The following is a 285950-nucleotide window of genomic DNA, read 5'->3' on the forward strand; positions in this document are numbered from 1 at the left end:
TTTCGAACCATTTTCTGGATATCGCACGTGTAAATGATTTTATCAATGGGTACAAAAAAACGTACGTGAATTCGTCACACCCAAATCAAAACATTAAATGAATTCACTCACACCGACATACGCTATTTGACATTTCATGCAACGACAAGAAAATTAAAATGAACTTCGTTTGCATCAAGACAGTCAAGTTCTTTTACCATTCAAAATTCGTTTTGGTGGTGTGGAAAAGCATTGAATTCGGTTAATAAGTTTAGCTACAGCGAAATTATTGCTTATTTACGGGACAAAAATTAAAATGACCTTATTTAAAGTTATAATTTATTGAAAAGTGGATTCATTTTGTAAACTAATTACTTTCAGAATATGGTTTGAATAAAACTTCTATTCAAAGAATGTGGTTAAACGTCAATGGTGAAAAATTTTTGGAAGCAAAGAGAAATGGATTTGAAACAGATATTTTGAAATGTTCTAAATTCAGTGCATATTTGCCCTTGCTTTTCAACAATTAATTTTTGAATAAAAGATTTTCTGTTGACATTCATCGCGCACACTTGCTCTCGTGAACGGATTAGGATAGGAAAAATAGTCTAAAAAATGATCGCTTTTAAGGTAAATTTTCCTTAAGTTCAGTACTATGCCAAAAAGGCCAATACAGTTGTTTTTGACATTTCTCACGCACACTTGTTGGGCGTGTACAAATGACCAAGGAAAATAACCAGGCGACAAACACGGTCGTTTCTGGAGTTATTTTTCCAAAAAATTATAAGTTTAAGTGAACCAGCATTATATCACGAACACTTCCAGCGCCAAATAGGATTAAAGTTAATTAATCAATATATTCTCTACGTTCATTATTCTGTTTTTTTTTTAAATTGTCTAAACAATTGTTCTAATCAATCCAACCAGAATGTCCTCGAACCTATCTATAGGTACGAGCTCAGAAACAGTTAAGATAAATTGGAACTCACGTTTTTCAAGGAGTTCTATGTAGTTTGTTTTTTGGACGCAGTAAACAATAAATCAACCATTGAGATTAAGACGAACAATTCCGAACTCAATGAATTGTTTATAATTTTCAGACATTATAATTTTCATACTGTCACTCAGCCAGATAGAATTCGAAATCAAAACTGAATCCCAAAATTACCGGTATAACGTAACGTTTGTATTATTTTTTCATCTAAATCGATCAACAGTCATTGTTTGTATAACATTCACCTCTTTTTATGATACAGTAAATTAGAGTAAACAATTTAACATTGAAGACATTGAAAATTTTTTAGATAGAGTTTCAAATACTGATAGGTGATTAAATCAAGATAGTTTTCATTTGGCTTGATAATTATCAAGTGTATTTTTTTTCTTGATGAAGCACAATGGTTTCACGATGCCCCGTCAGATGGCGTATGATTCTGGGCGTTTTTTAGTTATATAGGTTCAACCGCCACTGATCAGTCTGGGTATCTGGTGTCTGCGGTGTATTCAACATTTAGACGAATTTCATACTCCAGCTAGGTTCCCCGAATAGAATTGCACCGTGAAAAAATCATGAAGTTCATAATCACAATACCATGAACTTGATGGTTTACACCATGACTTTTACGATCCACGATACCATGAATACACATTGAAGTTCATAGTTTACGACCATACATTTCATCGTTTTGACGAAAATAACCATGAAAAAGGGGTATTGTTATGCAGCGTGACCATGAAAAAAATAGCGATTTCCCATACATTCGGAAGCTCAAAAATATGAAGTTCATGGTTAAAACAGCTTCCACTTTTTCATAATAAAACCATGAAAATCCGTTTATTTCGATTGTTTCAATGAAGATGGAAATCAAGGTATTTCTATGGTATAAAATCATTGTTTTAACCGTAAAATTTCATGGTTTACAATGAATAATTAATGATTTTATTTATTGGAATATTTTGCTAAAGTTATAACTTGTATGAAGAAATTTTATTCATAATTAGTTGTGCTTTATTAACCTGATAAACTTTTAATTGAAAGCACGACCAATCAGGAATAATATTCCTAAAAACAAGAAATAATTTTAGCAACCTATAGGTAATAAAAGAAAGGAATTGAAAATAACTTTATTGTATTTTATAATTCTTTGAATGCATTTTATAAAAAGGTTGTTACTGAAATTCAGATCATTAAATACCTTAACAGCGGTTTCGAACGCCGATTTTTTCAGCGTCATTTCCAACAATGAACCCGAACAATCCATTGCCGATTTTTTTCAGGCAGGTTATGCTGGAAGATAAAGGCCTTTGGTTCGAGAAACAAGCAATTTGTCGGTCAGCTCCGTTGATGTTTTTTTCTTTGGCAATCTACCCGAAAAAAGATTGTGGGTGAGCACCTAAAATTTGTATTAGTCCTTTGCTCTTGGCACACGATGGAGGCCCTCCAGTAATTCCAGTGTTTCTCCCGTTTCAGATGTGAGAGCTGCAAGCAAAGGAGACATTTTAAAAAATTCAGATTCAGAAATGAGATTTTGATTAATGATTTCAGCGCTAGTTTTAAGAATTCATATAACGATTTCGAATTTAAATTTAAATCACAAATTTCAGAATCAGATTTAAGTAAGAAACAAAACTCTTAAAAAAATGTTTTTCAAGATTTGTAAATCTCTTTTAAGTATTGCACTTGTTACTGAAATTCAGTCTTGGCAACGATTTAAACCGACTTACCAAACTTTTCCAGCGTCACTTTCTATAACGAAGATAGGTGGTGCCGGAAGAAACACTCCAAAAGGTTCGTAATGAAACCATTGCATTATTTCCTCCTTTTGCGGTCAACGCTAGTGGCTCAAGCTGGGGGATGTTCTACCGGATCATTTCTTCACTATCTGTAGAGTGGCATTGGCTTCAAGCACTTCATTCTGATTTCCTGCTGATGTGGTAGCCAGCATAGTATCAACCTGCTGTAGGTGATGCGTGATGCCGAAGTTCGTGGCCGTCTGTTTGCATGCTGGCTGGACCCGGGCGGCAAATCAACCAGCCTAATATTTTGTAAGTTCAAAAAAACATTAGTTAGGCATATAGTTTTTGAACTAAACCCATGAACCCAATGCTAATACTAGTTTACGGATTTTGATGGTTAATTAAAAATCCAAACAATTACCTGTTCCTTAACAGGCTTGCCCTTCATCAGCTCGTTGATGACCTTAAGCATGGGAATCCCGCTCGACGGATACCCCATTTCAGCCCTCATCGTAGATGGTTGACTGGGAACCACCGCCATCGCGGCATGTTCCTGAAGCTTCTGCTACTGCTGCGGTGTACTTTCGAGGGAAATCTGCGATGATGGGTGTCGCTGATTATCCGGATGGTCAGCATAATAAGATCCCTCACGGAAGAACCGTTGACGATTTAAAAATCCGGGGAATCGACGGATGTTGGGTGTCCACTTCTTCAAAGCGGATAAATTCCGAGTTTCGATTGGTACTAGCTCAAACACTCGGTTTCGGAAGATTTTCACAAATTCCGATTGTAATTTTTTCGGTAAAAATGGCGCCCGATCAAAATAAAAATAACAAACCGTACACGCTTATCTTGAAGTACCAGCTATCTAGGTAATACATACAGTGAAATATTATGTTTTAACCATATATTTCATGGTTATCGCCATATTTACGGTAATTTCACAATACAATACAAATTTTTATTTTTTGAAGGGATCAAGAATGTACATTGTTTTTCATTGTTAAGGCGAAAACCATTGTTATTACAATGTAGAACCATGGTCTTGGTCTATTCGGGTCTATACATAATTTCGAGCTATTTTTCCATGATAACACCGTCGTTTCGATAAAAAACATATTTATAATGGTCTTACGCACCGTTTCGACCATATAGACTTGGAAGATTCCTCGTGAATTTTAATTAGCGATTTAAAAAAGATTGCAAAATTTTCAAATGCGTTTTTCTCGAAACGTCATGAATGAACATAGACCCTTTTCACGTCGATTTGGGGTCATTTCTGAATTGATCAAACCCTGGGGTCTTAAAAGCTTCGTTTTGGTCCAGACCTCATCCATGATTTTTTGCAGAATTTTTAAGTAACGTTTATATGAGTAAATTTGTATTTTATGGTTTGTTTGGGAAAATTGAATATTGTGTACTGAAAAATCAACATCATTTTTGTTTCTTCTGTGGAACCGTGCCTGCTTATGGTTTTTGTGCTAATTTATAAATTCTTTAAAGGAAATTTTTCGCTGTACAACTTTGTCCAACACCATAACTTCGTATTTTTGTAGACAAAAAAGATAGTAGCTGTTTATCATGTGTATGTCTTTTGGCATTGATAAACAATAAATTGAATTGACACCACAACTGGGTGCCTATAGATTTTTAAATCAAATTTCAAGTAGTCTAATAAATTTTTGCAACCATTTTTTTACGATCATCGGAGTGTAGTAGGTACTGACTGGTTTTAAAAATATGAAACACGCCTAAATACCCTTCACAGAAAAAATAATCGAGAAATATAGAAAAAAGAGTGATCAATCTTACCCTTTTTACGGTATTATTCAGCTGGTCATTGGTTTAAATATTATCACTACAATAAAAGGATTTTCTTTCTCTTCTGGAATCAATCAATCGCATCAATCATTTCTTTATTAAATGTAAAACATACTTCTATTTATTTTTAATTTATCGTTCTCTTTGCTAGCATCTATTATTTACACAAACTTTCATTCTCTTAATAGCATACTGTTATTGTTTTTGCGTCATTTTCGTTGCTTCTACCGTTAGTTTAGTAAATTTTTCTAGCTTAAGATTATCGTCCTAAGATGACAAATAAGTCTTTCCACGATGGTTCTAACGTACTGCGTGATTCGAAGATAAATTAAAAGTTTTACATACGTCAAGTGATACACAGTGATTCACAGATCAAAGTAATTATCGATAGGGAAGCAGCTAATCGTTAAGCGTTTATTCTTATTATTTAAGATTACTCATAGGCAGCTTAGCTAGTGTTCTTTTCGAAGGAGCTTGCAGTTTATAGCTCAAAGTCTAGTTTTTATTTGTTTTTTTTATATTCGATAATAAATTCTTTCACAGAGAGAGTTTCATTGTCTTCTTCTTTCTTACATTTGAACATGGTTGTTTTTCGGCTTACTCTAAATTATGCAAAATAATAGTCTAAGAGCGTGATTGGAGTCCTAATCTAGATATATTCTTCATTTGAAACACATTATGAACTCAAATTTAATTTTTACTTTTAAGATTATAAACTGAAAATGAAAACATATGCCGGGCCAATAAAATGATTCATCTAAATTTATTTGATTAAAAATATAAACATATAATTTTTACAAAGAACATCCAGTTAATCACGCTCTTTCGGTCTAACATTATGTTCTATGAACTATATTCCAGCTGAATCTGTAACTTAAAGTGGAATAGATCCAGACTAAAACATGGTTTTGTCGGCAAATTTGAATGATCCCTTGATTCAAAAATTTCCCGAATGTAGAAATATGATTGATGAATTTGTCTCTGGATGCTGGTTGATGCTTGATTTATTTTCCTTCCCATAGTTCGATAGCCAGATTTCCTCCAAAGGTTGAAATAACGCCGGTTCAATTTACTGGATAGCGAGATCACATTTACTCAAAAATCCTGAAATAATTTAAAAAAGATTTAGTTATTTAAATTAAAAATTAAAAATAAAGATTTCTTATTCAGATTTCGAAAGTTTGTTCAAAATTGTCAAAATTGTCAAAATTGTCAAAATTGTCAAAATTGTCAAAATTGTCAAAATTGTCAAAATTGTCAAAATTGTCAAAATTGTCAAAATTGTCAAAATTGTGAAAATTGTCAAAATTATCAAAATTAACAAAATTGTCAAAATTGTCAAAATTGTCAAAATTGTCAAAATTGTCAAAATTGTCAAAATTGTCAAAATTGTCAAAATTGTCAAAATTGTCAAAATTGTCAAAATTGTCAAAATTGTCAAAATTGTCAAAATTGTCAACATTGTCAAAATCGTCGAAATTGTCAAAACTGTCAAAATTGTCAAAATTGTCAAAATAGTCATAATTGTCAAAATTGTCAAAATTGTTAAAATTGTTAAAATTGTTAAAATTGTCAAAATTGACAATATTGTCAAAATAGTCATAATTGTCAAAATTGTCAAAATTGTCAAAATTGTCAAAATTGTCAAAATTGTCAAAATTGTCAAAATTGTCAAAATTGTCAAAATTGTCAAAATTGTCAAAATTGTCAAAATTGTCAAAATTGTCAAAATTGTCAAAATTGTCAAAATTGTCAAAATTGTCAAAATTGTCAAAATTGTCAAAATTGTCAAAATTGTCAAAATTGTCAAAATTGTCAAAATTGTCAAAATTGTCAAAATTGTCAAAATTGTCAAAATTGTCAAAATTGTCAAAATTGTCAAAATTGTCAAAATTGTTAAAATAGTCATAATTGTCAAAATTGTCAAAATTGTCAAAATTGTCAAAATTGTCAAAATTGTCAAAATTGTCAAAATTGTCAAAATTGTCAAAATTGTCAAAATTGTCAAAATTGTCAAAATTGTCAAAATGTCAAAATTGTCAAAATAGTCATAATTGTCAAAATTGTCAAAATTGTTAAAATTGTTAAAATTGTCAAAATTGACAATATTGTCAAAATAGTCATAATTGTCAAAATTGTCAAAATTGTCAAAATTGTCAAAATTGTCAAAATTGTCAAAATTGTCAAAATTGTCAAAATTGTCAAAATTGTCAAAATTGTCAAAATTGTCAAAATTGTCAAAATTGTCAAAATTGTCAAAATTGTCAAAATTGTCAAAATTGTCAAAATTGTCAAAATTGTCAAAATTGTCAAAATTGTCAAAATTGTCAAAATTGTCAAAATTGTCAAAATTGTCAAAATTGTCAAAATTGTCAAAATTGTCAAAATTGTCAAAATTGTCAAAATTGTCAAAATTGTCAAAATTGTCAAAATTGTCAAAATTGTCAAAATTGTCAAAATTGTCAAAATTGTCAAAATTGTCAAAATTGTCAAAATTGTCAAAATTGTCAAAATTGTCAAAATTGTCAAAATTGTCAAAATTGTCAAAATTGTCAAAATTGTCAAAATTGTCAAAATTGTCAAAATTGTCAAAATTGTCAAAATTGTCAAAATTGTCAAAATTGTCAAAATTGTCAAAATTGTCAAAATTGTCAAAATTGTCAAAATTGTCAAAATTGTCAAAATTGTCAAAATTGTCAAAATTGTCAAAATTGTCAAAATTGTCAAAATTGTCAAAATTGTCAAAATTGTCAAAATTGTCAAAATTGTCAAAATTGTCAAAATTGTCAAAATTGTCAAAATTGTCAAAATTGTCAAAATTGTGAAAATTGTGAAAATTGTCAAAATTGTCAAAATTGTCAAAATTGTCAAAATTGTCAAAATTGTCAAAATTGTCAAAATAGTGAAAATTGTAAAATTTGTGAAAATTGTGAAAATTGTCAAAATTGTGAAAATTGTCAAAATTGTGAAAATTGTGAAAATTGTGAAAATTATGAAAATTGTGGAAATTGTGAAAATTGTGAAAATTGTAAAATTTGTCAAAATTGTGAAAATGGTCAAAATTGTCATAATTGTGAAAATTGTCAAAATTGTCAAAATTGTCAAAATTGTCAAAATTGTCAAAATTGTCAAAATTGTCAAAATTGTCAAAATTGTCAAAATTGACCAAATTGTCAAAACAGTCAAAATTGTCAAAATTGTCAAAATTGTCAAAATTGTCAAAATTGTCAAAATTGTCAAAATTGTCAAAATTGTCAAAATTGTCAAAATTGTCAAAATTGTCAAAATTGTCAAAATTGTCAAAATTGTCAAAATTGTCAAAATTGTCAAAATTGTCAAAATTGTCAAAATTGTCAAAATTGTCAAAATTGTCAAAATTGTCAAAATTGTCAAAATTGTCAAAATTGTCAAAATTGTCAAAATTGTCAAAATTGTCAAAATTGTCCAAATTGTCAAAATTGTCAAAATTGTCAAAATTGTTAAAATTGTCAAAATTGTGAAAATTGTGAAAATTGTTAAAATTGTTTAAATAGTTAACAGCGTTAAAATTGTCAAAATTGTCAAAATTGTCAAAATTGTCCAAATTGTCAAAATTGTCAAAATTGTCAAATTTGTCAAAATTATCAAAATTATCAAAATTGTTAAAATTGTCAAAATTGTCAAAATTGTCAAAATTGTCAAAATTGTCAAAATTGTCAAAATTGTCAAAATTGTCAAAATTACCAAAATTGTCAAAAATTGTCAAAATTGTCAAAATTGTCAAAATTGTCAACATTGTCAAAATCGTCGAAATTGTCAAAATGGTCAAAATTGTCAAAATTGTCAAAATTGTCAAAATTGTCAAAATTGTCAAAATTGTCAAAATTGTCAAAATTGTCAAAATTGTCAAAATTGTCAAAATTGTCAAAATTGTCAAAATTGTCAAAATTGTCAAAATTGTCAAAATTGTCAAAATTGTCAAAATTGTCAAAATTGTCAAAATTGTCAAAATTGTCAAAATTGTCAAAATTGTCAAAATTGTCAAAATTGTCAAAATTGTCAAAATTGTCAAAATTGTCAAAATTGTCAAAATTGTCAAAATTGTCAAAATTGTCAAAATTGTCAAAATTGTCAAAATTGTCAAAATTGTTAAAATTGTTAAAATTGTCAAAATTGTCAAAATTGTCAAAATTGTCAAAATTGTCAAAATTATCAAAATTGTCAAAATTGTCAAAATTGTCAAAATTGTCAAAATTGTCAAAATTGTCAAAATTGTCAAAATTGTCAAAATTGTCAAAATTGTCAAAATTGTCAAAATTTTCAAAATTGTCAAAATTGTCAAAATTGTTAAAATTGTTTAAATAGTTAACAGCGTTAAAATTGTCAAAATTGTCAAAATTGTCAAAATTGTCAAAATTGTCAAAATTGTGAAAATTGTCAAAATTGTCAAAATTGTCAAAATTGTCAAAATTGTCAAAATTGTCAAAATTGTCCAAATTGTCAAAATTGTGAAAATTGTCAAAATTGTCAAAATTGTCAAAATTGTCAAAATTGTCAAAATTGTCAAAATTGTCAAAATTGTCAAAGTAGTCATAATTGTCAAAATTGTCAAAATTGTTAAAATTGTTAAAATTGTTAAAATTGTCAAAATTGTAAAAATAGTCATAATTGTCAAAATTGTCAAAATTGTCAAAATTGTCAAAATTGTCAAAATTGTCAAAATTGTCAAAATTGTCAAAATTGTCAAAATTGTCAAAATTGTCAAAATTGTCAAAATTGTCAAAATTGTCAAAATTGTCAAAATTGTCAAAATTGTCAAAATTGTCAAAATTGTCAAAATAGTCAAAATTGTCAAAATTGTCAAAATTGTCAAAATTGTCAAAATTGTCAAAATTGTCAAAATAGTCATAATTGTCAAAATTGTCAAAATTGTCAAAATTGTCAAAATTGACAATATTGTCAAAATTGTCAAAATAGTCATAATTGTCAAAATTGTCAAAATTGTTAAAATTGTTAAAATTGTCAAAATTGACAATATTGTCAAAATTGTTAAAATAGTCATAATTGTCAAAATCGTCGAAACTGTCAAAATTGTCAAAATTGTCAAAATTGTCAAAATTGTCAAAATAGTCAAAATTGTCAAAATTGTCAAAATTGTCAAAATTGTCAAAATTGTCAAAATTGTCAAAATTGTCAAAATTGTCAAAATTGTCAAAATTGTCAAAATTGTCAAAATTGTCAAAATTGTCAAAATTGTCAAAATTGTCAAAATTGTCAAAATTGTCAAAATTGTCAAAATTGTCAAAATTGTCAAAATTGTCAAAATTGTCAAAATTGTCAAAATTGTCAAAATTGTCAAAATTGTCAAAATTGTCAAAATTGTCAAAATTGTCAAAATTGTCAAAATTGTCAAAATTGTCAAAATTGTCAAAATTGTCAAAATTGTCAAAATTGTCAAAATTGTCAAAATTGTCAAAATTGTCAAAATTGTCAAAATTGTCAAAATTGTCAAAATTGTCAAAATTGTCAAAATTGTCAAAATTGTCAAAATTGTCAAAATTGTCAAAATTGTCAAAATTGTCAAAATTGTCAAAATTGTCAAAATTGTCAAAATTGTCAAATATGTCAAAATTGTCAAAATTGTTAAAATTGTCAAAATTGTCAAAATTGTCAAAATTGTCAAAATTGTCAAAATTGTCAAAATTGTCAAAATTGTCAAAATTGTCAAAATTGTCAAAATTGTCAAAATTGTCAAAATTGTCAAAATTGTCAAAATTGTCAAAATTGTCAAATTTGTCAAAGTTATCAAAATTATCAATATTGTCAAAATTGTCAAAATTGTCAAAATTGTCAAAATTGTCAAATTTTTCAAAATTGTCAAAATTGTCAAAATTGTCAAAATTGCCAAAATTGTCAAAATTGTCAAAATTGTCAAAATTGTCAAAATTGTCAAAATTGTCAAAATTGTCAACATTGTCAAAATCGTCAAAATCGTCGAAATTGTCAAAATTGTCAAAATTGTCAAAATTGTCAAAATTGGCAAAATTGTCAAAATTGTCAAAATTGTCAAAATTGTCAAAATTGTCAAAATTGTCAAAATTGTCAAAATTGTCAAAATTGTCAAAATTGTCAAAATTGTCAAAATTGTCAAAATTGTCAAAATTGTCAAAATTGTCAAAATTGTCAAAATTGTCAAAATTGTCAAAATTGTCAAAATTGTCAAAATTGTCAAAATTGTCAAAATTGTCAAAATTGTCAAAATTGTCAAAATTGTCAAATTTGTGAAAATTGTCAAATTTGTGAAAATTGATAATATTGTCAAAATTGTCAAAATTGTCATAATTGTCAAAATTGTCAAAATTGTCAAAATTATCAAAATTGTCAAAATTGTCAAAATTGTCAAAATTGTCAAAATTGTCAAAATTGTCAAAATTGTCAAAATTGTCTAAATTGTCAAAATTGTCAAAATTGTCAAAATTGTCAAAATTGTCAAAATTGTCAAAATTGTCAAAATTGTCAAAATTGTCAAAATTGTCAAAATTGTCAAAATTGTCGAAATTGTCAAAATTGTCAAAATTGTCGAAATTGTCAAAATTGTCAAAATTGTCAAAATTGTCAAAATTGTCAAAATTGTCAAAATTGTTAAAATTGTTTAAATAGTTAACAGCGTTAAAATTGTCAAAATTGTCAAAATTGTCAAAATTGTCAAAATTGTCAAAATTGTCAAAATTGTCAAAATTGTCAAAATTGTCAAAATTGTCAAAATTGTCAAAATTGTCAAAATTGTCAAAATTGTCAAAATTGTCAAAATTGTCAAAATTGTCAAAATTGTCAAAATTGTCAAAATTGTCAAAATTGTCAAAATTGTCAAAATTGTCAAAATTGTCAAAATTGTCAAAATTGTCAAAATTGTCAAAATTGTCAAAATTGTCAAAATTGTCAAAATTGTCAAAATTGTCAAAATTGTCAAAATTGTCAAAATTGTCAAAATTGTCAAAATTGTCAAAATTGTCAAAATTGTCAAAATTGTCAAAATTGTCAAAATTGTCAAAATTGTCAAAATTGTCAAAATTGTCAAAATTGTCAAAATTGTCAAAATTGTCAAAATTGTCAAAATTGTCAAAATTGTCAAAATTGTCAAAATTGTCAAAATTGTCAAAATTGTCAAAATTGTCAAAATTGTCGAAATTGTCAAAATTGTCAAAATTGTCAAAATTGTCAAAATGGTCAAAATTGTCAAAATTGTCAAAATTGTCAAAATGGTCAAAATTGTCAAAATTGTCAAATTGTCAAAATTGTGAAAATTGTCAAAATTGTCAAAATTGTCAAAATTGTCAAAATTGTCAAAATTGTCAGAATTGTTAGAATTGCCAAAATTGTCAATATTTTTCAAATCGTCAAAACTCTGATTTATTATTCAGATTCAATTTTTAATGTAAGTATTTGAATTCAAATTTTTATTTGGAATTTGGCTTTCGAGTCTGATTCTCAGAAAGTGTTGGAAAATTCTAAAAAAAAAGGTTTATTTGTTAAATTTCTGGAAATTATGTGTTTTCAAAAATTCAGATTTCGTTTTTTTTATTAGAGCACTTACTAAACTCTAATGAAGTGATTGCAGCATTCCCCACTCAAACGGTTGAATCCTGCTACAAATCCCGTCTTTCGTACTTGTCATCTCTTCTCCTCTTAAGGGCTGTTGCAACTAGAAGCTGAACTGGTTCAGCCTTAATCATGCATTTGCTCGCGTCTACAAACTAAGGCTAGTACGAATCGTAGTGTTTTTCTAAAACTATATCGCTGCATTTCCGAATGCATCGACGCATCCGGTTTGCTTCGCTCTCTCGATGTCTCTCTTTCCGGGAAATTTTGGTCCTTACTCGCTAAAATCACTTGTTGTGCTTCGTTCCGGGAGGATTTAGAGGGGGTGTTCGCCGGCTTTCTCAAATGTTGGTGGTGTCGGTAATTGTTGGCCGTACCCCGGTATTTAGATTCACCAGTTGCTTCTCAAATTCCTCTGGAAATTTTCCGTAACGGCTAAGCTGGAATACTTATTCTAACGAGCATTCGTGTGTTTTTTTTTACTTCCTAGTACTCTACTTAGTAGCGTCCTGCTCCTCCTCGTATACTGTATACTGGGGGTGGGGTCGTGAAGATCTCAACCTAGGCTCCTAGGGTGCTACTAGACTTCCTAAAAATCGAGGTCGTTCTCGGGGAAATCACTGTGTAGATTTGCAGCAGCAGGTGCAGGTTTGAACGCTTGAAGTCCCTCTTCAATACATCATGCCCGGATGCACGCCGCCCCGCTGGAAGTACACGTTCGGGTTACTGCTCATCGTTTGCTCCAGGGTCGTGTAGAGGTTGGCCTCGTCCGGACGCATAAAGAGACCTGCGAATGGGAACAAAGATGAGAATATTATTAGAAATCGGTCAATCATTTGGTGGGTATTTCGAATTTGCAACACAAATATACGTGCAAATATACGTGTAAACATATCGTATATTATGCAGCAAAACCAGTATATACGTATATTCTTAGAGGTCATATAGATACATTAGCACACATATTCTTGATTTAAATTGTATCGTCGTATTAAAATCATGTAATGTATTCAAATACGATGAAGAATATGCATGTTCCGCACATTGTAGGTGCAGATATACGGATTGTCGTAAAAAAATCATGCAATGCATTTAAATACGATAAAGAATATACATGGGCCGCACATTGTAGGTGCAGATATACGAAAATGAGTTTCAAAAACATTCTATTCGATATAATCTGTAAAATAAAATACGACTTCTGGTTGTCTGGGACGATAATTTTACATGGCGACCGTCAAAAATGTTAAAATTTACTCCTGAATATCCTATAATAAATTAAATAAGACTCATTCCGGATGTTTTGGTTCCAAATTTGATTGCTTGAATCAAAACTCATTATCCGTGTTCTGACTTTGCATTATGTTTGCAGTTTATTACTCTTGTTTTTAGTTCAGTTGCGACAAATTCCTGATTCAAAATTTGGTTTTGCCTTTCTAACTGAAATAGGATTCATTATCCATTTCACTATTTACTTATATACATGTTTAATTTGATCATATGAATTTTCTGGATTTGGAAAAAAATTAGGAACCTTTTTTTCACATTCTGATTTGAAATTTTGAAACGTAATTCATTGGGACAATTGTAACATAAGGAAGCTTCCAGAAAGATCCAGAATAAAAAACTAGAACAGTAATTATTCGTAATTTTCATTTAGACTCACAGGTTGAACACTGTTTTGACCGGATTTGGCATCTTGCCATTACGGTAAAAAGGCCATGGAGTGGTACGCCGCCAACAACGTGCAGGTGGTTCCCAAGGACAAGAACCCTCCCAACACGCCAGAGCTCCGCCCAATTGAGAAATACTGGGCTATTATCAAGCGGAACCTAAAGAAAACAAAAAAAAAAAAAAAAAACAAGGACGAGCAGCAGTTCAAGGCAAACTGGCTTTCTGCGGCGAAGAAGGTGGACAAGGTGGCTGTACAAAATCTGATGGCAGGGGTCAAGCCTAACTGAATATTATTCCTGAATTTAATACTAATTAAACTTGAAAAGTTTAATTGGCGAGTCATCCCACTGTCACTCGACTCTTGTCACCTTATTCCGACAGTCGTGGTTTGAGTGAGGTGACAGCAAGTGACAGATGTTCATTCCCAACTGAGTGACTGGATGAACCCCGAACTGTCGAACTTATGTTTTTGTTTTTTTCTTCGGAAAATTTAAAAGTTCGCGACGTGTTGCGGCCAGCTTGGGGCGGAAATCAACGAGGACAAGTGTTGATGGAAGAAATCGACGCGGTCCTGGAGGCGGTGGTGTCGATTACATGTGTCATTTTAACAGAACTGTTCTTTCCGTTTGGTCCACACCTCACTTTTGCTACCGGTAAGATAGTTGATTGTGGCATACTGATTCTTTACTAATGGATTCTATTGTTATTTTTTAGATTTGGGAAAGTGGTCGCAACCTTAGAACTGAACAAGAACTTACAACATGACTTCGCCATCTTCGAGGCTGCGCCACAGGAAAGTCGTGGTATTCCGTCGAAAAACCCTTCGGCCGATTATATTTATGAAACTCGATAAAGTCTGTGTGGTATGCTTTTTTGCATCTTAGAAGGCATCGCTTCCCTCCACATCCCCAAACTACCGACCGACCAAACCAAACTTTCCGGTTAGAGAAGGCCATGACCCAATTTTGGAAATAAGCCGGAAAACGATGAATTTGCGGACCAGTTGAGGTGGAACAATATACGTAATTTTTGTTTCATATGTGGGGCAAGGTTTCGAGGAATTATGATCCTAATGATAATAGTGAAAATAAACGGACTAATTGCAATTATTTTATTTTCAAAGTGTTCGAGTTTTCACGTTTTCACATTATGCAAAAAAAATTCAATAAATTGAAAAATATCATATTTGTTTCAATCTTTTCAAAACTATAATTCTTTTGTTTAATTAACTACATATTTGGAACCTTTTATTCCCATGTACATAAATTTTTTTGTTAAATTTCTATTTCGTCACCACTTGAAAAGGTACCGACAATCCTCACCGATTGCCGAATTAGTTCAGCGATTCTAGATTTGTTCGTGAAAATTGTTTTTAAAATAGTCATACTTTAGTGCTGTTGAACATTTAGAGCCAAATTATTCCATGTTTCATAAATTCATAAAGTCTCGGGCTCCCAAGCAAAAATATGCATGAGCACTACATTCATAGGATTTAGATCCTATTGGATAATTCATCCCAAAAAAAAAATCGAACTCTCACAAAAATCTCTTCTTGGCTTGCCGAGTCCGATAACTTACCCAGTCATCATCTGAGTCTATTTGCAAACGGAAGTTTAGTGTCATAGTCTTTCTGCCGCCGCCGATTACGAAAAAATCATTGCTTTGGGTGTCTGCCGATTGGCCGGTGTAACACAGTGTTCCGAATATCACTCATTTTCAATGAATGTTTCTGATTGCACTTCGCAACTGAACGTACAACGGTCGGGTTTCGTTATTGATTGCTACTGGACCTACCCGATCATCGATTGTTCAATTCATCGCTAAAACACAGATCACCTCGTACGATGCTTGCTGTCAAAACAGTGCAGCACCATCATCAAATTGGAATCTCACCAATGCGCAATGCATATGGCGAATCTTGTTGGTCTTCGATCAGGAGTGAATGGATCAGGCAGTGAGTTATGAAGCCAATCATTAGCGTATTTTGTTTGATTTGATATATAGCAAATTAATAAATTTATTTGTTGTTATAACGTTTTTTAACATCAGTATGATCAAAATCAAATTGAAGTTGTGTTTGTGAGGGAAAGATGTTCACTTTCACCATGTTTTTCAAATTTTACAAGTTCTCTTATTAAACTGTCGTCCGTCACGTTAAAACTACTGAGAATTTATGGTGTCCCGCACAACTGTTTGATTTTTCTCGTCCTGCAAAAAATAATTTTGAATTTCATATAATTCAGGCAGGTACTGAGTGAGCTACATTCAGAATGGATCAGTTTGTATCTCACTCATCTCCGATATGCGATGTTTGCTAAACCGATGATTCTGAATGATGCGACTCGGTTTGCATAGCTGATAGGAGCGCTGATCGAGATTGCATACCAGCCAGGCGAAGCAGTTGCGAGAGGCGCTATCCCATTATACAATCAGAATGTTTCCAACAGGAAACGCATCCTGAGTGTTTGTTTTGATTGATTTTCGGAAGACTGCCGGTGTTGTTTTTATTCTGCAGCTTATTTTGGTTGGTGGTTTTTTGCAGTAGGTTGGAATAAAGAATGGTTTTTTCTAATGCCAGTTTACATACACACACAGCGCTCGGTAGATCATTCGACAACATCTTTGCTAGCTGATTGTTCCCATCCTGCTTTGTCTTGTAATAGGATATGGGTTATGATTTGTTTGGTTTCTTTCAGATATATGCAACGCGGTTGCGCTGGGAGGACAATGTCAGTAATTTGAAAGCTTGTTATAGCTTGTGCATAAAATCTCATACCGATAATTTCTCCAAAAAGGAAAGTTCATTATTGGAGGAGAGTCGGAAAGGATTATAAATATTAATCCGCAATTCAAATATGTGAACAACTATCATAATTTTAGTCAAAAAGAAATTATTTATTTTATTTCCATAGTATACCGTCTCACGACATAAATTGACGAACATAATTCCTATAGTTCACTCGGTCCATGGCAACCGTTCTCCAATTTCTTATGAACCCCACGTTCGTGGAGCGTGATCTGCCACTTGGTCTAACCACCAAGGTTGCCGAAATCACAGAAAAATCTTTAATTTCACAGAAATTTGAGCAAATTTTCATCACAGAATCTGTGTCACAGAACACAAAGTTTTGAAAAATTCACAGATTTCACAGAATTTTTGTTTTACTCAACCTAAATGTATAAAAGACCCAATTTACCATGAATTTTCAATTAAATTAAAGGCAATAGCATCACAGAAAACCATCACAGAATGTTTGGGTAAAATCACAGAAAGTCAGAATATTTTTTCTCGAAAACACAGAATTTTTTTCGGCAACCTTGCTAACCACCTCGCTCGTTGCGCCCCCGCTCGTCTTGTTCCTACCGGCCACCTAGCGAACACCTGTTTTGCAGGACAGTCGTCCGGCATTCTCGCAACATGTCCCGCCCAGCGTATCCGGCCAGCCTTCACCACCTTCTGGATACTGGGTTCGCCGTAGAGTCGCGCGAGCTCGTGGTTCATCCTTCGCCTCCACACTCCGTCCTCCTGTACGCCGCCAAAGATGGTTCTTGACACTCGTCGCTCGAATACTCCGAATGTACGCAGGTCCTCCTCGAGCAATATCCATGTCTCGTGCCCGTAGAGAACAACCGGTCTAATAAGCGTCGTATACAGGTTACACTTCGTGCGAGGGCTAAGTCTTCTCGACCGCAGTTGCTTGTGGAGTCCATAGTAGGCACGACTTCCGCTGATCATTCGCCGCCAGATCTCACGGCTAGTGTCATTGTCTGCGGTCACCAGTGAGCCAAGATAGACAAAGTCTTCGACTATCTCCAGCTCGTTGCCGTCGATCGTGAGCTTGTTATTACTGGACAAGCGGGTTCGGTCGGTCTCGGATCCGCAGGCCAGCATGTACTTCGTCTTGGACGTATTAATCATCAACCCAATCCTTCCTGCTTCGCGTTTCAGTTTGCGGTAGATCTCCTCCACCGCCGCAGATGATCTGCCGACTATATCAATGTCATCGGCAAAGCAGATAAGTTGACTGGATCTGTTGAAAATCGTGCCCCGCATTTCGCCCACCGCTCTCGTCGAATAACACCTTCTAGCGCCACGTTGAACATCATGCAGGATAGACCATCACCTTGTCGAAGCCCCCTGCGCGATTCGAATGAACTCGACAATTCACCCGAGATCCGCACACAGCACTGCATTCCATCCATCGTCGCCTTGATCAGTCTGATCAGCTTCCCGGAAAAGCCGTTCTCGTCCATGATTTTCCATAGCTCGTTACGGTCGATCGTGTCGTATGCGGCTTTGAAGTTAATGAATAGATGATGCGTAGGGACTTGGTGTTCACGGCATTTTTGGAGGATTTACCGTAATGTGAATATCTGGTCCGTCGTAGACCGTCCCTCCATGAAGCCGGCCTGATGAGTTCCCACGAATCTGTTTGCTTGTGGCGTGAGGCGGCGAAGTAGGATTCGGGACAGCACTTTGTAGGCGGCATTGAGGACAGTGATCGCTCGGTAGTTCTCACAGTCCAATTTGTCGCCCTTCTTGTAGATGGGGCATATTACCCCCTCCTTTCACTCCTCCGGTAGCTGTTCAATGTCCCAGATCCGGACTATCAATCGGTGTAGGCAATCGGCCAACTTGTCCGGGCCCATTTTGATGAGTTCAGCTGCGATGCCATCCTTCCCAGCCGACTTGTTTCTATTCAGCTGGCGCCATTTATTGTACCTTGGAACACATTCACACACTACCCATAGACCACTATTTCATCTTTTCGGATAGTTTCAGCTCGGTTAGGGCGATCCGATCGATGAAACTGATGAACACTCTTCCATTTCTTTCCTAAAATTTCAGAAGTATTGCGCCCTCTGATCGAAAATTCGTATAGGTCGTATAGATCATCTTAGCTTGAATCCCGTCTCATTGTCTTATACAGGCAATGAGAAGGCGCACTCATTGGCAAAGGTGGGCGCGTATCAAGGTGGAATCTTTGAGAGAATCATAACTTTTTTTTATAAAATCTTTTATTATTGACTGATTATCTTAAATTAAGTTTACAGAAATTGCCACTATTCGTTTTAAATTACACATGAAAAATATGAATCTAGTAGTTGAAGTGAAAAATTTGGTGGCTGTGTAGAAAGAATAAATTTGATGTATTGGATATAATATCTATACTTTGGCAACGACTTTTAGCATGAAAACACGGACTAGAATTGGAACTTGGAATGTTTTGACCCTTGCCCAGCCAGGAAAGCTGGCTCAACTTGCTAGAGAAGCTAGCCGCCTCAAGCTAGAGATATTGGGACTGAGCGAAGTCCGTTGGCCTAACACTGGAGAACACAAGACACAGTCCGGGCAAGTACTGCTTTACTCTGGCATACGAGGAGAACATGCTACTCGGGAACGAGGAGTTGGTTTCCTGTTAAGCCCGCAGGCCCATGCGGCCCTCATAAGATGGGAACCGATAAACGAAAGAATAATCGTAGCCAGATTCAGAACACGGGTTAGAAACCTTACAATGGTCCAGTGTTATGCGCCAACTGACGTTGCCGATTTGCAGGAGAAAGAGCAGTTTTACAGTCAATTGAACAGCGTGGTTGAGAGAATTCCGAAGGGTGACATTCAAATCCACTTAGGCGACTTCAACGCAAAGATTGGCTCCGATAATCAGGACTTTGAGCGCATCATGGGGCGCCATGGCCTAGGACAGATGAGCGAAAACGGAGAGCTGTTTGTAGAATTTTGTGGCAACAACAACATGGTTATCGGTGGATCGCTCTTCCCCCATCGACCAGCACATAAGGTCACTTGGGTATCCCGAGATGGCCGAACAGAAAATCAAATTGACCACATCTGCATCAGCCGAAAATGGAGAAGGAGCCTTCTTGATGTCCGCAACAAACGAAGCGCAGACATTGCATCTGACCATCACCTCGTCCTTGGCGAGATACGACTGAGAGTTGCGCGTGTCCAACGGCGCGAGGAGAAAGTCGGGTGTCGATACGACGTCCGCCGGTTGGAGAATCCAGAGGTGAAAAGGGCATACGTTGAACAGCTAGAATCCCGAGCCTCGGAATTGCCGACAGACGGAACAGTCGAAGAACAGTGGTGTGGAATCAAGAATGCCTTTATCACGACGAGCCATGGTACTCTCGGTAAAGTTTGTGGAAGACGAAGTGAATGGATGTCGGATGAAACCTGGAGGATGATCGATGATCGGAGGAAGGCGAAAGTCGGAATTGAGCAGGCATGTACCGGGTCAGCCAAAGCAGCCGCCCGCTTACGATATGCGGAGCTGGAAAAGGCAGTTAAACGAGCTTGTAGACGAGACAAGAGAGCCTGGACAAACTCCCTAGCCGAAGAGGGAGAAAGAGCCGCCGCCATTGGAGATATCCGATTATTATATGATATTTCTCGCCGCCTTAGTGGTGCAAGGACTAATGCAAGAATGCCGCTGAAAAACCGAGCAGGTCAGCTGCTGACAGATCGAACAGATCAGCTCAAGCGTTGGACTGAGCATTTTGATCAACTTTTTCGATTTACAAATAGCAATGGCCAACAGAACCCGCAGCTCGAGGCGCCCACAGTAAGTCGCATTAATGGCGTCAACTCGGAAGCGCCCTCGCTGGCTGAAATAGAAGCGGCAATCAAGGACATGAAATCCAACAAAGCGCCTGGAATCGATTGCATTCCTGCTGAAATGCTCAAAGCCGACCCTGCCTTGTCAGCACAAATGTTGCACCGTCTATTCGCTGACATTTGGGATACTGCAACATTCCCGGCCGACTGGATGCAGGGTATCCTCGTAAAGGTCCCAAAGAAAGGAGACCTAACAGAGTGCGGTAACTGGCGTGGCATAACTTTGATCTGTACAACCCTCAAAGTACTCTGCAAAGTGATCCTGAACAGGATCCAGGAGAAAATCGACGCTACACTCCGACGGCAACAAGCTGGATTCCGATCCGGACGATCATGTGTGGACCACATCACAACGCTACGAATAATACTGGAACAAATCAACGAATTCCAGGACTCTCTTCTGCTGGTGTTCGTTGATTTCGAAAAAGCATTTGACCGACTGAACCACGAAAACATCTGGGCTGCTCTTAGACGACGAGGGGTCCCAGAGAAACTAGTCCATCTCATCGAAGCACAGTACGAGGCATTTTCGTGCAAGGTCTTGCACGACGGTGTCTTGTCCGAACCAATCCCGGTAACTGCTGGAGTGAGACAAGGATGTATTTTGTCACCGCTGCTTTTTCTCATCGTAATGGATGAGATCTTGACTGGATCGATTGACTGTAGACCAAACCGAGGATTGCCGTGGAATCCTTCAACCATGGAGCAACTGAACGACCTTGACCTGGCAGACGATATTGTTTTGCTCGCCCAAACACAACAAGACATGCAGAGCAAACTCGACGACCTCACCGAAAGCTCCAAGGCAGCAGGTCTCAAAATCAATGTCGGAAAGACCAAGTCGATGGAAATCAATACAGAAAATCGTTCCAATTTCGTGGTAGCTGGACAACAGGTTGAGACAGTGGAGTGCTTCCAGTATCTTGGTAGCCAGATTACGCCTGATGGTGGGACCAAGAAGGACATCGAGACCCGGATCAGAAAAGCCCGATTTGCGTTTGCGAGTCTCCGAAACATCTGGCGGTCACGCCAGATCTCTCTACGAACTAAGATCCGAATCTTCAACTCAAACGTCAAATCCGTATTGCTGTACGGGTGTGAAACTTGGTGCACATATGCGGTGACGACGCGAAAACTGCAAGTTTTTGTGAATCGCTGCCTGCGGAACATCATCCGCGCTTGGTGGCCTGGCAACTGGATCTCAAACGTTGAACTTCATCGCCGGTGTCATCAAAAGGCGCTAGAAATCGAGATTCGGGAACGTAAGTGGAGATGGATTGGGCACACGCTGCGAAGAGATGAAAACGAGATTTGCAGAGAGGCGCTTGACTGGAATCCAGATGGGCATCGAAGAAGAGGCAGGCCCAAAAGCTCGTGGCGGCGAAGTCTAGCCGCTGAAATCCGCACAGTTGACGAGAACCTCGGCTGGCAGCAAGTGAAGACGCTGGCTCCGGATCGCCAGCAGTGGAGATCTTTTATCTCAGCCCTATGCGCCGGTCAATCGGCGCTGGACCCTTAGGTAGGTAGGTAGGATATAATATTTCATGGCAATCATTCGTTGATTTCTTCTTAGCGTTTGTAGTTCAGGAATCACCAGCCGATCGAAAGATAGGGCAGAAACACAGTGCACGCGAGCGAGCGAGCGAGCGATTCGCGCGAAGAATCGCACCTCATTTGAACATGTTGAAAACAGTGAGACCGTTCACAGTGCAAGCGACGCGATTCGTACTATCGCGCGAAATACCATTCGGAAAATTATCCGTCGCAGCAGTCGCGTGAATACTTTGTTTTGGTTCACCCAAACTTCATATGAACCTGCACTGAGATTATTTCTCGGCAGTTTTATTTGAAAATATATCGCGTTATTTTTAAATAATAAAAAATCGATTTTCCTCGACTAACTTTTTAAATAAATTTGAAGCAGAGGTCAATTTCAATTATGACAAAGTTTTCCCAGCATATACCTGTTGTTTGTCCAGTATATGGACGAAATGGTGACCAGCAAATTCTGAAGAGAAATTCGTATTATTTTGCGGCACGGTGAATTTTTGCTCTTTGTGCTGTAAAAAACACATTACTTCGGGGGAAAATTTAAACATTGTGAATTAATATTTTTCGCCAAGCTGCATAAGATGCATATTCCATATACCGGCGCGCGTTTTTTTTCTTTAATTATTTGAAACCTTTAGAGATTCCGGTGACAAATTGCGTGGTCATCAGGTCTCGCACGATCCAAATTTTTTTCATTTCCATTTCTAATTGCTTGAATAATTTAAGAACGTGAAGTTTTGATGCCAAAATAAATAAGATGGTTTATAAAAAATAATTTTCTTCGAAAAACAAATACTCCTTTTCTTTAAGAACAAATAAAATAATTTCTCCTAGAGAAATTGATATATGGATATTGTTTTAAAACAAGAGTAGATTAGCTGAAAAATATTTAAAGTACTAGCTGCAAAAATGGTTATTTATCATTTCTTTTCATCTTAAATTACTATAATCATGATTATGCAATTCAAAATATGTCGACTGGAAAAGAAACGCAGCTGCCAGATCAAAATCAGTTGCTTGGACTCACAATGAAAACTCCTATAGAAAAATTTATAGCATCCCAACGTCTGTAACCAAAGCAAACACCCAACTGCTGATCACAGAACATTTATATCCAGAAAAAGGTAAATTTTACTTGTTCAATCTGTAATATGAGCAAGAATTAAATAATAAATATGACTCTAGAACAAATTTATCTTACATTAAAGTGCTTTTGAAATAAAATCTTGGGTGCTTATTCTGCGAGTCACGTGACGTGGATTTGTCGGGTCAACATGATTTGACGTCAGTGAAAGTCGCCGGCGCTGATAGCGATGAAAACTCCGGTTTGTGGATTCGGCAATAAAAATAATTGAATTATTTTATGACGCTGTTAAAAATTTTAATTGAATGTCACATACAAATTATTTCATAATGATTTAAACAAAAATAACCTCTTAAAAATTATTCTTTCAATTCCCTATAAATTGATTTACATAAATATTATTTTCTTTCCTATCCATAAAGATTTTTCTCAGTGTAAATCGCATCCCGTTCGTCGCGTGCACTGTGAACGATCCTGAAAAATGTTCGCGCGAAATTCATTTCAGGTTCATTCAAAAATCGCTCGCTCGCTCGCTCGCGTGCACTGTGTTTCTGCCCCTTAGAGTTGAGACACCAGCTTTTGCTCGGAGAAAATCCAAAGCATGTTGCCAAACACTCCTTACACCTGGGCAGGTAGCAAATTTATGCACTAACGTTTCAATTGACCCACTGTTGCATTGATCGCAGATGATTGAATCAGCTCGTCCGATGGAGTGCATAGTTTCTCTGTGTGGAACTTTACGATGCACTAACAGAAAATACAAACTCCTCTCTTCACTGCTTAAGGATTTGTGCTTAATATTTTTAATAACTTGAAATAAGTATTTCTCAATATCTCGCAATTTGGCGATTGCATTTTGACAGTCTAGCTGGGAGAATGGCACACTGGGACGTTGGCTCCATACGATTATCCCTAAGGTTCCGACGAAGGCATGGTTTAAGCATTTTAACTTGAGTCGCGATTTCATTCGCGTGGTTTCGCCGCTCATGTCATATCACAACCGGCTTTACGCGCATCCTTTCCTTAGAGCCCGAAGTAAACTACCTGCACCCATAAAAGAGGTTGCAAAAATCTATTATTGACATTTTAGTTAAATGAGTTAGCAATCATTTATTGATGTTAATTGTTCTACATAAGATGGTCAATGGTAAAACGATTGGATAAAAATCATGACAATCAGTTAGGCCTCTCAAATCCTCAAATCTTCGTTGGTATAAAAAGCCATGTCGCCAACAAAAATGTGTGAAGGTGCCAGGTCCCAGATAAATTGGCATACAAATTTATGTTGACCAACCTCATTTTGGCCTGACAGCTGCCATATGAATCGGTTCCAGAAAGTTTTACAACGCCGTTTTTTTCTTTCTGGGCCCAACAAATAACGTCATATCGGCGGCTGTGCGGCTTAATAAGCGATTACGAAATTTGACAAAAAAAAAGTACACAGTAACACAATTCCTTTCATAAAAGCGCTGACTGAGCTGGCCGATCGTTTCGGCGAAAAATAGGTACTAAACTACAATAAACAGAGGCTGTCGTCTCGTGTTGAGCTGTTCAATTATGCTCAGTGTAGGCTAAACTGAATTTTTCTTCTCCTGGCTGCTTTCTGTTTCGTGTCGCTCAGTCATGTATTTTTTTCCATTCGACTAGAGCGCACACTTTAATATTGGAAGCAATTGGTGATTTACTCGCAGCTGAACAACTACCGGCTTCGTAAAACCATTTGCAAAATGAAAGAGTGACATAATTGAACCATTTGCAGCAGTTGGTTTAGGAAAGTAATCCAAACCTTTCTTGAGATCGTTGGCGGCTTAAGTGAGAAGTCAATTTAAACTGACCGCACGGCAATTTATGGCACCTCTTAATCTTAAACTTATCACAATAAGCTAATCTACCGAAGAAAAAGATTTAAATAAAGATACACGAGTAAATAAAATAAAGAATTTGATTAACGTTGAAATTGATAAATTATAAATGTTATGTTATGTCAAAATTGTCAAAATTGTCAAAATTGTCAAAATTGTCAAAATTGTCAAAATTGTCAAAATTGTCAAAATTGTCAAAATTGTCAAAATTGTCAAAATTGTCAAAATTGTCAAAATTGTCAAAATTGTCAAAATTGTCAAAATTGTCAAAATTGTCAAAATTGTCAAAATTGTCAAAATTGTCAAAATTGTCAAAATTGTCAAAATTGTCAAAATTGTCAAAATTGTCAAAATTGTCAAAATTGTCAAAATTGTCAAAATTGTCAAAATTGTCAAAATTGTCAAAATTGTCAAAATTGTCAAAATTGTCAAAATTGTCAAAATTGTCAAAATTGTCAAAATTGTCAAAATTGTCAAAATTGTCAAAATTGTTAAAATTGTCAAAATTGTCAAAATTGTCAAAATTGTCAAAATTGTCAAAATTGTCAAAATTGTCAAAATTGTCAAAATTGTCTAAATTGTCAAAATTGTCAAAATTGTCAAAATTGTCAAAATAGTCAAAAAGTCAAAACTGTCAAAATTATCAATATTGTCAAAATTGTTAAAATTGTCAAAATTGTCAAAATTGTCAAAATTGTCAAAATTGTCAAAATTGTCAAAATTGTCAAAATTGTCTAAAATGACAAAAATGACAAAAATGACAAAAATGACAAAAATGACAAAAATGACAAAAATGACATAAATGACAAAAATGACAATAATGACAAAAATGACAAAAATGACAAAAATGACAAAAATGACAAAAATGACAAAAATGACAAAAATGACAAAAATGACAAAAATGACAAAAATGACAAAAATGACAAAAATGACAAAAATGACAAAAATGACAAAAATGACAAAAATGACAAAAATGACAAAAATGACAAAAATGACAAAAATGACAAAAATGACAAAAATGACAAAAATGACAAAAATGACAAAAATGACAAAAATGACAAAAATGACAAAAATGACAAAAATGACAAAAATGACAAAAATGACAAAAATGACAAAAATGACAAAAATGACAAAAATGACAAAAATGACAAAAATGACAAAAATGACAAAAATGACAAAAATGACAAAAATGACAAAAATGACAAAAATGACAAAAATTACAAAAATGACAAAAATGACAAAAATGACAAAAATGACAAAAATTACAAAAATGACAAAAATGACAAAAATGACAAAAATGACAAAAATGACAAAAATGACAAAAATGACAAAAATGACAAAAATGACAAAAATGACAAAAATGACAAAAATGACAAAAATGACAAAAATGACAAAAATGACAAAAATGACAAAAATGACAAAAATGACAAAAATGACAAAAATGACAAAAACGACAAAAATGACAAAAATGACAAAAATGACAAAAATGACAAAAATGACAAAAATGACAAAAATGACAAAAATGACAAAAATAACAAAAATGACAAAAATGACAAAAATGACAAAAATGACAAAAATGATAAAAATGACAAAAATGACAAAAATGACAAAAATGACAAAAATGACAAAAATGACATAAATGACATAAATGACAAAAATGACAAAAATGACAAAAATGACAAAAATGACAAAAATGACAAAATGACAAAAATGACAAAAATGACAAAAATGACAAAAATGACAAAAATGACAAAAATGACAAAAATGACAAAAATGACAAAAATGACAAAAATGACAAAAATGACAAAAATGACAAAAATGACAAAAATGACAAAAATGACAAAAATGACAAAAATGACAAAAATGACAAAAATGACAAAAATGACAAAAATGACAAAAATGACAAAAATGACAAAAATGACAAAAATGACAAAAATGACAAAAATGACAAAAATGACAAAAATGACAAAAATGACAAAAATGACAAAAATGACAAAAATGACAAAAATGACAAAAATGACAAAAATGACAAAAATGACAAAAATGACAAAAATGACAAAAATGACAAAAATGACAAAAATGACAAAAATTACAAAAATGACAAAAATGACAAAAATGACAAAAATGACAAAAATGACAAAAATGACAAAAATGACAAAAATTACAAAAATGAAAAAAAATGAAAAAAATGACAAAAATGACAAAAATGACAAATAAGACAAAAATGACAAAAATGACAAAAATGACAAAAATTTCATTAATGAAAAAAATTTAAAAAAAATTACAAAAATGAAAAAAAAATACAAAAATGACAAAAGTGAAAATAAATTATCAAAAAAGACAAATGTCTTCATATTTTCAAATTTTTCAGATTGTTTAAGATTTCAGTTTGGTTTCCTAATTTTTTATATTTATTTTGTCGAATGCATTTGCAACCTTTATAATTCTTCACTGCCCGACTTCATTCGAAACACACAATAAATCACATAAACTGTCACCTTGTACCAGGTTGAGGAATGCACGAAACGAAAATAAATGGTGAGACAGAAATTTACTGCAGGTAATAAAAAAAAGTGTAAATTTTTTGTTAAGACCATTTTATTGGCTTCCTGGTTCGGTGTGAATCACATATTAATGTACCCGGGAAAAATAGAAGGAAAATTCTGAACATGTCTCAAGAGCACGTTTTAGGTGGGGTAAAAAAAATATAAGTAGATGAACAACGATTGTGAACTGTTAAGGATCGCGAATTACGATTCTGCATTGTCTATCTTAAAAAACGACTGAATCAAATTCTATAAATTTTGAATCGTTGAGTTATCAAAAGTGTTTAAGATCTACTTTATACACAATTGTGTAGAAAAAAGTTCAAAATCTTAAAAAGTCGAACGGAATTCATGAATTTTAATTTATTACTTAAAACTATGAACAAAGCATTTCGGGTTCAATGATTAAAGGTGGATGTGAGTAGTCAATCAAGCTAAGCTAAGCTAATTGTGTAGAAAAAAGTTCAAAATGTGTCATATTTAAGGTATTCTTCTCAGTTAAGCGCACTCGCGTCAAGCGAAAAAACGAGTTCATAATACATATGTCCTAATCTATATGAATTTTGTTTTCTGTTGTTTAATCGCTCTTTGAGGTTTGTAAATATCGGATCAAAATTAGAAGGTACATTTTATCAGTTAAACTCCATTCTGAGAATCACAGCGCAACTGAAAACTAACTATATACCTATTTATAAATATTTTTTTTTGCTTAGCCCGACTCCCTGGTTATCAATTTCTCCTCTCGATTTACGACAATGTTCGGCTAAATGGCGCCGGACTAAAAACATCATTTAGGATGGAGAAAAGTGAAATTTCGCTATCGACTAGCTTTCAAAACCAAGCCATCTTTAAACATGTGCATGCGCATCTTCCTTTGGCTTGTGCATCTCTCGCTAGTACTTAGATTCGGATCGATCGATCGATCGATCGGAATTAAAGGGCAGTGCCCAAATGATTTCACAATCGAAGCTGTGTAGAGGATTTGTATCAACACGCGATATCGACGAGGGCGCGTTTTAAAGTTTAATGAGCTGCTTTTTGTGCATCTACACTGCACGATGATTGCAGTTTTTGGATGCAAAGATCCGGACCAAACAGTAAAAAAAATGAATTGAACGAAATCTCTAACGAGGGGAAGTTTGCGTCAGATTTTTGTTTTTGCTCACTTACTGCAGCCATCTGGGCCTATTAATAAGATAACATGGTTTTTTTTATTATTCGAAGCAATAATATTGCAATTAAGCTGCAAAAAAGCTGTCTTCTGGCCGTAAAAAGCACAAGTGCAAAAATTAGTTTAAACACATGTAACAAAAAATCAGGGACAATACATTTGTTGTTTAATGCATAATTTACAAGTTTGTGCAAATCGTTGCTCGTTGCAATGCACTGAAACGAGTGGCTAGTGTCTGTTCCTAACAGTTTCAACTAGCGGAACACAAATGAGTACACTCTAAACGAAAAAGCTTCAACCCTTAACAAAATATTAAGCCAAAAAAATACGTACCTGGGTACCGCGCCTGCTGTGGAGGGTAGTAGCAGAACGGGTGCGTCAGATGTGCTGGAAAGTAGTGATACATGCGGGGCGAGTAGCTCGGGGGTGCGGCCGTAACTAGTGCAACGCGATCTAGAACGAAAAGTGATGACAAACAAGAAGGTGGGGTGGGTGATTTGGTGTGATCGTGTATCGTACTCAGCATGTTCGATTGTTTGTATGGAGTTGGAGCATTAGGGTCCAATTTTTTATACGAGTCTGGTTAGATTTCTACTGAGTGGGTACGATTTGTGAGTTTTTTTTTGTTGTTTTGCGGTGATGTGCGTTTTATGAGTGCTCGGAAAATATGTAAACGTGTGCCATTGTAGAATCCGTTAATTAAGTTAGCAGTTAGATAAGTGAAAATAGAAACGCGTGCTGAAAGTTATTTTCATTTTACAAAGATAGAAAGAAAAACTCTTAATTAAAACCAAAAATATATCATTCTTAAAGATCCAAACACTCCTCTTCTCCCAGAACTTGAATGAAAACAATCCAGCCCATAAAAAACAGAACCGACAATAAAGCAACAAATCCGTGGCATATCGCAGAAAAAAACTTCCTATGTTCTCTATGTGATCCACCGGCACAGCATTAGATCGCTGAAGCAAGCTGTAGCTATCAAATACGAACATGATTGATTAGCTTTTATTTGGCATTTTTACGACCTATTTAAGGCCTGGCAGACCGACGACGATGATGGCGTCTTGACTTCCGAATCTTCTTCTATTTGTTCCGAAAGCTCAATCTACGGGGGCCACCTGATCTTGAACGGAAAGCCCAATTTGTGGGAATTTGTAGAGTCGAATTACCCGTTCTTCGAAACAGCCTGGTACTAACTTTGAAAACAAATTTTATTTTCTTTAACTTCAATTATGTCCGAAATACTCCCCTCGCATACGACAAATCAGAAAAAAAATCTTCGACACGGATAAAACGAAGTAAATTTGACTAAATAGAATATATCTAAGAAATTCATTCCAAAAATGAATAAATATGCTTAGTAATCAGATAAAATAAATGTGCAACGATAAACGAAATAAATAAAAAGCAAAGAAAGAGCAGCATTTTGGAAGGCTAAAGAAAATCTAAAATAATCAGAGGAATTCCTAGAATATTCAATTGTAAACAATTTTGAAAAATGTGACAGAGTTGTAGAAAATCACATGAATTTCACAAACGAAGTTAACGCAGAAGAACACAAAACAATGAAATTCAAAATAAAAAACAAAAATTTAGAGAATTACAATCAAATTCAATTGGAGGAAATTGATTTCAGCTTAAAAATTATAAAAAAAAAATAAAAAACTTAAAAACATTTAAAAAAGATCGCTTAAAAAATTTAAAAGGATTTCGAAATTCGAAAAGCCAATATAAAAACAATTGTAAAAATTAAGTGAACACATATTTATGAATCTGTGCTTAAAAACACCTTTCTCTTTTTGAAAATTGTCTGGATCAAATTCTACATATTTAGTATCTTTGAGTTATCAAAAGAGTTGTACACAATTATGTAGATTAAGGTTTTTTTTTTATAAAATATATCACATTTGAGTTGTGCATCTCTGTGAAGTGCAATCGCGTTAAGCAAAAAAAAAAAAGAGATATCTCGTCTCGGATCCGCAATGTGTTAAGTAAAACCATAACATAAAATAACTTAGGTGTGAAAAAAAAATTAGAAAATTTGATAAAATTAGAAAAAAACAAGGGCCCGAGAAAAACCACCCTATGTTCCAGTGGGAGATGTGCTGGCTGTGATAGACTTGGACTACATGTTCGAAATAAATCTTTTCCTTAAAGCTATTGATCTTCGTCTATAATTCTTTTTATTTTCACATTTCCCTATCTATCTTCTATCTTTTCTTTGAAAAAAGTGAACTAGATATAAGCACACAATTGTAATCAAACAAAACGAGTTTGGCTCCTTAAAGTCTAAAGGTATGAGCCGTTTCAATTTAAAATTTACAAAAAAAAAGAGAAAGAAAGCTTAACCCTAATCCACTTTTGAAAAGTATCGCAGCGCTTATGTCATTACGTCACTAGAAGCAGTTTTAAATTGGCTTTCTGTTGAATATAAATTTATTGCAAAAATCTTGAGTTCATATACTCAAAATCCAATGCAAATTCTATTTTAGTACAAGTAAATTAGAGAAATTGCAAATTGACAAAAAGTTTGAAAACCTTCCACCTTTCAAAATTCGTCAAGAGTCCTGTGTTTCGAAATTTAGCAATCTTAAAATGCAAAAAGGTGTCAAATTACGTAAATTTTTTAATCTTTTTTCAAAATTTATCGGTTGTGACTTTAACAATTTTTACGGTTCTTTGATTGAAAAGTACGGGTTTTACATCACTTTTTTACATTTACATATATCCGTATGTGTTGAAACTCACTCGCGACGGCCCGACGATGTTTACTCCGCGGCGATTAACGTATACTGACGAACCGCGTGGCAATTGTAAACAATAGCAGAGATGCGCAAGTGAGAGAGAACATCAATTCGCTATTGTTTGTAAGAATCGACGAAGAGTGAATTTGTAGTGTTCACTGGAATAGATGCCAGATGAACAGTTAGGAAATCATAAAAGAAGTGTTGCCACTATAACGGATGGATAATCCGACATATCCATCACTACTGTAACCTTACTTGATTTTATGACTTGACGAGAATAAAGATAATTGTTATCAGTTTTCCGATACAAAATAGTATTTCTTCTTTGTAATATCACAACAGTATGTGCAACGTGTAGCTTTTAACTACAGCTTTTTTGTTAACTATTTGAATTTTTTTGAGCATTCAGTAGCTTATCTACAGTCTTTTTTCCATGTTTTGCATGTTTTTTGGATTGTTTTTCTTAGACTCCGAATAACGGAAAAATGAAATGTCGTTGGTGAAAAATGTCTGAAAAACATAATTAAGCTTTATCATGGGGTTTCCAAAACTAAATTTTTTGTAAAAATCGGTTGCGAAAAAGGAGAGATATACTGGTTTTAGTCAGGAGTGTCAAATTGACACACCCGAGACTGTATCGTAACGGGTAAAAATTTCTGGGACGGATGATGGTCAATCGAGATAACATGTATAAGAATAATTATAAAAAGAGATAATCAGAGGAAATCAGAAAAAAAATTGATTGTCTGAAAAAATCATGAAAGTCAGGTAAAATTGTTTAAAAATCGAGGAATATTGTAAAGAATCAATCTAAAAAAAACCTGGAAAATCATAAAACACAGACAAGCTACAGACAAAAAAGAACAGCAGTTGATATGAAAAATAAAATCGTAGATAATCGAAATATCCACAGAAAATCGGTAAGAAATTAATACAAAATAAAGGTGAAAAAAGAAAGAAAAAGCGTGAAAAACTTAGAAGATCTAAAAGCATTAAAGACATTATACAGACCCCGTTCGTTTTTGGCAACACGCCCGTAAATTTTATGTTGCCTAAATCGAATGTTGCCAAAATCGAACGGTTTATTATGTCACTTTTTTATTATTTTTAATTTTATCTCAAATTAATCAAAACTGATGTAAAACATGATATTAGCAATTTTTTTTTGATTTAGCTTAATTATATTAGTTTCAAGTAGTTAAACATGGAAAAAATCATGGTTTTAATGTTTAAAACTAATATAGTTAGGCCAAATAAAAAAAAGCTAATATTACGTTTTACATTATTTTGATTTGTTTGAAATGAAAATAAAAAAGTGACCAAAAAATCGGTTTTTTAATGTTGCCAAAATTGAATGTTGCCAAAACCTACCGGGGTCTGTACATAAATCAGATGTAATCAATATTTTAAGAAATAAGAATAAGTCGCACAAAATACAAAAAAAATATATAAAAAAATATAAAAAAATGAAAAAATATGTGTAGTCAATTTGAAAACGGCACAAAACCGTACAACTAAAAAAATACTATAAAAAAAAGTTGGAACATTGATAAAAATACCAAAAATGCTGAAAAAATTTGAAAAAAAAAGTCATGGGAAAAAATAGAGAAAATGAAAGAATATCTAAGAAAATTAGTGAAAATAAGAGAAAATAAGCTTAAATAAAATAAAAGGATAAAAAATAAAACAAGGGAAAAATAATTAAATCAAAGAATTCGATGTAAAAATAGAAGAAAATAAAAAAAAAATCTAAACGAATCAATCAATTGAAGTTTATTGGAATATTACAAGAATCATTCATAAACCAACCAAGTGAAAGATTAACTATGAGCACGTGTTAAAAATATGAAAATATCAGCATAAAACCTATTAAAAGAAAAACATATTGGTCAAAATCTGCGAATATTTAGACAAAATCATTAACAAATTAGTAGAAATTACAAGAAACAAAAATGATAATGCAATGAAAAAGGGAAATAGAGATGCTCGAAGAAACAGGAGGATTTGAAAACAATCACAGAAGTAAATAAAAAAATTAAGAAGGAATTAACAAATCGGATGCATACCCAAATATAATAAAAATAACAAATTTATACAGACATATGAAGAAAAATTAAAGAAATCAGCAAATTAATTGAAAAAAAAAGTAATTATTTAAAATCGATTTACCCCTTAAATGCACAGTTTAAACACAGAGAACCAGAGTTCGGGCTGGAGCTCCAATCGTGTGTAAGAACCAATAGTGATTTCAAATGATTCAACGTCATTTTTTTCTTCTCAGCTAAGAGCCACAAGGTGTCGTTACCGGTACTCATATTTTTTCCATTTTTTCTACACGCTCAAAAAAAGCACTCTCCACTGAGGACAAAAACATTCAAAACCAGTGAAAATTGTAAACTTATTCGGTTTAGCGCGTGAAAGAATGTATATGAATTGAAAAAGCGAAATTGTAAACGATCGTACTACACAGACAAAAATTTTGACTATTACGTGTCACTGAAAATTGCAACGTTTAAAATAAATCACCTGTAATTAACAAAACCTGTAATTTTAAATTGTTTTCCTTGAAAGTTAACGGAGATTCCTTTATTATTACAGCAAATGTCCTGTAAAAAAGTTGTACACTTAAAATTATATGTCACGTTATCATGCTCCTTTTTGTTACAGGACATTTGCGTAATTTTACAGGAAATAATTTTTGCTGTGTATGAGAAACTTCTAAATAATACTCCTCACTCAAACTTATGGAATATTATTAACTCAATTTTAGGAAGAACGAAAAATAACAGTGCGATAGCTCTTAAAATTAATGATGCCCTAATAGAAAACAAGCATCAAGTTTGCCAGTCCTTTAATGATTTTTCCACAGACATTCGTAAATCATTGGCTGAGAAGATAACTGTCGACCCAACCTACAATCTATTAACAAACATGAATCGAACTCCTAATTCGTTGTTCTTACGCCCGATATCGTCAAATGAAATTTCACTTACTATCCAGTCGTAAAAAAATAAAAAAAGTTGTGGGCCGGATAAGATTTCTACGAGTTTATTGAAAAAACATAGTGAGCTCTTCGGGCCAATTCTCGCTGAATGTTTCAACAACATTTTGGAAACAGGAACTTATCCTGATTGTTTGAAAACTGCAAAAGTAACTCCAATCTTTAAATCTGGTGATTCAACAAATGTTACCAACTACCGTCCCGTTTCTAATTTGAGCGTTTTAATTAAAGTGTTCGAGAAACTATTGATCGGAAGAATCAACCTTTTTTTGAACAACAATAATATTCTCTATAACCATCAGTATGGGTTCAGATCCGGTTCAAGTACGCTAATTGCTATATGTGAACTTCTGGATTCTATTATCGACAACATTGATAAGAAAAAAAAATGTCGGTGGCCTTTTTCTGGATCTTAAAAAAAGCATTCGATACTTTGGATCATGAATTACTTTAAAAAAAACTTGAGTGTTGTGGCATAAGCGGTATCACAAACAACTAGATTCGCAGTTACCTTTCAGGAAGACAACAATTTGTCCGTATAGATGATGAAACAACTTCCCTATAAAAACTTGAAGTTGGAGTTCCACAAGGCAGTAACATAGGGCCCATCCTTTTCCTTTTGTTCATCAATGATATAAGTAACCTACCGCTGCATGGATCTCCAAGACTTTCTGCTGATGACACTGCCCTTTTTTACCCAGGAAAATGTCCCAAAGCTGACTATAGCTTGAAAGAAGATCTAGATACATTGCACAAATATTTCGATTCAAATCTTCTTACTCTAAACTTAGCAAAGACCAAATACATGTTATTCCGTTCCTCCCGAAAAATGATCCCACTTCACAATAGCCCAAAAATTGGGAACAATGTTTTGGAAAAAGTCAACAGTTTTAAGTACTTGGGAATTACCTTGCGATTTTATTTTGCATTCATTCATTCCAACTTGAATTATTTAATAGCGGCGTGGGGCAGGGCTTCTATATCTCTTCTTCATCGAGTACAAACTTTGCAGAATCGTTGTTTGAAGACTATATTTTACCCTTCCTTATCGTTACCCGTCAATTCTGTTGTACTCTAACCGCTCTCATAATGTGCTTCCTTTGACTGAGCTTTGTAACTTCCAAACATGTATTTATGTTTTTGATAATTTGCATTCCTCATATACATTTCAAAACTTCAGATTTACCGCGGGAATTCGTATTCACAACACTAGACAATCTCATCATCTACTACGAAGTAGTTCTTCAACAAGCCTAGGGCAACAAAGAATTTCTTTTATCGGACCAACAAAGTACAATAATCTTCCAGAAGAATTGAAGACAATAAATAACAGAAATATTTTCAAGACCAGACTGATGCAATACTTTAAGAACCTATTAAACCATTGAACAACGAATCACCAAACTAGCTTTTTTTTAAATTTGTATATAATAATTGGTTTTAAGATAGTCGAAGACTTTGTCTATCTCGGCTCACTGGTGACCGCAGACAATGACACCAGCCGTGAGATCCGGAGGCGAATTATCAGCGGAAGTCGTGCCTACTATGGACTCCACAAGCAACTGCGGTCGAGAAGACTTAGCCCTCGCACGAAGTGTAACCTGTATATGACGCTCATTAGACCGGTTGTTCTCTACGGGCACGAGACATGGATATTGCTCGAGGAGGACCTGCGTACACTCGGAGTATCTGAGCGACGAGTGTTAAGAACCATCTTTGTCGGCGTACAGGAGAACGGAGTGCGGAGGCGAAGGATGAACCACGAGCTCGCGCGACTCTACGGCGAACCCAGTATCCAGAAGGTGGTGAAGGCTGGCCGGATACGCTGGGCGGAACATGTTGCGAGAATGCCGGACGACTGTCCTGCAAAACAGGTGTTCTCTACGAATCCGGTAGGAACAAAACGAGCGGGGGCGCAACGAGCGAGGTGGTTAGACCAAGTGGAGCGTGATCTGGCGAACGTGGGGTGCCCGAGAAATTGGAGAACGGTTGCTATGAACCGAGTGAACTTTAGGAATTATGTTCGTCAAGTTATGTCGTAAGATGGAATACTATGTAAATAAAATAAATGGTTTTAACTTGTGTGTTTTTAGTTTAGTATAAATCTCTGAAATTAAACTTAGTTTAGTACAGTTAATTTTTTTTATTTTTTTTACTTGTTTCATACTTTAAACAACTTTGATTGAGAAGTGGATCTCTTAAAAGGAACACTTGTTCCACTGAGATTCACTATTTTAGCTTACATTCATTTTGATATTATTACATTCTTCCGCTCAAAAAATAAGATATATTGTGTTCTCAGCGTTCTTAACTTTTTTGTAATTTGCTCGCGTTCTTTTTTATTACTTTGAACTTGTTTGCTGCCAGATATGCTGAGAACTGAAGTGTCCATTACCAGGAAGCTCATTTGAGTTTTTTAGTGTGGGGGAGTGTGGCGGGCCATTCAGAGATAAAAAAAATATCTGTTTTAGTCGACATAAAAATCACAACATCATGAAGAAATTGAAAAAATTATATTTTTATTTTTAATTATTCGGCCTTAGCGGTGAAAAGTAATGTCCTTTTTAGTAGGGACATCTAAAGATTATGAAATTTTTATATAGATGGGATAGAAGGTTAGATGAAATGAAAGATGGTGAAAATGAACAGGTAGAATTTATTTAGAAGCATTATCATCACATATCAAATTTTTGTTCCTCACGGGCCTACTACTATGAAGCGGTAGATACAGATAGAGTTGCATCTACCACCACACATTCCGCCCCACAAGGGAAAACTTGCAGTGCGGACGAACTGCAAACACATCACAGGATCTCAATGAAACTCGATGTTTCCTCGAAGAGATTCCTTTTTCTTAACTCTAAGCGTACATTTTTCGAAGATATGATGGTTAGCATCTTACAAATGCTAAAACCACCAACCCACAGAAAGTGTACCATGTATGCCGTGACCGGGATTCGATCTCAAGCACGCTGGCTTAGAAGACTTGAAGGCTATCATCTACGCCACGGGCTGGGGTCAATGTTGCATAAAAAACGAAGGTTCACGGCTGTATACATTTTGACGGTCGCCATTCAAGGAGAGTAGGTTGTATTGCTTCCTCTATTGTTTTTTTTTTATTTTATGATTTTTTATCAAAATCATATTAAACAGTTGGAAATAATGTGTAATTAAAAATAAACAAACTAAAAATAAACTTTTTTTGTTTTTTCGTAAATTCTCTGTTGCAAATTTGTTACTTCATGCAACGAGGGGAGAATGTTTTTCTCTTATTTCAAGTTTAAATCCTTTGAACTGTTGAACTGCATTTTATATTTCTTAAAAGTGGTTATTCTACGAACAACTAAAGTGAACCCAAAAAATTTTATTGCATTCCACAAAAATTCGCCTTTCCGTGCCTAGGGCAGCGAAGAACTTCACATCGATCGAACTGTTACGAGCCAAGGGGCTAGAATTTTATCACCCATCCATCGCATTACAACTCTTTTTTCGCGAAAAATCCCACATTAATTATCTCGAGGGGTTTGGGTTTTCGATTTTTTCTTGTTTTTGGTTTCCTAACATCAGTCACTAGATAGCATTTTTCCGTTTTCTGCCCTTCCGCGATATGGTTAAGCAACTCTCTTCTCGTCGGTCCTCGGTGGGAAATTAGACGCTCGCTCATTCATGGCCCCTTTGGCTAAATCGTAGATAGAACGTTCAACTTTTTGTTATGTTTTTCCGTTGAACGTCTTATCTCGGCAGCACCACCGGCAGCACGTCGTTGAAACAATTTAGTGGAAAAGTTCGATGACTCGGAAATCTGCCATAGAAGTAAGGAGGTTCGTTGATTGTGTAACGAGCCGGTGATGAATTGCCCCTTTATTCGGAGGTCTATTTGAAATTTACGATAAGCTGTTTTTTCTTTAATTTGGTTCGTAGGCCGATGGATTCTACGGCCTTTGCCGGAATGCTCCACCGGATTGGATGAGGAGTTTAGCGTTTGACCTTCCACGATTTCAACCGGCGAGCCAGAAATTCTCAATGGAGAATGTAAGAGTTTAAAATTTGTGAAATTGAGTCTAGAATTGAAATGTTAAAAGGAACAACTTAAAATTATAAATCGGGATAAAACTAATGGCTGTTAAAAAATCCTCATAAAACTCTTTGATATTAAAATTTGTCTTATTATAAGATTTTTCACTTCAAGAAAACCCACGTGAAATCTCGATCGAGAAACACTGCATTCCCCAACACGTTGAGTGCCAATCATAAGGTGAAAGAATGAATAATGTTCCGATGCCATCATTATCTCCGAGGGTATTTACCACCCCCTAATCCTACTTCTTCGGAAGTGGAAAGGATCTCCCAGACTCCCCGAGAGAGACAAAAAAAAACATCTTCCTAGGACAAGATCAATGCCTCGGCACTCACCGGGTCAATTTAAAAACATTTGCAATCATTAAGCGCTTACGAGGGACTTGACGTGGTCCAAGAAAATTTGCTGCTGTTGCTGCTTCAGATATTCGATGCCGGGGAAAAATCGGAATACCAATCCCTGCTGAAAGCTGATAACAACTATGCTAGGAATTATCCGTCTTCAACCTTCCCCCGGCCGAACGATTCTGGAATGGTGGAGGAAATTCTTGGAGCCTGATTGAATTGAAAGGTATTTCGCGCGAATTAAAGCCTCCCCTCGAACGTTTTGACTGGAGCTTAATTTAACTCTTGAACATTCTCATTTCTATGAGAGTCGTAGATATAGATAATTGTCCTCCAGAGGCCTGAAGTCAATTTTTAAATTGAAAACAACATTGAAAACATTAAAATTAAAAACTTAACCAGTATCCCGTAGAGGGTTAACTGTCGAGTTCGGGCAAACAAAACAGAAAAGAGAGTCGTCGATAATCGAAGGCGGCAGAAGACGCATAATCCTCTAGTGACCTTCCCAGCGGTATTGCATAAGGAAAAAAACAACAGCATCGCAAAAATGCATCTCTTGAATGTTGGAAGGAATTACTGGTCTTGAGATTGGCTGGCTGAACCCAGAAAAAGCTTTAACCAGATAGGAAGGTATGGGATGAATGGCGGTTGCTTTTCGCACCTTGGGACATGCTGTTGATCGTCGCATTTTCATTATTGATTAACCCACGGGATTTGTACGGGGATGTTCACGGATGAATACAGTTGAATTGACCGAAAAGTATACAAGATATTTTAGGAATCGGGAAATGGGTGGAATTTGAACCATGTGGGTGAGCTGTACCCGTTAATGGATAGAAATCTGAATTTTCTCATGAGAGGAGTAGAAATTCCACTGTACCCTGAAATGCCTACACTAAGCAGTAGAGAGTATCGAAAAACGATGAATCTTTGTGTCCTCTAAAAATGGATCAAGAAAAAAGGATTTACAAAACACAGTACAATACTCATAGGTAGGTGAAAGTTTTTCTGTATTGAAATATTAAAAATGACGTTATTCGATACCTTTTCTCAACTAAAAAGCTATTGAAGATACAATAAGTGGAATAACATTTAGATACATTAGAATATTGATGACCTCTTAAGAAAGGATACTCCTAACTTTTCGTTCACCAATAGCCAAAGCGTATATCAAAGCGTTGTTGATTTTTTTTGCATCCAACTTTAAATATAATAGACTTAACTACAAACCGATGATTTATCTTACGCAATCAACTATGAATATAGTAGATTCAATTATAATAGTACGATTGCAAATATGATAGACTCAACCATAATTGTATGATTGATTTTATGCATTCAACAATAAAAATAATAGATTTAACTATACATTCCTGGTTGACCGCTCACATTCATATTTTTATGATTGATTGTGTGATAAATACCATACATCCAAACACTTCATATTCATAAGTGTTTACAAGTTTTCGATCACCGCTAGTTGTTGTTATCTTTTTAAATTTATATTTTTCGGTGCAAATGATAACAAATAATCAAATAATAACAATTTTCTTTACGTTTCGGCCTACTGGACAATTTTTCTTCTTCTGAAGACAAAACAAACAACTATAAAATATAGTTGAACGCATAAAATCAATCATAGAAGTGTTTTTAATTAAATCATATTTATAGTTGAATCAACCATAGATAAATAAATGAATCTACAACATAATATATTTGAATGCTCAACATCAATCAGTATATATAGTTGAATTTATTATATTTATGGTTGAATCAATCATACCATTTTTGTTGAAGCTATGATATTAATAGTTGAATTCATAAATCCAACCATACAAATATATCTGAGTATTTTATAAATATAGTTGGACAAGAATAAACCATCAATATGATTAAATATAGGCGAAATATAGTTGATAAAACTACACTTTTTTCTCCGTGTAAACTCATAATTGCTTAGAAACCTGTTTCTATCTTTAACATTTTTTTTACGATTCTCATAGCTTAGCTATGAACAATGAATGCAATAAATTGGGATACAATATTTTTCAACTACGAAAACAGATAAGGTCTTTTAAGTCGATTACGTTGTTGTAAATTTTAAACATTTGTCCTTGTTTCCAGTAAATTTTCATTTTTTTAGCTATTTCGAAGCTGTTGGAATTTTTATCATAACCCGGTATTGATTTTCGTAAAAAACGCGGCAGCTCCACAAGCCAAAATTATATTTTAAGTAGAATTTGTTAGCCTAAATATTTTGTCTTCTATTGGGATTTTTTGTTTTGTAATGAAGCCTTGTTTTGAATTCATCAGATTAAAAAAAATGTAGGGGAGAATGGGGATTCTCGATCACGATGCCATTTTCTTATTTGTATCATATCTATAGACCCTATTATGTCATAATTAAGGTTGCCAGAATTTTTTCAGCACCCGGGCCGGACAAACCAAGCAATTTTCCATAAAAACCTGGCGAAATCCGGACATTTAATTTCTAAATTGACGATCATAAATCCGGACAATATCCAGGCTATTTTGTCAAAACTGGCGGGCAATTTCAAGGTAAAATATATATAAAAAAAAATTACTCAACCAAAAACAAGATGTAAAAATTGAAAAAAAAAATTTCATAAACAGATTTTCAATCGTATTTTAAGCTTCGAAAAAACCTTTCATGATTATTTTTGCATAATCTGCTCAAAAAAATTTGTTTTGATGCCTAAAAAAAATTAAAACAAAATTTTATTTTATTTTGTTTGATTTGCCAAATAAAGTGAAAAAATCCGGGCAAAATCCTGGCATTTCTCAATGAAATTCGGACAACTAGCAAATATCCGGGCAAACCCGAACAAAACCGGGCAGTCTGGCAACTTTAGTCACATTCTTATCATTTTTAAAAATAAGTGTAGCAATTTGCTGTCTTCTGCATTTTCTGACAGTATGTAATTTTGCGTTCAAGCTCCAAAAATTAGAACGGTACTTGTTCCCGTTGAAGAAAAAGGAGCACTTTCGTGGAACAAAGAACAAGAACAAAATCGGTTGAAAATGAACAGACACATGACTATGGTTCAACTTGATATTTAGGAAAAAATGGATACTATGCGAACTTAAAAATGATTAAAAAAAATGTGGCCGTGTGACAATTTTTCGTTGATTTAGCATTGGTATTCTGGTTCTACGCAATATGTCTTGCAAAGCATTTTTGACTCTAGTTTTCCGTTTGTTTAAGGAAATGTAATTGTTTTTTTTTTGGCAGAAAACATTGTTAAATGATTGTTACTTTGTTGTTGTTACATGTTACTTTGAAGAGATCTTGACCTGTTTATAATGAAAAATTTTTCGTTGAATTTTGGGAGCTGTAAGCTGAAATTTTGATCGCGTATTCTCGCTAGCACGTTTTTCACATGGTATAAAACGGCTTGGACCGGCAGATAATCTTTTGAAAATATGTAAAAATTATTTAAGAAAATTTTGTGCTTTTTTGATTAAACTTTTATGCACAAAAAATATATTTTTTTAAACATTCTCCAAGGCCCCAAGAATTTTTAACATCAAAGAAAAAAGTTCTTAATATTTTCGGTTTGTTTATCTTTCTCAATTCTGTGAGATAATATATTTTTAACGAATTTTCGAAGAAGTATTTACTAAATTGAATTTAAGATTTTTAAAAAGCTAAAATTAATTCGTTTCGCAGTTTTCAAGAAATTTGTTACATGAAATTATTTTCAAAAAACTTTTTTAAGTAGTGTCAGAAATGCTTTTCTTGGTAAATTTCAAAAAAACTCAAGAATTTTCCTTTCATAGATCATGCATTATCCTCCTCAAAATATTATTCCTTAATTGAATGTGGGATAGGCACATTTGTTTGTTAATCAGTTATCAATGATTGATTTAACTAAAAGTTGATTTAATTTTTATCTAATAAACTTCAAAGAATAAATAAAATTGAGTTTATTCGTTTTTATAAAATTCATTTCAATCATCATCTATGTGATTTTTTTAAATTCTCGAAAGTTCAAAATAGATATTTTATTTCTTTTAGAAAATTCAAATTGAAATCGTGATCAAATATTATGGCAATTTAAGATAAAACAGAGGACTTTTTCAACCAACCCTTCGTTTGAAAATGAAGAAATAACATGTAAATTAGTATGATTTCTAAAATGACCAATTATTATCAATAAGCAATATCATTCTGAATTATTTAATAACAACTTACCGGAAATAACACTGATTTGAAACTTTGATTCCGATTTATTTTATGTTTACTATTTTATCAAGTTTGTGTGATTATCTAGAGTAAAAACAAAAATGGTTTGAGAAATAAATTTCCAAATTTTTGTGTATGTTTGGAATTGTTATAATTTCCAGCTTAATTGAACTATCGAAAGTGAGACGTGTGTAGTTTTTTAGAGACTATCAATTTTAGGAACACAGGAAGGGCCACAATATGGAGCATTTCAATCAAAAGTTTGAAAGGATTTATCTCAAATAATCCACTGTTTTCAACCAAGCCAAATTTTTACTACATTCCAGGCAAGTAAGCAATCATATTTGTCGAAAGACATTCAGGGAAAACTAGTCAAATATGCCCCAGGGGTCTAAATCGGTTTCATTTACCCTAGATGAATAAAGAAAAAAAAAAAGAAAAAATCTATTTCACGATCAGGAATGTATTCGGAAAAAATGCAACACTTTGCTTTGAGTATAACTTCTGAATACATGAATGAAAATTGATGAAATTTTCAGTGAAGCTACCTAGTGAAATAATGTATACGTGAACAAAATTTGGTGACAATCTGTCAAGCGACTTTTGAGATAGCGTCCAATACTGAAGATCATTGACATTTTTTTGGGCAGAATCGAAAAAAATCCAGCAAAGTTCCAGAAGGAGGCCAAAAAATCAGCTGGAAATCAACTATTTGACTAAAATTTACATGGTAAATTGTTAAAGAAGTCTTAGAGAATCAAATATTGGGCTAAATTTCAAATAAAAGTGAAGGTAATTGATTCCATGAAGTGAGGGGAATGTGAGAGGTTTTTTCAAGCTTAATCCGATAATAAAAAAAAAATCAAATTTTCATTACTGGTTCGGCTATCTGAATTTTAATTAGGCCTGTCTTCATTTCTACAAGGTAGAAAAGTTGCCCACCGTAAAATAAACAAAATACGGGGGTCAAATCGTGCGCAAAATATTTTGACTTCTTGAGGGGAAATATGTTGGAAAATTTCGCAATGAACTGCAAAATGAACTTTTCAGGGGTCAGGATTTCAACCAGAAATTTTCGTTGACAAGTCTTGCCTGTATTTCCCAGGAATAAACAAAGAGAAAAAAAAATAATAATTTAAGATATAAGAGGAGGCTACAGATCTGTGGAAACTGCAAATTACTCAGTCTTTCATGACGATTAACAATTTTTTTTCTTTTTCTAGGATTTTAACTCTCTCGATTTATTCATCCTCATTCTTCCGTTTCTAGTGTTGTTTTTTTTTGTTTTTGTTTTTTGTTTTGTTTTCGACTAAATGCGGCTTGTTAGTTGGCTTTTTGACGATTGACACAATGAGTGGCTGAAATACAAAGGAGCCTCCAAACACTTCATGAGGTCCCACAAGGTTTAAATTTATTAAAGTTGGATCTGGAATTGTGCCATTACGCAAAAACGGTGGTGAAGTGATTAATAGTCAAATATGTTGTTTTTGTGCCGAAGGAGGAAAGTCGGCTAAATTTGTTATAACTTCGACCAAATTAAATTTTTTTAGTTATTTTGAAGATTACGCTACAGGAAATAAGAATGTAAACAAAAATAGCCTTGATTTGAAAAAAGGGTGGTTCAAAGTATGCATTATAGATGGCGCACGTGTTGCCCAAAAATTAAAGTCTGATAATTTGTTCATAGAACGCTATCGCAAAAACCACTTGAACCATTGTAAACATTACATCACCAGGTTACTTCGATGAAAATTGCATTAATTTACATACATGCATTCAAAAGTTATTCATGAAACAAAGAGTTGCATTTTTATCGAACACACTCCTTATTTAAAGTCTTACACAGTTGAATTTTTTTCCTCACTAAATATTTTCGCTGACTGAAAGTTTCAGTCAAGACTCTTCTCTGGGTTGCATTTAAAAATTGCATCCGAGTTTCATGAGATTCATCTCCTCCTACGAATCCTCCTTGCCATAATCTATCAACGGGGATTTGTATTAAAACATCAACTCATCTTAATAAGTGAAGGAATTTCCATCCGTTTAGTTAGTCGCCGCCCGACGACGACGACAACGACACGATTCCTACATACAAGATGCAGACGTCAAGAGTTGTTTACATTCCACGCAAAAATTACCACCATTTATTGTTTGGTGGATGGTTGCTTGCTGTTATTATAATTTCGTGTTGTTTTTTTCTCTCTCTCATTTTGTGCTGTTTGTGGGTGGAAGCTCCCGAAGGAAGAATTCCAAACTTGAGACAATCGCGTCGTCTGCGTCTTGGCTCTGGTCTTTGGTCTTTGGAGTGTGGTTAGTTGATGGTTGGGGGTCTTGCTGCAGCAGAACGGAGAAATGGCCTTCGGTCAAGTTGAGATGCATGTTTTTTTTACTCTCTTCCTTCTGTAAAGTCGGTATGGTGCAGTCGCTTTTTGCTTGTCGAATGAAAGAAGCATCTTTTTCGCACTTGCCATTGACGACGTGACTTCTCGCGCGCCAAGCATATTTGCATATTTTTCGATGGCTTGTTTAAGCTTGAACGTCGTCGTTGTCTTCCCTTGAAGGGGCCAGGAGCTGGACGCGGTGTCAGAATAACAATAACCTCCTACAGGAACCGCACCGCAAGGCACTGGTCAGGAACATGTTCGAGTCTTTCGGTAGATTCCCGTGAACTCGGGAAGCATTATGCGATTCATGTTCCATCAGCAGCAGGTCTCTTCTAACAAGCGCAGGTCCGCTATGTTCCGACTGAAGAGGACACTTGAGAGAGCCCCTTTCGCGAATCCAGATAAGCACACTGTTTACGCTGCGACGATGACATGGTCTGTGGACAATATAAACTTCAGGGAGGTTGGTCGGAAATTACGCCATAAATTTGCTTCCCAAATGGATTCGAAGGTTGCAGTATGTTACAGGTTCAAAAATTTCTTTATAAAACACGACTATTCCCCTTCTGTGGATGTCTCTCTGGAAGACCCCCAACCCGGTACAAGTGAAAGGAATCCTGGCGCAAGCTTAGGACAACTACCTTCCTAACACTGGTAGAATGAGTTAGTCTTGCGTAAGCAAAGAAATCTGTAAGCGACGTACAGATTTTTTCGGGTTGGAGACAGTTCGTTTTCTTCTTCCAACAACATAACACTCGGTTTGCATATAGTGCGATAGATCGGAGAGATCTGATGACCGATGGACAACAAGTAAGCAAGCAAGCAGCCGCAGCAAAGCACAACGATGAACGTCACGTTGGACAGTTGCACTTTTAAATTGGACGCCTGTGGTTAACGATGTTTGCATATGAGTTCGATGGCTAGAAAAAACTTTAAGAAATTTTCTATGGCTGCTGAAAACAAATGTGGCAGCCAATTCTTTGTAAGAATTACATCACATCAAAAATACTTCAGAAAAATCAAAGCTTAAGATCAGTCGTAATTTTTGCAATTTCTTGGTCCCCTGGAAAAATTATCCAACGAGTAGTGAGCAATTCACTGGCAGCAATAGCAACTATCTAAGATATGCTTTTTAGATTTTTTCTGAAGGTGTCCGTGCCGCATCCGGGCATTTTCAACCAAAGATCCTGACAAAATCCGGACATTGGATTTAAAAATTTTCATTTAAAAAACCCAATCCGTCTAAAATGGAAAAAAGATCAGTTGAGAGTTGAATCAGTGGCGTTTAAATATAATTTTGCAAATCCAAAAAGTGTTTTTCGATAAAACAAGCTTCAAAATGTTGTTGTATTTTGCAAAAATAATAGAAGATGTAAACTAGAGGAAGAATGACCAAGCTGGTTTCTCTATAAACAAAAGGAATAGAATAAAAGGTGTGTCACATCAAATTGCATCACGGAAAAACGCTGTAGAAATTTGATTTTTAGGAATTATATCTTCAGCATTCACTTATAATCAGATAAAAGTGTATAGATCACGTTGGCCATGCTTCACTGTCAATTTTTCGTAAATTTGGATGAATGTCATCGAACGAAAAAGAACGTCGTGAATTAATCATGTGCACTCATTTCGATAATCCGGAGTTGTCACATTGGGACATCGGTAAGATGCTGGGAATCGTCCAATCCACGGTCTGCAGAGTACTAAAACGATACTTCGGGAACCTAACCATCGACCGGAAGGTGAAGAACGGCAAAAATTGATGCTCCGTCAGTGAAAAAGATCACAAACTCATGGTTAAGCAGTATAGACGTGATCCGAGAAATTCGGTCCGGGATGTCGCCAAAACCTGAATTTGTCAAATTCAGTCGTCCAGCGGATTAAGCAGCGGGAGGAACTGCGTACATACAAGGTTCAGAAGGCTCCTAACCGCGACGAAAGGCAAAACATGGTGGGGAAGACGCGAGCCCAGGAGCTGTACACCGAAATGCTGACGCTGCCGCATTGCCTGGTATTGGACGACGAAACCTACGCCAAAGCGGACTTTCGTCAGCTGCCGAGTATGTTGTTCTTCACCACAGAGGACAAATTCAGCGTTCCGGAGAAGATTCGCTAGCAGAAACTATCCAAGTTTGCCAAAAGGTACATGGTGTGGCAAGCGATCTGCTCTTGCGAAAAGTGGAGCGCTCCCTTCGTGTGCCCTTAAGGAGTGCATACACAAGCGCTTACTACCACTATTGAAGCAGCACGAGGGCTCGACCATCATCTGGCCGGATCTCGCTTTGTGCCACTATTCAAAGGACGTGTTGGAGTGGTACAAAGCCAACGGGGTCACCTTCGTGCCAAAGGAAATGATCCCGCCCAACGCGCCGGAGCTTCGCCCAAATCGGAGGCGGACTTCAAGAGGAAATGGATTTCTGTTAAAAAAAACTACAACCTGACATTGTACAGAACCTTATGGAAGGGGTAAAGAATAAGGTGCGAGCATAAAGGGTTGGGCTCGAAGTATGAATAAAAAGAAAATGCCAAATGTTGTTTAATAGTTTTTATTTTACTGTCTAAAATTTTCAAAAGGATCGGTCCACTGGGCGAATTTCTACAGCGTTTTTCTAGTGATGCAATTTGCTGTGACACATCCTTTAGAATAGAATAGAAAAGATGTAAACTAAATTTGAGTTTTGATTTTAATTTTGCAAATACTGTGGATAAATCTGGGCTTAATTCGGGTGAATCCAGGTGAAATCAAGGCAACCGGGCCTTTATTTCTTAAAAAAAAAAACCCGGAATAAAGCCGGACAATCTGGAATGCTTAATCTAATATTTCACAACATTAACACATGCTCAAAAAACACTTGAAAACTTTGAAATGCTGAAAAACATCAGTTAGTGCGCAAACAAGCCAGTTTTTTTTATTTCTATAAGCGGATTTTGATGTATCATTTCAAAAGACAAAAAAGCACTTTCATCGAGACTCAAAAAAGAGGACGAAAAACTGCATGAACTTTTCAATTAATCAAAGTTAGTTATAAATATCTATTTTTTTACCCAATAATTTTAAAGCTGTACTAGCTCACCCAGTGTGCTTTGCTACACCTTCTTAAAAAATTAATAAAATTTGTTAAAATAATTGAAATTAAGTTTTATTTCTTAGGCAGCATTTCACATATAATTTCAAGATAATTTAGACGCAAACGCTTTAACCCTTTTATGCATAGTGTTGTTTTGAAACAACACTAATCAAAATCCAACTATCTCGAAAAAGCTTTGATATTTTTGAGTGATGTATTCACAAAAAATATTCTAGTGATTAAAAGAAATTAGCCCATGGTATTTGTACTACGATATTTGCGAAATTGCGAAAATCAAATTTATTATTTATTTTTGAAAAAGTAGTTTTTGGAAAATCGCTGTTATTTCTTCAGATTTGCAAATTCCAACAAATTTTTTAGTCTCAATCAATTACAAACACCTTCTTGAACCTAATTAACAAGGTTTTGAAGAAAAAAGCAGAACCGTATTACAATGAACTATTAATTTAAAAAAAAAAAAAATATGGGCCACAACTTTATTAATACTCAAAATAACGACTTAAAAGCTGTTGAGTTTTACATTCAAATTAAAATGTTATTATTCCACTGAATCAATAGCTGAAATTCTCATTTAAGAAAAGTTATGCATAAAAGGGTTAAAAAGAGAGTTGCAACTGGAGATTCGAATTTCATAACAAAGATTTATTAATATTTTCTTAAAATTGATCTATAAATTTGTTTTTAAAATCTGAAACTTTTACACTGTTTTTGCAAGCTTCGTAGAGTTTATAATGATGTCAAAATGTATGTTTTAATGATATGTATTTCCAGCCCTTTCCTTCTTCCAATGCTAGAAATGCTCACGAGTATTAAATCATTTTTAGTATGTAAATGACGTAACGTTTCACTCCACCCAGAAATAAGGTAGGGTCTCAAATTATTCGTACGCAAACAACCTCTCTTCCTTATGCTTGATAAGTTCTCGATTTATGCCAACAAACTTGTTTGGAAGCGTTGATTGCGTCGAGACCAATCATTGTCGAGACCGACCGCATCTTCCGCCATTTTTTTCGCATTCAAACTCTATTTTTTTCAACGTGAGACATCAACGCGATCCGTCTCTCACAAAGTTAGTCTGTAAACTCATCTTCCAAGCTTCCTACACTCATGTTGAATCTGTCAACTTCTCATCTATGAAAACTCTACACAGTCTCTCTCATTAAAAGGAACGCTCCCGAAAACCAAAATCTCCGAGTACACGAATCGGAGTACTCTCTCATGAACAAGTGTTGCCAATTTTATAGATATTCATAAAGCTTTCATTCAGAGATATTTATTCTTACTATATTCCCTACAGATTGTTTTCAAGCTATACAACGCTTATTATATGAAACTCCCTTTGTTGCTCCCTTCTTCACACTTCAATGCAGAAAGGTTTGTAACTGTTGGGGTGCGGGATACCTTCGTGGACTGTATTTTTCGGTGGGGGATTCCTTGGTTGGGTGGAGCTATTGGGTCAGCTCTTTCGGCGATTGTGACTTGGTTATCAAAACACTGACTTGGATTTTTACACTATTTATTCACAAGTCACAGGTAAGTTTTTGGCACAATTTATTCAACGCGGTTTTTACGGAAAATCAACGGTTTACTTAAACATTTATTTTTACTACGACAACATTTAACAAACTACTATTCTAAATCAACATCTGTTCTAATGGCGGTTTTTCTTAAGACTAAGACTGGATACAATACAAAATTTTGGCTTCTTTTTTGGTAAAGGACAAACATAGTCCACAATCATTTTACTCCTTCTAATCAGCTGTTCATTAGAGATGCTGACAGTTGCATCTCGACATCTTTGAACCGTCCTTCTTCATTAATGATCCAGGGTCGTACGAAGGGTTATTGGTTTAGCCTGACATCGCTCTCTAGTAATCCAACATCCTCGCCCATCCTGAATCGCTCGCGGTTCTGAAAATAAAAGAACGAAATCTCACGAACACAAGGGGGAGGTCTGATCTGTTTGGTTTTCACGGGCAAGTTGGGAATCTTCTTCAGGCTGAAATGCTTCTGGTAGTATGCACAGCTTTTCAACTGGGCGCGTAGAAGGTCCTGTAGCCGTCTTCAGAGTAACTACTCTAACAACACCGTCGGATCCAGGATGCAGCTTTTCAACACGTCCCATCTTCCAGCGGCATGGCGGTAGATTATCGTCCTTGATGATCACTAGTTTCCCAACAGTTATCTCGACAGGTGACTTCCATCTCTTGTATCGCCCTTGCAACTGAGTGAGATACTCTGTTCTCCATCTATCCCAAAAATGTTGTAGCTTTTTCTGGATAACTTGGCTCTGATTAAGCCGATTCATCGGTACTTCGCTGTAATCCCTTCCTGATAGCTGTTGAAATGGTTCTCCAATTAAAAAATGCCCAGGTGTCAACGGTTGAAGGTTTCCTGGGTCATCGGTTAACGCAGTGATCGGTCTCGAGTTTAAACAATTCTCCACTTGAACAAGCAACGTGATCATATCTTCGAAAGAAACTGCGTTTTCTCCAAGAACCTTGAGAAGATGCTTCTTGGCCGAACGAACTGCAGCTTCCCAAAGGCCTCCAAAATGGGGTGCAGCGGGGGGAATAAAATGCCATTGAATATGGTTGTTCGCACACTCCTTGGCTACCTTCTCCTGATGTTGGCTGTTACGGAAATGAATCAGCAGTTCTTGTAGAAAATTACGAGCTCCTACGAAATTCGTCCCATTGTCCGAATAAATATCCGAACAATATCCTCTTCTTCCAATAAAGCGGCGTAATGCTTGAAGAAATCGATCCGTCGATAGGTCCGAAACTAACTCGAGGTGCACAGCCTTCGTGCAGAGACAGATGAAAACTGCTACGTAGGCCTTAATTGCTGGTCGTCTTGGGGCTAAGCGAACATATACTGGTCCGAAGTAGTCCACACCGGTCTTGGAAAACGGTCTCGATCTCGTGACACGAGCTAAAGGCAATTCACCCATGAACTGCTGAATGGGGCTAGGTTTGGAGCGGAAACACTGTTTACAGTTGTGTATAATCTGCCGAGGAACATTCCTACCTCCAAGTGCCCAATATTTCAGACGAACAGAGCTGAGCAGCAACTGTGAACCTGCATGCATCAGCTTCAGATGGTAGTACTCGTACAACAGAATTGTGAAGGGGTGTTTTGCCGGTAAAACTATTGGATGCTTGGTATCTTCCGACTCCTCCGATTTTCCTAATCGGCCGCCAACTCGTATTAAGCTCTCCGAAGAAATTCGAGGAGCAAACCATCTTAGGGGTGAGCTTCGATGAATCTCCTTTCCTTCGACCAGGCACTTCCATTCTTCAGGAAATGTCTCCTGCTGTATTCGGCGGATTATAGCGTATTCGGCGTCTCTAAGCTCGGTGACGGTTAGAAAACTCTTGGGATTTGTCTCATTTTTCTTCAAAATACGCATCAGTCGCATCCAGTATGCGGTGCAGCGTATAAGCTTGGTAAACGACGAGAATTTTCCAACGTATTCTGCTCCAAAATCGGTTTGACTTGTTGTCAGGTTCACTACAACATGCCGGACTTCTGCATCTGCTCCCTCAGTGCAAAAGCTGCTGGGTTGTTCCGGATAATTATTTTGCAGTAGCCATTCGGGACCATTCCACCAAAGGTTGTTCTCCTGGATCTGATCGGGATATAAGCCACGGGAAATAAGATCTGCTGGATTCTGTACCCCTGGAACATGTCTCCAAACACAGTTCTCCGTAGCTAATTGGATTTTCGCTACACGGTTTGCAACGAACGTAGCCCACGTCGTTGGAATCGCCTTCAACCATTGCAGCACGCAAGTTGAATCCGTCCAGAAAAACCTATCCATTTCGACCTTCAACGCCTCTCGTACCTTGCAGGATAATTCCGCTGATAATAGTGCCCCGCACAACTCCAACCTGGGTATCGACTGGCATTTCAGTGGTGCGACCTTCGATTTTGACGCTAGTAAATGAACGAAAATCCTTCCTTGAACATCGATGCTCTTGATGTATGCGCAGGTACCATACGCCTTCTCCGATGCGTCCGAGAAGAAATGCAGCTCCATCTTAACGCAATTTGGGACCACTGCACATCGCTGAATTTTCAACTCGTTCATCAAGTGGAGCTGCCGGTGAAAATTCCGCCATTCACGTTCAACTTCACGTGGAACAGGATGATCCCAATCCAGCCTTTCTCCTTTCTCGTTCAATTTCCACAGCCTCTGCATGAAAATCTTTGCGGTTGTGGTGACAGCTCCTACCATACCAAGTGGATCGAACAACATTGCGATTGCCGACAGAATTTTTCGTTTCGTTAGTCTTTCGTTTTCCGGGGTATCCAATATGGTGAAGTTGAATCGTAAAATGTCTGTTCGAGGTTGCCACACAAGTCCTAGGGTTTTGACTGCCGGGTCTGGATCCAGTTGTATCTCCTTCATATGCGGCAACGCAAGGTCTTCGTCGTCTACTGATCGCAAGGCCGTCGGCGAATTGGATGCGAACTTTCTTAATCGAAACCCTCCACGTTTCGTTAGGCTGATGAGTTGTTCGCAGAGTATGGAAGCAGCTTCTTCGTTATCCGTTCCAGTCAAAACGTCATCCATGTAGACGTCTTCCATTATTGCCTTAGATCCCATTGGATATGATTCCTGCTCATCTGTGGCTAACTGCTTCAGTGTTCTGGTAGCGAGAAACGGCGCCGGCTTTGTACCGTATGTAACAGTGGTGAGTTCATACGTTTTCACGTCCTCCGATGAATCTTTCCTCCACAGAATGCTTTGTAGCGGCATGTCTGTTCTATCGATACCTATTTGTCGGAACATTTTCTCGACATCTGCGACAATCATTATCCGCTTCATTCGGCAACGCATGATGAGGGCTCGTAGTTCGTCTTGGATCACAGGTCCTGCCAGGAGTGCATCGTTCAGGGAAACACCACTGCTGCTCTTACACGATGCATCGAATACCACGCGAACCTTCGTTGTAGTGCTTGCCTGTTTGATGACTGGATGGTGTGGTAGATAACAACGCTTCTCTGGGCCTACATGCGCCCTACGCATGTGCCCAAGATCCACGTACTCCTCCATGAACTGGTTATATTGATTTCGCAATTCTGGATCCCTCGCCAATCTCCTTTCTAAGCCATCTAGTCGCTGAAGCGCTATGCCACGCGACTCGCCCATCCTCGAAAGTATCTCGTCGTTCTTCGGTAAGCCTACGGTGTATCGTCCATCAGAACTCCTCTGGATAGTGCGAACAAACTGCGCCTCGCAGCGTTGTTCTTCCGGGGAAAATATGTTCGGAGACCCTATCTCCTCACACGACCAAAACCTGGTGAGAAGTTCGTCTAGATGAACTGTAGAAGCTGTATTGCAAACGATGCGCCGAGTTGAACCCTGGTGTTCAACTGCTCCGGTGACCAACCAACCGAATACTGAATCTATCAGCATTGGCAGCCCCTCGCCAAGTGGAATTTTGTTGTCGGTTTGCAAAAAGGAGAAGAAATGTTGAATGCCGAGTACCAAATCCACCGATTTTGATTGGAAGAAACCTGGATCTGCTAGTTCCACACCCTGTGGGAACTTCCATGAAGAAACCGTCACGCTAGTAGTAGGCAGATCTGCAGTAACCGCTGGGAGAAGAAGAAATTCCATATTTCTCGCAAAACTAGATGTGCGTGACTTCACAACTGCTGCAATCTGGTATTTCACAGTTGTATTTGCCTTGCCGATTCCGAGTACCGAGATATTTGAACGCCTTCGGGAGATCTTCATCCGTTGACAGAGCCTCTCTGACATGAAGTTGCTCTCCGATCCAGAGTCTAGTAGAGCCCTCGCGTGAAAGGCCTTCCCTGTATCGTCTTCAACCAAAACGACTGCTGTGGCGAGGATTATTGTCGACGAGTTGTTCCTGGCAACATTTGAAGAGACAGTTCCTGCTGTTGTCTCTGCAGGATGAGATGACTGTTGACCTCTTCTGGCGGGTGATGCTGATTGAGGATTCCTATAACCTCCACCGTCTTCTCTGAAGCACACTAAAGTGTGATGCTTTCCCCTACACTTACGGCACACTTGCATAGATCTGCATTCTGAGGCTTGATGACCACGTCGAAAACAATTTCTGCATAAAGAATGCTGCCTCAGTAGTTTGTCGCGAGCGGATGCATTCAACCTTGAAAACGCTGGACAAGTGTAAAGCAGATGAGATTCTGAGCAAGCGATGCACGTTCCGGATGACATCTGAGCTGCGCTATAACTTGTTCTCGAGGCGAAATTCTTTTTAGGCAACTGTGAGGGCTCCTGCTTGGTATCCTGGGCTTTTGATGGTAGTGAGGCAAGGATTTTGACTCGCGTTTGAAGAAACTGTGTGAGATCCTTGACAGTGTCCTCAGTCTGATGCGCACTGTGCTCTTCCCAAGCACGACGAGTTACGGGATCCAGCCTCGAGCATACAGCAACAGCAACAAATCCTTATAATCCTCGGGCTTCACCAGCTGATCTAACGTTTGCACAACACGTTCGAAGCCTTCCAGCAGCACCTGAATTTCGGATGACGATTCCTTGGTAACCTTCGGGAGTTTGAATAGATTTCCAACTTGTCGACGTTTCAAAACCTTGCTGTCGTTGTATCTAGTCATCAGTGTTTCCCAAGCGATGTTGTAATTGGCCCTCGTTAAAGCCAAAGGGTCGATGAGTGCTCTGGCTTCTCCGGCTAGGCATCCTTTTAGATAGTGGAATTTTTCCACGTCCGGTAAGTCCACCTTGGAATGGATCAGCGATAGGAAAAGATCCCGGAAACTCAACCACTGATCGATGTTGCCGTCGAAAGTCTGCAACCTTATCTGGGGTAGCCTAACGTGTTCCGTGACTGGCTGAATGGATGAATCCATGATGCGGGTGGATTGCAGAACGCTGGTGTTCGCGGTGTTTCCTTCCAACTCCTTGATCCGGTCTAACATGCTGGCCTTGGCATCGTAGTAACGGGTAGTGAAGTCCAACCTTATACCTGGACAAGTGCCTTCCTTCGACGAATACTCTTCATGAATTTCTACATCCATGATAGCATCGTTGACCTTATCCCATAACTCATTCAGCTTTTCCAACCTGACTTGGATTTGCTGAACAGATGTAACCTCGCCCAAAGTGTTCGAAAACGCGGTTATTGCCTTGAACATCTCCAGCATTGCCTTCAATCTGGTTTGGAGATTCCTCAGCGGTGGGTTTCTGGTAGACGATTGGGCGCCGGAAGTAGCCATGGTTCTCGGTTAAACGGATTCACGCAGTGGTACACAGTGATAAAATGACAGGTGAGTATTTGTACTACGAACAAGCTTCGGCAATGAACATACACTGTAGAGCTTAACTTACTTTAAAGAAACTAAAGTTGCACTCCTCTACAGGTATCGATCGACTTCCGAAAGCCTTGACGTAATACGCGTGCGTTGCCTTCAAACGTGGATTTTCCTCAATATTATTCGCGGTTGGAATGGTTGCCCTCAGATCAGATTTGAATTCAGGATACAAACGGGGAAAATACGATGTAGTATTCAGATTTGAACAAGCTTCGGCAAAGGACATATACTGTAAGCTTAATTTACCTTAACAAAAATAAGGCTGAACACCTTTACAGGTATGCACGTCCTAGCCGCAAATTTCGATACGAGGAAATAATTTCACGCCTCGGTTTCCGTGTGAAAATATTCTTATAGCCAACTCGTTCGTACCCTCGTTACCAAACAGAATAGCAGGATGGATGATGGGAAAATAATGGCGATGTAGTATTTGCAGTCTATTAAGCTTCGGCAGGACGTATACTGTAGGTTCTACTAACCTGACCGAAAAACTCGTTGCATGGATTCAAATTTAAAAATATTTGAAACCAAAATTTTGCTGACCAGTGTATTTATGTTGAGTTGCACTCAATCTCTCTAGTGCATACGCAAGCCTCTTGCATGAATAAATACCAAAACCGAATTCTCAAACTCATTCATACATATAACGGTATAGGCACGGTTGTGTTCGTGAGATTTATAATTGTTGTTTAGTCTCGTGTTGAAGCCAGCACCGGCTGGTTCGTTCCTTCCGTCGGATAAAAAGTTGGTTGACTCACCTAACAACTGCGTAGTGTCCGGGATTTTAAAGTTGTGCGCGAAGTTTTCTGGCCAGATGATCACAATGAAGGTGCTGATCCCTTGGCTACGGGGACCTGCAGCAGAAAATTCCAGATCCAGCAGCTTCGAGGTAAGATGGTGCGCGATGTTGTGTTGACCTTGACCGTGAAAACAATGGAGCCTTCCAACCCTTGGAATGGCAAATTTTTAATTGAGCCGCACTTTCTGGGCCCAGGGGGAATGAAAGTCAATCAGCTGATACGAATCGGATTACCAATAAATCACCAGATGATTCCGATTCCTGGATTTCGTTGAAAATAAGGTGATCTATCGTCGTTGGTGCTGATGATGATGATCAGCGCTAATGATCATCAGCGATGGTGCTGTTGAGCGCGGGATGATGATGAGCCGTGGTGGTGATGGTGATGAGCAGTGAGATTATAGGATGATATCACTGCTGTTGGTTGTGTTGGTTTCAAAGTTCCTTGTTGGAGTGTTGGTGGAATCGCGGTACAGATGTGGTAGTGTTGTAGATGTTGCTCTCGTCGGTTGTTGGGGTTGGTGAGAATCTTCAATTCTCACGAATGTGGAAGCAGAATGGTAAACAAACGATGAAGTATGCAAAAAAAATCCTAGCAATAGGCTGAACATAAACTGTTCTCGGGTAATTTACCTGGAGAACCGTTTTCAGCGGCTCGATTGCTGGATACCTGCTACCTCGACCGACGAGTTGGGTGATGTGGATATTAGGCCGATATTCCAGGTGAGTTTGGTGCAACGTTGTGACTCCGGGTGTGTAGAAGTTGTGCTAAACGCAACGTTTTGTTTGTTGCAAACGGCGATAGCTAAACTTCTTTGACGACGGCAATCGAAGTGTAGACCCACCAACGGGTTTCGTGAGCTGGTGATCGTAGGTGATTGCTGCTAATTTGCGAGTTGAAACGCGCACCTGGTGTCGGGTTTCCGAGTCTCCATCTCGGGGAATATCCAAAGCAATGGCGATCGTAAATTGTGCCTCCGTGGTGTGTTTGGTTGGGCTTGTTGATCCGGTTCGAAGGACCAAAATGTTGGGGTGCGGGATACCTTCGTGGACTGTATTTTTCGGTGGGGGATTCCTTGGTTGGGTGGAGCTATTGGGTCAGCTCTTTCGGCGATTGTGACTTGGTTATCAAAACACTGACTTGGATTTTTACACTATTTATTCACAAGTCACAGGTAAGTTTTTGGCACAATTTATTCAACGCGGTTTTTACGGAAAATCAACGGTTTACTTAAACATTTATTTTTACTACGACAACATTTAACAAACTACTATTCTAAATCAACATCTGTTCTAATGGCGGTTTTTCTTAAGACTAAGACTGGATACAATACAAAATTTTGGCTTCTTTTTTGGTAAAGGACAAACATAGTCCACAATCATTTTACTCCTTCTAATCAGCTGTTCATTAGAGATGCTGACAGTTGCATCTCGACATCTTTGAACCGTCCTTCTTCATTAATGATCCAGGGTCGTACGAAGGGTTATTGGTTTAGCCTGACATCGCTCTCTAGTAATCCAACAGTAACAATCATAGAACATATCTCGTATCCAAATACCTTCCCAAAATCATGTGAATATTTATTTCGCTATATACTTAACTTGTAGACACATTAAAACATAGATCATCTTAAATCTGAACGCATTAAAACGGGTCTATCTTGGAGCTATGTAAACGAAATAAAAAATTTTTGAACTCAAAACGTAGGTTTTTTATTGCACTTTAAAGGAAAAATATTAAAAAAATTATTCCGATGTGGTGTATCGATATAATTAAGTATTTGTGCTTGTTTAATTTTGAGCGTGTAGTGGTTGGGTTAATTCGAGCCGAAATTTAGTGTTGAGAATTAAGAGTGTAGGATGTCAAACATGCACAAACAGGAAAGTAAACAAAAACAAAACAACATCGTGGCCAGAAAAGGCGCAAAATTGTATGGCAAAGTTCGTTTTGGGTCCAGTTTCGTGCCATCCGTTCATCCAAAAGCTGTTGCCCGTTAGGGAACGGACCACTCCGCTTCAGCTTATTGCAGGGGAGCGAATAAAAGTCGGTTAGCACGAATAGAACGTTAATTCTTCCGAACTCCAGGTGACGGTTGAGTTGAAGGAAATAATATCCTGCCACGACGGGTCATAGCCAAACCGAATAAATCGGAAGATAGAACCAGCTTGCCGATATCGACGGCCCCATTTGGGTGAGTGAAGAATTAGCGCTGCAGAAATTCATGAGAAACAACGATCCAACGTTGGTTTTTCTATAGGGCCGTTTTTTGGGATTTAGAATCGTTTTTTTCCAAGCCGTTCAGCCGTCGTACGGCCAAGCCTAAACAGATCCAGCCAGAAGCAGAAGTCGGAGGTGCTCCGGGTCATTGTCATGCACCCGTGAAGCAGTGCAGCCAGGAAGCCTGCCAGATTCCTGCTTCAGGAAACCGAGCTGTAATACGAATGTTTGCGTTTTTTCGATGTTGTCTTTGTAAATTGAAGTAGGAAATGGGCCCGCGAGTAGATAACGTAAGCTAGCTTAAATTTATAAAATGTCGTGTGTTAGTAAATAATTACAATTGCTACAAGATTTGGGTTTTGTCTGTTTGTGTTTTGGGTAAAAGTTAACCGTGCAGCACACACTTGTTTCAGTAATTTTGATGAAAATTCGAACTTTTCGTCGAATACAACTCATCAACTCATCAAGTTTGGATACCTTGTTCGCTGACCTCAGCAGCCATTTCGTTCCACCATCTTTTCATCTCTACTGCATCCCGAGTCGTCTTACCATTCTTCTTCATCTTCTGCTTGACAATTGCCCAATATTTTTTGATAGGGCGCATTTCACTGTAGTACCTATTTGCTGTAGTGGCAGCTTGCCAAATCTGGCCAACACTTTACTGGTCCTTTGTGAGATCTAATGTACGGAAGAATACGTTTTCTCAGGCACTCTTCCTTGTACATCATGGTCTTGTTTGTCACAAAAACCGGGATTTTTCGTCCGCAGCTGCAAATACCTTGCCAGATCAAACACTTTCTTGCAAACTTATCGACGAAAACGAATTTGAACTTGGCGGGCATCATCCCGACCAGTGGCTTTGTAAAATATTCGGCCAGGAAGCTGCACAAAATCCATCTTCACGTACGTTTCGTCATCCATGAGGATGCATTCGTCCTACTTAGTTAGAACTTTGTTGTATAACTTCCGGCACTTCCATTGGCTACTACATTCTGCTTCAAGTCCGGTTTGGTTTCTTACTGGCCCGATAAGATCGTATTCATTCGCGCAAACGAATCCTTCTGACGGAACGCTGCACACGGTCGATTTGACTATTTTTAACGATTTCGTGATTTTTGAACCTGACCACGTCGGGTTTTTGACGTGGGTGTCCAAAATTAATTTTCGTCTCGCGGCTTCCATCACGTGTAACTTTTTGGAAAAAAATGATGAAATTAATGAAATTTTCAGCACTGATAGAGGAAACATTCCAACAAAGTGCTGTCAAAACATTCCAGAACCGACCACTTGGAGCGCTGTGGTATATGTACAGTGCGTCCAGATTTAAGAAGAACTATGCTTTAATCGACTGTTGAAGAATAAACAACATTTAAAATTTAAACTAACCCTAACAAGCTTAACCTTGTGGATTAACAATCCAACCAGCACCAAATTCGATTCACTTTCCCCTCCTCACCACCTCCAGTAATGTGCAGTGATCCAAATATTGATCTGCAATCAAAACACACGTCAGACACCCAGCCAACCTTTACAGAGAAGTGGGAGCAAAGTTTTTTCATATTTCCATTGCCCGCGCCCCAAACTTTAACTTTATCGCGGCGTAAACATCACCCCCACACGCGCCATCACCGCGCCGCCAACAATCTGGTGCAAATCCCCACACCAGGGCTCATCGCATATTAATCTAGGCTTGTCCGACGCCCCAACTTAATGGTTGTGTCAATCTCGCGGAAATGGGTCACGCCCGTCATGCTCCGATCATTTTCATGAAGTTCCGCCGTAGTCGTTGTCAGAAACAAAGGTGCTCCGGCAGTCCCAGTTTGCCCCACACCTTGCTGCGCCTGTTGCCTGTCCAGGGGACTCTTTCGAAGGTGGTGTTGTTGTTTTTATTTCGGTATTCATCTTTAACTTTTCTACAGCTCGACATGAAATAACTTACACACAATAACAGGCTTTCGGCTGCTAACCCTATAGACTTGGAAAGATGGTAAGGGAGTTTGAAAGCCAGAAAAAAAAAACTACAAGAACAACAGAAAAAAACAACCGTAAGTAATCATATGCCTCCCAAATGTGCCTGGCACCGTGAATGCTGCAATTCGTCTTTTTTCCCTTGGCGCGGAGCGGAAAGATGATGTTGTTGTTTGAAGGTCTCCCACCTTCAATTTTATGTAACATTAATCTGAGTTTAGCAAGGGCTCGGGAAGGCAAAAAAAAAATGCAACAAAACGACTCCCCCCTCGACTTAGAATGATGTGATGATTATAGGGCAAAAGGTGAGCAAATTTTCCTACGGCACGGGCGGGTTAAATTCAGAACCATTTCTAGAAAATAGAGGTCTGAGGTTCGAATCTACAAAAAGTTATGATTTCAGCCAAATATATCAGGTGTATATGGGCTTGAGATATAGCTCAGTTGGCAAGTCTGTTGTCTCCTGAGCCGATGTAGCCCAAGAGTAAATATCGAACACAGTTGTACCGGATAAGTTTTTCAATAAAGATCCGCCAACTGCAACGTTCATAAAGTCGCGAATGCCATAAAGATGGTAAAACGACTATAATCGAAACAAAACAAAAATGGTGTATCTCTCACTGTGTATAGCTTTATACTTTGGTCATCGTTCATTCAAGCCTAAATTTTGTTCAGATTTTCCCTTTTTACAAATTTGTAAAAAAATCTTCCAGAATTGCGGCACGTTATCCAAACATACGGGAAAATTGTACCTAGTGGCGTGTGGTAGAAAGTTGAAAGGTTGAAGATCATCGTTCTTTTTAACAACAATTTTTTTAAGATATCTTGCTCAAACTCGACTTTCATCTTATTCGATATCAAATATGCCATTTCAAATTGCTTGGCACCTGTTTCGACATGTTTTGTCCCAGATTTCATAGAAGCCCAATCTCTTGGGTAATAAACGTTCTAGAACAGTGGTCGGCAATCTTTTGAGTCGGAAGAGCTAAAAACTTCAGATATTCAAATTTTCAGAGTTTGTAAGAGCCACAATCAAGATTGATTGTATTTGTTCATAATAAAACAAAAAATGAATGATCAATGAACAGTTTTTCGAAAATAACTTCAAACCCATTAAGGTTCTAATTTTTGGATATTTCTTTTTAATTTGTTTCTTATTACCAATGAGTAAATGTATTTTCTTCTGGATCGTCAACATCTCTTACATGGTTTGATTGTATATCAATTTTAATAAGTTGGCAAAGTCAAGAAAGTCAAGAGTCAAGAAAGCTCAAAATCCGTTTAAAGTTCGATTGAATACTTCGGATGATTAAGAAAGATGAAAAAATTAACATCACAGTTGGTTTTTTTGTGTTTGGTTTGCCAAATAAAGTGAAAAGATGCGGGCAAAATCCAGGCAACCGGGCCGGTTTGGACTGTTCCCAAATTTTGTATCACATATCCGGGCAAACCCGGATAAAACCGGGCAATCTAGCAACCTTAGGTTAGGATGAATGTTTACAAAAAGCACTACATAGTTCAGATGTTTACCATTTTGACGTCTTAGTCGTTGAACTTTGGCTTCTGTAAAATAAATCATTAGCACGAAACATTCTTTGAGGGCACAAGAAAAATATTCAAACACAAGAAACAAATCGTTTACCACTGAACCTTTATGTTCTACGTTCATTTAGCACATGTTCAAGCGGTTCTTTTTCAAAACAAAAAAAAATGAAAACACGCCAAAAAACCACCGAGCAGTGTTGTTGTGCACCGATTGTAATTACATTTTCCAGCCCAATTACGTCGATGACGCACGAACTGGAGAGCGTCAATTTTTTTTTGGGTTTGGCATTTTGGATAAGAAATTTTGTTCTAAAAATTCAAGCTGAAGAAGTTGAAAGTGATAGAAAAAATTGACCGAATAACAATTCCAAAACAAAAATTTTGGGCTGAGGACTGACTGCAAGCTGGAAGCTAAACCCTGGAAACTAAAAATAAAAATTAACAGTCTTACCAATCCTCTCCTGAATTATGTTTTCCATCTCAAACGTCTCGTATGTTTATTAATTGCTTTCTGCTCTAGTTACCAGCTGTTCTCACAGCTAGTAAAATTCTGTGACCTATATTATAACTGTTGAGCCAATTAGCAACAACACATGTGAGTTCTATCCATTCTTTACGATTCTCGTCTATGAAAGAAAAAAGAAAAAAAAGGCAGATAGGCACTGCAATCACAACTCTATTCTCAACATTTCCACGGCTCGATCGTTCCGATCCAAGAACTGAGACGGCAACATAAATGATAAAAAAAGTTACAATCCAAGCTCAAGACGCTTGGCTTGCGTGTTTTTTATTCCTACAACAAACGTAAAGCACGTGACGATGAGCGTTCATTCGATTCTTTTCCCATCTTTCTTAGGGGTCTTCAATGAAAAAAAAAAATCTAATAAAAAAAGAGCCACCACCCACACAATGCTCGAGGTGCCATGATATGTGCGTGATTTTATTTTACTTGTTTTTTTTCCGCCCCTCCCCTGCCTGCGGAATACGCTCTTTGATTTTCGAAACGATCCCTGCGACGACGATGGCGATGAGCTTCATTATTTTCTACAACCTTTCGTCGTAAAAGCAATGTTCCGCAAACTGGTAACGGAGCTTTTAGTAGACAATTTTTGCGGAGCTTCCAACTTTGTAGTGAGGAAACTTTGAATAGTCAGGAAATGGGGAGGGATCGAAGTCGTTCAAAAGGGTTGGAGTAGTTTTAATAAATTCATAGTTGTAAAATGAGCATCGGTACGAACAAATAGGACTATTCTGCTAACAATATATCTCCAAACATGAATCGATTAGCAACTGATTAATGAACAGAAAACAAGTGGCGGCGTTGAATAGTTTTGCACAGTCGAGTAGCGATCCATCATTAGTTAATCGAGCGGTGTTGTCCTGTTTATGGTTTTCTGGTTCATAAAATTTGAAATGTGAATTGAAATTGAACCCAAAACTGTCAGAAAGCGTTTATAGATTCAAATTCATACTTTAGTTTAGGTGAGAATATATCCTCGAAAATATTTTTGAGAGGTTCGTCTTCTCAAATTTCTTTCAGCGTTGAAGTCTTTCGTTTTAAACTGCTCAAATTAACCCTGCATTTCATGATTTTTTATTTTTTCTTGAAAAAATTCTCAATAGTGCGCAATGATGAGTACATGAAGGGAAAAATAATGAAAAAATATAATTTTCACACATTTCGAGTATTTAGCCAAAATATTAATTGTTGCAAATTTGCAACAACATGAAATGGTTATACCTTTTTGTTCCTCACACATGACAGCTAGATAAAAATGTTTACTCTTAGTTTATCTTGCACTAACCATAGTTTTAGCTCAAAAACTTCGTAAACCTGGTGTCTGGACACCATTTAGCTGGGGCTTGAACCTATGTATGCTGGTTTTCCACCATGGGTGCACGGATTCGCCGAAGTTCCTACCTAAGTATATGCTTACATGCATTATTGAGATTAATTAGATCGACAAATCTCCGATTCTTTTTCAGTAATTTCATTTTTTATGAAACATTTTATGTGGTTTTATGATCTTCGTGTTCATCGTTCTTAAGCGCAATATACAACAATCTTAAAAAAAAGTTCATTCTCGGCTGACAACAACGAATTATAAAACCATTATAACAGAAAAATTATTGTTTTACATGATATACTTATTTGCAAAGAACCAAGTAAATTGAAAATCAGGGAATACAAATTGTTGAAGAAACAATTTGCATTGGTTATTGAAACACCAATAATAAAAAAAAAACAAAAAAAAAACAATATTTTCAATATTCCCTAAAAAAGAAAACCGATGGATAAAATACCTTCAAAATGCACTCATATAACTTTTGTTGATTTTTTTTAATCATAGGTTTATTTATTAAGGCAATTTACATATAAGTTTCATTTTGTCGAGTGGATTACTATTTAATCCATGTTAGTAGAGGAAGGAACCGTAAAAAATGCGGGATCCTGAGGAGTAGGCCATGCCTCGTGCGAACAACACGTGTTTTTTTCTTCGTCCGCGAAAATTTTGTTTAAATAAAATTTTAAACCAATAAATTAAAGTAAAACGGTTGAAAAGTGCTACCAACGGATGGAAGGCAGCCAGGGCTCATTATGGAAGTGACCACCAGAAGACCGCGGGTAGTTTTGTTGTTAATTTATGACGAGTTTTTTGTGTTTTTTTTTTTTTGGTTAATGTGGGGAAAGTGAAAAAAGTTTTGAAACTGACCCATAAATTTGGCTATCCAAAACGTCTGCGAAGGAATTCGATCATTTTTCTATGGGAAACATTCCTTCGAGTAAGCAGATTAGTATTCGAAGAGTCGAGCCACAGATTGGAAAGAAATTTTCATGGATATCCGAAGATTGGTTTGGTTAAAACGAAAAAGGTAGTTTGGGTTGGTGTGAAGATTTAGTGCCATATCAATGCCGCTTTCAAGTGAAGTTTTCGATAGAAATGTGTCTGAATTGTGTCACCATCGAATGGAAGCAGAAAGTTTAGTTGTTAATGAAAGGTTATCGACAAAAGGGGGGAGGTGGCGATGGTAAAGCGGTATTCACTTTGAAGTTCCCGTATTTTATTTTCGTCCCACGACTGGCAGAAATGAAAATTCAAATCTTGTTGGAATTAGTCGGTGGTTGCTGCGATTGACAGCAATTTTTTTAAACAACAAAAATGCAGTGATTGGCAGAAAATAGTTATTTTGAAAATGGAAAAGATGCAGTGAAGACTCGCTTCAAGATAACTGAAATCAGGAAAAATTGGAAGATAGCAGCGATGGGACCTTGTACCTTTCCATTAACCCTCTTGAGATCGTTTCTATATAAAAATGTTTTATGCTTTAACACCATAATTTATTAATTTTAATTGCTTGCCAATCCCGTTTGTCAAATAGATCTGCTTTGTAAATGTTCCTTTCTTTATCTATCTGAACACAGAACCTGGATCGCATAAGTGCACCTGGAAAGTTTTTCTTTTTCGCTGTATCAGATCATCCCCCCATTATTACTATTTTAAGGGTAACATTTTTGAAAAACCTTTCGAGATCTAAGCAGATCTCAAAGGTTTTATGTTTTATTAATATTTTTCGATTCTTATTTTTATTTTCAAGAGCGAGTAAAGGCGCTTTAACCTTGGTCGATGACCAGAAATGATTATACATTGAAATCCGAAGCAGTTGAACAAAAATAACAAATCATAGAGTTTTGAAATCATTATTGTTAATTACAAAAGTTATAAAGTTCTTGTGATTTGTGATTTTGTGATTTCTTTGTACAAAATAAATCATTTCCAGCCACTGAAGAATTGTCCTATTGGTGGAGTCACTCTACATGACGCATGGTTTTTCCGTCAAGGAGCATTTTTCTTAGCATGCTTCCAACGATATTGCCCATTTGAAACGTATGGTACTGGTGGTCCACGTTTCTTCTGTTCCTGTGTTCCAGATGTCTCTGCGTTCTCTGCTCCATGGTAGGCCCAACCATTTTATGTTTTTGATCATTTTAATATTTTTATGTTAAAATAATCGAAAACATGAACAAAGATAAGAAGAATAATAACTCGCTTTTATTACTCTTTGGGACTCAGACATAAGTTCTGGCTGTGGAAGTACGATTAGTGATTAGTGAAGGAACCGTAAAAGTTGCAGCGACTCAACTGTTAGATTTGATTCTAATTTGGAAGAGGGAAGGGGAACGTTTAGGGTTCAATATCGAAAACGATTTTCTGATGGTACACATTCAGAAGAGTTAACGGAATTATAAGTAGGACAAAAAAGAAACTGCTATTCCACCATCATGCACCGTTTTCTTATCACATATTACATCACATCACTTAATACTGTAATTATAAATACTGTTTAAATGATAAAAATAAATTGAAGCACATTATGGAACTCATGTCACAAACTAGAGTACTACATTGTATAATGTTGAGAACATATAATGCATTTGCATTTAAAAAATCAATGTACCAGTATGGAAAAAAGTATGTTATTAATTAATTTACTAAAAATGTGGAAATATTTATTTCGAACCCAAAAAATCTTTCCCGGGGATCGCAATATAATATTTAAAATAATAGAAACACAGAAAACTATTAATACAAATACTTCAACTACTCAAAAGTTGTAAATTTGTACTAAATGTGACCCTTTGGAAATATATTATCGAACTTAATAATCTGAGAATACATTTGAAAACATACTTAGGCAGAAACTGCGGTGAATCCGTACACCCATGGTGGATAACCAACTTACAACATACATACATATGTGACTCTTTAGAATTACAATTTTTCAACCTTTATGCAGGATTTTTAACGAGGTTTCGTAATTAATGCCTTTTTTGGCTTTCTTACAGAAAGGCATAGCGAACGGTCAGTTGGGGATATCATTAATTAAGGGTCAAAGACCCCACTTTATAGGTACCAATCGACTCAGCTCGACGAGTTACGATGATGTCCGTCAATTTGTATGTTCCATAAAAACGTTCTTAACACATTAACTCCTATTCTAGGTTTCACGATTTTGATGAATTTAGTATCAAAAAATTGCATTTTTTTTCCTGTAGGACTTATTTTAAAACCAAAAAAAAACAAAATTGTTTAAAATTTTTCTATTCTATAGAACAAATCATGCTTACGTTGGCTCCAAAAAAGGTAGCCATTTGCTCAGCAGCAGTAGCCAACAATCGCTAAATTAATTACAAAGGCGATCAAAAATTTGACAAAAATTTCATAAAACAGCAGAGAATCGATCCCACGCCATCTAGCATGAGAGTTTAGGAGGTTAACCCCTTGACCACTAGTGAGCGTCGAGATATGTGGCTCTCAAACTTTAACAGTTTGAATTATTTGGATTATAAATGACCTCGTTGAATATAAGTTCGTTTATCCTCCAAAAAACGTACTGGGCACCTTTTTGGCTTTCTTACAGAAAGGCATAGGGAACGGTCAGTTGGGGATATCATTAATTAAGGGTCCAAGACCCCACTTTATAGGTACCAATCGACTCAGCTCGACGAGTTACGATGATGTCCGGGAATTTGTATGTTCCATAAAAACGTTCTTAACACATTAACTCCTATTCTAGGTTTCACGATTTTGATGAATTTAGTATCAAAAAATTGCATTTTTTTTCCTGTAGGACCTATCTCAAAACCAAAAAAAAACAAAATTGTTTAAAATTTTTCTATTCCATAGAACATATCATGCTTACGTTGGCTCCAAAAAAGGTAGCCATTTGCTCAGCAGCAGTAGCCAGCAATCGCTAAATTAATTACAAAGGCGATCAAAAATTTGACAAAAATTTCATAAAACAGCAGAGAATCGATCCCACGCCATCTAGCATGAGAGTTTAGGAGGTTAACCCCTTGACCACTAGTGAGCGTCGAGATATGTGGCTCTCAAACTTTAACAGTTTGAATTATTTGGATTATAAATGAACTCGTTGAATATAAGTTCGTTTATCCTCCAAAAAACGTACTGGGCACCTTTTTGGCTTTCTTACAGAAAGGCATAGGGAACGGTCAGTTGGGGATATCATTAATTAAGGGTCCAAGACCCCACTTTATAGGTACCAATCGACTCAGCTCGACGAGTTACGATGATGTCCGGGAATTTGTATGTTCCATAAAAACGTTCTTAACACATTAACTCCTATTCTAGGTTTCACGATTTTGATGAATTTAGTATCAAAAAATTGCATTTTTTTTCCTGTAGGACTTATTTCAAAACCAAAAAAAAACAAAATTGTTTAAAATTTTTCTATGCCATAGAACATATCATGCTTACGTTGGCTCCAAAAAAGGTAGCCATTTGCTCAGCAGCAGTAGCCAGCAATCGCTAAATTAATTACAAAGGCGATCAAAAATTTGACAAAAATTTCATAAAACAGCAGAGAATCGTTCCCACGCCATCTAGCATGAGAGTTTAGGAGGTTAACCCCTTGACCACTAGTGAGCGTCGAGATATGTGGCTCTCAAACTTTAACAGTTTGAATTATTTGGATTATAAATGAACTCGTTGAATATAAGTTCGTTTATCCTCCAAAAAACGTACTGGGCACCTTTTTTTATATTGAGTTTAGTAATTTTTGCTATCGATTTTCTTTAATCATAATCTTTTTTATAGATTAATAATAAATAATTCAGAAATAAGGAATCCATTATTGTGTCATTTATTTCCAAAGATAATTGACACTCTGTAAGAAAGCCTCCAATCCACTGATAAGTGTATTAAATCGGGTTTTTACTTTATGATACGAATGGTTGATGATCTAGCCAAAAGAATTTGTTCTTGGTTTTCCCCAATATTTTTACAGTTGTCAGCCATTTTGTTCAGTTAGAGGCTTATTCATCTGCATTATTTCAAAAATATCTCGACAACATGATAATATAACATTAAAAATAACAATACTTTCATCAGGAAACACATACACTGTTTATACGATGAAACATTAGAGACATTTGTAGCCCATAGACCTAACTAAAGGTGCTACCGTTGCATATTTTTGAGATTCAAGTTGGTATAGTTTATATATGTATACTCAGAAAGTCATTTTTTTTAATTCAACGTTATCTTGCAGTTAGAAATATTATTGCCATGAAGAAAAAAGTTCTTTATTTGGTTTTCTGCAAAAGTTACAACAGCTTTAATTAATTGTTACAAATTTGTTACTTTATGAAACGAAGGGTTAAGGTAGTAAGCAATCCGTAGCATAGGTTTTTAATCTTAAAAGCAGGGCCTGCTATTCAAGATAGAAAATTCAAAACATTGATATGGCTTTAAGTAGGTCATCAGCCATAACTATAATCGTTTATCGAAAAAACCAAGCGAATGATTTGAATCCAGTCGGAGAAAATTGGTTTAACTTAAAAACACATCCAAACTAAACAGAACAACCTACAAATCTCGGTCGCCAAAACCAGTCACTACTGCCCTAGCCCATACAAACCTAAACTGGATTAGTTTACCTCTCTTCCCTCCAACTAAATTGTTTTGCTTTTTTTTCTGCTACACAGCTGTTTGTTCTTTGATTTTGTAATGGGCTATGGGTAAGATATTTTGCCCCGAGGTGAGACATGGTTCCAATAAATGTTTTGATTGTTAGGCTCCACACTAACTTTAGTGCGAACATTGCTGGTAGACTCTGGAAGTTTTTACTGGACGTTGGAGTCTTCAATTCGTTTATGTTATTTGTAAGTCTATTTTTTTTAAACGATTGGCCTATTTCACCTACTTTCCCATTCAACAATCATGTTTTCGAGAAAACATTAAGTCCAAATATGTATGTGGAATAATTTTAAAATTTAAACCAAAATTCTTAGAGTCATAAAGTCATAAAGTCACGAAGTCATAAATTCTTCTTCTTTTCTTTTTCTTCTTCTTCTTCTTTTCTTCTTCTTCTTATTCTTCTTCTTCTTCTTCTTCTTCTTCTTCTTTTTCTTCTTCTTCTTCTTCTTCTTCTCTTCTTTATGGCCCGTTCTGGGCAAACTATGTTGCCAATTTAAATGAAATCAATTTGTTGTAAAATTTCGGAAGGAATGTCAAAATACTTGTACCTTATGATATTTTTTCAAAATTTTAAAACTGTTGAATTTAACTTTCTTAGATCATGCATAATCATCATCAAAATATTATACCTTAATTAAATGAAGTATAATAAAAAACAGAAAAACAGAAGATTTTAGGTTTTTTTTTAAATGTAGGTTTGATAGTTAATCAGTTCAATCAATGATTGATTTCACTTAAAATTGAAACATTTCAAAACTCCATATCACCAAAACTAAATGTGATAGTCAAATTTTAACAAAAGATTCGAGTTCAGGACTCTAAAATCCACCAAATTTATCACAAAATCAAAAGTACCGAATTGCTTCTCCCTTGAGTTACTAATTAAATTCTTTTTAATAGATTTTATAACAGTAAGACGTGTTTATTGAAAAAATCCTTCTTAAATGGTAAAAATATTTATTTTTACTCTTTACATTTTGTTTTATTTTTTAAAAATATTTACCTGGTTTCACAGTTTTTTTTTCAATTTTTAAATATATTTGCAATATTTTAAAGGGAAACTATTTAAATTTTTAGGAATATTTTTAATAAGTTTGTCTATATGTTTTTCTATTCTGAATTGTTAGTTTTCTAAAAACATAAACCTTTAATTTTTTTTCTTATCAAAAATTTACATTTCAAATCATATTTAATTTATATTTTCCAATTCAAAACACTGCAGCAGAATTTTTCAATCAACTCTTCAGTTTATTAAGAAAAAAAAAATGTCAATAAGGATGAATAATAAATAACAGTTTTTATAATATTTTAAACTATTAATCATTGTTAATTTTACCTGATCTAACGTTCATTTAAGAACTCATTTTTTTCTTCTATTTCTGTGTTTTGAGAATATTAATCTAAAATTTTAAAACTAGACTGCTTAGAGCACCTGTATCCGGGGTCCAAACAACTGGTTTAGACCTGAATTTCGACCCAAGTAACCGCATCCGTGTTTCATTATACCAGTTTTATCTCAATGTTTTTAAAAAATGGTATAAGCATTGCTCTAAAATTGATGAGATTTGGATCCAATTTGACGCGGTTCTAAACTGTTTGACAGTTAATGGAACACGAGTGGGATTGCCAGTTTTTTCACTGGATTTACCCAAGAATAGATCACGGATACAGGTGCTCTTAAAAAAATTTTGAAGCTAGTTTCTAGTTCAGAATAAGAAATGTTATTTTGAGAAAACTATCAATGACTTACCGAAAATATCATGGATTTGAAACGTTCATTGTGATTCGTTTTGGAAATTATGGTTTATTTAAAAAAAACCGAACACACACATTTAGGATCTCAGTGAAACTTCATGTTTCTTTTAAGGGATCAAAATTCTACTTAAGACTAAGCGTACATCTTTCAAGGATATAATGGCTAGCATTTTACTAATGCTAAAACACCCGAGACTTGAACGCTATTCTCTTGGCTACGGTCGGCGGCATCAATCAGTAAAATTTGTTATTATTTGAGTTTGGGTGATAATAATGAAGTAAGAAAAAAGAAAATGATGCTTGAATTCTATTTCTTTATTTATTGTGTATTTTTGGTATTGTTATAATTTTAAGCTAAATTTGAATTTCAAAACACATACAACTCGAACCGAATATTTGGTCGAATATTCTGTTGATTTTTTTAATAAAAATACAAAATAGATGATTTAAAATTCCTTTTTTTTTCCATCTGAATGCCCCTTATTGTTTTGAGTAGATTATTTTCAACCAAATATAAATCTTTTTCAAATAGGGGTCTTTCTGATTTTCAGGACGTCGCCAATAACTGAAAGAACATCAAATGAATTGTTGCTTCTAGGGCGGAGTGGCCAAACCGTGACCCGTGAAGCTTTGATTAGCTTCAATGTTGTATAAGGAAAATTATACTTACAAAATAGAGCAAGGTCATAATTGTAAACTCCTTATAAAATGGCAATTTTTATTTAAAAAAAAAGATTATTTGAAACCTTTCAAGTTTTCGCCTTATGAAATTTGAATCAAATAATTATTTGTTGTTTTGGAGGCAGTATAAAGTCGCTCCATTAGTCTTAAAAATCCGCGGGAACTATTCAACGTTTAAATTTATTCAACATTTTGATTTTATTTCTTATTAAAAGCAAGAAATGTAAATTTTTTATTGATAAAAGATTTAAAATTCAAAAAATTATGTGAAACTTGTGAATATTTCAAAATATTGTGTTCTGTGACACAGATTCTGTGATGAAAATTTGCTATAAATTCTTAGAAATTACAGATTTTTCTGTGATTTCGGCAACCTTTGTTACGAGTAGAAGTAAATCTGATATATTTTCCGTTTTTTTTTCGGTTTTCTCAATTACAAATACTGAAATACCGGATTTAAAAAAAAAAACCAGTAAAACCGATTACCCTACTTAAAAGAAGAGATAGACAAAACCTGACAAAAGATTCAAGCTCAGGACGCCGAAATCCTCCAAAACAATCATTAGAAAATAGGCAAAAAATGCTGCTCCCCTATGTTATGAATTGAATTCTATAATAAGTTTTTTTCAAATTAATAAGTCGTTTATATTAAAACGATTACCTTTTAAAATGTTTAAAAAACTAATTCCTTTGCTTCTTAATATTTTGTTTTAATCTTTAAATGAGTTTACTGAATTTTGTAGTAGGTATTGTTTAATCGATTTTTAAAATAAACTTACCATATTTGATGGTCAAGTATTTGAATTTTAATTTTTTTTTGTATTTTTTAAACTTTTTTTTCAAATGTGTTTTTTTGTTCTGAAAATTTTTTTCTCAGAAGCCTTAAAATCTAAATTTTTGTTTGTTGATACTTTTGGTATTTCAGTTGACGGTGACAAAATATTCATAGCTTTAAATTTCAAATATAAACGTTTCCCATATTTTTATTTTTTAAATCTTTTTTTTTATATTAATCATGATTTTTCAATGAATGTATTAAAATTAAGAAAAATTATTTTAGCTTTCAGTTTGAAATCTAAATTTAATGAACAATTTTAATTAAATTAAGCTTACGCTTTGAATATTTACTATAAAATTTGAAGTTCATTTTTTCATTTTCATTAGTTGCTTATTAATCATTCAAGAAATCTGATTTTTCAATATGGACCTGTACAGTATCATCTTTCAATTATGAAATGAGCATGTTGTTGATTTTTTTTGTGAATATTAAAACTAAACTATTTTGGTCTTTTATTTTGATAACATGGAGGAATTTGGATATAAAAATTTATTTTTTCTCTGACTTTGGTTAGTAACACTCTTAAAAAATATGATTTTTTTCTTCTTTTTATCAAATTAAATCCAACCATCAACAATGTGTTTTGAATGTGTTTTTTCGTAAGTTTAAATTGGATTTTTTTTCTTAATCCCGAATTCACATTTCAAATCGTTGTTGGAGAATTTTTTTAAATTCAAGATATAATTGCGGATTTTTTTTCTTTCAACCTACAAGTAAAAATGAAAAAAAGAAATTTAGTTTCAGATGATCAATGATAAACAATTATTGTCATTTTGCTTAAACATTTTTAATCAAGGTTAATTTTCAATCTATTTATACAATTTATTTTAGAATTCGGATTTCATTTCTTTTTAAAACTGGTGATGTACATATTATATGTTTTCCATTTCTATGCACTGATTTTTGTGTCCCAATCAAGCTTTTAATTCTGGTTTCTATTTATACTCGTTTTCTGATGTTTTGGAAATATTGATTTCAAATTCTTAAGCTAGACTGCTCTGAATTTATTTTTTAGCAAATTTCTAGCTCAGAATAAGGGACATCATTTTAAATAATTTATAAATGACTAACCGGAAATAAAATTGATTCTTTAATTCTGATTTGTTTTGGATCGTATGAAAAATATCAATTTTTCGAGTTTTTGAGTTTTTGCGATGGTTTGAGTTTAAGAAACCAATTTCTTTATTTACTGTGCATTTTTGGTATTGTTATTATTTTCAGCAAAATTTGAATCTCGAAACGCCTTCTGGCTTGATCTTATTACAACTGTTCCTATAATTTTTTTTATCGTCATATTTTCGAGATATCGAGATATATAATTCGATTTCAGAATTAAAACAAAGCCTCCAAATTATCAGGAACTCTGAATTTGAATCCGAAAATTCAACTACTAACCAGATCAAAAATAGGTATGTGTGTTTTCCACGAGACAGCTGAGTTGCATTTATAATCCTATGACAAATTTCCAAGATTTGAATAATGCAGCAGGCTCGATAAATTTTTCATTCTACAGGATTGAACCACAGACAAACAGACGGGACACTCCGTTTTCATTTTTCGCAAACCTGTTCCAATGCTAGGCAATGTCGCCACAAGAGTGCACTAGGATCACTAAGAAGCAAATCTGAGTTTTCATCATGGTAGCTGTGATAATGATGATACATTCATCACCATGGTGTTTACAGTATGTTTATTTCCGTTTGTTTTTATCCAGCAAAGTTTTGATTCCCGGTTCAGAAGAAATTTACAATCTTGAAAAAATATCCACAAGAATCAGTAGAAATAATCGGATCAGTACATCAGTCAAAGGCTTACACCATCGGTATTTAAACTTCCTGTTTTCGTGCAGGTTTGAGCTTCTAACAGCCAGTGCCTTTGTATTTTAGGAGTTATTTCCCTGATAGTTGTGCAGATGAGTTGGGCTTATTCCAATTCGCGGCTGATGCAATCGTACATTCAGGGTCAACTTTCGATACCTGTTCCGGAGCTGATGTGCCATCGAAGACGACGATTTTACTATTCGAATCGATTTGTGCAAACAAAGTGGATCAATTAGGAGGTTTGCATTTTCAAAACAAGGAGAAAGGCCGAACCGCGAAACAACCTTACTTCGTCTCTCATCCATCCAATGCAATGGTCGTTCACGAATGTTCACGAAAAGTACAAACAACAAAACAAAAATTAGATATATGTATTCAGAAAAATTCAAACAAATACCAAATCATCTCAATGAATCTGGAAGACCGTCAAAAAATGTTTTCGGAAGCGAATTTATCGAGGATGAACCGAAATACTAACAGATGATTTTTTAAATAAAGTTTAATCTCTAAAAAAGCTTTTGAAGCATTGTAGAGTGAAGCTCAGAAATTTTATTCTGACAAAAACCTGAGAACTTGACACTTGACAATAACACAGGTTATTTTTTTTAATAACAAAAACACCTACAATTTCAGGCTACACATATTTCTCAACAATGTTTAAAACCTGGCCAGAAAAAATTGGTTACTTGTAAAAATTGAATATGAACTAGCGTTAATAATTTAACTGAGGTCTCAAAATAAAATGGATTATGTACCTACTTGGAAATCAAAAACAGTTTTTCTCAAATGAAAGTTGTATTTTAAACAAAATATTATTCACAATTGATTTCGAAGTAGTTCCATTTTATAAGTCTTCATCAGTTTCGGCTGGAGGATTGTTCGATAGTTCATTTGGTCGTCGACTCGAACCTTGTTAAAACCAAATGGTATCTATCGGAATTCGGGATTCACTCACACTCAATGGGTTACCTAGTCCGGGGTGAAAAAGCTGTTAATTTCTATGATATGAATTTGCAACTTAAAGCTGTAATTTGAATAATTTAAAATACGCTAACGAAATCATGAGGCAATGATTAAAATCAATCCGGTTCCAGAGAATCTAGCTGTGAGGGATGACGAAGTTCCGTTTTCCTTTCCTTTACTGAGCTGCTGCCGTTCATGAAGTTTCTAATATTTCTCCTCGAAAAGCCTTCCGTTCAAACCACTAACTTGCGCTCTGATCTTCAATGAAATGGTATCACATGCAAAACAAATTGAGAAGAAAATTGACAAATTCTAAACGTAATAAAAAATTTATTTGTTTACACTTTTTCTAACATCGCAATATCTTAGGCTACCTCGGTCATTTCATTTCATACAAAACTGATTGGTAGGCAATACCAGATGGCAATGTAATCCCTTGCGAAAATTTTGAAGATTTTTCTTCTAAGTGTCCTGTCTGTTTGTCTGTGATTGAACTATCCGAAGCGATTTATTCATTGGAACGCCCTCTTCCATGCTGCATAAACGTCACCTGGCCCAGGCTTTTTTTTTTTATTTGTACTTAATACCTCAACCTACTCGTTACATAAGAGCCGTTTCGTTTTGGAGGACATCCAACAACATTTGCTCTGCTGTTGTTGATGTATTCTGAACAATTCATCATCCCGGACAGACTCGAAAGTCAACCGCCATCCACCGCCATAAGCTCCGCGCACATGTCTGTTTCCAAGAACTTCAACCGCCAATCTTTGCGCAAACCGGGCTTGGCCAGGTCGGTCTGAAAACCTCCTGGCAGTCGTCTGGCGCGCGCGCGTTCTGGGGCACAACTACAACACATCGACCCCCAGACAGACTGCCCAAGACAGCTCATAGAACAGAACCTTGAAACCCGCAGAACCCTTGGATATCTGGAGCTAGAATGTGCATTAAAAAAAAAAACCGCGAAATGATTTATGACTGTTAAATAGTTGCCAAGTTTTGTGGCAGTTTGGTCGGAAAATGGACCTACAAACAGAAAGGTTCGTCGCCGTCGAATGAAATCTCCAGCACAAGTCGCACTGGATTTATGCAAATGTGTTGCACACAAAAAAAAAAGACACACACTCAAACTCAGTTTCATATGTTACATTGTTGCAATACTGTTTCATGTTTGATAACTTTATGAATCATAAATTTCGTTCGGAGCTCCATTAGTTTCCTTCCGTCCGTTCCTTTCCCGAAATCGGCGACAGTCTCCTGCAGCCTCCATGTCCGAGATATATAGTTCTTTCTTAGTACAGAAATGCATTAGGATTTTAGCAGAACAACTTGTTTTTTTTCGTATCTCGTTCTGTTAAAACAAATGCTCTCGGAAAGGAATGCCATAATGAGAGAGCGTCTCGAACGTCCACAAAAAAAAAAACGTTTCAGGAACGAAATAATTCATTCGCCAACTGTCAGTAATTGTTGAAAAATTAAGTCACTTGCTGACAAACCGAGGCACGAAAATTGCTCTTCAAAAAGGCGCAACAAACCACCGTCGCCACCACAAGTTCCAAGACTGGTTCGCCATAAAAAAGTGCAATTACTTCGAACATGATTTGCCAAACTGCTGCGCTGTGGTTCAGCTTCAAAAATGTTCCTTACCTAATCATCGGCAGACAGGCCTTAAGGCAGAAATGTGTAGTACCGAAAAGACCGGGAACCAGCAAAAAAAAAAAAAACCCACAATCTAACTGGTCTTAACTCTTCCAGCTCAGCGTTTTGGGGATGAAGACCTCAAAGTGTAGTTTAGGCATTTTCAACCAACCATATTTAGCACTTGAGTTTTTTCTTTGTTTTTGTTGTAAGAAAACATTGACCCCAGCTGCAATCACGAAAGCTTCACTAAACCAGATGATTAGGCTGCCGAGAATGTAAACAGAGATGTTAAGAAAAAAAATTCAGGGAGGAGCATCAGTAATCAGTTCAAAAGTCACTCGAACAAGTGTATATATCCTCTTTCTGTAGATTATGCATGAGTAGGCCTTTTTTTTTGAAAGGCCAATATTTTAAAATTAATTTCTGAAATGGAGTAAGAAAATAGAAGATACATTTTTGACAGTATTAGAAATAACGCAACATATTATTAGTTTTATGTTTAACAATTTTGATAATAACTTATTCAATTAACTTTTAGAAAAGTCTGGAATAGTTACAAAAAAATTGGTATGATATTTTCTACAAGCCTTTTGAACAGGACGTCGAAAGGTGAATTTTAGATCAATTTTGTAACTCCAACTATATAAATTGTCCATAAGAGCAAGTTCACTGGTGTTGGGCAAAAGTGGTAGAAATTTTGACACTTACGGCACATTTTGAAAATTTTGCCATGCAAAACCATTTTCGAGATCTGTGGCCTTCTAGTTTTTTTTACAACACGTGTTGTATTTTCGCATGCTGTGATGCAAAAATAGCAATATTTCTATCACATACGGCTGAAATAGAAACAGTGTTGTAAAAAAACACAACGCCCCAAGATCTTGGAAGCATTTTTGCATGGTAAAATTTTCAAAATGTCAAAATTTCTACCACTTTTTCCCAACACCAGTGAACTTGCTCTTAGTAAACTTATTTCAAATTTACTTAATTTAGCCCTAATTTGGTTTTTTTTTTCGAAACTGGTAGCTTTTTATTAATATTTTTTATCTTCATGCTCCCAATGGCATAGCATCAGTTTTCAACACATTTTAAAAATTGAGGAGTTGCTCATGCTTACAAGAAGAAAAAAGACAACTGTTGTTCCAATTATTTCAGCTAGTTATACCAATCGTCGAGATGTTATTTTTATTTTCGTAGTATTCCGTCTCACGACATAACTTGACGAACATAATTCGTCAAGATGTAGTTGATTTTTTCGCATTCTACTATAAACACAATAGATTCAACTACAAATGATTTACCTGATTGACCTAACGCAATCAAACGTTTATATAATAGATTGAACTGTAATGGTATAACTTATTCAGCTGTAAATATAATAGATGCAGCTTCTATTGTATGATTGATTCTAGGTATTCAACTATAAATTTAATAAATTTAACTAAATACTTTCCCAACTAGGTATATTTTAACTGAACTTCGAGTATTATTACATGTGCGTGAAGTGTTTTCTAGCAGTAACGGATCATTTCTCGATATTTAAATAAATTGATCTATTCGAAGGTAGCGATGGCTGGCAGCTGGCGAAAGTCGGACTTGGAACGCGCTGAAATTGAAGCTTAATTTGGTAGAGGTATTATTCATCTAGAGAAAAATTAAATTAAATTTAAAAAAATATACTCATAACATCTACAAAACATACAGTTGAGCTCATAGAATGAATCATAGAAATAACATTGTATCTATCATATTTATATTTGAACTGTACAATTATAGTTGAATCTACTACAGTTATTATTGGATGAATAAAATCAATCATACGATTAAAGATAAATCAATCATACAACTATAGTTGAATCTATTATATGTATTGTTCAATCAGATAATCTATACTTTATATAGTTTAAATCTTCTGATTTACATTTGGTTGGGAATCAAACAGAAATATAGCTGAATATAGGCGGGTTATTCTCTTCTTCTTCTTCTTCTTCTTCTTCTTCTTTCACCAACATAGCCAAAACGTGTAAGCAACCTGGAAAATGAAAAGACTTGCGTCCTTCATTTTTCTTTTCAACGTTATCTCTGTTACATAAAACATGCATTGCAGAAATAACGACGGCCAGGCCAACCATGTGGTAAATACCGCAAAAGATTCTGAAGCAAGGGGAGGAATAAAGCGTGGAGTTCCCTACCAAACGCTTCATATGGATTACTTATATACCTACAGCAAAATTTGAAAATAGCTACACTAATCTAATGGCATTGTGTAATAGGAAATTAATACAATAACAACGTTTTAAATAATGGAAAAGGTTGGATCTCACACTTTAAAATTCCTTTCGAACTTCCCCAACTTCCCCAATTCAGCATTCCAAAACAATGCCCAAACCACTCTGAGAACTACCGCCAGTCACTTAATCTATCATTTTTCACTGTTTTGTTCTAAAATTTCTAGATTTATTTTAATTTAATTAAACAATTTTATGGACGAAAACAAAAACGCGTGCGTTGCCCAAAAATCATGGCTTACTTATCCTAGCTGAATATAAGGGGAATATTGTTGGAAAAACTATACTTTTTCCGGGTATGATATACAGCAAGATCTTGTCAGCATCCCGGTGAAATGTAGAACATTTCACGGATAAAAACTCTACAGGTTGTTATCAAAATTCATATGGTTCGTTCTATCACAGATTGTAAGTTGAACTCATAATTTTGCTTAACCAACATCGAGAACCACGAGCAAATTAGCGTTTATTTAAAGTTGATTTGGCTGAAAAAGATTTCTCAACTGCTTTTCGCTAAAATAATTTCACAGCTGGTAGATTTGGCTATTTTTTCCTAGCCTTCATTTAACAATCAGATAGTTAGTGCTCAATTATCACTGATGCTTGACTAGACCTCGTATATTGTACAGCCAACATTTATTTCTGATATTCCATCCTTCCCGACGATAATTTGTGAGCACATCAACTTTACCAGATAACCTGAACACCCCTTTAGGCTGTTGAATTTCGATGTTTCGGAAGTTTTTTTTTAACTGCTACATGAAAATTAATAGTTTTGAAAAAAAGCACATGTATTCCGAACCAGTTAAAGCATACTTCGAACCATAATTGCTGAACATAATACAGCACTATCTCCTTACAGTGAAAAAATAATTTTCGTATCTAAGGAGTTTTATGAACCACCCTAAAAATGTTTCATTCAAAAGTAGCGCCTTGTGATGTTGTACAACTTTGTCTTGGACACCAAATGTCTTAAACCTAAGGCAAGAGCGCAAATAATTGTTTCCCGCTAAATTTCATTTCTGGACCACTGTGCATTGTAGTCAAATTTGATTATTCAATTTAAAACAGAACAAAAAGAAAAAGTAGACAGACAATCAATTGAATAGGGAAAAGACATGAATATACTTGAAAAATATAACAACAATCGTAACCACATAAAAGTGTATACAATTAAATAAAGTTACTCATCAAATTGTTTAAATCATGCATTTCAAAATGTTTAAGAAAAAAATGGATAGATTTGAAACATCAGCAGATTTTATCCTGAAGACGTATAAAACAAAAATGCACTGAAATAAGTTTGGTGGCAAAACCATCAATTTTAAGATATTTTTTTTTTCCTTTATTGACAAAATATGTACATACATTAAAGGCTCTTGATTAAGGATCATTTTAAGCCGAAGACTTTTTACAAACTTAATTTTAGTATTATTAAAAATATAACTGATTAACTTTGAGTTATATGTTTTTCATTTGTAGTTCCAGGATATTCCACGGTATTTCTTCAGTTTCTGAGTATTCCGTCTTCGTGTACATTCCGTCGTTTTTCGTCAGTTTTCCAGGTATTCGTTTGAAAGATCTTGATTTAATCCATAATTTTAAGCCAGCACTCTTTAGAAATTCGAATATCAACTTCATTGTTTGCAAATCCCTTTGCCCCAGAATATCTCTAATTGATGTATTAGAAGACTTAGATATTTTATTCAGAGAATCTATTAGATCTCCTCTAAAGCCTTCATATTTTGAACAGTGCCACACAACATGATCTATATCTTCGTAGTTTTTACCACAATCACAAATGTTCGTGTTTGACAGTCGGATCCGAAACAAATGGGCTGCTAGTAGATAATGATTTGAGATAATCCGCGAGCAAATTTTTATGAAATTTCTTTCAAAAAACTGCTTATGGAACCATGATTTATTTTTGACTTGAGGTAAAATTGAGAAACAAAATCTTTCTAAGTCGCTACTATTCCACTTACTTTGCCACATAGACAATGCTATGGAATGTGCAATGGAATAAAGTTCAAAATGTTGGAAACCTCTACAATAAACCAAGTCACCAATTGCTCCCTGCTTAGCTAGATGATCAGCTTTTTCATTCCCCAAAATTCCACAGTGGGATGGGATCCAAAACAATGATATTGTATATCCTAAATTATTCAAATTTAACAATGCTTTTTTTAATTTTTTTAAGTAAAAATACAAGCTGTAGAATTCAGCTGACCTGACATGAGAGAAGACAGAGAACTCATACTATCTGAGCATATGATGTATCTGGAAGGAGGCAAACTTTTAATGTATTCACACGAGTGATAAATAGCTATCATTTCAGCAACAAATATTGAACAAGGGGTCATTAATTTGAAACTTTGTGAAGAGTTCATATGATACATTCCAAATCAATTTTAAGATATGATTACAAACATATAATAACAGTGTATCATAGGTTTACGAATGAAATTTGGAAAATTATTAACTACGAAAACCAGCAATTATGTGTCTTGAACTGAGGATTAGTCTGAATCATAATTCGAAATTTCCGGTTCAGCACGTCCGTCGCTCACAATTTTAGACCAATGACTGATTGTGTTTTTATTTATACTTTGAAGCTTCTATTTCAGTGTTGCCACAGATTATATTTTTAACATTCACTTTCATTCTATACATTCTTCATCTCATCTCCACATTCCTTCTTACCTCTAATCCCATATTCCGAATTGATAAGCAATTTTTCAAAACAGATTCTTTTCAATATGTTTTTTTTTATTCTTTTATACTTCGATTGATCTTTCTTTTAAAGTTCGATCTTCGTTCGACTCGACGTTTTTTAATGAGCTGGATTTATTTTCCAAAACTAGAGTCATTTCCAAAAAACCAATGCAGCAGCCTTTCCAATCTGTGCTTTATCATTCCGTCTTATTTACGGGAGCAGGCATCAATTCAGAACAAACAAAGCAGCAACCTATCTAAACTGCGCTCACCATCACGGTTGCCATATAGATTTAAAAAAAAAAACTTTTTCCTTTTTTCTCAGGGATATTTAAAAAAATCTGCATTAGCTTGATAAAAAAATGTATTTTACTGTATTGAAAACTAAACTTTTGTTTTTACGTGTGTGTAAATTTTTTTTTCCTAATATGCAAATTGAAAATGTGAATACGACGTTTTAAATAAATTTTGTTTACACAAAATGTTATTCATGCGTGAATCTACTAGTGTAGAAATATTCGAAGGCAATTTTGTCATGAACTGAATCGAGGCTCGATTAATAAATTTATTAATTTTCAGTTTCTTCAGTTAGTTTTATGAAAAAATAAGCACAGCAAATCATGAATCTTCTTTATTTTTTGGATTTTTTTTTTTCAAAATCTGAACATGTATCAAGCATACGAAAAGTAATGGTCATTGTAAAAATTGGTTGAGATCAAAGAAAAATCTTTGCAAATGGATTCAAGAAATGGAGCTATTTTGCAATGTAAAGTAGAAAATTAAAAATACTCTTTTAAAGTTTTACGTTTTAAAGGGGTTTTATTCTTGGTATACGAAATTCCAATGAAAATTCAATTTTGGAGACAAAATTCGATAAGAAACTGTTTATTTAAAAACTACTCAAGTTCTAATGTTTTCAACTTAATAGTTTATTTTCTAAGTATCTAAAGTGGAAAGCAAAATATGAAATATCTCAAATTTTAAGGTTGCCAGATTGTCTGGTTTTTTCCGGGTATTTTACACAAAATTTGACAAAAGTCCGGTTGCACGGATTTCAGTTAGAAATGCCCGAATTTTGCCCGGATTTATGCATTTTGTTTGCCATACCAACCAAAAAACCAAATTGTGTTGTACATTTTTTTATTTATGCGTCTAAAACGAAATTTTTGGAACAAGTTTTATAAAAATAACCAAATTTTTGAAAGCGAAAAAATCGATTTAAAAACTGCTGATGAAATAAAAAAATTTTTTCATGTTTTTATTCCTAGATTTATGTTAAGTTATTCCTGGATTTGGACCGAATTTGCCCGGATATTGCCCGGATTTATGGTCGACATTTTGGAATCAAATTCCCGGATTTTGCCAGGTTTTTAGATTAAAATAGCTCGGATTCTCCGGCCCGGGTACGTGCTGAAAAAATTCTGGCAACTTTATCATATTTGATCTTCAATGATTTAAGATTAAAGTTGAAAATCTTTTTAATGAATTGAGCATCTGATTTGATTTGGAATTCAAACTTTGAAAATTCTAAGATCTGATTCAGAGTTCGAAATAAGAATTAAAGTTTCGAATGAAAAATCTAAATACTATCCAAAAAAAAACACGATTCCAAAATTTTAATCAAATTTTCTTTTCTAGCATTATTATTTTGAATATAAATACATAAACCCTGATCTGAATAAAAATGAATAATCGAGAATTCGAAAAAAACTTGAAATTTTAATTCAAATAAAACATATTAAGGACCAAATACGAAAAATCTCGTTATTCGCCATGTTTCACTGTGAATGCTACACTTGGAGGAACAACTCAAAAATTATAAGTTCAACAAATGAATAATATTCTGGAATATCAAACATGAAACATTTGAAAATAAAAAAAATTGTAAAATATGGTTTAGTGATTTCTAAGATATAATAAGTCGAATATACGATTCCACCGATGAGATTTCCTTAATGAATTAATTTTAAATCAGAACCTGAACCATCCTGAACTGTGTGGAAAAAAACATGTTTTTATCTTAATGAGATCAAGATTTTATATTTCAAGCATTTTAACATGTACATATTTATGAATTTGAACTTGTTCCAATAAATCGGCTGCCTTCACTAATTTATAAGCATTTTGAATATAAATTTGAACTTATTTAAAAAAATTCAAACTTTCATCATCGTTTCATCTTAGTAAGACAATTACTTTCAGTTAAATCTTATATGATTAATAATAAACAAAGAATTTGTATTGATAATCTGACGACGAAAATTTAATTTGATTTTAAATAATCGTTTCAGATATTCCCATCTTAACATATTAAGGACCGTGGAGAGATTTAAGCCGAAAACATCGAAATTCGGTACATTTTATCTCAAAAATCGCTGGAACAAATTTTACAAATTTATTTCAATTATCGAACATGTTGTGTTGTGTTTCGTAGAATAGAGTTTTATCATAAAATTCTTAACGTTTGAATTATGCATCATCCGTGACCTGCGAAAAAAACGAGATTTCTCGTATGTGGTCCGCAATGTCTTAAAATTCTAATCAGTGACATGAAAAAAAATCCAGCTCTAGATGAAAAGTTAGAAGAAAGATATTTCATGTTGATCGGCTTATTGGAATTTATGCGGTCCAAGTGTTTTGCTAATTTTATGAAGGATGTTATAATTTTTGTTAAGAATGATTGTATTTTGCGACATATTACAATGTGACCCCTTTACAAATTTCCTTTTTCCCCTTTTCAAGTTATGTTAACTGCTGAGTCTGGGGTGAAATTATGATTCCTATTCGATTCGAGTTACCCGTTTCGAGTTGAACTCGAATCGAATTAGAAACAGGGGTGGAATTATGAATCCTATTCGATTCGAGTTACCCGTTTCGAGTTGAACTCGAATCGAATAAGCATCGGTATTACGAATCTCGTTCGAGTTCTAAATTTTCACGTACTAGATTTCGAGTAAATCGGGTAGTAGATCATCTCGAAATGTTCCATTCGAATCGAGATCGGTAATGCCAAAGTTGGTCGAATCGAACGAAACTCGATTGTTTCGAGTTCCATAATCCCGCCCCTGTTTTTTTTAAAGATTATAATTAGTTGGCAAGTGCAGTGCATCAACCTGTGATTTTTATTCACAGTCGAACCTGGATAAGCGTTTGTGGCGTTCGTGTCTCGTATCAACATCCACTGATTTGTTAGAGCGATACGAAAATTCGAAGTTTTCTAGAGTGAGTTTCATTGGGTGTCCCGTTGTGTCTACGCATGATTTTGATTCAACTCTGCTCATTCCAGATGACGTTCAAACAAATGATTCCCTCAGTGCTTTGTTGTTTACAGTTCAACTTAAAAATCTGTGTATTGCTCCAGTTTTCATAATTTTCGTGAAAATGAGAAGCATTGCAGTTCCTCCAAATCATTTCGCTAAGTCAGATTGCGAAAATGGAAGAAGTAGGCATTAAATCAGTTGAAAATGCGATTTGGAACCATGGAGAGAAAAGCAGCTTCGTGGACAGAAAAAAATCTTGGCGGAAACCGGGTCCGGTGAACAAAACTTTGGACCGGAAAGTAACGAGTACTTGCGTCAGTAAGAAGACTTACTCTGTTCGGGATGTGACCAAAAAGCGGGATCTCCTCTCAGCACCGTCCATCGTCCAAATTGAGATTAGGTCTAAAGTCATATAAGATGGAGAAGAAACTGAAGCGGAGTCAAAAACAAGCTGCTTCCGGTAAAATTGGAATTTGTTCCTTAATTGCGTTTAAACTGTTCATTTCAAACCGTGCTTAGACATAATGGGACACCCTATACGGAACTATTTCATGACGATTACTCTAATAGACTATTTCTTAATATCTCTTTAGTAACACAATGATTTTTTGGTACCAAAACTTCAGTTCTAAAATAAATTTTTTTTTAATTTCGAGACTTGCTGATTCTTCTCACCTATAGAGGTTTCTCGTTTATCCAGTTCTAGCTGAAGTTCGACTGTAGTTTTGAAAAATTTGTATGTAAATCTGCATAAAAATATTCGATCTAAACTTTCTAATTTGAGAGGTATAGAAAAAGGTAGAACTCAGATCCAGTTATTAAATTTCAGATACGTTTTTTGTCAACTATTTCTAACTGTCAATTTTTATTAGCCCTTGGTATCATAACATTGAGATCTGTACACTAGTTCCATTAATTTCCAAGCTTAACATATATATTTCAATTAGGTGAATTAAATACACAATCATAAAAATGTAAGTTGTGATCATAATTGATTCCTCCTCCGATGCCCTTATTGCTGATTCTGTTCCCATCTTCACGCACGACCCATTTTCATCGTTAGTAATTTTCCACCCAACAACGAAAAAGAAGCTTTAAAAGTTTCCCCATCGATGCCGGAGTTCCCGGAGCTCCCGGAGTGGAATGAAGTTATTAATAAAAAATGTAAACAAACGATCTCAAATTAGAACCCTCTTCACGGCCATGTGGAGCCTGCCTGGACAGACAGACCGGAAAAGCCGCTTAGCTGGAGGAGAACCGTAATTGTTAAATGACCACCGGATTGAGTCATAAACCCACAACCGCCTCGGCAAAGAAAAAACTACCTCAATGGCTCCGCTGCTGCTGGCAAGTGCCTTATGGCATAACAGTTTCGGGTAATTCACTTCGACGAAACATGCCCGAAAACCCGTGTTCGAACGTAGTCAAAACAAATCATAATTTATTCTAGCGGCCACACCATCGCGATCAGAAGTAGCAGAACCAAGAAGAAGTGGGATTTAATTTAGCCGCAGCCTTTAGCAGTCAATTTGTTGCGGATTGGCTGCCGTCGTCGTTGGCTGATTCATTTGAAACTTTACTGGCTGCTGCTGACTTTGCCCGTTTCAGTATTTATTTTTGCCATAGAAGAGTTGCGGCAGCGCATGGGATGGTTCATTACCGAATATGCCTTTTCTCAAACGGTGCTTTTCGTTTTGATTTCATTTTTCTATACATGCAGCAATTAGAGCTTGAAAGCGATTGGAGTGCTTTCGGTTGGAAAGGGATCGTTTGAAAATAGAGAAAACAGAAGAAAATATGATCTGACGGTTTAAGAATTTTGCCGTTGAATTTTTCCTTTTTGTTTGAAATACCTATCGTTTGAATATTGGCAAACTTTTTGTTTGGAATATTAAAGTGACAAAAATGGCAAAAATGACAAAAATGACAAAAATGACAAAAATGACAAAAATGACAAAAATGACAAAAATGACAAAAATGACAAAAATGACAAAAATGACAAAAATGACAAAAATGACAAAAATGACAAAAATGACAAAAATGACAAAAATGACAAAAATGACAAAAATGACAAAAATGACAAAAATGACAAAAATGAAAAGCGTGTATTCCGAACTCGACTTGATCAGGGATGCCAGTTATATTAAATGGAATTGTTTACTTCATTCTTGCACCATAAAAATTTTAATGAACCAACAAACAAACAAAAAGGAGTTTAGGAAAATATCTCCATATAATACTTGTGAATATTTCTACCAATATCTTTGTGAAAGGAAACAAATATAGTTTTGTAAATTACTAGATAAATAAACTTTGCCTTAAATATGCACAAAACCAGAAACAATGATGAGTTGTCATAGTCAGACCGGAAAATGGCAAAGAAACTACGGAGTTTAGTGAAGAAAAATATTTTGTAAATTTCCTTTTTACGTAAACATACCTGCGGTCATTTTTGTCCAGTCAAACGCAGTAATATTTTTGATCCGATAATCCGTAAATAGTAGCTCTTAAACCGCACAGGTTTTTTCGTACAAATTCACATCTCGAAGTCTTGCACAGAAAATACTTTCACTGCTCATTCTTTCTTTTTGAACTTTGAGTTTAATCGATTGTAATATCACAATCACGATGTTTAATGCTTTGGATAACGTTTTGAGAATTGTAAGAATTTGCGCTGTTAATAATTTATCTTTATTCAAAAAGTACTCATTTTACTTTCCGCCTTTTCAATATGCTACGCCACACTTTTTGCGATTGTCAGTTGAAAATCAGAATCTCTGATCAAACCTCCAAAAAAAATTCACAGTGTAATACCTCCATTTCTGTCGCCAGATAGCGCTACTCATGTCTCCCGTTTTCTCGTTAAGTGGTGTATATCGGTTAAAGGTATATCGGTATATCTGATAACTCGTTGATTTATTGCCTCAAAAAGACTAAAAGCAGACTAAACTAGACTGGCACATATAGAATAGCTGCAAGTATATGAATAAAAGCATGTGAATGGCCGCAGAATATGCAAAAAAAAAAAATCGATTGGGTAAGACTATTCCAATTCAGTTCATATCGGTTGTAACAAGATGTTTTAGAGAACTTTCTTATTCGCAATTTACAAATGATTCATGCTGTTTTAATTCTGTTTTAGTCCATTTCTAGAAGAGATAATTATACATTTTACTTAAAAAAGATTTTCGACTAAGGCATGCACACATAACATTAGATCAATCTTACATTTCAATTCCAGCAATAAGTTTTAGCAAAATTGCGAAATTTTAGTAAATAGTAATCCTGTTGTTGAAATTTCACAATATTTCAGAAATTCAACATGTGACATTGAAAAAGCATGGGTATGCTTACCCAAGCAACCAGAATTCCCTTAAAAAGGTTCCATAGAAGCTTAATCAGCTCTCGTTTGTGTCTGAAGAGAATGCTAATCAGCCCAAAATTTAAGCTCTTAAAGCTACTTTCAAGTTCGTTTAGGTGGCTGTAGAGAACGCTATTCAGCTTCTAAGAGAATGTCAAGAAACTTCTACGAGCCGAAAAAAAAAATCCGATTGACAGATTGCTCTGACAACCACATGTCAGATTGCTAGGTTGCCGGTCTATCATGGTCTATCTCATTGATTTTAATTATATTGTTTTGATTACAAAAGCTGCTTACACGCCTAGAGAATTGAACCGCTGCTCTCTAGATTGCAATGAAACTCACCAGCCTCTCGACCAATCCAGCAATAGTTAATTGCCACTGTAATGATTAATATTTAAACTTAATGTCATTTGATATGATTGAGTGGGTTGGTCAATAGAAGGTACCTTATTTCGTTCAAAGGACTTTCAGTACACAATATGAATCATAACAAAAATTCGCATTGTCAAAAATTTATTCAAATATCTTAACATTTATAAGAAAAATTCGAAAAAATCTTGAATTCCATTTGTAAATATCAGTACAGATATAAACAAAACAAATACCATGACAAGAAATTGACAGACATTTTTGACATGCCGCTTAGAATTCCCAAATAGGTTCTTTAAAACACCTTCAAGTATCTTAATGGAGCGCTTTAGAATGTTACGCGAACGTTATCGACCTTCTTGAAAAAATTTTTTGACATGTCGCTTAGATTTCTTATATAGGTTCTTTAAAACACCTAGAAGTATCTTAATGGTGCGTTTTAGAATGTTACGCGAACGTTATCGACCTTCTTGAAAGAAGTTCCATTAAAAGCGCTTAGAAGTTCCGTTATCGATAGCTTAACCTTTCAAAGGGCGATGGAAGTTCCTGAGTAACTTTTACGCGACAAGAGTCACCTGAAGTTCCCGTAAAACATTTTTTCAGCCAAATGTGAACTTCGGAGTTCCATCTTTAACCCGTTCGAGACCGATTGCACACCGTGTGTGCAATGGAATTTTTGTGCCTTTGTCAGAACAATCTTTCATTGTGAGTTAACTATTGCTCGGAAAAATAATATTCTTATACCAATGGAATCCGCAAATGTTAGGCAAAATGTATTGAGAAATGGTTTTGATGAAAATCAAACGACGTAAAAGTTATCTAAGAGTAAAGTACTATGAGTACGAATGTCGTGAAAAGGCCTCCGTCTCGAATGGGTTAAGTAAAACGCGACTTTTGGTTGCTTGGGTAGCTTTTATACTTTACTTGAGACCCGGTAATGGTTAATTTCGGTTCATCCGGAAGTCCAATCTCTGCCTAATAAAACAGCTGCCAGTATTCCGGGAAGAATGAAAATTGACATGACTTGGAACGATGCTTGATTCGAAATTTTTCACTTTTTACGAATTTTCCACTTTTTCGCTATAAAATTTGGCAGGAGCAAAAACTTTTTCAATTCCTATTCAAGCAATGCCTACTATTTCCTAAATCTTTGTTTCTCCGTATTATAGACACTATAATTTCATATAGTCTGGCAAAGAGAATGACGGGAAACCTGTATACATATCTCAGGTGGCGTTGAAAATCCCGTGCTAAGTGTTAGTAAAAGTTTTTTTTTTGTAAACATTGTTACCATGCCGATTCGCGACGTCAGTTGCATTTCCAAACAAACAATCATCATCAATGTATCAGCGAAAACTAGAGAAAAAAATAATTGCCAACTGCTGTTTACGATTCTCGCCTTAGGATACATAAACATCCTGGCAAGTGACGTAGGCTTTGTTTACCTTTTTACTTCTTGAACAACGAGTTCTTTAATAGTGTGCGTGTTTGTTCATCACCATCTTTGTACCACATTGAAGGATGGGAGCCAATCGAACTGTCATTCGCGGGAGCCAATCGAGCAAACTTTCTAAATATTGGAAAATCATGATTGAAGTATTGTGATTCACAAAGCTTTTCTGGCATTTTGATAACATAAACTAAAGTTATTTAGTATAATTTTTACTATTTTTCACCTATAGATCATAATATATTTTTCAAAAGAAATTTCGAATTTAAGTGACAAAAATAGCATGTTATTTACGAATTTGAGAAACTATCTTTTATTTCGCAACTGGGGAGAGTTATGAAGAGCTTGAACATTATCGTAGAATGCTCGATTGGCTCCGCGCGAATGATAGTTCGATTGACTCCCGTCATCCTCTTTGCCAGACTATATGAAATTATAGTGTCTATACTCCGTATATTGGAAAGAAACTTTAAACTTATTAGAGCAAGCTCACTGGTGTTGGGAAAAAGTGGTTAAAATTTCGACACTTTTAGCTCATTTTGAAAATGTTACCATGCAAAAATGTTTTCAAGATCTTTGGGCGTTGTATATTTTTACAGCACTGTTTCTCTTTCAGCCACCTCTTATATATACACACACCTTGGACCGAACTGAATTGAGGATCTTGAAATTGTTTTCGCGTGGTAAAGTTTTCAATATGTGCCACAAGTGTCAAAATTTCCACCACTTTTTCCCTACAGCAGTAAGCTTGCTCTTAGAGCAAGTTCACTCGTGTTGGGAAAAAGTGGTAGATATTTTGACATTTGAAGCACATTTTGAAAATTTCACCATGCAAAAATATTTTCAAGATCTTCAGCCTTCAAGTTTTGTTACAACACGTGTTCTATTTTCGTATGCTGTGATGCAAAAATAGCTCATTGTCTATCAAATACGACTGAAATAGAAGGCTAAGGAACTGATTTGTTACGTAATATTTGTAAATTCACCAGTTCCAGAACAGGAGCTTGACGTGTACTAAATTCTTGGACATGTTCCGCCCGACTCTCGCCTGGAACAACTCACGGATTCGCCCAATCATACACCAACAACTGACAATCAACCGGAAAATCTTCCAGGGCAGGCGGCAGACCTGGTGGCAACAGCAATTGGCGGTCGCGCTCGAAACCGGTAGAAACTAATTTGCCTAATCTGTACATTTAAATTCTGCGTGGCCTTTTTGCTCCTCTGTCTCTGTCGCTTTTCGTCGTGTCGTAGCCTCAGCAGCACCCCTACTTAGTCCAGAAGCGCTTTCGCTGTGATTAATAAATAATCCATCCCGGGTGCGCACACCGTTGTCGGAATCGTGTCGCCCGCTCAAGGAAAGGAAAGGAGGAAGTTCTTTGGGTTCCCTACCTTTCCCGTTTTCTTCAATTCGAAGTGTGGCACATGATGTTGTTTTGGCCTGTCGTTGGCTGAATTATGACAGGCGCGAATCATCTCTCGCTGCTACTATCAACTACCAGAAAGCAGCAGCTAAAAGAACCTCAACAATAACACAATACTGAGACCCTCATGGGTGGTCCCGTTTGGTGTTGGCGTTGCTGCTGCTTGATGCTCCATTCTCGGAGCCAGGGCCGCCGATTCGTGTTCTCAGCAATGGTGCTGCTGCTGGTTCTCCGGGGCGGGCAATTCCGATAAAGCAGAAGCTTCTGGATTAGACAGACAGAGACCAGCAGCCGGGTGGCTACTAGGCGGTTCCCCCCGTGTGAAAAGGCGGAAATGGGTGGGTACGGAGATTGTTTTCCCCTTTCCTGTGATCCTCCCCCTGTATACCTTTCTTCGGGGGAACTTGCTACGGGATAAGGTAAAAGCAATAAAATTTCTGACCTCTCGCGGAATGATTGCTGGGTTCTAGGCTGCCTCGTTGTTGCTGCCGCCTCACGGATCGGGAAGTTGGGGAAGTCTTCGAGAAGGTATCTGCCCAGCTAAGCTATCTCTAACCTGGTGCTCGGAACGTGAAACCCCACGACGTCGAGGAACACAACGACGACGACGACGGCATGACAATACCGGTTGCACAATTGAGCACGTTTTTCCAATAAATAAAAATTTCCAGAATGTCGGTAAGATTGTTGTTGTTGCTAGAATTTATTTGTAGGAACTAATGATCGGTACAGTTAGATGCACAATGTTGTTCCCCGGCGAGCAATTAATATGCGGGGAAATGGTGCTCCGGAATGTGGTGGCTTTTCGATTGAGGAATCTACAAGTGACTTTGGAAAAATAATAGTGTTTGCGCACATTTTATCAAATTTGCAAACGATCTGAAAGCAAGTGTTAATAATTCCACCTAATTCTATTCTACCTAAACTGGGTGAACATAAAAGAAGCTGGTTTCAAATTTAAGATTCGTAAAGTATTATGTTTATAATGGTATTAATTGAAATAAAAAATTTATAGATAAAGGGTTTTCGGATAAAAAAGTGGTCTACTAGTCAAAATCCTTAAAACTTCTCATTTTGTAGGTAATTATGTGTAGATTGATGCTTCTGTTTGGATTTTAACATTAGATCTTTAGTTACCAAAATGGTGTCCAAGCAAGAAGAGCTTCGAATCAAAATTTTGTACATGCGCGTGAAAATCCAAACAACACGCACGCAGAAATAGCAAACTCGTAGAATGTGACCAAATAAACTGTCACCAAAGTAAAATAAGTGTTTGGGGAGCATTTGTCGACAACTAAGAAGCCTGGTTCTGAGGAAAATCGAAAGCCGGGAGCCGCAGCGACGAACAGAAGAGTACGCTGTCAAGCGCAACCCCAACCTCTCCGTTCGAAATGTCGCAAATATTTATTTATAAAGTCAAGTCCAACTTTGTAGACTACAATCCTTAAAACTACTTAAAACTAATGTAAGCAATTGTTTTGTTGTTGTAAAAAAAGCCTTTTTAATTGTGTTATGTTCATTTCTACGTCTATAACTTCACTTTGTGAAATAAGTTGGTAATATCGTCTACAACCGTGCATGAAGCTAAAAAACGATCCAGACCATCGATTTATAAGAAGGAAGTGACTCCAACTCGCAACGATAAGCCAAATCTTACAGCAAAAACACGATCTCGGAAGCTGTATATGACAGTGTTGACAAAGATTGATTGTGTGGCAATGGACGACGAAACCTACGCCACAGCAGACTTCAGACAACTTCCTGGACAGCATCCGGAAGGGAAAGGTGGCAGACATATGAAACTATCAAAGTAGATATGTCACGAAATATCTCGTTTGGAAATCTTTCTGTAGCTGTAGGTTAAAAATTACATTTTCGTTGCAACCGGAACCGTCAACCAAGAAATTTACGTAAAAGAGTATCTTCAGAAGCTTTCGCTGACTTTCATGAAAAAACATGACATATCTGTGCGGTTTTGGCTGGATTTGGCATCCTGCCATTGTGAAAAAAAGCCATGAAGTGGTACACCGTTAACAACATTCAGGTTGTTCCAGATCCAAACTTTATTTCGGATGTATTTGCGGACCTTTTATTATTAAGCTTAACGCATCAAAATGCAATTAGCTATTACAAAACTTAAAAAACTGTCAAAAAATTAGATCATGGCTTACACTTTTCCAAACAATTAAAACTTTGAAAAACAATTTTTTTATATTAAATTTGTAAATAAGAGGTAAATAAAGCAATTTCTATAGAAATTTTTTCCTCAAAGGATTCATATAATTCATACAGTTGAGGGTTAATTTATCACATCGATATCTTGATCAAGTTACGATAGCTCTGTATCAAGGCACCATCATAAAAATGCTAAATCAAGTAAACACTGATTGACGTTTAGACATAGCTAAAATGTTGTTCGAATTCAACCTACGACTCCAGGATTCATCTTGAAAAGTCAAAGTTTTTGAGTTAATCAAAGTGTCCAACATTGAAGTTAAAAATGCAAACCGATAGAAAATAAAAACTATATTTTTGTGTTTTTTGTCCTCAATGTGTTAACCTTCCTAATTTGTTTGCCAATTTTCGTTTCGAGATATTTGACCTGAGTTTTTTGGCGTTTTATTGTCAGCAAATGTTCACTGATTTTGAAGATATTTGATTCATTATATACTCGATCAGGGGAGCGTATCAAAATAATGACTCAAACATATCTAAACGAAATATTTATATCTTTTTCTGTAACAATTGTGTACTCAAAGTTTCGACAATATTTTTAATTAATCTTTGTTATATCTTATTTTGACTTCCATTCTTGAATAGGATTGAATTTATTTGCAACGATAAAGAATTTGTTTCAAATTGTTGTAAAATATTATAATCATATCTTATTTTGATACGCATACAACTTTCGATGAAACACGTTGATGTCCGTCAACTGCCCAAACCGTACTTAAATGAGTTTCGTCCAACAGATTCCTAAAAAGAACCCAATTTCGGGAAACCATGAATGGAGCATGTTTATAGCAATTAATGTGGGGTATTGACATTCCCCTAGACATTTTTCTCGAAGCATTCATATTTTGATGAGTTATGATTATGTAAGGTTTTGTTCTGCTCAATATCAAACTATGCTATCTGCATGAGATATAATCTAGATATGAGCATATCAATAACTTATGTAATTCAGCTATAATCGTATAGATATTTTGATACAATTTTAGATTATAACACCCGACGAGTACTGAATTATAAATCATTTCCATAGAAAAAAATGAGCATCAAAAAATCTCATCTTGATGTAAATTTATTTTTCCCTAAACATCGGGTAGGTCATTTAGTTTTGTTTCTGAATATTTTAAAATAAAATCAATATGTTTTACAAGATTATCAGTAGCATCTGTAGGATACTTGACTACTCAACTATATCTCGGAACTGAAATGTCTTATATAGATCAAATGTTCTAGGAAACAATGCCAATAGAACAAAACAACAAACCAACAAACCTCAAAAGAATTTAAAATTTAAAATTGAAAAATTAACAAAATGTAACTTTTTTTTATCACTTAAAATGTTTCTTACACAAAAAATTAGAATAAAAAATAATTATTCCAATATGTCAATCGTTAGAATGTATAATGAACTTCGTGAAGCCATATTTTCAAAGCAACAGTAAACTCTCTATATATTTAAAAAAAAAAGTTTTCCAAAGTGTATGTTTTGGAATCACTTGATCCATCGAGTCCAAAAAGATAACTTTTTCTTATGAATGAATGTAGATCACTGCTAAGCACGAAATTATTAATATTATTCCAATCTATATATATAAAAATGAATTTCTGTCTGTCTGTTTGTCTGTCTGTCTGTCTGTCTGTCTGTCTGTCTGTCTGTTCCCTATAGACTCGAAAACTACTGAACCGATTTACGTGAAACTTGGCAGGGTGGAGTATTGGAGGCAGGGTAAGGTTCCTATTATGGTTTGAGACCCCCTCATGAAGGTGGGGGGGGGGAGGGAGGGGCCTTTCAAATAAAAGACAATTTTTTGCATAACTCGAGGACCAATCTAGCAAATGGTATCAAATTAGGCATGGGGAGGTATTTCCTCTCAGTGGGATGATAGGAAGGGGGAAGGTGGGCTACTTTACAATTTTTCATATAACTCGAGAACTAATCAAGATATTGGAACCAAATTTGGCATGGGAAGGTATTTGGATACGAAAAATATTTCAATGATTATTTGAGGGAGGAGGGGTCTTTTTTATCATTATTTTCAAAAACTCCAAAACTAATTAAGCAAATGGAACCAAATTTGGCATGGGCGGGTATTTGGGAACGTGATATGTTCCAATGATTGTTTGAGACCCTTTCTTTCTTCCGGTGGAGAGAAAGGAAAGAGGGAGGAGAGTTTCATACAATTTTAACTGAATAACTTAAGAACTCCAACAGCAAATGGAACCAAATTTGGCATGGAATATTTGGGTACGAGAAATGCTTTTTTCAATATTTGGTATCCCTCATTCCTTCAAAGAGGTGGGTGAAAAGGGGGAGGAGAGGTCTCTTTTACTATTTTCAGTACAACTGGAGAGCTGACCGAGCAAATGGTACCGTATTTAAGATTAACGTTTCTATTATAAATTGGAGCCCCACCTTTTTTCCAGCGGGAAGATATAAAGGGGGAAAGGAGGGCTTCCATACATTTTTTTTAGCATAACTCGAGAATTAATCGAGCAAATGAAATTAAATTTGGCATCAAAAAGTATTTGAGTACGAAAAATACTTTTATGAATATTCAATGGGGGATAACAGAAGGGGGGATGGTACTTCCTTTTAAATTTATGCATAACTCAAGAATTTACTAAGCAAATTAAACCAAATTTGGCATGGGATGGTATTTCAATACGAGAAATTTTTCTATGTGAAACAATTCCTTTCTGGCAGTAAGAGAATAGAATTGGGAATACAGGAAGGGAAGAGGAAAGCTTATATTTAACTTTTTTTATTTACAAATTCGAGAAATGGACAAAACTTTACATGGAAAATCATTTTGATATGATTCTATGATTATCTGACACACCATCCTCCTTTCAGTGAGTAGGTACATAGGAGGAGGGAGGTGAGCCCAATACAATTTTGTTAGCATAAGTTCTCAATTAATGCTAACGAAGCAAACAAATAGAAACAAATATGGCATGGAAAGGTATTTGGTTACGAGATATTTTTCTGCGATTGTTATAGACCCCCACGCTTTACAGTGTAGAGAGGGAAAGAAAGGATTTAAGTCATATGTGTGTTGCAATTCGAAAATCCCGCTGCAGCTTTCATTGTATAACGGTTGCGTTGAATTATGTAATAATTTAAAATAATATTAACAAAACAATAAAAATTTGAATGATTTCTGAAAATATCATTTATTTTTGAAGGGTGTAGCAAAGCACACCGGGTCAGCTAGTGACTAATATTTATCCAATAATTTCCCAATAAAAAGAAATCAAAAAAAGGGCTTTTAACTAAAAATTTGAAAATTGCGCCTTAAAGTATGCTAGTATACAAACTTTCAGGGTATTTTTTGTTTGACACTTATAAACAGTGAAATGGAAACTAATTTGGGCAAAAACTTGTATCTTTAGATTTTGCATGATTTTTGCCAAAGTTTAGGGAACGCTGAAGTCTTCTTTAACTTTCAAAATTACATAATTTTTTTAGTTCCACGAAAACGCTTTTTGTTCATCTACAGATCCATGTGTTGATCTAACTTTAGCAGCATATAAATTTGAAATTACAGGCTGTCAGAAAATGCAAAAGACGACAATATGCAAAGTTTGTCCAAACAGATATGACGAAAATAAGATATAAGGATCAAGTATCCCCATTATCCCCTAGTTAGTTCCGAAAGAGAAAGAATCCCCTGGAAGTCCCATAGATTTTATGTTTAAAAGCTTATAACTTCTGACCAAAAAGCAATCTAATTTTGACTTTTCTTCACTGTATCTCATATTTCAATGAACCGATAATCCAAATTTAATAAAAACATGTTTGGTATCTTAAAATCTCAGTTTTTAGTATTTTGAAATGATGATTATGAATATTTTCGTATTATAAACGAACTCAAACATACATTTGTATAGGAACTGAGTAAAATTGCATGTTTCTTTGAACAGATCACTTTACTTAACTCTTAGGCGAACATCTTTCAAGGATATGAAGGCTAGTATTTTACAAGTTCTTTAACTACCAACGCACAGAAAGAGTATAGCTTGAATTAATTTGTTGACTTTAAGAGTCAATCCATGCATCCATCGGTACTACCTATTAATCGAACCTTTCAAGAAGCAATAGAAAAAAAAAAAGAGAGTGATAGTGAAAGAACAAGGCATTAACGAAGCAGTCTGAGGTAACAGAAATGGACATACATAATCACTCGGGAAATGAATCGAGCATTGAGAGTAACGCAGGGAAAAGTGCGAAACGATAGGACTAAACTTTAAGTAAAACATATTTATGTGATGGAATCTGTGTCGGTCATAATTTAGTAATATGTCACTAATGGAGTCTGGGTTTTCGGCAGGAAGTTTGAAACTGAAATGCTAGGCTAGAATGTAAGCTTAAGTATGAGTATGAGTTGGAGATCCTGAGAACTAGTGTGTTCGGCTCAACTCCCAAGTAACACAGATTAAGCCAACTAACATTAGAAAGCTTTATTATGGTTTCATTATGGCATTTTATTTGCAGCTAGTGTTATGCCTTTTGATAATCGTCAAGACTCTTTGTCTTAGATTCTTGATTCAATTATTTGTTCCTAGGTTTTCTAAAAACGCTAGTAAAGTAAATATACTGTTTAAATAAGTTGTTGAGGGAGAGTTGTGAATGCTCAATCAAAACTCCAACTTAACATAAACCAAGAATTTTGTTTCAAGCTTTTTGCATGTTTTATAAATTGCTTGATTTTAAAACTGAAATAAAATTAGGTGACAGTTTGCGATCAAGATGTCAAAACAGGACACGCTAAACCAAGATTGCACATATGTATGTACATTGTACATATTTGAATCGGATCTCCCATTTTTACACATTTTTTTTATAAGTCATGTGTGTTGGTTTTGAGTTTAATAAAAAATATATACGTATCTTTGAAAAAATGTAAATCACCGATAGTGGTGAAAATATTTCTACAATATAAGTATGAAGTGAAAGGGCCCAACTACTAGCAGAAAAAATTGATGCTTGACGCCATCATTAATTTAAGATGACGGCTTCCTCTTTTCTTTTCAAAGCTGTAAATTACTGAAAATCTCATGAAGCATCCTTAATATAGGTAATGGGTGAAAAGGCTGAACGACTAGAAGTCAAATTAAGCTATCCGACGCCACCTGGAAATCCAAGATGGCGCCATAAGTTCAACTTGAAAGTGCTGTGAATGACTGAAAATCGCATGAACCCCCGGAATACGAGTGTTAGTTGAAAGGGCTCAACGAGTAGAAGTGGTATTTGGCAATCTGACGCCATCTTGAGATCCAAGATGGCGGCTTCCGATTAAATTAAAAAATGCTATGAATCACTGAAAGTCGCAAGAAAACGCCACGTTTTGTGTATTGTTGGATGAAAGGGCTGAACGAGTACAAGTCGAATTTCGCTATCTGACACCATTTTGATATGTTTTCTTTTCAAACCTGTAAATTACTGCTAATCGCTTGAAACTCCAATAATATGGGTTTTGAGGAGAACGACTAAACAAGAAGAATTCTAGTTGGCGGCTTTCGCTTAAGTTTTAAATGATGTAAACCACTGAAAATGAAAAGAAATCCCCAAAATATTCATATTGGGTGAAAAGGCTATACCAGAAGAAGTTGAATTTGGTATTATGACGCTATCTTGAAATCCAAGATGGATTTGAAGAAAGGGTTAAACGAGTAGAAGTCGATTTTCGTTTTTTGATGCCATCTTGAAATCCGATATGGCGGCTTCCGCATAAAATTTAATTGAAAATTTCAACCATTTACAGCATTTTATAGCGCAGCGAAAGTCGTCATCTTGGGTGGCGTCATATAGCGAATTTTGACTTCTTCGCTATTGTTGAACTGGGTCAAATTCTTCAATTTTTGAATTTTCGGTTATTTAAATTGTTTTTTCTTGTTTTTTTTCAAGTTTTTTTTTCTGAGGGTGACAATATGACAGAACACAAAAAACGAGATGCATACCTATATAGTTTTTGTCTTGTATTAATATGCATTCTTTTTACAATTTCGTTTATTTAAAGCGGTTCGAAGCATTGGTTTTAAATAAACTTCAGGTTATTAGACAAACAAATCATAAGATTTCTAAATCTTAAGCTGTCTTATGACACCCTTTAATTGAAAGTTAGATTACTAAGAAACCACCTCTTTTCAATTTGCCTTCGAGTTAAAAGATCAACTGATCTTCCCTAAGAATCGTTTTGCCAAATCGCTCAGGTTTCCATATTGATCCCTATTTGGTTTTAGGCTTGTGAAGAAAAGTATTGATTTGAAACACGCTCTTTTGCTGAACTTAAACACGAAATTCAGTTCAAATGTTTTATTTGCCAAACACCCGTGAGCAAGTTTTCATATCGAATCGATAAATATTAAGTCAATATTTAAAAAAAGATCAGTCAATATATTTTTTTTTGTTTCGATTATAGTCGTTTTACCATCTTTATGGCATTCGCGACTTGGGCTCGAACTCGCGGACATCGGCTCAGCAGACAACAGACTTGCCAACTGAGCTATATCACAAGCCCATCAGTCAATATGGAATCGACATTTTGTGTGATTCAATGACCTTCTCTTCTAAAATAAAATCGATAATACTAATGCGATCGATAACACATTAACCGATTCGAACATTTTACTGACTTTTGAGAAGATAATAACAAAAAAATAAAAATAAAAGAGTATTACATGCACTAGCGTTACTGAATATAAACGCTGATTGTTCATTATTTTTGTAGCTATTTGAAATTTTTAATTTTCGAATCAAGAAGAAACAAAAGTGTTTATCTAATGTAAACTACAATTAAAAAAATTGCATCCTCTTTTTCGCCATGCACATCATCTTTATCTGTCCGGACACATTCCATTACCGAATCAACAAACTATTCACTCAAAAAAAAAAAAAAAAAAAAACGGGAGCGATGGAAAGGAACAAATGCTGGAAAAATTGATTCGGACCACAAACTACCAATACGTGCAGCAGCGGATCGGAAACCGTTTTTTTTGCTGTTTTCTGTTCAACTTCAGCTCCAGCAGCTTGACTCAACTTGGCCATGCTTCCTATCGGGTGGTCTTGTGGGCTTGGATATTAAATTTTTCGGGGGGAACTCGGCTGGCCAAAACCGTGCCAACCGGGAAACTTGGATTTCACTTTTAATTTACCTCTAATTGAATCAGTTACTTTTTTGGCGAGGTTTGATGAGGGGGAAACACGGATGGGGGGAAAAGCGATCAACCTCCAAACAAAGATTAATTAATTATGAAACCTCGAGCAACACCTGAGCTGAGAGTCCGGTGAGCCAAACTTTGCCAATGGATTTGATTTTAATGTTCGACTATTTTTCTCTACACGCACCGGTCCAATGTTTCGTCCACCTTCAGAATGTAAACAATGAGCTTTTAAAATAGATTGTTGTCTTTGTTTTTGAGGAAATTTATTTCGATTTCATCGGATTTGTCATTTGATGGGTGTTCGATTGCATCATTTTGAGATGGCATAACCGCAATTTATTGCTGACAGAAGCCGTTTGATTTCTGAAATTGAATTTAGTGTTTTTTCGACGCATAACTTGGTTTTTGTCAATATCAAGTAAATGATACAATGTTTGCGGAAAAAAGATTATTAACACAAAAAAGTACATGATATTTGAAGTTTAACATGTTTAACATGTTTAAAATCTAAAAATTCCCCCTCCTCCGTTCCGGATTTTTTAACTGTTAACGTCCTAGAGGTGTCAATATGAAATTTCTTACTGAAACCGATCTTTCTGGTTTCCCAAACGATTTTTACAAAATTTATGTTTTGAAAACCTTATACCACCTTATACCTTGACTCAAATATAATGCAATGACAGTTTTCCTCGACAATCATTTTTTGATTTTTGAACCATAATTCAAAGCTGAAGAAAAAATTGAAAAAATATGCTTCTGAAAAAAAAACTGTAGATGAACTTTCAAATGCTCAAAAAATCACTTAGGACATAACTAAATAGAAGCTAGGATGACCACAAAAAATCTTTATAAGTGATGTTTAAATCGTACATTTTAATTAATGAACCTTATTTTTGAAGTAAACAAAAAATGGAAATGTTCAGTTGACTCAGATACGAATTTGAGCTATTTAAGAACTTTTTAAAATATGTTTTAGGATGATTCTAACTACACAATATGTTTTTTTAATACACCGTCTAAGAGGATCTAGGCTTCACAGAATAAATGACGTTGACAACTTCAGATTCAAATTTTGATGGTCATTTTGAACATAAATGTATGTTTGACTAAATTTTCGAATCATCATAGATTATGTCAATCATGTTTTAATTGCCAGTTGAAAAGCCGCTAAAGAGAGTCCCCAGAGGGTATTATTCAATGACTGTGACACAAACTTGAAACAATCGAAGTTCATCACCCTCTCTAGTCATTGAAGTTTTTCCTCCTGAGCATCCCCGCCCCCATTTAAAAGAGCGGGGGGTAGGTAACAAAATTAAACAAACGGTTGTTGTTTGATTCATGTTGTTGGCACGAGGCATCGCTTGATGACGACGGACGATGGCGCATTTCCAACCCTAAATCAATTCGCATCGACTACGAATAGAGAGCAGCAACAGCATCAGGCAGTAAATGGTGGTACAACAACACTACACACCAATTAAGAAAAGTTCCACCGCTCCACTGAGCCATCCAAAAAGGTGCCGAACTTGTAAGTATCGACGAGACGGAATCATTTCACTTTTATTTCGCGCCCGTTTGCGTGCGTGCGTGGGGCTTTGGCTTGGTGGATCTAACAGCGAGCGGCGCGAAATCAGTTAACCCTTGAGCGTACCGGCCTTTTGGAAACTAAACGAGAATTTTCAGAAAAAAATCGACTGGTTTGGAAAATTGAAGTCTACGTTTATTTTTATGAAGGACGAGGTTGGAAGCTGTATACGTTGATCTCTCTTCTTGTATGGCGACCGTCAAAAATTCGTCAATCAAGTGGGTCATTATTGACCCTTTAGAGAAAATGTATAATTGAAAGTAATCTCGCTCTCTTTTTTGTATTACTTTAAAAGAAAATTCAGGGAAAACAAACTAAAGCAAGGATGAGCAACCTTTTGAACCAACCCATTCTTAAATCAAAATCTGCTCGACGGGAAGCATTTATATAAAATAATACTCGTAAATTATTTGCAGAACGCTACACAGCAGAAAAAATCGTTGTATCGTAAACCTGAGTATTTTATTAATATTCTATAATAAGGTTGTCAGAATTTTTTCAGAACGTACCCAGGCCGGACAAATCCAAACTATTGTACCTGGCAAAATCCTGGCATTTGATTTCAAAATGTCGACAAAAACGGGCTTTGTTCAGTAAAATCCGGGCTTTGTTCAATAAAATCCGGGCAACCGGCCTGGGCCGGACTTTTTTTAAGTTTTGTATTAAATATCCGGGCAAATCCAGATAAAACCGGGCAACCTTATTCTGTAATATTAACGCTGAAAAGACTTGAAATTTTCATCTCCGTGTATTATCACACGACAGCTTTCTTCGTCGGTTTTCGTGCATCGATTTCGATTTGCATTACATGCTCCCAAAATAACATCTTTGTATAAAATACACCGTGAATGAATTTTAGGTAAAAATCAATGTTACGTTTTCGTGCATCGTTTTCAATCTAAAATTATACGAATTTTTCTTGCTGTGCATAGAATATAAGGTGAAAAAGTTTAAATCGTTATAATTACAAATTTACAGCGACTTTTTTTTAAGATAACTGTTATTTATTTCAAATCTTAAAAAAGAAATTTAACCTCGATTTTACAAATCAGCCGAAAATGATTTGGTACGTCACAAAATCAAAGTCAAGGTTTGTTCAAAAACATTGATTTTTTTCAATCAATTTTTACTTCTTCGCAAACATTCGTTCTTCCAAACATAGACATCATTTGCATCACATTTGTTTTCCTTTTGTTGTTCTTTTAATAAACCGGCACTTTCATTAAAAAGTCTTCTTGAGCTTTCTGGAACTATATCACAGCAATAAATTAAAAAACGAGAGATATATTATTTATTTTTGTGGTTCACATTCAATGTAAGGTTGCCGAAATCACCGAAAAATCTATAATTTCACAGAATTTCGAGTGAATTTTCATCACAGATTCTTTGTCACAGAACACAGAATTTTAGGAATTTTCACAGATATTTGAAACTTAGGACGTTTTTTCAAAACTTAATTTCTTATGTCAATATAAATTTTTGATTATAATTTTCAATTGGAATAAAATGATAAAATTGGTAATGTGAATTGACTTTTCTTAAGTAAAATGTAAAAAAACGTAATTTGACATGACTTTTGAATGAAGTTAATGAAAAAAGCATCACAGAAAACCGGCAATCTTGATTCACTAATAAAAATTTCGGTTTTTTGCACGTATTTTTCATAAAATCTTTTCACAACTAAAAATTGCCCTCAAAGCCCTGATTTTTTCCTGCAATTGGTGAGAAAATATTTTAAACAAAACATAACATAACATGACAGATTCTTAAGCCAATTTTATCAAAAAAATTAGGCCAGACAGCAGCTAGTTTACATTCTTTATATTTAATTATTTATAACATTTTCAAAGATTTTAATTTAATGAATTTTATTTAATTAAATGAATAAATAACGTTTAAAGGTCAAAACAAATTAAAATCATTCTTTGCTTCTTACAGGAACCCGTGAAAAGTTACGTTTTACTGTCGTTGTTAAGAAATTTTGTTTTTTTTTTTTTAATTTTGACATATTTTTAACAGCAATTATTCAATAAGAACTGTAAACCACAAAAAAGATAAAAAAAAATCAAGCTCGTTCAATCCTTTCTTCCGCCGAACAGAATGATAAAAAAAAACTAAAATATAAAGAATAAACAGTATGGAAACTTCTCACCGGAATTTGGGGTCAGCTTTAATCGCGCTATACTGCCGCTCCCACGCACCGCTTGCTTTGATCGAAAAACGAATGATGCGGCTCCTAGGCTGGGAAACATGATTGAACACGTCGTCGCGGTCACCGATTCTAGAACTTCAAGCAAATTAAAGTTATTGCAAACCCCTTTTCGGAACAATTTGCCCTTCTAGGTAACAATTTCGATAGTTTCACAAATATTTCTTTCGCAACAATTTTAACCAATTTATCCATCGTTTCCAATCCACTAATGATCGCAACCTTTTTTTAAATTCTCGCGTATATGGCCGAAGGAACGAACGCACGATGTGGTCTCCCATCAAATGCAACTAATCCATAAGCACAAAAATCACTTTTTTCAGCCAAAATCGTTGTTTCTAGAGATTTCTAGAAAATTTTCAATTAGACGGAATTCACTTTACTTTGCTTTTCAGAGCAAGTTCACTGGTGTTGGACAAAAGTGGTAGAAATTTTGTCACTTTTTGCACATTTTGAAAATTTTGCCATGCAAAAACATTGTCAAGATCTGTGGCCTTCAAGTTTTTTAACAACACGTGTTGTAGTTTCGCATGCTGTTATGCAAAAATACCAATATTTCTATCACATACGGCTGAAATAGAAACAGTGTTGTAAAAAAAAATACAACGCCCAAGGATCTTGAAAACATTTTTGCATGGTACAATTTTCAAAATGTCAAAATTTCTACCCCTTTTTCCCAACACCAGTGAACTTGCTTCTCAGAAAACACAAATCCTTGCATCGATCCTAACTTGTGAAGCAGAAAAAAATCTCACGGTAAGAAACAAGGTAAAAAACACGTCCGCGCCCGACCAGTGCCAAACTCTGAATCCTGTAATCTTAAAGTTGTTAATAGAAATCGTTATTTACCAAGTAATAGGACTAAATTTTTCAACGTTTGGTATGACATAAGAAAAAATTTTCACAGATTTTTTGGATAAAATACAAAATAACAATATTGGTTTTGTCAAAACTAAGATCAAGATGCTTAGTTTTAATTCCATTACCAACGAAATAAGCTATCAACCATTTCCGGAGAAATTCGGGAAAATAATTCAATTCAGAAAAGCTTCGCAAAAATGACTTTTTGCTCTCAGCATCAGTGTAAAATTTGAGAAGACTTGGTTGATTCTCGAGTGAGCGCAACGCATTTGAATTTTGTATGGAAATTTGTATGGAAGAAGAAATTTTTGCACATTAAATTATCCAGAAAATTTCAATAAATTTAAACTGAAGCTGGTCTTTGATTTTAAGTTTTGATTATACTGCTTCATTTTTCGCTTATATAACCAGCAGTTAAATATTTCATGAAAAACGTTATAACTTTTTTAAAATAAAAAATCGGAATCCATTGAAAAGTATTTAAAATGGCAGACTTTGCTTGCTAGAGCTCTTTATAATTTCTTGAAATATTTTTGCAAAGGTTATAAAAATCAATAAATTTCCTGGCTATGCAAAGCAGTTAATTAAGATTTTTTATACTCAGCCTAAGATTATACAGCTTTCAAATAAGCAGTCATTTAAGCTAAAATTTAAAAAAACAATTTTGAAATAAATTGTATAACATCGAATATTTTTTCTGAGGTACAAGTTAGGTTTGTGCTTTTCCATAATGAATTTTACTGTAAAAATCAAGGAATATTTTTCATCCATCTTATATTATTTTTTTAAACTTTCAGTACATCTCTGGCGATTTTTAAATGAAAAAATTTGTTTTTGCACACAAATTTCCATATAAAATTAAAACTCGTTGCGCTAGTTCAGGAATTGATGGAGCGCTTCCAACATTTTTATTGCTACTTTTGACAGTGAAAACAATCGAAAAAAGTTATAGGAGGTTTTAAAATTTAGGAAACTTTACTCTAAATTGTATTGGTCTGTTTTGATGATCTATTATAATAAAACTTTCTGTCAAAATTTGGCGAAATTTTATCAAGATTTGTGAAAGTTATGTTCGATTGAATACATGTCCATTCGAGTAATTGAGTAGTTTTAGGTAATAAATACCTTTTAAACTAATCTAGTATGAGTAAAATTGTTATGAATTTTGTACTCAATTATTCATATTTAAAAAAATATTTTTTAAAAGCCGAAGGGAAGTTTTGTTTGTATACATTGTGGTCAATGATTGAGTCCTTAATCTGTTCACTTACAAATCAAATACATATGACAGGTATTGGAAATGCAATATGTAGTGGCAATTGAAACGATTTTTAGAAAGAAAAAAAACAAATCAAGATGTCAATTTCACAATGTCGATTCATTATTTTTATTTTCACAGTTTTTCGTCACACGACATAAGTTTATGCAGATAAATCCTAAAATTCATTCAATCTTTGGCCACCGTTCTCCAATTTCCTGTATGTTGATTTAATTATAATCTTTTCAGATAAAAAATGATTGAAAATACCTGTTTTTTTAAATAATGAAATAGTAAATATATTATTTTAGAAATGGAACTATAAATAAAAATCGTTTATTGAAAATTCATGTTGAGACATGGTTTCGAGTTTTGTTTTGCAACAATTTGTCAAAATGTTTTTTTTTAATTAATCAAAAATCCATTATTTGATGAAAATGCGATGAATCTGTGCACCCAAAGTGAAAAACACAAATCTTCTTTTGAATCTAAAAGCCTTTTTTATTTACCTTTAGCCTGCAATAAAGTTGATTTTCGATGAATGGCAATGAATCCCTGCACCCATGGTAAATTGCTCTACTTATAAAAAAATTATGCTTTAAAACCTACAACATCAGGTAATGCAACATGTTGGAAACTTCAGAGTGGTGGGGCTAGAAAATATCTACAATGATAAAATTGAAGCGAAACCGTGCACCCATGCTCAATACCCATAACTATTTCACATGATTGTCAAATAGGATTGATGTTTTTTAATTTTTTGATAATTACTTGAAATATTCAATTTATGACATACACGCAACCGACACGCTATGACATACACGCAAGTATGCTAAAATGAGGTGATTCCGTGCACCCATGGTGAAAAAAATTGTCACTTTACAACAAAAATATCGATGAAGTTTCAAAATAAAATCAAAAGGAAAACGTTTGAATTATTATGTTGTAAAAAAAATTCCCCTGTACCAGTCATATTTACTAGTCACGTTCCGAATAGGTATAAAGGTTAAATATTTTGCAAAAAAAAACATGGATGGGGTTTGAACCAGAGCGAAGCTTATAAGACCCCCGGGTATGAGAAATTCAAAAATAACCCCAAATCAACTTATTCTGCTGGATCAATGTTTTTTTTCCACCCACAAATCTGTCAAAAATGTTTGACAAATGCCGTAAAGAAAATAAATCATGGAATGAAAGATATATTTGTGTTTCATAGTTAGAATCTCACGGTATTTTAAAAGCTTTTGATTCTAATAGATTTACTGGTTGTTGAATAAAAAATATGATTTTCAGGAACATTCGCTAAAACTCAATAGATATCGCGTTTCAAGGTAAATTTGTATCCAATTTAAAGGTTTTTTTTCGATAATTTTAGCTTTATATTCCAAGAATCACTCTGCCAAATTTCATAAGGTAATAGGCGTTGTGGCTTTTCTTAAATATCGGAGATTGAGTGGCAAAAGTTCTTACGCAGAAAAATTGAACAAAAAATTAACATCAGAGTAAAAAGTTATGGAAGTTCAAAGTCGAACAGGGTTAAAATTTATGGAAGTTTGAAGTAAGAACGGTACTGTATATTCAAATTAATTAAAAAAAAATCTTTTGATTGTTTCCGAACCACAATTTTGAACATTATCAGTTTCATAAATACTGGCAGGATCAAATTGAACAACATAAAAATCTCGAAAGCAAACATTTTCAAAAGAAGTTGTTCATTTTCTGTTCCACCTTCACTCAACGGAGGGTTACAAACCCGCAACCGGTGCAGATCGAATCTGTCATTTGGTCGGTCTGTCGGCTGAGTTGCGCCACACTTATGTTTGATCAATCTTTACTTTTCATCGTTAAGTTGAGGGGCTGATTTTTTTTTTCGGTTGTTCACAGTTAAAAATACTGATAGAAATCACACTTTTCACCAATGAATGTCGTCCTCCTGCTTCGAGAGCCACCGCAATTTTAAATCTCAATTTAGATTATCTCAGGAAATGAGTTTTTTTTCTCTATCTATCTCGAGTGCGACACGGAGGTTTGAAATTTGAGGAAACTGAAACATGTACGACCGCAAAAGCAAAATTTCGACATTGGGTGGAGTATGTAACAAGGTTAAGCTTTTACATTTCGGTAACAGATTGGACAGATAACATGTTTTACATTTGTAGAAGATTAATTAAACAATGATAACTTTATCATATGCTTAGAAAGTATTTGAAAAAGGTGATAATTTTAAAAGGAAATTTAAATTTCTTCCAGTCGGCTGTCAGACACCCAATTATGCTTCATTATATTATCCTCGATAATTACCTATCCCCCAATGTAATTTACAACTTGATCCAATCATTCTGGAACATTAGACTGAGTTGATTTGGGGTCATTTTTGAATTTCTCAAACCCTGGGGTCTAAAAAGCTTCGTTTTGGTCCAAAACTCATCCATGATTTTTTGTAGAATTTTTATGTTACGTTTACATGAGTAAATTTGAACTTTTAGGTTTGTATGGGAAAATTGAACATTTTGTACTGAAAAATCAACATCATTTTTGTTTCTTCTGTGTAACCAAGCCTGGTCATGGTTTATGTGCCAATTTATAAAATTCCTTAAGGAAATTTCCCGCTGAACAACTTTGTCGAAGATCGTAACTTCGTATTTTATTAGACAAAAAGTTATAAGGTGTTGAATGGCGGCATGTCTTTTCGCACTGATAAACAATAAATTCAATTGACATCACTGCAGGGTGCCTAGCGAGGTATTTCATGCAATACTTCGCGAGGCTCAAGCAGTGATGTCAATTGAATTTGTTGTTAATCAATGCGAAAAGACGTACCCCTGTAAAACAGCTAATAACTTTTTTGTCTAATAAGATACAAAGTTACGATCTTCGACAAAGTTGTTCAGCGGAAAATTTCCTTAAGGAATTTTATAAATCGGCACATAAACCATGACCAGGCTTGGTTACACAGAAGAAACAAAAATGATGTTGATTTTTCAGTACAAAATATTAAATTTTCCCATACAAACCTAAAAGTTCAAATTTACTCATGTAAACGTAACATAAAAATTCTACAAAAAATCATGGATGAGTTTTGGACCAAAACGAAGCTTTTTAGACCCTAGGGTTTGAGAAATTCAAAAATGACCCCAAATCGACTCAGTCTACTGGAACATATCAAACATTCGCAAGTCACGCGACAGCCAATCGCATAAATACAAATTCGATCGAAAGTAATAATGATAGTGATATAATCACCACTCTCTGGGCACGCGGAAATCTCTAATTCGCCATACCAAGGGACCCTAATTCATTGGATTGGCACATATGGGAGAGGGCAAAACCATCGAGATGTAGGTCTTACCTACCTATATGTATGCAGTATAACATTGGCCTTTTCCAGTACGCACTGATTGATGTGGCTTGGTTTTTTTTTGTCAAATTGAATGGTTTAGCATACATATTCCTTGTACGATTTCCAAATCAACGGCTTTGTCTGACTCGAACTGAATTCGAGCAATGAATTCTATAAAACAATATTGTTTATGGATGAATCATCCGACAGGATGAAAATCCCAGAAAAAAATATAAGACAATATTTGCTGACTTGTGCTTAGCAGGTCGTCTTAGATAAAACTAGATCTAATTACAAACATATAGTTACACAACGTTTATAACTTATCGAGTCACTGGAATATAAGCAAAAATGTTCTCGTATTAGGCTGAATTTTGTGAACTCTGACTTACCTGTTTTCCAACGGTCATAAAAGGCATAAACGTCAGTTTAAAGATGAATGTATGTGTTCAATCCTTAGATGATCGACGGCTTTCACAAGGCTACACATTTCGAAGACAATTCATTTCTTAAGAACTGTTCACGATAGAAAGTGGACATTGGATGGTCTAATTTATAAAGATGGTTTGTATGATACTTTCGAATCGCTCCGACTTAAAAGAATGGGTGCTCCCATAGAAAAATTAACATAAAATATGGCAAAACCCTTACAAATTTTATGCAACTGAAGAGATCATTCATGTATTGTTGGATAAGTTTCAACATATTCAAATGATTTATTGTATTGAATCCCATTCATAAAGGGAGGAGGATCCCATAAAAAATGTAACTGAACTCGAACAATTTTCAAATTATTTAGATAATAAGTTCATTCAAAATATTCATTTTGATTTGTTGTTTTAGCAAAGGGGGGCTCCCATACTAAACTACCAAAAATTATAATAAAACTCTAAAAGATCGCGTTTATGGAACCTCTAAACATGATATGATTTTTTTTAGTTGGCCCCATATATAGGTTTGTTCTCACACCCTTATCGATCATTTGGATGCTGAGCCCCCGGATTTCCAGACATTATGCACTTTTGGAATTCCCTAGTGGACACTTTTGTTTATTCACAAAAATTGTGCAGAGCATTAACGAGAAAATTAATAGAAAATTACAGGGTCTTCAAGTTAATGACTTTACATTTATGAGTGAGAAGTTTGAACAGATTTGCAAAGACTTGGAAGAAATAAAATTTGTTTTTATTTAAAAAGAATGTTTTTTTTAAAACCACTGTATTCTCGAACAAAAATCAACCATGAATATCTGACTAATGCAGTCAGATAACTATGGTTGATTTTTGTTCTAGAATACAGAGGTTTTCGAGAAAGCTGATTTAAAAAAAAAACGGATATTATTTCTGCTAAGTCTTCGCAAATCTATTCAAACTTGGGCAATGTTCGAATTTGCGGAAGCTTTTGGATTTTAATAAATATTTTCAAAAAATTTGAAATTCCGACGCATGATATATTTTACAAGACCATGAAAACGTCGTTAAACTTTTTCATCTGTCTTATTTGGGGTAAAATATCTACGCTGGCAATTGCAGAACCCCTTTCATTTAGATGTCATGCATTCTTTAGGATACACTATATGACGAACATTGAAGTGACCTGTCATTTGAGCAAAGGTAGAGTGTCGTTAGTGAATAACAAATAAGAGCACGGTCACTGGTGTTGATAGAAATTTTGACACTTGTGGCACATTTTGAAAACTTTACCATGCAAAAACATTTTCAAGATCTTCAATTTGCTTCGGCCTTCAGTTTTTTTTTACAACACGTGTTCTATTTTCGCATGCTGTGATGCAAAAAAAAGAAATATTTCTATCACGTACGACTGAAATAGAAACAGTGCTGTAAAAAAATACAACGCCACAAAGATCTTGAAAATATTTTTACATGGTAAAATTTTCAAAATGTGCTACAAGTGTCAAAATTTCTACCACTGTTTCCCAACACCAGAGAACTTGCTCTAAGTAGTTTACGAGTTTGTAAGGAACAGACACGCAGAAAGACAGAAAATCATTTTAACATGTATATAATGAGTATGGGATCACAACCAAAACAAGTATTATTTGTTCTGTAAAAGATCCATTTTAAAGACAGGAGTCATTCCTACAAAGTTTATGTAAAGCACGGTGGAAGGTTTTCTAAACGATTCGTGACCTTAATGGAAAGAGGAAGAGGGTTCTTAAATAAAAGATATTTGTTTACATAACTCGAGAACTGACCAAGCAAATTTGACATGAGATGGGCGATGGAATCGGAAAGGTATCATTTCTTTCCTTAAGAAAAATCCGTAATATCTGTAAAAAGCTGCACGCTCGTTTTTATTTAACCATTTATGGTCGAAGAATAGCCATTTAGTTATTGCTCCAAAATTCAATATGGTTATTTTTTTTTTAAATTCAATACAGAATTTAAACAATTTTGGTAGTTCTCACGTTGTAAAACTTGACGTTTTTTCTTCGCCATTTTAGAAGTTTCTGTGTGGAGCAAACCGGACGTGTTTTAGTCTGTCGGAATATTTTTTGTAAGTTTTTCGTTAATTTTAGCACACAAAATCTTCCGGAAGACGCTGCCCGAGAAACGGGAAACAAAGTATTTCATTGCCGAATACCGGAAAGCTGAGCGGGAACAGATGCACATTAAGTGGAACTTCATGAAGACAGGAGTTGAAGGATAAGAAGCTGGAACATGGTCGGTTCATTCTGGAGTTCCGGCACCGGGTCTAAATATATCGCTTATATCGCTAATAAGGAGGTGATGCGCATGTTGACCAAGCTTGGATTGCCCTATACGCGTAGAGGAGTTTTGCTCAAGTTGACCGAGGGTGTGGACACGATGCTTAAAATACCACGGACTGTTCAAGGCGGAAAATGAGGCCAAGAGACCTAAAAAGATTCCGATAACTTCGAATATTCATATTTTTTTATATCATGATTTTTAATCTGCAAAACATTAAAGTTTATTTTTCATTTTTTTTTAAAACCCGACTCAGTAAACATGCATGTTAAACAAACAAGAAAGAAAATTTAAAAAATTAAAATTTTGAAAATGCATTAAATTTCATAAACTCCTTTCCGAATTTCGGTTCAAAAATAACCATATTCCTACTTCTTGGGTGCTTTCCATTACGGTTGAAAAATATCCATGTTCCAAATATGGTTATTTTTCAACCATAAATGGTTAATACAATTCGAGCGTGTAGGTGACATCGCCTATTGCATCAGTTTTGATTATTTGATAGCGTGACTTCTTCCACAGGGAAGATAAGAATAGGAGAGGGGGAATCTCTCAATTTTTTTGCATGACTGAAGAACTAATCAAGCAAATGGAACCAAATTTAGCGTGGCAGAGTATTTGGGACTCCTTTTATTTCTCCAGTGGATAGATAGAAAGGGAGGAGGGTGTTCCCATACAATTTTTCGCACAACTCGGGAGCCAACCAAAGCGAACCAAATTTCTCATAGGAGGGTGTTTGGGTACAAAACATGTTTCTCTGATGGTTTGATACTCCAATCCCTTTAAGAGGTCAAAAAATCTCATAAGATTTTCTCCTCTGATGTAACTTAAACAGCAATTGCTCTTCCATCAGAACCAAGGACGTCCCCAGATTCTAGAACGCTTAATAAACAGTCCAACGCCCTTGGATGCGCTAATGTTCCAATTTCAAGCCTCACTAGCCTGACTCATATGATCTGCTGAACATCAATTACTTGGCTTGGTTAGTTCAGTTCAAGCCGCCAATGTGCGGTAATAAATTTTGCACTTTTTGCTCTCGCGTGAGCCCAATTGCTGAACTCAAACGAACGGACTCCTCTTGGATTGAATCGATCCCCTTGTGTGAGAAAGCTGCTGGGTGTGCCACCCCCTCCCCGCTTCAACCTTCTCTCCAGAAGCCCAGTACCTGGCTGGATGAAAGTAAAATAATACACTCTGGTGAATTTGTGAGAAGTGAGTGTGTGTGCGGTGTGGAACTGGTAGCGAAAATATGTGTCATTAGAGCTCCAGCCAAGCCAAACCAGACCACAACTGGGGCAATACCTCCGGCCTAGCTAGTAGCCAATTGGCATTGTGCGGAGGAATGGAATCGGGGGAATGAGCTGGACGCTTGATGGAATAACGCTCGATTGCTGGGGGAGTTGGTCCGTGGCGTGCTTTTTTTTCATACTGATCTCCCACCTTGAGCGATCTCGGTAGTCGAGGTCTCCGGTAGAGTTCGAGGCGTACTTACTTACGCTTACGCTTGGAGCTACTTGACTTTGGCCCAGCAGCGGCTGCTGAGGAGTACTCCAGCACCACTAATGACAGGTTACGAGGAATTGGGAGCACGCGATTGCGCGGTTTTGCTAGTTATGGATGATGGTGTGGTCTCTTCCCGGCCAAGTTTGGCCCATCTTTGGGGATATGGGGACACGCAGCAGCGGACGTTATGAAAATCATAGCGCTGAAGGATCCCTGTCCAACGACCGACGCGACGGGGAAGAAGGCGAGGAATCCACGCGTAAGGTTCGTGATGCTCATGGGGGCCTAAATCTACAATGTAACGGGTATTGACGATGAACTAGAAATCAAAACTGGCCCCTTGAGTTCGAAACCGATGACGACCCAGCAGCAGCAGCTAAGGCAGCTACAGGGGGGCTTCTTCGGTTTGGATGATGGACTCATGAGCGTGAATGGCAATGCGTTGACCGGACCTGCGGAATCAATTGCCCATTATTAGAGTGCCCGGCTGATGTTGTTTTTCTCGTTTTTGTTGTTGTTGTTGAGGGTGGTAAGGCAAATATAATTTGCCGATTCCACTGCAGCACTGTTTCGGAATTATTATCGAGCCGATTTGTGGTTTCGGTTTGGTTTGGATGCAGGCCAGGCAGCCAGGCAACGATGCGGTTAAGCCGTTATTGTTCGATTTTCCATTGTCCATTTTGGGAAGTATGAATGAAAGCTGGCATAGGATTTCGATGGCTTGATAATGATAACTGTATACAGCCAAAATTGTGGGCATCGTTTAAAATGGTAACAGAATTTGACATTGACATTTGAAAACTCAATTTGGTATAAGGCGAAAATGGAATTTTAATTCCAATATTTCATAGATACTGAGCTGAGCATGGTTAGGAATTTTCGATCCTTAAATGAGGTAGGTATTTGAGCCACAAATAATATCCCACTTTTTGACAATATTAGTTTTTACAACTAGGTTGACCAGGCTGACCAATTTTGACCTAACTTAGATATATCAAGTTTTTACTTAATACTATCAAAATGGTTTAAAACATTTCATATCGATGGTGTTGATCGTGCCAATTGTTATTTTCAGTTCTCTGAATTTGAAGATTACCTGAAAAGTAACCATGCAATGGGCAGAAAACAGCTTCTTTTGGCATAACATTTTAACTGCAAAACGATTTTTAAGTGATTTCATGACATTTCTTGTGTAATTATTATTTTACAGTTTTGGAATGAGGAAAAATAAGATCATTTTAAAAATTAGAAACGCCCCCATCGTTCATCATCGTTTGAGCGTACTTTTATACCATGTTACACGTGTATTGAAGTATTACTGTAATCATGTTGAAATAAAAAGTCTTGAACGTTACCAAAAAAAGCAAATCAATATTCGTGATGTCACAACGCATTCTTTTCCTGGGTGCACTTCACAACCTCCTGAACCGATTTTAATTTTGAAAATTGCATTGAATACTCAAAAAATTTGAAGGGACCTTCAATTTTTGACAATATGCGACGTTTAAATGAACGTCACAACGCTCAAAAATATATACTTACATCACTAATTCTTGCAGTGATAATTCTATATCTATTGTTTTATTTAAAAGATGGTTTTTTTATACATCATTTTGCAATATTTTTGACAAAACCGTTTTTTTACAATGTTATGTTTCATATAAAAAATAAATGTTACAATCAATTTACTGAAATTTCTAAAATTCAACGTTTTCCCTGTGAAATCTAAATGAAGGTAACTGAATATCTTTCGATAGAAAATGAAGCTCAAGAAATAGCCGTTTTGATGGGGTGAAAATTTATTTTTTGAATAATGAAAAATAAAAATCAGTTTTCCAGTTTAGGGGTGCTTGGAATGGGTCAGTTAAATTTGTTTTATGTTCGAAAACCCCAAACACAAATTTTATTAATAAGTCATCAGTTTGATTTTTTATTCACACAATAAACATAGGTATTGACCAAATAATATGTAAACCGATGATTCTTTAAAGAAATTTAAAAATATTTTCTTAAAATTCGAAAAAAATATTTTTTTTAGATCTCGGGTTTTAATATGGAAAATTGGAACATTTTTTTTTATTTTGAAACCTTATAAATTTCCAGTTTATGTGCCATTCGATAAGCCATACACAGAAAGATTAAAAATTTCCTAATGTTTTTGATATCTTACGATCGGCCAATTTTGTTTCAAATTTCAGAGAACTTTATGCTGAGTTTAAACTTCAGAGCATTTCCATAAACTTTTACAAATTGCAGGCTAACAAATATTATAAGGAAAAATCTGTTTCCTTGGTTTGAAATTGAGGAAATTGAAGGAAAATGTAAGAAACATTGAGAGATTGAAAGCAATTAAAAGATAGTTCAATTGCAACTGAAAAATCCTAAAAATAGCTCCAAGCTGCAAGTCCTGATACCAATATAAAGCTGTTACAACTTTTTGGTACTGAAAACCTAATTTTTGAATTTTGGTACTGAATTCCTAATTTTTGTACTGAAAACCTAATTTTTGAATTTTAGGAGTTCCAAGTAGGCCTTGCTCGTGTGCGGTCGCAATTCTTCATCGGTCGTGTTTTGGTGCCGCATTCCGATGGTTTTGATTTTTCTGTCTCATTTAAATTTTTTTTTAGTGATTTAGTGTTTTGAAAAGGGTTTCATTTGAGTTTATTCCAAAATATCTTCGGTTAAGGAAGAAAGTTGTCTCGAGTAGGATTTTGCAATGTCGGTTTTTTTTTGTAGAAGCGTAAGCTGGAGGTTCATCACCATGTTGGGTTTTATGCTTCGGTGCGGCGATGGAAACTATTTTCATTGCTTCCGGGTGATGCCCATCAAAAATGCTTTTGTTCGAAGCCAAAAGAAAATTGCAAAGAAGTTTGAAAGAAAGCGAAAAAGAATATTCTGCAAATAAATAGTGTATTGAAACAGTGAATTTGAATCCAGATATTTTCAAGCAAATATACTAGCAGCATAACAAATAATTTATTGCTTGGGGGAACGAGGCGCTTCGGTTTTATATGGTCATCGCGGTATCGGTTTTCGGAATTCGAAATAAATTGTGTAGCCCAGAGGAAATGGTGGAAAATATGGTGTCTTACAAAAGTTTTATAGTTTATTCTATTAAAAACGTTATGAAAGCTGTGATTAGGTAAAGTATTGGAGATGAGGCTTAGTGGAGATGAGGCTCATATTCTATAACGCGCTGGCTCGATGTTTGCCACGGGTGAGGGCACCTGTACCCGTGGTCTATTCCTGGGTCTAATTTATACAAGAATTGAACCAAAGAAATTAGATCCGATCCAATGAAAAAACTGGCAACTGCACTCGTGTTCCATTAACTGTCAAACGGTTTAGAACTGCGTCAAATTGGATCCAAATCTCATCAGTTTTGGATCAATCCTTATACCAGTTCTAAAAAAAGTTGAGTTGAAACTGGTATAATAGATCACCAGTGCGGTTGCTCGGGTCGGAATTTGGGTCTAAACCGGCTGTTTGGACCACGGATACAGGTGCTCTGAGGGTCGAGAAGTGCACTTGTTAGACCAGCCATGGATTGCTGCGATCAGGGAAAAAAATCAAATTCCTTTCGTTTATGGTAAATGTTGGTCATCTAAAAACGTTGTTTTTTTTAACTTTTAGATTAACGTGAAAAGAATCATTCATTTGAAACAAGTGAATATCAGATGGAAATAAATATTGAATAAGGTCGGTTACAGCGATATGTACGTAAGCTTCGAGTCTCTTAAGGTAAGATTGGTAAAGCGGGTGGGGCCTGGTTCGACAATATGAGTGTTTGGACGCATGAAGTTCTGTGATGGATTGGGATATCTCTCAGTCTATACTTTTGTTTTAAGAAGTTCCAGGTTGTACCAAGCTACAGAACTCAAAAGGCTGCATTGCAGCGCAGACACCAGATACCCAGACTGACCACTGAAGGCTGATTTTGGCGCTTGCGTTGTGGTTGAAAAATAACCATTTTATGACATCTTTGGCTTCATTTGTAAAGATCACTTTCAACTGCAAGACTTCGTTAACCCCGAAACCTCCGTCAAGGGTAAGTTCAAGTTTCCCGAGTAGAAAAATATTGTGACAAACCCAATTATTTGTAAATAGTTATAAAACGATCTAGCACTTGTTGAGAAAACGACATATGACATCGTATAAACATTCCACTGATTGTATATTGCAAAACTACAGTATATTGAATGTAGCTTTAAATTATATTACTGTTTAGAACTGTTAAATCAGTTCAATGGACGAGATTCTTACAATATTTTGTTGAACAATCTGTTTCAGTTAGAGTTTCTCAAAACCCTTCACCTAGCCGAATTGCCGCATTTATAGAGGTTCACAAGCACTGAATAAAACAAAAGTTTTTGATATTTACAAAATTTGTAAAGCAATGTTTTGTTAAAAGAAGAAGCTTAGTGAAAATCGCAACAACGAAATATACCATTAAGTCAACATCTACAACAAAAAACCGGTGTCAGATTTTTATTTACTTTTTCCTCCAATAAATCCTAAAACTTCCCTTTCCATGAAAAATTTAGTCACCTTCGAAAAATGTCTTCATTTCAAAATATCTAACTTAACTTGGATATCAAACTAGTCCTTTTACTGCCCACTGGAAGAGGCAGTTGTGGAAAAAATATTTTTGGCTTCGAGATGATGCATTTTCCATCAAATTTAGTACAATTTCTAACAAAGTGCGTTGGTTGACATAATGATGATTCTTTACAAACAATCTCAATTATCCGAGTCTGTTAATTCTTAGCTATTCTTTTCCTGTTCTGTTGATAAGTTATTTTTTCATTATTATTTTTTTGGTTAAATTTTGAACCATTTTTTGAATATCGCACGTGTAATTGATTTTATCCATGGGTAAAATAAAACAAACGTGAATTCGTCACATCAAAATCAAAACATTAAATGAATTCACTCACACAGACATACGATATTTGACATTCCATAAAACGACAAGAAAATAAAAATGACTTTCGTTTGCATCAAGATAGTACTGTTCTTTTACCATTCAAAATTCGTTTTGGTGGTGTGGAAAAGCATTGAAATCGATAAATAAGTTTAGTTACAGCGAAATTATTTCTTATTTACTGGGCATCGTTTAAGGAACATTAAAATGACCCTTATTCAAAATTATAGCTTTTTGAAGAATGGATTCATTTAGTAAACTAATTACTTTCGAAATACGGTTCTAACAAAACTTTGAATCAAAGAATTTGGTTGAATGTCAAAGGTGAAAAAATTCCGGAAGCAAAGAGAAATGGATTTGAAACCTACATTTTGAAATATTCCAAATTCAGTGCAGTTTTTCAAAATTTTTCTTTCGAATTAAAGATTTTTAAGTTGACATTTCTCACGCGCACTTGCTCTCGTGTACTGATAAGATGGGGAAAAAAAGTCTAAAAACAGGGTCGCTTTTATTTCCAGTCCAGTCCAGAATTATGCCAAAAACAGTTGTTTTTTGACATTTCTCGCGCACATTGGAGCAAGGAAAAATACCCGGTCGACAAACACGGTCGTTTCTGATGCTATTTTTCCAAAAATTTATAAGTTTTAGTGAAACTACCAGCATTATATCACGAACACTTCCAGCGGCAAATAGGATTTAAGATCTTATCAATACATTCATCACATTAAATATTATTCAATATATATTAATAACTTATTTCACTCCTCAAACCTATCTAGGTACGATCCAAGAAACAGTTAAGATAAATTAGAATTCAAGTTTTTCAAGGATTTATATATAGCTTGTCTTTTTGGTCGCAGTCAACCTTTCAGATTAAGACAAACAATTTCGAACTCCATGAATTATTTATAACAGACATTATAATTTTCATACTGTTACTCAGCCGGATAAATTAATTTGAAATTCAAACTGAATCTCAAAATTAATTGGCTCTTAACTAAGGGCCGCTATAACGTTGCGTTTGTTTTTTTTTCCATCTCAATCGATCAACAGTCATTGTTTGTATAACATTCATCTCTTATTATGATACAGTAAATTAAAGCAAACAATTAACATTGAAGACAAAAACGATAATGAAAATGTTTGAGATAGAATTTCAAATACTAATAGGTGATTCAATCAAGACGGTTTCCATTTGGCTTGTTAATTATCAAGTGTTATTTTTTTTCTTGATGTAGCACAGTAGTTTCACGATGCCCCGACAGATGGTGTATGATTCTGGGCGACTTATAGTTGTATGGATTCAAGCGCCACTGATCAGTCTGGGTATCTGGTGTCTGCGATTGCAGGTTACAAAGCCAATGGAAATACATAATAGATTGCTTTATGTTTCAACCGTTTACTAAAAATTTTCTTATCATTAGCCCCTTATACTTTCCACAGAGTAGACGGAAAGATACGAGGGCAAAATAGGTGATCTACAGCAACCTTATTGTAAGATTCTATATTCTATTTATTATTGCTGTGAGTATAATGTTGGTGAGTATCGTAATTTCCTAATTCCTTAACAGCATTTAATATATCAATGTTCCATATATACTTTCCCAAATGACATAAATTCATATTTAGGCATTTCCATATTCAAAATTTCATATGAAGCGTTTGGTAGGGATCTCCACGCTTCATTCCTCCCCTGTATCCTGTATCTTTCGCGGTTTTCATCACATGGTTGGCCTGGCTGTAGTAATATCTGCAATGCAAAGGAATATGTAACAGATAATACGCTGCAAAGAAAAATGAAAGACGCAAGTCTTCCATTTTCCAGGATGCCTACATGTTTTGGCCATGTGGATGTAAGAAGAAGAAGAAGAAGAAGAAAACCTAATTTTTGAATTTTAACGAAAGAAAGGAAAGATTGAAAGATCTTCAGTAAACTTTTCAAATCTTTTGGGAGTTTATTTCATGTTGCTTATTTTTGTCTTTGTCGGAGAGGTTTTCAGCCGCAGGATGGTTCGCCTCTGTCATGTTGCTTTTGATTTAAATGATAAGTATTTTAGAGCCTCTTTATAAGATTTGATTTTTTAGGTAAACTTTAGCAGCTTTTACCTTTGTTATGTTTGACTTCAACGACAAATATTGTAGAACCTTTTTCTCAGATTTTATTTTTGGATAGACTTCAAGACCTTTCCCATTTCTATCATATTTGAAATATAATTCAAGAAGAGAACTCAAATAGTTAAGATGAAAAAATTGAAAATTTCCAGCAATTGAGCAAAAAATTTGTAATAAGAATAAAATTCTAAATTCATATTGTGAAAAATATTAGAATCAAAGCATTATTTCAGATCGCTTCATAGGATGTGAAAGTGTGTCATGCTATGATATTTTGAATCTTATTAATTTTTTTAACATGGTTTTGTGAGAACTTTTAGTCTTCACTCAAACGAAAAATTAATTTAATTTTACATGTTATTGTTAAAAATTTTACTTTTCAAACTCTTGCCCAAGTGCTCACATTTATCAAACAAATTCTTCCAATCATCAAATCTCGCGTGAGCTTTCATTACGACGTATTAAAATCCTTAAGAATTCACAGAAAACTGCTGCCAAAGTTATCAAAACGACTTTTAAATATATATTTCACATATAGAACATGTTGTCCAGGCTACTAATATTCTTAATGGAAAGAAGTTACGACTTGTTTATGTCAGTTTTTGTATTTTTTTGTAATAAAACTGTTTGTTTACATTTTGTTTTATATGACGTTAGGAAAACTCATGTGAGAAATATTAACCTCTGAATTTTAGAAACGAGAGCTGATTAAAAAAATTATTGCATGTTTGAATTCAGTTGAGATCTCTAGTTAATAATTATTCTAAAATTCTTTGCATCTCGGGCAAGAGTTAATTTTGTTGTCTTGCGTAATTTATATCCATTTAGTGTGGGACTTTAATTTCCTGAATTCTAAAATTCAATGAATTTAAGCTTAAATATGATCTAAATACAGACCCCGATCGATTTTGGCAGCATCCATGCCAACCCGTTCGTTTTTGGCAACATCCAAAAAACACGGTTTTTGTCAATTTTTTACTTTTTATTATCATTTCAAATTCAATAAAATTTATGTAAAACATAAAATTGGTATGAATTGATTTAAATTTGGCCCAACTATATTAGTTTTAAACAGTTAAAAAATTAATTTTGACAATTTTTACTGCTCAAAACTAATATAACTGAGCCTAATTAAAATACTGTATACTTATATCATGTTTTACATTAATCTTGATTAATTTGAAATAAAAATAAAAAAAGAATAAAGTGAAAAAAATCCGTTCGATTTTAGCAACATTAGGTTTTGGCAATACAATATTTACGGGCGTATTGTGTAAATTTAACGGGGTCTGTATATAAAAATTAATTTCTGTTTCCTAGACTCCCCCTCCTCACTAAAAGGGAGGAGGAAGCATCCAAATCATAACAAAAAAGTTTACATATCCTAACAACTGATCATACATTATGAACCAAATTTGGCATACAAGTTTGAAAGTTTGGTACCCCTGCTTTTTTTCAATGGGGCGATTGGAAGGAGGGTTCTCTTATAATTTTTTGTATCACTAGAGAATTTATCGAGCAAATGGAACTAAATTTGACATGGTAGGGTATTTGGATACGAGAAATGTTTCTATGATAGTTTGAGACCCCTCCCTCTTCTCAGTGCAGTACAACGTAGGAATGAGTGGATTTTTAATACATTTTTTGCCTAACTTAAAGCTGATCAAACTTAAGAAACCAAATTTGGCATGGTAGGGTATTTTGATAAAAGAAATGTTTTCATGATTATTTGGTACTCTTCTTCCTTTCCCCGTAAGAAAGTAGAAAGGGGGTGGGGGCTTTCAGACAATTTTGCATGTCTCGAGAAATAATAAAGCAAATGGGACCAAATTTGGGATTGGAGGGTGTTTGTATACGAGGAAAGTTTAATGCCCCTCTTTCCATCCAATGGGGAGACGGGAAGGAAGAGTTAACTCATCTACAGTTGAACCTCCTGTTTCAATATTTTCAGTTCAAACGCTTACTTAACGCTTATCATCTTTCGTTTAAGTTTTTTTCTTTTGGACCTCCAGTTCCAACGGTAAGTTAAAGACCCTCCGTCTCAACTTTTTTCCTATTTGACTTTTCATTTCAACGCTCTATTGGACTTCCCGCATATCGTTCTATTTTAATCGACCTTCCTCCTCAAGACGTTTCTGTGAATAAAAAGTCAAATCCTGTATTTTATTAATCATCTTCTAGACGGATTTTCAAACCAACAAGTTAAATGTGTCAAGAATCTATTGTAATGATTATATTTAATTTCTCTATTCTCACTTCCGCCACAGTTTTTCAGTAGAATCAAGACGCTGCCCGAATATTCTCGATTTATTCCATTTTTTAAATTTAAGATTAAAAGTTTCGAGACGTATTTTCTTCAACCCAATAAATGAAGCATATCGTTGCTTCCGCTCTTTCAGACATCGTGTACATTTGACAAAGGCGTTAAACGACATTACCTGTCTCGATTTGATTTGGAAATCTGTATGTCTCAGCATATTTTTAAGTGGACCCCCCTTGAAAAACTATTCTTGTGAGTCACCAAACATAACAGTGTGGGTCTTTTAAGTCCACCTTTGTCCTTCACATCTCGATCTGGAGTCCTACCGAACTATATGACAAAAAAGTCATGCAAGCCGACACTTCTATGTAGTGATCATCTAGCTCTGGACAGCTTACTTGATCCTCCCAAACTAATTAAACAGCAAGTTTCTCAAACCAACTATTTTCAACAAGATACCCTGCTCCAGCCAGAATTTATTGGCCCTGTCGATCACCAACCTTGAGAACACTCCTCAAGCTTGTCCTCCCGATCCAACACAAATTCATGAAGTGAACCTTCAGAACACTCCTCTAGTTGGTCCTTCCGTACCAACGTAAATTCATTAAGTGAACACTCCTCATGTTAGTCCTCCCGATCCGATGTAAATTTCAAAATTTGTGAAGTGAACCCTCACAACACTCCTCAAATTGGTCCTCCCGATCCAACATAAATTAATGAAGTTATCCTTCAGAACATCCCTCATGTTGGTTCTTCATGAAGTGAATTTTCAGAACACTCATCATGTTGGTTCTCCCGATCCAACGTGAATTACAAAATTTTTGAAGTGAACTTTCAGAACACTCATCAAGTTGGTTCTCCCGATCCAACGTAAATTCGTGAAGTAAACCTTCAGAACACTCCTTTAGTTGGTCCTCTCAATCCAACTTAAGTTCCTTTAGTGAACCTTCAGAACACTCATCATGTTGGTCCTTTCGATCCAAAGTAAATTTTAAATATGTGAAGTAAACCTTCAGAACACTCCTCATGTTGGTCCTCCCGATCCAAAGTCAATTTAAAAATTTGTGAAGTGAACCTTCAGAAGACTCCTCTTGTTGGACCTCCCGATCCAACGTAAATTCATGAAGTGAACCTTCAGAAGACTTCTCATGTTGGTTCTCCCGATCCAACGTAAATTCATTTAGTGATCCTCCAGAACACTCCTCAAGTTGGTCCTCCCGATTCAACGTAAATTCATGTCGTGAATTTTCAGAATAATCCTAATGTTGGTCTTCCCGATTCAACGAAAATTCATTAAGTGAACTTTCAGAACACTTTTCATGTTGGTCCTCCCGATCCAGCGTTAATTTCAAAATTTGTGAAGTGAACCTTCAGAACACTCCTCAACTTGGTCCTCCTGATTCAACGTAAATGCACGAAGTGAACCCTCTGAACACTCCTCAAGTTAGTTCTCCTGATCCAACGTAAATTCATGAAGTGAACCTTCAGAACACTCCAGTAGTTTGTTCTCCCGATCCAACGTAAATTCATGCCGTGAATTTACAGAAATATCCTTATGTTGGCCCTCCCGATTCAACGAAAATTCATTAAGTAAACTTTCAGAACATTCATCATGTTGGTTCTCCCGATCCAACGTAAACTAATGTTGTGAATATTCAGAATAATCTTAATGTAAGTCCTCCCGATTCAACGTAAATTTATGAAGTGAACCCTCTTAAAACTCTTCAAGTTGGTCCTCCTGATCCAACGTAAATTCATGTCGTTAATTTTCAGAATAATCCTAATGCTGGTCCTCCCGATTCAACGAAACTTCATTGAGTTAACTTTCAGAACACTCATCATGTTGGCCTCCCGATCCAACGTTAATTTCAAAATTTGTGAAGTGAACCTTCAGAACACTCCTCAACTTGGTCCTCCTGATTCAACGTAAATTAATGAAGTGAACCCTCTGAACACTCTTCAAGTTGGTTCTCCTGATCCAACGTAAATTCATTAAATGAACCTTCAGAACACTCATCATATTGGTCCTCCTGATCCAACGTAAACTTATTAAGTGAACCTTCAGAATAATCCTTATGTTGGTCCTCCCGATTCAACGAAAATTCATTAAGCTAACTTTCAGAACACTCATCATGTTGGTTCTCTCCATCCAACGTTAATTTCAAAATTTGTGAAGTGAACCTTCAGAACACTCCTTAAGTTGGCCCTCCCGATCCAACGTTTATTCTTGAAGTGAACCTTTAGAAAACTCCAGTAGTTGGTCCTCCTGATCCAACGTAAATTGATGCCGTGAACTTTCAGAATAATCCTTATGTTGGTCCTCCCGATTCAACGTAAATTTCAAAATTTGTGAAGTAAACCAACGTAAATTCATTAGTGAACTTTAAGAAAACTCATCATACTGGTCCTCCCGATCCAATGTAAATTCAATTAGTAAACTTTCAGAACACTCATCCTATTGGTCCTCCCAATCCAACGTAAATTCATTAAGTGAAGTTTCAGAACACTTCTCATGTAGGTCCTCCCGACCCAACGTAAGTAAATTCATGAAGTGAACCTTCAGTATACTCCTCATGTTGGTCCTTCTGTTCCAACGTAAATTCATGAAGTGAACCTTCAAAACACTTCCATTGTTGGTCCTCTCGATCCAACGTAAATTCATTAAGTGAACTTTCAGAACACTCAAAATATTGGTCCTCATATCCAACGTAAATTTCAAAGATTGTGAAGTGCACCTTCAGAACACTCCTCAGGCTGGGTCTCGCGATCCAACGTATGTTTATGGAGTGAAGCTTCAGAACACTTCTCTTGTTGGTCTTCTCAATCCAACGTTAATTCATCAAGTGAACCTTCAGAACACTCCTCATGTTGGTTCTCCCGATCCAACGTTAATTCACTGGGTGAACTTTCAGAACACCCATCATGTTGGTCCTCCCAATCCAACGTAAATTTCAAAATTTGTGAAGTGAACCTTCAGAAATTCTAGAGTTGAATCTGAATTCAATATTTTTATTTGTTTTATTTTAATCTATCTGCAGAAATTTTACTTCAAATACTGGATGGCCCTTTTTTAAACTTTGGAACTGACTTGTATTACGTCAAAAATATTTGGTAGGGTAAACCCTTCACCGAGAAGAATATTCAAAGTGTCTTCCATGAAAGTTGGAACCCTTTATTTCCTTCGGTGCTATTTCCAAAGCCATTTTCAAAGGTGTAATTCAAGACAAGCATCACATTGCAAGTGTCATAAACTTTACCCCTGAAGGTCGTACCAATTTATTGTGCTATTTTTTTCTTGGAGTTCTAAGACTGGCTTAACTGAAATTGACGTTCAACAACCGCTGTTGGCGCTTGTCTTTCATCCATGATGGGCAACAAAGTATGATTTGTTTTTCCTGGGTTTTCGTGTGGACTGGTACACATTGTTCCACATAAGCCCCATCATAAATTATTGACAGCGAGAGAAAGGAAGAAGGGGGAGAGCATGTAAATCACCGATGAAAGTGCAACAACAATCATCATTATCCATCATCATCTACACGAAGGAAAACACCATTAACAGCAACAATCACCCAATCTGTTATGATCAATACAAATAATAGTTTTGCTAGAAGAGCTAGGCAGAAATTGTTGTACCCAAACCAGAGGGATTAGCCCGGAAAACGCAACGCTAGAGAGAGAGAGATAGAGAGTAAAGCAAAAAGCCCTGGCTGGAAGCGAAAACTGTGGGAGGGCGAAATCTTTCTGCGTGACCTTAATTTGACTGATTCAAATAGTGTATTTCGAATCGTGTTACATGGGTTTTTACCATCCGACGGCAAAACGGTCGGATATTTGTTGTTATTGCTACTCCTCCGGGCTGTTTGCGTTATGATTTTGCCGTTTTTTTGTCGGATATGAGCGGAACATTTAATTTATGGATGCTCATTGCTACGAGACAGACGTCTGTTGAATCGGGGCGTCGAATTTCCATTGAAATACCTCAATTTTACCCAACGCATTCTCAAAATCGGTTTGAAAAATTGCAGGAATGTTTGTCAAATACGCCGAAAGCACTGCAACAAGATTAATTTACACGATAATAATGCAACCTGAAGAAGCCAAAAGACGGAGCCACAAAGGCCGGTGTTGATGAATGAAATTCGATGCTCGTAACCGATATTCGCTTTTTTTCATCTTTCGTTCCATTATGCGGCCCCAAGTTCTTCTGGCTGTTTAAGATCGGACAAGCCGCCCCGAAAGTCGCTATGATATCCACTTTTGAGATCTCGAGAGATTAGACCTTCACAAACCATGAACTTGAGCTGTGAGATGACGTCCAGGTTGGCGTCTGCTCTATGTAACTTAGAAGAAGGAAAAGTGAGGCAAAAGAACCCAAAAAAGAAGAATCAGTAGAATACCGCTGCTTGTTGCTGCTGATGTGGTTAACGAGCATGGCAGAAACACATTTTGGACAAATGATCTTTCATGTTTCATTCCGGGAGATGTCGGGACGATTGAATGATAATGAGTGGATGAGTAGCGGTTAGGTTATGTTCCATTCTAAAAATGAGTGAAGTGGGTTATAAAATAACGTTTGGAATGAAACAATCGTGATTTTTTTGCGTACTCAAGAGAGAACTCAAGAAATCAAAAACTGAAGAACTCAAAAGCTGAAGAGCTCAAGAACTCAAGAACTCAAGAATTCAAGAACTCAAGAACTCAAGAACGCATGACCTGAAGAACTCAAAAACTCAAGAATTCAAGAAGAAAAGAACTCAAGAACTCATAAACTCAAGAACTCGAGAATTAAGAACTCAAGAACTCAAGTACTCAAGAACTCAAGAACTCAAGCACTCAAGAACTTAAAAACTGAAAAACTCAAGAACTTAAAAACTAAAGAACTCAAGAACTCAAGAACTCAAGAACTCAAGAAATCAAGAACTCAAGAACTCAAGAACTCAAGAACTCAAGAACTCAAGATCTCAAGAACTCAAGAACTCAAGAACTCAAGAACTCAAGAACTCAAGAACTCAAGAACTCAAGAACTCAAGAAGTCAAGAACTCTAGAACTCAACAAATGAAGAACTCAAGAACCCAAGAACTCAATAACTCAAGAACAGATGAATTTTTGAATTCAAGAACTCATAAAAATGATTTTGAAAATAATGAAAATTATGAAAATTATGAAAATTATGAAAATTATGAAAATTATGAAAATTATAAAAATTATGAAAATTATGAAAATTATGAAAATTATGAAAATTATGAAAATTATGAAAATTATGAAAATTATGAAAATTATGAAAATTATGAAAATTATGAAAATAATAAAAATTTTGAAAATTATGAAAATTATGAAAATTATGAAAATTATGCAAATTATGAAAATTATGAAAATAATGAAAATTATGAAAATTATGAAAATTATGAAAATTATGAAAATTATAAAAATTATGAAAATTATGAAAATCATGAAAATTATGAAGATTATAAAAAGTATGAAGATTATGAAAATTATGAAAATTATGCAAATTTTGAAAATTATGAAAATTATGAAAATTATGAAAATTATGAAAATTATGAAAATTATGAAAATTATGAAAATTATGAAAATTATGAAAATTATGAAAATTATGAAAATTATGAAAATTATGAAAATTATGAAAATTATGAAAATTATGAAAATTATGAAAATTATGAATATTATGAAAATTATGAAAATTATGAAAATTATGAAAATTATGAAAATTATGAAAATTATGAAAATTATGAAAATTATGAAAATTATGAAAATTATGAAAATTATGAAAATTATGAAAATTATGAAAATTATGAAAATTATGAAAATTATGAAAATTATGAAAATTATGAAAATTATGAAAATTATGAAAATTATGAAAATTATGAAAATTATGAAAATTATGAAAATTATGAAAATTATGAAAATTATGAAAATTATGAAAATTATGAAAATTATGAAAATTATGAAAATTATGAAAATTATGAAAATTATGAAAATTATGAAAATTATGAAAATTATGAAAATTATGAAAATTATGAAAATTATGAAAATTATGAAAATTATGAAAATTATGAAAATTATGAAAATTATGAAAATTATGAAAATTATGAAAATTATGAAAATTATGAAAATTATGAAAATTATGAAAATTATGAAAATTATGAAAATTATGAAAATTATGAAAATTATGAAAATTATGAAAATTATGAAAATTATGAAAATTATGAAAATTATGAAAATTATGAAAATTATGAAAAATATGAAAAATATGAAAATTATAAAAATTATGTAAATTATGAAAATTGTGAAAATTATGAAAATTATGAAAATTATGAAAATTATGAAAATTATGAAAATTATGAAAAATATGAAAATTATAAAAATTATGTAATTTATGAAAATTGTGAAAATTATGAAAATTATGAAAATTATGAAAATTATGAAAATTATGAAAATTATGAAAATTATGAAAATTATGAAAATTATGAAAATTATAAAAATTATGAAAATCATAAAAATATTGAAAATAATGAAAATTATGAAAATTTTCGTCTTTTTTGTCTTTTTGGTCTTATTGGTCTTTTTGGCCTCTTTTGTCTTTTTAGTCTCTTTGGTCTTTTTGGTCTTTTTGGTCTATTTGGTCTTTTGGTCTTTTTGGTCTTGTTGGTCTTTTTGGTTTTTTTGGTCTTTTTGGTCTTTTGGTCTTTTTGGTCCTTTTGGTCTTTTTGGTCTTTTGGTCTTTTTGTTCTTTTTGGTCTTTTTGGTCTTTTTGGTCTTTTTGGTCTATTTTATCTTTTTCGTCTTTTTCGTCTTTTTCGTCTTTTTCGTCTTTTTCGACTTTCTCGTCTTTTTCGTCTTTTTCGTCTTTTTCGTCTTTTTTGTCTTTTTCGTCTTTTTCGTCTTTTTGGTCTTTTTGGTCTTTTTGGTCTTTCTGGTCGTTTTGGTCTTTTTGGTCTTTTTGGTCTTTTTGGTCTTTTTGGTCTTTTTGGTCTTTTTGGTCTCTTTGGCCTTTTTGGTCTTTTTGGTCTTTTTGGTCTTTTTGGTCTTTTTGGTCTTTTTGGTCTTTTTGGTCTTTTTGGTCTTTTTGGTCTTTTTGGTCTTTTTGGTCTTTTTGGTCTTTTTGGTCTTTTTGGTCTTTTTGGTCTTTTTGGTCTTTTTGGTCTTTTTGGTCTTTTTGGTCTTTTTGGTCTTTTTGGTCTTTTTGGTCTTTTTGGTCTTTTTGGTCTTTTTGGTCTTTTTGGTCTTTTTGGTCTTTTTGGTCTTTTTGGTCTTTTTGGTCTTTTTGGTCTTTTTGGTCTTTTTGGTCTTTTTGGTCTTTTTGGTCTTTTGGTCTTTTTGGTCTTTTGGTCTTTTTGGTCTTTTTGGTCTTTTTGGTCTTTTTGGTCTTTTTGGTCTATTTTATCTTTTTCGTCTTTTTCGACTTTCTCGACTTTCTCGTCTCTTTCGTCTTTTTCGTCTTTTTCGTCTTTTTCGTCTTTTTTGTCTTTTTCGTCTTTTTCGTCTTTTTGGTCTTTTTGGTCTTTTTGGTCTTTCTGGTCGTTTTGGTCTTTTTGTTCTTTTTGGTCTTTTTGGTCTTTTTGGTCTTTTTGGTCTATTTTATCTTTTTCGTCTTTTTCGTCTTTTTCGACTTTCTCGACTTTCTCGTCTTTTTTGTCTTTTTCGTCTTTTTCGTCTTTTTCGTCTTTTTCGTCTTTTTCGTCTTTTTCGTCTTTTTCGTCTTTTTCGTCTTTTTCGTCTTTTTCGTCTTTTTCGTCTTTTTCGTCTTTTTCGTCTTTTTCGTCTTTTTCGTCTTTTTCGTCTTTTTCGTCTTTTTCGTCTTTTTCGTCTTTTTCGTCTTTTTCGTCTTTTTCGTCTTTTTCGTCTTTTTCGTCTTTTTCGTCTTTTTCGTCTTTTTCGTCTTTTTGGTCTTTTTGGTCTTTTTGGTCTTTTTGGTCTTTCTGGTCGTTTTGGTCTTTTTGGTCTTTTTGGTCTTTTTGGTCTTTTTGGTCTTTTTGGTCTCTTTGGCCTTTTTGGTCTTTTTTGTCTTTTTAGTCTCTTTGGTCTTTTTGGTCTTTTTGGTCTATTTGGTCTTTTAGGTCTTTTTGGTCTTTTGGTCTTTTTGGTTTTTTTGGTCTTTTTGGTCTTTTGGTCTTTTTGGTCCTTTTGGTCTTTTTGGTCTTTTGGTCTTTTTGTTCTTTTTGGTCTTTTTGGTCTTTTTGGTCTATTTTATCTTTTTCGTCTTTTTCGTCTTTTTCGACTTTCTCGACTTTCTCATCTTTTTCGTCTTTTTCGTCTTTTTCGTCTTTTTCGTCTTTTTCGTCTTTTTCGTCTTTTTCGTCTTTTTCGTCTTTTTCGTCTTTTTTGTCTTTTTCGTCTTTTTGGTCTTTTTGGTATTTTTGGTCTTTCTGGTCGTTTTGGTCTTTTTGGTCTTTTTGGTCTTTTTGGTCTTTTTGGTCTTTTTGGTCTTTTTGGTCTTTTTGGTCTTTTTGGTCTTTTTGGTCTTTTTGGTCTTTTTGGTCTTTTTGGTCTTTTTGGTCTTTTTGGTCTTTTTGGTCTTTTTGGTCTTTTTGGTCTTTTTGGTCTTTTTGGTCTTTTTGGTCTTTTTGGTCTTTTTGGTCTCTTTGGCCTTTTTGGTCTTTTTGGTCTTTTTGGTCTTTTTGGTCTTTTTGGTCTTTTTGGTCTTTTTGGTCTTTTTGGTCTTTTTGGTCTTTTTGGTCTTTTTGGTCTTTTTGGTCTTTTTGGTCTTTTTGGTCTTGTTGGTCTTTTTGGTCTTTTCGGTCTTTTTGGTCTTATTGGTCTTTTTGGTCTTTTTGGTCTTTTTGGTCTTTTTGGTCTTTTTGGTCTTTTTGGTCTTTTTGGTCTTTTTGTTCTTTTTGGTCTTTTTGGTCTTTTTGGTCTTTTTGGTCTTTTTGGTCTTTTTGGTCTTTTTGGTCTTTTTGGTCTTTTTGGTCTTTTTGGTCTTTTTGGTCTTTTTGGTCTTTTTGGTCTTTTTGGTCTTTTTGGTCTTTTTGGTCTTTTTGGTCTTTTTGGTCTTTTTGGTCTTTTTGGTCTTTTTGGTCTTTTTGGTCTTTTTGGTCTTTTTGGTCTTTTTGGTCTTTTTGGTCTTTTTGGTCTTTTTGGTCTTTTTGGTCTTTTTGGTCTTTTTGGTCTTTTTGGTCTTTTTGGTCTTTTTGGTCTTTTTGGTCTTTTTGGTCTTTTTGGTCTTTTTGGTCTTTTTGGTCTTTTTGGTCTTTTTGGTCTTTTTGGTCTTTTTGGTCTTTTTGGTCTTTTTGGTCTTTTTGGTCTTTTTGGTCTTTTTGGTCTTTTTGGTCTTTTTGTTCTTTTTGGTCTATTTGTCTTTTCATCTTTTTCGACATTTTCGTCTTTTCATTTTTTTCGAGGTTTTTGTATTTTTTTTGTATTTTTTGTCTTTTTCCTCTTTCGAGGGTTTTGAAACCAAGAAGCTTTCCTAGAACATTTTGTCATAATTTTGACCAGCAAACGATCAATCTACTCTAATGTGCAAATGTTAGTTGATTAATACCTTTTGTACTTGACTGACCATGGCAGTCCAGTTCCAGTTTTCCAATACCTGCCGAATCATTAGAACGGTATTTCCCATCAGCGAACGAGCGGGTCTCTAGCAGACACTTTTTTTCGGCCGCCTTTCGATAGACGCACACCGTGACGAAGTTTCCAAAGTTGGAAGTTTTTCTCACCGGACTCTTGCCTTCCCCTTCGTTCCCGTAAAAAGGCACCACCCGGTTGGTTGACTTAGAATTGAGGGGGCTTCCCATCCCATGGGCCTACGTGTATGGCCACGTTCATACATATGAGTATGATTGAATCTCCCGCAATCCGAAACGCTTCATCATGATCCAATCAACGGAGCGATTCATGAATTTTCGGTTGACACATATTGCGGCCCCTTCGGCGGGTATATGATCATAAAAAGATTAGTCGGAGCCCGTTTGTTGGCTGGCCCAGGTGGCCCAGTTTAAATGACTTGGCTGGCTGTGTTGGCCAATTTTCAGGGAAGAAAAGTGAACCCATCGCGGCAATTAGTCCCAATTGGTCCCGGGCCAAGTCGCTGGGTGGCGTTTCAAGCGGGAGGCTTTCAGGTGGTGGGGAGTAAAGACCTTGAAGATTTAGGTTGGATCGGGTATCATGGAGGAAAAGCTCGGAGCTCCATTACTGGTCCAAGAAGAGAACCCCGGCAAACTTCGGAGACGGGAGGAGGCGTTTCGCTTTTTATTCCATTTGTAGAAGAAGAACCTGACTCCAGTCCAGAGTCCAGAGTTGGTTTGGCTGCTGGGCAAGTATCAAATGGGAAACTTGTTATACAATTTGGTTCGGGAGAAACTTGTTGTTTGTTACGGGACTTGTTGTATGTTGTTCTTCTCCTTCTCGACTTTTGCTTCCAGCTTACATTGGAATCATTTTTTTTTCTTCATCCGATTCTGGTTTCAGTTACAGCTACAAATTTCTGTGGGCTCACTCACATCTGGACCATGAGTTTTCGTTTGGCTCGGTGCGATTTTTGAATACCCAACCTGAATGAGCTCCAATAAAAAGACCAGGTTTCTAATACCATTTGTAAACTGTTTAGCGGCATTTGTGACGACAAAAAACAATTTTATGTTGAAAAACTATGAAAATCTAGGTCAACATTTGGAACAAGAATTCAATCAATCAATAAATTTAAACAGCAGCTATCGGCGAAGGAATATGGATCCAAAATAATCGAAAATCATTCTGCTTAAGGGCGCGCTTTTAATTTGGACAATAAATCACAACGGCACTATAAGAAGTTCAAAAAAGAAACATCAACATTATGTCGAAAAACCCATATCGATCGCGTTTTGGCAAACAACCATAAATTTGTCGATTATCTCCGAACATGGTTTGGTGCTTTTGCCGATCATTTTAAGCCGGGTCCAAGATTTGCATTCATCGATTATCGATTTGGCGTTTTTTTCCTGACGGTTTTTTTTTGGTTGGGAACAGAACGTTATCGTTCTTGATCCGAGTCTGGTTCAGTCGTTAATCTTTCGGTTCCATTTATCTGGAATGAGAAACCACTTTTCAGAATTATGGGTCACTGAATTTGGACACAAAAACACAGAATCGAATTCAATTTTATTGCATTCTGTTTTGGTTTTGTTTTAAAGATGGAAGTTGTTGGACTTACGAAAATTAATTCAAAATCATATTCTTAAACTTTTAAGACTTCGGAGGTTGCAAAAACTTATTGCTATGGATTATTTTTAGGGACAATTTAATTTCAAAATCTTTGGATACTTTCATTTTGTTTCTTAAGCTGTAAGATTTTATTTTCATCCGTTAGTTTTTTAAAAATTTGAATCGGCTCATACCTTGAGGGTTTTAAAAAGCCAAACTCGTTTTGTATTTCCATTAGGTTTGAAACGATAGAAATTTATCCTATGCTCATCCATGAAACAGCTATTGATTCTTAAACATTAAAAAAACCATCATGTTTCCCGCTTTACGATACATTTCTCTTTTATGTCTTTCGCAGAAATTTGGGCTTAAGAAGTCTCATAAATGATAAAAGGGATTGCTTCAATCACTTCTATGAATCTTTTCAAAATCAAGACCGCAATCAATGGATACGCCATCAAGACAAAAACAATCTAAAGATTATTTAAAAAAAAACGGTTGATTTATTGTAAACATCTTTTAAGGATTTATTATTTATCCTTCGAGGTTTCAAACAGCTTCTAGAGGTTGAGAAATCCCTTGAATGATCATAAATTAAAGATTTACTTCAAAATTCCTAACAATTTTTACAAAAATGGTCTCACTTGACTTTGCACGATGTAAAATCCTTAGAATCACTTGTGTTAACAGTATATTCACAAGTCAATTTTTTAAACTATCGACGGATTTCGCGCCAACTCTACACAGTATCTGGCATGACACTTTTAGAATCTAATGAAACTTTGTGTGAGTTAGTTCTCACATAGTTAAGGTACTTAGCATACCAATTTTTCCCAAAACATATCCAGACTAAAATTTGAAAAGGGCCAAACATTTCAGGCCAATTTTTGATGTAAATTTTTAGCTCAAAAATTAAAATTCCTACACAAATGTGGTCTAAGGGAGAGTTTAAGAAAAATAATTGAATATTTAGAAAAAAAAATTATCAAAAATATTTAAAAATCCTAAACTGAGAAAAATGCATTTTATAAACTAAAGCTCAATTTCCCAAAAAACGCCAACTCAAAATTCAATGAAAATTTTTTCTAAATTCTAAAAGCCCTCCATACATTTCAAATCAAGCATATTTAAGGGAAAGAAATTTTTCTAACAAAAACTTTTTTTTAATTTAAGTTTTTTTTTGAATATTATATCATTTTTTCCAGTGTAGATCTCAAACTTTTAATTCAAAAACTGCTTCGTTGAGCTGACTGTACTGATTTTGAAGAAATTATTATTATTATTAATAATATTAGAGACACTTTTCCATTTTCACGGCTTTCGTGTCTATAAATTTGAAGAAATAAGAGCTTCGATTGTTATAATTGAAGGTAAAAGTAAAAGAAAATCCTACACAAACACTTAAAATCTATTAAAAATATAGTCATTTCATGGGGAAATGGGGAAACAAAAAGAAATGTTTTGGGTGTTTGGTAATAAAACCTCATTAGAAGCCGACTTGCAGGTCTTATTATTACCCAGCTAAGAAAAACAATGACATCAAATTCTGAGATGGAATTTTTGAATAATTGAGTTTAGTTTTTTAATGGGTTTTTTTCAGTTTGGGATTTGAAAAAAATACAATATTTGTTTTAAAAATTCACTTTTTGAAAACTTTTTCGTGAACCACAGTTGTGTAGCAATAGTTATTTTCTAACTAAAATTATTTATAAAATTTTTGCCCAGATGTTTGTTAATTAGTAACCATTAGGATCAACATGTGATCCGTTGATTTTTTAAACCAGTGGTGAGCAATCTTTTTAAGCAACGGGCCACTTTTAGTTTGAAATTCTTTCGGCGGGCCGCATTGAAAATAAAATTTAGGTAAAAATGTTTTGCAGAGCTTGAAGTTATTTTTCATAACGACAATTTTTTTAAAACCCAAACTGAAAAGAATAAGTAAAAAGAATTTATATACTAACATAAACAATTTTTGAAATACCTATAAGGTGATAAAACCAGCCGAAATTGAATAAGTTCATTACTAAATGTTGATCACTTTTCAATAAAAAGAAATATCATTTGTTTTCCTTCTATATATTAAAAACGAAAATTTTTGAAAATCTTTCTTTGTTTTTTTTTTAAATTTTGAACTTTTTTTTTGAAAAAAAAAATCCTTTTTTGGTCGAACCGATAAGATGGTATTTTTTGTCATCACTTCCATTTAAAATTTCCATGAAGATTCACCAGCTGTTTTTCCGTGCCCATATTCGTAAAGTTTTTTCACAATTTATTTAAATTTAGTCGTGAAGCTTCCTTTTTCTTTAAACGGTGCTTTTTTTTAGTTGAAGTTCCGTTTGAAATCGTTGGATTGATATGTTGAGCAAGGTTTCAATAATTTATAAATTCATTATTTTACAGTTTTTTAACAAGATTTGTAAATGATACAGTTTTTACAGATTTCATAAATTTTCTTAATTTAATTTAGATACCTCTTGGATAAGCTTTCTAAGGAAAAATCATGAAAATCTCGTGACTTTGGTAACGTGGTTTGCTTGTTTTGAAGTAAAATGACTCAATTTAATTATCTAATGTTTGGCATGATTTGCCTATGAAATGTCAGAAAATAGCGTCATACATTACACAAGAAAACAAAATTCCAATTTTTCTTGGGTGCAAGGAATCTCAGAACTGATTTTGACTTTTTCAGGGGTGCTGAATCGAGTTTATGAAATATTAAATTTGTTGATAAAACTGTAAAATACAAATGCTCATTGACTCAATGATCAACTTTCCCAAAGACCACGAGTAATGTTTAGTTTTTAGAAAACAGTTAAGGACTTTTTTTTATTTTTCTCAAACCTGCAAAAATCGGATATTTTAACGAAATTTTAAAGAAAAATAAAACTTCATTAAATCTTTGATATTTTTAAGATTGTAAGTCAACTCATTTGGCAGTTTAAACTAAGCTGTTGATTGAATTTCAATCCTCAATATACAATATTCAATGACTTTCTTACATGATGCCACAAGAAGTTTTAATTTCTATTAAATGTAGAATTATTTTTATTTAAAGCGTTGTACCTTGGCAATATCAGAGTCCTTGATAGAATGCAGAGTAGAAAATTGATCGAAAGTCATTTTTTGTTTATATGCGGGTTTATTGGTTTATAAGTTATGAAAGACCGATTTTACCCGAACTGATCAACTTAAAAATTACCACACGCTATATCCCCGTAACTAGAAGTGTTATTTAGATAAAATTTGTGAAACGTTTTAAAAAAAAAATCAAAATTAGTTATTAAAACATAGGCTCCAAAAATGCTGCCCCCCTGAGAAATCATTCCAAACTTTTTGGGTTAAATTACACAAGTACAGATATTTTGTCGAGAGATCAGAATTAAGCTGAGACATGTCGATAAGAAATCTTAATTGTTTACCCAGTCTTTGTAATAAAACTTTCCTTATTTTTTTCATTAATCAAGAACAAAAATATTTAACTTCATCATACAACTTTAACTTTGCTAGAAACAAAAAAAAATGACTTAACTTATTCCTGTATTTCGTTTTTTCCATCTCCAATAATATTGCATCCATGCCTTTAAAAGAACTCAATAAAAAGCTTAAATCCTACCAAAATTTTAACAAGCTTTATGATTATGAAAAAAATACAACTGCAAACAAAGTGACGTGCGTATATCATCAAGTTGTTGATTTATCTTCTATTTATTGGGTTCAGTAGAGACTGCTATTTTATGTTAATAAACAATCTATCGTAGAAAAAAATGTGGAATAAATCACATTTGAAATTAGCTTCGCGGGCCGCACAAACATGTCTCGAGGGCCGCATGCAGGGTTGCTCATCCCTGTTATAACCCTGTCGTCCATCTTAAAATAAAATATCGAGCCAAATGCTTTGGCAATATTCTTAATTTTTGACAGTTGTTTTTAGTAGTTAACCATACATAAAGTTTTGTGGGCTTTTTACATTTGATTTCCTATTTTATTGTTTTTATTGTTTTTTTTATTGAGAACGATTAGATCAATTTGTTAGCAAATCTATGTTTTTTTTTAACATTCGACCATTTGAAGGAAATGAGTGACAGGTTTGTGATTTAAATTCTATTCTTTAAAAAAACACGACATATAAAAGAACATAGAGAACAATCTTTCATAATATTATGTTTAATCGATTTTTGGTTGGGGAACAAATTTATTAGAAAACACCAATTATCCAGAAATGTCTAAGTTCTTTCATTGTATAAAAGGGGAAGGCACCTTTTTTCAATCTTCTAAAATGAGCGACACAATTTTTGCTGATTTTTTAAATGTGATTAAGGGGCCGGGTTATGGAGCTTTCTGGCTTCAACTTTGCCGAAAACGGCAAAACGGTAGAAGTTATAGCTATTTAGGGTTACCATATCCCGCAATGCTAAAAAGAGTAACATTAAATAAATTTCAAAAGAGTACAGAAAACTCTATCAAATTAAAATTAAAACAGAGTTATTTGAGCCATTCAAATATTGCCTATTAGTTTTTATTATTATTATGACTAAGCTTTTCAGATTCAGATTCAGAATGAGACAGTCCGGATTTATCGTAAATCTAAGCAAAATCCAAACAAAAACTTAGTTTTTTTCTTTCAAAGAATTTACGTGAATTGAACAGCGCTGATGTGACTCGATAAATCATAATTTTTCATGTGTTCATTTTTTCTCTTGAATTTGCATAAAAAAAGCCTGGATTTTTATCAGATTTTCCCGGATATTTTCCGATTTTTTAATTGCAAATTTAAAAATCAAATGAATGAACTTTGACTGGTTTTTGGAAAAAAGGCCCGCATTTACCAGGCCCGAATATGCTCAAAAGAATTACTAGAAAGCTTGGGCATGACGTATATGATAATTATAAATTTTGTCATCACTTTATTTAATAATGAAAATAGGAAAATCGGGGACTTAATATTCTTTTTTGGGTTATTCGAAGGAAAAGAAGCATTTAATGTTGTACTGACAAACTAACCATATCCCGATAAAATACATGATTTCAAAAAGAGATTTTAGGCACGTTTATTTCTTTGAACAAAAAAAATGTTAGATTTGTAAACTACGATGTATTTGAGTATATTGCTTTTGTGCTTTTTGTTAACTTTACGGAGATTCTAAGATGTCTTAATGAATACGGGATATTTAGGTAAGATATTGAAAGTTTTTGTGAGTTGTATTTCTTCCCTATTTCTTGTATAAGGAATTCTCATACTGAAACCAATAAGTTCATTTTCTAAAATGGCTCTCAGAAAAAAAGAGTACATTTCGTAAAATTTCACAAAAAGAAGAGTACGCTCATTTTCTATCGAAAAAGAGTACATGTACACTTAAAAGAGTACGAATGGTTACCCTAAGCTGTACCGCTTCAAACTGAGCAATAATTTTTTCATATAATTGTTACCATTGGGGTATTTCGCCCAATCACACCCATGAAGAGCAAGTAGTTTGGAGTACTCAATCTGAGTGCTCAGAGGTAGTTATCATAATCGATTAAATATCGATAATTCTTCCCGCCAATATTCAAATTCACATCAGAACACAATTTGTAATAAAATTTATTAATAAAGCCTACTCTTTGATTAAAAACAATAAATAAATAAATTAAGTTAGGAGATTAAAAATAACGATCACTCCAAATTCAAAACAGAAGCTAGCACATGCAAACAGTTATGACACGACACAAAACACTTGCCCGATGAGAAGCCAAAGAGCAATGGAAAAACGTCAGGTGGAAAATGGAACGGAAATGTGGGTTGCGATGGGTCAGCTAATCACTAACTAAGATTCGCATATCCTTTCCACCTTCGACCAGCACACGGTTCACATCGCTACACAGTGACCATAGTGGCCAAAGTATACGTTCACGTATTGTAATTTAAAGTGTCGAAATGTAAATTAAACATATGTGGAAAAGAGAATCTTAGTTAATTGTTAAAGAGCGAATCAAGTGAGTTTAAAGTGTGATAGCTATAAACCCCATCCTAACCCCATATTCAATCCACCAGGACCCAGTATTTTTGGTTAAAAGATTTGACCCAGCAGTTTCGGTCAGGATATTTGACTCGACAAAGCTCCAGTTTGTCCTAGTCAAACGGGCCAGTGAGCAAAGGTCTGCTTCCGTTTCTACGTTGAGGAGCCTGCGCACGGACTCGAATTACAAGTCCGGCGGGCACTCCGAGAAGCAACCAAAAGTTAGGCCCCCAAGCGACCAGTCACCCAAATACCACAACATCGTCATCACCATCCGGTCCTAGAGGGCACCGTTCGATCCCTTCAAACGGGTTAGTAAAAGTTCGGACGTGTGTCCCTCCAGGCTCGAGGCTCTGTTGAGGAGCACGCGGTGTTTTACATCTGCGTGTACCATCCAGGGCATCCACAACGAAGGTTGGCTCCACCACGAGGGCGATCTAACCTCCATTGCCAACCAACACTGTGGACAGTAGACTGTTGACCCACCAACCCAGGATTCTTCATCGGACAACCATCTCAGCACCAGCCGGCCGGCCCTCCAGCAGCAGAAGAAGCAGCAACACACTACACACCCACACAAGACACACGTAAGTTATAATAAACAGGACATGAAAATTTAGATAGCGTGTTTGTGTTTCCTTCCGAACTACCGACCGGTGCATCATTGCGAGAAGCCGACCCGAGGTTCTCCGAAACCTCTGCTCTAGCTTAGCCAAGCAAAAGAGGCCGCGTGTGAGCCCACCCTCACTAGAATTCCCGTGGCTTGACCAGGAATTCGAGGGCAGTTGTAGCTGGTCCCTCTGGCCAGCTAAGTAATATAATGGAATGATGACAGATTTTCCGTCCATATTTCAGAAATATTATATTAACAAGAAAGTTATTAATTTTAGAGCCATGAAAATTTCTGTATAAAATTCTCTATCCTTTACTAAATTTTATTAAGGATTCTTAAAAGTTCTTCAATAAATTGATGTTTCATTAACATTCGACAACGTTCAGATAACGAGTGGATTTGTGGATTAATTTATTTTCTTAAAAAAACACTACATTTAAGAGAATTTAGAGATCAATCTTCCATAACAATATGTTTAATTGACTTTTGGTTGCCGCTCAAATTAAACAAGAAAAAGCAATAATCCAGACAATTTAATTGACAATTTAAAAAACCAATAATAAAATTTCAGCAGATTTCTGCATTGAGATTTAGATTGCCGGGTTTTGATTTGAAGTTTTGTATGAGAAAAAACGCAAATATCTCTTCAGAGGATGACATTTTTAGGTTTCATATAAATATTTTGTTCTCATGCAATGCAGATGTAATTCCAATATATTGTGCTGACTGGAAAATTCTCAGGCAAAGCGGTAGAACTAGCAAAAAAACTTATTACGTCTCAAACTGAGCATTCTATTTTTCATGAAGTCAACTTTCAAGAAATTTTCTGCATAGCTGTGATGAATTTAACAACTATCAACATGTTGACACCTTCAGACTTTCAGACTATTGTTAAATGTTCATAAAACCAGCCATTCATTGTTTTAACTTACTTTTTGTTCTATAAACCACTTAAATCTTGGTCTAAAAGTGACAACCATTCAAGGTTGATTGTCAAGAAAAAATATACTTGGTTAGGTAGAAGAGGCGAAATATAATCCCCATCTAATGGAGGGGTTGGAAAAAAAACGACAGGAAATCGGCTAATATGTAACGAGTTTAATTTTTGTATCAGTTGAAATATCTCAATTAATAGTAGAATATTTTTAACATAAAATAGATTCAACTATAGCTTTGAGATCGACCAAATATGTTTCAAAACTAAGGAAAAAATTGTTGAAATGTGTAAAAATTACAAGCGAAAAAGTAGGTACTTAATTTAGTTGTTCAGCCCCTGCTGTTGCAATTTTTGAAGAAAAACAACTGATAGCAACGATAAATTCATTAAACAAAATTTGTTTCAAAGACTGAGCTTTTGTTAATTTTTCAGCCAAAAAAGATATGGGTTTCAGATGGGTTAAAAGATCAAATTATTCTGGCATATTTTTATCTGTTTTGAAACAGAGCCAACCAAATCCACTTTTTGAAAGTCAAAATGCATAAATTGATGACACCGAATTGATGATGTCAGATTTTCCTAAAGATACGTCAACTGGAGACCAAATAACGTTAAGATTGCAGTGTGCTGTCGGAATTTTCAAAAAAATTGAAACACGCCATATAACAGAAGAGTTTTCCTGTTTTTACTCTAATCTTTTCGAAAATTATTGTGTACAGCATAAGAAGTTGTAGAGAAAAAGGTTGCTGTTAAAATATTCAACAAACAAGTTCAGAAACAAATTAACTTGAACAACCCAAACTTGACTTAAAGAATAACAAAGGAAGAGATTAACTGAATTATTCACATTATTTTGCATCAATCGCTGTCGTAAATCAAGCAAAATTAAAAAAAAAAAGAACTTTTTTAGTTTAAGGGTGATCCAAAATAGGTCCAGGAGGTTGTAATGATCGATGAAACGAGTTTCTAGGCTTAAATATTGTTATATTGCTACAAAGGATGATATGTTTCGATAGAAAAAGCCTTGCTCTTCGTAATGAATGGATAAAGCAGTCAAAAATTGTAACATGTACTTTTTAATTCACAAAATAGCATAGCCACTTCCCAAAGCGGTCCAAAATAGGTCCGTTACCCTATAAGATAGAAATTTGTCATTGTACCTATTTTAAAAGTTACCACAACATCCTATTCAAATTTTCATATCAAATCGATTATACAGAATCTGTTTTGAAGTTCCACTTCAAGTCGGAAAAAGTCAGTACGTTTTGAAAAATATTCTCATCAACTCGATAAATCTTCACAACCATCTCAAGTTCAAGTTCGCGCGACCGTTTCAGATAAGCTCCCCGAGAACGCGTAACAATCAGAAGAGAGAGAAAAAAAACTCGTTAAACATTCACTTGCTGCAGCAGGTAATCTCCAGAATCTAGAGAAAAAAAAAGAAGCTAAAAACAACTCTCGTTTTTATGCATTCCCGGGCATGCTGCATCATTATCGCTATTACTGGTGCTAAAAAATTCTGCGGGACCCATTCAAAGAAAAATCGCCGCCACTAGCTGATTGTGCCTGTAGCACGAAATAAGATCGACAAGTGCAAGATTCCTCATCTCGCCGGCCGGCTGACTGGCCAAAGCATCGTCAACTCTATACGACAAAAAGATCAATAAACGTATTTTAACTGATCGCATTTTCCCTCTTTTTTTTTGTTTCGTTGAAGAGATTCGTTCCGGCGGTTTGCAAAAAAAGCGAGAATGGGAAAAAAAACCACGACTTGAAACAGAAACCAATATCCAATAATCTCACAACGACGCGATGCCTCTTAGCTATGTGGAAACATGAAGACGGACGACGACGACGACGACGAAGATGATGACGGGTGACTTAAACGAACTTAAACTCAAGTGACGAACTCCGGCCGCACTCTGAAAAACTACTTCTAGGATGGCCATAACTGCTTATAGGTTGCTCCTAGAACGAAACTGATGAGAAGCGATCAATCGATCTCCTCGTGGCAGAAAAAGTTGATCTGTGTGGTTGGGCACAGTTTGTTAACTATCAGTCAAATCAATCTTCGTCGTCAGCGGCCAATGACTGACTGCGGATCGTCTTCGTCCCTGGGTGGAGGAAGAAGGTACAAGTTTGCGATGATGACACTTGATCCTTCGATTTTCCCCTTCGAAGGGGAGAAGAGATAAATGCAGCTCATGATAAGGTAGATCTTTTTTTTATATTTTAACGAGACGTAACTTTTAAGTCACACCGAAACCCGAGGACAGGTTTAGTTTAGGTGCAGGGCCGGAATTAAGGAAAAAAGGACAACAATGATAAGAAACAACTCGAAATTTCGAATTTAATATTTAAAAATCTCTTCAACAAATGGGTTGATTACCCCATTTTTGCCTCTTACGGTGGAATTAATTTCGACTTCTGCACGACTGCATGATTATCCTTCAAAATAATAACCTAGTTGCTATCACAGTAAATGTGTAAATACTGAATTCGCCACTGGTGGAGCAATGCTGCGCAGTTGCAATTTTTGTACATACCTTCAGGCTCCGTTTTATCAGTAGATTCCTCAGGATTCTCAGGGTCTAGAAATAGTTATGAAAACATCCAATCAACTTTCGAGAAAATTAATTTAATCTACTCCTCAGTGTACTTCCCAAGTGTTTGCCATCTGTAAGCCTTCTAGTTGTATTCGTATTCATCAGGCTCCTCGAAAATATTGTGAAAATTATAGTGCTTCAATCAAAAATAATTCTAAAAAGTGTTGTGAACTTGCTTCGTGTACACATTAAGAAAGATTCCTGAAAATGTAAAGTCATATTTAACCTCCAAATTACCTTTGAATTGTGCAATGGTTGGAATTCAGAATTTATTGATAAGTGTCTTGTTTGATCCTGCAACCACACACACACACATTTCTCTATCACTATCTCATCTGACTATAATTTGTATTACGAAAAACAAGGTTCTTAACATTATTTGAGCTCAGATCTTCGCGTGTCTCTATACTAAGTATAAACACTGGGGACAAATCAGCACTCATCGAAGGCTCATGTTTCCTCAGCCAGCCACCATATCGCCTGTTAATTTATTCGAATGATTTTCGAATTAATTACCCCGGGGGTGATTACTCAAACCAGAATCAATTAATAATATTTAAAAGCCGCAGGCACTGAAAGGTGGGTCCCTTCTTGGATGTTTTTTTCTTTTCTTTCCAGCTTAACCCATTTAGATCCTGGTACTTTATCAAAGCTAGAACACAGGCTGGATGGGCCCTTATCTAAGCAAATTTAAAAAAAAACTAAACGATACAAAATTTCTAGTCAACCGATAATGAAGCTAAATGCTCAGTCAGGCACCAGATTCGACCATCAATTTCACAACGGGTTGATAAGAAAACGCACAGTGCCAATTTGAGGGCGTATAATGTGAAAACCAGCCATCGAAATGATGCTCACCCCATCCTAAGCAATAAGAATCCTGTTCCGGAGTGAGTGAATGAAAAAACTACGAGACCCGGTCTGAGTAATGGGTCTAATAATGCTTATCAGAGATTGGGACCATTAGTTGATGACAACTCTGCTGCGGGAGACCCAAGAGAACCCATTCCCTTCCCCTTTGCTGAAAGCTGAAAGCTCGCGACACTCTTCGGTAAAAAGACAGGTCAATGATCTACGATGAGAGAAGATGTCCCAGGAGTTTTTGTGTGTTTGTTGTAAACTGCTATTGATTCTTGAAAAGTTGTTAGGATTTTTTAAACTCCAGTACAGACACCGTTCGTTTTTGGCAACATTCGATTTTGGCGACATTCGATTTTGACGACATTCGATTTTGGCACATGTGCCAAAATCGAACGGTTTTTAGAAACAACATTACCTTAAATTTCTCGTTATAACAGGACCAATTTAATTTAGACAAACACCATAAATACGTTTTTATGTTCTGAAAAGGTGATAAAATGCAACAATAAAAACAAAAGTTTTTCAAAAAAATTATGTAGTACTCAAAAATGACAAAAGATGAAAAATTCAAAAAGTTTAAAAACAAAGTATTGATTTTTTAAATGAAGAGTTAATCACCGTAAATTTTATTTTGTGAAATTATTTATCGGCTATATCGGTGAAATTTATATTCTTTGAGAAAGAATATTCAAGAATTGAAAGATTATAGACGGATAGAAGATTAGAATAAGATGAAAGATGTTGAAAATTGAGCGGAAGGGTAATTTTAATTTGAACACTTTTCATCACATTTCATCGATTTGTTCCTCACGGGCCTACTACCTTGCAGTGGTTGAGACAGATAGAATTGTAGCAACCACCACACAATAGTAGGCCTAGCGTGGTTCGTCCCACAAGCGGAAACTTGCAGTACGAACGAACAAAAAGATGAAATGTGATCGCTCAGAAAAGCTTCAAATACGACCGAGACACATTTATCGATAGATGCGTTTCTCGGTATTCTATCATTACGTGCGGTCTAGCCGGGTTTGACTATTCGCGCTACGGTCGATGGTCCGATACTAGGCTATCTACCGATGTAATGAAATGTGTTTTTATTTTCTTTTTTTAGCCAAGTATTGATTTTTACTGCAAACCGCAAACTGCAGACCGCTGCAAAAAATGACTTTTTGCTTCCATATGTTTTTTCGATGCTATTTGGGTCACCAAGCATCAGTGTAAAATTTGAGATGCTTGATTACTGAGTTAACGCAACGCGTTTCAATTTTGTATTGAAATTTATATGGAAGAAGAAATTTTTTGCACATTTTAATCATCCAGAAAATTCAAATAAGCATCAAATAAAGTTGGTCTTTGATTTTTGGTTTTTACTATTCTTAAGCTTCATTTTTTGCTATTATGACAAGTAGCTAAGCATTTCATAAAAAAGTTATAACCATTTCCATTGAATTTCCATTCCATAAACCAATAAATTCTCTGGTAATGAAAAGCAGTTTTTTGAGATTTTTCATTCTCATCCTACGGTTACACAGCTTTCAAATAAACAGTCAAAAATTAAAAATAAATTTTGAATTTCGAAATTTTGAAACATTGAATACCTTTTCTGGGATACAAGTTAGGTTTGTGATTTGTTCGCATGAATTGTACTGCAAGAATCAAGAAATATTTTTCATCTAAAGTTATATATTTTTGAACTTTCAGTACATTCTTTTGCAATTTTTGTATGAAAAGTTTTGTTTTCCCATACAAGTTTCCTTACAAAATTAAAACTTGTTGCTCTAATTCTGGACTGGATGAATCGCTTCCATAATTTTTATTGCTATTTCTGGCAGCAGAAACAACAAAAAAAAGTTTTTGGAGGTGTAAAAATTGAGGAATTTGAATTTGCCATACAAAGCTTGTAGCGGTCTACTGCCCACCAGTAAAATAAACAAAATTCGGTGATCAAATCGTGCGCAAAAGATTTTGGCCGCTAGCGGTAAGATATTTTGAAAAAAAAGCGTAATGGACAGCAAATCAAACTCTTTAGCGGGCACCTAACAGGTTTTAAGTCAGAAATTTTTGTTGACAAGACTAGCCTGAATTTTACGGAGATAATCATGCTGGAAGGATGCTGCATCCTTTTCCTCCAATTTGATCTCATTGAACTAAATTTGAGGTTTTGTGAAAAAAAAATGAAAATTAGAGAAGAAATTTCAAATTTTTAACCCATTTAATCTGATTTCGAAATTCTTTAAACCTTAAATCTGCAAATCTATATTTTTCCGTGCGAGAAAAGGCTGTTTAAAGTTGATTTTCGCATTTTTATAACAGGAAGTTACGAAAAAATAGATATACCAGTTCGTTAAGGAACCTGTCGTTAAAAATTTAATTCTAGGAATAAAAAAAACACATTTTTCAATCATCTATTTTTTTAGCTTTTTAATGACTTTCATTTTGCAACTCCTTAAACGAAACATTATTCACATTTTTTTTCTGATCGATGTTTTAGAAATAATTGAAAAATTATTAGATTAAGGATCAATTTCTGATAGCACAAGGCGACAAAAATCTCATTGGTGCAAACAATTTAAGAGCTTATATTGGCTCGCAGTGTTGAAAATTTGAACATCTTTTTGAAAAAAAAAAACTTTAAAATGGTAAAAGATATTGAAAATAAAATATTTGATAGAATGATCAACTAACTCTATGCTTGTGAGTAATTTTTACTTCTGAGAAAAAGTAACATAAGTTCTCTCATTATTTTTTTTAACAGTTGTAGGCCAAATTAAAAAAAAATTTGAACCAAAATGAATCTTAGATTTTTTTTTTACAACAAAACGTTTTGCAATCGCCTGCATAGTTGTGAAAGCAATAAAAAACTTTAATTTAAAAAGAATTTGAATGCATTTCAGCTATGTCTGAAATAATTAAACAATTGAATTAAACAAATTAATTGAATTTTCTATACATGCTCGAAAAACTTTTTTTTTACTTAAGCATTGTATCTCTGAAATAAAAAAATCTTGGCAAAATCTTGATTCTTAATTAAATAAAGGATGATTCAGCTGGAATGCAGTATAATTCGCTTCAAGATTAAATATACGAGCCATAGCACCAAAACTAGAGGCGATAGACAAAATCTGACGGTTTTTTTTTTCCAAATTCATGACGTCAAAATCTTTCGAAACAGTCATTAAAACATATGCACTAAAATAGTTGTTCTCTTGTGAAGGTATTTGATACAATTCTTTGATATAGAGTCTTAATCAATTGCAATTCCATTTTAATAAACAACTTTTTTAATCAAATCTGGAACTGGATTATAACCTTTAATTTAAATCATCATTGTAGGAATGATCTGTAAACAACATTAACGATATGATTGGTGTGGATCTTGAAACTCATTCGAGTTCGGAAACAAAATTCAAAATATTATTTTTTATATAAAGCTTTATATTATTTATAACCAAATTCTATTCTTTTTTTCAATTTCATATACTCGTTTTTAACTCTGAAATCAAAGTTTTGTTATAGCATTTGGATTTTTATTTTAGATTCATGATTATTTTCCTTCGGTCTTGAAAACATTTAAAACTTCATAAAACCTAATAAACAAATACGATAAAAACTATTTCAATCACTCACAAATCAATTCAAATTTTCTCGAGGAATAAACATTCAGTATCAAAATGTTATGCTTTAAATTTTGAATCTATTGATTTATCATGAGTTATTGTTCGCAATTAATATTAACTTTTACACACGATTTACTGTAATAGTGCTCAAAAATTTTCGTAACGTCGTCGTGGAATGATGGGTCTTAGACGGAAATAAAAATGGAAGGTGGAGAGAAATCGAATAGTTGTGTGATTCTAAAATTTTGATCGATATTTTTATTGAAATTATCAAATTAGTTTTGATAACTGTTTATTATGCGTTATGCAAAACTCGGGACTTGCAATTAAAAGTGTATCAAGAAATTCAAAATTGAAAATTATTGTAAGGTTATCACAAGAAAATGAAAATCAAAATGATTCCCATTATTTCAAAGTTTTTAATTTTTCTATCAAAATCATGTTTCACAGGCAACGGAAAAATAATTGAAACTTTTTTTCTTGCCTCTCTAATAAAAACATGTTCGTTTTAAAATTGTTATTTTATGAAAAAAAAAATTCTAAAATTGAACCTGCTTTTAGACGGAGTTAACTACAATCGGCATCAAACGCAAGCTAGTCATTATTTTTACATACAGCGCAGAACGGTTTAAAATATGTTTATCTAATAATCCATACTAATGGCAACAAGCAGTTTTCAAAAGGTACCTCTAAGAAAACCTAAAAATGAGATAATTGGAAATGGGCTTAATTTTTGAAAAATTATCATTTTGGTCGCATCATAAATCCTTGGTACATGTATTTTTCGATCTAAAATAGCTACTGGCAGGTCTTCAACTTCCCACCATACTGTTTTTTCTAAAAAAAAAAAGATCCTGGGTTAGGAAGAAAAGAAGAAATATGATACGCATCAAAAGGCGGTGTTTCAAAAAACGACAACAAATCACCAATATGTTTAATGGTTGCAACTGAAAAAGTACTGAAAATTAGTTTTTTAACCCATTGTGGTTATGCAATTTTTGGAATGGAAATGTAGAAATTATTTCCAGAAACTATAGAGTTACTTGTAGAACTAAAATAGTATGTAATCATAAAACTGAGATTTATTCAGCGAAAAAATTGAAAAATTTAGAATATATTCCCACGGAGTGGAAAATTTTGATAATTCAAGGGTTTACCGACTAGAAAAAGATTTAAAGATTTATGAAGCTCGAGCGTTTTAGTATCTTTTTAAAGGGTTTTCACGCTTGCTATCACGTACAAGTTTTTTTTCTAAATTGATTGAAAAAATTTTGGGAAATTTAGAGTAAAACAGCCATAACTCCAGTTTGCGATGCGTGCAGTGGCCGAAATAGCCTACGATCGATTTCTCGAAAAAAAAACACATAATATAAGTCTTTTTTGGTTCATAATTTTCCAGTCCGAACAAGCTTTTTCAAAATAAATTGAAAAATGTTGGGAATTGGAGGGTATAATATCCGTACCTCCAGGCTCAAATAGCATGCATTTGATTCCTCGGGAAAAACCACTCAAGATAAGTCTCATTTGGTTCAAAACATCCTAGTCAAAACTTGTTTTTTCTCAAATAATTGAAAAATTTAGGAGAATAGTGGGTAAAAACAGCCATAGCTCCATTTTCCAATGCGAGTGGTGGCTCAAATAGCCTTCATTCGATTCCTCAGGAAAAATCACAAGTCACAGTCAAGATTGCCGAAATCACAGAAAAATTTGTAATTTCACAGAATTTTGAGCAAATTTTCATCACAGAATCTGTGTCACAGAACACAAAATTTTGTAATTTTCACAAATTTCACAGAATGTTTAAAATTTTAAATGGATTTCCGAAATTGTAATTTTTTTGGATAGTATTTAATTAAGATTTCTTACTTTGAATTAAAAAAGTATGATAAGATTGGAAATGGTAATTGATTTTGCCCAACTTAAATGTGTAAAAAACCCAATTTATCAAGAATTTATTTTTAAATTGAAGGAATTAGCATCACAGAAATCCATCACAGAATTTTTGGGTAAAACCACAGAAAATCAGAATTATTTTTCTCAATATCATAGAACTTTTTTCGGCAACCTTTGTCACAGTCTCATTTGATTAAAAATTATCAAGTCCGAACATACTTTTCTGCAATATGTAAAAAACTAGCGGAATAATGGTTAAAGCTATCATAACTCCATTTTCGGTGCGTGCGGTGGCTCAAACAGCCTTTGTTCGATTCCTCGGAAAAAAATCACACACGATACGTCTATTTTTGTTGAAAATTTTCTAGTCCAAACCAGTGTTTTTCTGGATTGATTACAAAATATAGAGAAATTAGGGGTTAAAATGGCACTATATCTTCGTTCGAAAGCTTGTGTGGCGTTTGAAACTATGTCCAATCGATATCCTGGGCATTTTGACTGAAGGAAAGTATGTTTTCATAGATTTAGTTAATGTAGGAGGAAAAATTTTGAATTTCTTCGCGGTATATACACTTTTTCCCCAATAAACCGGAAATTGTATAATCTACGAGCTATAAAAGATCGCAGAGACGCACCAGCCAAAGGAAATTTTGTGAATCCGGCGGACAAACTGCTTCAAGCAGCAGGGTCGATTCTTCTCAAGCTACAACTTTTTTCGAGCCCAAACAATTTCAATTGGATTGGCATCAAACGACTGAGACGATCAAACCAAATTCACGATCTTTGGGTCACGAACATAAAAAACTGTTTCAAAGCGCGAATCGTACGCCGTTCTCATTTTGAAAAACAGAAGTCAGCTGATTCAATCAGAGGTTTTTTTTTCAATAATCCAAATATAAAATGGAATATTGAAGTGAAATTTTAGATTTTTAGGCAGAAAATCTTAAACTAATCCTTTCCATGCTAATTGTTAACCGCACTGATACGATTGTCGGATCAGAAAATGCCACCGAAGACCGTCGTTTCCCACAATCAGCGCTAAATCAGTTGTGTTTATACAGCAAAAATAAAGCAAATTAAATATTGATTATGCCGCGGTGCCTCCCAGTCGATGTTCCCGGGTGTAAAATAGTCCTAGGAAGAGTTGCGCCCCGAAGAGTAGTTGGGTTCTGAAAATAGAATAGTGCCGGTAGAAAAAAGAGTCAACCCAAGCTACTAGCCAAGACAAGAAGCTGTCCCGATTTGGAACTGGCAACTGGCGGCACACACACTGAATTCCCGGTTGGGTTCTTCCGACGACTTGAGCTGGGATAGTAAGTACGTGTACCTCTCCACATTAGCTGGCTCTGTAGAGGCCCCACTGGGGACATCACTTCGTAACAGACTTCCCGACAAACAAACCAACAGACAGACAGGTTGTAGACTCCCTGTAGGATCCGTTCCTTGGTTCTCGTCTTGGTCTTCCGATGCTGCTATTCTAGGGTTCTCCACTCTTAGGTGGTGCACCCATTCTCAGCACATGTTTTTGTCTATTTATGTATTGCGCGATATTTATGTGGCCCCGGTGTGTGTACCTATCTTGGGATCCCCTCGGGGGCGAAGGTGGTCTATCAAGCTGGCAAATCTAAGCGCGTCGTCCGTCGTTGTCTGCAACGTTACAATCTGTTATCTGGCTGTATCCATGTGCCAGCCGCCGATTTTCTTCCCCTTCTTTCCATTCGTTCCTGCGCTGTTCCCAATCAGCCAAACTTGGTACCTACTTGCAATTTGCAACACCAAGATACAAGCATCCTGACCAGGCCAGGCCTAGGCTGATGTTCGGATTCATGCGCCAGAACTCAGACAAGAACCCGAGGGCCTCCGTTTGTAGCTATGGTTATAAAAAAAAATGTTGCTTGCTGCTGCCGGGTGATGGCGATTACTTGTATAATCGGGTGTTTTTCGAGCACGTTTCGGTTTCGGAATGTAAAATATGCAATTCTTGTCGCCTTCCGGTGATCGGCTGCGTTTCTCTGTGCACTTACCCGGTTGAAAACAAAAAATGGAAGCGACTCGAAGAATCTGGCGCTTTTTCTTGATCGATCCGACGAAGCCGTGATTCGCGCTCGGGAAGGTTCAGAACGTAGAGATCCATGAGATTTCATGTTGAGTCGATAGGGGGAAATACCGTTTGTTCAAACCTCAACTAGCCATTTGACTGAACCGATTTGGGGTCATTATTGAATTTATTGGTTTGATTTGGTTTTCGGGTTATTTTCAAGTTGAGAACTTTATAACAAACACTATTTCCTACCACGAATCAAGCCGATCTCATTTAAAAAAAAAAAGTTTTAATGAATGATTGATGAAATACCAATACATTTCTAATATTATCTGGCACTTATGAAACATATCCGATACATGAATATTGATTTCATCACTCAAATTTAAAGGCAAATATTTGGGCACTCTGAACAAAAATCAGGCAAAATCTGTGTCTGACCAATATCTGGATGAAGTGTCAAAAGTCTGTGTTTTACAGATAAATCTGGAAACCTGGTAACCCAGTTTGTTTCCAATCGCCGGCAAAAAACCACTTGCCATGATGAGCTGTGGGTGAATATGTAAACTGGCCGACAGTAGACAACAGATTCTAGTTTCCCATTTTTACTTCATTCGCCTCCCTTTCTCATCCCTTTCCTATCAAAAATAAAGGAGGATGAAAAAAATTCACCGAACAAATGGCACACGGCCAATGCAGAGCGTTTTTCTGGTCATCGACGGTGGCAGAAAGACTAAATATGACAATAAACTTTGGTTTGTTAACCGACTCAGATATCTAACTGAAAACTGAGATGAGATGTTGCAGTGAGTTCGATTCTCACTATATTTTTTTTGGGACAAATTATCCAATGGGAGGTTGATGATAGAGTGATTGGGTGACCAACTCTAGTATTAAATCATAGAATTTCAACATATTGAGGTATATCGAGTTTTAATTTGAGTTTTTTGTTACCCTGAGCTCATCTACTCTGAAATGTTTAATTTAATTTATAAATATGTTGAACCTTACGGCTTTCTAACGGCATCCGGAACAGCAGCAAACGATTTCTGCTGTCACGAGCAGAACCAAAACATTGTTCCTTTTGGCTCCTTTTGCTATGTCCAATTCGCAATCGAGAACAATAGATCAATGATTGCTGATGACAGGTCATGATGATAAACGCGGTACAAATGTTTACATCATCACACGGCTAAGCGAGACTACTCAAATTGGGTTCGTGATAATACAACAGTGTTGCTAGATATTTAGGTAAGAGTTTCAAAGTACTCATTCAGAAATTAGTACTTTCCCGGTTAGGGAAGATGATAAGTGGAGAGTGAGACAATATAAATCGCTATTAAAATGTGTAGTTATGTATTGACTAGACTGACGAAACATGAATAGAGATAACTCTATTCTACCACTGAAACCTGCGTTTTCAACAAAGACAATCAACAATAATATTCTAAGTACATAGAGTAAGGTGGGGTAAAAGTACGAGTCGGGTATAAGTACGTATTAAGATTACCACAAACTTAGAACAGCTAAATTTAAAACTCTGACGTGGATTGATAATGATTTCGACTGCCTACATCCAGACATAAACATGTAAACATGTTTGAGCAAACAAATTTTTCTGGCTTTCATAAAAGTGTTAATGTATCTGCTTAGTTGTTTTCAACCACAATCGAATGCCGAAGAAAGAATTTCATTAATATGTCTCTGTTTTGCACAATAAATTATGAATCACAAGAAACCTTAAAGGGGCAAAAGTTCGACCTGCAAATGGGGCAAAAGTACGAATGATATACAGGGTCCAAAGTATTAACTTTTTTTAAAAATGCACTGGAAACATCAGCGCATATTTTTGTATCTACAAAAACCTGCTCACGCGAAAAAATTGGTTAAATACGATGAGAACTGGATTTCGTAAACCAAATGAATATGAACAATTAGTGGAGAACTCCGAATTCGCTCAGGTTGTTCACCTATATTTAGGATTTGTATCAGAAATGAACACAGAAGGTGCTGCGGTGGGCAAAGATTGATATAAAACAATTTTCCCCTTAACTTCATGCAGAAATGTAGAATTTTAAATGATCGTACTTTTACCCCACATCATTCGAACTTTTGCCCCAGAGATGGGGTAAAAGTACGTTTGGATAGCTGTTAGGCATTTTCATTACTGCTATCAAATGCGTTGATCGATTATCTTGGTAATTTTTTAGAAGATAGATAAAAGTCAAAGGAATCAAATGCTGCTCTTGGTTTTTTGGAAAAACAACAGCAAAATTTTCTAAAAAAAGAATAGCACTAAGGTCGTACTTTTACCCCACTATACTCTATTCAAATCAGACACTTCAATTCACTCAAGAATTTGAAATCTGCACATTTAATCCATTTTATTTTGAGATATGGCTCAGCGAATTTCTGAAATCTTTCGCTGTACGTTTTTCGCGGTTCTTCATGTAATAAACATTACATAAAATAATAAAATTTAATTTGTTTCCATTCGTTTTCATATTTTTATAGATTAAATAATTTATTAGACAATTTTTATAAACGTTAGTTAAATATTCAGTTTAAAAATTATTGTTTTACAAGAAGAAAATCAATTATATTTCTTTTTTTTTTTACTTAAAATCAGGCTTGGCAAATATCATCGTCATGAGGCGTGAAGCTGTGACTGTGAAGCCTCTTGGTCTGTCAAACTCAATTGACTGTTCCTTAACGACCAGTCACTTCGTTTGCCAGTCATTCATTCCCCATTCATTTGAAGCTAAAATAATAACCTAGTCAAGCAATCGCATTCAAGCGACCGATGACGAAAAAGAAATGCATTTATTATTATTGTTGCTCCTGCCAGCAAGCCGAAGACGACCGAAGAGGAACAAGAAAAGCATTTATTATTATTGTTGCTCCTGCCAGCAAGCTCGTTTTCAGTTTTTTATTGCTATTGTTGCTCTCTGCCAGCAAGTCGTTCAATTAGTTGTACCTGCCGTCAGCAGCCGATCGAAGTGTGAAGAGATTTGCCAGTCACTGTCAGGAGAAATTTTGACCATGTGTAGGAGCTTCGCCAGTCGATGATGTAGAAATGTTGATTGTTGTCGTGCTTTGTCCGTCATGCGAGTAGTGAGGCTCCGTCAATTGAGAACAGTGCCAGTCGTTTGATGAAACAAAACTAATCGGGTCAAGCGTGACGGGCGAAATTTACCATCACTGCTTAAAATAAATCTTTAGATCAGCCAAAGTTTAGCTGACATAGTAAATATCAATTATTTCAACCGGGATGGTCACGGTCTTCGTTTGAAAATGCCATCTTTTTTGGTCATTTTTTCTTTTGGCTCAAGTTTCAGACACCAACGAAATTAATTTTTGTTTTTCTTCATAAATAGATAGTGAACATGTAGACGATTCTAAAATCGTATTATTTTTGAAAATCAGTTTAGTTTTTTTGAAGATTCAGCTAAAATAGTAATCTGAGTCTACATGACCTTAACCAAAAAATGGTCCTTTTTTTAACCGCGAATGAAGGTTAAATTAATCAAAAAAAAACTTCAGTTAATCAACAAAAATTTGCATGAAAAATACAAGGTATCAAATAAACTTTTTTTACAATTTTTCAAGATGAATATTTGAACTTTCCCTTGAATCTGTCTGTTTTTTTTTAAATTTTTTCCAGCAATCCTTGAAAAAAAAAATAAGTTTTAAATTATAACTATTCGTTCAAAGGTTTTTGTTAAATCATTAGTGTAAATGATCTTTAGTGGAACAAGCTAGAATATGATCTTGAGTGCAACTATTTACTTTTCCTAAGATCTAGGCAATGATTATTTATATGTCTTGTCGAAACGTTGAAAAAACACATTTTCAAAATCTTTTCATACGAGCTTGGTAATTTTTGCTAAAATTTATAAAATGAAATAATTCTTCTTACAGCTTGAAAAACATACGCTTTTTCTGCTGCAATTTTCACCAATCTATGCTAACTTTCACCGTCAATTTATGTTACCATTTGGTAGTTATGAAATGATTCTTAATAACTAAAATGGTAGTAAAACTCATAAAAAAGCACTTTTCGGGATTTTGCAACGAGTTTTTCATCAAAATATCAATTAAACGCGTAGTTTTCTAAATTAAAATATGATCTTAAGTGAAACTACTAGCTTCCAAAATCATCCGCTAGGTGCGCTGCCTTATGCCTAATGTCACACCATAGTACATGGAAAATAACAGGTAGGCCATTGCGCTTAACCTCACTTCGAAGCTCCGTGTATGTACACAGCATGCTTGCATACCAACAAAAATAGTTATGAGAATTTGGCAATTTTATATAGAATGGCAATCAAAATTATTAATTTCTCCGTCGATAGCCATTCGATTCTTTTGAAAAGGGCTTCAGATTAAAGGTTGTTTCTTCAGGGTCATCGGAAACTATTTTTTGCATTGGATTTTTGGATCTGATCCATAAATAATGAGCATTCAAAAGAAATTTTCATCGCCGTCCCTGTTTTTTGAGAGCAAGCAATGTAATATTTTCTTCTGTCCACGTTAAAAATTTGATTAATGATCTAAAACACTTCATGTTTCTGTGTTGAAAAGTCAATTTGTTTGAATTTTTATACAAATCGTACAAGAAAAAGGCCACACAAGGCAAAAATATCACCAGATTTTAGTTTGAAATCGACAAAAAGCCCATTGCATATTACTTTTAGGGATGTTGAAAAGCCAAATATTGAATCATAATTTTAATGCTTGTCAATTTTAAGAAAAATGTGATTATCTGATAAATTCCATACATTTGCCAGTTTTTTCCATAACTATTTTTCGGGGCCTCCTACTAATACTTTGAAAGAGAGCGGAATAGCCTACCTTGTATATTTCAAAGTACTATGATGTCACACAAGCAGTTTTTACCCCTGAATGTATGCAGCACCATTGCACCATTGCATTCTTTTATATAAGCGTTAGGGACAGAAAAGATGTAATATAAAAAAAAATTAGTTCGAATAGCACCAAAATCTAATGTTATTGATATCACAGCGTACCAGACCAGACATACCAAAATTTTGATTTTAAGCCTATGATATGAAGTCAATAAAGGGTACCGTAATTCGGGGTAATATTGATCATTTTTTTCAATATTTTTCGATTATTTTTCCTATTAAGGAGAATATGACATGTTTCATATTTTTAAAACCAGTACTGGACTCCTATGAACGTAAAACATGGTTGCAGAAATTTATTTAACTACTTTAAATTTGATTTAAAAATCGATTTCGTCGCGATTTAGGAATTAATGCTTTGGGGTTACATTGATCAGTCTCCATTTTGACGGTTTTAACGAGTTTTATTGATCATGAAGGATACAAAACACCTTCATTATTGTTTACAAATTCTTATTTAACAATTTAACCTTGCTTTTTAACGTTGTCTCTTAAAAACATTTACAATCGAAAAAAAACCATAATGCTGCATACATCTAGGGGCAAAAATTATAATCATTGCTAAATAGTTCTAGTTTCAAAATACAAATGAAATTTTACCTTCACACATTCCCCTAAGCTCTCCCACTATTTCCATTTTCATTTTTTCTTCAAAGTTTACCATTTGATAGGATTCTTTTCCATTTGTCCAATAAGGGCTTACTCTTGGAAAATGTCCATCCTTTTTAAATATCCAAAATTTATCATTAGATTACTATCAAAATAACATTATAACTGTACATATACAAAGAATAAAAGTAGTTCTTTCACATTAAGCAACTTGTTTGCTTCTAAATACTTTGTGATATCATCAGGAGAGTTGTTTGTTGGCGAGCCTTGGAAAAAATAGATATTTTAAGATATAGAAAATAAATTTTTACTAACAGAAAACAAATTCGAATACAAACAAAATTTTGTTTATTTGATACTCAAATAATAGGCTTTCAAACGTAGAAAACAGTTTTCAAAAATTCAAACTATAAAGAAAGTTATTGATGATAATGTGGAAAAATTCACTGATGTTCAAAGTCACCCCGCTGATCAAAGTTACCCCGTTTTACGGTAACTCTTATTTTCAATACATAAATCAATCTTCATTGCCATTACTATTCGAATTTTAAGAAGCTCTCTTAAAAAAAGGTTGTTATTGATGTTGAAATTTCAATTTAAAACGTTATAATAATATTCAAAAATAACAAATAATTTTCACCACAAATTTCTTCTTTGTAGAAACAAAGTATAGAAATCGGTATAGGAAATAATTGTTTTATCGACTGAGCTAAAACCTAATGTTTACAACATTTTAAAACATCAGTTAATTTTTTTCGTGCTTCATGAGAAACTGAAAATTATTATAAACTTAATTCTATGAATAAGTTGTTTAGAGCAATGAACAGTTCTTTTTGAAAAATCTGTAGTTTAAAGCATACTTAAGTGTTACTGACTTTCCCGTTACATTCAATAGATTTTCGAGTCAATATGACCCTAAGCGCGCATATTCAAATATACTGAAAAACTGAAATTTGGAGAGAGAGAAAAAAGACATAAATTCGAAACAAGAGAATCGATTCTTTTAAAATAAGATAAAGCGAATCGAAGTCAAAATAGGGTACCTTTCTTGTAGCAATAGTTAATTTGAATGGACATTTCGCGAACATTTTTGGAAGGTGAAGTTTTTTATATAACTTTAAAATATTTGAAGCATTAATTGCAGTTCCTCTCAAGATCAGCATAGTTTCGCTAAAGATCAGAACTCTTTCTCCAGTAAAACAGCTCTAGATTTACTCGTAAATGATTATAATTAAAAAGTAGAAACCAAGATTTATCCGCTGAACTAAAAAACTGTTTAGATATAACTCTTATCCATACCGCTTGATCAACTGTTCCGAGTTGCGTCGAATTGAACCATTTTGTTGCGCTCAAGATCATTTACCGTATTATATTGTACTGTTTTGTTATTTTGAAACCAGTAAAATAGTTCAAAAGCTTCAATTACACATTTTCATATTTATATTTAAATTTCAGTTTCAAAATCAACAAAGCAATTTTGATTTTGGTTTTAAGGAAGATTTCTAATAAATACAATGTGTGATTTCTAAGGGAAGAAGCTTAAAAGGTTATACAATATAGTTTGTGATGTACTTTAAGGCGTCCAAATCTGACAATTTAAATATTTTTAAAATTCTATTCTCTGATTCTAATGGAACTTGAATCTAAAGTAATTCTGCGTTTATTAATGGTCCTAATTTCTGGTCTGGGAATTCTGAAGAAGCGAGAATATTAAGTATTTTGAAGAATCCTATCTAATTCAACAGCAAACCTCAACCCTGCATTCCCCAATATATTAACCAGCCAAAGCCTGGAAGTCTCGATAATAATAAAACAAAAGTTATGTTTTCGAATGCAGAATTTTGTTATTCATTTGTCATCGAATGAAGTGTAGAAAATTTGTCATTAACGATGTTAGTATTCTATCATTTTATAATTTATCTCATATAATTCAATAGTGAATACTTTCTATTTTCTAGGTTTCCAATTATATTCAAACTCGTTGGTTCCCTGTATAATTCAGCGAAAAATGTTTGTAAAAGCTGATGATTTGAAAGTTTTTTAGTTTAACATTTATTGCAGGAAATCATTATTTGAATAACATCCTGAATTAATTGTATTGACAGAAGATGCCCCATAAAAATGTGCATTTATTTGCATCCGTAGGCCATTGGCAATTAAAATCCCATCTAATTCTCCAGAAACGTCACTATTAGCACCGGCAGCTGCAAAACCAGCACCGAGAATGGCCAACAGCTTTCCCCCTAGATCAAGAAACACGATCCAGAACCGATACACGCCCATCCAGAACACCATTTAGCCTATTCTAATTGGCAATTAGAAAGCAAATTGAGGGAAAAATCACTTCGTGTGATGCCCATAGCGATCTGGAGCCCTAGAGCTGGTATGGTAGTCCACTTTTTTTTTCTTCAACCAAACCCAACCAATCCAGAACATTAAAGTTCTGCCTCTTCTACTCTATTGGAAGCAGCTGTAGAAAAAAAAATAGAATAATCTAACCTGAACCCCCCCTTCTCGGGATGAGAGCTCCCCGGGAAGAGACAAATGACAGCAAAACGCACTCAACAACCGTATCGTATGGCTACCAACCTTACTCCCTGGGCATCGCCGGGGATCATTTGCTTCGGATTCGATTCGAGCAGGCGGTCTCCGAGATCGTATGACATCGATTTCACCGGGTTCTGGATTTCAATCAGCAGTCCCGCGATCCCGAAGGGAAGTTGGTAATATCTTTTGGATTTATTATTCAATTAATTTGCCTATTGCGGGAGTACACCCCAGCCCAGGATCGTGTGGCGCGGTCCCATTCGATGGGATATTTTACTTTCAATTAATGGCCGCTTCTCGGTTACGCTTCGCATAATTTTAATTGATAAAAACTGATCGAACTCTATTTCGAATATCTTCTAGAAACATATCCTAACGTGAAAATAATTATCTTGAAATTTTTCTTTATGTAAAACAAAGATTTTAACAGCACAATGTCAATCGTTATAAATCACTTATTGATTTGCAGCTTCCAGAGATGAAATATTTAAATATGAAATTAAAATAAAAAATGACAAAAATGACAAAAATGACAAAAATGACAAAAATGACAAAAATGACAAAAATGACAAAAATGACAAAAATGACAAAAATGACAAAAATGACAAAAATGACAAAAATGACAAAAATGACAAAAATGACAAAAATGACAAAAATGACAAAAATGACAAAAATGACAAAAATGACAAAAATGACAAAAATGACAAAAATGACAAAAATGACAAAAATGACAAAAATGACAAAAATGACAAAAATGACAAAAATGACAAAAATGACAAAAATGACAAAAATGACAAAAATGACAAAAATGACAAAAATGACAAAAATGACAAAAATGACAAAAATGACAAAAATGACAAAAATGACAAAAATGACAAAAATGACAAAAATGACAAAAATGACAAAAATGACAAAAATGACAAAAATGACAAAAATGACAAAAATGACAAAAATGACAAAAATGACAAAAATGACAAAAATGACAAAAATTACAAAAATGACAAAAATGACAAAAATGACAAAAATGACAAAAATGACAAAAATGACAAAAATGACAAAAATGACAAAAATGACAAAAATGACAAAAATGACAAAAATGACAAAAATGACAAAAATGACAAAATTGATAAAAATGACAAAATGACAAAATTGACAAAAATGACAAAAATGACAAAAATGACAAGAATGAAAAAAATGACAAAAATGACAGAAATGACAAAAATGACAAAAATGACAAAAATTGCAAAAATTGCAAAAATGACAAAAATTGCAAAATTGACAAAATTGAAAAATTTTACTAAATTGAAAAAATTGACAAAATTGACAAAATTGACAAAATTGACAAAATTGACAAAATTGACAAAATTGACAAAATTGACAAAATTGACAAAATTGACAAAATTGACAAAATTGACAAAATTGACAAAATTGACAAAATTGACAAAATTGACAAAATTGACAAAATTGACAAAATTGACAAAATTGACAAAATTGACAAAAATGACAAAAATGACAAAATTGACAAAATTGACAAAGTTGACAAAATTGACCAAATGACCAAAATTGACAAAATTGACAAAATTTACAAAATTGACAAAATTGACAAAATTGACAAAATTGACAAAATTGACAAAATTGACAAAATTGACAAAATTGACAAAATTGACAAAATTGACAAAATTGACAAAATTGACAAAATTGACAAAATTGACAAAATTGACAAAATTGACAAAATTGACAAAATTGACAAAATTGACAAAATTGACAAAATTGACAAAATTGACAAAATTGACAAAATTGACAAAATTGACAAAATTGACAAAATTGACAAAATTGACAAAATTGACAAAATTGACAAAATTGACAAAAATGACAAAATTGACAAAATTGACAAAATTGACAAAATTGACAAAATTGACAAAATTGACAAAATTGACAAAATTGACAAAATTGACAAAATTGACAAAATTGACAAAATTGACAAAATTGACAAAATTGACAAAATTGACAAAATTGACAAAATTGACAAAATTGACAAAATTGACAAAATTGACAAAATTGACAAAATTGACAAAATTGACAAAATTGACAAAATTGACAAAATTGACAAAATTGACAAAATTGACAAAATTGACAAAATTGACAAAATTGACAAAATTGACAAAATTGACAAAATTGACAAAATTGACAAAATTGACAAAATTGACAAAATTGACAAAATTGACAAAATTGACAAAATTGACAAAATTGACAAAATTGACAAAATTGACAAAATTGACAAAATTGACAAAATTGACAAAATTGACAAAATTGACAAAATTGACAAAATTGACAAAATTGACAAAATTGACAAAATTGACAAAATTGACAAAATTGACAAAATTGACAAAATTGACAAAATTGACAAAATTGACAAAATTGACAAAATTGACAAAATTGACAAAAATGACAAAATTGACAAAATTGACAAAATTGACAAAATTGACAAAATTGACAAAATTGACAAAATTGACAAAATTGACAAAATTGACAAAATTGACAAAATTGACAAAATTGACAAAATTGACAAAATTGACAAAATTGACAAAATTGACAAAATTGACAAAATTGACAAAATTGACAAAATTGACAAAATTGACAAAATTGACAAAATTGACAAAATTGACAAAATTGACAAAATTGACAAAATTGACAAAATTGACAAAATTGACAAAATTGACAAAATTGACAAAATTTACAAAATTGACAAAATTGACAAAATTGACAAAATTGACAAAATTGACAAAATTGACAAAATTGACAAAATTGACAAAATTGACAAAATTGACAAAATTGACAAAATTGACAAAATTGACAAAATTGACAAAATTGACAAAATTGACAAAATTGACAAAATTGACAAAAATGACAAAAATGACAAAATTGACAAAATTGACAAAATTGACAAAATTGACAAAGTTGACAAAATTGACCAAATGACCAAAATGGACAAAATTGACAAAATTGACAAAATTGACAAAATTGACAAAATTGACAAAATTGACAAAATTGACAAAATTGACAAAATTGACAAAATTGACAAAATTGACAAAATTGACAAAATTGACAAAATTGACAAAATTGACAAAATTGACAAAATTGACAAAATTGACAAAATTGACAAAATTGACAAAATTGACAAAATTGACAAAATTGACAAAATTGACAAAATTGACAAAATTGACAAAATTGACAAAATTGACAAAATTGACAAAATTGACAAAATTGACAAAATTGACAAAATTGACAAAATTGACAAAATTGACAAAAATGACAAAATTGACAAAATTGACAAAATTTACAAAATTGACAAAATTTACAAAATTGACAAAATTGACAAAATTGACAAAATTGACAAAATTGACAAAATTGACAAAATTGACAAAATTGACAAAATTGACAAAATTGACAAAATTGACAAAATTGACAAAATTGACAAAATTGACAAAATTGACAAAATTGACAAAATTGACAAAATTGACAAAATTGACAAAATTGACGAAATTGACGAAATTGACAAAATTTACAAAATTGACAAAATTGACAAAATTGACAAAATTGACAAAATTGACAAAATTGACAAAATTGACAAAATTGACAAAATTGACAAAATTGACAAAATTGACAAAATTGACAAAATTGACAAAATTGACAAAATTGACAAAATTGACAAAATTGACAAAATTGACAAAATTGACAAAATTGACAAAATTGACAAAATTGACAAAATTGACAAAATTGACAAAATTGACAAAATTGACAAAATTGACAAAATTGACAAAATTGACAAAATTGACAAAATTGACAAAATTGACAAAATTGACAAAATTGACAAAATTGACAAAATTGACAAAATTGACAAAATTGACAAAATTGACAAAATTGACAGAATTGACAGAATTGACAAAATTGACAAAATTGACAAAATTGACAAAATTGACAAAATTGACAAAATTGACAAAATTGACAAAATTGACAAAATTGACAAAATTGACAAAATTGACAAAATTGACAAAATTGACAAAATTGACAAAATTGACAAAATTGACAAAATTGACAAAATTGACAAAATTGACAAAATTGACAAAATTGACAAAATTGACAAAATTGACAAAATTGACAAAATTGACAAAATTGACAAAATTGACAAAATTGACAAAATTGACAAAATTGACAAAATTGACAAAATTGACAAAATTGACAAAATTGACAAAATTGACAAAATTGACAAAGTTGACAAAATTGACAAAATTGACAAAATTGACAAAATTGACAAAATTGACAAAATTGACAAAATTGACAAAATTGACAAAATTGACAAAATTGACAAAATTGACAAAATTGACAAAATTGACAAAATTGACAAAATTGACAAAATTGACAAAATTGACAAAATTGACAAAATTGACAAAATTGACAAAATTGACAAAATTGACAAAATTGACAAAATTGACAAAATTGACAAAATTGACAAAATTGACAAAATTGACAAAATTGACAAAATTGACAAAATTGACAAAATTGACAAAATTGACAAAATTGACAAAATTGACAAAATTGACAAAATTGACAAAATTGACAAAATTGACAAAATTGACAAAGTTGACAAAATTGACAAAATTGACAAAATTGACAAAATTGACAAAACTGACAAAATTGACAAAATTGACAAAATTGACAAAATTGACAAAATTGACAAAATTGACAATATTGACAAAATTGACAAAATTGACAAAATTGACAAAATTGACAAAATTGACAAAATTGACAAAATTGACAAAATTGACAAAATTGACAAAATTGACAAAATTGACAAAATTGACAAAATTGACAAAATTGACAAAATTGACAAAATTGACAAAATTGACAAAATTGACAAAATTGACAAAATTGACAAAATTGACAAAATTGACAAAATTGACAAAATTGACAAAATTGACAAAATTGACAAAATTGACAAAATTGACAAAACTGACAAAATTGACAAAGTTGACAAAATTGACAAAATTGACAAAATTGACAAAATTGACAAAATTGACAAAATTGACAAAATTGACAAAATTGACAAAATTGACAAAATTGACAAAATTGACAAAATTGACAAAATTGACAAAATTGACAAAATTGACAAAATTGACAAAATTGACAGAATTGACAAAATTGACAAAATTGACATAATTGACAAAATTGACAAAATTGACAAAATTGGCAAAATTGACAAAATTGACAAAATTGACAAAATTGACAAAAAATGGCAAAATTGACAAAATCGGGATCATACAAGATATGTAAGAATGGCTACAATCCTCTCATCAAGTGTATTAAATCAGGTTTATTTATTTCTGAAAGAATCGCATTCGCATTTTGATAAATTTCATATTGAAATCCAACCAATTTATTGTTTCATATTACACATTCGATAACATTTACTTTAAGCTTGACCACAAAACCGCAAATTGACCATCGAACAGATTAATCGCAGTTTTCCCATCGAAATTGGATGGATTACCTCTGTTTGGGAAAAAAAGACTTCTGATTGATCCCGATCGGAGCACTTGGAGGTAATCGATTCATTTTTTTGCCCGTGATCCATTTTCCTTTCATTTTGATTACTTGATGATTATGCACTTACGAGATGCACTACGCCCGGGTGTAATATCTGTGTCTCGACATTTTAAAGGACAATTGAGAACGACTTTAAAATTTTAACAAATTTCTTGATAACTTATTCATTTGTTTAGAAAAAAAAATAGGGATTAAATCCAGATCGACTTGAGTCCGAGCTCTACATCCGCTTACTTCCAATTATGCCAACTCATAGTGGTCGAATTTTCATTTGATTAAACATGCACGTGCAGATTCATCAACGTTGCTGATCAGGAAAGAAACACATCAAACAACCGGGTAAATACTAATCAACAAAACGATTTCGGGTTTCCAAATCCGAAAACAAAAGTAGAACAAATCTCTCTTGGAGCCCGCGGTGCGCCGTCTTGGAAAGCACCCAGCTCCAGCTTTTTTTTCGGGGAGCTTCGCTGATTGCGCTCATTGATCAATTTGGTTTTTTGGGTCCAACCAACAACGATTTGTTTGTCCGGAGTCTGAACTGAATTCGAACAAAAGACGTCATCGAAAATCAATTGATCTTCAGCTGTCAAACTGTGGCACACGAGAGACGATGCCCCCCCTGTTGAAATTGGAACAGAGCTTCTCTGGGAATACATTTGCTAGGAAAGTTAAACTAAATTTAAAATTTTAATCTATTTTTGTGTGGATCAGGTCCATATTAGGTCCATGTTTCATACATACGTCTTGCCATTAACAACGTTCTGTTTTATAATTTTATGAACAAAAACAAATCTTGTCCACGCATGGCAGTGAAGTGCAATTGTCGGTCTCAGATAATGACAATGGAGGAATTTCCCACTTTACTTCGTATCATCGAAGCAAGTCTACATACATAGTTTTGGTTTTGATTTTGATTTTGCTCCCACAAACCACGATTTGTGTGTGGTGCTGACTGTGTGTGAATTTTTGAGCAACTCGTTCTCATAACTTTGGAGGTTTTGATCTGATTCGAGCGGGGTTCCAAGCTAGTAAGTAGTAAGAGCTCGCGTTTGCTGAAATTAACCAACCCCCTTATTTATTGCTGTTCCTTCATGGGTAAAGTAGGTACTTAAAAGGGTTGCCTCATGCGAGTGTAGTAAAATTTCTCAATCATCTGGTTAATATGCAACTTCCTAACCGAATGAACGATTTTTTATGACCTAGTGCTTGATGTTGCACTGCTAGATTTGGGTTTAAGTTGCCGAACAAAAAATATTTTATTAATTGACTTTTACTTACACATTTACAAAATAAAACTTTCCTCAGTCAGTACTTTTTCTCTCTAAAGTCAATTAAACAATTTGGCGCCTAAGCAAAAACTTTCGCAACACGATCGCGAGAACATGCAGATCAATTAGTGTACCGAAGAGCGAGAACATCTATCAATAATCACCCTTACAACTGGAGGCCAGCACTGGAGCAAAAGCAAATTACACGCAAATCTAGAACCACGAGAGACTTGTTGAAGGCACGGAAAATCGATCTCCAACCATGGCATAGAGATGGGCCCAGAAGTAATTTATAGAACGCCCCGGCTGGACCCCTTACTGCTGCTGGCTGTCATGAAGCCATGTTCTGTGTGGCTATTTGAAATCTGCCGATTCCGATCAATAACAAACTAACTAGTGGTGTTTGCAGGGAAGAAAGGCTGCCGGAATACCCCGTAGCGTGAAAACCCCTCCTGAGTTGTCGTAATCGGGTAAACATAGCAGAGATTCTATCGGGATCTAACGAGAAAAAAAGCGATCGATAAACAAGCCGATTTTCAGCGCTACGGAACATAAATTGTTCATAATAGAGCAACACCGCAAAATCAACTGAATTACGATCCGAGAAAAGGGAAGGTTTAGACTTTATAATCTTTGCCATTCCAATTTTTTTTAAAGTAAGAAAGTTAATACGATTTCAGAGTTAACAATGGACCATGTTTTTGAAATATATAGACAGAAGACCGCCAATTCATATTGAGATGCAATAACTTTCAATTTCAATAGCTTACAATTGCAATAACTTTCAATTTGGGGGTTAAACCCCCTCCATGAGGGCTCAAAAGTGCCAAGCGAAATGTTCTTCTTAAAACTAAAAATTTTAAATTCCAAATTAAGTTTTGATGAATGATTGAATCAGTCAAGAGTAACAATCTCCACTCAGAACTAAAGCCAAAACTCCGAATTCTTATCCCAGGTCGAATTCCAATAAGATTAGCTTACCAAATCGCTCAGATTTTGCTCAAATTTTTGCACTTTATTTGCAAAATCAAAAAAAAATTTTAATTGAATCATTTTAATAATGTTTTTACATCTAAATGTTATGAGTAAATTTTATCAGAATTAAAGTGAACAATTTTATGAAAGCTTACAATATGACTTTAAATTGTATTTGAGGCGCTTGGGATCAGAGTGGTGCAAGTGCCTAGACGATAGCTTCGAGAAAACGCGCTCCAAAGTTGTGATGGTGCTTGATTTTTTCATATATTTTTCGAATTCGAGCAGTTTCAATTCAATCAAAAAAGTATTGATAAAAATTATAAAAAATCTGAGTTTTGCACCAGATGTACATTGAAACATGAAGAATCGGTGGCTATACTTAACTCAAAATTGATGATTTTTGCACTTGCATCCTTCTGATCCTGAGGGCCTCATCAAAAGTCAAATGTTTTTCTTCATGACTTTTATTTAATATTTAATATTGGTGGATATTGGAAAAAATATCCAGAATTTCCACGGTTCGGATACTTGGAGAAAATCTGGAAATCTGAGGCTAGAATAATTCCGGATTCGTGGTTCCAACTTTGCTTAACAACATGAAAATTTGAAGTCTGTGATAAGAATTCGAATTCTGTATTCAGTTTATTGCTACTGAACTCAACATTAGCTAAAAATCCTTATTTGAATCTCGGTTCTGCTTTTCAAACTTTCAAAACTTGTCCTTTCGAAATAAAGAAAATATTTAAAATTACAAACCATTACTAGAATTTGAATTCTTTTTACTTCGAAAAAAGTTTCATTATAGAGATCTAAAATTTAAAAATCTGAAACAATTTCATCATTTGCAATTTTCCTTCAGATTCACAATTTTTTTTTTTGAATTTTCATTAAATAACTGAAGAACAAAATCACATTGGAAGCCAACAATTCAGAATTCAAAAAAAAGATATGTGGTTGAGAATTCTAATCCAATTTCGCTTTTTGGCTTATAATTAATAAGAATTAAAAACTGGAACTAAGATTCAAAAATCGGCTTCGAATTCGGAATTCAGATTTAGAACTCATGTTTAAAAGGAAGTACTCAGATTTTTAATAAAATTAAAAACTCAGATTCAGCTCGAAGTTAAGTTCATGAAGATAAAAATACCAGTGAGAGAATTTTCATTGGGGATCCAAAATAAATGCGATCGAAAATTCATAATTTATAAAATTTTCATTTCAATCAAAGTCAGTTTGTAATGCAAATATTTATCACAAATATAAAATAAAATTTCGATTTTAGAGAAACCTAGAATTTATTTTTTTTAATTTAACTAAAAACATATTTTACTGGTGTTTTTTTAAACAGTATTGCAAATTCTCCTCAACAAAGATTCATACTTAAATCTCAAATTTAAAACTAGTTTAAAAGAGTATTTAGAAAATAAATCTATTTTGAGAATAAATCTGAATCCAAAATAAATCTGATCTAAAGTTTCTTTTATTCAATTTTTTTTTTGTAAAAGCTAGCTTCGATTTAGCTTTGCTTATGGGACTTGAAAGTATCGATAAGAACTTAAATTTTAAGCTTAGTGAATGCCATACAGCCTTAAAAAAGGCTGGGTAAGCTTGAAAGAGAATTTTATTCTATAGAACTTTTAGATACTTGGGTGTGCAGTTTGATCAATATCATTTTATAACTTTTTTTTTATTTGAAAATCATACAGATCATTTTCATTTTTGTGTTTAATACAAATAAATATCTCAATTCTCATGAAATTTTTGCTTCAGGCTTTCAAATCCTGATTCAAAATGGTGGCCATGGAATTCAAAACAGATTCTAAACTCTTGATTTGAGTTATAAATTTTATGTCAAACGTTTTTAATTATAACCAATCCAAAGATGTATTCAAAAATACTATTCGTAGTCTTAGAACATAACTTGTGTTTGGTTTAAGATATGTCTGTATGGTGATTATCAACGAAAAATTCTGATTTAGAAATCGACAACATCAGAGTCTGAGCCTTTCAATTTTGATCCTCGTTTAAATATTTGAATTTGATTTTCTCTCCTTTTAAGTATCTTTGTGATACAATATATTCTTATTGAATGTTGTTGAATGATTCGTTTTCACATTTTTAAAGTTTATTTACAATAAATATGCCAAAATAGAGGTTTTACTATTGTTTCCGTTAGCCATTTATGAATAAAAAAATTTATTTACAGTGTTCGGCATCGTTAACTGACAAATTAGCGGCGCTAATTGAATAAGCTATCACTCCATATGTGTTCCCAAGTAACACATATTAAGCCAACGAGCATTTAAATGTTTTATAAGGATTTTATTATAGCATTTTCCTTGTGCTAATTTCATAACTTTTGTTTATTATGGTCATGAGAAATGCTTAGATTCCTGACTCAAACATTTATTTTCAGGTAGTTCTGAAAACGCTAATAAAGCTTGTAACGGGCCGTAGTAGGCGAAGTGGTAATATCCGTAGTATTTCCAAATCATAATAAGAACATGTATCATGTCAGTCTTACTGAGAATGGATCATTGTGTACTGAAGTGTAAGTTTTCGGTAAAATGAAATTCCACCCATAAGGACTACAGAATAACTTATCGTTATTCTGACACAGTCATCATGAGTTACCAATGGAGACTTTTCTTTGGGAAGTTGGAAAATGGAGTGTTCTTGGGACCAAAAACAAGAAAACGGGTCTCCTTGCCTTAGTACTTGAATTTGGAAGACGTTCTTTAAAGTTAGCTGCGATCTAAACAAATTCGTAAGGCGGTTTTTATACTGTCTTCAAGTATTTTCACCCGTTTAATCGGTCCCAATTATACGCGCCGCGCAAAAAGTGTTTCGAGTCTGCGACTATCTCGGGAGTTAACAGCCTGGCTCATCGTTCCGGCAGCCAACCCCAGTCCGGGAAGTTCTCTGGCGGTAGCTTGTATGCAAGTGTAAGGACGATTTTACCGGTAATTTGCATTTTAGTTACCTTTGTGGAGTTCTTTTTAAGCATTGTGTTTGGTCTTTTTATGATACGGAAAACTACGGCTATTACCGCGGCGACTAAGTTCGTGTACCTACACCAGGGGCGGTCCTAGAGTTGGCTCTTGGGGGGGGTGATTTTCCAAAATTTCAAAATTCAGTCAATATGAAGGAATGAATATCTGGTGAACGAACGATCATTTTGAAAGAGCGAAAAGAAGGGGAGGGTGGCGGGGGGGGGGGGGGGGAGCAAAGGGTGCCACTATTAAATGAGTACAATGTAAGCTGCACATTGCTCCTCCTCCCCACTTCAATTTTACTGAATAAAATCAGATGTATTTCGAAAAATATGAAATCTTTTAACTAACTTTTTCAATATTGATAGAACAATCAGCAAATCTATAATATTCACTGCCAAAAAATGTAAATAAAATGAAAATTGTGATAATTTGTATATCTGGTAGTTTGAAATTGTCACTATCAAAGATCTTTAAAGAATTTCTTGTTATAAATGTCATTTTACAAATGAAAATTATACACACGTTGTTGAGCTTCTGAAAATTAGTGGTAGGCCAAACAAGAAGTATAGTTTTGAGATAAGTTTTAGTTAATTATTACTATGAATTTTGAATTGATTAACAGTGATTAAATTTTTCATTGGAGTAATTTACTGAATAGTGATTTGGAAATTTTGTTATATTATTTTCAATGTGGAAACACAATCTTCGTTCAAAATTGTGGATTTGATTTTTCTAATTCTCAATATAAAAAAACAACACTCCAATTATAAATTTAGTTGAAATAAGATTATCAAAATCAGATACTGAAGAATGAAGCATCGAGAACATAATTTTAATTGGTTTGCTCTTGAATTTCAGTTTATAATAAAAAAAATTTTAATTTTAACTGTACCGAAACAAATGAAATAGCAACAAATAAATTATAAAGAAAGCGAAAGATCGTTTTTTTTTCTTCATGTAGGTATCTATTCATAATTCCAAACTCTTGAAATGATATTGATTTATAATAAAAAAAAACATGGAATAAAGCCATTAAGGGTTAATTTAGTGAAGAGTATTTATCAATTGCAATTGAAATTGCCAAACTTTCAGATGAAGAGTATCAAACCTTAAACTAGAGTTAGACTTAAAATTCCAAAATTGTTATGTGAATGAGCTGAAAGCAGTTCGGCAATATAATTGGTGCAAATCTTGAAATCCAGCAGTATAAGTCAAAAGTCACAAAAAGTTCTTTCGAATGTTAGCTTGATGGATTTTCTTGTTGCCTCGACTTATTTAGGGAAAGTTATAATCAAAAAAAAAAACTAATTTTGGAAAATGTACGCGTTCTTCATTCGATTTCTTTGGTCAGAAAACTAATTAGTTTAGAGTTAAATCGATCAATGATAACTGATGAAACGACTGACCTACATAAACAACAAATAATTATTTTAAACTTATGAATTATCATTTACTCTTTCAACGATGCAGATTCTAGGGAAGAATGTGACAAATTACCAAAAAAAAAAAAATTAAGATTTTGTTCCTAAAAACAACGATTTGAAGAAAATAAATTTAACATTTTTTTTATTCTACAATTTTATCGTTTAGAAGTCACGGGAAATTACTCACATTCTCAGCACAATTGATCATTAAGTTAGAAACTTTTTTCTAAACCTTTTTGATACTGTACACTTTTGCTTAAAAGTGCACAATTTTTTTCAATGAATTTTAACATTGTATTTTCAAAAGTTATACCGGAAAACAAAGCAGAAGAAAAAATAGAAATTTGCATTCAGTACCCCTAAATAAGCTTTTATAAATAGTTTATATTCCTTTTTGTCTCTAAAAACTCATAGGGGACTTCGTTCCAAAAAGTAACAAATTTGCAACAATTAATGTGTAGAAAAAGGGAAAAATCGTATTTTATTTCAATTTTTTTCTTGATGTACTCATCATTTCCAACTGTTTAAAATGATTTTTAAGGAAAAATATAAAAACAAGAAATGAAGGGTAAACTTGAATTTAGAAATCTTTAAAAGGTTTTAAAAACTTACACTCTAACTGTTAACATTTAAAATTTTCATATTCAGTTTCTGTTTGGTAGTATCTTCTTGAATCTTTTTACGGTCATTCTTTATAAGAATGCTTGATGTGACAGATATCAAACCAAATTAAATTAAATTGGATCTATTTTTTTTCGAAATTTCTTAATATAGGTTAGTTTTAAGTTTCATAATTCATATTTGAATGATGTAAAATCGAGGGAGAGATGAATTTATGCAAGAGAATCTTTACTGTGATTCAAAAACTCAATTGTTATTTTGCAATCTAATTATGAATTCCTTATAAACGCAAGTGAGAATAGTACTGCATTGGAATTTAGAATGTGTTAGACATAACTTTGTAAAAATTTAAAATTGTCAATAAACCAACTGTAAATAAAAGACAATATACAGAATTGGAAGTTCTAATTTATAAATATTTGAATTTCAGATTCGTCTTAGCTTTTTATTCTTGAAGTTAAGTTTTATTGTAACATTTTGTCCAGATTCCTTCGGTTTTTAAAATATCTTGAACTACAAAGAAAAATTCTAATGAGGAACTTTCCGCTGCCAAATCATTCATGAAAATGGATTTCATACGGTAACAACATGTTGTATATTACGATTGAATTTATTTTGTGACTGTCAATTAAAGTCACACGTTTCTTAAGCGCCTACTGGAAATCTGATCACTTCAATGGAGAAGTGGACTACAATTTAAATTTCTTATTCTTATTAGTAAGGCAATTTAACACTTAAACCCAAGGGTATTTTTTCACTTCTTAGAATTACCAAGATCTGTAAATCCATTAAATATTAGATATAGTAATTTTTAAAAATTAAAGGGAATTACTAATCTTATGATTCCGTAAATATGTATATAGTTTGAGTAATTTTGTTTTGTTTTCTTCTATCTGACCGAAAAAGAAAGAAACTGCATGGTAAAGGTTATTCAACAGAAGTTGATTGGTAGAATTCGGTCAAGAGCATTGCGAGTTACAGCTGCTTGACTTTGATAAACCGACTTTTCTTCAATCTTGAGCCTTTAACACGTTCGTCGCCACGTCACCCATATTCGGCAGACGGGTGTATTTCCTGGGGGGCCCCGTCACATCAAAAAGCAGGTGACGCTCTCTTACTTGAGTTTACGCTCAGCTTCGCCACACGTTTCAAATATGGGAGTTTTCCCTCTTTGCTTTCTCTCTCTGAAAATTTCTTTGGGCCCGGCTAGCAAAACTACCAAAATGAGCGTGGCGACGAACGTGTTAAGTGATAAACAAACTTTTTCGTTGATTAAACACCCCCACGGAGTGGAAAATTTTTGAAAATTCAAAGGCACATCTACTAGGGGAAGTTCAAAGTTTTTATAGAAATTCGAGCATTTACGGGTATTTTGTAACGGTTTTTTGCCGCTTGGGGGGGGTGATCACCCCGATCACCCCCCCCATAGGACCGCGCCTGACCTACACAAACTTCCCTCATATCGCCAACCCCATTTTGTTAAGTCTTCTTTGGAAGCCCACCCCTGGGAAGACAGTCCGGGTTTTAAGCGACTTCAGCACATCAACTTTTTTTAGTTGTTGGCGCTTAAGTGCTGTTAAGTTGAACTACGCAATTTTGCTAAGAAATATTAACTTTCCTTTAGCACAAAGTGGGATTCGGTCCTGATTAAAATCAGTGGCTGTTGGTTTTTGAGAGTTATATCGTCTTGTTTCAATTTCGGACTCCGAAGGGAATCGAGACGGTACAAGCTTTTACTAAATATACTGTTCAAGTTGTTCAGAAAGAGTTCTGAATGCTCTATCAAAACTCCAATGAAACATACACTAAGAAGTTTGTTCTAAGCTTTTTTTTGTATGTTTAATGAAGGCACGCAGTGCTCGATTTAAAAACCGAAAAAAACTAGGTGACAGTTCTCGATCAAAATCTCAAAACAGGACACGCTCAGGCTAGATTGTTCATATTTGAATTTAAACTTCTATTTTCGCACATTTTGGATAAGTCATGTGTGTTATTTTTGAGTTAAATAAAAAAATATATAAAAATCTTTGAAATATTTCAAATTACTGGAAGTTGATGGGTTTTTGGCATTGTGCTTTTCCATTTAGACACATCCATTTAGACCTTTGGTCCCATGGATTAAGAAATAAACAATAAACAAACCAAATCTTCACATGGGTGTTTTCAAGGAAGAGCAACTGATTTTGAGTGAGGGTTTGACCGAAAGATCGTCCTTATGAATTTTTCACTATCTTTGCGATATTGAGGCTAATACACATTGGATTGTGACGGAAATTTGAACATGGTAGTTTTAAAGGAACAAGGAATTGATTTCAGGTGTCAAATTTTGGATCGGGGATCGGCAAAAGAGGTCGCTGTTCACTTTTTTGCTATTTTGTCGTGATTTCGCATCAGATTGAGATCACATTTTTTACACGGGAGGTTTGAGAGACGGGCAACTGACTTCAGGTGCACAATTTTGGATCAGGGATCGGAAAAAGAGGTCATCCATATGAAATATTAACTGTTATCGCGATATTGCCATGATTATACATCGGATTGTGATGAAAACAGGTACATGGGAATTTCACAGCAATTGATTTCAGAAGCCAAATTTGGGGCAGGGGTCATCAAAAAGGGTCGTTCCTATTAATTATTCAATGTTTCTACAATAATTACCTTACTATTTAAGCAACGAACCGAGACGGAAATTCATGCACGGGCGTTGTATAGACAATCAAAATCAAAAGGGTCTTTCAAAAATACTGTTTAATATTTTAAGCAATATTGTATTGAATTTGCATCCCAATTAACAATTACACACACTCATGACATATTTGAAATTAAAAACGAAACGGAGTTCGTACGGGATCAGCTTGTAGATGTATAAATTGAAAGGGCAAAATTAGAAGAAGTCAAATTTCAATATCTGACGCCATCTTGAAATCCAAGATAGCGGCTTTCGCAGAGGTTTAAATGCGGTAAGTGATAAAAAATCGCATGAAACCCCCACAATATTGGGTGAAAGGGCTATACCAAAAGAAGTCGAATTTCGCTATCTGACGCCATCTTGAAATCCAATATGGCGGCTTTCGCTGCACTTCAAAATGCTGTAAGTCACTGATAATCGTATGAAACCCCCACAATATGGGTATTGGGTGAATGAGTATGAGTAAATGAGTAGAAGTTGAATTGCGCTTTCTGACGCCATCTTGAGATCAAATACTTGAACTTAACATGCTGTAAATCACTGAAAATCGCATAAAATTTTAATACGATCTTCGACCATTTATAGAATTTTAAAGATCATCGGAAGTCACATCTTGAGTAGTATCAGATAACGAAATTTGAAATGTTTAGCCTTTTCACCCAATACTGATATTGAGGAGGTTTTATGTAATTTTTAGTCGTTTACAGCCTTACAGAGTTAATGATCACCATCGGAAATCACCATCTTGTATTTCAAGATTGCGTCAGATCGACTTCTTCTAGTTTAGCCCTTTCACCAATTACTCATATTTTGAGGGTTTCAAATAATTTTAATTCACTTACAGCATTTTAATGTTCAGCGGAAGACACCATTTTGGGTTTCAAGATGGCGCCAGACGACAAAATTAGACTCCAGCTCATGGTATCATTCCACCAGACATTCATAACTAATCCCTTATTTATTTCATTTAAAAAGTCGGTCCTCATTTACTGTACTAATGATTAACAACTCAGAAATTAGGAACTCATCCTACGCGTGTAATTAGTTGGCTTGCTAGAGAAACGTCAAATTTTAGCACTTTATATTAGTCTCATAAAACCCGTTATAAAATCGTTATAAGTTAACCATTTATCTGACCATAATAAAGCTATTAAGCATTGAATTGATTAACGCCATGTTAGTCGATGGGCACAAAATGACGCCATGTTGTTGGATTAACAGTGTCCAGTATCTGAAAATATTTTTTCACAGGCCTATTTTCAATCAATTCGATTATGTTTTCGATGTCATTATGTCTTGTTTTACAATTATAATTATTGAAAAAAAAGTTATTCACGAATTATTTTTACTTTTATTTTTTCCCATAAAAATATTTCATTAAAATTTTCTTACTCTAAAGATTTTTCGAGGCACTGGCAGTAGAAAAGATGCTCATAATATGGTTAAAACGTCCTAACGAAGTTGTGCTGACCACAATAAAGCTAAAATTGTTCCTTGGGTCGTGTGAAAGTTAGCGTTCTCTAGTTCAAAACGCTCATAGGATAAATCCAATGTTTGCATCTTTCCCGACACCATTCGCGAGAAAGGCCCCATAGTGTTGTTTGGTTCAGGGGTAAAGACAATAAAAAAAGAGAACCTCTTAGCCACCCTGGTCATTCAAGTCTTTGGTTCGGATCAATTTTGTTCTGTAATCAATCTTCATAATTTACATAAATAACTAATCAGATATAAGGTTTTGAACTTGATGACGAAAATATATTCCGTTTGTATGCAAATCAACACTTAAGAATTTGCGTTCTTCAGTTCTCTAAATTTGATAAAATTTTCCAAATCGCTAGCCCACATTAAATTTAGCGAGAAAATTAAATCAGATTGATAAAAGATCAGTGGATTTGCGTTTTTGTATTTTTTTTTTTATTAAACTCTGAGCTCTGCAACTTTTCCTTGAGTATAAAAGCTTTAAGATTTGTTCGAATTCAACTTTTTTGACCTTAGTAGTAAAATCTTGTTAAATTGACAATAATGTTAGAAATGAATCTGAACTTAAATTTTCATGCATTTTTTTCCTTTTATAAATTTTGTACTTACTAATTTAAATGTTTCAATAAACCATGAAACAAAAAAAATTGGTCTTTGAAACATCCAACAATTCCTATCGACTTTTCGTAAGTCCGATGCATTCCCACATAACGAACCTTTTTTTTCTTCTTCAGCTCTGTGAACGCTAAGAAAACTTTTATGCATAGAGAACTTTCAAACGGCCCCGAACGGATCGGCCCGGTCGCTACCGTTATCGATTGATCTTGGAAAGATATCGCCGGCCGATATCGTCCGGCTGCAAAGACCAGATTGAATTCTTTATTCTATTCATTCATACAAGAATCAAGAGCTGTAGATGAGAAGCAGGAAGAAAGGGTTAGGAAAAGTTCCACTCCGGTGCGGAACGATCACCGGGAGTTCTCTTTTAAACCTCTCGGTTGATTAGAGTGAGTGGTGCCGCTCTGAGTGAAAAGTCCCATTCCCATCGGTGTGTCCGAGATGGCCATCCGTTTTTCGTGCCCCACCAGCAGAGATGCCAACGGTGAGATATCAACCGGGATAGATATAGGTTCCTTTACGAAAATTTTACTGTCTCAAAGACCTGATTGACCGATCTCTCTGTGTGTTGTTGAGGTTTGTTTGGAATTGCAACCGATCGAAACGCTTCTAGCTTCTAGCTTCTGTCTGAAGTTCTTAGCCAAGAGAACTCTCAAGTGGGGTCGCTTCACAGAGGTTTTGTTTGCGTCCATACTGGACAGACAGACAGATGTAAACGACCTGGCACAATCAATTGTGTTAGCTCGTATTTTTTTTCTCACTTCCAATTTGATTCTCGGTACGTTTGTTTGCTGATCCACCTTCTGTTTGGGGTACTTTTCAACACGTGTGGGATGGTTAACCTGAACTGTTTTTATTTCTTCTGTTTTCTATTCATCACACTTCAAAGGTGAATAAAAGTTTCACAGCCTTGTTTGTTTGTCTTCACGCGTTGATTTAACGTATCTTTGTACATTCCGGAAGAATATTCAGCTGTTTGACACCAGAACGTTTAGCATTTGATCGGTTTCTGCTCGAAGAACTCCAATTGAAAGGTTTGTACATAAGTGTGAGGCAATTTGGAATCATTTTTGAATTTCTCAAACCCTGGGGTCTATAAAGCTTCATTTTTGTTCAAAACTCATCGAAGATTTTTTGCATAATTTTTAAGTAACTTTTACATGAGTAAATTTGAACGTTTAGGTTGGTATGGGAAAATTTGAATATTTTGTTTCGAAAAACCAACATAATTTTTGTTTCTTCTGTTGAAACGAGCCTGTTGGACAAAAAACTTATAAGATGTTTAATAGGGGCATGTCTTTTGGCATTGACAAATAATAAAATCAACTGACATCACTGCCGGTGCCTCGCGTAGTATTGCTTGAAAAATACTTATACAATACCTTGCTAGGCACCCAGCAGTGATGTCAATTGAATTTTTAGTTTTTTCATTACCAAAAGACATTCCTGCGTCCAATATCTAATACTTATTTTGTCGTATAAGATACGAACACACGTTCCACAAAGTTGTTCAACGGAGTTTTAAAATGGCACAAAACCCTTAACAGGCTCGGTTCCATAGAAGAATAAAAAATTAAGTCGATTTTCAGTACAAAATATTCAATTTTCACATGCAAACCTAAAAATTCAAATTTGCTCGTGTAAACATTACTTAAAAACTCTGCAAAAATCATGGATGAGTTTTGAACCAAATCGAAGCATTTTAGACCTCAGGGTTTGAGAAATTCAAAAATGACCTCAAATCGTCTCAGTTCATAGCTATATTTTCCATTCAAACTTTTTAAAGATCACGTGATAGTAGAGCTAAAAAAAATACCATTATCCTATAATTCTACATGCATTTCAAACCAATTCCCTGTGATGTTTAAATTTCTGCATGATAGTTGTGATCGAATTGCTAAGCTTAGGTTCCCTTAGTTTGATTAACTAATCACATTAAAAGATACTTATAATACTTGCTTTTTAAATATTCGTTTTTCAAAAGACACTGCAAATAATACTTATAAAAAAAAAACAATCAACAGCAGCAGCCTTAAAAATCTATGTTTCCTAAGCCAATCCACCTCTTTCCCGGAAGCCCAAATCAAAACAAAAAATCATCAGAAGAAGGCTTAAAAATCTGCGCTTCCTAAGCCAATCCTAAGCCACCAAACATTACAATTAGTAAAAAGGGGCACAATCCTAAGTAGCGGAAGATTCTTGAAGATATTAAAAAAACTTTTTTTAAAGAAGAAAAAAAAAACTTTATATTTGTACATTAAAGTGGCAGCCAAGTGGGTTATGGTGAATTTTGCAAACCGAACATAAGCATTGTGTAGATTGGCCACAAAACTGACCTGTGTAAAATTTGCAATAATCACCAAAGGGGGGAGCCAAAGATAATTGGAAAAAATCGAAATTTTAATGTTGATGCCTAATGATTTAAAATTGAATCAATCGTCTAAATCTGGAGTAATCTCGATAAACCTTTTCGTCAAAAATCGTCTTAAGGGCACAACAATTTTTTTTGCTCCAGTCCAACCGAAAATGTTCAACTCACGTGAAATAAAAAATATAAAAATACGTTAAGTTGCTTCTTCAGAACACAATATTTCAAAATCCCCTTCAAATTTTAAATTCACTGCAACCCCTTCTCGTCGTCCAATTTTGCTCTAATTTTACATTAGATTTTTTGATAATTTCCTCAAATCAACTAAGTCTTTTCAGCAAGTGTTCCGATTTCCAAATGTAGAGCTGAGATGAAGTATATGCAACGTGTTTGAGTGAATCTCTGAATTGAGATTCGAAAAAATCGTAAAATTACGACAATGGCCTAGTTGGTAGAATAAGCACAAAAAGCGCAGATTTTTCGTTTTCTGGCAGAAAAACGCAAAAACGGAAAAAAAAAGATTCTGATTCGGCCTCTGGCAGCAAAACGGATTGGCTTAGGAGGCGCTGATTTTGAAGACTGCCGCCTGATGATTGTTTGTTTTGATTTGGCCTTCTGATGGAGAAGACGGATTCGCCAAGGAAAGAACAGATTTACAAGTCTGCTGCTGTTGATTGTTTGTTTTGATTTGGCCTTTCGGTGGAAAAAGACGAATTGGCTTAAGAAGCGCAGAAATTTAATCCTTCTTCTGCTGATTGTTTGTTTTGATTTGGGCATCCGGTGGAAAAAGGCGGATTGGCTTAAGAAGCATAGATTTTTAATGGATTCGTCTCGTATCGCTCATAGTGAACAGTCGCGTTTCGAGATTTCGTCCAATATATCCGGGTGTTTCGTTCCGTTCGGGCGTTTAATACGGTGTTTTGTACCGCGCTATACGTTTTTCTGCCAAAGGCAGACCCCAGTTCGCCAAAGTGGTGCTATTATAGTGTTGGTCGACAAAAAAAGGTTTTTTTCTGGCTAGCTGACTGCCCTCAACTGGTCACCACGAGGGCCGCCGCCATTGTTTGACTCATCATCATCATCAATCTGGTCGTTCTTGCTCGAGCCGAGACTTGACGTGGCAGCCATCTTCGAAGAAGGACCACGTGGTTGGGATCACCACTGAAGGAGCCAATCAAAACAAAAATCAAGTTTGTTATACTTTTCTTACTTTTCTCTATTTCTAATTCTATTTTTTTCTCTATTATATATTTCGATCAAATTGAGCTTCGCTTTTATTTTCATGAAATATGAGCGAAGGCGGGGGGTCGGACCCGCCAGAGGTGGATGGTGAGCAAATCATCTATGAGGATGAGGAGCATCTGGAGGATTCAGCTGTAGCTGGTTCTTCGAATGCTCATCCTTCTCCGCCAGTTGATATTGCTACTCCATCTGCAGCTGCGGGAAAAACAACCCGACTCCGAGTTTATCCTGATAATTCATCCTCTTCTGGGCCGGGGGTGGTTTTCATCCGGCCCAAAACTAACGGAAAACCATTAAATTTAGTGCAGATCACGAAAGATCTGGCTAGGTGGCCCTCCGTTACCAGTGTTTCCAAAGTACGTCCGAACAAATTGCGCGTTGTTGTGGCCGACCGGAAGGCCGCAAACGGAATTCTTGCCAGTAATTTTTTTAATTTAGAGTATCAGCTCTATATTCCATCTCGAGACGTAGAGATCGAGGGTGTGATCACCGAATCGAGTTTGGAGGCTGAATACGTTAAGTCTCACGGCGTAGGTAAGTTCAAGAGCCTTGATTCGACTTCGGTCGGAATCTTGGATTGTCGCCAACTCATGACTGCCTCCGTCGTTGATGGCGTTACCAAGTATTCGCCTTCAGCCTCGATTCGGGTTACATTTGCAGGAACAGCCCTCCCTCATTACGTCTTGATTGACGGAATTTTAAGGCTTCCAGTACGCCTTTATGTGCCTCGCCCAATGCAATGCAAGAATTGCATCAAGTTGGGGCATACTGCTTCGCATTGCTGCAACAAGAAGCGATGCTTGCATTGTGGGGAGAATCATGGGGAAGGAGCATGCTCAGCAGTTGAGCAAAAATGCGTCTATTGCGGGGGCTCACCCCATGATATCTCCTCCTGCGAGGCATTTCAGGCAAGCTGGGATAAACAGAGGCGCTCTTTAAAAGAACGCTCCAAGCGTTCTTATGCCGCCATATTAAAGAGCGCCTCTCCACCGGTCCAACCTCAGACCTGTAACATTTTTTCTGTGCTGTCAGTTGACAATGAAGACACAGATACGGCTGATGAAGTTCAGCCAGTCTTCGTTGCAGGAGGCTCTCGGAAGCGAACAAAGGCGCCTTCTCCGAAAATACCAGCTAAAATAGCTACGGTTGTCTCTTCAAATAGAAACGAGAAAAAGTCGACTGCTGCTGAAAAGGAAAAACAAGTTCCTCCAGGTTTCCGCGGAAATGCACCACTGCAGAATAAACCAACAGCTGCGGGAGCTTCGCAAACCCAAACCCCAAACGTGATGCCAGAATCAACGACTCAGTCTGGGCTCTTTAAGTTGACTGACATTTTGAACGGATTTTTTTCGTGTTTTAATGTATCAGAACCCGTGAAAGACATTGTATTTGCAATGCTTCCTGTATTAAAGACATTTTTAAAGCAATTGATGCAAACTTGGCCCCTCCTTTCAGTGTTTGTATCTCTCGATGGCTAATTTACGCCGAGAGGTCGGAGATATCACTGTACTACAGTGGAATTGTCGTAGTCTTATTCCAAAATTGGATTCATTGAATTATTTACTTCATAAAACAAACTGTGATATCTTTGCATTGTCCGAAACTTGGCTATCTTCTCAATCTAACATCTCATTCCACAATTTTAATATTATCCGTCTGGATCGTGACGATTCTTATGGAGGGGTGCTTTTGGGGATCAATAAGTGCCACTCTTTTTATAGAATTCACCTTCCTTTATCAGGCGGAATTGAAGCTGTTGCATGTCATACAACAATAAGAGGTAAGGACTTATGTGTTGTCAGTTTGTACTGGCCTCAGAGAGTTGCAGTGGATCGAAATCACCTAGAGGACCTGTGCTCAGTGCTCCCTGAGCCAAGGTTGATCCTGGGTGACTTCAATTCACATGGAACTGTCTGGGGAGAACAAATTGACGATAGTCGTTCTACTCTTATCTATGACATTTGCGACAGTTTCAATTTAACAGTATTGAACACGGGTGAAAAAACACGGGTACCTAAACCTCCTGCAAGACAAAGTGCAATTGACCTCTCACTCTGCTCAAATTCACTATCATTTGATTGCCAGTGGAAGGTAGTCCATGATCCGAATGGTAGTGATCACTTACCTATCGAAATTACTATCACCAATGGGGTCAGCTCTTCGAACACAATAAATATGACATATGACCTTACAAGACACATCGACTGGAAAAAGTACTCGGACACAATTAAAACCGCCATCGACTCTATGCACGTTTTACCTCCTTTGGAGGAGTACCACTTTCTTTCTTGTCTGATACACGATAGTGCAGTTGACGCTCAAACAAAACCCATCCCAGAATCATCTATTCATCGAAGGCCTCCTAATCCATGGTGGGACCCTCAGTGTTCTAAGCTTTATAAGGACAAATCAACAGCATTTAAAGAATTTCGAAAACATGGAACTCTTGTCCATTTTGAAGCTTACGTTTCCCTTGAAAATCAGTTTAAAAAATTAACCAAGGGGAAGAAAAAGGCGTATTGGAGGAATTTTGTTAGTGGGTTATCGCGTGAAACATCCTTAAGTACTTTGTGGAAAGTGGCACGAAGCATGCGTAATCGATCATCTACAAATGAAAGTGAGGAATATTCACATAGGTGGATATTTAAATTCGCACGGAAAGTCTGTCCAGATTCTACACCTGTGCAAAAAATAATCCGGAACGTGCCTCCTGATAGGTCTGATAGTGGTCTAGACTCAAGCTTTTCGATGGTCGAATTCTCACTTGCCCTCCTCTCTTGCAACAATTCAGCTCCGGGAATTGATGAAATCAAATTTAACTTGTTGAAAAACCTTCCGGATGCTGCAAAATTTCGCTTGTTAAATTTATTTAACCAATTCTTGGAGCATAACATTGTTCCCCAAGATTGGAGACAAGTGAGAGTCATTGCTATCCAAAAGCCCGGAAAACCAGCGTCTGATCCCAACTCTTACCGTCCAATAGCGATGTTGTCTTGTATACGCAAATTGATGGAGAAAATGATATTGTTTCGTTTGGACAAATGGGTAGAATCAAATGGTCTCCTTTCAGATACTCAATTTGGGTTTCGAAGGGGCAAAGGGACAAACGATTGCCTTGCTTTGCTGTCTTCAGAGATACAAATGGCGTACGCAAAACGTGAGCAAATGGCTTCAGTGTTTCTAGACATAAAGGGAGCTTTTGATGCAGTCTCAATAGAGGTTTTGTCAGACAAGTTGCACTCCCGGGGTCTGCCTCCTCTATTGAACAACATCTTATACAGCTTACTTTGTGAGAAACATTTGAACTTTGCTCACGGAGATTTTGCAGTTAGAAGAACATCTTACATGGGCCTCCCACAGGGTTCATGTTTGAGTCCACTTTTGTACAACTTTTATGTGAGTGACATCGACAGCTGTCTCTCTGAAGGCTGCACTCTAAGACAACTTGCAGATGACGGAGTAGTGTCTGTCACAGGATCTACTGAGTCTCATCTGCACAGGCCTTTACAAGATACTTTAGACAGATTGTCTTCCTGGGCTTTGGGGCTTGGGATTGAGTTTTCCCCTCAGAAAACGGAAATGGTTGTTTTCTCTAAGAAACGTAGACCTGCTCAACCTAAGCTTCAACTCCTAGGCAGAACGATCACTCAATCGAGGAGTTTCAAGTATCTTGGGGTTTGGTTTGATTCCAAGTGTACCTGGAGAGCCCACATTGAGTATCTGAAAGGAAAATGCCAACAAAGAATCAATTTTCTCCGATCAATTACTGGCACCTGGTGGGGAGCCCATCCAGAAGATCTTATCAAATTGTATCGAACAACTATTCTATCCGTTATGGAATATGGTAGCTTCTGTTTCCAGTCAGCTGCCAAAACTCACCTCATCAAACTAGAGCGTATCCAATACCGTTGTCTCCGTATCGCTTTGGGCTGTATGCCCTCAACACACAACATGAGTCTTGAAGTTTTGGCAGGAATACTCCCTTTGAAAGATCGATTCAATTTACTATCACTTCGGTTCCTCATCAGGTGTGAGGTCATGAACCCATTGGTGATTGTAAATTTCGAAAGGTTACTTGAGCAAAATGTTCAAACCAGATTTATGTCTATATACCATATCCTCATGTCAATGCAGGTAAACCCTTCTTCGTATTCTCCAACTCGTGTTTGTAGCCCAGATTACGATCATTCTTCTGTCCAGTTTGATTTGTCTATGCAGCAGGAAATTCGTGGAATCCCGGATCCGCATCGTCCTCTTCTGATTCCAAGAATTTTCGAAGCTAAATATAGACACGTCGATGCTGATAAAATGTACTTTACCGATGGATCACTTATAGAGGAAACAACAGGATTTGGAGTGTTCAACGAAATATCCAGCGCATCTCACAGTCTCCAGTCACCATGCTCTGTATATGTTGCAGAGTTAGCAGCTATTCACTGGGCTTTGAATAGTATCGCCACACGACCTATTGAACACTACTATATTGTAACTGATAGTCTCAGCTCTGTTGAAGCAATCCGCTCTATAAAACCAGGAAAATTCACGCCGTACTTCCTCGAAATGATACGAGATATATTGACCACTTTATCAAGACGTTGCTTTTCTATCACCTTTATCTGGGTCCCCTCACATTGCTCAATAGCAGGCAATGAGAGGGCAGATTCCCTTGCAAAAGTGGGTGCGATGGAAGGCAACATTTACCAGCGTGAAATCGTATTCAACGAATTTTACTTCTTGGCTCGAAGAAACTCTCTTGTCAACTGGCAGCGTAGATGGGACGAGGATGAGTTGGGTCGGTGGTTCCACTCGATTATCCCAAAGGTAAGCCTTAAACCCTGGTTTAATAGATTGAACCTGACTCGGGATTTTATTCGTATATTTTCCCGTCTCATGTCCAATCATTATTCCATGAATGCGGTACTCTATCGTTTAAATATTGCTGGCAGCAATTTATGCGGATGTGGTCTAGGTTACCATGACATCGAGCATATTGTTTGGTCGTGTGAGGACCACCTATTCGCCAGAGCGAACTTTATAGATTCCCTTCGGGCCCGAGGAAAACCACCCGACGTTCCAGTGAGGGATGTATTAGGTATGATGGACTTGGACTATATGTTCGAGATATACCTTTTCCTAAAAGCTATCGATCTTCGACTATAATTCTCTTTATTTTCATATTTCCCTTTCTATCTTTCTTTTTCTTCAAAAAAAAAAAAAAGTGAACTAGATCTAAGTACACAATTGTAATCAAACAAAACGAGTTTGGCTCCTTAAAGCCTAAAGGTATGAGCCGTTTCAAATAAATAATTTACAAAAAAAAAAAAAAAATAGATTTTTAAGGCTGCTGCTGCTGATTTTTTGGTTTGATTTTGTCTTCTGATTGGGAAGGTTGATTTTGGGAATGCTTTCGGGGCTGTAGCAAACAAAGACAGTGCGACAGAAATAGTACAGATTGTTAGGATGTTAGAATTGTTTTCGGATTGTTCCTGCTCTGATAAACAAAGTCAGAGCAACAGGAAAACCACAGATTAAAAAAGCCTTTGCTAAGGATGGAATGTAGAATTAAGATAAAGGATGTTTGGGTCTAACACTTTCAAAAAATCGATATTTTTATTTTCTTATTGTAAAACATTTCAAGAATGTTGTGTCAAATTTTCAAGTCAATTGAAGCAAAACTGTAGAAATTATAGGCCTTTATCTCCTCCTATCTAATACTGCAAGAAAGCAAGAGCAGAAACTTCAAACGCGTTTTTCTCGAAAGCACATTTTTAAAGTCCGTGGACATCGTCATTTGAAAACTACTTATTCGATTCTTTTCAAATTTGGGACATATTTTCTACATATAAAATACCAGACCCCATCGTTTTTGTTTTTTGTTTTTTTTTTACTTTGGGGAGATTTTACAGGTGAAAGATGGCGGATTGTTCCGTGAAAAATCGTAGTTTTTAATTCAAACAGCCACAAAAATTTCAAAAATTTTTTTTAAGTTGAATAAAAACGTTGGAGTCCACAAAAACATCTATTAAAAATATTTTGCTCTGATTTTTTGACTTCAGATGATTCTGTGCTGAAATACAGTGTCCACCGCAAATCCTGTTTTCTAAAAAGCATCCTCGAAAGTGCTCCGTCACCAGCTCATTTTTCAATATTTTTCTACGAAAAAATTACTAAATGTTCTTTTAACAATGCTTTGTATAATGCAAAAAATTTGAACACATTTGTTTGAACGATAGCTCTAGAAAAAAAATCGTAAAAATGGTGTTTTTTTTATACTATGATTTGAAACTGGAAAAAGTGTTGTTTACTGAACAAAATCAAAGTTTTTGATTTCCAACCTATTTTTTTCTGATTCAAAATTAATCCCGAATGTTTGTTTCATCAGTTCACGTCATTTTAAAGAAGAAAGTAAATAGTTTGGTACAGAATTACAGCTCAAATATCAAATTCCTCAATGCTAGAGGAGCCCCTCTTAAAACCCCCTTTAAAAATATTTGAAAACATTTGGGATTCCAGAAAACTTCATAAAATGCAGTAATCTATTAAAATAATTCGTAGAAGCATAATTATTCACTTTTACACAGTAAATTTTTAAAAATAATCTTGTTTTTGTTGAAAAACTCAAGTGGTGCTATTCTTATTTCGCACCCATTTTTCACATTTTTGGTCCACAACGTCAATTGCTACGTCCAAAAACAGTAAACTTATGCTTGATTTATCCGTTAAGCAATTCAGAACAAACTGTGGAAGAAAATTTTCGTAATTTTCAATCATTCATATTTTAACAAGCAAAACACATAGTGGTGCTATTCTAATTTCGCTCACTGTATATTTTGAGGAAGTTTTAGAATGCAGATTTTTGTTAACAATCAAATCATTTTTAAGTAGACTTTTTTCAAAGGTTGCGTTGCGGAACCTCTAATCATGATTTTTTTTAAATTGGCTCCATACAAAAGTTAGCTCCCCACACGCTAATCCATCATTTGGAGGTTGAGTCCCCAGATTCCCAGACATCAAGCAATTTCAAGACACCCTAATGTTCAACCCACTGAACCTATAGCTTAGGTTTCCTCGTGCAAGGAAATCGTTTGTTGCATTTCGGTTAAGTCATGAACATATGAAACAAAATGATAGATGAATAACATTTATCGTTTATCGTTTCGTATATTATTTTAAGTTGAAATAAGGTTGTCAGATTTTTTTCAGCACTCATCCGGATCGGACTTAAAGCTATTTTATCCAAAAATTTCGAAAATCCAGTTATTTCAAAATTATCGAAAATATTTCGGGTAATATTTTGGCAAATTCGGTAAATATTCTGGACTAACTCAACAAAAATCCAGAAAATAAACTCGAAAAAAAAATTTCATCAAACCCCTGATAAAATCAGGCAAACAGATTAAGTTTAAATTAGCAGGTTGTGGGAAAAAAAAGAAACACGCATATTTTACATGTTTCGAACCAAGTGTAGATAAATAAAAAAAACTTAAAAAAATGACAAAAATTCAAATTTTTAAAAACGTTGTGTAAGATTTCCATTCTTCTTCCGTGGCGATCGTCAAAATTCGATTTAATGAGATCTCATGTGATCACACGTGATCTAGAGATAGTCAACTCGAATCACTGATCTATAAATTAGTAGTAAATCTAAAATAACAATTGACTTATACTGCCATAAAAAAGTGTCATAGGGAAGCTTTCCATGCGATGCGCCGCATTTTCTCACTTCAAACAAAGATCTCAGCCATCATATCATACCAGTGATACAAGTTTCTTGCTGGTAGGTCTCAGAATCCTAAAACATATACTCAAACAGAACCATTCGAAAAAATAAACATTTTCTTACGATCCCAGAGTAAAGCTAGATTTGAATTGAGGTTCAAATCTTGCCAGTTTAAATAATTTTCGATAAACACACGCGACAAAATCACGAAAAACCTCAATCAAAAACTAACGAAAATGATTGGCTTAATGCAAATTTACGCTATATTCTCCAGAGACTAAATCATTATAAGGAATGAACCACATTTCATTTTTAATCAAATTCTATTTAAATTACTCTCCTGGCTGGCCATTGAACTAATGCACCCACCACAGTAACATAAAATATAGATCAACTTTACCAACAATACGTCTAATTATCATATCAATATTTATGGATCATATGTTTCTCGGGGATAGTTGAACAACCACAAACCAGCTCCATATTTCATCCCTCTCGGGACCCTCCAGGCTCGGGCCAGGGAGTGTTGTTCTTGAGCGACTCCAGCTAGCGCAATACGCAACCTCAGAATCAAGCTCCGGCTTTCCGCCTCAGAAGCGCCCAGGCCCTCAAGGAATATAAATAAAATAATGATCAAAGGACGAGACAGGAAGAATAACTCAAACTTCTCTCGCCCTCGGCGCAAAAAGCGTTGTGCGATTTCTTGCGCTTGTTCCAGAACTTCTTCTTGAGTTTTGCTGGGAAGGGGGAAACCATCATGATGACGATGATCGAGGCGTTTGGAGGCGTCGTTGGAGGAAGCTTGTTCTGGGCAGACGGGGAAAATAAACCGAAATCCCACGCGAAATCTTCCGGTACCGTCCCGCGTGATGGCGGGTCCTCAACCCGGATGGCTAATTGGATGATGTGCTGGATGGAGTTAAGAGAGAATAGCGCTGGGCTGTCTAGTGCGAAAGTGGAAGTTTCTTGGAACGGGAAGTAGCTTTCCTCCAGCCAGACATTATTGCATTGGTGATGCTGCTAGTTGTTGGGTGGAAAATAAATAAACTTGTAGCGTTACAGAGCGTGCGCGCGCGCGCCTAGGCACGTATAATTCACCGAACTGGAGGCGAATCTATCTGATCCATCCCGCAAGTTTGGATTGCGTTTGTCTAAAGGGATTCTTGCAGTTGAATAGGGTACTGGAACAGAAATTTCTGTTCAGGAAGTATCAGAACAATGACTTAAAAAATGTCCTCTAGAGAGTGTCGAAAAATCTAAAACATACTAAAAAACTAAAATTTTAAATTTATCGGTTCCGAAATTCAAATTATTAATTCTGTTTAGTAAGTTATCGCCAATACACTTAAAAAAAAATTAATGAAAAAAAAAAACAAAAAAGAAAGATTAAATTTTGTGATTTGCTTTTGTGATTCCTATAATTTTCCATTGTGTTTATTCAGAAATTTAATTAACTTCCAATCATCTTCTTAAAGACTTATGTATTTATAATCAACAAAAAGTAGGCTTACACAGCAAAAAAAATGTAACGCTGGATGATGTAATTTCTGGACATGATGTTTGATTAGGGCTTTCTGTTGTAATAAGAGCAAGTTCACTGGTGTTGGGAAAAAGTGGTATAAATTTGGTCACTTTTTGCACATTTTGAAAATTTTGCCATACAAGAACATTTTCAAGATCTGTGGTCTTCAAGGTTTTTAACACGTGTTGTAGTTTCGCATGCTGTGATGCAAAAATAGCAATATTTCTATCACATACGGCTGAAATACAAACAGCGCTGTAAAAAAATACAACGCCCAAAGATCTTGAAATCATTATCGCATGGTAGAATTTTCAAAATGTCAAATTTTCTACCACTTATTCCCAACACCAGTGAACTTGCTCTAATAACATCTAAACGACGTACGCGAATGCGAACATGTGTAGTGTAATATCACAACCTTCTATGTGATATCACATCAAGTAGTCAATGTTTTCCTCAATTGACGTTCAAATTTTATTCATTTCAAAAAGTAAGAAACGGATTACGGACCTTAGATATATTTGTTTGACTTGTAAGTACCACCAAAATTTTACCAAAACGTAAGCAAAACCGTAGCTTCAAATATAATTTGATTATTTTTCATTTTTAGGCAGATTCGGCAGATTTGCATTTGCAGTACAAATACTATTCTATGATTATAAAACTGCCGGATACATCAAGAAAATGTAATATTAGGTACCATTTGCGACTCAAGTTATGTGCAGGTATTTGATGTAATATCACAACACTTTTTGCTGTGTACTTTATTCTGAACTTTCATTTAAAATTCGATATTACATGGAAAAACATAATAAATTTGAGTTGAATTTAACCTGTAAAATTGATGTACTGTGTAAATCAGGAATGAGCAATTAAAAATTCAGCGGGTAAATTTGAAAATTTTAAATATTTTTGACGAGCCACACACCAAGTTAACCTTCCTTTACGGTTGAAAAAAAAAGGAAATTAACCGGTTAAAGTCATTTAGACCTGGTTTACTATTTTGGCTACTTGAAAACTACTTAAACCAATTTTCATAAATTATACTATTTTGGATTTTTCAACGTTCACTGTCTTTTTATTAAGAAAAAAATTATTATAATGTAGAACTCACGGTTTCCTGATACTCCAGAGGAAACCGTTCTTCCAGGTCAGCAGAAGAAATCTGCTAAAGCGCCGGCAAAACCAAAACATGGTTTGATTTGGTTCACCGCATGCTTTGGGCAATTCGCATTAGATGATTGCCACAATAGCATAGTGATAATGTTGACAGCAAGAATGTTTACATCATCACACAGTTAAACGAGACTAATCAAATTAAGTTCGTGGTAACACAACAGTATTGCCAGATATCATGGATAGATATCAGAAGTTACTGAAAATTGAGCCGAAAGAGAAAATGGTAATAGAGATGGCGCTTTTGAACAAAGATCGTAACCATCCCGGTTGAACTAATGGAATTTCACTATTTCAGCTCTACTTTATCTGGTTTAATGATTCATTTAAAGTAAAAAAAGTTTTTGGTTTCTTATGTCACATGCCTTTAATGGAAATATAAGAAAAACTGAAATATAATTGATTATTTTTACTTGACAACCATTGCACAGTGGCGCAGAACATCAATCTAGCTGTACGAAATTAATAGCGCCCAGGGATGAAGAGATAGACATTTGATGTCTTCAGCAACATTGTTCAGTTTAACATGGAGCATATTCTAGTAAATTTTTGCCGAGGGGTCCACCAGTAGCGAGATAAAAATGCTATTTTTTTTTGTTTTGCAAATAAGGGCTTTGATGTCTTTGACAAAGTTGTTTATCTGATCAAAATACACAATTTTGTTGAATATTTCAAAGTCCTATCACATCATTCTCAGGAGTTACAGTCAGCGTTAAAAAAACTCTTGAAAAACTGTTTTTTAATCTGGCGCGTTGTAGATTGGATAAAATGGTTCACTGCCTTTGCCACTGCAAAAGTTGTAAAAAGCCACGATCTACAATTGTTACATACACTAAGATGGGTTTAGAAGTGGCTGAAGCCCTATAGAATGCATTGAGTGTATTTAATTGGCAATTTTGGAGGGCTCGTCCATCAAAGAGTGCTCATTTTCGCAACACCACCTTTTTTGTGATTATTCTTAAGGGGGGGGTAGGGTCTAACGGGTATAAAAAAACACCGTTTTCACGATTTTTTTCTGGAGCTATCGTTCAAACAAATGTATTCAAATTTTTTCATTATACAAAGCATTGTTAAAAGAACATTTAGTATTTTTTTCGTAGAAAAATATTGAAAAATGAGCCGGTGACGGAGCATTTTCGAGGATGCCTTTTAGAAAACAGGATTTGCGGTGGACACTGTATCTCAGCACAGAATCATCTGAGATCAAAAAATCAGGGCCAAATATTTTTAATAGATGTTTTTCTGGACCCCAACGTTTTTATTTAACTTAAAAATATTTTTATGAAATTTTTGTGGCTGTTTGAAGTAAAAACTACGATTTTTCACTTAAAAATCCGCCATTTTTCACCTGTAAAATCTCCCCAAAATAAAAAAATCAAAAAAGAAAAACGTTGGGGTCTGGTTTTTTATATATAGAAAATATGTTCCAAATTTGAAAAGAATCGGATAAGTAGTTTTCAAATGACGATGTCCACGGACTTTAAAAATGTGCTTTCGAGAAAAACGCGTTCGAAGTTTCTGCTCTTGCTTTCTTGCAGTACTAGATAGGAGGAGATAAACTTCTACAGTTTTGCTCCAATTGACTTGAAAATTTGACACAACATTCTTGAAATGTTTTACAATAAAAAAATAAAAAAATAAAAAAATCGATTTTTTGAAAATGTTAGACCCTACCCCCCCTTAATGATAAGTGGAACCATTTCCATTTGAAATTAGCGGGGAAATCGGTTAAACTAGTAGAGATTTGAATGATTGAAAAGTTAACCCATTTTTAAAGTCTTAAAACTTTTTTTTATCATAACTCGAATTGGTATGCAGTCTTCGGATGAAATATTTGACCGACTGTCATGGATATAAAGAAGCTCGTGAGAGAAACAACATTACGGAAAGTGTTTTTGAAATCCTCAAAAATGATGAACCACGTGAAAAATCGCTAACTAAATTTCTAAAAGAATGTAATCTTTATAAAGATCTGTAAACCGCATTTTTCATGACATGAATGCCACGAAGATGGTAAAGTGTCACTAATAAAACTTAATAAATAACCAGCTTAAAATTTCCCATACAAATTTAGAGCAGTCTAATGTGCAGTTTTCAAATTCTTGAGGTAATTGAAGTGTCGTATTTGATTTCTTTTAAAATTATTTTAAATTAAATTCAAAATTTAAGAGTAGTTCTAGAGTTTGTTTTGATTAGGTCGCATGAACCAACATAAACAAAACTGAGTTATTCACTGCAAACGATTGAAAAACATGTATTTCACGTGAGGTTAAAACTTGGTTTCATTTGATCTAGAAATAAATTTTAGTACATGATTTGAATTTAAGACGTATAATGACTTTCTCATTTTCGAGTGTAGCTTGGTTTTAACGACTATTTGCATCGCACTAAATTGCCATATATGCAATAAGACGCAAAACAACAGTTCTTCGTAGTGGTTTAAGCGACGTTTTGCTTTGAAGTGGAAGTGCTTCGGGAAGTGTATACAAAAGTTGAAAAAATCAGTTGGAGCTCGTGATTAATAATGTTTCAGCTATCTTGGTTCAATAAGTGCCTCAGAATGTTAAGGTAAGTTCGTTGAAAGTTGATTTATGCTGGGGAAATTATGAGCTTAATATTTTTTTTACAGAGGCAGCCAAAATAACTAGCGGCTATTTGGATAAATCTCCTTGAACGACCATCGAAATTACTTCAACAAGCAGCCAACAATGTTTAGTCGACTCGAACATTCCCGATGAACAGTCCCGAGTAGCATCGATTCCGATAATCACTTGGGTACCAATTCCGGTCATCATCTTTGTACTTCCAGGTAACAGTACTGCTTTCTTTTAAGTTAAAATTAAGTTTTCCATGTAATTTCGATGGAAATAACAAAAATTGATGAAATTAACGATTTTTTCATAACGACGTATGCGCCAACTAGCTAATGAAAAATGTCGTAAGAACATCTTTACTGGATATAACTAAACTAATGCTCACAACGAATACACTAGCATGTTCTTCATAGATTTCCACATCACATACCAAATTTACAGACAACTCTTGGAGTTATTTGAAAAACAAGAATGAAAAACGTGTTTCAAAATTTCAACAGCGATTTTCTCGAAACACGCAATGTGGTTCATACGACCTAATCAAAACAAACTCTAGAGTTGTACTCAAAGTAGCAAAAGCTTAAAATAAAAGTCGATATACCTCAGATTTGGTGCTCAATTTGTTGACGTTCTATGAATTAATACTAAAATTGGCCACCCCGTCAGTCTCTTCATTAATAATTCATCACTTTTGGATGGAATCAAATGTATTTGAATAGAACGGCATATCTTCATCAAAATTCCTTGATCCTCATGAAAATATAGTTGTAAAATTATTGAAAACTTTATTTTATGAACTTTTCAAAAACTCAGCTGTGGTCGTTAAAATCAAGCATATCTATTATTTTAATATTAGCTCTTAATATATCTAAATTCATATCAATAATTCAGAGTTTTTCAATATGACTTACAAAAAGGGTAATCTTTTATGCAAAACACACTTTTTTAAGGACTTTCCGACTCTAAGGTCGATTTCTGAAGACTATAGACGTAAAATCTGAATTTTTCATCAGCCCCTCCTCCCCCCTCTAGAAATTTTTCCCGACTTAAATGTTCAGTTCAAGAAATAAACCTACCGTATTACTGGGAAATTACTTGATCCTCAAAGTTGTTGAAAATAAATGTTAATACACAAGTCAAAAAATTTTCTCGCCTCCGGCGGAATTTTGTTCTAAATCTCTTTAAGCCTAAGACATTTCATTTTACGACATTTTATTGAAACTAAGAAACTGTTGTTTTAAAACTTAATTTTTGACACTCAAACAAAACTCCTACCTCGTCGTCAGGATGGGTTTTTTTTTATGAAGTGTAACTAAAAAAGGTAAGGAATTTTAAACCAACCATTTTAACTGAAAAAGTCATTCTTCAAAACTCTCTAATTTATTACATCAACAAACTTGGAGCCATGTGAGTTGCGTTTAATTCTCACGATAGTCAAGAAAATGAGCAAAAAATCTTAATATCCATTACCTTATAGCTTATCACTTTGATTATGGAAAAACCTTCAAATCTTTACAAATTTCATGCTAAATTGAAATATTTCAGCCTCAATGTTATTTTGTGCTTCTAGTTCTTCTAAATACCCAACTTCATATTCATATTGACAAATTAAACAAAGCAAGTATGAACTATGGCAAATTTGAAAAAAATTCAATCAAATTGAACACTACAAAAAATTATAGCAAAAGTCAAATCTTTTGCCGTCTTCAACAAATTTGTCAAATGAAATAAAACCTTTTTATTGTGTAATGTCAGAAAAATTTGTAATCATAAACCGTAGAATTTTAATTTTTTAAATCACTGTGTTTCTGATATTATAATATCAAAACTAAACATTATTCTTCGATTAAAAGGATCATAATCAAATTCAGAGTCGAGTTTTGTTTTTCATGTAGGTTTTTCGTATCATCAGTTAGCAAAGATTGCTTTCACCTAAATCTAATTCATTTTTTTTTTTAAATTATAAACGCTTTATCAACAAAACTAAAGATAATGGACAAAATTCGACAACAAATGCGAGTTCAGGACTCAAAATTCATTTAAAAAAGTCATCAAAAAATAGGAAGCAAAAATGCAGTTCCCTGGAGTTATGAACTGAATTTTATAATCAAGTTTCTAATAATAATTTTGAAAATGGATTATTCTTAATTTTATATTTTTCACATCTATATGGTATTAATGTTTGAATAAATTCACAAAATTTCATGGTTCTACTATTTGAATTTTTGCATTTTAATAAAAAAAAAAGAATATTTTTGTTCTTCAAATTAAATTTTTGTATACAGAAAACATAATCTTCTATATCTAAATTTTTATTAAGAAAAACATGGTACGATTAACTTATTTTTATTATTTGAACTCTTTTTTTTTAAATCGATCATGATTTTTTAATTAATCTTTGAATAGCTCGAATAGTGATGAAGTAACAACATCAAAATTAAATTCTATTGGGCTGTGTTCTAAATAAGTACTTGCTCTGTGCTTTCAATATTTACAACAAATATTCCTTATTTTAATTTTTATCTGTTTTTCATTGATCAATCAATATAATCCTTCAGTAATGAATTGAACACACAAATACATGAAATTATTATTGTGAACTTCAAAAAAAGTCTTATATTTAGATAATACAATATATACAAAATACAAATATACAAAAATAATTTAACCTCTGACTTAGACCCCTTGAATTAAAATTAAATATTATCTTCTTTGTGTTTGATCTTTTCTCGTAATTTTGGCTATTTATCGGTCTAGAAAGTCAATCAAACAACTAAGCTTTTAAATGCACGACGTTACGACCATTTTTGGTGGTCTTCCTCAAGGGATCTAAGTGTCTGTTGTTATTGTTAATTTCGTTTTTATCCTTAGACCGATAAAAAGCCAAAATAACTATAAAAATCAAACATCAAATATGTGTTTTGAATAAATTCTTTTAAAGTGTAAATTGATATAAGTTTATTTCAAAATCGGTCATTTATATTTCAATTCATGAATTAATGTTTTTGCTAATTCATGTTTTTACCGCTGAATTTTTTGATCAACCTTTCCATTGAAACTGATAATAGAAAACTAATCAAGATGATTAAAAATTAGCAATTGTCGACAAATTATTTGGCTTAACAATTCTCAATCATAGTTAATTACTGATTTGATCTGAAATTCATTTAAGATCTCGGATTCTTTTTTTTTAATCTAGTGTTATATTTTATGTATTTTATATATGTGCACTGATTTTTATGTCCAAAGCTTGAAATTTTGGTTTTATTCAAAATTTCAGTTCTTATGCATTGTCTTAAATAATTATATTGATGATTGAAATATTGATTTGATGATTTTAAACCATCTTAAATTTTTTTTAGCAAATTTTTAGTTCAGGATAAGAACCATCCCTAAGGATAGCTTACTAATGACCAAACAGAAAAAGCTGAACGGAAATTGATTCTGATTTATTTTGAATTGTATTAGTAGAAATTGTAAATAGTAAAAATTCGAGTTTATGTGATTGTCTTTACTAGAAATACACTTTTAGAAAACAATTTTCTTATCTGTAGTGAATTTTTTAATATTGTTATTATTTCTGGTTGAACTCGATTTTCGAAAACCCCCCTATGGACAAGTGCTTCGCATAGAGCTACTGGGGCAGATGTAATAACATTCTACTACAGGAGACAACCTGACGTATGAGTGTTATACTGGTCGAGTCTTGAAGTCTATCGGAATGAAGGAAATTGTTCTCCCATGTGATCATCATCATCATCATCATCATCATCATCATCATCATCATCATCAATTTTTATATAATCTATTCCCTAAAATTTCAAGTTGGATTCATTTCTTCATCTGAAATATATTTGAGGATTTTTTCGCTGTAGAATTCTTCTGCTGACTTTCTTTAAGCAATTAGTGGTGGTCAGAATTTAAAACCTTGGTGAAGAAAAAAGTGTTATGAGTTTTAGTAGCGAGCATCGCCGAATCTTCCTGAAAAAGGTATGGATGTCTAATAAGAGTATTCAGGTTTTTGTAGTATTTTTTCGATTGAACATTGTTGAAACTCACCGTTCGGATCCTCCAGAAAAGGGATTGTCAAATTAACAAAAAATATCAAATTACGATGTAAAGTTTATTTATTTATGCCTGAAAGAACAAATTTTTCAAGCAAGTTTTATAAAAAATAATCATGAAAGGTTTTTTAGATGCCAAAAACACGATTTACAATTTGTCGATGAGTTTTGATGCCATATTTTTTTTATTGAATTTTGTTGAGTAATTTCTGGGTTTTTTGATTAATTTGTCCAGATACTATCCGAGATACTGTCGTCAATTTCGAAATCCCAGATTTTTCCAGGGTTTTCTATTAAATTGCTTGGATTTGTCAGCCCGGATACGTGCTGAAAACAACCTTATTAATGTCACTCTGTATTGTTCCAAAAATACATGGTTCCTAAATTCTACCTTACAGGTCGTGAACCTCGAATGTTTGTTTTGGTATTTAACCTCAAGATTATTGAGAAGCTGAGTCTTGTCGATAAAATCAATTCTAGAATCCACTTATCGAATATATATTTTGTGCTGTTCTTCCTACGAGTGTTCTTTAAATTTCATTATAAAATTCCTGCAAAAATTGAGAAAACCTATGGCGCACCCAACGCTGTATTTCTAAATGAAATCCCCTATTCCGCCAATTCGAATAATAAACATTAGAGGAGCGATACCCCTGAAGCTCGCGCCCAGGAACGCAATCTCCGACCAGATGAGCGCTGCTCCGGTTATTCCACTGATTTTCCTCGCCCGCCGATCCAGGCGAAATTATATGCTTCTAGGGCACACAGTTGACTTCAAAGTGAGTGAGCCAATTGAGTCTGGAATGGCAAAGACATAATCTTGCACTTTATTGGCGGTAGTGGATTTTTTTTTACTTTTGTTGGGCGGCTTTCAAAGCATTTAATATGAACGGAAAAGCCCTTTTTACAGATTTGTTATTTTGATTTTCTGTTGCTTGAAAATGCTTCTGCTCCTTATTGAATTTATTAAGAAAAAAAATGCTATAAAATTCTTGATAAAATTGTGTTGAATTAGTTTCCTTTGTTCATGCTTGACCTCGGAAATCGTTCTAAGAAACCTTAGAAGGTTCCTCATTTCTCAACATACTTTTGACCCCTTCGGGCGACAGCCCGCGAAACAAAAATATGCTAACGGTAAACATTTTTCATAAGAATCCATTTCTTCAGATTTCCCTTCCCCCTCCCAATCCATCCTTCCCACCATCCAATTGATTTAACTGCCATTTCCGCTGATTTATGGGCAGCGATCAATCGGCAGGTACTCGGCTTAAATCATTCCTCAAAATTTTACTACAGCTTATCTTTCGTTGAAGGTTTTTTGTTCTTCTGTCATTTTTTTATGTTTTTCGTCTGCTGCTTTCTTCCCTTCGATTAGTTTGCTGCCAACTTTCGGCCGTGGCGTTGTCGAAAACAACATAACTATTGCTGCTATACATGTTTTATGTTTTCGACCACCACTGCGCAATGCTAACGATGGGATTGACATTACTCAAACCGTTTTTATGACGATACTGATCAACAATTTTTTGTTTCTTTTGAACTTTCTTCCAATCCAGAGGAAGAAATGTTAACATAAAACCGCAAAAACTTTCAATTGCACCGGTAATTACAACTTTATTTAGTGAATAAAATAAAATTATTTTTTTATGATTTTCTTGGAAATAAAAAATACTTCTCTGGATTTTTTTTCAACAATCATGACTTATAATTATAGAGATGCTTAGTTGGGTAAAAGTTAATTGAAGGTTTCCTTGTCATTCTCTGTCGGGAAAAAGACATAAAAATTTGGAAAGTTGTTTTGAAATCAGGATCACTTTTGCCTGTATGACCAGATAGTGGAATAAAAAAAGGTTTTCTACTCAAATTTATAAGAAGGTGTTTTAACCTCTTAAACTTAAATTTTTTTTTCGGTATAAAATTTACAGCAGTTGTATTTTGTGATTACAAAAAACTTCTGTTCCACGATAAACCATATTGATGGAAAATATTAGAATTTTCAAAAAAAATGTTTTAAGGCAAGGCTTTTTTTTCATCATTTTTGACCAACTTCGGTTAATTTTTTTTCTTCTGTTTTTTAAGGAATCAATGCAGCGAAGATACATTTAAAGCTACATATTTGAAATGTTTTTCAGAACGAAAAACTATATGAATTTATGATTTCTGAGACTTCGAAAATGATGCTTAGATTTTTTTTGTCTTTATTGGAGAGGTTTGCAGCCACAGGCTAGTTCGCCTCTAACATAAGAATTTAAAAAAACAAAAATGGGACATTTTCTCGATTTTATTAGTTTTAAAGAATAACTGTTGAACAAGGAATAAGTAGAAAAAATAGATTTAACTAATTAAAGCAAATAGGAGAAAGGTAGTATGCAGAATTTGTTTGCTAAGAGAAGAACAAAGAAATTAAATTTGTAATTTCATATTGTAATAACACAACATGAAAATACAAATTTTAATTCTGGTTCAAAGATACTGATTCATTTCAAAGGTTGTAAAATTTGTCAAAATTGTCAAAATTGTCAAAATTGTCAAAAATGTCAAAAATGTCAAAATTGTCAAAATTGTCAAAATTGTCAAAATTGTCAAAATTGTCAAAATTGTCAAAATTGTCAAAATTGTCAAAATTGTCAAAATTGTCAAAATTGTCAAAATTGTCAAAATTGTCAAAATTGTCAAAATTGTAAAAATTGACAAAATTGCCAAAATTGTCAAACTTGTCAAAATTGAGGTCAATACACGAATAACAAAAGACTTCAATGACAGAAAACCACAAACCTGCCTTAAAATTTTATGTTTTAGAATACTCAGCATCAAAATTCTCTAAACAAATCAAACATGAAAAGATTGGATCAAAACAAAAACAATTGTTTAAGAATTTGCATACTGTTACTTATAAAATTAATCATGCTCTAGAAAACTAACTACAGTATTGAACGAAAAATGCATTACAAACTGAAGTAAGGAACAAAAAATTTACAAAATTACAAAACTTTGGCCACGTAAAAGAACGGTTAAGTCAAAACCGTATTTTTTTATTACAATCAATCATCCATCCATCAAACGATCCATCTAGCCTCAGTAGAAAAAAAAATGAAAAAATGCAATGAAAAATTGACATAATATGACACATTTTGGAAAAGTTTGATTTTCAAAGGATCGTTTAGCCAAAACAGAATTTCCGGTGGTGGAAAATACTTGTTTTAACATCATTGAATAAATTTCAAGAAATTTCCTGTACATTCCAAGAAAAATGGGCCGTTAAAAATGCTGTTTTGAAATGTGGAAAGCAAAATAATCATAACCAAAAATTTAATTTGAAGTCACTCGTAAAAATGTTGCGCCAATTATCCTGTTGGATAGCTTTTTCAGTTTCTACTAGCTGCCTGAGCCAGGTTATGTTTTGCATCTTTCAAAAAATACCGACTGGAGAAATAAACTCTCTGTAGTAGAACTGTCTTCTCTGGAATTTCAGAAAATAAAAAAAAGCGAATGAAATTTGAGTGTGAGATGAATGAAATTTAAAAAAAAAAAAACAGACCAAGCAATAATCTCGAAATGACCACTACATCACCTTCGTGGAGCTTGCAGGAAGGATCCTTAAAAAAGTTACGATTTCATTAGAATTTGTAGGTGTTGTGGTATTATTTTATTTTTTTCTCCCGTGTTTTGCTGCGTGTCACCCGCCCGAACAAGTTGATTGACTCTCGGATCGGCGAGGATCGGAGTAGAACCTTTGATCCAGATACACATTTCGATGTTGTTTGCCCTCCGGAGAAGTAAGTCGAAGTCGAACTCGAACCCGCAAAGATCTTTGCCCGAAAGAGCTCGTTTCGCGGTTTCAGATCAAAAACAAACCGGGAAAGGAAAATCTGGAAGAACTGAGAAGGGTAGGACTACGCGGCAAATCTGGTTCGCGACTTTTGCCGTATAATTAAATTTGGAAAATTATGGCAGCAAAATAACAGGTACCATCTCGTGCGACTTCAAATCAGCCGGTTGGAATCTTCTGGTTTTATGAAAGTCTCTCTGCGCTCGCGACTGCGTGAAAAGAAGGTTGGAACTATTGAGAATAATACAGTCGTTGTTGATGTTTTTTTTTTCTTTTTTTGTACTTCTGTGAAGAAACAAGATTGAAAAAAGGTGCAAGAACCGAACCATCGCATAAACTTTAATCGCAAAGATCATTGCATTGATTCTTGATTATAGAGCAGGAGACGGCATGAATAAACTTAAATATGCATGCTTGTGAGGTGTTTACATTCTCCATGCTATAACAAATCGAGAGAAGAAAAAATCGTCACAACATTTTTCAAATGTATTTTACATCGGCTTATGTTTTTGAGAGATTCTAGGAACAAGTTTATAATTTTGACAATTTTGACAATTTTGACAATTTTGACAATTTTTACAATTTTGACAATTTTGACAATTTTGACAATTTTGACAATTTTGACAATTTTGACAATTTTGACAATTTTGACAATTTTGACAATTTTGACAATTTTGACAATTTTGACAATTTTGACAATTTTGACAATTTTGACAATTTTGACAATTTTGACCATTTTGACTATTTTAACAATTTTGACAATTTTGACAATTTTGACAATTTTGACAATTTTGACAATTTTGACAATTTTGACAATTTTGACAATTTTGACAATTTTGACAATTTTGACAATTTGACAATTTTGACAATTTTGACAATTTTGACAATTTTGACAATTTTGACAATTTTGACAATTTTGACAATTTTGACAATTTTGACAATTTTGACAATTTTGACAATTTTGACAATTTTGACAATTTTGACAATTTTGACAATTTTGACAATTTTGACAATTTTGACAATTTTGACAATTTTGACAATTTTGACAATTTTGACCATTTTGACCATTTTGACCATTTTAACAATTTTGACAATTTTGACAATTTTGACAATTTTGACAATTTTGACAATTTTGACAATTTTGACAATTTTGACAATTTGACAATTTTGACAATTTTGACAATTTGACAATTTTGACAATTTTGACAATTTTGACAATTTTGACAATTTTGACAATTTTGACAATTTTGACAATTTTGACAATTTTGACAATTTTGACAATTTTGACAATTTTGACAATTTTGACAATTTTGACAATTTTGACAATTTTGACAATTTTGACAATTTTGACAATTTTGACAATTTTGACAATTTTGACAATTTTGACAATTTTGACAATTTTGACAATTTTGACAATTTTGACAATTTTGACAATTTTGACAATTTTGACAATTTTGACAATTTTGACAATTTTGACAATTTTGACAATTTTGACAATTTTGACAATTTTGACAATTTTGACAATTTTGACAATTTTGACAATTTTGACAATTTTGACAATTTTGACAATTTTGACAATTTTGACAATTTTGACAATTTTGACAATTTTGACAATTTTGACAATTTTGACAATTTTGACAATTTTGACAATTTTGACAATTTTGACAATTTTGACAATTTTGACAATTTTGACAATTTTGACAATTTTGACAATTTTGACAATTTTGACAATTTTGACAATTTTGACAATTTTGACAATTTTGACAATTTTGACAATTTTGACAATTTTGACAATTTTGACAATTTTGACAATTTTGACAATTTTGACAATTTTGACAATTTTGACAATTTTGACAATTTTGACAATTTTGACAATTTTGACAATTTTGACAATTTTGACAATTTTGACAATTTTGACAATTTTGACAATTTTGACAATTTTGACAATTTTGACAATTTTGACAATTTTGACAATTTTGAGACAATTTTGACAATTTTGACAGTTTTGACCATTTTCACAATTTCGAGACAATTTTGACAATTTTGACAATTTTGACAATTTTGACAATTTTGACAATTTTGACAATTTTGACAATTTTGACAATTTTGACAATTTTGACAATTTTGACAATTTTGACAATTTTGACAATTTTGACAATTTTGACAATTTTGACAATTTTGACAATTTTGACAATTCTGACAATTTTGACAATTTTGACAATTTTGACAATTTTGACAATTTTGACAATTTTGACAATTTTGACAATTTTGACAATTTTGACAATTTTGACAATTTTGACAATTTTGACAATTTTGACAATTTTGACAATTTTGACAATTTTGACAATTTTGACAATTTTGACAATTTTGACAATTTTGACAATTTTGACAATTTTGACAATTTTGACAATTTTGACAATTTTGACAATTTTGACAATTTTGACAATTTTGACAATTTTGACAATTTTGACAATTTTGACAATTTTGACAATTTTGACAATTTTGACAATTTTGACAATTTTGACAATTTTGACAATTTTGACAATTTTGACAATTTTAACAACTTTGACAATTTTGACAATGAAACTAAAAAATTTCATTTTCATAATTTTAGTCATATTCCAATTCAATTGATATTTTCTTCATTCATTTCATTTAATTCACATTTCATTGTGTACTGGAAAATAGAGTACCTACAATTTCAATTGCTGCCGACCTATGAAGTAATAGCGGCATTTGACACTCCGTAACAGGCTGACAATGTCAGTTATTATGCAAGTGACATCACCCGGCAACAAATCGTTGCCGCTTTAACCGTTAATGGTTGCTGCTTAACTTTGGCAGCTCTTTTTGTTATCATAGTTGCAGCAGCTCCTAGCTCACGCCCCCGCACCATCGCTGCCAAAACTGCAGCCTTTAATTTGATTCAATTGTATTCAGCATAGCTCCAGCCTCTTATTCGCACATCATTGGATGCGCTCGGTCTGTCTTTAACTAAAAGATCATTGAAACAGCAACAACAAAAGGCAGCGAGGAAAAAAAAACACTTCAAGCTCATGTTTCTGTTGTCGGATCTATGCTACAGTTGAAAGAAAGAGTTTTGCTTTTGATCCGCTACCTTAGAAAACATGATGCTTTTTGTTCAGTGTAGGTACCTGGACGGAGAAAAGCTTTCGATTCTCCTAGCAGTTCCGTGGGAGTTATCTTAGAAAAAAGTTTTAGTTTTTCAATTGAATCTAACGTAACCCAAACTTATCGATATCAAGAAGGCATTTTAAGTTCGAACCCGGAAAATTTGAAAGTAATTAATCTTAGGAACCTTTATTCAGCCAATATGGAACTTGAAAGGCACTTTTTCAAGTAAATTCAAACCTTATGTTTTGGAAAGTTCCCAAGCTTAAAATCAACCTGAAATATTTCATAAGATGCCGGGAAAGGAAAAACGAGTAGAAATGTCAAATGAAATTCGGATTCAATAAAATAGAGGGTTTTTTTTTCGAAATTCTCCAACGAACGATAACGAAACCAAATCTGACTCATTCGAGTTGGATAACTGCCAGTTTAGTTTAGTCTCCCGAGGAAAATCATGTATCCGATCGATTTCTCTGCCTTTCTTCGGCAAGAAAAGCCACAAAAACGCCAACAAAACTGATAGTAAAATTCATTAAAAAAAAATTAAAACGATTTTCATCTTCACTGCTCTTCGCCAGCTAGCAGCAGTGGTCCGAAAAGACCCTCAACTGGAATCTGGCTTTCAATTTCGCGAACAAAATTTGCCCGCGAAATGAGCATAGTTTCCATTGTTCCGCTGCAGCATAAATGCACCGCACACATAGCTGGGCGTGAAAAGCCGAGCCATGCTTCGATGAAGGAGAAACCACGTGGGGCGGTTGTTGAAAAAAAAGATGGAGGAGAAGAAGCAAAAAAAAAATACATCACACCACGACTGGATGCTGTTGGTGGAACAGATTTTTACTTTTTGTAACATGCCTGGTGCAATTTCGTTTGCATTTGGCTGCATAACTTGCAATTAATTGTTCACAACAACATAATCCGGAGCTGATGATTAGGTAGCGAGCTGCTGACGAAATCGGCGCTGAGCGAGTGGCTTTATGATGATAATTAACCTGCTCATTGATAGTGCGGCCTGAGAGCAAAACACAGTTTATTGACTCAGATGTGTATTTTTATTTATTAAGATGTTGCATCCGTTTTCCTGGGGCTGATTTCATCACGATTTAAAAAACTTATAGGAGTAATTTCAACAAATTATCATTGGGTATAAGTAAAGAACTTTAACCCTATAGAAAAGTTTTTGAAAAAAACCGTCAATGATCGTCGAGCAGCTCCTTGATATTATTTAGATTCGATCTCATGATTGAACTCAAAAATTTTCTCAAGATTTTTTGTTCCTTCAAAAACGCTTTTTTTGCTACCTTTCTTGTAAAATATTTCAATTAGAAATTAGAAAAATTAGTTTATCAATGGCCTAAAAAATTATTCAATTATGCAAGGCCATGGAGGGTTAGAGATTTACCCCAAACCAACGAACCAAAAATGCTGTTCGCTTGACACGGTTTGTTTCATAAAAGGACTCAGGGAAAAAAAATACACTAACACTAATTTTGGCATGAGCAGAAAGTAAAGCTTTTCCGGGTTCATTTCCACCAAAAATTAAAATATTTGGTCGATGACCCCCCATACAAAATATTTTTGAAAATTATCTATTTGAAATCTTAAAAAAAACATACAAATATTTGAGGTGTTTTTTTCTAAATTTCAGAGGTGCTAATTCTCTTAGTTCTAACTTTCAATGTTTTTAAATTGAACTGGTAGCTCCACAATCATATCAAAAAGTTTACATAGTTACAAAGCTATTAAAAAACAAAGAAAATTGCTTAAAAAATATCTTTTAATCCTAAAATTTAAAAATTGGCTGGCAATTGCTGTCAGCAGTCTGAAAGGGTCAAATTATCTAAAACTATTTGAATTATCTGAAATTATGGCCGTAGGAACGGGGGGGGGGGGGGTGTTTTGGGGGTTAAACACTCCCCATCAGTGTCCAAAAATGTCAAGCAAAGTGTTCTTCTCTAAACTCAAAATTTTAAATTCATAACAAAAATTTCGATGAACGACTCAAGTTATTCAATAGTAACAATCTTGACTCGAACAAAGACCAAAACCTCGAAATCTTATCCCAAGTCCAAAATGTCCACTTGTTGATAGAATCTTAAAGACTGTACTCGAAAAACGCTATCAAAAGTTATTCACATAATAAGTTGGTGCATAAATTTTGGGTACAGTCCTTAGTCTAAAATATGGAGTTTTCAATAAGATTAGACTCACTAAGGTCGCCTGATTGCCTGGATTTTGCCCAAAACAATTTTTTTAACAAAATTTATCCAAATAAACTAACTGATGTGTTTGGATGGAAACAAGTATTTTCTTCTAAATATTATCTGAAGAATTCCTAAATTTGGCCGGATATTTCCCAGATTTTGGGTTGTAAGCTTTGGAATCGTGTGCCCGGATTTTGCAAGGTTTTTTAGATAAAACAGCCCACATTTTTCCTGCCCGGATAAGTGCGGAAAAATATCTGGTGAGCTTAGGTTTGAATAATTTCCGATACTGTGGTACAATATTTTTTTCATAAATCTAAATTTGTTGCCCGTGACCGGATTGTGAAATCTGAATCCAGTTTATAGTTCTTGATTTTCAGTTTGGTTCATCAATGGGACAAAACCATTATCCGGATCTTGGTTTTGCATTTAAAACTAAAATAAGATTCATTTGACATGACTCATCATTCCAGAATATTTAAAAAAAATAAAATAACAAAACCATTTTAAAAATTTGGATTTGATATTTTTACTCTTAATTCTTATGCCGAATTGAAACTTTCAAAATTCTATAATGGTGATCCAGAAATGAATTATTAGAGTTTCATCATTCGGAAATTTCAGTCAGGATAGGAATTCAAAATTTGATTTCAGGTTCAGAATGTTGAAATCAGATTCGGAATTAAAATTCAAAATTCCTAAAAACAAAACATAAAACAGCTAAAAATCACTACTATAAAATAAAATCTTAACTCATTTTCTAAAATGATTTCAATAATGAAATAAATTATTAATGATAATTTAATGTTGGTAAAATAACTTGTACTTCATCTTCGGGTTCAGGTAATATATTTTATTTGTTTGTTGTTTGACATTATTCATATTGTAGATACTTAAAAAAAATTTTAACTAAAATCAGAATGTATCGACTTTACAAGAGTTTGAAATAAATCTGCTTTGAACCCCAAAAAAGTTTCTTTTTCAAATAATGCCTACAAGATCCCTCACTCATTCCTTTTTTGCAAATTAAAAAAAAAACTTATCACTTTAAGGACATATTTTCGAAAGTAATGATTTTAAATGAATAACTACTAATATATAAGAACCTAGAACCCGAATAATGAGATACTTTTGGTATCACTTTTTTTTCACTATTCAAGCATTTCTTAGCAAAATGTTCTAGGAAAAATTTTGTCACCAAAACATCCCCTATGAGGCAGTTCTTCCTACGGCCCATGAATCCATTTGAATCCATTATCTTTAGATTTTCTGATTTTGGAAACACTGGAGGTATTTTATTAAAAAAAAAAGCTTAATGGTTAGAAAATCAATTAATACAAGGAACAGCTATAACTTTTTTGTGGTAACGAATCTGGAGTAGAAACGTTTGTCTTTATTTAAGCTTTAAAAAAATTAAGAATTTCCATAATCAAAAGTAAACGATCCGTTAAATCAATTTTTGATGTGAGTTCAGTTTTTATACTTCTCCTGAGTCAAATGTCTTAAAAACCCATTCGCACTTCAGATTTAAGGCTTAAATTTTGCATGTTAATTTTTATTGATTAAATTATTATAATAAGTCTGGAGTGTATTTTAAAACGTTTTATTTCTTTTTAAAGCCCAATTTTAGTAACCCTCCTGTACACTGTGATTCTCTTTATTCAAAGAGCAAGCATTACTTTTAATTTTAAATAATTCTAGCTTCAACAGTTTTCAACCCAGAAAATAATTACAATTATCTGTAGAGCTCTTTGCTTTTAATTGAATTTTAAAGTTGTTAGGATTTTTTTTTAAATGGATGAATCTAGTCTAAAACTGTGACAAAATTCAAATTATTCCGAAAAAAATATCTTTTCGTCGATCTTAAATGTACAGAAATCAACATTATTGTTGGCAAAAGTGAATTGCAAATGATCGATAGCAAACTAGCCTGAAATACGTTGGATTCATCGTGTTTTGCTCTTCCCATACTGATTTTAGTTATTCTACTTAACACTGCACTTTTTCTTTTCTATTTATTAGAACATTAATAAAACATTAATATTACAGTAAAAAAAAATCATAATTTCTACAATTTTATTCCAGTTGTGGTAAAACCCTCTAGAAATCATTAATTCAAAGTAACCATAGAAATCTATTAAAACTAAAAAAAAAATTAAGATGCAAAAATGTGGCCTGAAAAAACTGAATATTTAAAAACTGATGAAGCATCTCGGGCTCAATGATCATTGAATAGTCAATAAAGCTAAGCTATGCTAAGCTAAACTGCCTAAAATATGTGTTCTAGCAAAATTCTAGTTCAGAATAAGGAAAAAATATTCTGAATAATCTGAATTTTGTGCATTTTTTATTTTTTTTTAAATTTTTCTAGATAAAATTGAATTTTGACTTATTCAAGAAATTAATCAATTCCAATCCATTCTTAATGTCTTCCCAGCAGCCTTATGAAGTATTCGACTATCAAAACGAAATAATTTACAAATAAGAAAAGCGAAAAGTAACAATAAGAGTTCATTGATTGAATTGATTTAAATTGAGTTTAAAAATAATAAACATACAATGTTCCAATTTTCAATTTCCTCTGAAGTTTATAAACAATTTTTAAGTAAGTAATGTATTAGAAAAAAATGCAACACTTTGTTTTGTTAATAACTATTGAATGTATGGATGGAAATTGACGAAGTTTTCAACGAAGTTGCTTAGTGATGTATTGTTTACATGTGCGAAGTTTTGTGACGTTCTGTGAAGTGGTGTTGGATAGTGTCCTATAAATATGTTTTTGTGAGAGTTGTGAGATAGTGTCCTATGAAGAAGTTTTTCGCCTTTTTTTGGGCATCGCTCGCTCCATTTTTAATGTATACTATGAAACACCCTTTTTTGCAAATCAAGATTTTTTTGATTACGTTTTCTGGTTCCTGATCCTTTCCTTTAAAAAAACTCAAAAATTTTAAATTTGTCGAAGTTATGACAAATTCGGCCGATTGTCCTCCTTCGGCACAAAAACAACATATTTGATTTCTATCACTCTCTCCACAGTTTTCGCGTAAAGACACGATTGGAGAGCCAACCAAAACAAAGTATAAATTTGTAGCCAGTCTCCTCAGAAACTAGGCATTACATATTCCTTCTTTTTTAACTAAAAAAATACAGGTGAGATTAGTCATCGAAAAGTTTCTGGCTGAAAACCTGCCAGGTGCCCGATAAAGGCTTCGTTCTGCTGTCCATTGCGATATTTTTTTCAAAATATGTTCCTACTAGCGATTCAAATATTTTGCGCACGATTTGACCATCGTATTTTATTCATTTTACCGGTGCGCAGTTTTCAAACCTTCTAGAAACGAAGTTTATATGTCCGCTAGATGGAGTAGTCAGAAAAATTTACTTTGTTTTATCATTGCCTCCATTGAAATTTTCGGATTACGCTTGATATGATTTCTACCTATTTTCGGGTCTCCCAATGGGACTTTCCGGAATTTTTTTCGAACCTCCCCAAAAACTTTTGTCTATAAATTTCTGTATTAAACGCTATCTCAAAAACTACTTAACAGATTGTCACAGAATTTTGCAAACGTACACATTACATTAATAGGTAGCTTCACTAAGAATTTCATCAATTTCCATCCATGCATTCAAAAGTTATTCACAAAAGTGATGCATGATTAAAAAAAACATTTAGATAAGGACCGAATTTGTAGTTAAGTTATGAGAACATTTAAGTAATCTGCAATAAAATAGTTAAACCTAGAGAACCTAGAGAAGATGCTCACTTTCGTAACATATATGAAGGCATTTACAGCAGCTGTATTTCGTCTTTGTTTATGCAATTTAGTGGTGTCCTTCAAAATTAAGATTTTTATCTTCGCGTTGTCCTGATTTTTGACAAAACTATCTGGCACTTTTGCTGGACAATAGTAAAAAGTGTTGATCAGGGAAGCCGCCCCAATAAATATTCATTTCATAAATTTACGTACAATGATAAAAAAAATATTTGAGAAATTTTCCTTGATAATCATAAAATTTTTTAACGGCACCGACTCATTTAACATAGTTCTTTTGATATAGATACAAACAAAAGTAATCGTTAGATATATGTTGAACTAAATAAGGCATAAATCAGAATTGCATTTATATTATTTTACAACTGTAGGGGATGTTGGAGATGTATTAACTTTTGTATTCAATCCTCAATTCGCACCAGCCTTTCGGAATTTTGAAGCGCAAACTTAATTTATTACTAAACATCTGTCAAGTTATTCGGAAGACTTTTGTCTGAAGCTTATCAAACCCACATCCAAGTTTCACAAATCCACAATCATTAAAAATAACACGGAAATTAACAGAAAGTTCGTTGCACTTGACCTCACTTGAGAACTTGGCTACGACCTTCAAAAACAATGATGAAAATTTATCTCTTGAATGTACGGGATCTTCGGCAATCATTTCATTGAGTTTTTGATCATGGTTAAAAAATTATGAACATTAAAAAGACCTTTTTGCCATCGTCTCTACATTTTGGATACAAATTGCCATAAAGTTAAATAAGAAAAATACAGATTTTGAGCTCGTTTTCGGTACAAATGACAGAGTTTTGAAATTTGGTATAGATTTGTACAGATTTTTGGCATTTGGTGTAAGGCATGCAGCTTTAATTAGATCATTTTAACGATTCTGACTTAACGAAATACTCATAGTTGATCTCAGTGATTGATTAAAGAAACTAGGAGTGGTATACCTTTTGGGAATTGCATGGATTCCAAACACAAGAGTTGTAAAAATAATTGACGCTCCGTGTATTGGATTTTCAAAGGTCGTCGGTACAGATTTTCGACAAAAAATCACAGATGAAAATTTTTTTTTTCGGTTACTGGTACAGATTTTGTTGCTGAAAACAGTGTTCTTTTTTCTCAACTCTTTGTTGTTTGCTGGTTTGAGATCTACGACATAAATAAAGTGTACGACTTTAACATTGTTACCCTGTATTAATCAGAACAAAATTTCAAGTCCTTTCTAGATCTCGTATAGCAAAACACAGAGGATCCACTAGTTTTAAGAAAAAAAAACTCATAACGATTTGTTCTACAACTCCAAGAACGTGCGTTTTAACGGAAAGTTCTACCAAACATTCTCCTTCAAAATTCTGAAAGGACGATTTTAAAGGTGACAGTTTTGTAGAACTTTCCCAAACTTGTGGTGAGAACAAGTTTAACAAGCATGGTGAAGGCAAATTGTTTCGATTGCATTCCTCATTAGCGTTTAATTTATGTTGATACCAGGCACAATTTTATAACATTCACTCAAGCTCTTAGGTTTTCATGCATGCTGGTTATAGCATGTATGCATTCTAAATGAGAGCGCGAGTCACTCCTGGCTTTCACTTCGATTGAATCCTTTTTCCGATTCGGTCAAGCACGTGCGTTGGAAGTGCTCCCGCATCCGCATTCTGGTATAATTAAGACAACATTTGAACGAAAAATTTTCAAAATTGGGCTGTATCCAGAGATCAACTCCGACTAACTTTTTACACAGTATGTAAGTGCCAAAAGTGAAAAGAACTTGTGTTACCTTTGGACGTCCTTCTCTTTAAAAGTGCTGAAATAAGAACGGAATTGTCCACTAACGAAGTCTTGGAACGAAAAAAAAAACAGTTCAAGACGTTTTCTCACGCTAGAATGCGCATTCTAAAAATCTACACTCAGTTTGTTCTGATTTTACCTACTTAGCAATTAGTCTACGAACAATCCTTGACTCTTCCCACGTTTATGCGCTCCCTTTCATTCTGCAAATCGGGGGGAAACCGAACCAAAAACATAAATAAAATAAGAAAAAGAGCGAGAAAAACCGGGCTACAAGCTCAACACCCTCAAACAAGAAGCTGTCCAATGCTGTGTGCAGCAAGCACTTGGGCAACCTTCAACAAGTCAACAATGGCAAATTTATGGTTTCATCTGATTTCCTCCCCTAGTCCACCTTTGCACAACCTCTTGGCTCGACTTGGAAACATCTCCCAACAGCATTATTGGATCAGCTTAAGGTTTTCCACACAAACTGCAAGTTGGTAGTTCCCGGCCAGCTCAAGATCACCTCTGAAGGAAGTCGGGTACCCTCTACTGAAGGTAAGCACTTCCAGTTAAAACGGGCACAGCATCACTGCTTCTTCTTCTGCCACTTCTAGGAAATTATCATCACACTCGTGCTGGAAAACAAATAGTTCGGTGCAATTTTTTGTCTCTTTATCACTTTTATTTTTCCACCAATCCTAATAAATAGCGAGCCCTCAGCAACAGCACGCTTCATTGCACTTTTATTCTCACTTTTTTGCTTGCTGCCCTTCTTCCCGATTCTTCTCTCCGCTACCTACTTGTTGCGGTTCTTGTATTTGTTTTTCTGGTTCGCTTTTGTTTTTTTTTCGCTTATCTATTCTCCCGGCCGCGAGTCTTGTTTCGAATGATTGTTCCACGACTTCACTTTTTTTTTGCTGTGCTAGGCAAGCTCCCTTAGGGATCCATCGGGAAAATTCCCAGGTGACGATTTCTGTGTTGTTTAGCATGTTTTTCGTTATCTTTCGGTTCTCGTTTTCTTTTGTTTTCCTCCCGCAGTAGTGCAGTGGCCGTTGGATGACTTCTCGGCACGTTCTGGACTCTGCCGGGTCAAAGAATCCATTTGTTCGAGGGGGGAGCAAATGGCTGGAATGCATCACCCGAAGGTTTAAAATCGTTCCAAGATTTAAAATTTGTGATACTACGCATTAAAAAAAAAAAAAACGAAAAACTTTCTTGATTTTTAGAGAACCTCCTATAATATTTTTTAATTTATAATTCACCTTAAATACATATCTTTAAAAGGTTGTCTATTTTTCTAGTTCTTTATTATTTCAGAACAGGGACACGTGTTTGACCCAGGCAGCACAGGCAGACACGTGTTTGACCCAAACGGAAATAAGTATACAATGTCGAAGTGAAAGCAGTAACTGATATTGATTCGATTGTTAAGTTGTCGCATAAAAACTGAGAGGATGAATGGTGACGAAAGATGTGCAATGCGGCCAATGTACATATGTAGCTGCAACGATGTGGTGTTTCGGAAAAAAAAGTCTTCTAATCAGTTCCGACACGAAAAAAAATGTGCTTAAGTGTTTAAAAATCATCATGTAAACTAAAAAATCTGGAAATTATTACTTTTAATTTTTTTATGTAAGCAAACGGATAAATATATTATTAGAAGGAAGATAAAAGAAGTTACATCTGAAAATATGTACATTAGGCCGCTGCCAGTTTTGAGTGGAAATTCTTAGAATTTTGAACCTCCATTCTTTTTTCTGGTTGAATTTGCTACTAGAAAAAGCAATAAAATTTTTAGAAGCGTTCTATCCAGTCTTGAATTAGGGCAACAAATTTTAATTTTGTATGGAAATTTATAAACAAAATTTTTCATTTAAAAATCGCCAGAGATTTTCTGGAAGTTTCAAAAAATACAACTTTGAATGAAAAATATTCCTTGAAAATTCTTGAGGTACAGTTCATGTGAACAAAACTCAAACCTTACTCGTAATCCAGAAAAGATATTTGATGTTATTTAAAAGCTATGAAACCGTAAGAAGAGAATAAAAAATCTCGAAAAACAGCTTTGCATAGCCATGGAATTATTAAAAGCTCAAGCAAGCAAAATCAGTCATTTTTGAATACTTTTCAATGTATTATGATATTTTATTTTGAAATGGTTTAACTTTTTTCAAGAATTGTTTAGCTGCTTGTCATGTTAGCAAAAAAAATAGCTTAAGAATAGGCAAAACCAAAAATCAAAGACCGACTTCATTTCAAGCTCGTTTGAATTTTCGGGAAGATTTAATGTGCAAAAATTTCTTCTTCCATTCAAATTTCCATACAAAATTGAAATGCGTTGTGCTAACTCAGGAATGAACCAAATCATCTTAAATTTAACACTGATGCTTGGTGACCCAGAAGGCATCGAAAAAACATATGGGAGCAAAAATTCATTTTTTGCAGATGTATATTTACATGAGCGATGTTTGATCTTGGATCTATCTTTGAAAAGTTGATCTTTTTAACTCAGATTTCCGATTTTTAGATCAATCCTTTATCCAGGAAAAGATCGATTAAATCGCTTTATTTTTGATTCGATCTTTCAATATTTTCAATTTTCGCTCCTTGGTGAGTTGCAGATATTCAGATCAAATTTTCAGGCCGATTTCATTTCCAACAGTGCATCTGTTTGGCAACTAAGCGATATCGGTACTCAAAAAAAAATTGGCTTTTGCGGAATTCCCATCAGCAGACTTTAATGTAGGAAATACAGTTGCGTTCAAAAAAGAATGAAACCGTGTGAAGCTGCGCACCCACTTCCAACTTTGACGAGCTGCCATTTCTCTCTCGGTTGATATTTTTTCATGAAAATTTCACACATTCTAGTTCAACAATCCAACTAACACTCCACAAAATTTGAAGTCTTTACAATGACTGGAAACAAAGATACAGCTATTCCCGTAAAAAAGGGAAATTTGGAATTGATTCACTAAATTTGCTGTATCTTTGACAATTTTCATTGAAAAATCTTGAAATTTGGTCTAAAGACGTAAAAATCTTTGATCTAATACCAGGCCAAGTTTCGTCAAAATCGATGAACGTGATCAAAAATGGTGCCGGATAGAAAATGTGGTTCATTATCGCCCAGCAGACGATTTCATTCTTTTTTGGACGGATGTTTATATGGAATTAATCGTAACCCATATATTCTTGGTATTTTCTTTCACAAAACCAAAATTTATCACAAAGAATGTGGTAAATTGATAGGAACTTTATTCTTGCTTTGTTTAGAAACAGAAATTGTTCCAACAGAACTGGTATTGAAACACAAGAGTGAATAGAATATTCGCTTTAATTGTGGATCAAATTTGTTTATCGGTATTATAAGCCGGTCATTTCTGAAACTCTGTTCTTCTTATTTTGAACTCTGTTGAAACATTTTCTCTTTCGAAACAAAGTACGAATGAAGCTTTTAGTAATATACATCGTTCTTTGTGATAAATTTTGGTTTTGTGAAAGAAAATACCAATAATACATGGATTACAATTTTTTCCATATAAAAATCCGTCCAAAAAAGAATGAAATAGTCTGCTGGGCGATAATGAACCTCATTTTCAACCCGGCACCATTTTTGATCACGTTCGTCGATTTTGACGAAACTTGGCCTGGTATTAGATCAAAGATTTTTACGTCTTTAGACCAAATTTCAAGATTTTTCATTGAAAATTGTCAGAGATACAGCAAATTTAGTAAAGCAACTCCAAATTTCCCTTTTTTACGGGAATAGCTGTATCTTTGTTTCCAGTCATTGTTAAGACTTCAAATTTAGTGGAGTGTTAGTTGGATAGTTGAACTAGATTGAGTCAAATTTTCATGAAAAAATATCAACCGAGAGAGAAATGGCAGCTTGTCGAAGTTGGAAGTGGGTGCGCAGCTTCACACGATTTCATTCTTTTTTGAACGCAACTGTACCTTCATTAGAATTTGGAAGCATTATATTATTCGTAGGTAGACAGTTGATGTACCTTTAAAACTTCCTGTTCTTTTTTTTATTATTTTTTTAACAAAAAGTAGCTCCTCTGCTAAAAATCAGAAGATCAATCTATCAGAGATCGATCCTCAAGCTCCGATTTTCTAGGTGAATCGATCCTATGGTCTTTTACCTGAATCGATCTTGGAGATCGATCTTTTCCTGAAGGTCGAAAATTACTAGAATACATATCATGTCCTTGGAGCCAAAGGAGTATAAGTGCATGAAAGCACTTTTCGAGAAAACATGCTTTGAAGTTTTTGTGTTTGGGCATTTCCCATATATTTTTCGTAAATTTGAATTTTTCTTTTAAACTTTAAAGTATGAAAATAAAATTCTTAAAATCTGGAAAAAAATCACCAAATATAGTTTGAAATATAAAGAATAATTTGGCGCCATTAACTCAAAATCGACCATTTGGTCACTTATACCCTTTTGGTTCTGAGTTCTGAGGACCTCATATTTAAAAAAAATGTAGCGTTTTATGTTCGAATAATTTAAAAATTGGCCATTTTCAAAATAACTTATATTCAGTTTCCATTTGTTTCAAAAGCTTTTCGGTAGGAACCTCTTGAAAAATGTTTTTTTTTTCAACACGTATCCAGAACGGACAAATCCGGGCAATCTTATATAAAAATCTGGAAAAATCCGTGCATTTGAATTCAAAACTGACGACCAAAAATCCTGGAAAATTTTGTATAAACCCAGAAAAAAACTAAAAAAATCAAATGAAAAAAATTTAAAAATTTACCAGCCAAACAATTCCGGTCAAAATTTCCTTTTTGGGAGAAATCGAATTTAACCACTAAAGTATAAAGTTGAAAAAAATATTAAACAATCCAGCCAACATGGAATCGCAAAGTCATGGAAATAAATTCGTTTATAAACATATTTTTAGTCAACATCGTAAAAAAAACTCTATAAGTCGATTTTTCATGGTTCACTTACAACATAGATAGCCTTGTGATAAGGTATCGGTAAGGTGACTCGGAGGGCTCGAGCTCGATTCTCGGCCGGTGATATATTTTTTCATTTTACTTAAATTATTTATAGTCGTTTATTTGTCGGGTATATCGCCTCCCCTATTGTAGCTGTTCGCTATTCTATTTCGATACGATGATTATATCTATTTTTTTCATATTGTTGAATAATTTTGAAGTTTTGTTTCGATATACCTTCTAGAATGTTTGCTAAGAATAAACAGAAATGTAAATAAATAAAAAACAGTTTTATTGTAGGTTTTGAACTTAGCCTTATGAACGGAGGAAAAGTTCATAATTCTGATATAGGTATACAGTTTCTCAAACCTACAGAATTTAGAAATATGATTTTTTATGTTTTTTTTTTATTTGAAAACATGTGGTTTTTATTTAAAAACCATGAATACTTTTTCTGTACCGATTGTATTTAGGCGTATAACCATCTTTATGATATTCGTTTATATCATCGTTGCAGTTTGCGGACAATTTTTAAAAAACTTATCTGAGTTAACTGTGTTCGATGTTCAATCTTGGGCTCAAATTCGCGGACATCGGCTCATGAGGCAACTGACTTGTCATATACATCTAGCTTGAGCCATTCCTGATTTATTCCACCGAAAATGAATAAAATGCCATGAATTATTAGCTTAATAAAAATTCAATATTCCAAAATAACAAATCTCGAAGGAAATTTTCAATTCTGGTAATTAAAACTTGAAAAATAGAATCTAAAATGGAAGTTTGGAATATAATGAATGTAAACTTGGAATAACTGAATTTTGTAAGTAAAACCTTTTGAATATTATTTAAAATTCTTTGTTCTACAATAAAAAAAAAGAAAAATCTGGTTCATTATATGTCAAATTTTTCAGTTTAAGTTGTTTGCTTTGAAATCAATAATTTTAAAAATTAGAGTTAATTTCCATAATCTGGGATTCAAGAAAAAGCATCTTGAATTCAAAAAAAAAAATCAGCAAAGAACTGAACAACTGAAGATAAATAAATTCGAAACAAAAATTCTAAATCAACACTCAAAAGAAAGAATTATGAAAAATTCAGGATGTTAAATTAAAAAAATTATTTCTGGTATCTCCATTGAAAAATACCGTAAACTTTGACCACTGGCCTGAGGAAGTATTCATGAACATGCCCAAATTCTGAAGACCACCAATAACTGTGTCTTAAATTCATGTATCCTAATAGTGTTTGCTATTTTCGGAAACTTGTTTTCATTCAATTTAATGTTCACTCAACAAATTTTTTAATTGTTAAGTTTTTACACACTTCTGCTGATGAAAAGGAAGCACTTGGAAGGAAATGATTGACTTTATGTGAAATATAAACTTTTCAGCTTTGTATGGGTATAGTTTTTTTTTGCTTATAACGTATTCAATTTCTGATATAATTTGGGTTTGTTTCAAAAAACGCATTTTTTTCAAAAAACCAATTCAAGATGTGAATTTCGGAAAAAAACTGCAGATATATTGGTATACCTAAGAAATTCCATACAACTCTTATTCTGTTAGTTTAAAACCCCTTAATGTATGCAGCACCATATGTTGCAAGAAGTGAAAAAAAATTTTTTTAAATAAAACAAAAAATAAAATTTACTTTGAATGATGACGAAATTTTGAACGATTGAAAAAAATCATTTGGAAATACAAAAATTTAACAAAATGTTTAAGTCATTCAATAGCTCTTCTAAGCTTTAGAGGAATTTCAATGTTGATCTTTAACTCCCGAGTGGAAAACTGTACAATAATAGTTGAAATTTTATTTTAAATTTATTTATAACCTTGCCATAAACATACTACAATTCTTTTCCATTAAATGGGGAGCTGCTCAGCAAGGTTTCCGAAATTACAGAAAAATCTGTATTATCACAGAATTTTGAGTAAAATTCACAGAATTTTTAATTTTTTTTACAGAATTCACTGATTTTTAAAATTTTATACAAATTTCTAAAATTATAAATTTTTATGTCACTTATGACTTTTTATTTCTGACTCTAATTCATGAACATATGAAAACAAGGCAATTTTAATTGATTTTTTCTATTGAAACTGTAAAATGGATCCAATTTGTTGAGGTTTCACATGATTTTTCAGTGAACTTCATGAAAATAGTGTCAAAGAAAACCGTCTCAGAATTTTAGGATAAAATCACAGAATCCGAGATTTTTTTTGTCAAGAACACAGATTTTTTTTTCGGCAACTCTGCTGCGTAGTGGCTTAAATCACATAAAAGCTGCTAGAAAGCCGATTTTGATGTGGTCAAGATTATCTATCCACGTATTTCATCATGTTCCGGCATCTTCAGGCTACACGAAACCCTGCAGATGATAGTCATAAAATAAGTCGTTAAGGAGTTCTCGAAGAAATGCTGAGAGAGTTTGATTTTTTTTTTCAATTACACAAATTTGACATGTGCACAAATTTTCAATAACACGAATAAATAATCAAATCATGAATGTATTTTGCTTTGCAATAATTTTTATATTTTTGGAAGGCATAATTTACACCTTATGGAATACAAGTTTGTATGATAAGATAAAATTTAAATTATTTATATCGAAGTTATTCTTTAAAAACAATTATTTTTAATTTTCAAAATAAATGATACTAGAGCTTAAAAAAATCTCCCCATAACTACACTCTCATTTTATGTTGGATAGATTCCCACATTTCAAAACTAAAACATATTGCAAATTGGGCTGCCTTTTTGCCATTTTTGTAGAACGGTTTCGAACATTGGAAGCACTTTTTTCCTCAAATTTCCTTCTAAGCAAAGAATCTTTCGGATCACGAACAAGATTGATTTCTTATTGGATCTTTAAATTAAGATTTCTCGAAAAATTTTTCATCAACATCCCTTTAATATTTTAAAACAATGTCAACATAAATTTCTGTTCATTACCAGTAAAAAGTGTTCAGGAGTCGGCAGGAATAACTTCAAGAACATGGTTAAACTACGGTTTCTGAAATTTTCTACAGATTATATTGATCAAATTATAGAACCAATTTGCTGGTCAAAATTCATAAAAACCAGTGAAAATTTTAAAAATAATTCGAAACTTTAATAGTAATATTTAAAGGATTTAAAAAAATGGAGAGCAAATAAATAAGTAAAATATTAAAAAAAAAAACCGTCCTTTTCCATTTTAATTTGACATGAAGTGTTTGGTGATAAGAAGAACGATTTATAGAAAAAAATGTTTGTTTAAGAAAGAAAAAACTCCTTAATACCTATATTTAAAAATTTTGATAAATACTTGCGAAATTGTTAATTTATTTACAAAGTTTGTTATAAAACTCTAATCTAAAATTAAATTTTTATATTGACTAGTGAAAAAGAGTATAGTTAGTAAAAAAAAAGTTATAAAGCGTTCAGCGTTCCAGATCTGTAATTTCTGTCATGATTTTATTTTATTTGTGTAAAATTTCAGTAGATTTTAGTATAAATAAAAAAATATATTATTTTGGATTTAATATGAAAATAATAAGCTATTTTTAGTGAAATTGTGATTATTGAACAATTTTAGTAAGTTTCCGAGCCAAAAATGTTTAAAACATACTTTTTGCCAGGTTTTTTGGAAATTGGACCACGCAGATCACGCAGATGGCTTTTCAATTTTAGTTTTCCTGAATATACACCATTGATTTGTTTGTTTGATCCATGTTCTGATAAGCTCCCTTTTTGGAAAAGTTTTAAATTATTAACTCCTGAGTCAGAATTTTTAGCCAAAATTTGATATAATTTTTAAAATGCTTATAATTTATCTAGTGATTTAACATGGATGGACATACAAGGAGGACGAAGATTTCAGGTACAGTTGTTTTCATAAAGAAAATGGTAACTAAAAAGTGTTGTGAACGTGAATCAAAGCAATCGAAAGTTTCCTTTTAATTCAACCACGGTAAATGAAAAGTTCATATACCAGTATTTCGATAGCAACTTACTACCTTCTTCAGTGAACGTTTTCGAACGTATTCTACTGAACAAATCAAATAGGTTATCGGAAAAGTCTAAACCATCCAAGTCCGAAGATTCCCGATTCGTGAACGTTTCGGGCTAGGCCATTCATAAGACCCTGCAAAGGTAGACAATGGTCCCAAGAACTGTCTAATGAATAATGATTAGCGTATATGTACTGATTATGATAATTGTGGCCCGTTTGCTGGGAGAAGAGAAGAGTGCTGTAGTAGGTAATTTCAACCCAGATCTTGTTAGATTCGCTCTGGTTGCTTCAGTTGCCTCCCAAACCGTTCCCGGTTCCCGGAGTCGATTCCCAACTGGAAACCTTCTGGACGGAATCTCTTCATTATTTGCTGCCGGTGAGTCTTCCCTCCCTTTCGGAAGGGATCCCGGGAAAAGGGCAAATGGGTGAAGCAAATGGATTCGGCCATCGGAAGAATTGGGGCGTACCGAACAGTCGTCGGTCTTATCACGACGAAATTGCTCGGCTGTCCAAGAGCCTTCTCCAAGGGTTTTTAAACTCCGTTTCGAACAGGGCGCACAATCCTTTGGAGGAAGATTAATTGATTCAATTTCGCGACTAGAGAGGAATCCGAGGGGTACTGTGGAGTAATTCGACCACAAGACACAAATAATGAAAAATGTCTTCCGAAGATTAACAAATTTGTTTTTTTTTGCACAATTTTAAGAGACACACTTAGAAGTGTGTCAAGGGCTAGAGCACTTTGAGCCCCGAACCTCGTCACAGTGGAAGTGCGAAACTTGAGCACGTTTTAAGCAACCGAGCTTATCTTGAATCTGCTTTGCCCGGTTTGATGGCTGGAGGAGAGCCTTAGATCGAGACACTGATTCCGAAGTCACTAATTTGTTTTGCCGTCTGGCTGAACTCAGTAATGTTGAAAGCCAACGCACAACTCATGTTTAGGGTCCACCAAACCGGGTTCTTAGAGGGGAGTTTTAGTTTTTGAGGGACCACACCGATTCTCTCGGGTCGACCGGAATCTACTTCTTAAAAGTAATTTAAAAAATGGATATTCATTATACAGATTACGGATTTTGCAATTTAGTTTGAATTCCTCCCGAATCTACTGTCATATCAACATTAAGTATCTGAGTTTGCAAATTGAATTCAGGATGGAAATTAAAAAACTGAATTGACTCTATAGGGGAGAGTGAGGATACTTGATACCTGATGATACTTGATTCCTTCGCTATATCTCGAAACAGGAATGTCTGTTTTAGACAAATGTGCCAAAAAGAACAAAACAAGAATGCTTTTATTTCAACAAATTTTTAAAATTTTGAATTTCGTGTTATTGAACTTTGTTTGAAAAATTTAACAAAATGACATTTGAAGATCTTTTTCCATCACTTCAAAATGATAATCACATGGAAAAATTATAATAAAAATATTTATTCAAAAATGTCAATCGTTAGAGTATAATTTGAACTTCCCAATGCCATATTTTCAAAGCAATAGGAGACTTAATTTTTTTAAGAAGATAGATTCCAAAATTTATGTTATGGGTATAATTGATACCTAGAGTCCAAAATGATATATTTTTCTTCTGAAAGGATCGTGATCATTGGTATTACTAATGTTTATCCAGTAATTATCTGTTAAAAAGGACTAAAAATACTGTTTTTTATCTAAAAACCAGATGATTGCGCCTTTAAGTATGCAACGACTCTAGGGTAGTAGACAAACTTCTGGAATTCTCTGTGTCTGATACTTACAAACTGTGAAATGATAACTAATATGGCAAAAAAAAGTTGACGGATCTTTCAATTACGGATTTTACTAGATTTTCGCCCAGGGTCAGGGCACCTTGCATTTAGAATCAAGTCTCCTTTAGTAAAGGATGAAGTCTCCTGTAACTTAAAAAATATCACTTTTTTTAGTCTCGTAAAAATGCTTCTAGTTTATCTACGAGCTCATGTATCGTTCTAACTTAAAGAGCATAAAAACTTGAAATTACACGCTGCCAGAAAATGCAAAAGACGGTGAGTTGCAAAGTTTTCCCAAAAAGATATGATGAAAATAAGGAAAGGGGATCATGTATCCCCATTGTGTGTGGTGAGCCTACTTGGTATAATATTTCTACTAAATCAAAGTAAACGAAAGATTCCCTTGAATTCAACGGTTGAATTATAGGGAATCTTTTGATTGCTATGATTCAGTACTGAATTTATTTTTTCAGTCAACATTCAGGATCCGAATTCTAAGGTTAGCAAATGATTAGAGAATGCAAAGAATAAGCGTAGCGTAGCGTAACAGCGCAAAATCTCCGCACCATGAACTTTTACTTCTATTTTTCCTAGCACATCAATCCTCATTTTTCGTTTGCGGCGAATGTGCTACTCTGAGAAGCATAAATTAAATGTTAAAAGTTACCATAATAAAATTCTATTCTTAAAAATTCAACACGACACTTTTGGCAACTTCGTAATACTAAATTGAGATTGCTGAAATTCGATGCTTCTCGGCTTAATAGATTTCTCCGCGGTTCCGCAACCTTTTGCTGAATTTCCGAACTAACCGCTCACTTTAGCTTATTTTGTGAAAATTAGGCCTCTAGCAGTTGAAATTTCAAAACGTACATATGAAGATAACCAACTGGTAGCTACAGTACACTACAGTAAACTAATATAGCTTCACCGTCCATCTGAGTCCTTCCAACGCCCTCCAAAATTTAAAATTGGGCTCCCCGCTCCCTTAGAAACTCTCAACTTCCCCTTGGGACCACTTTGAATCCTACTGATGTGCAGCATTTAGTACTTCAAGCAAGTTTGAAAGAAATAGCGATAGTTTAAGACTTATATTTACCATTTGCTGTGTTGTGTGAATGTGTTTCGGAACTTCATCAATACCAACATACAGAGAAAAGACGTACAAGCCGGCCCACGAAACTTGTGTAAAAATTCCAACGACCTTTTTGAAATGAATTTTCGTTTTTGGCTGGGCCACCAGATGTCTCCAAATACACCAAAGAGAAGTGTCAAAACATAACTGAGGAAAACAACAAAGTTTCAGTAAGTTTTGAACAGGTCATATGAGCCTGGAATGTTTCAAGAAAATTGCTGTTGAAGTTTCGTGATATATTCCTCATGTTATACTAACTTCAAGTGCTTAATTTCAAACAATGGAATGCAAAAGTGATAGGTACTTGAAAGTAAACCATTTTGAGATGTCTAAAATCAGTACTGCTGTGTGAGACTGACCATCAAGCTTATTCCAAAACTATCAGTTACTTTGACTGCCTCAGTAGTGCAAAAATAAAGGAAGTGAAATTTTGGCCAGTCAATATTAATTCTAATTGCATTGACCAAGCATCGAATTGAAGTCTTTCGAAAATTTTGTGAGGCATTGCAATGTTGGTTGCATTGGTTTTATCATTAATGAGTTTATATACGATTACACCTTTTTGAAAACTCGTTTCAAGGCTTAGCTTATACATCTGTTCATCTGTGGTCCAATGTTTATTTTGAAACAAATTTATTATGTGCCAGAAAAATAATTAAACTTGATCTCGGATTGTGATTTAAAAATATTATGCGCAGTAAGATTTCGATTTAAGATTGATTAGAAAAAGGAAAGTAAAAGTTGAAGGAGTTTTACATTTGAAAGGAACTTTAATTTTTTATTACAAAGAACCTGAATTCAATTCTGACCCCAAATTTCAATTTTGGAAATTCAAAACATCTATCTTATATTAGATTTTGCCCAGCATAAGGTTTCCAGAATTTTTTCAGCACGTATCCAGGCCGGACAAATTCGGGCTATTTTATCTAAAAAACTCAAAATCCGAGCATTTGATTTCAAAATTTTCAACCAAAAATCTGGGTAAATTTTGACAAAACCCAGGAATTACTTAACAAAAATCGAGAAAAAAACTTTTGATTTTTTTTTTCATCGAAACTTGTCAGCAGATTTTAAATCGTATTTTAGGCTTCCATAAAACCTTTCATGATTAAATTTATAAAAATTGCTCAAAAAATTCGTTTTAGAAGCGATGATAAAAAAAAACACAATTTGTTTCTTTTTGTTCGATTTGGCAAATAAGGAGAATAAATTCCGGAAAAATCCGAGCTTTTTTCAATGATATCGCGGCTGGACCGGACTTGTTCTTAATTTTGTATTAAATATCCGGAATAAAACCGGGCAACCTGGCAACCTGGCAAGCTTAGTCTAACTCCTCTAGTGAGGTCGATGTAGCGGCTTGAAAATTATACTTTTTATGGTTTCGAATAAAACCAGTTGGTTTAAATTGACGGACAAAAACGAATCTGACTTTGAATCAACCTGTGTAGGTTGTGCTTAATAGAAAACAAATTTTAAATAATACTCAAATGATTTTATTTTAAAACTAAGGGACTTTAAGAAAATTAATTCTACCATTTTTAGAATACTTTATTGATAGACTTATAGTCATTTCAGGTATTACTGCAAAAGGTTCATGGATTTTAGGTAACGACACAAGATTTTAATTTTTTCAGCAACTTTAGAAGACCCCATGCATTTTTGCTCAAAAAAAACAACAAGCAGAAAATTTCGACAGGTTTTTCTGAAGGCAAAACAACTTGTTTACTTCAAAAACTTGACACCTTAAGTTGAAATATTTAAATTATTTTCTACAGCGACTAAAATAATTCTATAAAATTATTTATAAAGGGATTTGTGCCTTTTCAAAGCAAATCCTTGGATCCAAAAAACTAAAACAGCTAAAGAAAATCTCATTGCTTATTTGGAACTCGGCGCCTCCAAACTGTAGAAAAAATCAGCTCTGAACATTTATAGTTTTAGATACGATTGTGATGTCATAACGCATAAAGCACCAATTGCAGTCATTTTTTTCGAATTAAATTTTACAATTTTTCTGTCAAAAATGTTTTAAAGAAAAAGCATAAGCATGCATACATTTAGGGGTAAAAATACTACAAAAAGTTCAATCATTTGGAAAAGAGATTTAAAAAGTGAACCTTTGATTTGCATTTTAATGAAATTTAAGCCCAGACTGAACTGAATTATAATTTTTTTTAAATGGTGATTTTCCGAAAAATATTTTGACATCAATAATGTTGGCTTGTAAGTTTGTAAGTGATATCATTAAGCCCATCCGTCGTACCGGGTAAAGTTTTTTACGGCATCGAAAAATGTAAAAAATTTACATCTAGGTATTGCTCGATTTTTTGGATTTTCTATATCAAAAACTATAAAAAAAAATAACTCACAATGTTAAAACCTATGTCATATTCATTTTGTTTTTATTAAATGATAACTTTATTACAATGTATTAAAATAAAAATTGAATGTTGTGGTTTATAAATATTGCATCTAAATGCTGTTGCATGATGTCTCGTTCGACGATATTTAAAAATTAACTCAAAATCCACTTTTAAACTTCTTTACAAGGCGAAATAAGAAGATGCAGACGATTGAAATGTAGCTGTTTGAGCAATGATTTGGACGAAAAACTTAACATTTCGAAAATAACAAAAATAAAAAAGAGTTTAAAGAAAGTACATAAATATGTTTCCGGAAATTGTTTTCGGCTTGCAGTCTTTTTTTTGGCAAAACGACGTATTGATTTTCGTTTCCAAAATCTTAATCCATTTTTGTTATTCATCCGTGAATAAAAACTTAGTCCGTTTTCTTGTGAGAGTCGTGTATGACTCTGCTTTGATTTTTTTTCCATACTTCTTGAATAAATCCAAATTTTCGGATAAAGATAAGATGTTCACAAATAGCTTACAGATTTTAGCTTATAAAACCATTTTTAAGAGATTCGGCTTTTTTAGCTTTTTTTGGAAGAAAGACAAGTTGTAATGAGGCAAAAACAGCTAAACAAACATTTTCTTTATCCCTGAAGAAAATCCAATAAGATCCGAAATACTGAGTTAATTTTTCCTTTAATTAATATCACTAAGATATCACAGAGCATGTTTGAAGTTTCTTAAGATAATAAATGTAGTTCAAAAACTCAGAATCAAAAAAAAATATATATAAAAATTGAAATACTTTTGTAAAGAATGTTAGATATTTTCAAAATCTGAACTAGAGAAATTGACCCAAACAACTAGGAAATGATACATCCAAAACAAGTGCAACAGTAGCACCAGTTTTCTTGAATCCAAAACCTGCCTTTTTTTTGCATTTCCTATAAAGTGAACCACATAAAATTCCAGTTCATATGTAAACCGGTGCGAAAAGTGCGGGCACCCAACGCGCAAAGTGCTACGATGAAACGAGTTCCTATAGGCAGCTAAAGCATCACCATCTCACGTATTGGCAATCAATCACCGGTGATGCTGCGCGGAAGATCGTTTCCAAGGCCATACGCATCGCGTGGAATTCACGAACGCGGCCGCCCCGAGTTTTATTTATGATGTGTGCGTTCCGTAATGATATATTAGAAACGATAACAAAACACTTTCCGCGGATCCCGTTTTCGACCGAACGGTTGAGTTTTCTTGGCTGCGTTCTGGTTGGAAGTGTTTGGATCTTTCAAGTTTGATGAGTTACTTAGGATTAACACACCCACAAAAAAAAAAAAACGCACTCACTATGTACAAATTTTGTTGGAAGGTAAATGCGGAAAAAGGACTCACCTCCGCCTAATGTTGCTACGGCTTGGTGTTTCGATGTTGTAGTTGTTCCTACGACCGTTCCGTTGGTGTTGGTTTGTAGGGTCGGTGAGGTGCCCATGACCCCGTACTTGATGGGTTTGAAGTGGAAGAATGACGGTGAATATCCGGAACCAGCTCTGCTGAGGGAGCTGAACCGTTCTTCTCGATCTTCGACGTACAGGCCTTCCTTGCCCATGGCCGCCAGTTGGCGACCCTTGGGCATGAACATCACTAAGAACACTGTCGAGGCCGTGGCCACGAGTCCAAACGCTAGACAGGCGTCCCGATGTCGATCGGCTACGGCCAGACCGCACAGAGTCCAACCTAGCCAAATGGGTATGATTCCACCGACTGCCAGTCCGATGTAGGTGGCTTCGCGATAGTTATCCCGGATACCCCGCGATTTGATGGCTAGGATAGCGACAAATATTATAAGGAACACTACGTAGATTAGGGATAGCAGGAGTTCTGAGAAAGTTGTGTGGCACAAAGGAATTGTGGGATTCACATGGGTGAGTTCTCCGGCTGAAAGCACTAGGTGGTAACGACTCGATATAGCTGTTCCACTCCCCATGATCGGTACTTGATCTACACTGGGTGGAGATGTTAGAAGCCATTGTGCTCCAACGGCTACTTGGATGAGTACAGCAAATAGGAGGAGGAGCCCTTGATAGGGAGCTGGTAGATAAACTCCTCCGTTGAGACTGATCAAAAATACACACTTCACTAGTAGTGAGGCAAACACTAAGGCAAAGGCAACACCAGCGCCGAAACGCATTGTAGCACACGATAGTACGGTAGGGTTCACTGTAAGAACTGCTGCCAAACCTGAACAGGCAAACAGTCCTAAGAGTAGCATTTGACCCAGGAACAGATGTCGGCGGCTTGGCGATGTTCGCCACGCTTTGCACAGAACAAATATCTCGAATGCAGCCATCATGATCATCGACAGAGATGCCAGTACCAGGACCGGTACAACCCAAGGTTCCTTTCGTAATCCACTTGGATAGCTAGTGGAAACAATTGTCGGAGGAGTCACGTTTAACTTATGCACCGGAGGATTACGAGCAGCTAACACCACTCCTCCAGGACGCACTGTTGTTGATCGCGCACTTATCGGAGAAGCTGTCGATGGCACTACAAAGAATTCGGTCGACATTTCCAAGCGATGAGCTTGCGCTGAAGACGCATTGTAACCACCACTAACATTCTGAAGCAGCGCCAAACTGTTGTCACTTTCATCCAACAACAGCGAATGTTGCTCAATGCTGCCCGTAGCACTTCTTCCCTGCACATCCCCGTAATCTTCATCAACATCTTTCACCTCATCTATCCCTCGTTCAGTGGCGGGTTGATCTGTTTTATCATCTGCCATCGTATAGAACTCATCACTATCTTCCAGTAGATTTTTCGATTCACTAGTCACAAATACATCACTTCGTTTAATATCATTGAAACCGTTTGGCAACGACGTATGAAATTCTCCCTGATTCCCGGATCCAGCTGGACCCGCCAATCGGCCAGCATTTCGATAGCTCACTCCAGCCGAATGTTCCGGCCTTATTCCCACACCTCCCGGTTGTCTACGGAACTTGATTCCCCCACTGCTGCCGCCAGCCACTGATCCAGGCACACTCGCGACGTCCTCCACGGCGGCGTGAGGCCTATTCCGGGGTGCCAGACGATCCCCGAATTTCGGCAAATTCAACAACTCCCGATAGTTTCTGCTTTCGTCCGCGTTCAGATCGTCGAGCTCATCACTTGCGCCAGAACACCGATTCACTAAGCTCGCTAAGCTGAGCGTAACGATCGTTACCGCCAGCATCAGCGCCGACCCTCTCGGACGACGAGCCATATCTGACTGACAGAGCCCAAAACCGAACCACGGCCAAAGAGGCCCCGATCGCGAAAACACCGCGACCCAACTCCAAAATTCGCTCCTTCGCTCACTCCCAACTTTTACGCTCTCTCCGATTAAGCAGCGCAACCCAACAAACCGAATGCATTTTTTCGCGAACTGCAGCAGCACTGTTTTAAGTGAATCTCCGATGCGCGCGCGAGGTTGAAATTCCGATCTCGATCGCGCTTTTGGAACCGGTACCTGCTCTGATGAAATTTCGTCGTTCTTGTCCACAGCCAGCCAGCGCCTCAGAGAAAGACTGCGAGAGCGAGCTCGCGGAGTTCAAGTTCGCGATCATTTAGCCGCCTGCCTCTCTCAACAAATGCGGCGAAATTTTCAACTCTCTTTTTCCAACTCCGTCTAGAGGAAAAGCTCTCTGTTTTGATTTCTCTTGCCCGCCTCTGGCGGGAGGCGCGATCGTTCGTTCGTTCTTGTCTGGGTTGGGGGTGGCAAAAAAGCGGCTGTTGCGTAGCGAGATCTGGTTTAAAGGGACAAGAACTTCACCCCCAACTCAACGCAATCGGTTGAGCTAAGTGTGGTTCAAAGTCAACCGTGTTTTTTTTTTCTCCGCAACTGTCTCTCCGGTGCTGACGCTGTGACTCAACAGGGTGCTCTACATAATGATAGAGTGCTAAGGAGGCGTGCTGCAGTGCAGCACAGCAGAGTTCGTTCGTGCGGTAATAATAATCGTAAGTATGTATGTAGGTACGAATGTCGGGGTTGTCACAATTAGGTACCTACGATTTGCAGTCGAAGTGGCTTGAAAATCTCCAACCGGGGAGGGAGGGTGTTTAACTGTTTAACGGTGTCTCCTCTAGCACTCTTCTGGGAGAATGCAACAACTAGGCTGTAAAATCGAATCCAACTGTGTTCGTCAATCTTCGACAAGGGTGAGTAGGATGACGTAATAAAGTCGGGTTGAGTCACAGGCTTCAAATAGTGGTTGTTCTTACGTAAAAGGCTCTCTTATTTTTGATTGATGGATGAAGCTAGGCATGCGTCCTTACGGTGGGGAGGTGATCGGGGTGATCGAAAATCCCCCCTCCCCCAATTGGCTGAAAAACCTTTATAAAACACTTGAAAAAGGATCGAATGTCTTTAAAAATGTAAAAAATTTCCTAGTCGGAATACCTTAGAATTAAAAAAAATTGCCACTCCGTGGGAATTTTTAAGGAAATAAAAACAGTTAAGGTACACCGGGGTAAGTGGGGACGCGGGGTAAGTGGGGACGGTGGCTATTAAAACAATACTGTAAACTATTTTTTCAAACTTTTAATGCAGAATGTTAAATTTACTTGTAATCTATCCAACAACTGTAAAAGAGATACGGTTCCAACAATAGCGGATGTTTACGGTGACTTTTTGTTAATTTTCTATTTTTAACTACGATATGGAGTTGATTTGCATCTTTTTCAATCGCAAATTTCTCTTAAACTAGCTGGCTCTTGACGAAAAACTCTACATTGAAACAATCCTTACATTCGAAACAACAAGTTAGTATAAGAAACGGCGATTAAAAATTAAGAAAAAATAGTTTATTTTCAAAAATCTAAAATGTTGTCTCCAAACCCTACCTGGGGTAAGTGGAGACGGCTTTATATATACTTGATGTTTACACATTTTTTCCATTTTCTCTCCTTCATTCAATACATTTTAGCTTTATTTAGCATTCGGGTCATGAAAAGTTGGCTAAAGTACTTGTGTTTTCTGGAATAAGTATACATTTTCGATAAAATCGGATTTCGTGTGTTGCAACATAAATTACACACAATAATCACTACCATGAACTTTTTTCAAAATTTTGGACGGTTCGAGCAATAAAGTAACGTATTCAACCAAGAAAACACAAATTTGTTGAAAATTTCCTGAGAAATCAAAGGGAAAATATACCGTCCCCACTTACCCCATAAAGCGGGGTAAGTGAAGACACCAGCAATCCATAACAATTTACGTGATAACTTTTTTCGCTTTTCGTCTATCAAGCTCATCTCTTCAGCATTTGTAAACAACATGTTCTGCATCACACTGAATGCGATTTTATCAAAATTGATCCACTGCTGATTTTTTAATGATTTTTCAAAGTTGAACTATACGAAAAACCGTCCCCACTTACCCCGGTGTACCTTATTTGAATTTCCGTTATGGTTAGAAATTTAAATTTCCGTTATGGTAATAAATTTGAATTGCAGTCAAATTTTCCATTAGGTAATCAATTTTCCAATAGGCACATCAGAAGTGTAAGATTTCAACTAGCAGTCTAATTTTTATATTCTTTCTTTTAAATTAATAATCATCATATAAACATCTAAAAACCATTTTTGAGTTTAAAAATTCACAGAAGTTTAGTTTTACCATAACACATCACTTTAGTTCTACGAAAAACTTTTTTGTTTAGGAAATTGTTTTTTTCATTCCTTATTCTTCAGGAATTGGATAACCATATAGGCTGTAGAAATTCATTTCAGTACTTTTTCGGTACCCTCTGTTTTTCTGAGACCAAGATTGTTGTAATCACAGAAAATTCTTTAATTTAACAGAATTTTTAACAATTTTTTTTCACAGAATCTGTGACACAGAACACAGAATTTTGGAAGTATTTCACAGATTTCACAGATTGATGATCAATTGATTTTTCTCAAGTGAAATTGTTTAAAAGACCCAATGTGTTATGACGTTTTTATCAAATAAATGCTTTTTCCATCACATGCAGAAATGCAGAAAACCATCACTGAATTTTTTGGTTAAGTCACAGAAAGTCTGAATTTTTGTTAGCAAATACACAGATTTTTTTTCAATAACCTTGCTTGAGACGGGATTGATATTTCTTCTTTTCTACGTAACATAGGATCATTTTTTTATTGAAAAAAAAATCAAAACAGATGGTATGTTTAAGAGTTTACTGTCAATAGCCAGTTTTGCTCGAAAAATAAATGGACCAATGACTTTGGGCGCTACCAAAAAAATAATAGGAAATATAGGTCCATTTCCAGTTTTCTCATGTTTTTAAGCTTTTTTTAAATGTAGCTTTTGACAAATACCGTCAACTGGGGCAACATGCAACAATTTTCAACTTTAATGGCTTCTAAAAAACTTATGTTCACAATTAATCCTACCCCTTAGGCTTCAAAAGTTTTAAGGATGCTGGGGTATCAAATAGGCGTAGTTAGAAAAATTATAGGTTTCTTCAGTTTTTTTTTAATTTTTTAAAAACATGCGATTTTCACCCTCCTTAGAAAACGGGGTAACTTGCAACAAACTTTGTTTTTAATGAAAAATCTTATGAACACGTACGAAAATTTATAGTTTTAAATATATTAGCGATGCCTAAAAGATCATTACGCATGACAACACCAATTTCAGTTGTTTGTGGGTCTTTAATAACTAATTTTCACATTTTTGCTGAAAATGGAGACTGCATACATTTAGGGGTTAAATAATACTACGAAAAATTCTAAAAGCTGAAATCATTAAAATAAATGTTTGGATGAATGAAATTCCAATGTTTACAAACGCGTGATGCAAACATTCATATTCCTATACATGGAAACGAGATTTACAAGGTATTTCTTTGATTTGCATTTTGTTGCATTTGACCCCAGGCACCTAACGGAATTTTAAAAATAGTTATTTAAAAAAAAATGGTGATTGTTCGAAAAATATTTTTACACCAACATTGTTGGTATAACATGAGGAAACCAGTAAAAAGTTTGTAGGTAATTTTATCAATCCGATCCGTCATACTGGGTAAAGTTTTTTTCGACATAAAAAAATGTTAAAATTTGTACATTTATTGCTCGATTTTTCAAATTTCACATAAAAATAAAAAACTTAAGAAAACTAGCTTAAGATGTGAGAAATTATGTCATCATCATTTTGTGATCATTAAAAGATAACTTTATTACAATACATTAAATAAAAAATTGATTTAATGTAGTGTTATATAAATGTTGCATCGAACCCCGCTGTTGCATGATGCCCCGTTTGACGGTACCTACTCCTCAAATAGTTGCCATTAGTATAGAATGTGAGATTAACATATTATGAAACATTCTACAAGAAGACTGAAATAATGATTTATTTTAGTTTTATACTGATTTTAGTAAATTTCCTCTGAAGACGGGATTTGTTTTATGAGAGTTAATAAAAATTAAATTTTTGATTTTTTTTTTTCATGAAGAAACATATTATAAACATATGTACATGTATAACTTTAAAAGGCAACAGCAATTTCAACATCATTTTTCCATTAAAACATATCATTACTTGTCAAAAATGATTTAAAAAAAATAAAAATTTTAAATAAGGATTTTTCTTGATACACTTATAATTGCAAAAGTTAAAGGGTCATTAATAAATATTATTATTATTATTATTATTGCGAGTCCCTATTTTGACAGAAAACATTTCGAAACCCCATTCTATTTATTAATAACTGAGAATAAAAACTAACTAGACAATTTCAATTAAGATGATGTATTGAAATTTTAGAATCACAAAAGTAGAAAAATTTTCACAATACCAAACCCTGGCTCATATTTTTCGATTTTTTTCTCTTCAAAGCGTTCTTGCTTAATCTTTTCAGCTATCAATACTTTCATTTCTGTCTATCGAATCTACTTTGCATTTCATAATTCAACGAAATGCCTATAATTGAATAAGAGAATTCAAAAAAAGAATCATTGAAAAAATCCACTCGGAGGAATGGAAAATTAGCATGGATTGAACGAGTACCTATGGCTTAAAAAACGGATCAAAGATACTCCAGCGAACATGCGAATACGGGAGTGAGTGCAAGCAAGGCAATTTTCCTTTCGAACACAAAAAAAAACAACTTTCCTGGTTAAGATATCTTTTTTGAAACATTTTAACATGGAGAAAAAAAGCTTTATATGCTGTTTCCGGCAGTTGTTCTGACGTACCGTAAACTGGGGGAACTTTGATCACTTTTTTCATTCATTTTTGCATATTTTGGAAGGGGTTGCTTTTTCGTAATATCTAAAAACTTTAAAACCCTTACTGAGGTGAGGAGTTTTAAACATGATCATGGATTTCAGTAAATTCAAACGACATTTGTGGTCATAATTAAATGTTTGTTACAAAACCAGATTTCGAGTTTCGGGGTAACTTTGATAGCTATGGTTTTTACGTATCTCAACATCTTCAGATTAATTGTTTTGATGCCATTAAGCACAGAAGGCTCAAAACATCGATAACAGTAATTTTTTGTTTGGACTCAATTGAATTTTTCAAAGTTTTCTTTCAAAAACAAATATACTCGAAAGATGGACAAATTTTGCTGCATACATTTAGGGGCAAAAATTATAAACATTTCTCAATATTTTTTGGACTCGAAATCAAATAAAATTTTACCTTCATGCCATTTCCTAAGTCCTCGTACTGTTCGCAGGTTCTATTTTTCTTCAAACTTTACCATTTTATAGGGTTTTTAGTCATTTTTCCGATACAGGCTTTTTCATCGAAAATGGCCGTTTTTTTCAATATCCAAAAATTATCATCAAATGACCATAAAAATAACACTTAAACTTACCCTAAACCATGAAAAAAGTTGAACTTTCACATTAAACAACCCATTTGCTCCTAAATGCTTAAATTTGATCAGGAGAGATGTTTGTTCGCGAGCCTTCAAAAAACGAGATATTTAGGATTTTAAAATTATATTTTAAGTAATATGAAAAATTTCCTAATAAAAACCAAATTTAGCTTATTTGTAACTCAATTTGTAAGCTTTCAAACGTAGTAAACAGTTTTCAGATATTTCAACTTCAGACTTAGTTAATGATGATTATCTGCAAAAAATTCATGTTGATCAAAGTTACCCCGCTGATCAAAGTTCCTCCAGTTTACGGTACCTTAAATTTATTTTGAACCAATCAAATCAAACAATCAAAAATAAATTATCATAGCTGCCAATTTTTATCAAAGTTGTTTACAAGATTGATTATTGTTTATAATATTTTTAGAATCGAATGAAAATCATGAAGCCAATATCAAAATCAAAATATTGAAACTAAACTTTTATTTCAGATTTAAAAGAAATATATGAAATTAATAAATTAGAAAAGAATTTTGATTTTAGTATCCTCAATAAGTTTTTAAATTCATAATCAGCTCTCATTGAAAAATTAGTTATGATACTTGAAAACTACTAAAATTTTACACGTTCTAAATTGGAAAAGCGGATCAGATTGAGCAAGAAAAATGATAGTTCTACCTTTGTAAATGAATTAGACTTAAACTTTTTTTCTCTCCAAAAACTGACCTATATACATTGTATTTGATAAAAAATGTTTTAGTTGTTCGAAAACCAAACAAGTCCAATAAAGAAACGCAACGAAAAGAATCTGTTGTTCTCATCATTCAGAATTTCCGTTTCACAAACCATTGATTGTACCAAAATTATTGGCAATGAAATGTTATATTTTAAAACAAAAGGATAGTTATTTGATAATTTTACAGAATAAATTCAATTAATGAATATCCTGAAGTCTAGCTAACCAACTTCTATCGATAGTGAAAAATCTTTCTCAATTATATCAAATTTTTGCGGCACGAATCAGTCATGTTTGTCGGTTAAAGCACATACTAAGTTTTTCTTCCTTGGGTTTCTTTATTGCTAATTGGAGATTAGAGGCCTTTAAAAAGTTTTGAAATGTTTTGCAATATCTAAAATTTAGACATACCAAATATTTAAGTTTTCATGTTTAATTGAATGTTGATCTTTATTTTCAATTTTTCCCGGGATTCCGAGTATTCCCGCCCGAAATATTTTTTTATGAACTAAACTATATTTAAAATGTTGGGAAATTGAGGGTAAAACGGCTATTACTCCAGTTTTCGATGCGTGCGGTGGCTCAAATAGCCTTTATTCCATTCCTCGGAAAAAAAATCGCATAACATGCTTTTTCTATACTATTTTAAAAATGAACTGGAATTGAGGATAAAACAGCCATAACCCTCAAATTTGTGTTATGAGCCTACTTGGTTGAATAATTCTACTGAAACAAAGCAATCGAAAGATTCCCTTTAATTTAACCACGTATGAGAAATGTTTATATACCAGTATTTCGATAGCAACTTACTATATATTTTTTGAATACAAAATTTTTGGAATAAAAATAGTTGACCTTGTCCGTTGTTTCGTGAAAAGTGTTCCGTTGCACATCTTATTAGGATAGTCCCACCAAAGAACCAGAGATCGTCATCGAAATAGCACTTGCATCCAGAGCCATGGCTATCATAAAAATAAAAAACCAAAAAATAACTGATTACAATTAAGCATTATTATCACCTACAAAAACGACAAATCCAAAACAGATGAATATTCGATTAAATCGATTCGATTCGATTCCTTGCTAACATTTTTAGCTGAAGACAACAGATACAACGGTTTAAAGAACGCTCACTAGTGATTTTTATACGTTAGCGTATCAAAAAATCTCAAACATGTCAATAATTTTGATAATACAAATCACACAAAATCAACGAAAAAAGAGAAACAAAATTTTTTAACATGTTTTATATAATTTTGAAATTTTTTTTTTTTGATGGAAAAGGTGTAAATGTAGACAACTTTTACAAAACAATTAATTAAAATACATGGATTGATTTTAAAAAAAACTCTCAATACGTTTTGAAGCCAACAAATACTCTTTATTGTGCAGAAATTTTTTTTTCATATCCAGCTCTGAAAGCTGTTTTGACTCTCCAGCTAGTCGGGTTTTTTCAAATCGAATATAATTTTGTTGATTTTTTAATTTGTTCGTTATTTTCAAATAAAAACCAAAAATATTGAAAAAAAAATCATTTTATTTGGTGAATCTTTAAATGACAACTGTTAGAAACAGTCATTAAAACGTATGATTCATCAATATGTTGCTATTCAAAATCAGTAAAAACAAGGAAAAGTTAGGAAAAGATTCTGAAAATTTATGATTCTACTATATCACTGCTAAAAATGTGCATAAAAGGCGCTTAAATAAGAATCTATATTCTGAATTCTGAAAATTTTCAGAATAATTTGAAATTTCGTGACGTGAATTCGGTACACTAAGCTGTCCTGTTTTAACTGAGTGAATTCACGTTACAACTTTAAAGAGGCATTTCTTCGTTCATTGTAGTTCAATCAAGAAGTTATGAGCATCAAATTGCGGGAAATTGTTTTTCTACAACTTATTCGAAGACACCAATATCCTATTCCACAGAGAGAACAGGAAATCGAAGTGGTATGTACTTATGTCAAAAATGGCCAATTCTAGCGTGAATTCACGTCACAATGTAATCGATCACAACACTAACAACTTAAACATTTTAATGACCGAATTATGTTAATTTTGAAAGAAATTCAATTTGCGACCGTTTGCTTTTTTTCATTTTCAAGTAAATTGGTTGACTTCTAGAATGACAACTGTTCCGAAAAGTCCGGAAAAGCGATTTCACGTCACGGTGGAAAGTTTCAACAGCAAATAATGACGAACTTCAATTCCATTTTTTAAAATGAATTTACCCCCAAACGTTGGAGAAAAATTCACAAAACGGATTTCTATGTCCACTATGTCCAATCAATTTTCTAGACACTTTTACCAAAGGAAAGTATATTTTCACAGAATTGGTTTAAGTAGGATGGAAGATGATAAATTTCTTCGTGGTTTATACACTTAATTGCCTCTGTGAATTGTTTTTAAATAATGACGGAGTTTTTTTTAATCAATTTTGGTAGTTTTAAGTCATTTTTTATTATTTTTCATCATGTTTTTGTTATGTTCAGAATGTTTGTTTATTGTGTCATATTTGTTTTTTTCTAAGATTTTCTAATTTTATTGTTATTTTCGTTATGTTTTATCAAAATTACAGAACATTAAAACAAAATTATGATGTTTGATAAAATTATGTAGGTCCTGTAAAAGCGGAAAATTTAAGGTTATGTTATTACAAAAAAAAACCAAAACTTGCCAAAATTGTATGGGATTGGTAGGAGAGAGTGAGGATACTTGATCCTTGGGCACTGCCTTGGGGATACTTGATTCCTTCGCTATATCTCGAAACAGGAATGTCTTACAAATATCAAATGTTCCAGAAAAATGTGCCAAATAGAATAAAACAACAATGCTTTTATCTCAACAAATTTTGAAAATTTTATGCAAAATGCAAAAGAAGGAGAGTTGCTAAATTTGCCCAAAAAGATATGATGAAAATAAAAAAGGGGATCAAGTTTCCCCATTCTCCCCTACATATAAAAATAAGAGTTTATTTTCCAAAATTTCAATGCAATGATTTAATTAAACAAAAAAACGAAATCGGGGTGATCACCCCCTCCAAGCGGCTAAAAACCGTAACAAAATACCCGCAAACTCTGGAATTTTTTAAAAACTTAGAACTTTTCCTAGGCGAAGTTCTTAGGAATATTCAAAATATTTCACTCCGTGGGAGTCTTTGTTAAGTAAAAGAGTTTATTATTCACTTAATGGCTTAAGGTTGAAAAAGTCGGTCCGCCAAACTAAAACAGATGTTATTTGTAATTTCCTGGACCAAACTTCACCACACAGCAAAAAAAAATGTAACGATGGACGATGTAATTTCTGGGGATTACAGATTTCTGTTGCAATAATACATCTTAATGATGTACACAACTCGAATACGTCGTGAAGTGTAATATCACAACCTTCTATGTGATATCGCATCAAGTAGTCAATGTTTTCCTTTGTTGACGTTCAAATTTGTTTTCATTTCAAAAATTAAGAAACGGATTACGGACCTCAGCTGTATTTGTTTGGCTTGTAAGTACTACCAAAATTAATCAAAAATATAAGCAAAGCCACAGCTTGAAAAATAATTTCATTATTTTTCATTTTTTAGGGAATTTGGCCCATATGGATCAGCGGTACGAAACATATTCTTTGTCTCCAAACAGCCGAGTACATCAAGACAATGTAAAATTAGGTACCTTTTGCGACTCAAGTTATGTGCAGGTATTTGATGTAATATCACACTACTTTTTTTGCTGTGCAATTAACTTTCGATCAGTTACTTATTTAGAGTGTCGATTATCGAAATTGACCATTTATCTACCATACATTTGAGCTACATACTGAAATGTAGAGGCTACTTAAAAAATAACAGCGTAAGCTTACGCGAGCAAATTATAATGAAATTTGTCCTTCTGAACTTCTAAATTATTATTTTTTTTTTTAATTTATGGAATAACAAATTTGAAAAAGTCAAATATGGAAATGAATATGGTTATGAGGCTGAATTACTTTTATATTTTTTAATGGCGAAGGCATACACCAAAAAAAAACGTTTTTAAGGCACTCCTCCTTGTACATTTCGGAGTCCATGGTCTTGTTTTTCACAAAAACCGGGGTTTTCGTACGCAGCTGCAAATACCTTGCCAGATCAAACACTTTCTTGTCAACTTATCGGCAAAAACGAATTTGAACTTGGCGAGGACATCACTCTGACCAGTGCAGTGCACCAATGCAGTGGCTTTGTAAAATTTTTGGCCAGGAAGCTGCCCAAAATCCATCTTCACGTACGTTTCGTCATCCATGAGGATGCATCCGTCGTACTTCGTTGGAATGTTGTTGTATAACTTCCCGGCACGTCCTTAGGCAACTAAATTCTGCTCCAATGTCCGGTTTGGTTGCTTACTGGCCCGATAGGATCGTATTCCTTCGCGCAGACGAATCCTTCTGACGGTGCACCGGCGGCATTGAATTTCTTGGCTATGTCATAGTCCGATTGCCCTGGGTTTGCCTTGATCGTTCTCAAAACCTTCAAATGCAGTTTCCGATCCTTAGTTCCACTATGACGCTTGGTATGAACCTGCCGATCGATAGTATGCATCTCACGAAAACGTTTGAGAACGCTGCACACGGTTGATTTGAGCATTTTTAACGATTTCGCGATGTTTTTAACGCGACCACGTCGGTTTTTAACGTGGATGTCCAAAATTTATTTTCGTCTCGCGGCTTCCATCACGTGTAACTTTTTTAGAACAAAACGAATCGTAATGAAATTTTCAGCACTGATAGAGGAAACATTTCCGAACACAGTACTGTCAAAACATTCCAGATCCGACAACTAGGAGCGCAATGGTATAATAAACAGTGCGTCCAGATTAATGGTGATCCATGCTTTATCTTTTAGTTTTTTGGAAACAAATGTTACATTATCCGTACCCAAATAATCTCGCATGCCAAATTTGGTTCCATTTGCTTGATAAGTTCTCGATTTATTTAAACTTTTGAATTTGAGACCCCCTTTCGACTTCCGGAAAGGGGGAGGGGTCTCTTACTAGCTCAAGCTTTTCCGGCTTTAAATACCCTCACCTGCCAAATTTTACGCGAATCGGTATAGTAGTTTCCGGGTCAGGCAGACAGACAGAAATTCAATATCTTTATTCTCTAAACAGAGTGTTTTGTTTTTCAAAAATGATATTTTACGCAAAGATTCTTCTTTGTGACTCAATATGACTAAAAGTTGAGATATGCACATGCACGTAAAAACATGAATATTTATTAGTCGAGTCGGCGAACGTTGGCCGGAGAGAAATTCCTACAACAATAACAAAAATCATCTCCGTCTCCATAAAATTAAACCAAACTTCATGCTGGCGATAAAGTGATGCGACTCGTTGCTGCAAGGGTTTGGTTATTGTTATCAGTTGTTCTGGCTGGGCGGCGGTATAATTTTGGGACCCGCAAAAGCCTGTTCTTCCGGCCGAGCTTTTGGAACTCCACCAACGACGTGAGTAAGACACTTGAAAAGCAAAAAATAAATAAACGAAAAAGTGAATTGAAAACGATACCGGGCCCTGGTATAAAGAACCGTATAATTCTTCAAATTTAAAAGATGATCTTTCTCCGGGATCGTACAATAAAAAAGAAAAGAAACCGGGTGCATTGTTATACAATTTTTGGAATCTGTAGCGAAAAAAAACGAAACCAAAATTCATTCAATGGAAGTTCTAAAGGATTAAACGAGGTGAAAGGCCTTCGGCATTTTGGTTCTGGCTGATCGTTCATTGACCTTTTGAGGCTCTGAACTGTTCCAACAACGTTGACAACAGTTAGTTTTGGTAATGTTTGTTTCTTCCATGTATGAGATTTTTAAAAATGATTGTCAGTAAAAAAAAAAGTAATAAGAGCAAAAACTTTATTTTCTTCATCATCTGAACAATCAAGATTTTCAAATCTCAAAGCTGGTTCCTGTGCAAACAATCGGTATGCCTTGAAACACCAGACAGGGTCACAGGCCCAAGTTCAGATTCTGGATTCTTTCTGGTCTGCCAGAGGGACTTATTTAAACAAAAATCATCGAACCCAGTCGATCGTTTGCAGCGCCGTCTTCTTCCCGATTCCAGAGGTAATTTCGAGTCCGCGGAGGAAAACAAATCCTCAAAATCACGATCTTCCAGCACAAACGAATCACCCAATGGCACATGACCGGGCAAGTGCAAATATGCAAACACACATATGTATGCAATGCACCTATAGGTTAGGCATAAAGGGATGAACAACCTGCAGTTTAAAACCGTGGAACATCTCACTGCAGAGATGGAACTCGTTTTTCCTTCTACGAATGGCAGCAATTGATTCAGAAGTTCGGATTTGGACTCATATTGGAGGTTGAAGTACTTTTTATGGGCACTTTTGAGCACGAATGGAACTTTGGAAGGGGAAACAATTCTTCGTCGGAGAACGATGGCCCTTTTTGTTCTTTCGCGAAGAGAAAGAAAATGCAAACGAAAAAACGGAAAAATTGAAGCATCAGAAACTCGCGGTACACGTGACTTTTTTGTTTTGTTTTACCGATGAGTCGCGTGGTTCTGTTCATTCCTTTAAAATTTGAGCAGAGGTTGTTTCCATGTTCTAGAGAAGTGCAAAAGCCTGTTAGAAAAGACTCGAATGGAAAAAAAATCATTCTGATGCTGAATTCAGATAATAACATTTAATCTTGATATCGTATTTTCTGAAATGCACGCTTCCAAAAGTTTTAAGTGGCTAAATGAAAGATCCTGAGTGCAAAGTCAATGCAAAACATGGAAAGATGAGAGCTAAAAATGGGACAAAAGTGACATAGAGGATGAAAATGTCTTAAATAACAAAAATGACAAAAATGACAAAAATGACAAAAATGACAAAAATGACAAAAATGACAAAAATGACAAAAATGACAAAAATGACAAAAATGACAAAAATGACAAAAATGACAAAAATGACAAAAATGACAAAAATGACAAAAATGACAAAAATGACAAAAAATGACTGTTCCAGCGTATACCAATACGCTTGAAGAATGCTCCAGAAAATTCTATGTTCAGCAAGGTCAGTTACTAGCATGTTCCATTATAGAAAGTTCCTGAATATTCCATTACTATTAAGCATGTTCTACCATAGAAGGTTCCAGAATGTTCCATTCCTATATCATTGTATTTTCTGATGTTTCTACAAAGTTCCATTATAATTCCTTAGAAGAATCTAGAATATTCTATACTTAATTCAGTGGTATAATTCCGTAGTTTCCAGAACCTTCCATTAGCATATAAATACAGAGTCGAGTAATTTGTGAGTTAGTATTATTCTGCATTTTAATGAGTATTGTTCCGCCTTTCAGTGAGTATTATTCCAACCTTCATTGAGTACAAGTGCATCCCCAAGTTTGTTTCCTAAGTGAGAATAAAGTGTTCCCAAATACAAAAGTGTGGTTTTGTGAATCCAAGTACCAAGAAAGTTATCCCTATCGACGTCAGTGAAGTTACCAGAACTTTGGACTGTTGTCGATGTTAGAGTTACCAGTACTCTAACCAAGATTTCATATCAACGTTCGCGCTTTCCGTTTCCTGCAACGGAACATGACAAAAATGACAAAAATGACAAAAATGACAAAAATGACAAAAATGACAAAAATGACTGTTGGCGCAGGCAAGTCAGGAAAAAACGGGTGGAATGTCGACTTCTGACAGTGTATTTGTAGTAAATATGGAATAAACTTCAAGCCTACAACGAAAAGGTGAGAATTAGGGTTTGGAAGTGACATGGCAAAAGTTCTAACTTACATTTGGTCGACTCGCCCGAAGCTTAACTCCTGATCGCCTAACCTCAATCCTAACACCCGGAACACCCGGACCTGATCTGTTATAAACAACAACTTTTACAATAAAATCATTTGGTTTCGTAAAACCAACACACCGTTTCAGCTGTGTTTGGCAATAAGAATAAACCGAAATCTCCGAAAAGTGGATTCCCGTTCACGGTACCTATTTAAGGTTAGAAACCTAATGAGTTACAATACAATATTTATCATTTTGAAGTGTTACTTACTTCGACAAGTATATACCGTTTGAGGGTTTTCACTACTGAACAAAATAGTCTGAAGCTGAGAAGCTAACCTGTGCTTGTACTATCAAAAAATCTAAAATAAATTTTGCCACGACGTAAAATGTAGGCGTCCCTTTTTGCTTCCACTGATTTTCTTCGACCGTTATTTTTCACCCCGGTTGCCAGTCAGCCTCGATAGAAAAGTCCGATTGACAGCTACAGGCGACGCTTGGTTTTCTAAACCGATGCCGCAACAATGACAAAAATGACAAAAATGACAAAAATGACAAAAATGACAAAAATGACAAAAATGAAAAAAATGACAAAAATGACAAAAATGACAAAAATGACAAAAATGACAAAAATGACAAAAATGACAAAAATGACAAAAATGACAAAAATGACAAAAATGACAAAAATGACAAAAATGACAAAAATGACAAAAATGACAAAAATGACAAAAATGACAAAAATGACAAAAATGACAAAAATGACAAAAATGACAAAAATGACAAAAATGACAAAAATGACAAAAATGACAAAAATGACAAAAATGACAAAAATGACAAAAATGACAAAAATGACAAAAATGACAAAAATGACAAAAATGACAAAAATGACAAAAATGACAAAAATGACAAAAATGACAAAAATGACAAAAATGACAAAAATGACAAAAATGACAAAAATGACAAAAATGACAAAAATGACAAAAATGACAAAAATGACAAAAATGACAAAAATGACAAAAATGACAAAAATGACAAAAATGACAAAAATGACAAAAATGACAAAAATGACAAAAATGACAAAAATGACAAAAATGACAAAAATGACAAAAATGACAAAAATGACAAAAATGACGAAAATGACAAAAATGACAAAAATGACAAAAATGACAAAAATGACAAAAATGACAAAAATGACAAAAATGACAAAAATGACAAAAATGACAAAAATGACAAAAATGACAAAAATGACAAAAATGACAAAAATGACAAAAATGACAAAAATGACAAAAATGACAAAAATGACAAAAATGACAAAAATGACAAAAATGACAAAAATGACAAAAATGACAAAAATGACAAAAATGACAAAAATGACAAAAATGACAAAAATGACAAAAATGACAAAAATGACAAAAATGACAATATTGACAAAAATGACAAAAATGACAATATTGACAAAATTGACAAAATTGACAAAATTGACAAAATTGACAAAATTGACAAAATTGACAAAATTGACAAAATTGACAAAATTGACAAAATTGACAAAATTGACAAAATTGACAAAATTGACAAAATTGACAAAATTGACAAAATTGACAAAATTGACAAAATTGACAAAATTGACAAAATTGACAAAATTGACAAAATTGACAAAATTGACAAAATTGACAAAATTGACAAAATTGACAAAATTGACAAAAATTGACAAAATTGACAAAATTGACAAAATTGACAAAATTGACAAAATTGACAAAATTGACAAAATTGACAAAATTGACAAAATTGACAAAATTGACAAAATTGACAAAATTGACAAAATTGACAAAATTGACAAAATTGACAAAATTGACAAAATTGACAAAATTGACAAAATTGACAAAATTGGCAAAATTGACAAAATTGACAAAATTGACAAAATTGACAAAATTGACAAAATTGACAAAATTGACAAAATTGACAAAATTGACAAAATTGACAAAATTGACAAAATTGACAAAATTGACAAAATTGACAAAATTGACAAAATTGACAAAATTGACAAAATTGACAAAATTGACAAAATTGACAAAATTGACAAAATTGACAAAATTGACAAAATTGACAAAATTGACAAAATTGACAAAATTGACAAAATTGACAAAATTTACAAAATTGACAAAATTGACAAAATTGACAAAATTGACAAAATTGACAAAATTGACAAAATTGACAAAATTGACAAAATTGACAAAATTGACAAAATTGACAAAATTGACAAAATTGACAAAATTGACAAAATTGACAAAATTGACAAAATTGACAAAATTGACAAAATTGACAAAATTGACAAAATTGACAAAATTGACAAAATTGACAAAATTGACAAAATTGACAAAATTGACAAAATTGACAAAATTGACAAAATTGACAAAATTGACAAAATTGACAAAATTGACAAAATTGACAAAATTGACAAAATTGACAAAATTGACAAAATTGACAAAATTGACAAAATTGACAATATTGACAAAATTGACAAAATTGACAAAATTGACAAAATTGACAAAATTGACAAAATTGACAAAATTGACAAAATTGACAAAATTGACAAAATTGACAAAATTGACAAAATTGACAAAATTGACAAAATTGACAAAATTGACAAAATTGACAAAAATGACAAAAATGACAAAATTGACAAAATTGACAAAATTGACAAAATTGACAAAATTGAAAAAATTGACAAAATTGACAAAAATGACAAAAATGACAAAAATGACAAAAATGGCAAAAATGACAATGATGACAATAATGACAAAAATGACAAAAATGACTAAAATGACAATAATGACTAAAATGACAAAAATGACAAAAATTCTGTGAAGTCTTTCGACATTTTTTTTTTCCTCGAAGCTCTAATTTTGTTTTCCTAGAACCAATGATAAAACTTTTTTATTTGAAAATTCGTTTAAAAACATTGCTTTCCGGTTGTCGAAATCACAGAAGAATTCAAAATTCACAGAGTTTTAGGCAACGTTATAGTTCATTCATGGCTCTAGATTTTTTCTACCGAATTATAGATTTAAATTGCTCAACGTTGAGCATTGACATTGGATTACTTATGCTCATTTATGAAAATTATATGGCATTGGTATCGTGATTTGCTAATTTTTTACAGAAATGACTCAATTTTCGATGTACGGATGAAATATAACGAAAATAGCATCACCGATAACCACCATAGAATTTACAAATTAAACACATAATTACAGATATTGATTTGCAACGAACTCAGAATTTTTGAAAGCGAGTTTGATGGATCATGTCGATAAGAAATCTAAGATTTTTCTGTCAGTGTTTGAGTGCTCGAGGAACGAGCCTTAAACTGAATTTGATGCAATATTCAATTTTCATAAACAGAAAATCGTTTAAGCATTGTTTGATTAATCTTAGATTTTAATTTAAATGTGAAAAAAAATCATTTCATAACTGTACTTTAGAAATGCTTGTAATCGAATGTGATCAACTTTAATGGATTTTGTATTTTAAAATAATTGTTAAAAAAAAATCTGAATTAAAAAAAATACCCCAATATGTACTGCACAAACAAACGAACGATAAGTGAAAAGTGAAAACTGTGCATATTCCGATACTGAGGAAAAATTATCCTAAGAACATAAAAAAATATTCACAGTAAAATAACACTTCGCCTTTTTTATAACAAAACACGATTTAATTTGGAAACATTTAAAATCATATTGAAAGACAGCTTCAAACGACCAGCCAAGTCAACCTCAACAAGAAAACAAACCTTCCTGAATAAGATCCGAAGAAACGATGGATTGATAAAAACAATTATCATTTTTGCTTTAAAAAAAGAATGCAAGCCGCCCAGTAAACATTGTTGTAGGTATATTTCTCGACAACTTTGTTATACGTTTCATATATATTATAGAACTAGCAGATTTTACCCGGCTTTGCTCGGGTTCACATAAAATAAAAATCAAAGTGAATCGTTTGACTTTTCGAAATTTTGGAAGCTTTATATTTATCATTATAAGAAATTTGACTTAAGTTTGGCCATGAAGGTTTTGTTAGTCTTTTTAAAGTTTTTCGTGAGATTATTCACTGTGCTTATCGTTTTCATTTTATTAAAAGAAAATTTAAAAGAAGTTTTAATTAATCGAAATTCAAAACAATTTTCCTTGAATGCTAATTCATCCTCTCATTAAAAACATGTTTTACAACCATCATTTTTTAAGAATCTTGAATAGATTTGGCCTTATATTTTTATTTTCAAAAGATCAAACTGTGTTTTTATCTTTCTCGTCTCCTATCTAATGAAAATCTCTGTTGGAGATTATCCCACTTTTCAAGATGGATGATCTCCCTGTACAATGGTATATTTAAGTTTTATTTACATAGATATTTCTGAAAAGACCTCCGAACTTTGTTGAACCATGTCGAAAACTCACTTTGCATGTTTTCATGTGTGTATTTTTTCGCTTTTTAATTTCATAGTTTTATTTTTAGTTTACCTTAAATGTTGAAAGTTCCGCTAACAGTTATTTGAAGTTATCGAAAAAAAATCATCTCTGAACCGGAATCACCATTTCAATGTTATGAAAAATGTTTTATTTGAGTTCTGTTTCTGCATTTCATTTCTATTTACAAACATCCCATTAATTATCTTGAAGAATTATCAAAGTTAAAATTTAAAGATTTCATTTGTTTGAATTCGCAGTACTAAACAGTTTTACAATAAATTTTCTCAAAATTGAATGTTAGGATCGACTACATTGGTCATCAATGATAATCAAAAGTTAGAAATTGGCCAATGAAATTGAGTATAAAACTCAAACGCTCTGATTAAATTATCTTATCAATTTTCTAGTCCCCCATTTCAATTCCTCGGAGTCTATCGAAGCGTTAAAATCGCAGCCTTAGACTTAAAACTCTGAATCTAATAAATGTTTCTTTCTCTATGAGAAATTCCAAAAATATGAAAATGGTTCGCTCTTGAAAGCTGGAATTTATAAAAATCGAATCATAAGTTTTTCAGCACTCAGTCCAAATAGTTATTCAGCTGAAGAAGTCAATTTTTTGTTCACTGTTTAATTCACTGTATGTATTTTGTAGACCCTCAAAACCCCCCAGCAGTGGATAAAAGCACTTTGAAAGTCACTATAATTTTAGTCAATATAATCCTAACAGTATCACACAGTAAATAAAATTTTTGAATGAATTTATTAAAAACCAACAATTCCTAAGCTTCCAAATGAACCCTTCAGATCTGCAATACGATGTTAGATGAGAAAGGCATGAATAAGATAAATTTGCATGTTTTTATAAGAATGATCCCAAACTCACCATACAAAGGGGTGATCCCAAACTTTTGGACGATAACTCAAGTGTCTATTTTATTCATTTAAAGTACATTCTTGAATTTTTTTTCACAACATTTTTTGATTGTGTTTTGAGAAGTAAAGAATAGGGATTCTAATGCCACTCAAATTTTGAGATTTGGTCCACCTTATCCCGAGATGTTCGGCTTTGAATATTGAGTGCGATTTTTTGAAAATTTTATAACTTTACGTTAAGTTTAAAGTTCAAAAATAAAACATTATATTCGGGCAAAATATCTCCGAAATAGCTTTTGCTCATTATCTTTCAAATGAGATCAGAAGATTTGAAATATGTCCTAAGACGGCTGAGATATCAACGATAAAAATTTGCATGTTTTTTAGTGGGTGATCCCAAACTTTTGGCCGGCAGTGTACTTAAAGAATGCAAAAAGCACAAGTTTTTTCTCTCAATGCATGTGAACCGTTGCCAGCGACAATATTTGCTGTCTCGGTCATTGGGCAATTCTTGCAAATACACCATCTGATTTCGAGAAATCTGGTTGCACTGCTGGTCGCAAAGAGAACAACAAAGCTGTGTTCTCTTTTGATCCACGCGGGAGAAAAAAAGGAACAAAATCGTCTATAAAATCGGCAAAATGGCGGACTTTTTATCATATCCGATTTAAACCATTTAATCCGACTTCGAGTGACGATTTTTACGACCTTTTACTTGCGTTAGTTGGAATTACGATTTGCAGTAACGTGTTTAATGACTTGAGTTATCATTACTAATGCGATTTTATGTTTGCTGGGCGTCCCCTAGGAAAACATTACATTCAGTTGATCCCCATTCTCAAAAGAAAACTCATAAATCTAGTTAACCCGGGAAAACTTCGAAATTCAAGAAAGATTGGCCTAAAGTGGAACAAATGGTCGAAAAAAGCACTGTTCAGAAGCTGATGAAAAGTTTTAGGAAAAAAGTAAGAGAACTCGATTTGCCCTACAAAAATTAATGCTAAGTGAATTATAAATTTGAAAAAAAACGCTGTTTTGCAGTATTTTTGAGAATAAAATAAATGGCAGGTTTGGAAACCAAAAGAAAGATACAATAATTTTTAAAGCACCAATACCGGCATTTAAAAAACTATATAAAATTAACTTGCAGTGCGACTTGGCATCACCCCTTGTGAAGCGAACCACGCATTCAACATTTCTACGAGAAATTCGGATGTTTTCTTTGAAAAAGATCTTAAAATATGTGAATTTGTATTGAAAATTTACCAACTTTATCAAATCATTTGGCAAGGAGTCCACGAGAACCCACCGACATTTTTTACATGCATTTAGATCATAATCACAACTATCACTTCTCGAAAAATGAGGTGCGCCAAACTGCTCGCAAGCAAGTTATTGCAATTTGAAAAATGTTTAATTTTAACCTATTTTTTGCGGTTTTGACAGAAAAAAAATCTGCGAAACGAATAAGTTTTCCACTAGAATATCTCATTGGAGTCTATTCCAATCGAATACTGTGGATATTTGAGGTATTGTATAGCTAAAAACAAAAATAGGTGAAAAAACCATTTTTTTGCTAGGTTTTTTTAAATTATTATTTAAGCAAGGTAAGTACACAACATAGAGCTTAACAATGTTCTACAAAGTTGATGCAAAAGGTATAATGAACAACTTTGTAGAAAAAAAACCATGTCTGTATCTTGTTTCTGTAAAAAGTTAGATTTTGCCGCCACCTTGCGGAGAAAAATAGAACTAATTCAAATCCATCAATAGATAGCGCAATAGCGCAATCAATAGATAGTCGAGTAACTTTGTCGAACGCGAGCCAAACATTACTCGTGCTGAGAACTCAAAGTTTATAATTTAATGCGAGGATATGTGGCGAAGTAAGTTAAACTAATTTATACTTTGAATCTCAATGGAAAGAGATTTTCTTTTATGAGATTCATTAAATGTCAAATGAAACAAAAAAAATTCAAATTGTGTTTCTACAACAATTCATGCTTCGAAAAACGAAATTTTTCGAACAATTTTCATAAAAATAACCATGGAAGATTTTTTGGAAGCCTCAAATACGATTTAAAATCTGTCGATAAATTTTGATAAAAACTTTTTTTTTCAATTTTTTTCTTGATTTTTGTTGAGTAATTTTTGGGTTTTGACGAAATTTGCCCGTATATTGCCTGGAGTTTTGGTCGTCAATTTTGAAATCAAATGCCGGGGTTTTTCCAGGTTTTAGTATAAAATTGCCCGGATTTGTCCGGCCCTTATACGTGCTGAAAAAAATCTAACAACCTTATGATAATGCTTCTAAGTAAAATTCTACCCGTTCGTTTTCACTATTTCATTTCTTTTAACTTTCTATCCGCCTGTAAAGTTTCATAATCTTAAGATGTTCTTACTAAAAGCACATCACCTCCGATGAGATTGAGGGTGTAGAATATTAGAAAACATTATTCTACAGCCTCAATCTCAATGTTAGGAGTTATAGTAGGAAACTTTATGAGCATAGGAAGTGTAGGACAAAATCGTCACCCGCAATACTGGCTTAGTAACTACAAGGGTTAATCTTCCCAAAATTGGATCTCTGCAGCTACCTGTTAAGTAAACTCTTCAACACACTCAGTTCGCAGAATTCGGTCAGGAAAATTTTAACATTACTGGCTTCTTTTGAAAATACGAATTAGAATGGGTAACACCATCTCAAAGAGAAGATGGTACAATTTCAGAACTTTGTAATTTCACAAAACGGAGAGTTGAATTAAAGTTTATCACCGGTACTTTTTATACGATTTTTTCTTATTGACTTTTTTCGGTGAGTGAAACAACTTTTTTAATTTACGTAACGTTTCGGGTACTTTTCTTCACCCATCATCAGACGTAAAAAAATAAAGCAGCACAATTTTATTCTGTTCGGCTGCTTGCCCGTTTGTTTACTTGTTGCGTTGCTGAGTAGCGCCAACCGAAGTTTCAGGCGAATACAAATGCCAATCTATAAGAAAAGAGCTTCTAAGTAGGTAATCCAAAATATATATTTTTTTCTTCAAATAAATTACTGGCTTGTAACACGCAAATTTTTAAGAGCATTTTAGCTGGGTAAACAATACTCACTACTTATTCTATTAATGTATTCAATTTCACTTGAAGAGACATCGAAAAAATTCGTCAAATTTATTGGCTACCGTCAGGATAAACTACAAACCATTCCCAGCAAATTGAAATGCGCAGTGAAAGGAAATTCCTCCCTTTAACGAGCCAATCAGGCAAACTATTTCAGAACAAATTCATGTCATAGATGCAAGATATTTCAATCAGAGCACTGCACGAGCTGCTCTCCGACAAAAAGAAATTGTACCTATTTCACCATACGATTTTTTTTTCTGCTCCTTTCTTCTGCATGCTTGGAATCCCTCGGACTGACTTCTCGGCGCGGTGAAACATCTTCTTGGGTGAAAAGAGCGCAAAAAAAGCGAGCTAGACAGCAGCAGCAGAGGCGCTTCAACCGCGGGCATCAGAAATGGAAAACTATTCTCGTTACGGTTGTGCATCATAATCTGTTATCAATAAAATACATCATCATAACAAACATAACATCATGTCAGTCATGCATGCTAACAAGACATGACTGACTAACCGAGCGCGGCTCTTTCACTTGGACTTGGACTAAGACTTAGACTAAGAGGCGGTCGCGAGCCGATGATGGTTGACTTGCTTTGCTTTTGCTTGCCGGGCTAATCGATTTGGCATACTAGCGCCATTGTCGTGATTTTCTAATTCTGTTGCGCCTCCTGGCTCGAAACAACTTAAAGGTACCAAGCAATGATAGCTGGTAGGTAAATGAACCAGGGTAGAATTCGAGACCGTTGTTTTGACTTTGCAGAGCAAAAGAACTCTTCAAAATACTGGTACACATTTCAATCGAAAGTATCCCTGAGCACATTCCTTCTAGCTCGATACAGAATTTAAACAATCGATCTAGATATTCTGTCAATCAGCCGGCAGGTATTCGTGCATATTTCTATTTCTTATCGAGGAAGCGTTAAGCTGGTATAAGGTGTCGGTTTTTCAAAACTTTGTTTCTAAAACACAACTTTTACTATTACTTTTTTGAAGTATCCTAGTCCTCACGCACAATCGTTGCTGAACTCCTCAATAACCCATCAAGGGTGGTAGGGTAAAACTGTACAAAACGCACCAGTTAAGCATAATTGCTATTTATAGCGATACCAATCATTTAAGAACCAAATTGAAAGTTGACGACGATTCAAGGATGAAATTTACGTATTATCGAAAAGAAAAAATATGATAAAAACTCGATTTTGACTATATTTTTGTAAAAAAACTAAATCAGCCAGAAAACAAACTGCGGGGTAGAATGCCAAAACAAGTGGACAGAACGCACCAAACAGGAAGGGTGGTAAAAAATAGAACAATGATTATACGAAATGTAATTATTGAAACACCAAATGTTTAATTACATGTTCATCGTATTTTTGTGAACTACCATTCTTTGACTGAAAATCATTTAGTATTGCTAAACTCATCGAAAATTTCGCTTTTCAAAATATACTTCTTAATATCCTTATATTTAAAACGCCTTCAAGTAGGCAATGAAATTCAATTTTTTTGACTGATATAGTGATATCGCGGCAAACATGGCGGCCGATTATTTTTTCGAATCGAATATTGGTGCATCGTTTTCATTCGAACAAGGACGAAATTTGTTATAATTATGCATTGTTATCGTAATTTGGGAGTCAGCAAATAAAAAGAATGGCATTTTGTTTTGATATTCGGGTTTTCTCAAAAGTTAACAGCATTCAAAATTTGAGCGTAAACACGTGGTCTTGTGGGCATTCTGCCCCAATTTTCATATGATTGATTTTTGATAAAATTTGTAGGAAGTTAATAAAATACAACAAAATATTTATAGTCTTCCGAAAGTGCACATGAGTGGTAAAACGATAAGCTGTAGTTTGGTCAGATTGCGCAGGCTGTTTTACCATAAAACCTTATATGTTACTTATGAAAAATTACAAATTTCCCGCTGATTCCATTAATTCCTCTGTTTCAAAGAACTAAAGTAGATTTTGTGAACTTTTCATCTATTGAATGATGAAAAAGCTTGTTTGCTACAATAAAAATGAAGAAAAACATCATTGGAAGCCGTAGGTTAGTGTATATTTGAGAAAGAATGACATGGGCCATCTTACCCCGCTGGTGCGTTTTGTACAGTTTTCCCCTACTTAGCAACTAAGAAGCTAGAAAATCAAACCCGAGCCGCCAGGGAACTTGATCCAGTTGAAATGGGCAATCCAGGCTGGACCGGCCTCTCTCGGCCGATTTTTTTTCCTTCATCCCAACTGGTATCGGACTCTGGCCAGTTCTTACACCGAAAGTACCGTTCCATTGCTGCCGCCTTTTTTCCCATCATCAATTCCGATTAGGTGCGTCATGGGTTGCGTGAGTAATATATCAAGTGGAAAAATGTCAAGTTTCTGGCCTCGTCCCTGTCTAGCATGACGTGAGACGGCTCAGCTCAAGTAATTGCTACCTTGAAGAGGGTCCTCAGCAATTTGACGATGGAAACGGAAAGTGGATCATTAGATTCTAAGAAGTTTTAAAGTATATTGTACATATAATCTAAAATAATGGTTTTTACTTTGTCCTCAACTTGCCTTAAACCAGCTTAAACTGCACCTCTCTGATACCAATTTTCATTGGCTTCTGGGAGTTTTACATGACGACAGACGAATGTGTTCAATTGGGAGGAGCTCTAGTTATTGGGAGGATTTACCTTACCTGGACGTTTTCCGCAAAATGCTACTCCATATCCAGGTTTGACGAAGGAAATAAACCAAAGGCCGATTACGCCAAACCGAGTGAGTTTTTTTTTCAAAATCGTAATTTGGAGCCACTATAGTTTAAAACACCTAGAGGCAATAATTGTAATTCCACAAACCTGACAACGCCAGGCATAAACAGCGCTACATGGAAAATAATAAAAAGGTAAAATTTACCGAAATAGCAAGGTGAATGCTCGTGAAAGCCGAGAAGGTAACATTTATCCTTTCGAGGTGAAACTCACCTCACAGTGAATTTAAAAAGAATATTAAATTTACTTTTTTTATGTTTTGATTATATCCGTTTTACCATCCTAATGGCATTCGCGACTTTATATCAACGTTGCAGTTGGCGGAAAGTTATTGAAAAACTTATCCGGTATAACTGTGTTCGATGTTTACTCTTGGGCTCGAACTCACGGACATCGGCTGAGGAAGCAACCAACTTGCCAACTGAACTACATATATCACAAGCCCCACCATAAATTTACCTTTTTGCTAGGTGAATGAAAAAAAAAAGTTACATTTACCGAAAAGATGGGTGGAAAAAATCATCTTGCTTCTCTGTAAATTTTACCTTTTTTTTCTGTGTTCAACGACAATAAGCCTTCTAACACAGACTAATACAGACATCACTCTCCATTGAAAATTTGGTACAATTTTTGCCAAAGTGACTTTACTGCCACCTAGCAGCGACATTGCCTCCCAACAATAAAATGCAACGAATTGATCATGGTAACGATGAGCTATTCTCACGTGAGTTTTCATTACGTCGAATGAAACAAAATGTATTTAATGTGTTTTATTTCGGAAAAACACAAAAACTGACATAAACTGGTCGTAACATCGTTCCATTTAGAAAATTTGGAGCCTGGACAACATATTCTATATGTTGTCGTATCCTGTCCTTGTGACTTTCCTAATTCGAATCGGCAACACCGCTAACCTCGACTGTTTTCGGCAAAAGTCGCTAATAGAATGACGAACATTTCGTACTTCGTCAAGTTTCTCAAGGGTTTCTATTCCCTGTCCCTTTTCTCCTTAAGACTTTTCTAATATTTCTACTCTTTCAAGTCCCATTGTTATTTAGTTGTTGTCTGTGTGTGAACAGGACCAATGTATAATGCGTTTCACAGATTCCTACAGTTGATTTCAACTCATATTTCGCCTGCTACACTGAATCAAATTCATTCCAGTTAACTTCTTGTATAACCTTGTAGCCATGATTTAGGATGACTAACGGGTGTTGAATAAAAAATGAGAATTTTTTCTATCACATATAAAAAAATTGTTTTTTTTTCATCGATTTCAGTATTTTTTTATTAAAAACATAATGTATTTTCTTCAAAAAAATGTCAGTGAATGTTTGAGTAAGGGCCGTGGTCTGATGTTCGACGCAACTTTGTCGCGATGCTCTCACAAGAACGTTGTACGGCACTTACGTCCATTTTCCGGATACAATTCCGGATTCTTGTAGTCAGTGGCTTCGTGTCCTTGGCCCTCCAATTGTTTTTATACACTAGGGCACTGAGTGAGCCAAAGAAATCCTCTATTGGGCGGCACTGGGGTTAGTTTGTTATGTTGGGAATATGCGTTTTGGACAGCGGAAAATAGCTTTCGTCATCCAGAACGAATGACGTCCCGCGGTATTTTTTGGTCATCCACCGACACTGTGATTGAACCGTCTCAATCTGCTCCTCCGTGTACTCCGGCGACCTCGTCTTCTTCCTGCAGACGATTCCTTCCATCTTGAGGGTACGATGGATCAATACGTGAGAGCAGCCATATTTCCGACCGGCGTCACGCAGGCTGGTTGCGTCCTTGTTGTCAAACAGCTTCTTTAACGATGTCTTCCTCTGCTTCGTCATTATCGTCACCGGGCGACCACTTCCGACCTTCCGCTCTACGTTCAGGGAACCCAGGATACGATATACCGTACTGACAGGTACATTTTCTTCCTTAAAATGTGCCACCGTGAACTTTTTTCTTTGCTGGAAATGCGTTTCGTAGAACCGTACAATGCGTTCGCGAAGCACGTGCTGTTTCGACGCCATCTTTGCTTTGACTAAATTCAAACTAGCAAAACCAAACACGCCTACTGTTTCTAGGGAGCCGAAAAAGCAATTTTCTTGGAGAAAGAAAATTTTACGCTCTTTATTTGAGTTACTGAAAGGTATTGAAAACATTCTCATTTTTTATTTAACACCCATTATTTGTTTTCTCTAATTTCTCATTCACTACATATGTGAAATATAAATTTCAAAGTTGTTTTGATAACTTTTGCAGCAGTTTGCTGTGAATTCTTAAGATGTTTCATACGACGTAATGAAAGCTGACGCGAGTATTGACTTTTATTATAAAATTTTAAATATAGAACTGATAATTTAAGCTTGGTGATGGCAGTTAAGTTTATCACCGCTATCTTAGATATCAGGAAAATTTCTCGAAAATCGGTCAAAGCCTTCAATTTCTTGAACTCGAACAATGAAATTAAATATTTTACCATTTTATCGCAAATTGTGGTTTGGTTGGTGAATTGTATTTTTGCGAATCGATGGTAAAATAAAACCAGCCATCATACAAGCGAACAAACCTGCAACAAGGATTGTAAACTCTTAGAAAAAACAAATGTTTTTTTAATCATTCCCAATGATTACAATTTCAGTAGAATCCATTGTTTCAATTTTAATGCCCTTGAACGATTTGATTATTTTGGGTACTAGTGAATTTAAAAATATAGTTAGGTTTGACAATTTCTTAAATTTAATAAAATTTGCTTATGATTTTCGCTGGTTTTACTTGTAGAACAAAAAGAAAACACTTTTTTAAACAAATTTTTGATTGATTTCTTAAAGTATCAACACAGTTTACTGAATATTTCTGCATTTTTTTCTGTATATTTAAAAATACTATGAGCTTCAACAAGGTTTGAAAATCATCTGAAAGTCTCAGATTGTAAGTAGATTTAAAATATTATCTGATCATGATGATTTATTTTAGTAGCAATAAATCAAAAGGAAAACCAAAAAAGGAAATGCCCAGCAAAGCCTGAACGAGGAAAAGGCTCACCAGCTTAAAGTGGATGATATTTGGAGGTTTGGTTTGAAGCCAGTCATGGCGTTGTTCATACCCGAAACGATCACCGACATTGAAGATTATCATAAGTGTTCAAAAAAATAAAAAATCCGAGCACAATCTCATTTCTTATTTCATTGAAATATATCGAGCGAATGAAAAACGATTGATTACCATTTGTTATTTATAACTCTGACTAAGAAAATCACCAATTTGATTTGCCTAGCAATTGATCAGTTGTAGGGTTATTTTAATAGTTTTTATTTCTTCTTGAAAAAAGATTTTTATCGAATTCGATACAAATTGGTAAACGGCAAATTTAAACTCGAGATTGCCAAAAATCTGGTGAGGCCGGAAACAACTGATGAGAAGTGATATAGGCATCTCACATTTATTTTGGTCAGTTGCGCTTAATGCGAAGCAAGGTTGCCAAAAAATATTCTGTTTTTTGAGAAAAAAAAATTCTGACATTCTGTGGTTTTAACCCAAAAATCTGTGATGGTTTTCTGTGATTCTAATTCTTTTTTATTTCAATGAGAGATCTCGATAAATAGGATCTTTTTAGAATTTGGCGAAGTCTTGTCTTAAGGCCAAAGGTTTTGTCGAACTTTCTGCAAAAAAAGATTATTGAGTTAATTAATTAAAAGTTGACTCACAACACATGAATTTCTGAATCTGCGTGCCGAATTTTAGCGGTTCAATAAATAGTGGCTATACAGAAAACCTTCAACCTAATTCTGGAAAAAGTCGTAGACCAGTTCATTCGCCAAAAATCAATTTGTTCTAAACACACTTCTAACGGCGCATCCGTAAACTGATTTTTTGGGTGATGCATTGATTTGTTTGGTAGATGTCAAATTACCTTCCAATAGGCGATGGAAACGCTGCCGAATTTGGGTGATGGATTTGCATTAGTGCAAGTGGGATGCAGCTAAAATTTCACCCAATTTTTGACAGATCTTACGGGTTTTTCTTAAGGACAGAAAGAATAACATTCCGATTCCATCGCCCATGCTGTTACATACAGTTTGTTCAATTTACGAACGCCAGCATCGATAAAAAAAATCACTTTGATAGAAAAAATCATTTGACGAACACGCCGTAAGATCCCGAAAACTGCTTCACACGAATGAAAAAACTGTTTGTTTAAAATTTACAATCATAGTCAACCTAGATCATTTTTGAATATGCAAAAGTGATTGGTAGGCAATGTCGACATTAGGTGGCGACAATAATCTCATATTTTTTCTACTAAATGTCCTGTCTGTTTGTCTGTGCTAGATTAAAGAATCAAACTAAAAAAGAACTTTGTTTTCATTACCTTAATTACACTTTTTTTTCTACCATCATCAATTTGCGCAGTGACTACTTAAAAAAATCATAATTGCTTTGCTTAATCCAGATTGAAAAGTCTTCCTGAAATCAGTCAGAAATTGGTCTCGTTCAACCAGTGAAACCAGACGACGATTTTGGTGTCTGTAATTTCGACACTGTTTTGAGCAGCAGGGAATTATTCCAGAAAAACGGACAAAATCCGAACAAAAATCGGAAGGTTTTTAACTGAAAAATTTTCTTTTGACAGTAACTGGTCCGTTTGTGAGACTCGCTCCGATCCGGGTAAAAATAAATATCATCAAAAACCTGTTGGTATGCCAATCGCAAGCCCTAAAAAAATTACTACAACAAACTGACAACAGCGAGACTCACATTATGCACAATGGGCGATGGAATCGATAGTCATTCTTTCTCCCTTCGAGAAAACCCCGTATGATCTGTCAATTTTTTTTCTGAAATTTTAGGTCCATCCCAGTTGCACTTGTGGAAAACCATCACCCAAATTTGACACCGTTTTCATCGTCTATGCAAGGAGAATAAGACACATCGAACCAGCTGAAACTGACAGTACGACCGCAACCCTCCTCTCAAAAATCATCCCTGATAAGGAGCAAATTTACATCTTCAACGCTCATAAGTGCAATCCGTTTCAAGGAATCACTCATGTAGACAAAATCAATAATTTTCTACTAAAAAAACTAGAATACTAAAATACTAGAATACTTTTTACCGTTCAACTAAAAACAATGTATATCGTGAGCTCCATTTTCATGACATTCGGAAAATGAGAATTTCCCCAGAAAAGCGCAAAGATTTCGTTCACAAATGATATACTATTCTCAACATTTCGCTGAATCAGTTGCCGAAAATGGAAGAAGAAGCATTGGAGTGGTCCGAGGTGCGATTCGGAAGTATGGAGAGGAAAGCAGCCTCGTGGACAAAACAAAAATTAGAAACTCGTCTGGTGGACAAAACTTTGGACCGGAAAGTCATGCGTGCTTACGGCAGTAAGAAGACTGCTCCAGTTTGGAATGTGGCCAAAAATTGGAATCCATTATCAGCACCGACTGTCGATCCAAAGTAAGATTGGTTCTCGACTACGTGGAGCCCCAAAACTCTTGGTTGTTAACTTCTTCCTGAATTACTTATTTTGAGCGCCCCAGCTTCTTCTGAATTATCATTCCTCAAGCTAAACGGCCAACGTATACACGAATCTTCGAATTCCTTTATCTCCTCTTTGAATTATTGTGAGAGCATTTTTTGTATGTAATCTAACGTCACAAACTTCGACTCTTTTCCCTGAGAAGTTGGAGGTTTGCACCTTTTTACTCTCAGGTAGTAGTGATATATTCTTGATTTGGTCGCTGGATCGAATCCATGAATTATTCGACGTTCAATTTCTTTTAATTAATTTTCAATCATTACAAATTCTTAAGATAATGATTTCCGTGTGCAATATTCAGTTTAAATGTATTGTAGAAAATACTTAGAATTTGCACATGTAGGTAAACTCTTAAAAAAATATTGTTAGTTATTTCCGATAGTTTCCATAGAAATGATTTGTCTAATTGTTCCATCAGTCTTCCAAGAGCCCAACATTTGATCGCAATCTATTTCACACCCCCTACTGCAGCTTGCTCAATCATGGAAGAAAACAATTCGTTTGCTTTCTTTCTCGAGCAATTATGTGATGCAGTGCTCATCCATGCGCTCGGTCAGCTCCAAATCGTTTAGTAGAAGGTAGGTACGCAAACCGTGCAGATTTACTTTCATATCCACCGTCCGTAGTTGTTGTTGCGCCAAAAAGCTGATGAAACGTCCTACGCCCGCGCAAATCTTCAAGGTCTGGCGGTAGCAAATGTGTGCAACATTCGCCAAACAATTTGTATTGCGTGAAGCGCCTTACTATGAGAAGCTATGCTTCCAACTGAGCTGAATCAGTAAATTCGTCCGAGTCATGCTCGACACAAAACTGCAAAACCATGTGTTAAATATCTAATCGCAATAATAGCTGCATGCAAATATCTTTCGCCACTGACTGGATGGCTGAAACACATGTGCCTCTTTTGGTCTCTTTCTTTCTTCAGGAACCTATGAATAGGGAGCTCTTTCGGCTGGACAGCTGGATTTTTGCATCACGATGATGATGATGACGACGATTAAGTTGGTACAGTGAAGCTTGGGCCGTTCCTATGATGCAGCCATTCAAGGGATGGCTCTAGTACCTAGACATTGTTGTTTTTCATCCATCCTACCAATTGAAATCGGGTCTTATCGAGTAAATGAAGATTAACTCGAGGCCGATGATAGCGAGGGCGCTTCTGCTAGTTTGTATGTAATTATAGCCTGACAAGCCCATCTTGCTTTAATCGCTCCAAGGTGTGTACCAAGGATTTTTTATTGTTGATTTTTCCGCTTCTGATCGAAAAGATGAACATCATGGAAAATTTATAACACCGGGATCATCGATGTTAGTGCCAAACAGCTTCTTGCTTTCCTATAGTATTTGTTTGGTCCTTCGAGCAGGATTCTAGCAAAAGAATACTCCATCAATGCAGACACTAAATCAAATATTGAAGGACCCTAGTTAGAAGCACCTCTCTGTCTCGTTTTGGGAGATGTGGTCATCCACAATTTTCCATCGATCCCATCCAAATGGCGAGTTGAATACGCCGTTGATGATAGTGTGTAGCTAGCGTTGTTGACGGGCACGTCAAATGGAAGTCAACGCTTTGGTGAAGTAGGCCCAAAACGTGCAGAGCAAAATGGATACATGGATATCGCGTTTTTTGGGACGCTGCAATTTAGCTGTGATCCATTGATTGAAAACGAGAAAAGGAAACTACCAGTAGCTTGTTTTGAGGTTGCAAGGTGAGCGTCCGGCTCTCCAAACAAAACAGCCAATGTAGGAAAACTTGAAAATCGTTTAAGGTTCGATCGGATTGTTTGGTGAAATATTTGACTGATTACAGGTTTGATCCACGCGATTCAGTGATGATGCTTAATCGTTGGTTTATGAAGAGGTCAATGGATACTAGGTGCGTAAGTGGAAAATATAAAATATCGGAACAATTTCAAGGTTGAGAATTGACATTTCATACTTAAATTTCAAAGTATTTTTCAATTCATCGAATCGTGTGCTCAAGAGATAACTTTTCTCATTTCTTCTATAATAATTTCCATGCCCATCAAACACAATGTCGGCAATTTTCTCTATAGACTATCAATCTGCAAGAAAACTTGCACCAATATGGCAATCACACAAATCACCATCCATTTGATCCCGTAGGACTCTTCATCGATTGAGGCAGGGGCACGATTTCATTCTCCCTGCTGTCGAACCAAGCTCACTCACAATGGGACTCCACCTGAAGAGAGCACCGTAAAAGGACTGTTCTCATGGATGACGGCGAGGGCAACAATGTTGCATGCAGCCCTAAGAACTTTTATTTATTTATGCACAAGATCATGCAAACAGTGTCAACAACCGATCTGCTGCAACTGCGACTGTGATGTTTGCTTGCATGGTTCATTCCTTGCATTTCCTTCCCACGCACGTACACCTCTCACCATTCTTTCTTCGAGACACCACGATCCGGATGCCAATCGACGGAGTACTTGTTTTTTTGCTGCTTTTGAAAGTTCTAAGAGTCTGCAGCCATTTACTCTGTACTTTTCCACTGTCGGAAGATGGACTAGTCTATCAAAGATGATACTCTTGAAAATCGACAACAGGGTTTGCAGCAGCTTGACAATTTGTTCACAGAATTCATATTACACACAGTTTTATTTCAGGATGAAAACTAAAAAAAATAGGGTTAAAACCTGCTTTTCAAACAATACTAAATATATCGGAAAATTGTAAATTTTATATGACAAGCAAATTTGGCAAAATCCGTGTTTGGTATCCCTCACATGTTTGTAGAAAAAAAAGGTCATTAGCATGCAATTGACATGTTAAACAAATCGATGGCCTGAGGTTTGATGGCAGTTTTATTGCGCAGGCTGTAATTTCTGTGCACATAAGAAATGATGAATATATTTTAGGGTGATTTATTTGAATAAAGTTCTTATTTTGATATTATGCTTCAGATTGGAATTTCTGCTAGTTTGATTAACTTTTAAATTTGTATGGAAACTTGACACTATTTTTTCCCAGCGAATCTGCATAATCCGCTTTTCTGGCTCTCAGTTTTATGGACATGTACCGATAGCTTTACAAAATTAATTTTCTCTAATCAAAAAGGGTGCTACGGTCAAAATTTGGTCAAGGAAAAACGCGTGTAAATCGGTGAAATCGTTTATTTAAAAAATCTTATTAAATTTCTTTTTCGAGTTTAATTAGTATAAAATTCAGGAAAAATATTCAGTTAGGCTTCCGCTTTTCCAAATCCGAATTGCCGGGCCTTACGCTTAACCCCTGATCAGATTTTGTACAGCCACCTTGTCCACCTTCTTCGCCGCAGAAAGCCAGTTTTCCTTGAACTGCTGCTCGTCCTTAGCTGTTTTTTTGATCTTCTTAGGGTTCCGCTTGACAATAGCCCAGTATTTCTCAATTGGGCGGAGCTCTGGCGTGTTGGGAGGGTTCTTGTCCTTGGGAACCACCTGCACGTTGTTGGCGGCGTACCACCTAATGGCCTTTCAACCGTAATGGCAAGATGCCAGATCCGGCGTAAACAGTACGGAACAACCGTGTTTCTTCAGGAAAGGCAGCACACGTTTATTCAAACACTCTTTCACGTAAATTTCTTGGTTGCCAGTCTCGGAAGCTATGAAAATGCTGCTTTTCAAGCTTTTCAAGATGGCTTGCCAAACCAGATATTTCTTCGCGAACTTTGACAGTTTCATGGCTTTGACGTAGGTTTCGTCGTCCATTACCACGCAGTCAAACTTCGTCAGCATCGTCGTCCACAGCCTCCAGGATCGCGCTTTGGCCGTCGTATTTTGTTTATCATCGCGATTTGGAATCACTACCTTCTTGTAAGTCGATAGTCCGGCTCGTTTTTTGGCTCGATGCACGGTTGTAGACGATACACCCAGCTTATTTGCGGCATCTCGGAGAGAGAGGTTAGGGTTTCGCTTGAAACTACCGGCAACTCTCTTTGTCGTCTCAGCGGCTTACGGTTTTTGATTTCCCCCCGATCCAGACTTCCTGGCTGTCGACAAACGTTCCCCAAACACTTTTATTACATTTGTAACGGTTGATTTGGCAACTTTTAGCGATTTTGCCAGCTTTGCGTGCTAGTAGCTCGGATTTTCGCGACGCGCGAGCAAAATTTTGATACGCTGCTCTTCTTCCTTGGACGCCATTTTGACAACTGAAGAGTGAATTCCAATATCAAAATAGGAGCAACATTCCACACACACCTTCAAAATGAGGGGTGTTCAGGTTTTTTAATACAAATACAAAATTGAAAGAAATACGTCAAGTTGATATTGGCCAAATCACCCTTTAATGTATGTCGATTGAATTAACTTCACAAAACGTTTATTATATTATATTATATTATAAGGAAACGTCCAAAAAATTTCATCAATTTTGTCAATTTTGTCAATTTTGTCAATTTTGTCAATTTTGTCAATTTTGTCAATTTTGTCAATTTTGTCAATTTTCTCAATTTTGTCAATTTTGTCAATTTTGTCAATTTTGTCAATTTTGTCAATTTTGTCAATTTTGTCAATTTTGTCAATTTTGTCAATTTTGTCAATTTTGTCAATTTTGTCAATTTTGTCAATTTTGTCAATTTTGTCAATTTTGTCAATTTTGTCAATTTTGTCAATTTTGTCAATTTTGTCAATTTTGTCAATTTTGTCAATTTTGTCAATTTTGTCAATTTTGTCAATTTTGTCAATTTTGTCAATTTTGTCAATTTTGTCAATTTTGTCAATTTTGTCAATTTTGTCAATTTTGTCAATTTTGTCAATTTTGTCAATTTTGTCAATTTTGTCAATTTTGTCAATTTTGTCAATTTTGTCAATTTTGTCAATTTTGTCAATTTTGTCAATTTTGTCAATTTTGTCAATTTTGTCAATTTTGTCAATTTTGTCAATTTTGTCAATTTTGTCAATTTTGTCAATTTTGTCAATTTTGTCAATTTTGTCAATTTTGTCAATTTTGTCAATTTTGTCAATTTTGTCAATTTTGTCAATTTTGTCAATTTTGTCAATTTTGTCAATTTTGTCAATTTTGTCAATTTTGTCAATTTTGTCAATTTTGTCAATTTTGTCAATTTTGTCAATTTTGTCAATTTTGTCAATTTTGTCAATTTTGTCAATTTTGTCAATTTTGTCAATTTTGTCAATTTTGTCAATTTTGTCAATTTTGTCAATTTTGTCAATTTTGTCAATTTTGTCAATTTTGTCAATTTTGTCAATTTTGTCAATTTTGTCAATTTTGTCAATTTTGTCAATTTTGTCAATTTTGTCAATTTTGTCAATTTTGTCAATTTTGTCAATTTTGTCAATTTTGTCAATTTTGTCAATTTTGTCAATTTTGTCAATTTTGTCAATTTTGTCAATTTTGTCAATTTTGTCAATTTTGTCAATTTTGTCAATTTTGTCAATTTTGTCAATTTTGTCAATTTTGTCAATTTTGTCAATTTTGTCAATTTTGTCAATTTTGTCAATTTTGTCAATTTTGTCAATTTTGTCAATTTTGTCAATTTTGTCAATTTTGTCAATTTTGTCAATTTTGTCAATTTTGTCAATTTTGTCAATTTTGTCAATTTTGTCAATTTTGTCAATTTTGTCAATTTTGTCAATTTTGTCAATTTTGTCAATTTTGTCAATTTTGTCAATTTTGTCAATTTTGTCAATTTTGTCAATTTTGTCAATTTTGTCAATTTTGTCAATTTTGTCAATTTTGTCAATTTTGTCAATTTTTTCAATTTTGTCAATTTTGTCAATTTTTTCAATTTTGTCAATTTTGTCATTTTTGTCATTTTTGTCAATTTTGTCAATTTTGTCGATTTTGTCAATTTTGTCGATTTTGTCAATTTTGTCATTTTTGTCAATTTTGTCAATTTTGTCAATTTTGTCAATTTTGTCAATTTTGTCAATTTTGTCAATTTTGTCAATTTTGTCAATTGTGTCAATTTTGTCAATTTTGTCAATTTTGTCAATTTTGTCAATTTTGTCAATTTTGTCAATTTTTTCAATTTTGTCAATTTTGTCAATTTTTTCAATTTTGTCAATTTTGTCAATTTTGTCATTTTTGTCATTTTTGTCATTTTTGTCATTTTTGTCATTTTTGTCATTTTTGTCATTTTTGTCATTTTTGTCATTTTTGTCATTTTTGTCATTTTTGCCATTTTTGTCATTTTTGTCATTTTTGTCATTTTTGTCATTTTTGTCATTTTTGTCATTTTTGTCATTTTTGTCATTTTTGTCATTTTTGTCATTTTTGTCATTTTTGTCATTTTTGTCATTTTTGTCATTTTTGTCATTTTTGTCATTTTTGTCATTTTTGTCATTTTTGTCATTTTTGTCATTTTTGTCATTTTTGTCATTTTTGTCATTTTTGTCATTTTTGTCATTTTTGTCATTTTTGTCATTTTTGTCATTTTTGTCATTTTTGTCATTTTTGTCATTTTTGTCATTTTTGTCATTTTTGTCATTTTTGTCATTTTTGTCATTTTTGTCATTTTTGTCATTTTTGTCATTTTTGTCATTTTTGTCATTTTTGTCATTTTTGTCATTTTTGTCATTTTTGTCATTTTTGCCATTTTTGTCATTTTTGTCATTTTTGTCATTTTTGTCATTTTTGTCATTTTTGTCATTTTTGTCATTTTTGTCATTTTTGTCATTTTTGTCATTTTTGTCATTTTTGTCATTTTTGTCATTTTTGTCATTTTTGTCATTTTTGTCATTTTTGTCATTTTTGTCATTTTTGTCATTTTTGTCATTTTTGTCATTTTTGTCATTTTCGTCATTTTTGTCATTTTTGTCACTTTTGTCATTTTTGTCATTTTTGTCATTTTTGTCATTTTTGTCATTTTTGTCATTTTTGTCATTTTTGTCATTTTTGTCATTTTTGTCATTTTTGTCATTTTTGTCATTTTTGTCATTTTTGTCATTTTTGTCATTTTTGTCATTTTTGTCATTTTTGTCATTTTTGTCATTTTTGTCATTTTTGTCATTTTTGTCATTTTTGTCATTTTTGTCATTTTTGTCATTTTTGTCATTTTTGTCATTTTTGTCATTTTTGTCATTTTTGTCATTTTTGTCATTTTTGTCATTTTTGTCATTTTTGTCATTTTTGTCATTTTTGTCATTTTTGTCATTTTTGTCATTTTTGTCATTTTTGTCATTTTTGTCATTTTTGTCATTTTTGTCATTTTTGTCATTTTTGTCATTTTTGTCATTTTTGTCATTTTTGTCATTTTTGTCATTTTTGTCATTTTTGTCATTTTTGTCATTTTTGTCATTTTTGTCATTTTTGTCATTTTTGTCATTTTTGTCATTTTTGTCATTTTTGTCATTTTTGTCATTTTTGTCATTTTTGTCATTTTTGTCATTTTTGTCATTTTTGTCATTTTTGTCATTTTTGTCAATTTTGTGAATTTTGCCAATTTTTAATTTTGTCAATTTTGACAATTTTCAATTTTGTCAATATTTACAATTTTGTAAATTTTGTCAATTTTTTTCATCCTTTTTTTCATGGTGTTAATTTTTTTGAAATTCGTCAAATTTGTCAATATGCATTTTTTTATTTATGACAATTTTTCTTGTTCTGCCATATTTTGCTACGCTTGTTATTTTAATCACACTCATTTATCATTTACTCATTGGCTTTTTTGTCAAACTTTATACTTTTGCCAACTTTTATCACTTTACAAAGTCGATTATTATTTTGAGGCAACAAGATGCTGTAAATTAAAATAAAGAGTTCATTGAGATTATACTAATTTAAATCTTTTTTATAGAAGGGTTTTTCAGAGCGTACAATCCACGGTCAAGTGTATTGAATCGAGTTTTTTTTATTATTTATAACGCTTATCCATCCAACTTCCTGGAGGGTTTAACATTTTCTCTTCAAAAATATCTTAATAGCAGTACCTATTAAAATTAAAATTGTCGATCATTTTGTATAATCTATCCTATTGCATGAACTCATTACAAGAGAAGCTCCACCCCGTTTTCTAGTCATGACGATGACTGACGATAATCATTCTCTGAAGCACATCAAATGGTCCTCCTCCTCTTTCATCATCAGCAAGCGAAAAGATTAATAGTGACACGTGCGCACACATCAGAATCTGCCCATCCAGCTCATTATTAGGTCCTGCCGGAGATAGGGATGGACTATGAAAATGCGCATAAGTACGGTACGCGCCAGGTCCCCGGGAGGTCGCGGAAAATTGATATACCCGAAGGGCCCTCACTTTGACTGCATCCATAGGTACAAACAGATGAGTCCAGCAGGAATTCCATCCGCCCCCTCTTCTCACCAATTCAACAACTAGGTCGTGTAGCAATAGAGCACGTAATTAACGCTCTTTAGAATCACATCGTCGTCGTGTCTGGACCTCTTGGAGAGGTCTACGATCATATATAAGATCGTTTGCTAGGTCATAAATCTTGTTTCTCTCTGTGTTTTTTTTCCAGTTTGGGACCCGCTGGGATGTCTCTGATGGCTACGACGAGTGAGCGTTAATTCTTTTCAGAAACAGAAAATCGAACCCATATCACTGATCATCGGTACGTGCAGCTATGGTGCTGATCGATCCGAGAGTTTCCAATGGATAGGGTGACGAGTAGGATTTTAGTGAAACTACCTTCATAAGATTCCATTATGTGGCAACCCTAGCATCAAAAAGTGCAAAGAAACAGTTAATCCTCTGCTATTTACACAGTCTAGCCCAGCTGGTTCCGTAGGGACTCGTCGATCTTTGCCAACTTACTAGGCCACCAGGTTGACAGGTCTTCTAGGTTCACGAGACCTGCATCGTAGCTCCAGGGATCCCAGAATCGAATCAGGTAGAGTACCGATGTCCCTCATAACACTCTGACTACACTCGATCAATCGGTTCGATTCTGCGTGGGGGGAAACCGACCGGAGGAGATGGTTAGTTTTCAAGAAGCATAAAAAATCCCATCCATCTTTGGCGTTTTCCCATTTGGCGGCTTTCTTCGCGCCCCTAATGTTGGCCAACTGTGCCATGTGGTATTTACAATTCTAATCCGAAAGACGAAAATCAGCAGATCTGGATGCTGGCCGAAATGGAAGCACCTTTATCAATTCTGGAGCCAAACAGCATCCCAAATAGCAGCCACAAACACGTGAGCCCCGCTCGAGTATTCAAATTGAAGAGGGGCAATTTGATTCGACACCTCTCGCGCAGTTCAGAAAGTTCCACCTTTTGGAGCGCGGGTCTGTCATTAGACCAAATGCGACCCGTTACTTTTTGACATGACTGAGGTGAGGGCTAGGATTTCTATACCTACCTTCAATTTTCTCAGTGGAACTTGCCGATGCACCACCATCATCAGCATCGCCGCGGTCTCGGTGGATGAAAAAGGAATTGATTAGAACAAATGTGACCTTTCCCGAGCGGAATAATTTGAATAGAATTTTGGGAATGTGGAACTGACAGTTGGGAACTAATGCGATGACTTGTTCGGTATGTTGGGGGAAAGAATCATCTCGCTTCTTTGACCTATTTTCAAACTGCTGAATAACCGGACAAGCATCTAAGTGGTGCATAATACTCTTGAGTGAAAATTTAAAATTTAACTATTCACTTCAAACTGAATGCCTATTGAAGTTATTGATTTGCATTTATACAATTAATTAAAAAAAAATCATTTCAAACATATGTACATGTACACATTAACGCTAACTTTTGGTTTATTTTTGAAATTTTAATATCCATCGATATTACAAATTACAAACCAAAATTTCTGTTCATCCTTTTATAAGATCTGTTCATGAAAGTCCTCCCTGAAAAAATATCATTTTCTGTGAGAAAATTGGTATGATCATTATATGTTCAACTGTTTATAGGTTTATTGTAGATTCAACTATAGTGCTATGGTTGATTTAACTAAAATCATCAATTATTCTTGGTTTTATGCGTTCTTCTATATATTTACAGTTATTTTTTCGTATATGTCCTGCATTAGTTTTTATTTTTATTTTAGTTTCATACATATTTTGTTTATTTGCTATTAGCTGAAAATACACAAAAGATTATTGTTACAAAAAATAAAATGATTTTGTTAGCAATCGTGATTTCAACTGTTTTCTCATTGTCCAGCCATTTCTGCTATCCGATGAAACGCCATTCGGTGCCACCAACCGGGATGTCCAGCGGCATCGATTCCTTCGTTTAGAATTGAGGTGCTGCCACATCTGGCTGGCTATTCAATTATAACTTTGCTAATTACCTTCTGTTTTTGCCATTGGTTGGCACACTAACCACAATTATGTTATTACATGTAGTGTCTGGATGTGTATGTATTTATTGAAGTATCACACAATCAATTATAAAAATATTGTCGAGTTTACTTTGTTTAAAGTTCAATATCTAGAATCAATCATACATTTGTAGTTGAATCTATCATATTTACAGTTGAATCTACCATATTTATGATTGAATGTTAGAGCACCTGTATCCGTGGGCTATTACTGGGTCTAATTTATACATGAATTGAATCAAAGAAATTAGATCCAACCTAATGAAAAAACCTACTACCCGATTCGTGTTCCATCAACTTTAAAACGGTTTAGAACTCCGTCAAATTGAATCCAAATCTCATCAGTTTTGGATCAATCCCTATAGCAGTTCTGGAAAAAATGATTTGAAACTGGTATTATGGACCACCAGTGCGGCTGCTATGGTCGGAATTTGAGTCTAAACCGGCTGTTTGGACCACGGATACAGGTGCTCTTAGAGGTCAACCAGAAATATGTAGTTGAATCTGTTATATTTATAGTTGAATGCATAAAATCAATCATACAATTGCAGTTGAATCTATCATTTTTAGCAATTCGATCAATTATACCATTACAGTTGAATCTATTATATTTATAGTTGATCACATAAGGTCAATCCTCAGTTTGTAGTTTAATTCTATTATATTTATAGTTGGATGCGAAAACATCAACTATGCTTTGATGATTGATATAGCTAGCTGAAATAATAAGAACAAAGTAGTCTTTTTTCTCCGTACCCTCTTAACCTAACCCATAGGTCGGCAACCTGCGGCTCGCGAGCCGCATGCGGCTCTTTAGCTCAATGTGTAAACATTTTGAAAATCCTCGAAATTTTCGTCCGTTTAAGACACAACATAAGTTTTCCTTCAGTTCAGATAATATTTTCCAGGATTAAAAAAGAAACCAAAAAAACAACTAAAGAGCAAATTAACAGCATGTTGTTAGTTTGCAACCAAGGTGAGATTTAGAAATCAGTTAAAGTTCTTCATAAAAGTCTGATATAGCATTTGGAAGCCTGGAGAAATTTTTCTTCGGTCGTATGGGAAATTTTCCGTTGAATTGGTTTTCTTTGTTGTTCTGATTTTATCGGATAAAAACCGAGCATTTTTTAATCATCAAAAAAAGTCTTCACTGTTGATATTATGAAATTGAGTTTGTTTTCTTGAATTGAATATTTTAAAAATTAATTTGCTTTACGACCGTTCTGATCAAATATGATCATCAGATGTTGGTTATAATAATGCTTTGAATACTGATAATAATTGTTTTGTGTATTTTATTTTTTTAACAATTTCTTTATTTGAAACGACACATTTCTTTCTTAAAACTTTTTGTATTTAAATTTTACAAATATTGAATTCCCTCTCTCTACGTTCCTTTTCAAATTCATGAAAGCATTTCACAAATTTTCAAAAATTCATGTTCTTCGTTCTAATTTTGAACATGAGTTCAAGTGAACAAAATTTTCACAAAATATTTTTGTGTATTTATTCGAAGGAGCAACTTTATTTGGTAAAGAAGCATTTTCTTCCACAAATTTAATCTTCTTACAACTTTTACATCTTTTTTTGATTCTAAACTTAATTCGTTTATCATGTTTCTGCAATTATTTTTTAAACGTCATGACTGTCTTAAAAGTTGATTTGGATTTCTGAGTCTTTATCAGAGTTTTGGTTTAGGTTTGTTCTATGAAGTGATGATCAAAATAAGGTCAAAAAACTGAAATTTGAGTTGAAAAATTGATTCGTTGAAAAATGAAATACAGCGGAACAAAGCCAAATTTAGATGTCTATTATTATGTAAGATTTAATATTGTACACGAAGATTCGAGATAGCTATCAAAACTTTCATTGGACCCCAGCATATTTCTACATCATCGAATGAATCTGTTCGTGATGATTCAAAAAATCCAAGCTACACTGAAAAACAGCAAATCTGTCAAGAAATCGAAGTATTTAGAAAAAAATTTTTTTACTGTTTGAAAGATTTGAAATTGTTTTGTTTTGGAATATTGAAATATTAAAATAAATTTATCACACAACGAATCTTATATCATTAAAATCGGTAAACATTTTCGGCCAAATTTAAAATATGAATTTGTGATTAGTATTCATAGAAACTGATATATTTGAAACTCAAAAGTTTAGACATTATTTTTAAGATTTCATTAGTATGGAGAAGAAACAACTTGAAAGGGTTTACGATTTTGAACAGAATTGAGAATTTGAACTTACATTTTCATTATCGAAAAATATACACTGCCGGCCAAAAGTTTGGGATTACCCGCCTAAAAACATGCAAATTTTGATCGTTCATATCTCAGCCGTCTTAGGACATATTGCAAATCTTCTGATCTCATTTGAAAGATAATGAGCAATAGCTATTTCGGATGTATTTTGCCCAGAAATAATGTTTTAGTTTTGCACCTTAAACTTAGCCTAAAGTTAGAGCATTTTCAAAAAATCGCACTCAATATTCTAAGCCGATCATCTCGCGATAGGGTGGACCAAATTTCAAAATTTGAGTTGCATTAGAATCCTTATTCTATACTTCTCAAAATACAATCAAAAAATTTTGTGAAAAAAATTAAGAATGTACTTTTAATTAATAAAATAGACACTTAAGTTATCGTCCAAAAGTTTGGGATCACCCCTCAGTATGATGTATCGGCCAAAAACATGCAAATTTATCTCATTCATATCTTTCTCATCTAACATCGTATTGCAGATCTGAAGGGTGCATTTGAAAGCTTAGGAATTGTTGTTTTTCCATAAATTCATACAAAAAATTTATTTTAAAGTGATAACCATAAACAATTTACTTGAAACTTATTGTTTTTTTGAAAATTCACACATATGATTGTAATTTTTTATGGTTATGGATTTAAAATATAATTTTTTAATGAATTTATGAAAAAACAACAATTCCTAAGCTTTCAAATGCTTCCTTCAGATCTGCAATACGATGTTAGATGAGAAAGATATGAATGAGATAAATTTGCATGTTTTTGAAAAAATGATCCCAAACTTTTGGTCGATACACCATACTAGGGGTGATCCCAAACTTTTGGACGATAACTTAAGTGTCTGTTTTATTAATTAATAGTACATTCTTAAATTTTTGCACAAAATTTTTTGATTGTGTTTTGAGAAGTATAGAATAAGGATTCTAATGCAACTCAAATTTTGAAATTTGGTCCACCCTATCGCGAGATGATCGGCTTCGAATATTGAGTGCGTTTTTTTGAAAATGCTCTAACTTTAGGTTAAGTTTTAGGTGCAAAACTAAAACATTATATCTGGGCAAAATACATCCGAAATAGCTATTGCTCATTATCTTTCAAATGAGTTCAGAAGATTTGCAACATGTCCTAAGACGGCTGAGATATGAACGATCAAAATTTGCATGTTTTTAGGCGGGTGATCCCAAACTTTTGGCCGGCAGTGTAGTTTTTGAAACCTTTTTTTTATTTTACCAGAAATCAAAATGAGAACTAGAAAGCTAAATCGGAATGCTTGTAATAAAAAAAAATTAGAAGAAATTTTATAACCGTATTATCTGACAACCTTTCGCGACCAATTGTTAAATTTTGTCAAATTTTGACTTATTTTTTTGAACCGTAAAATGAGCATTCATGAATTAAAATTTGTTGGTTTATTCATTCTAAGGCCCGGAAATATTTATCTACTTGAAATGAAAATTTCAAACCAAAAAAAAACATAATTAAGTGTATTTGTAGAATTTGAAGAAAAAAATAAAAGTGACAAACCCTCGTTTAGTTTTTTTTAAATTAATTTACCTCTTGTAGTATACATTTTTATGATATAAAATTTTTAATGCATCTTTTTAATATTTCAACAGAACACATCGAAAGTATATTTTCTATAAATGGGAATAGGTATTTGGAAAGAATTGCACCAAAGTTTGAAATGATAAAATTTATCAGTTTACAATGGCAAATCTCTATAGTTAAACGTTACTAAGCTGTACTCGTTTTGAAAATGTACTGATTCAGAAGAAAGAAAATTGCTTCCGTTTGCAGTAAAACAATGAAAATCTGTGGCGATGTGAAAAGGATATTGAAACTGAGTTCTAATCAGGATACAATGTATCTTAGCGATCACCATTATTTTTTGTAAGGATAAAATTAAGTGCGGCTCTTTCAAACTTGGAAATTTCCTTAATATGCAATTTTTGGCTCTTCTGTCTCAAAAGGTTGCCGACCGCTGACCTAACCTAATGCCGCATGGTCAGAGTATGTCACATGGTCGATTATGTTGAATGATTTGATAATGTCACATGGTCGATTATATTGCATGATCTGATTATGTCACATGGTAGATTATGTTGCATGGTCTGTAATGTCACATGGTCGATTATGTTGCGTGATCGGATTATGTCACATGGTCCGATTATGTTGCATGGTTGGATTATGTCACATGGTCGATTATGTTACATAGTTAGATTATGTTGCATGATCTGATTATGTAGCATGGTCAATTATGTTGCATGACCGGATTATGTCGCATGGTCAGATTAAGTCACATGGTCGTTTATGTTGAATGATCTGATTATGTCACATGGTCGGTTATATTGCATGATCGAATTATGACACATGGTCGAATATGTTGCATGATCTCATTATGTCACATGGTCTATTATGTTGCATATTATGTCACATGGTCGATTATTTTGCATGGTCAGATTATATCACATGGTCGATTATGTTGCATAGTCAGATTATGTTGCATGATCTGGTTATGTCATATGGTCGATTATATTGCATAACCGGATTATGTTGCATAACCGGATTATGTTGCATGGTCTGATTGTGTCACATGTTCGATTATGTTGCATGATGGGATTATGTCACGTGGTCGATTATGTTGTATTATCCGATTATGTCACATGAACTGATTATAATGCTAGCTCAGATTATGTCTCATGATACGATTATGTCACATGGTTAAATTTTGTTATATGGTTGAAATTTGTCATGTATGTATGTATGTTGTATGTTGATAATCCATCATGGGTGCATGGATTCACAGCAGTTTTATCAAAGTATGTGCTCCATGCATTCTATAGATAATATCGAAGGAAAAAAAAACCTCGAATGCAGCGTACACTATACCCGACACCATGATTTCGTGTGAACTGTTATGTAATGGATGTATTTCGTGTTTATGAAAGTATATTTTGGAAGAACGAATCAATCAGGTACACAACCAGTTCAAAATGCATAACATCCTCAATGTTAAACATTTACCAGGTATTCACTTCTTCACGCATCCTCGTTATTGTAGGGATGAGATGAAGAATATACAGAAAATAAATCAAATATAATTAGGAATTAAATAAAATAATAGTTGTATTCGGCAACACTGTAGATGAATAAAATAAAACAAATTTCTATGAGAACATTTGCTATTTTGGCAGCACTTGACAAACAAACAAAACAAAGTCAGTCATTGATCTATTCTTGCGAGCGACAGACGTGTTTAGGTGAATCTCTGAATTGAGATTCGTAAAATCACGACAATGGCGTGGTTGGTAGAATAAGCACAAATAGCGCAGATATTTAAGGCTGCTGCTGCTGATTGTTTTGATTTGGCCTTCCGGTGGAAATAAGACGGAATTGCCCCTGAAAAGCGCAGATATTTAAGGCTGCTGCTGCTGATTGTTTTGATTTGGCCTTCCGGTGGAAATAAGACGGAATTGCCACTGAAAAGCGCAGATATTTAAGGCTGCTGCTGCTGATTGTTTTGATTTGGCCTTCCGGTGGAAATAAGACGGAATTGCCCCTGAAAAGCGCAGATATTTAAGGCTGCTGCTGCTGATTGTTTTGATTTGGCCTTCCGGTGGAAATAAGACGAAATTGCCCCTGAAAAGCGCAGATATTTAAGGCTGCGACAGTTATATGGTTGAAATTTGTCATAGTCAGATATTGCCATTTTGACACTGTCACATGTTGATTATTACGTGAATACTCCATAAGTCCACTTATTTTATACAGTTCTATACAAACTATACATTGACTATATATTTGCGTAATTATACGTTTAGCGGACGCAACTATATTACTACCTTCTCAACTTTTTTCCCTTCTACTTAACATAGGATCAATTATTCCTTTAATAGAAAATTCCAGAGTGGTGTTTTTTTTTTGAAAATTTGTAACATCAAACCCCTAAATCCCTCCTCCCCCCGAAAAGCGAACTCGACGACCGAGCCTGCATCCTCTACACCCATAGAAAAGGTTGCAAAAATTCAATGCCTTTTTAGCGAATCTCGCGCGAAAATGCACTGAAATGTGCACTGTGCCAAAGAGGATATGTTTGAAAAAGCACTACTTCGAGCTCAGGATTCATTCCTATTGGATAATTCATCCCAGAAACAAAAAAATAGAAAACGCAGTGCCGTAGGAAAGTGAGAATCGAACTCACAACACCATTTTTATATCGTCTTGCCAAACCTCAGCAGATGGACGACGAGGGATATTTGTCCTAGGCTTTCTGCCATACACACGCACAGTGCGCGGTTCGCTGGCTGCCTGGTATTGGCTGCAGAGTTGCCAACTTTTTTTTTTTAAATCAGGGAACTGGTGTAATAAAAATCAGGCATAATCGGGCTACGATAAAGTAACGTAAATTTTGCTAAAAGTGATGACCTTTTTTTTGATCACCACTCCTCATTTTCTCGCTCATATGTGTTGTGACAACTTGTGAGCCTACTTGGTTGAATAATTCTACTGAATCAAAGCAATCGAAAGATTCCTATTAATTTCCCATTTTTAAATAAGAATTCAAGGGAATCTTTCGATCGCTTTGATTCAGCCAAATTTCCACTTTTTCACTTCAGCAAATCCAGTTCCTTACTACCCATTTTTCATCACATTCGCAAGAATCAGGCCAAATCAGGCATATTTTCAAAAATCAGGCAAATTCAATGACTTATCAGGTTGTCAGGCAGGGCCTCGAAAAATCAGGTAATAACTGAAAAATCAGGCACATTGGCATCTCTGGTTGGCCGGTATTTATTTCCATCCTTCTTCGTCTTGTGATGCGATAAGGAGGGGTGTGAAAACGTTTTTATTTTGTTTCTTCCAGTCATTCGCTGGGAGTTTAATGCAGGTGGACGCAAATTGAATCAACACCGGTGGCGTTATTTTCTTAAGTCAATGATGCTATGTAATTGATTACACGCGATTGGCATAGAGGCTGAATTTTGGGTGCACAAAATCAGTTTTGTTTTTCAAAACAAAATATGACATTTTCTTTAAGAAACCTTCAAGGTAAAATTTACTCATGTGCACTTTACTTTGAATTTGAAATTCTGTTAAAAAAGGAACAAAAATTGATGAGTTTTGAACCAAAACGAAGCCTTTTTGGCCTCAGAGTTTGAGAAATTAAAAAAAAAATCCAAATCGACCTAGGCTAAGGCAAAGTTAAGTCAATACAAAAAATAATTAAGTTGCAATTGGCCTGCAATTCCAAGGCCAATTTCAAGTTCATTATTTCAAGTGTTCAATTTGGATTGCAAGTTCAAAACAGAACCAGTTTTATTGGTACTTAAATTTTCAAAAAAAACTTGTCCAGCTCAAACGTGTAGTAGAACGGGTTGAGGCCCTCATCATCATCATCATAATCATCATTTATAAGAAGGATATTTCTTTAAATTTCATTTTTTTCTGGATTCCAGAGATTTAAAAATTTAAATTTAACTCAAAATAATATATATACTGGCTTTATTTGTCTAATTCTAGATTTATGAATTTGTATTCTGAATCCCTGTTCTGGGCGAGAATTCTTAATCTGAACGATGAATTTCGATTCGAAATAATCAAACTTGACTTGGATGACAATCGACACCAACATTGATCCAGGAATTCAATATCTAGGGCAAATGTACCTCAACGATTTCGGTGACCTATAAATAAACACTCGTTTCCTTGCCAAAGCGCTTTGGCTTTGACCAACTTTTGTTTTCAACCAGTAGATATAGCTATAGGTTGGTACCAACCTACTGACTGACTCATAATCGATCGTGTCTCGGATAAGTGGTTTCCCGATCAGGTCAGATCGGCGCAAACATTATCATTTCGGGCTTCTAAAAACAGCATAAAATATGTTGCCCGGTCATCGTCCTAAAAGCATCATACCGATTCCTCCAGATCGGCTCTCTGACACCCCTACAGGCTACAACAACGGCTAGGCAGCGCCATCATCATCATCATCATCATCATCATCGCCATCACCATCGAAGACGCCATCAGCAGAGCCGTGTGACTTTTTTGCGCCATTCCAACAAACGGTTTGTGATATTGATCGTTTAAACCTGGTTCGGGGGACGACTAGAGTGGAATTTTCTCCTGACCACCAAGCCACCAGAGGGTAGGTATGTAGATCTTTGGCGACCATCATCATCGGCATAGCGTTTCATTTTTGGTATCTACCAGAGTAGTATCAAAGGCAAGGGTCATGCAGGCAGCGACGATTTCAAGTGTGAGAACAGTTTGCACCCTTGCACCCTAGAGACCTTAAATGGAGGCGGGGACGAAACTCAGCTGAGCAGACAGTGGATCCCATTGGCCATTACCGACACAAATTTTCTCAATGGTCCTGAGGGATATTTTCAACGTAGAGGCATCTTTGGCCGATAAAAATAACTCATAATGGCATTTTCTGCCAGTTTAGAAATTTATCTTGAAAAGCTGTGATCATAAATGTCCAGGTTATGCCTTGTTATCTATAAAGTTGAAGATCGTCATTAATTTTACTACAGATTCCAAATATAATCAATTATTAAGAATCCTACCGATTTTTTACTGGCGCCATATGCAAAATCATTGAAATTCATAAGATTGTCTTACGACGCGAATGAATTCTGAGATGAACACCTACAGATTAACCTAAAAAAAAGCCCAAAATCTCTCAACAATTGATTTGTCCACTTTTGTTCTCAACTATTCTCTGCAGACAAGATCTGAATCGGGAGCATATCCTTGCAACATAAGCCTCTTTTCATCTCAGAGATGGAATCCTTCAGAGAATCGAGACTTGGGAGAGAGTAAAGCATGATACGGTCAAAATTTGGTCAATATCAACTTGACGTAATTCTTTCAATTTTGCATTTAAAAAACCTGAACACCCCTCATTTTGAAGGTGTGTGTGTGTGTGTGTGTGTGTGTGTGTGTGTGTGTGTGTGTGTGTGTGTGTGTGTGTGTGTGTGTGTGTGTGTGTGTGTGTGTGTGTGTGTGTGTGTGTGTGTGTGTGTGTGTGTGTGTGTGTGTGTGTGTGTGTGTGTGTGTGTGTGTGTGTGTGTGTGTGTGTGTGTGTGTGTGTGGTGTGTGTGTGTGTGTGTGTGTTTGTGTTGTGTGTGTGTGTGTGTGTGTGTGTGTGTGTGTGTGTGTGTGTGTGTGTGTGTGTGTGTGTGTGTGTGTGTGTGGGTGTGTGTGTGTGGTGTGGTGTGTGTGTGTGTGTGTGTGTGTGTGTGTGTGTGTGTGTGTGTGTGTGTGTGTGTGTGTGTGTGTGTGTGTGTGTGTGTGTGTGTGTGTGTGTGTGTGTGTGTGTGTGTGTGTGTGTGTGTGTGTGTGTGTGTGTGTGTGTGTGTGTGTGTGTGTCTGTGTGTGTGTGTGTGTGTGTGTGTGTGTGTGTGTCTGTGTGTGTGTGTCTGTGTGTGTGTGAGTGTGTGTGTGTGTGTGTGTGTGTGTGTGTGTGTGTGTGTGTGTGTGTGTGTGTGTGTGTGTGTGTGTGTGGAATTTTGCTCCTATTTTGATATTGGAATTCACTCTTCAGTTGTCAAAATGTCGTCCAAGGAAGAAGAGCAGCGTACCAAAATTTTGCTCGCGCATCGCGAAAATCCGAACTACTAGCACGCAAAGCTGGCAAAATCGCTAAAAGTTGCCAAATCAACCGTTACAAACGCAATTCAAGTGTTTGGGGAACGTTTGTCGACAGCCAAAGTCTGGATCGGGGAGAAATCGAAAACCGTAAGCCGCTGAGACGACAAAGAGAGTTGCCGGTAGTTTCAAGCGAAACCCTAACCTCTCTCTCCGAGATGCCGCTAATAAGCTGGGTGTGTCGTCTACAACCGTGCATCGAGCTAAAAAACGAGCCGGACGGCCAAAGCGCGATCCCGGAGGCTGTACACGACGATGCTGACGAAGTTTGACTGCATGGTAATGGACGACGAAACCTACGTCAAAGCCGACTACAAGCAGCTTCCGGGACAGAAGTTTTATACGGCAACAGGAAGGGGAAAGGTAGCAGATATTTTCAAGCACATGAAACTGTCAAAGTTCGCGAAGAAATATCTGGTTTGGCAAGCCATCTGTACCTGTGGCTTGAAAAGCAGCATTTTCATAGCTTCCGGGACTGTCAACCAAGAAATTTACGTGAAAGAGTGTTTGAATAAACGTATGCTGCATTTCCTGAAGAAACACGGTTGTTCCGTACTGTTTTGGCTGGATTTGGCATCTTGCCATTACAGTAAAAAGGCCATTAGGTGGTACGCCGCCAACAACGAGCAGGTGGTTCCCAAGGACAAGAACCCTCCCAACATGCCAGAGCTTCGCCCAATTGAGAAATACTGGGCTATTGTCAAGCGGAACCTAAAGAAGATAAAAAAAAACAGCTAAGGACGAGCAGCAGTTCAAGGCAAACTTGCTTTCTGCGGCAAAAAAGGTCGGACAAGGTGGCTGTACAAAATCTGATGGCAGGGGTTAAGCGTAAGGCCCGGCAATTCGGATTTGGAAAAGCGGAAGCCTAACTGAATATTTTTCCTAAATTTTATACTAATTAAACTCGAAAAAAGAAATTTAATTTGATTTTTTAAATACACGATTTTACCGATTTACACGCGTTTTCCCTTGACCAAATTTTGACCGATCACCCTTTATTAGTTCCTTATGGTTTTCCGATTATTCTCCTACGATAGCTTTTACAATTTAGAGTATTTGAATCCTGGTAAGTATAAACATTTTTAATTTAATCGTTCTAATTTTTTTTTTCATTTTTCACTCACGGTAAGTACAATGGTAAGTATTAAAATATCTAACCAAGTAAGATATAAATTTTTATATAAATTAAGGCGTGAAGCAACTTACAGATTGTTTATTGAATTCTGTTTCTCACAAACCATATAAGCAATTCAACTAAACATTTGTAAAATCGTATTTAACATGAACTTCAGCTCGAATACGTATCATGGAATTTTGGAATTCAGTCAAAAATTCTGTCAAGAATTCTGTTTTTAAAATCCAATGCTGCGAAAATGTGTCAAATTACGTCAACTATCCAATCCACTCTTCAAAATTTATCTGATATGACTTTTAAAAAAAGTTGACGCTTAATTGACTGAAAAGTACCTTTTTTACATGACTTTTTAACACTTCATGTAGTCATAATATTGATAAATTTCCAATAAATTATGCCCTTGTGAAAAAAATGCTTCCAATTTCAGCTTTCTTCAACACAAATCAAATTTTTTTTCGAGCATTTTGTAGCTTATATTAATATTTTTTGAAGCATTTTTTATGATTTTTTGCTTGGACTTTGAATAACGGGAAACTTATTAAAAGAGTGCGAAAATCGGTTTAGTACAACCTCTAAATTCTTTCAAAAACGAATGTTACGTCTTTTATCAGTCCTTTAAAATCCTTGCGTGCCTTCGACGCAAACAATTTTCAGCAAAATCCCAGCGATTGCATAAATACAACAGTCCCCTGGGTCCTAAACATGAACTCGCACTTTCCCATGACTCTTCTTCGTTCTCTCCACTCAGTATGTTGTCCTTTTCGATTATTGTAGCCATTATCGAATGCCAAAACAAGTTTCACGACTTCGAACCCGCCGGGACTGTCACTGTTTGCCTCCCTCCG

General features: G+C 34.3%; 1 protein-coding gene across 3 annotated transcripts; it reads right to left on the bottom strand.

Moving 5' to 3' along the window:
* Positions 1-4626: 4626 nt before the first annotated feature.
* LOC129746579 (uncharacterized) lies at positions 4627-232930 on the bottom strand. Of its 3 annotated transcripts, none has more exons than XM_055740299.1 (4): positions 231049-232930; positions 28973-29092; positions 12110-12901; positions 4627-5640 (listed from the first exon to the last, which is right to left on the bottom strand). In XM_055740299.1, the coding sequence occupies exons 1-3, from the start codon at positions 232919-232921 to the stop codon at positions 12786-12788; spliced, it is 2109 nt and encodes a 702-aa protein (XP_055596274.1). In that variant the 5' UTR covers positions 232922-232930; the 3' UTR covers positions 4627-5640; positions 12110-12785. The 3 variants fall into 3 exon arrangements, with proteins under 3 accessions (XP_055596274.1, XP_055596275.1, XP_055596276.1); XM_055740300.1 differs by lacking the exon at positions 28973-29092 and adding an exon at positions 145825-145869; XM_055740301.1 differs by lacking the exon at positions 28973-29092.
* Between the last annotated feature and the right edge of the window lie 53020 nt (positions 232931-285950).

This window comes from Uranotaenia lowii, chromosome 2, assembly GCF_029784155.1.
Source record: "Uranotaenia lowii strain MFRU-FL chromosome 2, ASM2978415v1, whole genome shotgun sequence".
Classification (NCBI taxonomy): domain Eukaryota; kingdom Metazoa; phylum Arthropoda; class Insecta; order Diptera; family Culicidae; genus Uranotaenia; species Uranotaenia lowii.

What these genes read in the sequence shown, in the direction of transcription:
- LOC129746579 (XM_055740299.1), bottom strand. Translation starts at nt 232,921, where the DNA reads ATGGCTCGTCGTCCGAGAGGGTCGGCGCTGATGCTGGCGGTAACGATC. An exon ending in CGTAGCAACATTAGGCGGAG is followed by an intron (nt 29,093 to 231,048) that starts GTGAGTCCTTTT and finishes TTTTCGTTCTAG; the next exon opens with ATCGCGTTGCACTAGTTACG. An exon ending in ACAGCAGGCGCGGTACCCAG is followed by an intron (nt 12,902 to 28,972) that starts GTACGTATTTTT and finishes TCCCATTCGCAG; the next exon opens with GTCTCTTTATGCGTCCGGAC.